Source organism: Sciurus carolinensis, chromosome 11 (assembly GCF_902686445.1).
Source record: "Sciurus carolinensis chromosome 11, mSciCar1.2, whole genome shotgun sequence".
NCBI classification, from domain to species: domain Eukaryota; kingdom Metazoa; phylum Chordata; class Mammalia; order Rodentia; family Sciuridae; genus Sciurus; species Sciurus carolinensis.
In genome coordinates this window covers 79,010,301-79,243,990 of record NC_062223.1, presented here as the reverse complement: position 1 = coordinate 79,243,990, position 233,690 = coordinate 79,010,301, and the positions used below count along the sequence as shown (strand labels likewise).

General features: G+C 38.1%; 3 protein-coding genes and 3 pseudogenes across 4 annotated transcripts; 3 read left to right on the top strand and 3 right to left on the bottom strand.

Annotated features, from left to right (window-relative positions):
- Window positions 1–19,579: 19,579 nt before the first annotated feature.
- Window positions 19,580–20,725, bottom strand: B3gnt6 (UDP-GlcNAc:betaGal beta-1,3-N-acetylglucosaminyltransferase 6). The gene has a single exon (XM_047519570.1). It carries the CDS (start codon window positions 20,723–20,725, stop codon window positions 19,580–19,582), a length of 1,146 nt encoding a protein of 381 aa, XP_047375526.1.
- A 10,697-nt stretch (window positions 20,726–31,422) lies between these two features.
- Acer3 (alkaline ceramidase 3) lies at window positions 31,423–196,347 on the bottom strand. 2 transcript variants are annotated; one of them, XM_047515803.1, is made up of 11 exons: window positions 196,176–196,347; window positions 147,152–147,262; window positions 118,241–118,293; window positions 98,024–98,076; window positions 83,038–83,119; window positions 75,939–75,974; window positions 59,472–59,530; window positions 39,743–39,844; window positions 37,782–37,886; window positions 33,948–33,993; window positions 31,423–33,464 (listed from the first exon to the last, which is right to left on the bottom strand). In XM_047515803.1, exons 1-11 carry the CDS (start codon window positions 196,276–196,278, stop codon window positions 33,411–33,413), a joined length of 804 nt encoding a protein of 267 aa, XP_047371759.1. In that variant the 5' UTR covers window positions 196,279–196,347; the 3' UTR covers window positions 31,423–33,410. The 2 variants fall into 2 exon arrangements, with proteins under 2 accessions (XP_047371759.1, XP_047371760.1); XM_047515804.1 differs by lacking the exons at window positions 118,241–118,293; window positions 196,176–196,347.
- On the bottom strand, window positions 105,671–105,931 carry LOC124958107 (small integral membrane protein 15-like). The gene has a single exon (XM_047515805.1). The coding sequence runs from the start codon at window positions 105,893–105,895 to the stop codon at window positions 105,671–105,673; it is 225 nt and encodes a 74-aa protein (XP_047371761.1). The 5' UTR covers window positions 105,896–105,931.
- On the top strand, window positions 160,954–167,876 carry LOC124958371 (transcription factor IIIA-like; annotated as a pseudogene).
- A 3,156-nt stretch (window positions 196,348–199,503) lies between the features above and the next one.
- On the top strand, window positions 199,504–208,648 carry LOC124959603 (40S ribosomal protein SA-like; annotated as a pseudogene).
- Window positions 208,649–213,789: 5,141 nt separating this feature from the next.
- LOC124995334 (probable ribosome biogenesis protein RLP24) lies at window positions 213,790–214,273 on the top strand (annotated as a pseudogene).
- The last annotated feature ends 19,417 nt before the right edge of the window (window positions 214,274–233,690 follow it).

Genomic DNA, 233,690 nt, shown 5'->3' with positions numbered 1-233,690 from the left:
TCCAGCATCTCAGCCCTGTCTTCAGAGTGCTGATGGGCGTGTTAAGTTTAAATAGAGGAAGAACTGGGGCAGGAGATGAAAGTATGCATAATTAAGTAGTGTTGGTCAAACTGTGGTCCAGTTCATCATTATCCAGTTCTGATTTTCCAGGCGGCTTCAGAAGTCTTTATCGCTTGAGCGGGCAATCTTCATTTGCTTCTCAGAATGTTTATCTATCAAAAGTGTGATCCTGGAAGGCGGGTTGTTCCCAGGAAATGGTGGCTCCTGCTTAGGGGGTCAGTCTCCTCCTGCGGTGATGATGTGCCTACAAAGCTCCATTATTACTGGAAGGTATAGGGCAATGACTAGGCCCACTCCAGGAGTCTGAAATGATGCTGTAAACCCTGCAAATCTTGCCTTAGTCTTGGAAGGGTATGAAATACGTTAGGTGAATTTGGGGTTAATAAACTTTGTATTACCAGTTTTTAGGTGATCACTCCTTAAATGACCCACATGCCTACCTGCAGAGCTGGGCAGGTCATGAAGTGTAAGGTAACAAAGGAGACAGGGCTGGGGTTGGGGCTCAGTGGTAGAGTGCTTGCCCAGCATGTGTGAGGTTCTGGGTTCAAACCTCAGCACCATATAAAAAAATAAACAAAATAAAAGGTATTGTGTCCATCTGCAATTAAAAAAGTTAAAAAAAAAAAAAAAAAGAGGAGACAGACAAAATGAAGGCAGAGATGCTAAACTTTATCCTGCTTTTAGTTACCTATTGGGCATCTGCAGGCCTAGTTAGTCACTGCTTTTAGACAGCCTCTGTAAGTCCCTGTCAAATGCTACCATCTCCACAAAACCCTGCTGCCTTTTCAGCCTTCCCGCCCTGATCATGGTCCTCCACTCATGCTGCCTCTCTTAGAGTTGGTGGCCAGGTCTTGGCTTCCCCAGTGAGGCCAAAGCTCCTGGAGGACAGAAGCAGAGGCTCGTTCTCAGGGAGAGCTAAGCAGATATGAACTCCAGTTCTTGCTCAGTTACCAGCTATGTGATCTGGGCAAGTCCTCTATCCTTTCACAGCCTCATTTTTCTTGTCTGTAAAGCAGGCTTCTTGAAAAGCATGATGATCAGGCACAGGTAAGTCCTGGGGCTTGATAAAGTACCCAGGCATAGGGTAGCGGGTAGCATTGCCTCTGGGTGGGGCAATTTCCATATGTTCCAAGGTGGAGTTGGGTTGTGTCTGAAAAGTGAGTCTGCCTCAGCCCACAAAACAGCAGGGATTGGCCCCCTCCATAGCTCATGTTGGAGATATCATGTAATGATTGCAAGCATGGGCTCTGCCTGGACTCATATTAACCATGTGACCTTGGGTGGGTGACCCAACCCTGCTGTAGAACCAGCACAGTAGCATCCATACCATGAAGTTGTGGGGACTGACTGGGAGGGAAATATAGAAAGGGCTTAGACAGCCTGGGCAAGATGGCGAGCAAGGAAGTTGGTGGCCGGGCCAGACCAAAGGAGCATGGAGAGGGTCTTCCAATGAGGTCAACTTCCTGCTTGACAAAAGCACTTGTGGGCACAAGCAGGGGACTCAGACAGGCACTTCCATATTTGTGCCCCTAGGTGGGGGATCCACTTAAAAAAAAACAAAATAGATGTGTGGACACAGGGGCACCAAGGAATGATAGTGAGGAGCGTGTGGGCAGGGGAAGAGATAAGGAAAGGGGGAAAATCCCAACACTATAAAGAGAGAACAAACCAAAATGCTCCCATGGGACTCCCAACTCTGGGGTCACTTCTCTTTGGATAAGTCTGTCTCTGTTGCTTTTGTAATAAACCAGCTGCTTGCTTGCCATTTCTGTCCTGTTCTTCAATTCTCTGCTGAACAGAGACAATGAACTCAGCACCCCTAGATGGTAACACCTGGACGGATTCATGTGGAGCCCTTATAGTGACCTTTGGACATTTTTTTCATCTAACCCAACCCCTCATTTTGTGAAGACACTGGGTCCCCAGCAGCAGAGGCATGTAGGTATGACTAGCTGGAGCCCTAGTCACCCTAGAGTATTAGGACTGAAAGGATCCGCCTTGGAGTCCCTTTCTGGCAGCTTCCACCTTCTCTAACAGATGAGGACAAAGGCCTAGAGAGATAGTGGCCTGTCAGGCATTCGAACTGGTGTGTGAGGGGCCAAAAATTGGCCTTGCTCCTGGGAGAAAGGATAAGCCAGGAAGAGCCAGGCCTGCCCAACAAGTTTGGGGAAGGGGTGGGGCCTTGATGCTTTCGCCCCAGGATACTGCTGGTAGGTTTTTATAAGCTTAGTCATCTATGGGCGCCATTAAAGTCATGATGTGTAGGTGCCTTCCCATTTAATTGTCACAACCACCCTGTGCAGGATCCCCACTTTGCAGATGACATAACTGAGCCTCAGGGAGATACCCCAGGTCATACAATTATTAACTGCCAGAACTGGGGTCCAAGTTCACCCTGACTTCATCTATACTGCCTACACCCTTCTCAGGGAAAGGCTATTTCTGTAGGCTCCTTGAGTTGTGTGCGATCTTTCCTTGAATCCCCATGACTGGGAACGTATTTTCTCACAGGACAGCCATGTATCCTCTATTTGGGGAGTCTTTTGTTCCCCAGAGCTGACCCACCCCTTCACCCATCTCTTTCGGGGTCTCTGCAGGACTCTACCACCAATTCATTTCAGTGCCTAGAGACAGAATCTTCTCTGTTCTAAGCCAGAGAACCCCTATCCATACTGCTGCTGCGTGTAACAGAGGTTTCCAGGTGAAAAACATGTTTTGACTATTTGCTTTTTATTTTTTTGAGATGAGTTCTCACTCTGTTGCTGAGGCTGACCTTGAACTACTGGGCTCAAGTGATCCTACTACCTTAGTTTCCTGAATAGCTGGGATTACAGGCTGAGGCTCTGCACCAGGCCTAATTTTATTTTTTATTTTATCATTTTTTTTTTTTTTTTTACTTTCAGCAACCAACCCATCAAGCCATATATATATATATATATATATATATATATATATATATATGTAAATAAAATATATGTAAATAAAACCAGGGATAGAACCCATGGGCACTAAACCTCTGAGACCCATTCCCAGCCCTTTTTTGTATTTTATTTAGAGACAGGGACTCACTGAGTTGCTTAGAGCCTTGCTAAATTGCTGAGTTTGGCTTTGAACTTGTGATCCTCCTGCCTCAACCTCCCAAACTGCTGGGATTACAAGTATGTGCCCCCAGGCACTGCCCATCAAGCTATTTTTTAGAGCCCTACAGGAAGTTCATTCCCATGGAGAGTGGCTCAGAGAGGTCTGGTGGAATATTAAGGTGGAATATTAAGGTAAGCATGTTAGCCAGTCCCATCTAGAAGCTCAGGCATGGGGTCCAGTGAGACACAGAGCTTCCAGTGGGAATGGTTGCTGACAGTATTCTCCTAGGGGCCAGGAAACAGGAAGGTCATGGCAGACTCCAGTGCAGAGCAGATGTCATACTTAAGAGGGTGTGGAGGACAAAATGATCTTTAAGTTGCCCTCAATTCCATTCCTCTCTGAAGCACTGCTTATATATATATTTTTACTAACCTGGATAGTAAACACTAACCTGGGCTGGGGATGCAGCTCAATGGTAGACTGCTTGTCTAGCATGTGAAGGCGGTGGCTTCAATTCCTGGGGTTGGGGGTGGGGGGAAAGAAAGAATGAAAGAGTATCTAGAGTATGCTTCTCTCATGTGAGAAAGAACAAGCAATAAGAACACACACACAACAACAAAAGAACACAATCTGCTCATCTGTGTAAAGGAATACAGAATGGATAGATCAGAACTAAGGAGACTGGTTACCTACTGGACATGTGGAAAGAAACAAAGAATGGGAAAGGAGGGAGGGACACTTCTCTGACTATATCATTTTTAATATATTCACAAAATTGTGCAACTGTTACCACTAATTTCAGACAAGCGGGCATGGTGGTGCATGCCGACAATCCCAGGGACTTCAGAAGCTATGTCAGGAGGATCCCAAGTTCAAGGGCAGCTTTAGTAACTTAAGGAGACCTTGTCCCCAAAAAAGGTTGGGGGGGGGCTGGGGATGTAGCTCAGCACCCCTGGGTTCAATCCCAGTACCCCCCAAAAATTGTTTTTTAGAACATTTTTATCATCCCTAAAGAAGCCCAGTACCTATTGTCATTCCCCATTCCTTCCCTACACCTCATGGCAACCACTAACCCATTTTCTGTCTCTAGGGGTTGGCCCATTCTGGACGGTTCATATAATCAAATTATACAACCTGTGGCCTTTGTTTCTGCCTTCTTTCACTTCACATGATATTTTCAAGGCTCGTTCATGTTGTAGCATGAATCAATACTTTATTCCCTCTTATGGCTGGATAATAGTCCATTTTATGGATATTCCAGATTCTGTTTATCTATTCACCTATTGGTAGACATTTGGGATTTTCCAGTTTTGGCTACTATGCAAACAGTTACTATGAACATTCACATGCAAGCTTTTGTGTGGACATCTGTTTTCAATTCTCATGGGTATACATGGGTATATCTAGGAGTGAAATTGCTGGGTCCTGGAGTGATTCCATGTTTACTTTTTTTTTTGGTGCTGGGGATTGAACCCAGGGCCTCACCCATGCTTAGCATACACTGAGCTACACCCCTAACCCCACCCCCACATTTAACTTTTTTGAGGAACTATCATACTGCTTTCCAAAGCACTGGGATTGATGTAAAATAGAAGAATGTGTGTGTGTGTGTGTGTGTGTGTACCGGGGATTGAACTCAGGGGCATTTGAACACTGAACAACATCCCCAGCCCTATTTTGTATTTTAATTAGAGACAGGGTCTCATTGAGTTGCTTAGTATCGAGCTTTTACTGAGGTTGGCTTTGAACTCGGGATCCTCCTGCCTCAGCCTCCCGAGCAGAAGAAATTTTCAAAAATAGGTAGCCAGGAGATGTAAAGGAAGGACAAGGAAATAAAATTGTCATCAGAAGTTCTGCGGCTTTTCCAGGCTGTCACTCCCTCAGCCTGTCTAGCTCCCAGTTCTGTCACTCTCAGATTCCAGAGAAATCTATAACTCTGCCTTATGCAGTGCTAATTAGCCCATCAATAAATGGATTAAGCCTGGCGTAGTGGGACACTTAAGTAATCCCAGCTGCTAGGGAGGCTGGGGCAGGAGAATTGGAAATTCAAAGCCAGCCTCAGCAATTTAGGGAGACCCTGTCTCAAAATAAAATACAAAAAGAAAGGGCTGGGGATGTGGCTCAATGGTTCAGTGCCCCTGGGTTTAATTCACACACACACACACACACACACACACACACACACACACACAAGATTAAGCAAACAGAGATAGCATATTTGTAGAAACCTACAATCTAGGGGATTTTCCAGCATTATCTGTTGGTCAGTCTAAGGATACTAAGAATTACCAGCCCACCATAAGCCATCTTGAGATCACCAGACTGATGTCATCCCCATAAGCCTCGTACTCACCTCTTACTAAGTTTCCTTTAAAAGAGCATCCTGGAACCCTGAAAACACATCTCTCATTCTCCTTAAATATGGAATTCTTGCTTTCCTAAATAAATCTCTGTGCCTCTACTAGATGTGCTCACATTCTTTTCCAGCCTATATGTCAAGAACCCCAGCTGTCCTGAGTCAGTTTCCCTGCCCTCCCTGCCCCAAACTCCTCAGAACCCTTTTCTGGAGATGTATCTTCTCCCATGACGGGACTGTCCACTTAGATTCTCTCTGCTGAGCCATGTAAGTTAATGGCACAGACCCCTGACCCCTGGGCCAAGGCTGAACATCCTGCCCAAGGACCAGACAGTGGAGGGAGCAGGAACCTATTGGCTACCAAGATGGGACTGCTGAGTCTCAAGCGTCTCTGGATTCTCTGGTATCTAAAGAGCTAGAACCAGTGAGCCAGGTACGGGAGCAAGGGTGGGCTCAGGTCCTCCCTGTATCATCTGAGACCCTGAGGAGGCAGTACCTGCCCTTGCCTTCCTCCAGCAGGTAGAGGTCCACTGTCCTCCTCCCTGCTGCAGGATTTGACTGACTGGGCTCTGCTCACCCAGCAGTGAGGTGGTGGTGGTGGTGGGGGGGGGTGTAACATAGCTGACTGGGGTACACAAGGAGTCCTGGTTGGGCCTTCAGACATTTGGGTCTGGAGGGCAGCCAGGTAGAAGTAGATTTGCTGTCCCTTGAGGTCTGGGGACAGGAGCTCATTTGCCTAGGAAGTTTTTGGGTTTCACTGAAGGTTCAGGTGTTTTGGCACCAGGAGGCCCTGAGGTGTGGAAGCGAGCCCCTGCTCCACCAGAGCTGGCCACTAGAATACCCCTATGAGCTGGGTGGGGGCTGCCAGTAGGAGTCTCCAACCCAGGCAACTGTCCCCCACCCCTGAGAGCTTGACCAAGGGGGCTCCCTTCTCCCCACTTACATGCAGGATTGCTCTGGCAGTGATGGGAGGTTGCTTCAGAACACATCAGCCTGGACTCAACAGAGAGGATTGGGGGTCGCTTCCACAGAGGGCACAAAGGGACAGAGCAGGGGGCAGGCAGGAAGGGTTGGGTAGTTCCTCCCACCTCTACCTGAGTGCCTGCTGGGAAGACCTCAGATGGGAGGAGGAGCAGAGAGCATTGAGATGTGGATGTAAGGACCTCAAGAACTTCCGCCAGCTCCCAGACCCTCACTCTCCAGCACAGGGGTTCAGAACTTCCCCAAACTGCAGCTCATAGCCTGTCTGCCAGACCCTGGGTACCTGTCACTGCACCCCAGGGCCAGAACTGAGCCAGCCTCATCTCTTGCCTGACAAACGCCCCTTCCACTCCCTCACCCGACCCCCCACCTTTCAGGAATCAGCCCAGTTGCACCGCAGGCCAGAAGCACCTTCTCCCTACCACCTTCCCTCTCCACCCCGCCCATCACACCAAGGCCCCAAGCCCCTTCCCCTCTGGTTTCCTCCAGACCTTCCACCCTTTCTCCTTTGGGTCGGGTGCCATCCTGGCTCCTTGCTCACCAACCCGCTGTCCCCAGCCCTGGCTGCGGCCCCTCAACCCTCTAGGTCCAGCAGCCGGCGCCCTTGCTCCAATCCACATCCAATCCCTTACTCCCGCTTCAAACTGTTGAGAGCGGGAGTAAAGATCAAGGGTGGCATTTTAAAAAACTGATGTCATTTCTGTGTTCTTGGGCGCATCAGGATTAATCTTCTGGACAGACTGCTCTTCTGTTGAGAAAAATGCTTTAATGGAGCTGTTTGTCATTCAAAGGTCGGGCGAGACGTAGGCTGGGGGGCGGGGAGGAGGAGGAAGCGATCCTTTACCAAGACAGTATTATTCTGTAAATGACTGTCCCAGGGTGGAGAGGGCCCATTTTTGAAGAAATTGTTAGCATCTTGATTCAATGCTAAGAAACTGGCAGTTTTCCCGGCCGCAGAGGGCAAAGGGAGGGCCAACCGAGCCGCAGGATTGACCTTTCCGAGCCGAGCGGGTGGTGCTTTCTGATCTCTTGGTGGCACGCGGCCAGGTCTTGGGTGAGGTGGGGGTTTGCAGGAGGGCCGGGGGTGTCTTCAGGGAGCGAGAGGCTTGTGTCATCACTCGGCATGGGCATGGGGGACCACACAGGCGTCTGTGCGGAAAGGGATCTGTGGCTAGTCTCCATTGCCAAGTTGAGGCGCATCTAAGGGACCACCGTGACCCACTTCTCCCGATATACTCAATACAATAGATGCCACCAGCTTTCCCAGGCTGGAACGAACAGGGCCCACCCACCCCTACCTCCTGGGGTACGGGAGTGTCCAATTTCTCTGGGGAGCCCAGCTCACCTTACCCCAAATTAAAAAAAAATTCAGTGGGGTGGGTGCTTCTTCCATCTGAGGGGCCAGTCATGCTTCCAAGTGCCTCATGGAGGCCTGGGGGGATGGGCGTTTGTGCCACCTGTGGCATGTGCCTGCCAAGCGAGGAGAGCGGGACGCGTGCAGACTGCCCTCCGGTGTCATATTAGGGCACAGCAAGTTAGCGGGCAGGGTCTCCGCGTCTCCTTTTCATCCCGGGTTGTTTGTCCAGGCCCGGCTCCAGGACCCGCTCCAGGCACCTGCTTTTCTTTCGGTTCCCCCAGTACTCTCTTTGGGAGCCTTTGAGCAGGACTGCCCGGGCTGCTTCTCTCCTTTATCTCAGCCCCGGGCTTCCCGAGCCTCAGCATCCGGGCCTCCTGCAAACTGACTTCTGGAGCTGGTTTGGACCCAGGTGCAAAGGCAGGTCCGCCCACTTCTCCACCAGGGGTTACCCGCACCTGGTTCTTCTGGTTTTTGTTTTTTCGCGGTACTGGGGTTCCAGCCCAGGACTTTGTGCATGCTAGGCAAGCGCTGCCGCTGGGCTACACTGCTACCAGCCCTGTTTACAATCGGATCTCCTTATCCTCATTTCCGTTCTCCTGCCAGAGGCAACAGATCTAATGGTGTCTAATGTACATCTTTTTACATGTGTTTTTAGGTAATGCATCTTTTGTTTATCTACATAAAAGTAGATAAACCTTCCTCTGTTTCTTTTTGCACCGAACACTACCGTTGTTTTGTTATCTACCCACCTATCGGCTATCAGCTATCATCTACCGTGCTGGGGATGGAACCCAGGCCTGTCCGTGTTAGGCAAGGGCTCTTCCACTGAGCTGCACTCGGACCCGCCCCAGTCCTAGGCTCCTAAGATCCCTCTCGCCACCATGCAACAATGTCTAAGTAGTTGCGAACTGCAGTGTTTTACGCCTAGGTTTTACCTTCTACTCCCTGACGAATGAACTCAGGTGGCTGCACACTCGCAGGCATCTGGAGTCAAGCAGCAATGGTCATCCGCACAAGAGCAGCTTGTGAGATTTTCTTTGGGATATTTATCTCAGAGCCCCACTGTTGGGTGGCTAGAAAGGAGTGCCACTTGATGAAGAAGGCAGGACATTCCTCGGAATGGCGTGGCCCATCCCCCCACTGGCCCTGCCTGACAGCCCTGGAAGCACTTGGTATGTATAGGGCTTCCTAATTCCTGCTGACCCATAAGTGTAGATAACATCTCGTTGTTTTACTCTGGCTTTTATCCCGCTCTTTAATAATCGTGAGCACTTCCTCCCACGCTGCTGAGCTGGGGTGCTTCCCCTCTGTGGACTGCTATGGGCTCTGTCCTCTTTTTGGTTGGGTTTGGGTTTTTATATTCTGATCAGTCCTTGTTGGTTTTACACAGTGTACATCTCTCTTCCACAGTCAGCCTTTATTTTCTTTGTCTTATTTTCCCTTGGACAGAACTCTTTAATCTTGATATATTCAAATTCAAATATTTTAAAAATCACATGTTTTATGGGTTTGAAATATTGTTTGGGGCTCTGGTTGTAGCTCAGTGTTAGAGCACTCACCTAGCATGTGTGAGGCCCTGGGTTCGATCCTCAGCACCACATAAAAATAAAATAAAGGTATTGTGTCCACCTACAACTAAAAAAGTTAAAAAAAAAAAAAAAAGAAATTTTGTTTGAAAAGTCTTTCCTCACTCCCAGGTCACAAGACGCTCACCCATAGTTTCTTCTAGTGTCTTGATAGTTTTACATGTCGAACTTAAGTCTCTGGCCTGCTTGAGTTCCTCCTTCACGTGGTGTTAAGTGAGGTCTGGTTCTCTTTTTTCCATGATGAATCTAGTTTTCCTCATGCCAACCAGGGCACGTCCATCCTTCACCAGCAACTGAGGGTCCCACACACACAGCCTGCCTCTGTGGGCACTTGGTTTGCTGATCTGTTCTTGCTTTAGTGACATGCTATTTGCATTGCTGAGGTTTGAGGTTTGGTTTGAGGTTTGAGGTTTGGGGGGATTGCAAAGGTCCTGTCCGACTCTTTTTTTTTTTTTTTTTTTGTGGTGCTGTGGATTGAACCCAGGTTCTCGTGTTTGCAAGGCAAGCACTCTACCAACTGAGCTAAATCCCCAGCCCCTGTCCCACTCTTAGTTCTTTGTTTAAAATATTTTTTTAGTTGTCAATGAACATTTATTTATTTATTTATTTATATGTGGTGCTGAGGATTGAACCCAGGGCCTCACATATGCCAGGCAAGCGCTCTGCCACAACCCCAGCCCCCAACTCTTACTTCTTAAGATTGAGTTAGAAGTTTATTTGCATTTTAGATTTTACTGAATTCTTTAAAAAAGTCCAAATTGAATTTTTATTAGGGTTGAATTGAATTTAAAGATGAATTTGGAAAGAATCAACATTTTCTGACATCTTTGTGATATTATATAGTTTATTTAAAAAATATTTTTATTTTGTGGCTCAGGCATGGTGAGGCACACCTGCAGTTTCAGTGACTGGGGAGGCTGAGGCAGGAGGATCGTAAGTTCAAGGTTATCCTGGGCAACTTAGTGAGACCCTGTCTCAAAATAAAAAGGGCTGGGGATGTAGTTCAGTGATAAAGTGCTTCAGTACCAAAATCTTTTTAAAATTTTATTTATTTAAATTGATAAAAATTGTATATACTTACACTATGTCTTAAATTAACTTTACATTGTGTAATGGCTAAATTGAGCTAATTAATAGATGTATTAAAATATTTAACCATTTTTTTTTTGTTTTTTAGCATTTGCATTTATTATTTTCTTTTTTTTTATTGTAAAAAAATGGGATACATGTTGTTTCTCTGTTTGTACATGGCGTAAAGGCATACCATTTGTGTAATCATAAATTTACATAGGGTAATGTTGTTTGATTCATTCTGTTATTTTTTCCCTTCTCCCCCCACCCCTCCCACCCCTCTTTTCCCTCTATACAGTCCTTCCTTCCTCCATTCTTGCCCCCCTCCCTAACCCTAACTCTAACCCTAACACTAACCCCTCCCACCCCCCATTATGTGTCATCATCCACTTATTAGCGATATCATTCGTCCTTTGGTTTTTTGAGATTGGCTTATCTCACTTAGCATGATATTCTCCAATTTCATCCATTTGCCTGCAAATGCCATAATTTTATCATTCTTTATGACTGAATAATATTCCATTGTATATATATACCTCAGTTTCTTTATCCATTCATCAATTGAAGGACATCTAGGTTGGTTCCACAATCTGGCTATTGTGAACTGAGCAGCTACGAACATTGTTGTGGCTATATCTCTGTAATATGCTGACTTTAAGTCCTTTGGGTATAGGCCAAGGAGTGGGATAGCTGGGTCAAATGGTGGTTCCATTCCAAGTTTTCTAAGGAGTCTCCACACTGCTTTCCAGAGTGGCTGCACTAATTTGCAGCCCCACCAGCAATGTATGAATGTACCTTTCTCCCCACATCCTCGCCAACACCTGTTGTTGCTTGTATTCTTGATAATCGCCATTCTAATTGGGGTGAGATGGAATCTTAGGGTGGTTTTGATTTGCATTTCTCTTATTACTAGAGATGTTGAACATTTTTCCATATGTTTGTTGATTGCTTGTAGATCTTCTTCTGTGAAGTGTCTATTCATTTCCTTAGCCCATTTGTCGATTAGATTATTTGCATTCTTGGTGTAGAGTTTTTTGAGTTCTTTATAGATTCTGGAGATTAGTGCTCTATCTGAAGTATGATTGGCAAAGATTTTCTCCCACTCTGTAGGCTCTTTCTTCGCATTGCTGATAGTTTCCTTTGCTGAGAGAAAGCTTTTTAGTTTGAATCTATCCCAGTTATTGATTCTTCCTTTTATTTCTTGTGCTATGGGAGTCCTGTTGAGGAAGTCTGATCCTAAGCCAACATGTTGAAGCTCTGGACCTACTTTTTCTTCTATAAGATGCAAGGTCTCTGGTCTGATTCCGAGGTCCTTAATCCGTTTTGAGTTTAGTTTCGTGCATGGTGAGAGATATGGGTTTAGTTTCATTCTGTTGCATATGGATTTCCAATTCTCCCAGCACCATTTGTTCAAGAGGCTACTTTTCTCCAGCAAGGTATTTGCAAGTTGTTCTCATGTCACATACTAGCTAAGTTGATAGCATATAGCATATCTTTTCTTGGTTCTCTTTCTCTTGTTTAGGTTATGATTTTCAGCTCAGTATTCGTTAGAAGTGGACAGGTGGACATCCTTTTCTCCTTTAGGGGAAAGGCTATCTCAAAATGTTGAACTGCAACACACACTTTTCTTTCCTTCCTTCCTCCCTCTCTTCCTTCCTTCCTTCCTTCCTTCTTCCTTCCTTCCTTCTTCCTCCTTCCTTCCTTCCTTCCTTCCTCCCTTCCTTCCTTCCTTCCTCCCTTCTTCCTTCCTTCCTCCTGATACCGCCGTTTACCGGTGACAAGTTCTGCTCCTTCTAATGTTGAAGATTGAACACTAGAGAAGCACGCCAAGGCAAGCATATGAAGCAGGTTTTATTTAAAGTTAATAATACAGACTTCTCCCAGCAGGAAGAAGGGGGCCATGGCTGATGTTCTAAAGTCCCAATATTTAACCATTTTTGTGTGTGTGAGAGAATATTTAAAATCTAATCTCATCTGGGCATGATGGCCCAGCCTGTAATCCAAGCTACTCAGGAGGCTGAGGCAGGAGGATCACAAATTTGAGGGAAGCCTGGGTAACTCAGTAAGACCCTGTCTCAAAAACAACAACAAACAAACAAACGAACAAACAAACAAACCTGAGGATGCAGCTCAGGGGAAGAGTGCTTGCCTAGCAGGCAGCAGTTTAGGTCCTGGGTTTGATCCCCAGCACATCCCCTCCCAACACACATCCTACGCACAGTCATTTTCAAATATACAACACATGGGTATTAATTATAGTCACTATCTTTGTATAATATATCTTTTGAACTTATTTCTCCTAACTGCAATTTGTATCCTTTGACCAACATTTCTCTGTTTCCCTCCTTCCATCCCGGTCCCTACAAACAATCATTCTGTTGGCTGCTTCTATGATTTCTCCACATATGAGTGAGATCCTACAATGCTTGTATTCCTGGGCCTGCCTAATTTCACTTAACATGATTGATCTCAAGTTCCATTCATGTTATCTCAAATGACACGGTTTCCATTTTAAAGGCTAAATAGTATCTCACTGAGTGTGTATCTCATTTTCCTTACTCATTCATCCATTGATGGACACTTTAAAGTTGATTCTATAACCTGGCTTTTGTGCATAATGGTGCAGTTAAAGTGGAAGTGCATATATCCCTTCAACATGTTTATTTCATCTCCTTTAGATATGTAATATTCTGTGGTTGTATATAAAAACACAAACAATCTTTTTATTCAGACCATCGTTTATGTCCTTATTTTCTTCATGGATGTCTCCCATTTCTGGGGATTAAAACTTCTGCCGCTGAGTCACACCCTCAGACCTTTAAAACAATTTTTTTTGAAGTAGTCTCAATAAGTTGTCAAGGCTGGCCTTGAACTTGTGATCCTCCTGCCTCAGCCTCCTAAGTGTCCAGGTTTACAGGTGTGTGTCACTGCACCTGGCTTCATGGATGTCTCACCCAATCACTTAATTCCTAGGTACTTTGAAGTTTGCTTGCTATTGTATGTGATATTTTCTCCCAACTTTTTATTCTTTAAAATGTCAACCTATAGAAAAGTTGAAAGAATAAAATGATGAGTATCCTTTTACTTTTAACTTGGATTTACCATTGTTAATATTTTGCCATCTTTTCTGTCTTTCCCTCTCTCTCGCTCATACATTTGCTCTTTTCCCTGAACTTTTGAACAGTTCTAGATATCATGAATGCTGTCTTTTTTTCTTTTCTTTTCTTTTCTCTCGCTCTCTTTCTTTCTTTCTTTTTTGTTTTTTGGTTCGGGGCGGGGATTGAACCCAGGGGTGCTCTCACACTGAGATACAGCCCCAGTCCTTTAAATGTCTTATTTTGAGACACAGTCTCACTAAAGCAGGCTTGAATTTATGCTCTTCCTGCCTCAGCCTCCCTAGTTGCTGGGATTGTGGACGTGTGCCGTCACACCCAGCATCTGTCTTTTTTTTTTTTAATGACATTTTCTAGCTGTTTCCCCTCAACCCCTGGGAATAGCAAAATGCTTTTTATTTATTTATTTTGTGGTGCTAGAGATTGAGCCTAGGGCCTCATGCTTGGTAGGCAAGTGCTCTACCAATGAGCTGCATCCCTAAGGTCCTTCCGCTTTAATTTTTTTTTTTTTTTTTCCCTGAGACAGGGTCTCACTGAGTTGTCCAGACTGATCTCAAATTTGTGATCCTTCTGCTTCGGCCTCCTGAGTAACTGGGATTACAGTGTGTACCCTCATGCCCCAGCTGAATTTGCTCTTTTCTTCAGGGTTTTGGGAAATGGGTAGGTGTGGTATGAGTTGGGGAAACTGAGGTGGCTTCACCTTTGAACTGTGCCCTCCACTCTGTCTGGTGAGGTTAGGTCCTGGGTTTGATCCCCAGCACCATCTCCTCAAAGGGCAGCTACTTCCAAGTGCCACCGAGATGACCAGGAGAGCAGGGAGGTTTTCTTTCCACTGAAGGCATGGACTGTGTGTGTGTGTGTGTGTGTGTGTGTGTGTGTGTGTATGGAACCCAGGGCCTCACACATGCTAGACCAGTGCTCTGCCACTAAGTTATATATACCCTCAATGCAGCATGGGAAATCCTGTGGCCATTCCTCCTCACCACTTCCTATGCGCATTTTTTATTTTTAATGTTTTTTATTGAAATTTGGATTCTGGGACATTGTGGAGATAGAACACTCCAGGGGTGCCTCAGGGTCTAGATGGTCAAATTGCTGTCTACCTTCTCTCTGAAACTTGGAGGCTGGGCCTCTGGCTTTTGTAGCTCCAGCCTTGGGGGAGACTTGACATCAAGTGTGGTGACTGATGCAGTAGCCAAGACCCAGGAATGGCACACAGGAAGCCTGGGCCCTTAGTCCTCAGTGCCCAGCAGACTCATGTGACTCTGGGAAGGTCACTCCTGAACCTGGGCCTCAGTCTCCACATTTACCATATGGGAATGAATATAGTTCCTATTTTCTGGTTGTGGTGAGGATCCAAGGGAATTAGGGTCTTAGAGGTGCTTTATGGCATGACATCTCTCTACATGAATTTACGTGTTCTGTGTGCTGGGGACTAAACTCAGGGCCTTGCACATGTCACGCAAGCGCTCTATCACTGAATTACACCCCAGCCTCAGTTAAAGAAATATCTTAAAATACTTTGAAATTATTTTCTTGCATCTTTTTAAGATTCAGTCCTAAATACGCCTTTGTTTCTATTCTACATGGTACTTTTATTTATTTTTTAATTTTTATTTTTGTGGTGCTGAATTGAATTGCAAATGTTAGGCAAGTGGTCTGTCTCTGAGCTATATCCCCAGCTAAAAGGGCACTTAATATTTAATAATAATAAAAAAGCTAAATTCTCAATCCTTTTTATTTTATTTTTAATTAATTTATTATTATTATTATTATTTTTGGTACTGGATGTTTAACTACTTTACTACTGAGTTACTTCCCCAGCCCTTTTTTATTTTTTGAGACAGTGTCTCACTAAATTGCCCAGGCTGCTTCTGAACTTGCCTCAGTCACCTGAGTTGCCCCAAATGGTACTTTAAAAAAAAAAAAGACTTTTCCTGACTGTTTGTTGCTACTTTACTAAATTAAATTATTTCTGTGTATTGATTTTTTTCATTTGGAAAATTTGGTATGATTTCTTACTAATTTAATCAATTTCTGTAGGTGTTTTGAGTGTGTGTGGTAGATTTTCTATGAACTGACAGATCTCAAGGAGATGTACTGTCCCTTAAAGGGAGTTTTGGAAACATGCAGGGGGCTTTTTTTTTTTTGTCCTTAAGCCCAAGAACTTACACATCAAAATGCATGTTGTTGTTGTTAATTTGCAGTACTGGGGGTTGAACCCAGGGTCTCAGGCGTGCTAGGCAAGAATTCTGCCATTGAGTTACATCCCCAGCTCTTTTTTAAAATTGTATTTTTGAGATATGGTCTTGCTGAATTGTCCAGGATAGACTTAAACTTGTGATCCTCTTGCCTCAGTCTCCTGAGTAGCTGGAATTACAGGTTTGCACCACTGTATCCTGCTTCAAAATGTATACTATTTTATTTTAATGTATTTTCTTTTATATTGGAATTAGAGCACTAAGTTGATTTAAAAACGTGTGTGGGCAGATTATATCATCTGAGAATTTCATTTCAGAATGGAGAGGGTGTCTTAATTTGGTATAGAAAGGGGAAGTTGGATCAGATAGAATTGTAAACTTCCAAGGTATTGAAAAATATCTTTATCTTTTTGTGCTTTTTATTTATTTGATACCATGGATTTAACACTGGGGTGCTTAACCACTGGGTCACATCCCCAACTCTTTTTATTTTTTCATTTTGTTATTTTGAGAGACAAGGTCTTATAGCTTGCTGAGGGTCTTACTAAGTTGTGGGGCTGGCTTTGAACTTGCAGCCCTCCTGTGTCAGCCTCCCAAGATGCTGGGATTACAGGCATGTGCCACTTGGCAGGCTTTTTCCTTGTCTTGCTGCATTCTTTTGTTTGTGTTTTTCTTTTGGTACTGAAGCCTGAACCCAGGATGCTTTACCACTGAGCTACTCCTCCCACACCCTCTTTATTTTTTATGCTGCATTCTTGAGTCCTGGGCAATGTTGAACAGAAGTGGCCACACACGAGGTGATGATGGACACATTTTGTCTTTTTCCTAACCTTCAAGGAAAAGCTTTCACACCTCTTACTAAGGTTTACTTTAGAATCATGAATGGATGTTGAATTTTTTTAAAGCTAACTCTCTCTCTCTCTTTCTTTCTCTCTTTTCAATTGCAAACTGTTTTTGATGTTGAATTTTATCAAAACTTTCCCAGAGCATCTCAGATAGACACTCCTATTTCTCTTGATATGACTGATCACAGAAGTATCTTTCTGTGTTATCAATTGTGATTCCCCCACCCTTGGGGATCAAACCTGGACCTCCAGAGGGCAAGCTCTGGTACCACTAACCTATACCCTCAGCCCATGATTGATCTTGTAAGGCTAAACCCAACTGGACTTTCTGGGATACCCCCTTTTAATCCTGATACATTCTCCTTTAGTGCTGCATTTCGTTTGCTAGCGTTTTAATGTAAGGATTTTTACATTTGTGTTCGTGAGTGAGAAAGGCACTTCCTTTTCCCTACTCGTGGAGTCCTTGGGAGGTTTGGGTGTCAGGTTTGACTCATGAAGGGAGTTGGGAATACTTTCTGGCGGGTTGAGGGCGTGTGACCTCAGGGAGTAGAGGTTGAGCTGACTGTCCTACCCGGCTGCAAGTCTAACGAGGGCGTCGGGAGCTCTGGCTGTTCATAGCCTTGTTCGGAACCCAAGTCACCTGAATCGCCCCCAGAGGTCTCAGCCCAGTTAACCAGCCTAGTGTCCTGTAGGCCTGGAGGGACAGAAGAGCCAGACAATCCCGTTTAGAACTGAGGGCAACGTCCAGGACCCATGGTGTGTGTGGCGCGCCCCCTGGCGGTCGCTGGGTGCATGAGCTTAGGGATCCGGGCAGGATGTGCAGGGCAGAGGCACCAGGCGACCCTGATCGCCAAGTGACGGTAGGCGATACCAGGGTTCTGTGGCCGTTTGGCCACCCCCGGACCTGGACCACGCTAGGAACCCAGCTTCAGAGACGGACTGACCAGGATCCAGAATCACACAGCAGACTCATAACTGCAGCTTTCTGACACACCTAAACCTTGAAGTTTCTGAATCTGAGTTTTTACCACGGGTAAAATGGGGATAATCTCCCACCGGTTGGGGAAATGGGAGGAATTTATGGAAGCAGTATTCAATTTCCAGAAGATTCTTATGCCTTCTGTCTTCAGCTTTCTTGTTTTCTTGTCTCTTTAAAGTACTGGAGCAGGGAATTCAGGATTGATGACTCAGTCATCCAAAATGAGAGTGCATCAGAGAGGTCTGTGTGAAGGAAGCACAATACTTCACTCATTTTTGCTCGTTGTTTCATTAAGTCTCATTTATTCCATAAATATTTATTGGGCACAGTGATAGGTAGAATAATGGTTCCCTATGTGTTCTTATTCTAGTCCTGTGAAACCTAAGCACGTTATTAGGTTACATAGCAAAGGGAAGTGAGGTTATAGATGGAGCAAAGGTGACTAATTAACTGCCTCTAAGATAAGAGAATCCTGGGCCATTCAGGTGGGTCCTGTGAAATCACTGTGTCTTTAAAAGTGAAAGAAATGGAGAATTTGCCTAGCATGCTCCAAGGCCTGGGTTTGATACCTAGCACCAGGGGCAGGGGAGTGAAGGAGAAGGCAGAAGAGTTGGAGAGAGATTTGACTATGGAGGCAAAGAACAGAGAGACACAACATTGCTCTTGTTTGTTTGTTGTAGTTGTTTTTTGGTACTGGGGATTGAACCTAGGGATGCTCTACCACTGAGCTACAGTCACAGCCCTTTTTATTTTTTATTTTGAGGCAAGATTTCTGTAGTTGCTCAGGACCTTATTAAATTGGTGAGGCTGGCCTTGAACTAGCTGTCAGTCTCCGAGTGGCTGAGGTTACAGGTGTGTACCACCACCCCTGATTTATGGCATCTTTTGATAAACAGAAACTCTAAATGATATAGTAGTCAAGTGTATTGTACTTTCTCTCCTTATCTTATGCATTCTCCCCTACAGCATCCAGGAGGGAATGCTGTCCTACCAACACCTTGATTTTAGCCTAGTGAGACCTGTGTTGGATGATAGAACTGTAGGACAATAAATGGGTGTAACTTTAAGCTGTCAGATTTGTGGGATCTGCTACAGGAGCAAACGCAGTATTCTCACAGATACAGTTCACACCACAGAACAAATGAACCCTCATTGGCTAGTTCCTTCATTCCTAAAGTACTTAGGAAATACTTGCTAAGTCCTGCTCATAAGCAAGGCCAGCAAGGGTCAAGTGGCTGTGGCTACTGTGGGTCCATGATTGGGGTTGGGAGAAATCACTTGGATGGTGCCTCTTCCTCTTCTGACTGGGTCTGTTTCCGCTTTGCACTGTGAGGCCTTTTTTGACGTCTCAAGGGTACCGGTATAGTGGGAGGAATGCTGCCAGATGATTCTGGGACTGGCTTCTGTAGAGCGGGGAGCCATCTGATGATCGTCAGCCCACCTCTGGCTTCACTCATTTGAGGAGGAAACTCAACGAATATTTGTATCGCCCTTGACAGGTGAAATGGCTCCTGGCCCCCATACCTCCCTTGTTCCATTGTTCACGAAGAGCAGAACGTGGGAGATAGGTACCCTGGAGGGCTTGCCGAGGAGCAGCGGTGCTGGGCTTGGGAGGAGACACAGACATCCCTGACCCTGAGGTCCTCGATCTGACTGCACATTAGAATCACCCAAGGAACCAAGCCAAGCTAAACCAAACCAAACCAAACCAAAACCAAAACAACCACGTACATGCTTTGGGCCACTACAGACCAATCAGATCAGAAGCCCTGAAGATGGGGCCAGGAAAATATTCCAGGATGCCGTATTTTCCAGACCCCTCCCCCGCGTGATTTCAATGTGAAGTTGGGATTCAGATTCAGCGGGACAGGACAGAATGTATGAGCAGGGAAGATGCGTTCTCATCACACAAGTGCAGGCCTTGGTGGCACAGTGCAGCCTGTTCCACCTCAGGAAACCCTGTGTACCCGGCCACAGCTCAGCGCGGGGTTGTGCAGTGCCTTCCACATGAGCAGCATCTCGTAGGGCACGAAGCGGTGCACTAGCAGCAGCTCGCGGTACATGCAGGGGTCGAAGGAGAGCTTATGGGCGCCCGGCAGCTGCACGCCAAAGGGCCGGATGCCCTCGTGTCCGCTAGGCTGTAGACCTGCGCGCTGCAGGCACATGCCCATGTAGGCGTCGTCTATCGGGAAGAGAGGGGTGTGGCGTGCGGCGGTGCGCAGGGCCCGGGCCGTGTGGCGCGACAGGAGGAAGCCGCCGCCACTGCAGTACAATGGGTAGGCCTTCCCTGGGAAGAGCTGCGGGGGCACAAAGTACTTGCTCCAGCTGTCGCGGATGGGCACCGACCCGTCCATGAGCTGCCCGACGAAGAGGTGGCGGTCCGGCGACTGCGTCTCTAGAAAGCTAAGCAGGTTGGGTGTGTGCACAAAGACGTCGTCGTCGCAGCTGAGCAGGAAGCGGGCAAGTGGGCAGCGCGCCACCAGCCAGTCGAGCAGGTGCACGTGCTTGAGCGTGAGGTTGAGGAAGGTGTCAGTGAAGGCCCACTGCAGCACGTCGCCGTGCTCGCGCGCCTCCAGGCCCACAAGCTCCGCGAGCTGCGGCGCCTGCGCGGCCTCCTCCGGCGCTGGGGTGCCCAGCAGGAAGAGGCGGCGCACTCGCCGCGCTCTGTAGCTGCGCTCCTGTCCCCACGTGCGACGGATGACCTCGCGCCGCTCATAGTTGGCAGGTGACGACTTCACCACCAGGAGCAGGAAGACCCCGCGGCTGCCGGCACACTTGGCCGGCGCGTCCCAGAGGAGTGGGAAGTGGCGGCAGTGGCGGTACCGCAGGAAGTCTTGGATCCTCGCCGGCAGCTGCTGGAAGTCAGCTGTGCTGTTCGCTGAGGCATTGGCCACGCACGGGAGCCCCGGGTGGAGCGTAGGGGGCTGTGCCGCAGCCCTGGGAGTGTGGAGACGGTCCGTCGGGCCCTTCCCCTTCTGTTCCTGCTGGGACCTTGGGACTTGGAGGAGCCACATGCGCAGTGCCAAGAAACTCACACCCACCAGAAGGAAGGCCAGAGTCTTGGGATTCATGGATCTTCTGCAGGGAAAAGCCATCTGTGGGGATACCAAATCAGAGATGAGCGGCGAGTCTTCCTCATTACCTGGGATGCCACTCTCCGCTGTGTTTCTCCCAGCACAAGTCCCCAGCCCTTTCATTTTTCTTTTGGTACTGGGAATTGAACTCAGGGGAGCTTTACCACAGAGTTACATTCCTGGTCCTTTTAAAGAAGTATTGTTTATTTTTAGTTTTTATTTTGAAATCCAGATCTTGAACTTGGGATCCTCTGCTTTGACCTCCTGGGTTGCTGGGATTACAGGCGTGCAGAGCCCTTTCTAAACTCTCCTCCTAAGATATAAAAAGGAGCCAAAATTCAATATTGCACTGAGGTATCTCGGATCTCTGACAGTCCAGAGCTTTCTTCTGACCTTCAGCTCTGTGTATCTCATTGCCTGGATTCACCCTGAAAGTCATCCAGGCCCAGCAGACTCATCATATCCAAAGTCAGTCTCCATCTTACAGCTGTGAATCTGTATCCTCAGTCAATGGTACCTCACTGCTTCAACCAGAAGCCCTGACTGTCTCCTCTGCCCTCCTCAGCTTACATTCAATCTCCACATCGTGTTGATTCTGCATCCTGCACCTCTCATGTTTATTCCCTCCTCCCATTCCCTGTCCAGCCTGGATCTTTAATCTATTTCCCGTGTTGGGGCCAGTCAAGAAAGCACAAGGCCACCGCACTGAATTAGACAGAATTCAGTCTTCCCAACTTGGAACTGCATCATCAGAACAAGGCATTCAGATCTCTGGGTCAGGTGTTCTCATTTATAACACAGAGTGAGTAAATTCCCACCCCGTAGGGCTATTGTGAGCATTAAGTGATTATGAAGTGGCCACTGGATGACACCAATATTCTGACCTTTGGTCAGCCTCCAGTCCCACTTGTTTCTGTTTCTACTTAGGGTATTATTTGCTGTCTTCTAAACTTGTGAGGTCAGGGCCTGTTCTGCAGGTAGCCTGCTCAGTGTGCCAGGGTGGGGTCTTCCTGAAGACCTCCCAGGACAAATCCCAGATCATAGCAGTCTGTCCTGTTTTTAATTATGTCCTGTTGAACTCTCAGATGGAGTTCTGCCATGCATGGGACATTGCCACTTCCTTTTCCCCTCCTTTTTACTACAGCATTGCAATTATGCAATAATTGTGGAATTGTTACATATTTGTACATGGACACAATAGAATAATATAATTTGGTCAATTTTGTTCCCCAGTACCTCCCCTTTCCCTTTCCTCCTCCCTCTCTGCCACCCCCTTCTTAAAACACACTCCTCAGTTTCAGACTTCACACTCTCTGGACTTTCCTCCTTCCTCTTTGATCATGTCTCAGGTCCCTTTCCTCAGTTCCCTGTCTAGTGACCTTTAGTACTGGGAGGTCTTCAGGGCTGTCTTAGAGAAGCATTTCACCTCTGTTCAGCATGATCCCCTTCACTGTGTTGTTCAAGTGGAAAGCCTCGATGGACTCTCCCCTTTCCCTCATCTCTGCACCAAGCCCAGTCATTTCTAACTTGTAAGTATTTCATTAACTACATCTTTCCATTCCCCCATCAACAAGCCAATGCATGCCAGCATCTCTTGCTGCAGTGACATAGCCTCCTGCATGGTCTTTCCTCCCACTTTCTCCCTTCAGCCTAACCCCCTGCTGCTGCCCAGTGGTCGCTGAACAGTACAGATGTTTGTACCATTCCTCACACTCCTTTCCCCAGCTTCCCTGGGTGCCATGTGCCCTGACCATCAGCCAAGTTGAAGCCTGTAGTTACCAAGCCCCTTCTGACCCTGAAGCTTTTTCTTGCTCTTCACCTGCCTGGACTGACTATCTGGAGCCCTTGCCTACTCAGTGCCTTCTCATCTCTGGTCCAAGACAAGTGAGAGATCCTTCTGGATAGGTCAGTGTCATCAGTGAGCCGCAACTAGAAATGCTAGCTGTAGGTTTCTATGGTTCTTCACACACTGAAGTCCTGCTTCAGAGTTTGGTGCACCAAGAGAAGAGGGTCGAGATGAGCTATGTCTGTTACCGTTATAGTGCTCAGTGCAGAGTCCTGTGCCTGGCACATTTGGGGCAGGGGATATGTATTTCTTTCAATGAATAAAGGAATAAAAAAATGAGTGAAAATAGAATTTGGAGTCCAAGCTCCTTTCAGTTTCCTCTTCTGAAAAATTGAGAAAGTGAATGCTCTTCTCTCAATGAAATACTAATTTTGTGGGTGCAAGAGTGCCTTACAAATACTAGTTAAAAATAATTAGGTATTGTTCTCCTACCTACCCCATCTAACACCAAATCATTTCTAGAAAGACAGATATATCTCAGCTCAGCCTTAATGCAATACTGAATCTTGTTTTAAGGACATGGGCATTTACTTTGATAAACCTGACTCAGGAACCTGAATTGCAGTCAACTTTTGATATAAATGAGGAAAAGGTGTGGGGCCAGGCCCTGTTCCTGAGGGCAGTGCTGGCTCCCTCAGCTCTGTTCTTAGATGCTGTGCTGTGCAGCCCCATGGCTTAGACTCGCTGGGCGGTGTTGGGTGTCCTCTGTGGGTCCTTTTTGCTGGACTTGTTTCTCAAAGCACTCTTCAGATGCCCTGGAGCCCTACGCCTTAATCTTTGCTGGTCCTGTTTCCTTGTCTCTTGGGACTCAGCTCCAGTACCACCTCCTTCAGACCACCTCCTGGTTAAGTCCAGGGCAACAGATCCTGTCTCCTTGCAGGTGCCAAAGTTGGTGGAAGAAGACAGATCTACCATTTATTTGGCCCCTTTGAACTTCAGGCTCCTATCTGGAGGAACTTAGGCAAGTTATTTAGCTCAGTGTCTCAGGATTATGAATTAATTTGTGCAGACCCGTGCTTGACATGAAATAAGCATCATAGCCATGTTAGCAGCTGGCGAACACAGGAGTGCTCGGGGGGCCAAGCAGATCATTTAGTTACGGGTCAAGGTCCAGCTGTCTCACACAGTGTGGCATAAAGCTCCTTTGTGGTGCTCCTCTGCAGGTGTTTCCCACTCTGGTTACTGTTTTATGCTTTGTTATGCTATTCACTCTGCCTAGAATTCCTCTCTTCTTTTTCTGGGAACTATTTTGGTTACTCCCTCCACTGGTTTGATGCCCTTATGGCTGAACACAAATTCCTGGGCCACCCACCAGCACCCTACCACCCTGGGGTATTCACGGGGCAGTATTTGTACAGTAGATGGGGCAGGCAAAGAAACCTTGTGAAGCCCCAACCACTGGCGGCTGCTACACTGGGCCCAGGCAGTGCTGGGTCCTGGTTCCTTTCTCCTTGACCTCCCTCTGGTTCTTGCTTGGTGCTCTAAGGTGAAGGGAATGGGGAGAAGGAAAAATGTACCTCCTTCCCAAAAGGAAGAAACCCAGGTCCCCATCTTACCTTGCATGTTGAGAGAGAAGAAATAGACAGAAGCCATCCCCAGACTGGAGCTGATCCTTTGCCTCACGTACTGGGTTCCACCCCAACGACTGGCTAAGTTCAATGTTCTCGCCTTTGACCAATCCACACCATCCTTCCTCCTCCTCCTCAGAGGTAGGGCAGTCATAAGCTTCCTTTGCCAGTAATGTGACTGCTTGCTTACTTTTTTTTTTTTTTTTTTTTTTGGTACTGGGGATTGAACTCAGGGGCACATGACCACTGAGCCATATCTCCAGTCTTATTTTGTATTTTTAAATTTAGAGTCAGGGTCTCACTGTGTTGCTTAGCACCTCACTTTTGCTGAGATTGGCTTGGAATTCGAAATCCTCCTGTCTCAGCGTCCCAAACTGCTGGGTGCCTGCTTGCTCTTTAAGCTTAGATTTAAGTCTTTTTTTCTAGGGGACTCTTCTTGACCTTTCCACCCAGCAATTGCTGAATGCTCTCCAAGTAATGTAGACATGACTGTACTGAAACATTCTAGTTATGTGCTGTGTCAATCAGTTTTCCCTGCTAGATTGAGAGCCACTCTGGAGGGTGTGGGGCCTGTTCTGTTAATACAGGATGTGCTTTGAAATCTTTGTTGAATAGGTTGCATATAAAATGTTCATATAGGAGGAGGGCTTTTTTTTTTTTTTAAACCAGGGATTGAATCCAGGGGCACTTAACCATTGAACCACATCTTCAGCTCTTTTAAATATTTTATTTAGAGACAGGGTCTCACTAAGTTGCTTTAGGTCCTTACTCAAAAGTTGCTGAGGATGACTTTGAGCTATCCTGCCTCAGCCTCCCAAGCTGCTGGGATTACAGGCATCCGCGCCATTGCACCCAGCACTTTTTAAACACAATTAATGACTTTTGAGTATACTGATTTTTTTTTTGTGTGTGTGTGCTGGGCATCAAACCCAGGGCCTTGCATATGCTAAGCATGCTCTTATCACTGAGCTATACCCTAGCTCCTGAGTATTCTGAATTTGGCAAGTGGTCAAGGGTTCATCCCCTGACTTGAGTGTTTGGGACGCGGGGATGAATCAAGATTCAGTCCTGATTCTCAAAGGGCTCACCATGTCTTGGGAGATGGGAGCCAGATACAAAATGATTATAAAATCATGTAACATGCACAAAACGCAGAGACAGAAATGGAGGAGAGAGCCTGAATGAGCCAGGAAAGACTTCACATTAGATCTGCACTCTATCAGGTATCTATTGCTCTGAACAAGGCATCCTACAACATCAATGGCTTGCCACTCACTGTCTATTATTTCTCAAGATTCTGTGTGTTCACTGGGAGGTTCTTGTGTTGGACTCACCTGGGACTGCTCATGTGGCTATCCCTATTCAACCAGTGATGAGCCCTGGGCTGGCTTAGCTTAGATGGCTGGCTCCACTCATGCTGTTATCCTAGGTTGCTTCATGGCATAATGGTCTCAGTGTTCCAAGGTGGTGAACTCTGGGCTCCAGGTCTTGCCCAAGGTCACTCCTACCATATTTTGTTGGCCAGAGTATCACAAGATCACACCAGCTTCAAGGGGTAGGGAGGAATTCCAAAGGTTCACAGGAATATGTGTCACGTGGGATTTGAGAGTGGTAAGAAGGAGTTTCCCCAGCAGACTAGAAGAGGTGTAAACAGTGAGGGTGCACTGGGCAGAAGCAGAGGAGGACGAAAGAGGACGCATCTACCTGGGAAACATTCGAGGTGTAGCGTGGTCAAAAGGGTAAACACTGGGGGGTGAATGTGCAATAGATTAGAGGTACCCTAAGAAGGGCCTTAAATGTCATCCCTGGAGTTTTAACCTGATCTTTTGAAAATTTCTGAAATCCATTTTAGCAGTCCATTGTAGCAGCCCACACTGTAGGCAGGGACCCCAGAGTGGAAGTGGACCAGTGGTCCAGGGGAGTAGAGGGGTCTAGGCCTAACTGGGCAGGGCTGTCCAAATGGCAGGGGTGGGAATTCTCCCAGCTTGATGACTTCCTGATGTTCATCCTTCAGTTTCCTCCCACTTACCTGGAGGGCCTGGGAGGGTGTCTGGATGACAGAAGACTAGGGAGGATGAGTAGTGAGAGGAATGGGGAAGAAAGGGCGGAGCCACCCCAGACTATGCTACAGAAGAGCTCATGAGACCTCTAAATCAAATGATGGGTGCCTCTATGCAGGATATATGTGTGGCAGGGTAGCTTTAGGAGGGTATGTACTGTTCAGGGATAAACTCAGAGCCATCCTATATCCCAACTCCTTTTCAGTTATCACCTTCACAAAGCACAGATTGCTTTGTAAATCCACCTCTGTGTTCTGTCAGGCCAAGGTTCCTGGTTCACATCTCGTCAGCACCCATCTGTTAATCGGGCAAGCTGCCCCTCCCTGACACACAAAGGAAGGACTATTTGGAGAATGAACCATATGGTGAGCAGTGACTGAAACGACGCATTCCGGTAGGCTTGGCTAGGAAAGCTAATATTTGAAAAGCTGTGGTTTAGCAAACTGGCAAGTTGTGAGAATTTCTAATTTGTTTTACATCTTGTAGATGGAACTTGGGTCATTGTCAAAGATGGAAACCATGGACACATGTGGCTTCCTGATATACCCACCCTTGTACTGTGAAGCTGGAAGGATCGGCAGTTTACTCTAGAGCTCCTGTAGCTGAGAACGCTATGTATTTGTAGTTCATAAAGGTTTAAATATAAAATTGTTAGCTTTTAGCTTTGTAACTTAGGCTTGAAGTAGAAAGGTACTACAGTATAGTGTCAGGAGTCTAATGGCAAAAAGACCCAGCATAATTACTGAATGTCCTTCCCATCAAACAGATCACTGCTGGCCTGTACTGCTCCCTTAACCGAATTAGCAAAAGGTATGTTTTTTGAGGTGCCACCTACCACAGCATGCATCTTTACAAGATGAGTACAGGCTAGTTTTTAGTCCCCACTGACCCTTCTCCTCAAGTTGGTGCCTCTGTGCAGTGCATGAACAGTATGACTATACTGTACTTTTTGTAAATTTATAGATATTTTAAATATAAACCAGGTATAAAACATAACCAGAAGTCTTATTTGAAACAGTATCATTTAATACTTTCACCTTCAATAGGTAACGAGTGCTGAAATACAGCCTAGATTATAGATTAGATAAAAATACATTATTCTACTCTTTTCTAGAAAAAAGATCATGGTATTGGCAAATCAAATGAAAAAAAAAAAAAACAACAAAAAAAGAATGAGCAGATCTGAGATTACCTGGAAATGGTTAGTTCCTTTGTAAAGATTCAATACAATCAATATGTTTATTAAATAACAGCTAGCAGAGCAAACATCTCTAACAAATATGAAACTAGGCAACATTAACTTGAATGGGTTATCTGTTGGTCATGGTGATGTCAGAAATATGAAAAATATGGAAATGGTTGATTGTAAACAATGCCCAATTAATATATTAAACAGAAACTAATAGTTTTTAGTTCTTAAAAATAGACTTGCTTATTCATTTGTATGCACATTAGCTCTAAAAAGAAGAGCCAACAAGAAAGCAGGACTAATTGTGGAAAGGACCTTGAACTTTTCTTTTTAGAAAATTAAAAAAAAAAAAAAAAGAATAAAAAATGGTCAAAAGATCTCAACTTTCTGGAAGTCAACTCAAAAGCTGAATGCAACTAGCATTTTTGGAGTTTGCAGTATAAAATAGAATCACCTTTATTTTTTAATCTTTTTGTAATAATGGGGATTAAACACAGGGCACTCTACCCCTGAGTCACATCCCCAGGCCTTTTAAATTTTATTTTGAGGCACAGTCTTGCTAAGTTGCTGAGGCTGACTTTGAACTTGTGATCCTCCTGCCTCAGCCTCCCAAGTTGCTGGGATTACAGGTATGTGTCACCACACTACACCAGCTGAATTCCCTTTAAAAAGAAAACAAAATCATGAACCTTGCTTTTGGTAATTTTTCTCAGAGACTTAGGCACTTTGCAGCAGGCTGTTGCCAATCTAGTAAAACTGATATGAAATAGTTTTATGGTGTAAATATTAAACAGAAGACCTATGATTACATTTAATAGAGAAGTGAGTGGAGTTGAAAATGCATGGAATATTTTCATTCTGACAAGTACACACTAGAATTATCTTGCAGAGAAGTACTGTCGGGTGGTACTATGGTGCCTCCACATTCCACACTGCTCATTTGTTGACGGTCCAGAGCAGAGGAGGCAAACTTCCAGAGCCCGAGCCCCAAAAAATGCAGTTTCTGTCTTATATTCTTCTTTCTTTCTGTTTAAACCATGCTCATTATGTAAGTGCCATTCCTGCCTTTCAGGTCACACTATTACAGACTGGATTTGGTCTATGGGCTGCAGTTTGCCAACTCCTGCTCTATAGTCTTTTATAACATAATACATTTTTTATCATTTTACTTTAGGTGCAGATGATCTCACAATGAACTATATATACATGCTTAAAAGATTTCTCTAATAAATGTGCTCTGCTGTATCCTTAGAATTAATTCTGTAAACTCAATTTTAAAGTGATGATTTGCAGATGTGACAATTGCCAGAAAAGTTTCAGAAACTTTATGACAATTCTGTGAATATTACTAATGACTAAACCTAGTTCAAGTATCAACGTTGTGCTATTACAAGCAACAAAGCAGGTCACAATGAGCACAGCACACAGCATGACCTGTGGTTGAGTGCTATAATACTGACAGCTGCCAAGTGAAAAAAATGGGGGAACCTTAGGACATCTGTAGACCTGTAACTGAATTTCTTGTTTGGGTTTTGGGGTTTTCTAGTGTGAAATATGGTGATCAATCTTTTTCTTTTTATTTGGGGTGGGTACTGGGGATTGAACCTGGGGTGATTTATCACTAAGTCACATCCCCGAGTCCTTTTTATCTTTTGTTTTAGACAGGGTCTGAAGTTGCTTAGGGCCTCACTAAGTTGCTGAAGCTGGCTTTCAACTTTCAATATTCCTGCCTTAGTCTCCCAGGTTGCTGGGATTACAGGCATTCACCACTGTGCCTGGCTGATCAACTTTTCTACACCAGTTGACAATCTAAACAGAGTAATTTACTGGACTTAATGATGAATGAAGACCTCAAGAAACAGATATTTGCAGTGCACTGAAATGGGGCCAGTACTGCTTAGCTTTTATTCCAAATGGTTGAATATTTATCAACAACAGCAGGAATTCTGTAGCTGAACAATACTGCTTAAACTCTATAGTGATGTTTTCTCCTTTGCTGCTCTACCTATCAGGAAAGGACTATGCTTTGGTGGGACTTGTCGTTCCTCATACTTTCTACTTGTCCTTCAATAATGTCAAGGTCTCATACCTAAGGCAAAAGTTAGAGTCTAAAGTCAGAGTTAATCTTCAATGTGAATGTCAAGTAAAGCAGTATCCTTACTTGGGTCTACGCAACTGACTGGGCTGAGAGTTTTGGAGAAATGGTTGAGTCCAGTGGCATGCTCACATAACCTCAGCAACCCAGCAACTCCCCCATGTGGAACTACAATTAGATGTTAAGAAGAACAGAAAAAGGTGTTTCCTTGTTCTTAAAGGAAGTGCAACAGTTTAAAAAACAGCACTGAAACTTTCCAGTTAGATGGATGTGATAACATGATTCCTGTTTTTCCCTTTTCTTTTTTCTTTTTCTGTACCAGGAACTGAACCCGGGGTGCTTAACCACTGAGCCACATCCTCACCCTTTTAACATTTAGAGTCAGGATCTCCCTAAGTTCTCAGGGCCTCAATAAATTTCTGAGGTTGGCTTTGAACTCACCATCCTCCTGCCTTAGCTTCCTGAGCCGCAGGGATCATGGGAGTGCACTCGGTTTCCCTTTTCATTTTATAGCTCCCTTCATAAAGGGGTTTAAATACACTTCACCAAATTTTAGTTGTTGTTTGCAAATGGTTAGAGCACAGTGAATAAGTTGTATTTTTAGACACTGAAAAACAAGATGAAGTGGTCAAACTAATTATATTATACCACTGATACATGGCACAAAATGTAAGACAGAGGTAGATCTGCAAATAGCCACATAGTTACCACTTCCAATTGTAACTGGTTCTCTATGAAACCTCAGATTTACACAAATGTTTATCCAGCAGCACAACATATACCACAGGCCAGAAGAATTTGCTGTCATGTAAATGTGGGGTTGGGAGTTAATGCTGTCAATTTTAGCAATAAATAATTGTTTTCAGGAGCAAAATAATATGGAACCTACAGAACACATAAGAAAACCTTAAGTTTTGAGACACTTTTAGGGGCATTGGCTAAATTCAGAAGGTGCTGGTATTACAACAGAACTTATAGGCATCTAGAGATTTCATGCATTGTGCACTGAAGTTTTTGGTCTCTTAATTTTCTTTGACTTACATCTCCTCTTCACACCTCACTCTCCTCAGTATAAGAAAAATCCTCTATGTAGAGAAAGTTCAGATCATCCTGGAATTTCGCATTATGTCTAAACTATAACACCTGATCTACTTCCATTAAACCGAATACCATTATTTTGGTTCTCACTTGAAGATTATTCAAAACAAATGATCGTGGGTTAGTCATCAGCATATCAAAGATAAATGAGATCCCTCCAGGTGGTGGGGACATTCATGGAAGTGCCAAGGTGGGGAGAGGCCAAGTGCTCAATCAGATTATCACAAACACTTTTCACTTAATTTCCCTAAAACAAAAAAAGTCAAATTGCTTTCAGTTTTCTAAAGAGAAAATGGCAACACAAGATCTTCAAATGAGCAAAATGCTTCTTTCATGTCCTCACCAAGTATTAACATTTTCTAAAATGTAATCTGCTCTGAGCTCACAGATGAGCACCTTTCACATTAGGTGATATGCAAACACACCATTATTTGCTCAGTAGGGAACAGGTGTTTGTACGTTTGTACGCTCTAGTTAATAGGAAGTTTTCTAAGCAAATGAAGGGAAGGGAGTGTGAGTGGGGTAGGCATCCAACCCTGTAATGTCTACCCAGATTCCAAGAAGGATAAAAATAAAGCCATTGAAATAAAGGTGATTTAACATTTGCATACAATTTGGCACCGATACAAAGCACTGAGTGTGTCACTTGTTGCTGATAAGACAGCCACTGTGTGAGGTACAAACTGACATGGAAAATTAAAAAGTCAGTTAAAGGGCCTGGCTTTTCTCTCTGCTTTCTGCTCAACACATATAAAATATCTTATGTGCAGCTTTCATGCTGTCTATCCTCGCAAAATAAAGTTTTTCTGAAGAATTGGCTAGTCTTACAAGTCATCCACCGATGCAGATGCCTCTACAGTGAGATGCTGGACAATTTATTCAAGTGACCAATGGTGATGGCTGAATTGAACATTCAACAAATGGCTCTAAATGGCCCAGTTTTGGGGTTCCCTCTTAATCTGACTTTACTACTGCAGAACCTCATTCTTGCAGTGTTAGCAAAAGTCACGAAGGATGTGCTTTTGTTCTCATACACGGATTCTTCATGTAGAAGAATATTTGAGCAGTACAAAAGTATAACGGTATAAAACCATTTGTGAAGTGATAGCCCAAGGTAGTTGGAGGTGAATGTAGCCAGAAGTTAGAATCTTGTGGCAAAGGAAAAGTTTTATGGACTGCACTGGAACTACTTAGTTTTACATCCTCCTAAATACTTCCAAGGTACTCTCAGATTTATGTTTTGGCAGGTATTATTCTTGCTACAGAAGTAGATGGGGAAGAAAAAATTAGGTGGAAGTATCTGCCCAATGGCATGTGGCTATGCTAAGGGAAGGAAAATAGTACTTGGGCTAAAACTAAGGCCAGTAGGTGAAGACAACAATTTTTGGCTTTAAATATGTATCAAGGTTACTTATTGAATACTAGAAAGAAGTGTTTTCAACTTTGCAGAAAAGAAAAACCAAATTTTCTTTTAAGCCACAGCTCAAGATGTAATCATTAGACATTAAATATCTGCTCCTACATTTTTTGATCATGAAAAGTGATTCAGTTTGTTATATATTCAAATCCAAATTATAACTAGTTGACTTATAATGAGATTTTACTGCTCTTTCTTAGCATTCTAATCTTTGGATGTTCTATAAGTTACAATTTAAATGAAATAATTTTCATCTAATTCCTTCAAATACATTAAGCATCTACTCAATAGCAGATGGACATTTAATCTGTAAACTCTGCAGTGTAGCTATTAACAGTTCTATTTTATTGCTGAAGAAACTGGCTTTAAAAAGAGACTTGTCCCTTATAGCTCTTTCCCTCAAAAAAATGAAGGAGCAGATATTTTCAATGAACTTTATGTAAATAGAATGCTGACCATTTAACCTCTAGTTAACTTGACATTCTTCCCTGGGCATAACTATAGCCTCTCTGAGAACTGGAAAATACTGCATAAGGCAAAAAGTCAGAATTTTATGACATTCCATGATAACTTCAAATAAGTTATGCTTAAGAGGATGGGACATGGATAGGCCAGAGCACCAATCATATTTGCCTAGCCATAAAAACAGACAGAATTTAAAGATCTGCAAGGATCGAAGGAAATAGAGCAACCACCTTTAACTGAGGAGCAGCATTCAGTCGGTGTCCCGGTGTAGCTTCAGAAAGGATACAAGATGACCCGCCAATTTTGACTGGTCCAGGGACATCCCAGAGCTCATGGTAAATCCTGGGAGGTGACAAGTATTGAACACACTGGCAAATATGAATTTGCTTATTCCATCTGACTAGCACCGAGATGGACAGTGAACAACTACCTAGAATCCAACAGTTAGCTAATCCCCCCTCCCCATCTTGGAAAATCATTCATGGGGTTAGTATGACAATAATATAAATCAAGGCTGACACAGCTAAGTGCTGTGTCACAGCTGACCATCTGGATATAGGGTTTGCCAGTCCTAACTGACTATTTTCATTATTTAATCAAATATTAAGAAAGGTATAATTCACATGCAACTCTGTCAAAAAGAAAAAAGGTTAATTTCCTATGACCAGCACAAACTGTTAACCTGTTAAGAAAAACCCAATTTCCCCAGCATTCTAGAATATAAATACCTATCTGTTTCTTTATAAACATCTTAGGATGAGGATGAGGAGGACAAATGAGATAAAGCCAGGAGCTAACACCCCACAGGTGCCTTCCTCATCCTCCCTGTGGCTGCAGCATTAAATAGAAAGTCAATCCTTTGTTGTGATGGTCATGATGTATTTGAATATGTAGATCTTTAGATATCTCTTATTTATCCAATCAGGTCTATGGTAAGTGGTTTTTGTTTTAGTGGTGGAATAATCTCATCAGTACTTCCTGAGAGGTTCAAACATGATCACTGGCCAGATTCCGAAGAGAAACTGTGGAAACAAGTTAGAACAAAACAAGAGAAGATAAGTTTGTTCCATGTTATTCCCCAAAAGAATGAGAAAGAACCCTCAGGGCTGTGACTACAGGGCATGATAGGTTGCTAGTAACTGTTCTGATATGGTAGCCTGAGCACCGCATATTCTTCCAGAACTCATAAATAATTTTCATTTAATTCATTCAAATGTATTAAGCATCTACTTAATAGTAGATGGGCATTTAATCTGTAAATACTGCAGTGTAGCGATTAATAGCTCCATTTTATTGTTGAAGAAACTGGCTTAAAAGAGACTTGTCCAAGATCGTGTATAATAAACTGAAGGCTTAAAGCCAATGTCTTTTGATTTCAACGCCTGTGCTCCACTACTTTTCCATGCCCCTCTTTTCTTCTCCTACATCCATCCCATCCTCCTGATACCCTCCCCCCCTCAACACACATGCACATACCACCTCCCACCCCCAAGACATGGACTTACTTTCACTTTTGGTCTGTGTCTCAGGTAAAGTGTTCTAGTGTATAAACTGGAAGAAAAGGGGATGGGAAAGCTCTTAATAATAATTTTTAATTCATGAACTCGTTTGCTGACAAAGTTAACCATACTGCCTTTGTGTATACAAAGAAAAAAAAAAAACACTGGCATATCTAACACTTGGCAAGATGCTAAGGAAGACAGAGAAATGATTAACTTGTATATCATGACATTAGAATGTTTGTAGTTCAGTAGTGGGTATCCCACTAATGCTTGAAATGATTCATATCACAATTAACTGTTCCATATTTTTTTGCTCCCCCCTCAGGACTGGGGCTTGAACCCAGTGGCTCTCTACCACTGGGCTATATTTCCATCCTTTTTTTTTTTTTTTTTTGTACCAGGGATGGAACCCAGGGATGCTTAACCACTGAGCCACATCCCCAGCCCCTTTTGTATTTTTTTTTTTTCATTTTTATTTTATTTATTTATTTATTTATTTATTTTTGTGGTACTGGGGGTCGAACTCAGGGCCTTGTGCTTGCGAGGAAACACTCTACCAGCTGAGCTATCTCCCCAGTCCTGTATTTTATTTTGAGACAGGGTCTCCCTAAGTTGCTTAAGGCCTTGCTAAATTGCTGAGGCTGAGGCTGGCTTTGAATTTGCAATCCTACTGCCTAAGCCTTCTGAGCCACTGGGATTATAGACCTGTGCCACCCACCTGGCTCCTCAACCCTTTTTATTTTTTATTTTGAAGTATTTTTATTCAGATGCTTCAGTTAGTGAGGTACCCCTATACCCCAAATTTCCATATAACTGAAACTTAAACATCTAAGCTTCTTTTATTTTAATTATTTAGAATGAAGTGTCTCTAAAACATATTTCCTGCCTTTAAAAAAAATGATAGTAAGAGGGTTGGGGATGTTGTTTAATGACAGAGAGCTTGCCTACAATGTGAGAGGGTCCTGGGTTTGACCCCCAGCACTAAAAAAAAAAAAAAAAAAATTAAACAATTTAAACATTAATAGATAACAAAGAAAAAAAAAATGAACTCAAAACCCTGCCACCTACTTGGGAGGTTGAGGCAGGAGGAGCTCAAGTTCAAGGCCAGACTGGGCTAATAGTAAGACCCTGACTCAAAGGGTTGGGGATATAGCTCAGTGGTAGAGCACTAGCCTAGCATGTGTGAGGAGCCCTGTACTGCAAAAAAAGCAAAAAGATCGTGTCACCAAATCTAGTTGTTACTTTTATTTTTCTACATTCACTTTTTTCCCATATGCAATATAATTTTTCCACAGGTTTAACAATTTTATAAGTTATGAATTTGTCTGTTTCACTTAAATATTAGATTTTTCTTCCTTCCTCCCTCCCTCCCTTCTTTCCTTCTTCCCTTCTTTCTTTTCTTGAACCCAGGGGGTACTTAAGCACTGAGCCACATCTCTAGCCCTTGTTATATTTTATTTTGAAACAAAGTCTCACTAATTTGCTTAGGGCCTTGCTAGGTTGCTGAGGATGGCTTTGAACATGTGATCTTCCTTTCTCAGTCTCCAGAGCTGCTGGGATTACGGGCAGGTGCTACCATGCCTGGTGTAAATATTAGATTATCTTTCTGTGTTGCTATAAACTTTTCATATTTTTAATCTCAAATGGTGAAATAAAGGACATATTATAATTTATTTTATGATTCTGTACTATTGGGCAGTTCGTTTTGTTATTCTTCTAAATTAATTAACATTGTGAGAAGCACTTTTGTGTTTATACAGAAATTCTTATTTTTTGTGTAATTTCTTAAGGGTAAATTAGGAATAAAATAATGGGTAATATAAATTATAAAAAATATTTTTGTGGTGCTGGGGGTTGAACCTGAGACCTCATATATGCTAGGCAAGCACTCTATTACTGAGCTACAACCTCAGTCCAACATTTTATTTATCTATATCTTTTCTATATCTATATCTATATCTATATCTATATCTATATCTATATCTATATCTAGCTATATCTACATCTATCAGGGATTAAACCCAGGGCCTTCTAACCACTGATCCACATCCCCAGCCCTTTTTAGTTTTTATTTTAATACAGGGTCTCACTAAGTTGCTCAGTTCCTTGCGAAGTTGCTGAGGCTGGCCCAGAATTTGTAATCTTCCTACCTCACCCTCCTGAGTCACTGGGATTACAGGTGTGTACCAGCACACCTGGTCCAACATTTTATTTTTATGAACACATGTAATTGTCAAATTTTTTCTCAAATACTTTACATTAATTTATACTGCCAAGTAATGTGTGATCATACCATTTTTACTGCAACATGAAGACTGCTGAAAGGAGTTTCAAAACACTATAGCTCACTTTACAAAAAGTATCCCATTATTTTATTTTAAAGTTATTTTTGAATAGGTAATAATTTGGCAAAACAACTCAAAAAATGCAAAAGTACACAGTAAAAAGGAGGTGTCTCTTCTTCCCTTGACCCCCCAAATTCTCAGCTCCTTGGCCCAGAGGTAACAGATGTTACTTACTAGTTTCTATACCAGTAAACAGATAATTTATGCTTTATAAGCATATGCATATATTAATCTTTTTTTCTTTCCTACCTTTCCTTTTCTTTCTTTCTGATACTGGGGATTGAGCCCTGGGGTGCTCTACAACTGAGCATATCTCCAGCCCATTTTATTTTGAGCCCAGCTAAACTTGCTTTCTCACAAAAATAGACATATCGTTTTAGAAGGCATTTCCTTTTAGTGAGATGAAGTTTTTTATTCACTCATTTGTTGCAAATCTTTCAAAAACACATGGTCCCTTCTCCCTTTTCAAAATTTAAAAAAGTTTCAAATGAACAGGCAAGATTGGTAGGATGAATTCCTGTAACCCCTTCTCCCAGACTATTATTATTTAATCACCTTTATTCAATCATACCCACATACCTACCCCTACATATACACATGCACACACAAATATGCTTATATACATACATATATAAATAATATATAAATATATAAATATACATATATAAATGATGTATAAATAAATGTATAAATATACATGTATGTGCATCTATATTCTATAGAGTTTTTGACATGATGTTCAATCACACCCTAAATATTCCAATGTGTTCTGTCACAAAGACACTCTCCTAAATCACCAAAATAAAAAATAAAAATAAAAAGGGTTGGGGATGTAGCTCAGTGGTTAAGTACCCTGATAGGTTCAATCCCTAGTACCCCCCCCCAAAAAAAAAAGAAGTTTTATTCTTTTTTTGAGACAGGGTCTTGCTAAGTTGCTTAGGGCCTCACTAAATTGCTCAGGCTGGCCTTGAAATTGTGATCCTCCTGACTCAGCCTCCCCAGTCACTGGGATTATAGGCATGTGCCATTGTGCTCAGCTTCTTCTCCTCCTGCTACTTCTTTTTTTAATTTTTTCCTTTGGTGGTGGGTGCTAAAGATGGAACTTGAAGAATGGCACATGCTATGCAAGTGCTCTATTAGCACTGACTAAGCTACATACATCACCAGCCCTTTAAATTTTTTTTTTTTTTTTTTTTAATTTGAGACAAGGTCTTGCTATGTTGCCTTGGCTGGCCTTGAACTTGCTGTCCTACTGCCTTAGCCTGCTGGGTAACTGGGATTACAGATGTGTGCCATGGCCCTTAGCTGGGAAGGGACTTTTTAAGGTCATCCTTGGCAGAGGCAAAACTAGAACATAATTTCCTGATCTATCTCTTAACATTTCATACTTACACCATTCTATTCCAAGAGGAAAAAACAAAAAAGGAAACAAACAACAACAACAACAAAAAACAATCCTTCAATACTAGGTTAAAAAGTCTCTATTTCCTACCTGAAAAGGATGTGAAGATAAGAACCCAGGCCAGTTAAAATATGCCACCATGCATGAAACTGTGTGGTAACACCTAGAATAGGTGGTACCTCCTTCCGAAAGTCCCTGTGTAGGGAGAGGGAAAATTATATTAAAAGTTAAAAATATTTATTAGCACTAGTGTTGACAGTGTTAGAGCATCTTAAAATATCATTTGCAAACATGGCAATCATTTAATTTCCTTAAGCCTGCCATATTGTTTTCTAAAGTGTATTCTGAGGAATAGCACTCCTAGAAGTTCCATGAAGTAACTCTACTCAGATTAATGTGGGAAACATATAATTTATTGCCTTCTTTTCTGTAACACACTTTGGGAAATGCTAGTCTAGCTAGTTAGTTCCCTTGAGTCTATCCATTAAGAAACTGGATACATGCTATTCCTGTCACCTTGGTGTGGCTCCATGTAAAGCCCTTTAAGATCTATTATTTCACCTTGTATTCAGTGATTCTTTGAGGAGGTTTTATTCTTAGCTTTGCTTTAATAATCTGCTTTTTGCAGGTTAAGAACCTAAAGTTTGGAGAATTGCCCAAGTCAGTCAGTTAGTGGTACATCTATCTGGGTCTCAAATCCTAGATTTTTTTTTCCCCTTTCAAGGTAGGGGGGATTGAATTCAGGGGAGCTCTATCACTTAGTTAGCTATCTACACCCAAGCCCTTTTTAAATTTTGTTTTGAGACAGGGTCTCACTAAATTGCCTTAGGCTGGCCTCAAATTTGTGATCCTACTTCCTCAACCTCCTGAGTAGCTGGAATTTCAGGTATACACCACTGTAGCCAGCTCTAGATATTTCTATTCAGTTTATAGCATACTAGTATTTACTAGAAGAGAAAACCAATATGAAACAACAGATTATTTTGCTAGATATTATCAATTTTTGAGACAATTACCATCTTTAAGAGTCACATTGTATGTTGTAGATTCTCAATGGGGGATGATGACCTCTTAAGCAGTGCAAAATCTCCAGGTGTTTTGTTGGGTGTTCCTGATTCAGAACCATGCACTTAGCTTTTAGTTTTCTAAACAAGGTGTGTTATTTGCTTGTCTACATTTAAAGTCTATGTTTACTTATTTAAATGGTTTACTATGGAGAATTTCAAATGTGTGAAAGTAGGCAAAATAATATCCAACTTGAGTAATTTTCAACTAGTGGTAATGAAAGAGGATAAATAGAGTAGGATGGTGGGAATACAAGGTTAAGAGAATAATTCTATAAAATAAGCTCACTGTACTGACTTCCCACATGCTTTCTTTGCCAAAAAGCAATCTGCTTGCAGTTATGCCTGGCCTGAGGGGACAGGATATGTCACATTCTTTAACAAACTGAGGCAGAGGGTGAAGGTCTGGCAGTCAGTGTAGATAATGAATGACTGGTTATCACTAGCTATACTTCCCAGGTCAATGGGTTAACAGCTAACCTCTGGGATAGCACTTCCCAGCACAAGGTAAATCCTTAAATTCTCGTTCCTTCCTGCCCTTAGGCACATACAGGAAGATTAAAAGATTGCAGGGGAGGTCTATAAAAGAGCTACATCCCTACACCTTTTTAGTTTGAGACAGGGTTTTGCTAAATTGCACAGGCTGGCCTTGAACTTGGAATCTTCCTGCCTCAGTCTCCCGAGTAGCTGAGATTACACATGTGCCACCTTTCCCGGTTTGTACGTATGTAAAAAATGTCAACATTGGTTAAAATTCATTCACAGCATCCTTTCTTCCTCCCTCCCTCCCTTTTATTTGTGGTACTGCCAGGGATTGAACCCAGGGCCTTACACATCCTAGACAAGTGCTCTACCACTAAGTTACATGTTTAGTCCTTTCCTTTTCACCTCATGTGGCTCAAGGCACTAATATTTTTATATGCCTATGAAATTTTGTTTAATAGGAAGCTTCCAAAAATATTTCTCAAGGATGAAAATATATCTTACCTCAGTGAGTCACAAAAGATATTATCTATGTTCCATAAAAAAAATCCCAATAAAAACAAACCCAAAGATGTATAACCCAGTCCTCTAAGCCATGGATAAACCCTGTGGGAAAAAAAAAAAAGAAAAGCAAAATGAAAATTTCTCAAGTCAGGTAATGACCACAGCAGCTTGGAGTCACGCTTTCTGAGAAGGAAAGGTTTTTATTAGTATTACAAGCCAATCTATTATTTAATGCATTTGCCAAAAATGTGTAGGGCCTTCCTTCCTTCCTTCCTTCCTTCCTTCTTCCTTTCTTTCCTTCCTTCCTTCCTTCACTGGGGATTTAACTCAGAGGTACTTTACCACTGAGCTACACCCCCAATCCTTTTTAATTTTTATTTTGAGACAAAGTCTTGCTAAATTTCTCAGGCTGGCTTTGAACCTGGATCCTCCTGTCTCTGCCTTCCGAGTTGCTGGGAAACAAGATGTACCACCATGTCTCCCCCCATTTTTAAAAATGGGGGTCTTCCTATGTTGCCCAGGGCTCAAGTGATCCTGGTTCAAGCGATTCTCCTTCCTCAGCCTTGTGAATAGATGGGACTACAGGTGTGTACTATGCCCAGCCATTTCCCAAATATATTTAGCCATTAAAAGGTACCAGTAGAGAATGGGCCACCAAGACTTTGCTAAGTATATCAGGAGGCTAATCTGAAAATTGGTGTCCTTGAGGAGACTGGAGAATGGTGGATTAGAATTAATATGAATCAAGTCACAAGCTCTGTTAGGCACTAAATTAAAAACATACACACACACACACACAAAGAAACACACATTCATTAAATCACTTGATAATATATACTGAGTGCTCACTATTTTCTTAGCATTGTTACCAGCATTTGAGAGGTTGGCAGAGAATAAGGGAAAGTCCCTGCTCTCAAGGAACTTACAGTATAAGTGGAAGGGTAAATAAGTAAATAAATATATAACTGGTTTGAAGAAAAATAAAAGGCCTGGGAAGGGGAAAGAGGGTGATATGGAGGTATTATCAGAGTGTACACAAACACACTCTTAAATCTTTAAATAAACACTTGAAGCATGTATTATTCTTTTTAATTTACTGATGAGGAAACTGAAGCTTGATGAGTTACCCAAAATAATAACAGCTTATTTGTCTTTTATAGCTTCAATGAGGTAATCTGTACATATATATTTAAAGTGTATATCTGATGAGTACATCTGTACATACCCATGAAACAACCACCACAATCAAGATAATAAACATAACATCACCCTCAAAAGCTCAGTTTGCATTTTTTTTAAAAAATGGAATCATACCATATATGGTCTTTATTGTATGGCTTTTTTCATTTGACATTTTGAGATTCATTCATGGTGTTATGTGGATCAGTACTTCCTTTATTGCTTAATAGTATTCCACTGTATGGATATAGCACAATTTATTATTTCTGTCCAAATGCTGGACATTTTTGTTTCCAGTTGAGCATTACAAATAAAGCAGCTATGAACATTCATAATCAAGACCTTGTATGGAATTATGCTTTCATTTATCTCAGATAAATAGCTAGGAAAGAAATGGCTGGATTGTATGGCAGCTGTTTGACTTTTTTCTTTTTTGTGGTCCTTGGATCAAATCCAGAACCTTGTACGTGGCTACCACTGAGCAGCACCTCCAGGTTTCCAACTGTTTTCTTAAGGGATGGACTCCAATTCATATTTCTACCAGTTTCAGTTATTCTACATCCTCAATACTTGGTATGTCAATTCTTTTCATTTTAGCTATCCTAGCAGGGGTATTTCATTGTTTTTTCTTTTCTTCTTCTTCTTCTTTTTCCAAATGCTGAGAATTAAACCCAGTAACACTGAATTACATCCCCAGTTCTTTTTTTGAGACCATATCTGGCTAAATTGCCCAGGCTGGCCTAAACCTTGTGATCCTCCAGCCTCAGCTTCTGGTGTTGCTGGGAGTATAGGTGTGTACTACTGTGCCTGGATCATTGCTTTCAATTTGCATTTCCCTAATCATTAATGTTCTTGAGACCTTTTCATGGACTTATTGATAATCATATATCTTCTTTGATGCAGTACTTATTACTTGTTTTCTTATTGAGTTGCAAGAGTCCTTTATACATTCTATACGTACATTCTTTGTTGGATAAATATTTTGCAGGTATTTTCTCCAAGTCTGTGACTTGCCTTTCATTTTCTGAACACTGTCTTGAAGAGTAAGTTTGCAAAAAATTTTTTTCTTTGGAATGGGGTCTTGCTATGTTGCCCAGGTTGGCTCGAAAACTGGGCTCAAGTGGTCATCCTGCCTCAGCCTCACAAGTAAGTGGTATTACAGGCATACATCACCAAGCGTGGATTAAAATTTTTTTTTCTTTTGAGAAAAAGTAAAAAGAAGATTTATTGCTTTGCTAGTAAAGGAGAAACATAGGGGACTTCTGCCTCAGAAGCTGTGATTCTCCTCATCAGGGAAAACAGAGGGCTTTTAAGGAAGCTTTTTAAGAGTTGCAATCCAGGTGTGCTCTGGTAGGGGGTCCCAGGACACCCTTAATTTTTTTTTTTAATAATGGTTTTAAATTGAAGTTCATTTTTCTCCATAAGACTATTCAGCTGTTGCTGCATAATTTGTTTAAATAGTGATCTTTCTTCCACTACATTACCTTGGATGTTTACTAAAGATCAGGTAGTGTGAGTGTACATGTCTACTTTTGGATTTTCTTTAGATCTATATTTCATCCTTACCACCAATGCAACTTTGTCTTGACTGGTGCAGAACTGAGTAATCAAGTGGTGGTAAGTCCTCTTTGGCGCTGGAGTTGGAACCTAGGGCTTATGCATGCTAAATATGTGCTTTATTACTGAACTACACACCCAGCTCTAGACATCTTTTTCTGTTTCAAAGCTCTTTGGCTATTCTAGATCCTTTGAATTCCATGTAAATGTCAGAATCAGATTTTTATTATATTGAAACTACAAATACATTTGGAAGAATTAACAGCAATATTGAGTTGTCTGACCCATAAAAGGGAATATCTCTCCAAGTATTTAAGTGGAGTATTTTTGCTTAGAAATAAATCTCTTAGCAAAAACCTGTATAGTTTTCAATGTACAGATCATGCACATAATTTAACCCTAAACATTTGATATTGTTATAAATTATACTTTAAAAATTTTCATTTTCCACTTATTCAGTGCTAGTATATAGAAATATGATTTTTTGTTTGAATCTGACTATAATCTTATGACTGCAAAATTTTACTTATTACTGCTAGTAGTTTTTTGGTACATGTTTTTTGGTTATGTTCTTTGATATTTTGTGTACACAATCATGTTACCTGCAAATACCATGTTGGATAGGATTTCCACCAGCATAATGCTGAACAGACATGGTATTGGCATAATATCCTTGTTTTATTCTTGATTTTCAAGGAAAAAACTTTTTTTTTTGGTACTGGGAATTGAACTCAGTGGCACTTACCCACAGGGCTACATACCCAGTCTTTTTCATTTTTTATTTTGAGACAGGGTCTCACTAAGTTGCTGGCTTCAAACTTGTAATCCCCCTGTCTCAGCCTCCCCAGTTGCTAGGATTATAGGCATGTCACCATGACTGACTCAAAGAAATTTAAAAAAATATATCATGACTAAGTGTGTTATATGCTGTAGAGTTAATAAGATAAGAAATCCCCTTTCTTTGTGGTGCTGGGATTGAACCCAGGGCCTTGTGCATATTAGGCAAGTGCTCTCCCATTGAAAAAATTATTTTATCACTAGTTTGTAAGGTCTTTTGTTTTTTATTTATTTTTGGATCATAAACAGGTGTTGAATTTTACAGAATACTTTCTGTAAACCTATTGATATGCAGTTTTAATCCTTTATTTTAATATAGTTTTTAGGACATGTAGAACAGTTTTAGTAGAGTTTTACATACAGTACCTTACATATAGAACATTGTATTTGCAAATTTAAATAATATCTGAAGGTACAATGGCATGTATTTTTATTAAAGATAAATTTAAGTTCACTATCAGTTCTAAAATATACAGATTGCTAGAACTGATAAACAGAACGAGGCAAAAAATAGTCAAGTGTTATATGTCATCAAATAGCTTCTTCTTAGTAGTCTTTTTCCCATTTAAAAAAGTTTCCTTTATTTTTAAAACAGTGAATAGCAATAATAGATTTTTTAATTATATTGTTATTTTAACTATACATATTCATATACAAGCGAATATAAAAGGTGATGGATTTAAAAACCCACGGGGGCTGGGGTTATAGCTCAGTGGTAAAGCACTTGCCTAGCATGTGTGAGGTACTGGGTTCGATCCTCATGCCACATTAAAAAAAAAAAAAAAAAAAGTATTGTGTCAATCTACAGCTGAAATTATAAAAAAAAAAAAAACAAAAAACCCAAGGAAAGCACAAACCTGGCAAGGTATATAAAGGGCACTTCTCTACTGTTGGATGAAGAATTTCAAGAGAAGATGAGCTTAAGAGAATCACAGGTTTCGGCTTTTCAGAGTTTATTACAGCCCCAATTTGGGGAAGACAAGAATGAGTGCCAGGAAACAGGGCTCATACAAAGGAGGTACCTGGCAGGGTGACAATTTGTGCTAAGTGTGAAAATGTGACAGGAATATGATTAGGGGGGAGTAGAATGCTGTTTTTTGTTTGTTTGTTTGTTTTGCTTCTAAACTTACTTACCATGGCCAATCTTCAGCTCTCAGGAGTAGTTCAAAGCAAAATTCTTCTGTGGGGTGAAATGAATTGTCTTTGGTTATCCAGGTAGCAGGGCACGGAGGAGAGAGCAAGAACTTTATCAGCACATGGTCCATGCAAGCTAAGTACAGGTAAGATTCTAGGAACATTCCACCCATATATTATCAGGTGCAAGAGTGTGAAATATAGAAGGCCTCAAAATATCTATGTTTGGAGTCACACTGCTTCATTCTGGATTGGCTGCTTGTGTGGTGTATAGCTGTTCTCTGAGAAGTCCTTTCCCTTCACCTTCACCTTGGGAACTGCCCTCGCCGTCTCTTGGGTTGGAACTCCTGTTTTGAATCCCATACCTTCCTTCTTATTGAATTACTCTCTCATTTTGATGAAAAAATTCTCTAAAATAGAAGGGTGTTCTGGAGCAACAATTTATGGGATTTAAGTTTTGAGAACTTTTTAATCTATGATAAAAAACATTTTTTCCATAGAATTCTAGGTTAGAAATCATTTTTCTTCAGAAATTTGAGGGCACTGATCTACTGTTATCTAGTTTCTAATGTTGCTTTGGCAAGTCCAAATTATTATGATTTGTAACCCTTTGTATGTCCACCTGCTCCCCAGTTCTACATACTTGTTGAATCTTCCTTGTTAGAGAATTCTGAAACTGGCACGGATCTATTTTCATCCATTGTGCCTGGGTATCCAGTGGGCTCTTTCAATCTAATAACTCATGTCCTTCAATTATAGGATGTTTTTACTGAATTATTTTGGTGATTTTTCTCTCTTCCATTTTGTCTGTCTTATTTCCCCTCCCACCACTTTTTATAGTATTGGGGATTGAACTCAGGGGCTTGTACTCTGTCACTGAGCTAGATCACAAGCCCCCCTTTTAAAAAAATATTTTATTTTGAGACAGGGTTTTGCTAAGTTGCTCAGGGTCTCCTCAAACTTGTGATCCTCCTGCCTCAGTCTCCCCAGTAGCTGGGATTACAGGTGTGTGCCACTATGTCTGGCTTCTGCCTCTGCCCTTAATGTTAGTTCTTCTATTCTGGTTCACCATCATCTACTCAATAAGATTCCCTTGGAATCTCTTCTGTTTTCCATTTCTTTCTCTTTTTTGTCCATACTCAGAGTAGATTCTTAACTGAATCTTTCAAACCCTTCAATTCAGTTTTTCATTTTATCATAGTTTTAACATTTTTTGATTCTCCAAATGTTTCCTTTTTTATAGCATCCTATTCTTGAATCATAGGTATATTATCTGTGGGAATATTAATGAATTAATGATTTTTTACTGTTTTTGAAATTTTCTCCTTTCTGAATCAATTAACTCCTTCAAGTTTATTTTTTCATTATTACTTGTTTTGGACTCTTTCATACTGGACGCATTTATCATATGTCTGGTACTGTCTTCACTGTGTGTATGTGTATGTGGGGGGGGGGGTACTGGGATCAAACCCAGGAAGTTTACCACTAAGATAAAACACTAGTTCTTTTTAATCCTTTATTTTGACAATGTCTTGTTAAATTGGCCAGGCTACCCTCAAACTTGTCATCCTCCTGCCTCAGCCCCCAAAGTCACTGAGATTACAGGCGTGCATCACTGCACCTGGCTATAATGTAATCCTATACTATATATATATATATATATATATATATATACACACACACACACACACACACACACACTAATACTCTTTATATATATACACTAATATAATATATAAAAACTAATATATATATATATATATATTAGTTATAGATGGACACAATACCTTTATTTTATTTATATGTGGTGTTGAGGATTGAATCCAGTGCCTCACATATGCTAGGCAAGCGCTTTACCACTGAGCCACAAGCCCAGCCCTAGGCTCTTTTTTTTTAAAGATATTTTTCATTGTAGATGGACACAATGCCTTTATTTTATTCATTTATTTTTAATGTAGTGCTGAGGATCAAACCCAGTGCCTCACACATGCTAGGCAAGCGCTCTGCCACTGAGCTACAGCCCCAGCCCGACTCATTTTTTAAGAGTCCAAAAAAGGGAGACTAAAAAGGTGATAACAAACCAATTTTACTCAATCTTCTCTTGGTAGAATTTTAAAAGGAAGCAAAATGAGATACTTGGTGATCTTCATTATTGTGTCTCTGTTTTCCTTAATTTCTGTCATTTATTTTTTCCATTCTTCATTTCTCTTCAGGTTTACTCTGTTTTCTAATTCTTGAAGTTGGGTACTCAGTTAATTATTTTTCAACATCTCTATTTCTAATGCAAACTTTTAAGATTATAGATTTTCTTCAAAGAACCGCCTTAGGTACATTCTATTTTGATTTGTAGTGCTTTCATTGTGATTCCACTCTAAGTGCACTCCCCACAAACCAGTGCTAGGGATCAAATGCAGGCCTTGCACATGCTGTGCAAGTGCTCTACCCTTGAGCTACATGGCTAGCCCCCCATTCTGAGCATTTTAAAATCTCTAATATAATTTCCTTTTTCACTCATGAGTATCCCTGCGATCCTTTTTTGAGAGAGGGCCTTTCTATCTTGCCCAGGATGGCCCTGAACTTCTGGCTTTAAGGGATTCTCTTTCTCAATATTCTGAGTAGCTGGGACTGTAGGCTCTGTGTTACTGCACCTGGCAGTGTGGTTTTAGGTTTGCAAAACCATAGGCTATTTTAACTAATTCTGTTTTACTTAAACTAGTTGCACTATACCCAGAGAACATGCTATATATGATACTAATTCTTTAAAGTTTTTTGAGCCTTGCTCTAAAGCTAATATATGGTAGATTTTGTACTTGTGTCATACATGCTTGAGAAGACTGTATTCTTTAATTTCTGAGAGTACTAGATCATTTTCTTATTGTATTAGTGAGATTTATTCATTTTTTGGTAATACTGAATTACTGTATTAAAATATCTGCATGATGGAGAATTTTCTATTTCTCTTTGTAATTTTGTCAATTTTTGCTTAAAAATTTCTGAAAAAAGTTTAGAATTGCCATTTCTTTCTGGTAAACTGAATTTTTATTACTTATAGAGGCCATATTTGTTTTAAACAATGTCTTAAAACTTTGTTATTAAAATTTCTAATAAAACTTTTTTTTGGGTGCTAGGGATTGAATCTATCAGGGTGCTTAACCACTGAGCTACATCCCCAATCTTTTTTATTTCTTTTTTTTATTTTGAGACAGGGTCTTGCTAAGTTGCTTAGGGCCTCACTAAGTTGCTGAGGCTGGATTTGAACTTGTGATCCTCTTGCCTCAGCCTCCCCTGCTCCTGGGACTAAAGGTGCCCACCACTGTACCTGGTTCTTTTGGATCTAGTTTTCAGAATCCTATTTACTGCCAGGTATGTGGCACATGTCTAAAATCCCAACATCTTTGCAGGCTGAGGCAGGAGGATTGCAAGTTTGAGGCCAGTTGGGGCAACATAGGGAGAGCCTGTCCCAAAATAAAAGGAGCTGGGGATGTGATTTAGTGGTTGACTAACCCTGAGTTTGATTCCCAGTACCTGGTTGGGGGAGGGGTATTCCATTTACTCTTCCATGCTTTTGGAGGATTATTGTAAAATCAATTACTATTTTTAGTAGTTACTAAAAGCACCTATGTAAAAATGAAATGACAAGGATTTTAGAAATTACATAACTGATTATCTCCTTTTTACAAGTTATTTACCCCACCATTTTAGTTCCATTTTGCACATTTTCTTTTTTTTTTCCTGCAGTGCTGGGGATTAAACCCAGGGCCTTACACATGCGAGACAAGAACTCTACCCCCAAACTACCATTTTGCATATTTTCAATCTCTCAAATTATTAATTTGTATTTTAAGAAGTTACAATATTTTGTTCAAATATTCCCCTTGGTTTATCATTTCTACTGTTCGTTTTTTGCATCTCAGCTCTTGCTCCTAAATTTATATCTTTTTGAAGGTCTTTTAGTGAGGTGTTCAGTAAGTCCCCCTTATCTGCAATGTTCCAAGCACTCCCAGTGGGTGCCCAAACTTTTGGATAGTACTAAACTCTATATATGCTATGTTTTTTCCTATACAAGCGTATATACACAGATACAGTGCCTTTTCCATCTTAACTAAGCACATATTCCATCTAACTATTGTACTGTGGCTGTCACTTTCGCAGTTTGAGGTGACAGCAAAATTAGCATTTTTTTCCTTCCTCTCAATTTAATGGATAGAAAATTTGTTCTTTAGATCTGAGCAACCTCAGTGTGTAATTTTTCCTTTTCTTTATTAAGTTGAGAACCATTTCCTTTTCACTTCAAGGAAATACTTTATGGTTTCTCTTTGGCATATCAAATGGCCAGCAACACTATTGTACTTCAGGGTCATTATTAAGTAAAATAAGGATTACCTGAATGCAAACACTGAGATACCTGGATAACTGATCTGATAACTAAGATGGTTACTAAGTGACTAACAGGTGGGTAGTATATGCAGTGTGGAAATACTGGACAGAAGATTAATTCATATCCTAGAGGGATGGAGTGGGATGCTACTCAGAATGATATGTAATTTAAAATTTATAAATAAAAATTGTTTACTTCTGGAAATTATCACTTACTATTTGTGGATTGTGGTTCACTAAGGAATGCAAAATCATGGTTAAAGGGGGGACTACTGCATTGGCAAACTTCTTTCATTTTTATTTGTTTCTAAATGTCTTTACCATACCCTATTCTTGAAAGATATTCTGATATAGAATTTCAAGCTGGTGATTATTTTGTTTCAGCACTTAGTAGATATCAGTCCATTGTGTTTTGACTTCCATTGCTGCTATTCATATGTCTGGTATGAACCAATTATTATTCCTTTGTTAGTAATATGTCTGTTTTTTTTTTTTTTTTTTTTCCAGTGTTGGGGATCAAACCCAGGGCTTTGTGGATGTTAAGCAAATGTTCTACACTGAGCTATATATTTCTGGAAGCTTTTAAGATTTTTTTTTTTATTTCAGGATCATCAGTATGCTTTTTCATTTTTTAAGCATGCTTTTCTATGAGTATTAATCATAAACAACTGTATTTTAGGCAGAAAATAATTTTGTACTTTCAATTTCAAGAAAAATGCTAAATGAGCAAAATGTAGGTCTCTGCAGGAATGACTTGTGACCATTACCATAGAAAAAATCTTGCAAAATGAACTTCTTTTTTTGTCACCATTAGGATGCTGAAGAATTGGGAAGCCACTGAATCAACTGCTACATCCAGCATCCCACTATCTTAGTATAATTCACAGATTAAGTAGCTACCATCACATGTTTGCTCCAGTCATGAAGCACATTCTAGATCCACACCTTATGTAGATACCTTACATATTACTACTTTGTCCCTCACTGAATTTGATTCCAAATTCTAGTCTCCTGTGAATACACATGATTGGCAGAATCTGAATGCTATCTGGAAACTTACCTGCAAAAGAAATATGGAAAATGTAGCTTTAAAATTTTTACCACCTACTGCACAGGATGGCATACTTGAAGAAATTTGGAATGATACTGAGTGGGCTGATCTTTCACATTTGCTGCACCTGAGAAAGATTTCCTTTTATTTATCCTGCTTAGGATTTGGTGTTGTTCTTGAAGCTGAGGAGTCATGTCTTTTATCAATTATAGAAAATTCTCACCTATTATCTTTTTGGATACCTCTTCTTCCCTCACTTTTGTTATTTTTTTAAAAAAATTGGAAAAACAATTAGATGTATATTATTCCTGTGATGTATTTCTGATGTATTTCTTTAGACTTGTCTTTCAATATACTAATTCACTCTTCAGCTATCTCGATCTGCTTTTAACTTATTCACCTAGATTTTTATTTCAATGATTTTATTTTAATCCTAGAATTTGATTGTCATATTTTGCCTTTCAATTTTATAATATTTAATAATCTCCCATTCCTTGACCTAATATTCTCTTTTCTCTCATATTTCATATTTGCCTTTTCTCTGTCTGTCTTTTTCAGTACTGGGGACAGAACCAGGGCCTCGTGCATGCTAGGCAATACTCAGCTACATTCCCAGTCCTCCAAGGATATTCTTAAGGCCATTTACTGAGGATGGGGAAACTTGACTGGACTGTGCTTTCTGGGGCACTTCTCCTTCCAGTTCTTTTCTCTGATTTTCTGCCCATGTTTGTTAGGAAGGGAAGCCAGTTCTTAGAAATTGCTTAAAAATGTTTCTTCCTAATTTCACAATAAAATGAATATTCCAGAAAGAGGTACCATCGATATTCTGTTCTTTTGCAAATTCCCTGCACAGACTTGGGACTAAGTTGCTCATGTTGGAGAGGCATGTAATAATGTGGAAATTGGAGTTAATCTGAAAAACTGGTATCTGTAAGCAGGAGAGTCTTGGGAATAACCTAGGCATGGTGGCACCTCCATGGTATATTTCCTTACACATTCTCAGAGAAGTGTCCCTCCCATCTAAAATTGAGGCTGAAAAAGAAATTGCCATGTTACCTTCTTATTGAAAGGCAAAAAAAAAAAAAAAAAAAAAAAAATTGGGGGTGGGGTGGGGATGCACAATCTTTCACTGATCACGTACTTCTTTGATGGTTCTGGATTTATGTGTATTTCTGTATGGTGATGGGGAAACTATTCCAAATGGCAATCTTCAACATGCCAAAAGTTTTGTCTTCTATTTTGAGGCTATTGAAACTGAAGGCTCTGGTCTCCTGGTATCAATGCCTTCAAGTTGACTATGATCTAAGTACTCATTTGTCACTCTAGCTTGCAATTCCTTCTTTGGATTGATGTTTTGGAATTTTGTTTCTTTGAACTCAGTTAAACATTTAAAGGATGAATGCTGTATTTTAAATTATCCAGAATTCCTAGGTGTTTGTTGTAAAAAGAATTTTCAGATATCTTGTAAGACATATTTAAAAAACCCCAGAAGTTTGAGTTTAAATTTGATATTAAGAAACTTTGTGGATAAGCACAATCCTGGATTCCAGGGATTACCAAGTTAACTAAGACTTTAAAAGGTCACAATGTAGCTGGATAGACAGATGAACAACAAGGAACAATGCTAAGTGGAATGATCACCAAACAGAGACATAAGAAAGAAGCTGTGGCAAGGCAGATGAAAGAAAGATGTTTTTATTTCATAGGCTTGCCACTCTTTTTTTTTTTTTTTTTCCTGAGCTGGGTCTTAAATCCAGGGCCTTGTGCATGATAGGCAAATGCTCTACCACCGAGCTACACTTCCAGCCCTGTTAAGTACTTTCTAAAGGTCTAACATTTGGATTTCTAAAAGTACTGGTATCCCATCCATCAGATTTGATTTAGGTTAAGAACTGTGTTTTATGCGGCTTTACGTTTCCTAGATTAAAAACAGAATAAACTGGGAATGTCTTATTCCAGAAAGATGTAGTAGATACATCTTTTCCTTTCTTTCCACTAAGTAGAACAAAAATCCTGATATTATATAAAAAGTAAACATTAGAATACTAAAAAGTAGAGAGAAGACAGAATAGGGACCTTGAGACCTGAGAAATGATATAGTGGTGAATTTCCTTTTTAAATTAATATTATTTTTAATTGAAAAATTACAATTGAAGCTAGGTGCAGTAAAGTATACCTGAAATCCCAGAGAGGCTGAGACAGGAGAACTGCAAATTTAAGGCCAGCCTCAGCAACTTAATAAGATCCTGTCTCAAAAAATAAAAAGGGCTAGTGATGTAGTTCAGTGTTTTGCATCCCTGGGTTCAATCCCCAGTACAAAAATAAATAAATAAAATCACAACTCCATGTTCTTATGGGGTACAATATGATGTTTTTATATACATATACAATAAAATAGAATCAAGCTAATTAACATATTTCACTTTTTTTTTTCTCTCTTTTTGGTGGTACTGGGGATTGAATCCAGGGCCTTGTGCTTGCCTAGCAACTGAGTTATATCCCCAGCCCTTCACCATTTTTTTTTTTTTTTTTTTGTGGTAAGATATTTACTCCTAGGTTTTCGTGTGTTTTTTTGGTGGTATTGGTGACTGGAACCAGGTGCTTTCTAACAGTGAGCTATGTCCCCAGCCCTTTTCATTTTTCTTTTGAAACAGGATCTTGGTAAGTCACTGAGGCTGGCCCTGAACTTGTGACCCTCCTGCCTCAGCCTCTGGACTACCTGAGTTACAGGCATATGCCACTTGTGCCTGGGTCTCTTAGTTATTTTGAAATACATGTTATTACTAACCATTCACACTGCTGTGCAATGTATCTCAAAAACTTATTCCTCTTGTCTAACTGAAAATTTGCATCCTTTGATCAACCTGTCCTCATTCCTTTCCTTCTCCCCACCAGCCTCTGGTAGCTACCATTTTACTGTATATTTCTGAGTTCCACTTTTTAAAATTTCACATGAAAGTGAGAACATGTGATATCTAGCTTACTCCATTTAGCATAATGTTCTCTAGGTTCAAGCACCATGTGTTTTCTTTTTATCAATATATTCCAGATTTAGAACTGCGGAAGACAGCAACTCAATTCAAACATAGAGGATTTCTCATTGGAAACTTTAAGATCAGAAGAAAGTGGCACAACATTTTTCAAGATCTGAAAGGAAAGAACTGTCAACCCAGAATTATATATTTAATGAATATGTCCTTCAGGAATGAAGTAGAAATCAAGACATTCTCAAGCAAAGGCAAGCTAAGAGATTTTACTGCCAGCAAATCTACCCTAAAAGAATGACTCTAGGAAATTTTTTTAAACAGAAAGGAACTAATGAAAGAGAAACTCTGAAACATCAGGAAGGAAGAACAATGGAAAGAGTAAAAATATGAGATGATAAGGGCAAATTGAAGAAGTCAAAGGGTGAATGTATGCATAGAATAGTCAACAAGAACACCCTATAATATATCCTTTACTTTATTAGCATAGTACAAGTCATACCCTGAAGTGGAGACTTAACATGAGATGATTTGCATGAAGATCCATGATGAAGAAGAGGGCAGGTCTGAATACATGCAATGACACCAAGAAGACTGGATTCTCACCTACTCTGTAGGTGCCACATAGTTGTACATCTTTTTTTTTTTTTTTTAAATTCTGCTTGGTATTTTGTCTCCCCACACTGCCTCTCATGCTGGAGCATAAAACCATGGGATATGTAACACAATGATGGGTTGAATTGTCTCCCCAGCCCCCATGCCAACAACAAAAAAAGATTTATTTAATTTCTAATCCTAGTACCTCAGAATGTGATCTTACTTGTAAACTGGGTCATTGCAAAATATTAACTGAAATGAAGTCATACTGAAGTAGGGTAAGCACCTACTCCAAGATAGCTGGTATTTTTGCCAGAAGATAGTCATATGAAGTCACAGGGAGAAGACCATGAATAGCAAAGGTAGCAACTGCAGCTATGAAGCTGCAAGTCAAGTTGCTAGCAAACTACTGGAAGCAAGGAAGAGGTAAGGAAGGATACCCCTACTGGTTTCAGAGAAACCATGGCCCTCAGGTATCTTCATTTTGGACTTTTGTCCTGTGAGATAATAAATTTCAGTGTTTTTTTAAGCCACCTAGCTTGTAGCACTTTGTTATGGCAGCCTGAGGAAACAGAGGCACAGGAAGTGTAAGTACATAAAAGAGAGGTAGGGTTTTGGCACTTCAGTGGAAAACTAGACTCCGACAGAGTGTACACATATAATGTAATACTGTGAGCAACCACTAAAAAGCAATACAAAGAAATACAAACATTCTAGATATACTAAAATGGAAATACCAAAAAGTGTTTAAGTAAATCACAGTAAGCTGAGAAAAAGAAAACAGGGAAACATAAAAACAGAACAAAAGATAAATGGCAGACTTAAGCCCCAACATAGTAATAATTACATTAATGTGAATGATCTAAACACCAATTAAAAGAGACTGCAAGAGTGGATTAAAAAACGTGACCCAATTACATGATGCCCAAGGAAACTCACTTCAAATTTAATAATATAGGCAGGTTGACAATAAAGGATGGAAAATATATATCATGCAAACATTACTCTAAAGGAACCTTTGTTGGTATGGCTTATTAACATTAGATAAAGTGAACTTCTAAGCAAAGAAAATTAGTGAGACAGAAAGTAACATTACATAATGACAAAAAGGTCAATCCATCAAAAAGACATAAATTCTAAATGTCTAAGCACCAAACAACAGAGCTGCAAAATTTGTGAGGTAGAAACTGATAGGATGAAGGAGAACCAGACATATCATGTTTGGAGACTTCAATACTCCTTCCTCAACAACCTACAGAACAACTAGACAGAAAATCAACAACAGGGCTGGGGATAAAGTTCAGTGGTTGGTTGCTTGCACAGAATGTGAGAGAAACTGGTTTTGATCTTTGGCACCACAAAGCAAAACAAAAACAAAACAATAATAATAATAAAAAAAAATCTCAACAAACAATACGGAAGAACTCAACACCATTGTGCATTCAATAGTTAACTCAGTGGGCATGATGAGTACAAATATTGCACATTTCAAAGAAAACTTTGGTCCTTAACTAGCTCATGGGAGATAACATTAATCTGAGTTCTGTGAAAATTCTATGAAGTAAAAGTATCTTTGTAGTGGGGCACAATGGTACACTTCTGTAATTCTAGCAAATCGGAGGCTGAGGCAGGAGGATCACAAGGTTGAGGCCAGAATCAGCAACTTAGCAAGACCCTCAGCAACTTAGTGAGACTGTGATTCAAAATAAAAAATAAAAATAACTGGGGATGTAGCTCAGTGGTAAAGAACCCCTGGGTTCAACCCCTGTCCAAAAAGATAAAAATGAAAAGTCTTTGTATACCTGACACTTTGGGTCATGTCAGATACCTTATGCTAATAATATGATTTATAGTGAACACCTGTTTTGTTTGCTTGGGGTCCTTGGCCATGCTATATCAGTTTGATCTCTAGGTAACATATCACGGTCATGAGTATATCAGCTTTACTGAACTGTGTAAGTTCTAGTGAATCACTAACCTGAGGGTGGTTTGGGGAACCCTGATACCAAACCAACAGATATCTAATCAACATTTACAGAAAATTTCACTCGACAACAGCAGAATACACATTCTTTTACAGTTGGCATAAATTATTTGGCATAGCCTGACAAATTTAAAAGAAATTAAAACCCAAGAGAACACTTCTCTGACTACAAAAGAACCAAATTAGAAGTCAAGAAGAATGATAACAAGAAAACCTCCAAACACTTGAATGCTAAACAACATAATTCTAAATAATCCATGGATCAAGAGCAAGTCTCAAGGGAAATTAAAAAAAACACACACACACACATTGAGCTGAATGAAAATGAAAACACAACATAGGAAAAGTTGTGAGACTCAGCTCAAGCAGTGCCGAGAGGGAAATTTACAGCACACTGAAACTCATTAGGAAAGAAAATCTGAAATTGATGATTTAAATTTCTTCCCCTAAAACTTTAAAAAAGAAGAGCTAAACAAAATTATGATAAGCAAAAGAAGGATATAATAAAGAGCAGAAATCAATGAAACTGAAACAATGTGGAAAAAAATCAAACAAAATTCTTTTTTTTTTTTTAAAGGAGCAATTTGAGACACTTCTAGCAAGACTGACCATGAGAGAGAAAACACATATCACCAAAATGAGGGATGGAACAGGTTATTACTACAAACCCTGCAGATAGTAAAAGGAAAACAAGGGACTATTATAACCAAATCTTTACACATATATTTTGACATCTTAGATGAAGGGGATCAATGTCTCAAAACACATAAGCTACCACAATTCACCCAATATGAAATTGATCATTTTGAATGCCTCATAACTATGAAGGAAGCTGAATTTATAATTTTTTAATGCCTCCAAAATAAGTCTCCAGGCTCAGACAGTTTCAATGGGGAATTATATCAAGTATTTAAAGAAAAATTAACACTAATTCTACATAATTTCTTCCAGAAAATATAAGGGAAGAACATTTCTCAATTCATTTAATGAAATTAGTAATACTGATACCAAAAGTGGATGTCAGTACAAAACAAAGAAACAAACATGAACCAATGTCCTTCATGAATCTACACACCAAGATCCTTAGCAAAATATTAACAAATAGAATTCAGCAATATATAAGAATTATATACCATGACTAAGTGCAGTTTATCACAGAATGCAACGCTGGTTCAATATTTGAAAATCAATCAATGTAATCCAGAATTAACAGAACACAGAATACAGAATAGGGCTTGGGTGTTTCAATGGTAGAGCACTTGCTCAGCATGAACAAGGCCCTGGGCTCAATCCCCAGCATAACAACAACAACAACAACAACAACAACAACAAAAGAAACAAAAATAAATACCACTTACAACTGCTTTAAAAAATGAGAACTCTATACAATGTTGATGAAAGAAAGAAGATCTAAGTAAGTCAAGAGACATTCTGTGTTCATGAACTCAAAGACTCAACAACTCCACAAACTGATATGCATGTTTAATATAACTCTTATCAAAATCCCAGTAAGATTTCAAATATAAACTATACTATTCTAAACTTTGTAAAGAAAGGTGAAGGAACTTGAATAGCTAAGACAATATATAAACCAACATATATATATATATATATATATATATATATATATATATATATACTGGGGATTGAACCCAGGAGCACTTTACCACTGAGCTATATTCCCAGTTTTCTTCTTTTTAAAAAAATTCTGAAACAGGGTCTTGCTAAATTTCTGAGGTTGTTCTCAAACTTGCAATCCTCCTGCCTTGGTCACCCAAATAGTTTTTTGACAAAGATATAAAAGCAATTCAATGGAGAAAGGACAGTTTTTTTCAATCAATGTTCTTGGATGAGTTGGAATCCATAGGTAAAAAATAGAAATTCAATCTAAGCCTCAGATCTTATACAATATTAACTCAAATTATGAACTTAAATGTGAAATTTAAAACTATTCAGTCTTTTATAAAAACATAAGAGAAAATCTTTGGGGTCTACAGATAGGAAAAAGACTTACATGATTGGCAAAAGGGAAATTGAAAATTTGAACTCATCAAAGTTAAAAATGTTTGCTCTATAAAGACCCTATAAAGAAGATGAAAATTCAAGGTACAGATTGAGAGGAAATAATTGCAAACCATATATTTGACATGTAACTCCAATTTCAAAACTCAATGGTAAACCCAACTACTATGCATAATCATGAAGCTCTAATAAAAAAAGAATATACTTACAAAACAAAAAAACTCAACTGTAAATAGCAAGAGAAACTATCTTTGTTAATCTTTGTTGTAAACAAACATGCAATGGGAAAAGACTTGAACAGATATGTCAATGCAGAGCATATACTGATGAAAAATAAGCATATGAAGGTATATTTAACATTATTAACTATTAGGTAAATGCAAATTAAAAATATAGGATATTGGTACCTATTCAAAATGAATGAAAATAAAAAAATAGCAATAACACTAAACGATGGTGAGGATGCAGAGAAAGTGGATCACTCATACATTGTTGCTGGTAAATAAAAAATGGTAAAGCCACTCCGGAAACATTTTAGCAGTTTTGAGAAAAATTAAACATACAATTACCATATGTAATTACTAGCAATTCCACTCTGGGCCTTCATTTCAGAAAAAAAAACCCAAAACTTGTGTTCACATGAAAAACCTATATACAGATGTTCATAACAGCTTTACTTATGATAGCCTAAAACTGGAAACAATCTAGACATTACTTAAGAGTTAAGAGGTGAATGGTTAAACTGTGGTACACTTCTATCATGGAATACTTGTCAGCAATAAAATGGAATGAATTACTGATACACTCGACAACTTGGTTAATCTCCAGAAAATTATGCTGAGTTCAAAAAACAATCTCAAAAATCATATACAATATGGTTACATTTATATAACATTCCTGAAATGACAAAATTATAAAAATGGAGGAGAGATTAATGATTGTCAAGGGTTAAGTACAGGGAGTGGGGCGGGGTATGCAATGGAGGTAAGGGTGATTACAAAAGGGTGACATAAGAATCCTTGTGATGATGGAAATGTTTTATATCTGCACTGTGTTAATGCCAAATCCTGGTTGTGATGTTACACTACAGTACTGCAAGATGTTACCAATGGAGAAAATTGGTAAAGTGATAGAGTATTATTTCTTGCAAATGCATGTATTTCTACAATTATCTTTTCATGAAAAGTTTATTTATTTATTTAATTGGACAGGGGATTAAACCCAGGGCCACTCTACCACTGAGCCACATCCCCAGTCCTATTTTTTATTTTCTTTAGAGACAAGGTCTCACTGAGTTGCTTAGGAACTCCCTAAGTTGCTGAGGCTGGCTTTGAACTTGCCATGGGTCCTCCTGCTTCAGCCTCTTCAGCTGCTGGGATTATAGGGCATGCACCATTGTGCCTGGTGAAAAGTTTATTTAAAAAAGAACAAAACAAAACAAAACAGAGAACAAACCCACAATTCACACTATTTATTTACTGAGTATATGTTGTATGGCCAGGACTTATTTAAGGTACTCTTATGAATGTTATTTTTTATTAAAATTTCATGAAGTGAACTCTTATTAAAGATTGTGCCCATTTCCCAAACTATCTTCCACGGAATGCTATTTCTTTGTGACATTAACATCCTTCCTTGAGAGGTGTTATATAAAAGGGGCTCCCCAGTTAAATAAATTTGAGGAAAATAAACACAAAAAATTGTTTTTTACTGTAGAATTTTTCAAGATTTTTAATATCTTAGTGATCATTATATATTTTCAAAAGGATGCCATCATTTACAGCTTTCCTCAGATTTCTTTAGTTTTGGAACTCTTGTTATTACTTGATGTCCATTAACAACTTGCTGAAGAACTAGTATTCCTTATACCATAATAATAATGTTGAGTGATAGTTTTCTATCAGTTATCTCTGTTGGACTTATGCTATGTGATTTATTTCAATGTAGGCAATAGATTTGCTGTTATATGTCTGAATACATTTATAGTTGATGATCCAAACTACTTACCAAGTAACAATATAAATAGATCGAAGTACTAATGTAAAGACCAACATTCCATACATGACCTGGACAGAAAAGAAAAATGAAATGAGCATAATCATTATTCTTTGCAAAGAAAGTATATTTTGCCCTCCAAAACAGCCATTCCGATTAAATGTGCAAATCTATTATCTTTCATATTTTTTTCAAGGGCAAACATTTTTATTCACCTTTGTCTTGCCAGTGCCTGGCATTGCCCCCATTATTATTATTTTTTTTTGTACCAGGTATTGTATCCAGGGGCACTTACCCATGTCTCCAGTCCATTTAAAAAAGAAAATTTTATTTAGACACAGGGTCTTGCTGAGTTGCTTAGGGTCTAAGTTGCTGAGGCTGGCTTTGAACTCTGGATCCTCCTGGCTAAATTCCTAAGTAGCTGGAATTAACCAGCATGGGCCACTGCACCCAGTTGGCATTACATTTTTCAAATATATTTTTTTAGTTGTCAATGGAACTTTATTTAATTAATTTATTTATATGTGATGCTGAGAATCGAACCCAGTGCCTCACACATGCCAGGCAAGTGCTCTACCACTAAGCCACAACCCCAGCACCCCACCTGCTGCCATTACATTTTAAAGAAGTGTAATTAGGTAATTAAGTCATTCTAATCTTCAAGGAAAAAAGCAACAACATGCTTGTAAATAACCAACACTGGAAGTACAATGCCAATTTTAATTCTCTCTCTCTCTCTTTTTGGTACCAGGGATTGAATAACCCAGGAATGCTTAACCACTGAGCCACATCCCCAGCTCTTTTTACTTTTTATTTTGAGACAGTCTCACTAAATTGCTGAGGCTGGCCTCCAATTTGTGATCTTTCCTGCCTTACTCCCCAGAGTCACTGGGATTATAGGCATACACCATCACTCATGTGCTATTATGCCCGGTGCCAAGGTAAATTCTAAATGGTTATACAAATTTCAAATATCTGCCAAAACTTTCTGAAGAAATGGTACATTTTGGACTCACATTTCCTAGCTCCTTTCTTTCTTTTTAGCTTCACTTTCAGAAAATCATTGTTTTCCATTTAACAACAGTATAAACCTCACCTCTTAAACTCTTGTTTTAAAGGTCTCTAAGTTCCTATGCATCATCCCCACTATATTCTTTCTCCCATCTCTAAAGAAAGCGGTACCCATTCCTTCTTGACCAAGGTTATCTATCTTCCTGTGTTCTTTGCTCCCACATCTTTCTACACTTGGTTCCTTCCTTATCTCCTATATTAAGCAATAGGTGGGTATTATTACCTAGAAAATTGAACCTAGTGAGACTATTAAGTTTTTAAAAGTGTTAAAAAAAAGCTTTTAAAAGTGTGAAATGTTAAATAAAAAATGTGCATATAATAAAAATGTACAGTTGGGAAAGCACCACCCAGATCAATAAATAGATTCATGTCTACATCCTTGCAGTGTTGCATTTGTCTCTTCCCAGTCCAATCCTTTCCCTTCCTGACTTTCATAATAAACATTTTCTTTTCTTCTTTCTTGTTTTTTTGATATTGGGGATTGAACCCGGTTGCTTGAGCTACATCTCCAGCCCTTTTCATTTTGAGACAGTGTCTTACTAAATTGCTGAGGGTCTTGCTAAGATGCTGATGCTGGCCTTGAATGTTCAATCCTCCTGCCTTAGCCTCTCGAGTTGCTATGAAATACAGTGCATGTGCTGACATGCACATATCCATACAAAGAAAAGCACTCAAAAGTACTCAAAATGTAAATTAGAGCTTAAATTAAAGTGGATGATTATCATAAAACAACATCTTCGGAATTTTGCCAACATACCATAAGTCTACTTCACACATCTTTAGCCTTATATCCTTTCCCCAAGGCTTCCCAAGATTCTGCTCTGTAATGGTAGAATTTAAATTTTTCTGTTTTTCAGCCTCATTATAAATGGAACCTTATAGTATATATGTGTTAGCCTCATTCAATCTATATGAATTGTATTATTTTTATTGTTATTATTTCATTATTTGTGTATTTTATATATCCAGTCCACGGCTGATGGACCTGGGGGTTTAATTTTTTAACTATTTATAATGACCCTGATATAAACATTTTAATTTCTATTGTTTATGTACATATATATTCAGGGATATAGGCATATAGGAGTCAAACTGCTGGATCATAAAATAATGTGTAAGTTCAACTTTAGTAGTTCATGTGACTGTTTTCCAAAATGTAAGAGGGTTGCTCAACATCCTTGCCAGTCAGTAGCTCGTACTGTAGTTTTTTCCTTTTCTTTTCCTTTCTTTCTTTCCTTTTTGTGGTGCTGGGTACTCAACCCAGGGAGAGGGCACACAAAGCAAACACTCTACACCTGAGCCTCCAGCCCTGTATAGTATTTATGATTTTAGCCATTCCAGTGTGTGTGTAGTAATATCTCATGTTTAAAAATTTCATTTCCATGATCAATAATGAGACTGGGCACTTTTTACATGTTTATTGGCTATCTGAATATATTCTTGAGGAGTATGTCTTAGTGTTTCTTGTCCATTTCTATTGAATCTTATACTTTCTTTTTATTGGTGTGTAGGCAATCATTATATACACTAGCACTGGCTTGATTATATGTGTTGTAAACATCTTATTCTACTCTTTATCATATACTTTCACTCTCTCAGTGGTGACTTTTGATGAATTCAACTTCTTAGTTTTAAGATAAATAATTAGGGCTGGGGATATAGCTCAGTTGGTTAAGTGCTTGCCTTACAAGTACAAGGCCCTGGGTTCAAATCCCCAGTACCGCAAAAAAAAAAAAAAAAAAAAAAAAAAAAAGATAAATAATTAGTGTGTTTGGTCTTATAACAATGGCATAGCTATCTATTTATTTTGGTATTCTTTAATGTCTTTAAGTATATAAAATTTCTTCCATGTATAGGTTACCTTGCACATTTATGTTAGGTACTTCATAATTTTGGGTGATTATTAGAAACTATATTTTTAAAAAAGTCATTTTGTCTGTTGTTCTAAATAAATATAGCCACTTTTTGTATACTGTTTTTATGTCATGTAGATTTGCTTCAAAAACTTTTCTAAATCTAGCATCTGTAGATTTTTTAGATTTTTCTATGTACACATTTGTATGTCATTTGCGAATATTTAAAGTTATACTTCATTCTTTTCAATTCAATGAATTTTCTTGCCTAATGAAGTGGGCTGAAACCTCCAGAAACACAATCATTAATAACAGACATTGTGCTGGGCACAGTGGCGCATGCCTGTAATCCCAGCAGCTTGGGAGGCTGAGGCAGGAGGATTGCAAGTTCAAAGCCAGCCTTAGCAAAAGCGAGACACTAAGCAACTCAGTGAGACCCTGTCTCTAAATAAAATACAAAATAGGACTGGGGATGTGGCTCAGTGGTTGAGTGCCCCTGAGTTCAATCCCTGGTACAAAAAAACCAAAAAAACCAAAACCAAAAATCAAAAACCAAAACCAAAACCAAAACCAAAACCAAAACCAAAACCAAACAAACAAACAAAAACCCAACCCCCCCCCCCAAATAACCAGACATAGTTATCTTATGTCAAATCTCAAACAAAAAACCACCAATGGTTCACCACTAAGTGTAGTGTTTACTATAGGTCTTTATTTTTGTTTTTGCTATGGGGATTGAGCCAGGGCCTTGTGTATGTTAAGCACATGTTCTACCACTGAGCAGCTATACTACCAAAAATCTTAAGAGTTTTTAATATTTTTAAATAACCTTTATCAGATTAAGAAATCCTTTTCTAATTCTAGTTTGCTAGAGATTTTTAAAAATCATGAATTGATATACTTTATTCAAATATTTCTAATGCATCTCTTAAGATAATTATATAATTTTTGTCCTTTAGGTAGGATTTTCTAGTACTGGCTAATAGTTGATAGTTTTTGTTTTGTTTTGTTTTAGATGAAGTCTTGCTATGTTGCCCAGGCTGGCCTCAAACTCCTGGGCTCAAATGATCCCTCTTCCTTAGCCTCCTGAATAGCTGAAACTATAGGCTCACACCAACACGTGTGGAGATAATATATCTTAAAATCAGGAATCGTGGGACTGGGGTTGTAGCTCAGTGGTAGAGCACTTGCCTTGCACATGTGAGGCAGTGGGTTTGATCTTCAGCACCACATACATAAATAAATGAGGATATTGTGTCCACATACAACTAAAAAAAAATATTTAAAAAAATCAGGAAGTGCGACATCTCCAGTTTTGTTGTTCTTTCTTAAGACGGGATTTATATATTTGTGGTCTTCTGTGGCTCCACATGAATGTTAGAATTCTGTTTCTATTTCTGTAACAAAAATTCATTTGGAATTTTTATGGGGATTGCATTGAACCTACAGATCACTTTGGGAAGTAAGAATATTTTACTAAGTCTCCTAATCTATGAGCACAGATGGCTTCCATTTATGTCTTGTTTAATTTATTTAACCAATGTTTGGTAGGTTTCAATATACACTTTTACCTCCTTAGTTTATTCCTAGATATTTTATTCTTTTTGGTGTTGTTATAAATGGGATTCTTTTAACTTTTTCCAGGCAGTTCATTGTTGGTAATATAAAAATGCGACTGATTTTTTATGTTGGTTTTGTATCCTGTAACTTCCCTAAATTTATTTATTAGTTCTAAGTTATTTTGTCAACTCCTCAGAGTTTTTATAAATTAATCATATCTGTAAATAGGAACAATTTTACTTCTTCCTTTTGAATTTCAGTGACCTTTATTTATTTTTCTTGCCTAAATGCACTAGCTAGGACTTCTAATACTACATTGAATAGAAGTGGTAAGAGTGAACATTGTGCATTGTTCCTGATTTTGGAGGAAAAGTTGTTTTTATTATTGAGTATGTTAGCTGAGGGCTCCCCACTCCTTGCTTAGTTGCCCAGGTAGGCTTTGAACTTGCCATCCTTTTGCCTCAGTCACTGGGATTGCAGGCATGCACCACTGCACCCTGCTAGCCGAGGGCTTTTAAGATGTGACCTGTATTAAATTGAAGTATTTTCCTTTTATTCTTTGTTGAGTTCTTTTAATTTTTAAAGAGGTTGAATTTTGTCAAACATTTGTTCTGTATTTATTAAGACAACATGATTTTACCCTTTATTTTGTTAATCTCATGTATCACATTAAAATGCTTTTCATATACTCAACTATCCTTGTATCCCAGGGATAAATCCCATTTGGTCTTGGTATATGATCATTTTAATGTGCTGCTGAATTTTGTTTGTAAATGCTTTTTTTAAAATTTATTTTTATTGTAAACAAATGGGATACATCTTGTTTCTCTGTACATGAAGTAGAGGCATACCCATTTGTGTAAATGCTTTGATGAGGATTTTGCATCTATGCACTATCATCAGGGATAGTGGGCCTATAATTTTCTTTCCTTATAAAAATATTTGCTTTGGTATTAGAGTAATTCTGGTCTCATGAATTATATTGTAAGTGTTCTCTTCAATTTTTTTGAAGAGTTTGAGGGAGTTCAGCATTAATTGTTTGGTAGAATTTGGTAGTGAAGACATCTAATTCTGGGCTTTTCTTTGTTGAGACATTTTTGATAACTGATTCTATCTCCTTACTAGTTTGAGGTCTGTCCAGATCTTCTATTTTCATGATTTGGTCTTGGTAGATTGCATGTTTCTAGGAATTTGTCCATTTATGATAGATTATCCAATTTGTTAGCATATATTTTGTTCACAGTAACCTCTTACTAACATCCTTTTTATTCCTTTTTTTTGGGAGGTAGGTACCAGGAATTGAACTCAGGGGCACTCAACCTCTAAGCCACATCCCCAGTCCTGTTTTGTATTTTATTTACAGACAGGGTCCCACTGAGTTGCTTAGTGTCTCACTTTTGCTAAGGCTGGCTTTGAACTTGAGATCCTCCTGCCTCGGTCTCCCCAAGCTGCTGGAATTCATTCATTTTTAAAAAATATATATATTTTTAGTTGTCGATGGACCTTTATTTTATTTATATGCAGTGCTGAGAATCGAACCCAGGGCCTCACACATGCTAGGCAAGTGCTCCACCCAGTCCCTCCTTTTCATTCTTATGGTATCAGTTAAAATATTTATTTCATATCTTTATTTAAGGGTTAGTCAATTTTACCAGTGTGTGTGAAGCCCTTGGTTTGATCCCTAGTAACACATACACATGTTTACCTTTTCAATATAGTAACTCAATTTTGTTGACTCCTTTTTTTTTCCTTTTACCATTTATTTCTGATCTAATCTTTGTTATTTTGTTCTTCATTTTTAAGTTCTTTGAGGTGTAAAGTTATTTTTTTTTCCTTTTTTTTTTATTATTGTACACAAATGGGATACATGTTGTTTCTCTATTTGTACATGGCGTAAAGGCATACCATTTGTGTAATCATAAATTTACACAGGGTAATGTTTGATTCATTCTGTTATTTTTTTCCCTTAAGTTATTTACTTGACATTTTTCTTCTTTTGTAACAATGACCCCTGCTCTTTTTTCCCCTTTTCAATACTGGGGATTGAACCCAGTGGCCCTTTATCACTGAGCTACATCATTTTTTATCACTGAGCTTTTTCATTTTTTTTTATTTTGAGAGAGGGTCTTGTAAAGTTGCTGAGACTGAACTTTAATTTGTGATCCTCCTGCCTCAGCCTCCTGAGTCACTGGGATTACAGGCCTATGCCACTGAACCCTGCTAATCTTTTTTTTTTATTCAGCATTCTGAATATCTCATTCTATTTCCTTCTTGCTTGTAAGATTATTTGAAAAGTCTGCTGATAGAGGTTTTGTAAATGTTACAAGTGCTTTTCTTTTGCAAGCTTCAAAATTCTCTCCTTGTCTTTGACTTTGGGCAATCCTAATTATAATGTGTCCAGGCATGGGATTTTGGGGATTCATCTTATTTGGTATTCTTTGGGCTTCCTAAAATCTTAGTGTTTGTCTTCTCCAGTTTTTGGAAAATTTGAGCCAGTATTTCTTTGAAAAAGCTTTCTGCTTCTCTCTCTCTCTCTCTCTCTCCTCTTTCTATAACTCCCATAATGCATATATTAGTCTGCTTGATGGTATCCATAATCACCTTAACTTTTCTTCACTCTTTCATTTTTCTTTGCTCCTCACACTGAATTATGTATTGTGACCTGTCTTTGGGTTCCCTGATCTTTCCCTCAGCTTACTTAATAGTTTGCTTGACTTCTTTAGTGACAGATTTTATTTTGTACTTTAAAAAATATTTGCTATATCTTGGTTGAAATTCTCACTTTGTTCCTGCCTTGTTCTCTTGACACTGGTGAGCATCTTTAGAGGAGTTATTTTGAATTCTGTTGGGTAATTTATCTATCTGTTTCATTAGCGTCAGTTTCTAGAGAATTTCTTGCACCTTTTTTAAGAGCATCTTTGCCTGTTTCTTCAATTTTCTTGACTATGTTCATGTCTGAACATTAGTCAAAACAGGTACCTCTCCTAGTCTTCACAGGAAAAGATTCCTCACTGTTTGGCCCAGTCAGAGACCCTGGGGGACTCTACCGATGCTTTCCCTTCCCAGGAAGAAACAGGCAGTTATGTTTTTTGTCTGTTCACTCTAGTCTGAGTTGGGGTAAGGGGAAGCTATGGTGTTTACCAACCTTAGCCACCACCTCCATTCTCTGCTGAGTAGCCAGACAGCTGAACTTGTGAACATCAAACTGGAGAGAGAGAGATGTTACTTCTTTGGGCAGTCCTGGAGAAGTTGGGGACACCAGATAGAAGGATTAACTCTTATCCTCCTTAGCAAAAAGCTAAGTTGGAAGTTTTGTTTTTTTTTGTTTGCTTGCTCTGTGCTGAAAGGATCAATGGTGTCTACCAGTCTAAGGTGCTGCCTCTGTTCTTCCTTGGTTGGCTACATTGTGATGAACTGGTCAGAGCTCCAAGACTTGCAAGACAGATTTCTGTCCTCTGAGGAGCCAAAGAGTTTGGGCATTGGATATGTGAACCAACTCCTTCCATCTCCTAGGTGAAGGTGGGATCCAGGGGTTTCTTCCTGACTGCATGGTGTTGTACCAGGGCAAAATCTCCAGAAAGGGTATACTGAATCTCCAAAGCAGTTTTAGTGAATCTGGTTTTGCACTCTCCCAGAATGCAAGAGTCTTTCAATTCAATTAGTTTCTGATTTTTCACAAAGGGATTCTGTCTGTAAATTATGGCTGAATTGGTATGTTTGTGGAAAAAAAGGAGACTCCAAGGCTTTACTCCAGTATCTTGATAATGTCACTCCTTTGTGTTTATCTTTTCTAGTTTCTTAAAATATATGCTTAGCTTTTCCTTTTTCCCTGATAAATACTGGGAATTAAACCCAGGGGTGCTCTACCACTAAGCTACATCTCCAGTTCTTTTTATTTTTTATTTTGGGACAGGGTCTCACTAAATTGTCCAGGATGGCCTTGAACTTGCAATCCTCCTACTTCAGTCTCCCAAGTTGCTGGATTACAGGCATGTACCACCATGCCTGGTTTTGTGATATACACATTTTAAGGCTAACCATATTTATCTCCAAGTACTAACTCTATCTATCCTACAAGTTGTTTTTTTTTTTTTTTTTTTTTTGTGGTCCTGGGAATCGAACCCATGGCCTTGTGCTTGCAAGGCAAGCACTTTACCAACTGAGCTATCTCCCCAGCTCTACAAGTTTTAACATGTACATATTTTCATTATAATTCAATTTATAGTGTTAGAGAAAAAGAATAAAAAGGAGTGAAAAAAGCTCAAGGAAATTAGGGAGACAATCAAGCAACTAACACACGCATTATGGGAGTCACAGAAGGAGAAGAGAGAGAGAAAAAAGACCAGAAAACTTTTTCTAACTTATGTGATTTCTTGGGTCCATGAGCTATTGAATCGTAATAACTATATTTTAACATAATTGCAATACAATCAGAAATTATATTCTGATTCCAACTGAAATTTGTTAATACTTGATTTACAACATGTGATTGATTTTTGTGAATGTTTTCTGAATATTAGAAAAAAATGCATTTTTGTGATTGTTGGGTGCAATACTTTACATTTTCCCTTTTGATCAAGCTTTAAAAATTATGTTGCTCACATATTCTATATCTTCCGTCAAGTTCTAAGAACAATGTATTAAAGTCACCTAGTATTAAGAATTTGTCTTTTTTTTCCATTCTAGTTCTATCAAGTTTTACATTATATATTAAAGGTATATGTAAATTTTAAATCATGGTTTTCTGATGATTTGGATCTTTTGCTATGAAGTAATCACTATCACTAGAAATGTTTCTTTCTTTTTATTTTGAGACAGGGTCTCATTAAGTTGCTGAGGCTGGCTTTGAACTTGTGATCCTCCTGCCTCAGTCCCCAAGCTGCTGAGATTACAGATGTGTACCACTGTGCCAACCACAAATATTTCTTAAAGTCTATTTCATCGGATGTAAATATAATGATGCCATATTGTTTTTGCTTAGTATGTGCATGGGACATATTTTTCTATAGTTTTTCTCTCAACCTTTCTGCACCTTTTTTTCCCCCCTCTAAGAGATGGCTGGCCCCAACTCATGGGCTCCAGTGATCCTCTTGTGTTAGCCTCTGGCATAGTTGGGAATACAGGCATGTGCCATCATGTCTGGTCATTCTATTTGTTCATATGTATATATGTATGTGTGTGCATGCATGTGTGCACACTTTTTTTTTTTTTTTTTTACAGTGCTAGGAAAGAACCCAGGGCCTTATGCATGCCAGGTAAGCATCCTACCACTGAGCTATATCCTCAATTCCCTATTCTTTTAAATTTGATCTTTCTGAAAACAAATTAGATTCCAAAGTAATCTGCTTTAGGAGCATCATAGTATCATAAGCTTTGGAATAAAAAAAGAGTTGGGTTCATTTTTGCCACTAACTAAGAAGCAGTGGGATGGTTAACAGTTTATTAGTTATCTCACTTATAAAACAAAGATATCTTATCAAGATAAGAATTAAGTCAGCCTATATAAGCTATATGATTATACTATATGATTAGATATACAATAATTAGCACATAACAGATAAAAAATTACTAGCTTCCTTTCCTTTTATTCCAAATGGGCTTACACCATGATATCTTTATGTTCCTAACTTGTAATAAAATGCCACAAATGAAACAATAAAATTTAAACAAAGCTACTTAGATTCTTGTTTTTCACATTGTTCTTTCTTGCAAACCCTGAGGGTCAAATCAGAAGTGCAAATATTAATACACTGATGTGTCATGTCTAGAAACAATCTTTAGGAGACATCTACTTTGGCAGGGAGTTTTAAGCAATAGGACTCCCTAAGACATCTGATGATATCTCATCTGAGATATTCAACTACTGATTTGTTAATTAGTTGTTTAAATAGTGTTCACTGACTCCTTAAGCACTATTTTTATCTACTTTTATGTATGCTTTCCTTTTTTTTTCCCTTAAAATATACTTGTGATTCTACTGAATGTGACAGCTATGTGATTTGAGTATTATACTTTGCAAGTCATCCAATTAAATAAATGGCATTTGGCTCCTATTTGGAGATATTTGGGTCACCTTGGACTTAATATAGTAAAGTAGAACTGTTATCAGTATTTTCTCCATCTGGGAAGCTAATCTGGTTTAACAAGACAAAGAATTCTGGTTGTAGCAGATACTTTTTTTGCAGCAGTGGGGATCAAACCCAGGGAGTGGGGGTGGTGCTTTACTACTGAGCTACATCCCCAGCTCCTTTTATTTTTTATTTAGAGACAGGGTCTCACTAAGTTACCCAGGCAGACCTTGAACTTGTGATCCTCCTGATTCAGCCTCCCGAACTAGGACTACAGGTGTGTGCCACCATGCCTGACCTGCAGCAGATACTTTTAGAGTGTTTATTAACCCTTTTCTCCTAACTTTATTTCACTATCTCTCTAGGCCCAACTGAAATGCCTCCTTTTAGAAGCTTTCCATGATTATCACACGCAAAAACTTATATATCCTGTATCTTTTTATTTTTGGTACTGGAGATTTAATCCAGGGGTGCTTAACCACTAAACCATATCCCCATCCCTTTTTATATTTTATTTAGAGACAGGGTATCACTAAGTTGCTTAGTGCCTAAGTTGCTGAAGCTGGCTTTGAACTCATGATCCTCTTACCTCAGTCTCCTGAGCCACTGGGATTTGTAACTGTACATGACTTGGTACTTTAAATATCACACTGTATTATGTTTATTGACTTGTACTTTACATTATCTTATATTTTTATATTATGCTTGTAAAATAATACTTTTCCTTGTTTTGGGCATTTTTACAGATGAGGAAGTTAAAAAACAGACAGAAGAAATCTGTCCATGGGTAATTGAATGGCAAGAAATCAAGATTTTAAATTCTTAAGCCAGTTCTCCCTTATATTAGATAATACCCTCCCTTTTCCATTATTTTTAGACTTTGAAAACATCAGCATTGAAATAGATATTTATTAAAATGAAAGATTACAGTAGTTGGAAAATAATAAAATATCAAATATTTTAATGAGCAAAATTGCTCATTAAGAATATTTAAGGTATTATCAAGACAATCTATATAGGAGTTTCAGCTTTTTATGTTTAATATAAACTGGCAGCACACAGCCATGATAGAGAAATAAATCTTTATATTGGCTAAAGAGGGACTAGATTAGAATAATAATTTTACCATGTTGTTAGGTTTGGCTTTGAAAATATACTTTGGAGCAGTAATTCTATCATGCTACTTCTTTATTTTTTAAATTACCAATATAAATAAATTTTTAGTGATAGAACAAAGTTCTTTGATATTAACTATTTCAAGAGTTTGGTTTCACAAAGACTTTTAAACATAGACTATACAATAAATAATTTCATAATAAGTACATCAAAATCCTCTTCCTTGGTAAGTACTTTAGAAGCATGTATTTATAATTGTTTCATCACTTTCTTTCCTTTTTTTGTTACCTAATTTTCCCAACATTTTATTTTGAAAAAATTTAAATCTACAGGTAAATCAACAGTATAATACAATGAACAGCAAGCCATACATTGTATTATTATCATTACAATTTTTGCAGTACTAGGGATTGAACCTAGGGATGCTCTATCATCCAAGCCCTATTTTTCTGCTAGGTTAAGAAAGTTTCTAATCTATTTTTCCATTTCTAGAATTTAGTAAGTACTTGGTTATGAAAGCAGTGTTTACGTAAATACTAAATTGTGTCTGCTCCTAATTGAATCTGCTCTCATTCCTCTAACCCATCCTTTGTTGGAACAGCAAATTTATAAAATACAAACATGATCACATCTCTTTTCAGCTCAATTACTAATAACTAATGTATATTAGTAAGGCATAGTGACAAGCATGCTACATGCTTGATTTCATTTAATTCTACAACAATCCTATGAGGTAGGTATTATTATTAATGTCATCTGATAGGTAAGAAAACTGAAGCACAGGGGATTAAATAGTTTATCTAAGGAGCAAATGGTAAACCCAAGCTTTCGACTCAGACAATCTAACTCCAAAGTCTATGCACTTAAGCATGAATTTTTCATTCTTCTTTGATTTTGAACATCCTCTCTCAGTCTGGATTCATTGCAAATTCCTATTTATCTTCTTAATCACATCTTAAAGCCTTACCCCAGGAACACTTAGGCAAACCGTCTTTGCATTTACTGTTCTTTACACATAATTATAACTTGCATTTCATCAAACGACCCCTTCAATATTCTGCCCATATTTCCTCACTCTTAATCATCTTTTTCCTTCACTTTTTAAAAAAAATGGTGCATTATGATCTTTCCCTACCCTGCCTTTCATGGTATATTCCATTCATTCACAAAACAAATATTTAAAGAGTACCTATTATTTGCTCAGCACTGTATTAGACTCTGAGGATACAGCTCCTTGCTTTCATGGAGCTTGCATTCTAGGTTTGCATGGGGGAGACAAATATATTTGCAATACACACATGTGCACACACAAAAAAAATCATGAAAACAAAATAGCTTATTGCTATTAAGTAGAAGAGTCTAGATATGAATCCACGTCTGTTTGACTTTAGATCTTAAAGTCTGCTCTGCTGCCTATTTTCAGTTTCCAGCTCAGAATTTGGTACTGTGAAGGCACACAGTGGATATTTGTTGAATGAATACTAACTTCATGCTCTACCACTGAGCTACATCCACAACCCTACTATCCTGATTTTTAATCTCTAGGTTTAGGACAAAAACCACAGTGGACATGGACAGACCTACTTTAATCCTGCTTCCCTTGTGAGCAAGTATTACTTCTATACACAAAGAATGAAATTTATTTCTGGAAAACACATGGATATTACAGCAGGAATAGTTACATTAATAGAAGTCTTTCACCCTCAGATTACTTATGTGCTTCACCTTAACATCCTCCTACTTCTTCATTTCTATATTCTGATTTTTAAAGAATAATAAGCTTTATTTTTAGGGCATTTTTACAATCATAACAAAATTCAGCAGAAATACCAAGAGTTTCCTCATAGCCCCTGTGTATACATGCACAGCTTTCCCCATAATTAACACCTTGCACCACAGAGGTACATTTGTTACAAAGAATCTGCATGACACAGCATCATCACCCTAGTCCATAGTTGACATTAAGGTTTACTCCTGGTGTTTACAATCCTATAGGTCTGGATAAATGTATGTACCATTTGCTATACAGAGTAATTTTACTACCCTAAAAAATCTCACACATTTGTTGGTTGAAATTTTAAAATTTCACTGTAAGTTGAATAGTTGCAATGGATATCATTTCTCGAATACTATAAATACTGACATTTTAAAATACAATTAATGATACTCTAATGCTATTTAAATACCAGAAATCTAAAAACATCCCAATTTTTAAACTTTTTAATTTTAAATAATTTCAGATTTACAGAAAAGTTTCAAGAATACTATAAAGAACTCCCATATAGCCTTCACTCAGATTCCTCAGAAGTTAACATTTTAACACACGTGCTCTATCTACTTTTCTTTATCTATCCCTAAATATTTTGGTGTATATTTCCTAAAAGCAAGGACATTCTATTACATAAGCAAAGTACAAATATTGTTAACTAGGAAACTGACACTGATATAATACTAAATGACTTTATTCAAGTTTTACAATTATCTAATAACATTCATTGTAGGCAAAGAAAATATAGGACCCATGAGGTATGTTGTCAAGTCTTAAGTCTTTTTTTTCCCTTCTATTTCATGGTGCTGGGAATTAAACCCAGGGCTTCACATAGGCTAGACAAGTGCTCCACCAGTCATATTTCTTCTTTATTCCAGAGTAATTCCTTAATCTTGTCTTAAATTACTGACATTTTTAAAGGTTATAGTCAAGTTATTTTGTAGAATGTCCTTTTGTTTAGGTTTGATTTTTTTCCTCCTGCTTAATTCAGGTTATCTATTTTTGATACAAACACCAGACAAATCATGTGTCCTTCCCAGTGCATCATGTTAGGAGAAACACCATATCTATTTGTTCCTTTACTGGTGATGTTAACTTTGATCATAAATTTCTCCACATTATTTTTCTTAATATGGTATACAAACCATGAGTTCATATAAGAATGTCCAATTGCAATCAAATTCCATAAAGTTCATTTTAGCCCTTCCTCTTTCCATATTTAAGTTCCTTCTCCAATATTAAGAAATCAGGCTTATTAGTTCAATTGTTTAGCAGTTTATTATAAAGGATATTACAAAAAATATAGATGGAGTGATAAATAAGGTGAAGTATGGAAGAAGGGGCACATAGCTCCCATGTCCTATCTAGGTGTGCCACCTTTCAGGACCTTCATGTGTTCAGCTATCCAAAAGGCCCCTATCTTGCCTTTTTTCCCCCTGTGGTCAAAAATAAGGCCTTGTGTATGCTAACCATGAGCTTCACCACTCAGAACCCCCACCAGTCCAGCCCCGCTGACCCTGATTTTTAAACTCTAGGCCTAGCACATAAACCACAGTGGACATGGACAGATCTAGTTTACATCCTGTTTCCTTCTTATCAGCAAATATTGCTATATACAGAGAAGAAAATATTTATAACTGGATAATGGATATAGTAGCAGGGGCAGCTACATTAATAGTCTGTCATTTTTATTACATGGGTCAAATAGATCTAAAACATAAAATGGAAAATTGGTGGTCACAGAATTATAAAAATTAATCCCAAATTTCCAATTTTTGTTTTGTGGTTATGATTTTTCTTTCTTATAATGCCAAACAAAATTTATAAAAAGTGAAGATTTTTCATATAAACTTCATGTTTTTCACTGTGTAAATAAATTTTTCTAAATAAAAGCGTAATAATGACAGCATTTCAAATTATAATAAATAAGAAGGTGATGATGTCCTTTTCTGTAGCAGTACATAGTACATATGCTTTCATTGCTGAAGAAAAGCAAGGCCCAGTAAGGAGGTTATAGAATTTATTTCAACAAACAGATTTTGATTAGACGATTAGTGTATAGCTTGAGTTAAAAAAGTTACAGGCATTAATTTTTTTTATATAAGCACAAAATATTTTAAAAACTGCAAGGCCTCTGACACTTCTGAAAAGTATGCTTGTTTACTTACTTATTTACTTATGTTAATCAGTTTATTAAAAGAATGATGATGTAAATTAAAAAAATCTAAGGTTACAATCTTGGCTCTGCTCCTTAATAAGTGCATCACCCCAGGGCAAGTTACTTAATATCTCTGAGCACATTTCCTTTAAAATGTGCATAAAAATCTCTGATTTGTAGGTTAGTTGCTGAGTTTAGAAGTCTGTACAGTAATAAGCATGGTACCAGGAACCTGGTTGTACTCAATAAATAACAGTTCTCTTTATTAAGGTCTGCAATTTTATTTCACTCTGGTTTCAAATGGGATACGTTTAAATCATCGTTTCCTACAACAAAGTTTCCTGTGTTTGCTTCCTTTCATTGTAAATAACTTTCTTCCTCAACAAAATGTACTAAAATATATTAAGGGAGAAATAGTCAAAGAATTTGTAGCCTGTCCCCTGTCCCTCTTCCCCTTTTTTCCAGTGCTGAGGATTGAACACAGGTCTTCACACGTGCTAGGTAAGCACTCTACCACTTAGTTATATACTCCCAGTCCATGCAGTCTATCTTTTCTAGATCATAATAGCATAAGACTTTATGTGTGTAAGTATGTGATGCTCCTTGGTTCTTTCTGCCTGTAAGAGCAATCCTGTGCTTGTATTACTGAATACAAATAGACAGCTGGACCTGGGCTTTGGCTGTCTTAGATATACTCCTGTTACCTAAGCCTGGTTCCCATAAGCACTGATGTTTGCAATCTCTTGTTTTAAACATTGAATTTTTATAGGCTATCTACTGTTTCATATTCAAAAGTTATATCTACATATAATTCCCAGAAAAGTAAAACACAAAGCAGGTAAGTACTATTAAACAATCAAATGTGTGATAATTTAAAATAATTACCTGATGAAATATGGGATCTTTTACATGAAGGTAAACCTGCAAAATATTAGAAAACACATGTGAATGAAGTATATTATGGAGGGGGAATAAAAACCTATTCCTTATTCAGTAGATCCCAAACCTCTCCTGCTTACTTCTTATTCAGACTTGACTCCAACCATGTAAAGTCAATCAGATTAGGTAGCACGCCACAAAAGGGCTAATACATACAGATGGCTCTCTCCCAGTGCTAACCTTGTCATGGTAAATGAAATATTTCAAATCTATTGTGGACTACTCTCACTTTTTGGCCTTTGTGTCACCATCAAGGAGATAGAAGAATGTATGAAGACTCATGAGTGAGGAAGTTATGCTGGTAACTCCTATACTATATCTATTCTACAGTAGAAAGAATACTGAGTGATTAAGAGACAGGAGTCAAATTTCAAACTCTGCCATTTATTTGTTACAGGCTTTGAGCAGTCAATGAACCCAAAGACCCATTTTATCTTATCTGGGTAATAGAGATAAATAGTGGAGAGGAATGATAAGCTAACATACATGAAAAGTATCTAGCATACAGTAGGTGTTCAATAAGTGAGGACAATTAAAAACAAACTTCTTGTTCATTCTTTTGTATTCAATCTATTCATTCACCTAGATGCATTCCCAGTTATATAATCTCTAGTTTTAGGATCTTGTGTCACATGGGTTCTTTAAGCTCAATGCCTGTTTAATATTTAACATGCATGTATTGCTCTGGGGAGCACAATTTTTAAATGATGTGGTACAGAGGATCCAAAATTCAAATCACAACTTTCCACCGACTCTCATCACTTACAGACAAGTTTCAAATTTCGTAGTTTGACCTTCCAAATCTCCCACAGTTTTTGCCTTTCTGTTTGGCATCACTGCTGTCTTCTTGTTTCCTTCTCATCCTGAGTGCCAGAAAGTACTGTGCTTCTTCAGATGTACTAATTTCATGCTTTTGTAACTTTAAACGTGCTTCTCCTTACTTTTTTCAGAAATGTTCACCTTCTGGTAAATACTCAGCAATTAAGATTCAACTCAAAGATGCCATCAAAAGCCTACCAATCAAGAAAAACCCAGGACCAGACAGATTCTCAGCCAAGTTCTACAAGATCTTCAATGAAGAATTAACACCAATATTCCTCAAATTATTCCACGAAACAGAAACTCATTCTATGAAGCTAGTATCACCCTGATACCAAAACCAGACAAAGACACATCAAGGAAAGAAAACTTCAGACCAACAATCCTGATGAACATAGATGCAAAAATTCTCAATAAAATTCTGGCAAATTGCATACAAAAACATATTTAAAAGGCAGTACACCATGATCAAGTGGGGTTCCTCCCAGGATGCAAGGTTGGTTTAACATATGGAAATCAATAAATGTAACTCACCAAGTCAACAACTTAAAGCCAAGAATCATATGAACATTTCTTTTGAAATCTACTGATGCAGAAAAAGCGTTTGACAAAATACAGCACCCTTTCATGTTCAGTAGAAAAGTAGGGATCGTAGGAACATACCCCAACATTGTAAAAGTTATATATGCTAAACCCAAGGTCAACATCATTCTAAATGGAGAAAAATTGAAAGCATTCCCTCTAAGAACTAGAACAAGACAAGGATGCCCTGTTTCACCATTTTTATTCAAGATTGTCCTTGAAACTCTAACCAGAGCAACAGATAGAGGAAATTCAAGGGATACAATTAGGAAAGGAAGAACTCAAACTATCAATATTTGCCAATTACATGATTCTATATTTAGAAGATTCAAAATATTCCACCAGAAATCTTTTGAACCAATAAATGAATTCAGCAAAGTAGCAGGATATAAAATCAATACCCATAAATCAAATAAAATCAATACCCATGAATCAAATGTGTTCCTATACATCAGTGATAAATCTACTGAAAGAGAAATTAGGAAAACTACCCCACACAATAGCCTCAAAAAACAAAACCAAAACCAAAACCTGGGAATCAGTCTAACAAAAGAGGTGAGAGACCTCTACAATAAAAACTACAGAGCGTTAAAGAAAGAAATTAAAGAAAATCTTAGAAGATGGAAAGATCTCCCATGCTCCTGGATAGGCAGATTAATATTTTCAAAATGACCATATTACCAAAAGCATTATACAGATTTAATGCAATTCCTATTAAAATCCCAATGACATTCTTCATAGAACTAGAAAAAGAAATTATTTTAATTCATTTGGAAAAATAAGAGACCCAGAATAGCCAAAGCATTTCTTAGCAAGAGTAAAGGCATCACAATACCAGACTTTAAATCATACTACAGAGCCAGAGTAACAAAAACAGAATGGTACTGCACCAAAACAAACAAGTAGACTAATGGTACAGAATAGAAGACACAGAGAAAAACTACATAAATACAGTTATCTCATACTAGACAAAGGTGCCAAAAACACACATTGGAGAAAAGATAGCCTATTCAACAAATGGTGCTGGGAAAACTGGAAATCCAAATTTAACAGAATGAAAATAAATCCCTATCTCTCACCCTGCATGCAACTCAACTCAAAGTGGATCAAAGACTTAGGCACTAGAACAGAGACCCTGAGCCTAAAAAAAGAAAAAGTAGGCCTAAATCTTCCCCATGTTGACTTAGGATCTGACTTCCTTAACAAGACTCCTAAAGCACAAAAGTAAAATCAAGAATCAATAAATGGGATAGATGCAAACTAAAAAGCTTCTTCTTGGCAAAGTAAATAATCGATAACATGAAAAGAGAGCTTACAGAATGGGAGAAAATCTTTACTACAGACACCTCAGATAAGCATTAATCTCCAGGATATATAAAGAACTCAACACCAAAAAAACAAAAACAACAACAAAAACAACAAAAAAATCCCCAAATAACCCAATTAATAAATGGGCTAAGGAATTGAACATACACTTCACAGAAGAAATACAATTGATCAACAAATAAAAAATGTTCATCTCTAGCAATTAGAGAAATGCAAATCAAAACTACTCTAAGATTTCATCTCACTCTAGTCAGAATGGCAATTATCAAGAATACAAGCACAATATATGTTGACGAGGATGTGGGGGAAAAGGTACATTCATACATTGTTGGTGGGACTGCAAATCGGTGCAACCATTATGGAAAGCAGTATGGAGATTTCCTCAGAAAACTTAGAATGGAATCACCATTTGATCCAGGTATCCCACTCCTTGGTTTATACCCAACGGACTTAAAATCAGTGACACAGCCACATCAGTGTTTATAGCAGCACAATTCACAATAGCTAAACCATGGAACTGACCTAGGTGTCCTTCAGCAGGTGAATGGATAAAGAAAATGTGGTATGTATACACAATGGAGTATTACTCAGTCTTAAAGAAGAATGAAATGATGGCATTTGCAGGTAAATGGATGGAGCTGGAGAATATCATACTAAGCAAAATAAACCCATCCCAAAAAAACAAAGGCTGAATGTTTTCTCTGATATGCAGATGATAAATCACAAAAGGGGGTGGCCAGGGAAGAACAGAGGTACTTTGGACTAGGCAGGGGGAGGGGGTTTGGGGGTAGGAAGGAGAGTAGAATGAATCAGACATTATTAGCCTGTGTGCATATATGACTATACAACTGGTGTGATTCTATATCATGTACAACCAGAAGAATGAGAAGTTATGCTCCATTTATGTATGATATGTCAAAATGCACTCTGCTGTCATGTATAACTAATTAGAACAAAGGAAAAGAAGATTTAACTCAAAAGTATGCCTCCTTCTTGAAGCCTTTTTTGATCCCTTCCTCTGTATCTCAGAAGCAACTATTCACCCTCTTTTCTACCATCACTGTCCATGTACTAACTTATGGCATTTAGTTTCTCTTCCCCTGCCCCACTCTGCCCCAAGTTAAGAATCTCTTTAATAGAAAGGACTGGTTGTAAACATCTCTATATCCTCATTTAATGCAGCAATCTAATAAAGTTTTACACTTTCATTCAATTTGGCTACCAAGTTTATTTCTGGAGTAAGTTTCTAGCTACAAAATGATCAGATTATTTCCTCTGAGCAGTCACAGGGCTTTGAAAATAATGTGTCTGAGACACTATATCAGTAACTCTAAACTTGGCAAAGGAGAATGCTTTTAATCTCTGAATTCCTTATTTCAAAGTAAGTAATTTTGGGGGTTATAGGGTGTAGTTCAGTGATAGATTGCAGACTTAGCATGAGCAAGAGCCTGGGTTTGATTCCCTAGTACCAAAACAAAACAAAACTATTAATTTCCCTATATATGGTTAATGATATCAGATTCTTATTGCTACTAATAAAAGAAATGCAAAAGGGCATGTCTCTTAAAAGATACATTTTTTTAAAGGCAGAAAATTAATAAGTCCTTGCTATGTGCCAATATTAATTTTCACAATATGAAATGTATACTATTATTATCTACATTTTATAGGTAAGGGAAACTGAGGCTGAAAGAGACTAAGTAATTTGCGCAATGTCCCACAGTTACTAAGTAACAGTGTTAGATCTTAAACTGAGATCTGATCGATTCCAAAGCCTTTTTTTTTTTTTTGCAGTAGTAGGGATTGAACCCAGGGCCTTGTGCATGCCAGGTAAGCTACATCCCCAGACCCTTTTAAAAATTTTGTTTTGAGACATAGTCTCCCTAAGTTGCTTAGGCTAACCTCATATTTGTGATCCTCCTGCCTTACCCTGTGGAATAGCTGGGATTATAGGCCCAGGCTACCATGCCCAACTCTAAAGCCTGTTTCTAACTACATCATCTCTTAACTTACAAAGTGGTCCAATCTTCATTCTGCTACTAACTCTCTATATAAACTTGGTTGGCAAGGCAAGTCACTGACACTCTCTAGACTTACTTTATTCTCTTCTTTGAACAGTAACAAGACTAGTTTTCACTTCTAAGGTTCTAGGATTCTTTCATCATTAGCTAGCATGCACTTTAAGCAAAGTTTAGAAACTCAAGAAAATACTGCATATGTGACCTTTCACCTTCTATTTAACACCTCAACAAGTTGGAATATAGCTTCTGTCTTCATCAATTTACTGGTGACAGTATTCTCATTAAGATTACTTGGTTTTCTAATTAAAAATTTCCATTAGTTCTAACTTCATTTTACTCACATCCGTTCAGAGACAGCTAATACTTGTTACTTTTTTCTTTCTTTCTTTCTTTTTTTTTTTTTTGCGATGCTGGGGATTGAACCCGGGCCTTGTGCTTGCAAGGCAAGCACTCTACCAACTGAGTTATATCCCCAGCCCTATTATTTACTTTTCACTTCTAAAAATTCCTGTGACATTGGGTTCTTGGTTTTCCTGTATCTCTGATTACTTTTCTCAGTCTCCTTGCTGGCTCTCTCTCTTCTATCTGTAGATGTAGCATTCTATTTTTAGTCATCATAGTGGTCTGTGCTATTTCTGTGCCAGTTCATCTATCCCCACATGTCTATTCATACTCTGCTAACTCCCAAATCTACATCTTTAGACTAGACTACTTGCTAAGTCTCAGGTGCTATAAATGCTGGGCACTTCAAATCCAACATATTCTAAATTGAATTTATCTACCTCTATGCCATGATATGAACTTATTCATTAAATTTCCTGCAAAAGCTGCCCATTTTCCAAGTTTCCTATCATGGTTAAGGGCATACTGCACATGCTGACAGCCAGGTCATAAACTGAAGAGCCAGCCTAATAACTCCTTTTTAACTCTATTTCCATCTTTTCTACTCAGTGGGTCCCACAGATAGGTACTTAGGTCAGTTTCTTTTCATCCCTATAGCTATGTTACTTTATAGTGTGAGTCTCATATCTTTAAATACAAGATCCCTGGGGTCTAGCCCCACATTCCTCCTCACCCTCCATAACCACAGTAATCTTTCTAAAACATATCTGGCTACATTTTTTCTCTACTTTAAACCAGTTAATGGCTCTACACAGCCTTGAGTATAAAAATTCAAATTGCAAGACATGGTATACAATGAGCTTTATAACCTAATTCATTAAGCACATTCACTACTCCCCACTTAAATGTACACCTATATAAAATCTCTCCCAATTCTACTGGTGATGAATAAAACAATAAAAGTAAAGTATTTGGTACCACATGTACCAAATTTATTGACATGTAGTAAATAATTAAATATAGTAATAATTAAAATACAGTAAATAATTAAAAACAGTAATTCTCTATGTGATTCCAGAGTTTTATACCTATGGACATATGAAAGACAATTTCAAAATGTTTCACCACACTGTTGCCCAGGGGCTTGATGAACTTTTCAATTATCAGTCAAAATCTAACTCAACTGCCTCCTCTCTGAAGCTTTTCCTTAACCTACTCAAGTAGTTGTTTTTTTTTTTTAATTGATACATAAAAACATAAAAAATACACACATATTTATGGGCTACAATGTACACTCAAGCAGTCTTGATTGACCTTCTTTTACCTTATCACCATAAAATTAACATTTACTTCTAGTATTTCAGTTATTATCTTTTGATACATTTCTTTGTTTATATATTTTACTTTCCTAATAGAATAAATTCCTTAAGGATAGTAACTGCTTCTTAGGCAGTTCTGTATTTCCTGTGCCTGACAGGTAGGTTTTCCTGAAGTGTTTGTTTAAATTAATATTTTCTTAATACAAAATGCAATTCACTTGAGGAAGAAAAGCACTAGGTAGGGTAGGATCAGAAGCGACTGACTACCTCAAATTATTAGAAAAAGGTTAATTATTAAAATAGTCACACTAGGTCCAATGGAGTGGAGATAATTTCTTTAAGAAATAGGAGGTAGTATGTTCATCCATGATAAAAATTAATTTTTCCATTGCTACTAACCAAATACTTACTTTTTCACCTTTCCCCTTTAAAAAATTATACATTAAAAAAGTTATTTCAATTACAAGAAAAAATAAAACTTGGAAACAAAGAAGCAATATCTGAAAATGAGATATTCCAGTTGTATGTAGAAACATTTCAGTTTGAACAGCTTCAAGCAAATAAAGGAAGCAAAATGTTTCTTCCATAAATGACAAATTTACATGCTTAATCTGTTAGAGATAAAATATGACTTACTGTGGTTACTAGTAAACTGAATAGAACTAGGGTAAAAATTAGATGGTAGTTTACTGAGTTCTTCATCTTGAAACATTCAAACCTTAAAAAGAGAGAAAGAAACTTTCTTTAGAATATATAACAGGAATAAATAGGATGGGACTTTACCACTTACCCACATACCTTTGTGATCTAGTAATACCCATCATTTCTTCTCACCCACCATTCTTAGAAACTCTGCACTGCCCACAGCCTCATACTTCAGTAGATACAAAGCTTCTCTCCTGAAAAGTTTGGATTTGAGGATCCAGAAGCTAAATCAATTAAATAAATACAGAGATGACTTCAAAGTATGAAGTCAAATGAACTCAAGGTTTGAGGCTGATATTTGGGGGCAAAGTGAATGAACAAGTTGAAGAATGAGCAGAAAAATAATCCTCAGGGACAGAAAAATAAAATAGATATAAATATTTGAAGACAAACTGAGAGGAAGGAACGCAGAAAAGAGGGAAAGTGGAAGAAACAACCTTTCTTCACTAGTAAACCTAGTTTACTAGTGAAGGGAGTCTATACTTCCTACTATTGTTTCATATAAGTTCCTCAAGCTCCTCAAGATAAATCTCTCTTAACTCAAGCTAGCTTTAGTAAGGTTCTATGTCTTGTAACTAATGATCTCTTTTAAAAAACTATTTAAAAAATCACTTTTTAATAATTGTCTCTTTTTTTTTTATCTGTTTCCCCAACTAAACTGTGAATTCTTAGTAGGCAGGTACATAATCTTACTTTTTTTTTTTACAGACTGCATTTTGATTCATTGTACACAAATGGGGTACAACTTTTCATTTCTATGGTTGTACATGATGTAGATTCATACCATTCGTGTAATCATACATGTACATAGGGTAATAATGTCTGTCTTATTCCACCATCTTTCATACCCCTGCCCCTCCTCCCTTATTCTTACTTTTTAATGTATCTAGTCACTAGGATAGCATCTGATGCACAGGAGATAATCAGTAAATAAGGAAACATAAACAAATAATTGGCTATCAGTAAGTACCCAGCCTTTGAGGATTGTCTTGGTAGAGGCAGTAGGAATATTCTCTTAGTTTACTAATTGGTTGTGAAGTTGAACCCAATTCTTACTTCCTTAGTAATACCTGATTTTTAAATTCCCCTTTGCCTTTAAATTTTATGACTTCATGGCATGGAAGATGATAGAAAATGTTAGGATTTAGTGGATATTTGTTTTTCTTTTAAATTATATGACTTTATGGCTTGAAAGGTGATTGATAAAGTTAGGTAGGATATTTGAATTATAGTTAGCATTTTCATTCTGTCAATAGCTTAGAAACTGTTCATCATTTCTGATGTCCTCAAAGCAGATTATTTATTAAGAAACCAAAGGTCTGGGGTTAGTGTTAGGGTTAGAGTTAGAGTTAGGGAGGGGGGCAAGAATGGAGGAAGGAAGGACTGTATAGAGGGAAAAGAGGGGTGGGAGGGAAGGGAAAAAATAACAGAATGAATCAAACAACATTACCCTATGTAAATTTATGATTACACAAATGGTATGCCTTTACGCCATGTACAAACAGAGAAACAACATGTATCCCATTTGTTTACAATAAAAAAAAAAAAAAAAAGAAACCAAAGGTCTTTGGGAGACCTGGCTTATATTTATTGCCATGGTCATCTTACTTTATCATATACAGTCAGTTTCTTATCTGTCCCCTTCTTTTTTTTTTTTTTTTTTTTTTTTTTTTTGTGGTGCTGGGAGTCAAACCCGTGGCCTTGTGCTTACAAGGCAAGCACTTTACCAACTGAGCTATCTCCCCAGCCCATCTGCCCCCTTCTTTAGACAACGAGTTCCTTGACTCTCTATTTCTTTAGAACCTAGTATCACACCTAAAACAAAGGAACTTTTCAAGTATGTGTTTCACAAATGAACAAGAACATGCACCTAGAAGGCAAGGCAGGTTTAAAATGGTTAGTGGTCTAGACTGCTTTGTATACCTGATGTGTTCAAAGAATATCCTAAGGAACCAATAGGAAAACTGATTAGTGAAATTAACAAGGTCATGGAATAAAAGGTCAATATATGAAAATCAATTGTATTTCTAAATACTAATAATTAACAACTAGAAAATAAAGTTTTAGCATTCTAATACTACTTAAAATAGTACCCCAAATCAATAGAAACCTAGAGTGAGAGCTAACAAAGTAGTGCAACACCTATGCACTGAGAACCATAAAATCTCTCTGAAAGAAATTTAAAAGCCTAAACAAATGGAGAATTATGCCAGTCATATGGAAGACTGAATATTCTTTTCCTTCCCCTCCTCCCTTTTTTTTTTTTTTGGTACTAGGGATTGATCCCAGGGGTGCTTAGCCACTGAGCCATGTCCCAGGTGCTTTTTATTTATTTAGAGACAGGGTCTCCTTAAGTTGTTTAGGGTCTCACTAAATTGCTGAAGCTGGTTTTGAAATCGTGATTACAGGTACCATGTCTGGCTAAGACTGAATATTCTTAAGATATCGGTTGTGTCCAAAGTGGTTTATAGAGCCAATGTAATCATAATCAATATTCCAGTAGACTTCTTCTTCCCTTTTTTTTTTTTTTCCAGCACTAGGGACTAGCTTAACTTTAGTCCTCATGTATGCTATGCTAGGCAACTAGTCTACCACTGAGTTACCTACCTAGCTCTAGCCAACTTTTTTGGTAGAAGTTGGCAAGTGGCCTTTAATACTAACGCAAAATTGCAAAGGACCTAGGATTTCCAAAACGACATAGGAAAAGAACAAAATTGGAGAACTATTCTGACTGATCTCAAGATTTATAATAATGTTCTAGGTAATCCCAGCAGCTTGGGAGGCTGAGGCACGAGAATTCCAAGTTCAAAGCCAGCATCAACAATTTAGCAAGGGCTTAAGCAATTTACTGAGTGTCTCTAAATAAAATATTTTAAAAAGGCTCAGGAAGTGGTTCAGTGATTGAGCACCCCTGGGTTCAGTCCTTGGTACCAAAAAAAAAAAAAAAAAAAAAAAAAAAAAGACTTACAATAATGCTACAATTAAAAGACAATATAATATTGACAAGGATAGAACAGACCAGAGGAAAAAAGAGTCAAAACAATTTAACACAGAAAGAATAATCCTTTCAAAAGATGGTGTGCAATAACTAGTTACTTCTAGGGGAAAATATGACCCCTCAACTTTGCCTCATATCTATCATACACAAAATTAACCCAAAATGGATCACAGACCTAAATATAAAAACTAAAGTTAATACAAATTCTGGGGGGAAAAAAGCAAAACAAAACAAAATCTCTTTGACCCTGGGGAAGGCAAAGATCTCTTTGGACATAAAAGGTAATAGACCTAAAAATTAAAAAAAATAAATTGGATTTCATAAAAATTTAAAACTTTTGTTCACCAAAAGATACCATTAAGAAAATGAAAAGATAATTCATACTCTGAAAAAATATTTAAAATAAATATTTGAGAGGACTCTAAAAAATTTTGTATACTTCAATAAGAAGAAAAACAATTCAGTTTCTAGCAAAAGGGCACAAGATTGAATAGACATTTCTTTTTTCTTTTTTCCCTTTCTTCCTTTCGTGGTGCTGGAGATCAAAGCCAGGGCCTTGTGCATGCTAGGTAAGCACTCTATCACTAAGCTATATACCTTGCTGCTTGAACAGATATTTCTTAAGATATACACATGGTCAATTAGCATGTGAAAAGATGGACAACATCAATAGTTCTTAAAGAAATGCATATTAAAACACCAGAGACAGTACTCCATACTCCCTAGAAAAACTAAAAATAAAAAGACTGGTAACACCAACTATTAGCAAGAATATTGAGCAATGAAACTATTCATATATTTGTTAGTATAACTGTAATTAAATATAACTTTTTGGACAACAGTTTGGCAGCTTCTTTTAAAGCATATATTTATCATATAACCCAGCAATTCCACTTCTAGGTTTTTACCCAACAGAAATGAGAACATATATCCAACTGAGGACCTGTAAACAGATGTACATAATCATTTTATTCATAAGAGCCCCAAACTGGTAACAACCTTAATGTCCATCATTGGTGAATGGTACATCTATATAATGGAATACTAGTAGCATTAAAAAAGAAGAATGAACTACTGATACTCATAATAACATAGATGAACCTCAAAAACATCATATTGAACAAAAGAAGGTAGGCATAAAAAGGTACATATTGCATAATTCTTTTTACATGAAGTTTAAGAGTGGACAGGACTAATCTATAGAAAAGCAGGGGAATGGATCAGGATGAACTGTAATAGAGTAGAAAGGAATGTTCTCAAGTGATCAAAATACTGTTTCTTAATATAAAGGTAATGGTGTGAGTATGCATTTGTCATAACTCAAATTATACAATTTTTTTTTAATTTATTTTTTTACGTTTACATAGGGTAATGATGTTTCTTTTTTTTCCCCTTCCCCCCCACCCCTCCCACCCTTTTCCCTTTATACAGTCCTTCTTTCCTTCATTCTTACCGCTCTCCTTAGCCTAACTCTAAACCTAACCCTAAACCTAATGCTAACCCCTCCCACCCCCATTATATGTCCTCATCCGCTTATCAGCGAGATCATTCGTCCTTTAGTTTTTTGAGATTGGCTTATCTCACTTAGCATGATATTCTCCAATTTCGACCATTTGCCTACAAATGCCATAATTTTATCATTCTTCATTGCGGAGTAATATTCCATTGTATAAATATGCCACAGTTTCTTTATCCATTCATCAACTGAAGGGCATCTAGGTTGGTTCCACAATCTGGCTATGGTGAATTGAGCAGCAATGAACATTGATGTGGCTGTATCTCTGTAGTATGCTGATTTTAAGTCCTTTGGGTATAGGCCAAGGAGTGGGATAGCTGGGTCAAATGGTGTTTCCATTCCAAGCTTTCTGAGGAATCTCCACACTGCTTTCCAGAGTGGCTGCACTAATTTGCAACCCCACCAGCAATGTATGAGTGTTCCTTTTTCACCACATCCTCGCCAACACCTATTGTTGCTTGTGTTCTTGATAATCGCCATTCTAATTGGGGTGAGATGAAATCTTAGGGTAGTTTTGATTTGCATTTCCCTTATTACTAGGGATGTTGAACATTTTTTCATATATCTGTTGATTACTTGTACATCTTCTTCTGTGAAGTGTCTGTTCATTTCCTTAGCCCATTTGTTGATTGGATTATTTGTATTCTTCGTGTAGAGTTTTTTGAGTTCTTTATAGATTCTGGAAATTAGCGCTCTATCTGAGGTATGGTTGGCAAAAATATTCTCCCACTCTGTAGGCTCTCTCTTCACATTTCTGATAGTTTCCTTTGCTGAGAGAAAGCTTTTTAGTTTGAATCTATCCCAGTTGTTGATTCTTGCTTTTATTTCTTGTGCTATGGGAGTCCTGTTAAGGAAGTCTGATCCTAAGCCAACAAGTTGAAGATTTGTACCTACTTTTTCTTCTATAAGATGCAGGGTCTCTGGTCTGATTCCAAGGTCCTTGATCCATTTTGAGTTGAGTTTTGTGTAGGGTGAGAGATAGGGGTTTAATTTCATTCTATTGCATATGGTTTTCCAGTTTTCCCAGCACCATTTGTTGAAGAGGCTATCTTTTCTCCATTGCATATTTTTGGAACCTTTGTCTAGTATGAGAAAATTGTATTTATTTGGGTTTGTGTCCATGTCCTCTATTCTGTACCATTGATCTACCTGTCTATTTTGGTACCAATACCATGCCGTTTTTGTTACTATTGCTTTGTAGTAGAGTTGAAGATCTGGTATTGCAATACCCCCTGCTTCGCTCTTGCTACTGAGGATTGCTTTAGCTATTCTAGGTTTTTTATTCTTCCAGATGAATTTCATAATTGCTTGCTCTATTTCTGCAAGGTACATCATTGGGATTTTAATTGGAATTGCATTGAATCTGTATAGCACTTTAGGTAGTATAGCCATTTTGACGATATTAATTCTGCCTATCCAGGAACATGGGAGATATTTCCATCTTCTAAGGTTTTCTTGAATTTCTTTCTTTAGTGTTCTGTAGTTCTCATTGTAGAGGTCTTTCACCTCTTTTGTGAGATTGATTCCCAAGTATTTTATTTTTTTCGATGCTATTGTGAATGGGGTAGTTTTCCTAATTTCTCTTTCTGAAGATTCATCACTTATGTATAAAAATGCATTGGATTTATGAGCATTGATCTTGTAACCTGCTACTTTACTGAATTCACTTATGAGTTCTAAAAGTTTTCTGGTGGAATTTCCAGGTTCCTCTAAATATATAATCATGTCATCAGCGAACAGGGATAGTTTGAGTTCTTCTTTTCCTATTCGTATCCCTTTAATTTCTTTGGTTTGTCTGATTGCTCTGGCTAGAGTCTCAAGGACGATGTTGAATAGAAGTGGTGAAAGAGGGCATCCCTGCCTTGTTCCAGTTTTTAGGGGGAACGCTTTCAGTTTTTCACCATTTAGAATGATATTAGCCATGGGCTTAGCGTAGATTGCCTTTATAATGTTTAGGAATGTTCCCACTACCCCAATTTTTTCTAGTGTTTTGAGCATGAAGGGATGCTGTATTTTATCGAATGCTTTTTCTGCATCTATTGAAATAATCATGTGATTCTTAACTTTAAGTCTGTTGATATGGTGAATGACATTTATTGATTTCCGAATGTTGAACCAACCTTGCATCCCTGGGATAAAACCCACTTGATCGTGGTGCACTATCTTTTTAATATATATTTGTATGCGATTTGCTAAAATTTTGTTGAGAATTTTTGCATCGATGTTCATTAAGGATATTGGTCTGAAATTTTCCTTCCTCGATGTGTCTCTGTCTGGTTTAGGTATCAGGGTGATATTGGCTTCATAGAACGAGTTTGGGAGGGTTCCCTCCTCTTCTATTTCATGGAATAGTTTGAGGAGTATTGGAATGAGCTCTTCTTTAAAGGTTTTGTAGAACTCGGCTGAGAACCCATCTGGTCCTGGACTTTTGTTGGTAGGCTTTTGATGACCTCTTCTATTTCATTGCTTGAAATTGGTTTATTTAGGTTGTGTATGTCCTCCTCATTCAGTTTAGGTAATTCATATGTCTCTAGAAATTTGTTGATGTCTTCGAGGTTTTCTGTTTTGTTGGAGTATAGATTTTCGAAATAGTTTCTAATTATGTTTTTTATTTCACTCGTGTCTGTTGTGATGTTTCCTTGTTCATTCCGAATTTTAGTAATTTGAGTTTTCTCCCTCTTTCTCTTTGTTAGTGTGGCTAAGGGTTTATCAATTTTATTTATTTTTTCAAAGAACCAACTATTTATATTGTTAATTTTTCCAATTGTTTCTTTTGTTTCGATTTCGTTGATTTCGGCTCTGATTTTAACTATTTCCTGTCTTCTACTACTTTTGGTATTGGTCTGCTCTTCTTTTTCTAGCGCTTTGAGCTGTAGTGTTAAGTCGTTTATTTGTTGATTTCTACTTCTTTTTTTGAATGCACCCCATGAAATAAATCTTCCTCTAAGTACTGCTTTCATAGTGTCCCAGAGATTTTGATATGATGTGTCTTTGTTCTCGTTTACTTCTAAGAATTTTTTTATTTCCTCCTGATGTCTTCTGTTATCCATTCATCGTATAATAGTGTATTATTTAGTCTCCAAGTATTGGAGAAGTTTCTGTTTTTTATTCTGTCATTTATTTCTAATTTCAATCCATTATGATCTGATAGAGTACAAGGTAGTATCTCTATCTTCTTGTATTTGCTTACAGTAGCTTTGTGGCATAAAATATGGTCTATTTTAGAGAAGGATCCATGTGCTGTTGAGAAGAAGGTGTATTCGTTCTTTGTTGGATGGTATATTCTATATATGTCTGTTAAGTCTAAATTGCTGATTGTGTTGTTGAGATCTATAGTTTCTTTATTCAATTTTTGTTTGGACGATCTATCCAGTGGTGAGAGAGGTGTGTTAAAATCGCCTAGTATGATTGTGTTGTGGTCTATTTGAATTCTGTAATTGAGAAGGATTTGTTTGACGTACGTGGATGAGCCAATGTTCGGGGCATAGATATTTATGATTGTTATGTCTTGCTGATTTATGCTTCCCTTAAGCAGCATGTAATGTCCTTCTTTATCCCTTCTGACTAGTTTTGGTTTGAAGTCCACATTATCTGAGATGAGGATGGATACTCCAGCTTTTTTGCTGTGTCCGTGTGCATGGTATGTTTTTCCCCATCCTTTCACCTTTAGTCTATGGGTGTCTCTTTCTATGAGGTGAGTCTCTTGCAGGCAGCATATTGTTGGATTTTTCTTTTTAATCCAATCTGCCAGTCTGTGTCTTTTGATTGATGAATTCAGGCCATTAACATTCAGGGTTATTATTGTGATATGATTTGTATTCCCAGTCAATTGACTCATATTTGTTTTTGACATGATTTGGTTTCTCCTTTATTTGGCTATTCCTTTAGGCTAGCGCCTCCTGTTGCTGATTTGCATCGTTGTTTTTCATCTCTTCCTCATGGAATATTTTGCTGAGAATGTTCTGTAATGCTGGCTTTCTTTTTGTAAATTCCTTTAGCTTTTGTTTATCATGGAAGGATCTTATTTCATCGTCAAATTTGAAGGTAAGTTTTGCAGGGTATAAGATTCTTGGTTGGCATCCGTTTTCTTTCAGGGCTTGGTAAATGTTGTTCCAGGCCCTTCTGGCTTTTAGGGTCTGGATTGAAAAATCTGCTGATATTCTTATTGGTTTCCCTCTGAATGTAATTTGATTCTTTTCTCTCGCGGCCTTTAAAATTCTGTCTTTATTTTGTATGTTAGGTATTTTCATAATAATGTGTCTTGGTGTGGGTCTGTTGTAATTTTGTATTTTGGAGTTCTATAAGCCTCTTGTATTTGGTTTTCCATTTCATTCTTCAGATTTGGGAAATTTTCTGATATTATTTCATTGAATAGATAGTTCATTCCTTTGGTTTGTTTCTCTAAGCCTTCCTCAATCCCAATAATTCTTAAATTTGGCCTTTTCATGATATCCCATAATTCTTGTAGATTCTGTTCATGATTTCTTACCATCTTTTCTGTTTGGCCAACTTTGCTTTCGAGATTAAATAATTTGTCTTCAATGTCTGAGGTTCTGTCTTCCAGGTGCTCCATTCTATTGGTTATGCTTTCTATGGAGTTTTTAACTTGGTTTATTGTTTCCTTCATTTCAAGTATTTCAGTTTGGTTTTTTTTCAGTATCTCTAACTCTTTATTGAAATGATCTCTTGCTTCCCGTATTTGGTCTTTTAACTGTTGATTGGTGCGATCATTTAATGCCTGCATTTGCTCTTTCATCTCCTCCTTCAATGCCTGCATTTGCTCTTTCATCTCCTCATTTGCTTCCCTGATCGTTTTAATTACGTACATTCTGAACTCCCTTTCTGACATTTCTTCTGCAGTGCTGTCATTGGGTTTTATTGATGTAGTATCTAGGTTTGTTTGGGACATTTTCTTCCCTTGTTTTCTCATATTGGTCAGTTGTCAGTGGGACCCTGAGATATTGCAGTTTTCCGCTATTGGCTTATAGTGTCCTGGTAGATTTCCAGTGTATCACCTCCCAGCCTTCAGTAGCCTGATGTCTTGGAGGAATCTGATAAAGCAGCGTATCCGAAGAAAACTGCCCCTAGCCCCCTACTGGTTCCACGATTTGGAACTGGCTCTGTGCTGAAATGCTCTCACTGTGGGCCTGCACCGTGCAGCTGGCCGTGTGGGAGGAGCTCACTGCCGGAGTGTGGAAGGCTACCTTGGGAAGACTCTAGCTGCCCTGCCCGGCTCCAATAAGCCACCTCTATCTGGGCCTGTCCCCCGGCCGAGCTTTACCCAGTGGGCAGACTCACCCGTGGCTCTATTTCAGTCCGAGTCTCTCAATGCCTCCCCTTCTTAACTCCTGGATTCTGGAGCGACAGGGGGTGCAGTCTCCCTCTAGGCCGCCATCTTGGATCGTCCTGAGAAGAGAGCCTGCAGCCGGAGTGGGCAGAGCCGCCTGAAGAGGTGTCTGGCTGCCCTGCCCTGATCCCAGAGGCTGTTTGCGGATCGAGGCTCTCCGTTGGTTCGGGGGCTTGTGGCTGGTTCTATGTAGAAAGTCTCTCACTGGGCGGTCAGCTCCGAGAGGCTAGCCTTGAACGGCACCTCCCACCGCAGGGGTCCAGACTACTTGGGGAAGTCTCTGGCTGCCCTGTCTGGACCCTGAATCTGCTTGCGTGCCAGAGTACGCTGAGCTGCACTGGCTCTTGGACTCGGAGCTTGTTCTGGTCAGAAAGGCTCTCACTAGCGGGCCAGTTCCGTTCTGAGAACCTGGAGAAGCTGGCTGTGTGGGCGGGGCCCACCGCCGGAGTGCGCAGGGCTGCCTGTGGATGACTCTAGCTGCCCTGCCCGGCACCGATAAGCCACCTCTATCTGGGCCTGCCCCCCAGGCCGAGCTTTACCCAGTGGGCAGACTCACCCGTGGCTCTATTTCAGTCCGAGTCTCTCTATGCCTCCCCTTCTTAACTCCTGGGTTCTGGAGCGACAGGGGGTGCAGTCTCCCTCTAGGCCGCCATCTTGGATCGCCCCGAGAAGAGAGCCTGCAGCCGGAGTGGGCAGAGCCGCCTGAAGAGGTGTCTGGCTGCCCTGCCCTGATCCCAGAGGCTGTTTGCGGATCGAGGCTCTCCGTTGGTTCGGGGGCTTGTGGCTGGTTCTATGTAGAAAGTCTCTCACTGGGCGGTGAACTCCGTGAGGCTAGCCTTGAACGGCACCTCCCACCGCAGGGGTCCAGACTACTTGGGGAAGTCTCTGGCTGCCCTGTCTGGACCCTGAATCTGCTTGCGTGCCAGAGTACACTGAGCTGCACTGGCTCCGGGACTCGGAGCTTGTTCTGGTCAGAAAGGCTCTCACCAGCGGGCCAGTTCCGTTCCGAGAACCTGGAGAAGCTGGCTGTGTGGGCGGGGCCCACCGCCGGAGTGCGCAGGGCTGTCTGTGGATGACTCTAGCTGCCCTGCCCGGCTCCGATAAGCCACCTCTGTCTGGGCCTGCCCCCCGGGCCGAGCTTTACCCAGTGGGCAGACTCACCCGTGGCTCTATTTCAGTCCGAGTCTCTCTATGCCTCCCCTTCCTAACTCCTGGGTTCTGGAGCGACAGGGGGTGCAGTCTCCCTCTAGGCCGCCATCTTGGATCGCCCCCTCAAATTATACAATTAAACTGGGTGCATTTTATTGCATGTTAATCATATCTCAATAAAATGGATTAAAGTTATTTCAGTCTTTCCATTTCCTTCTAGGAGTCACTTAAAGTGTACTATGGCAAGGGTTGGGGATGTGACTCAGTGGTAGAACACTTGCCTACTATGCATAAGGCCCTGGGTTCAATCCCTAGTATGAAAGAAAGGAAGGAAGAAATGTACAGAAATTCCTTTTTACATACTAAGGTGGTAGAACTTTGAAACTTGTTGTATTCACAATGACAGTCAGGACACCTTGCTTCATTTTCGTATAGAGGCAAGTTCTACCTTTCCTACCCTACTGAACTTTGCATATGTCTAAGGTAGAATATTAATCACATTATATGGAAGGCTGCTTGTTTTTGGTTCTGTTTCCTCTACTAGACCTCAGATTTTCTGAGGTAAAAGCTCACTTCTTGCTTTTCCAATTTCCAGTGCCCACCACAGTGCCTGATACATCAACAATATACAAGTTTATATTATAAACAAATAAATAATTTAATCTTCATAAGAAATTTATAAGTACTACAACTTCCAATGAGAAACAAATGAAGAAATGGAAAGATTGACTTACCCAGGGTCATGCAGTTTGTAATTACCAGAGCTAGAAACTGAACTATAAGTTCAATATCCTTATTGTGCCTGTATATATATGTGTATGTGTGTGTGTGTGTGTGTGTGTGTGTGTGTGTGTGTGTGTGTGTATGGCCATGGATCAAACCCACAGCCTCATGCATGTTAGGCAAGTGCTCTACCACTGAACTACATCCCCAATCCCATCCTACCTTTATTTCTAAGTAATACTCTTGTGTTCCCTAATCTAATACACATGTGTTTTCTGAATCCATTTTATATGATAATTATCTAGTTTTTTTTCAATATGGTCATCATTACTAGCTCAAAAACATTTTCTTCTAAAGATACAAAAATATCAGAATAGTTTTAAAAATATGTTATTAAAAGGAACTCATCAGCAAGTACTCTTTTATTTTTTTTTTAGATGGGGGTAGCAAACTATGGTTTAAGAGCCAATTTCTCAGCTTGAGTCTTTTTTTTTTTTTTGGTGGCACTTGGGATTGAATCCAGAGTTACTCTACTCCTGAGCTTCGTCATGGATTTTTAATTCTGACATAAGATCTCACTAATTTGTCCAGGCTGGCCTCAAACTTCTGATCCTCCTGTCTCAGTCTCCTGAGAGACTGGGATTATAAGTGTGTACCACCTTAACAGTTCTGGGACTACAATAGCAAGGTTGAAAAGTTGCAACAGAGGCCTGAGGCCCACAAAGCCTAAAATATTTACTATTTGATCCTTTACAGAGAAAGTTTGACAATCCTTATCTTTTTTTTTTTTTTTTTGCACTGTTCTTGATCTTCTTTTCACCTACCTTCGAAATAGGGCAATAAGGTTTGAGGTCATACAAATCTAAGCAGTAATTGGGCATTCTTCCTTTTATTATTTCTGGATAAAAATCAGTTTTAGTAATTAAAGGTTAAGAACTAAGGGTAGTATGGTTTGTTACAGCTCAGTAAAAATAAAAGAGACCAAAATCCCTTTGAGTTACTTTAGTATGCACTACTAACTTTTAGGAGGAGCAGACAGACATGAGTAATGGGAATATGAGGTTAAGGGAATAAGTCTATAAACTGGGCCTACGATGTTGATCCCCACATACACGCTCTCTCTCTCTCTCGCTCTCACTTTAAAGCAATTTACTTAAATTGCTTTAAAGCACTACCTGGCTTAACTGGACAGGCTATATTACATTCCTCAGCAAACAACCTGTTACCTGCAGGAGAAATGCAGGCCCAAAATGCTGATGAGAACACAAATTACCTTTAAGGGGGAGAATTTGGGGACCATTACACAGACCAGATCTCAGAACACAAGGAGATAAGGATAATTTCCCCTAACCATAAAATCTGTAAGAACAAGTTCCAATTAGTATCAGTCAGCATGGGTTAAAGTTATATATAGAATTGTCATGCATAATGGGGACTTGAAAGTTTGATGTCATCCTGCTGTCAGTCAGAAGTCAAGAGGTGGACCTGGGTGGAACTCTCAGGAAACTTCCTTGGGACCTCCAATAAAACTGTGGGCAAGGAGAGGTATGCCATCCTCCTTTCTGAGAGAATAAACTCTCCCCCTGGAGAGTTTCCCCTTTCCTGTTCTTTCAATAAACTCGTGCCTGCTACTCTGAGCAACATGTATGAATGTTTCTGGAATGATCACAAGAATAAGGCTGGAGGCTGGGTTGTGGCTCAGTGATATAGAGTGCTTGCCTAGCATGCATGAGACACTGGGTTCGATTCTCAGCACCACATATAAATAAATAAAAATAAAGGTCTATTGACAACTTAAAAAAAAAAAAAAAGAAGACGGGTGAAGATGGGGCCTCTGTGGCTGCCTCAGTTTTGTGGCTGGCCAGTGCCCTGTAACATTATGGTACAGAAGACAAGGATACAAACTGGTTCAAACAGAGGTTTTCCTCAATTCTAGCCTTGTTATTACTAGGCCTGACTCAGCTGTATCATGTGCGTCCCTCCACAGGTTAGTCATTTTTTCCCCTCCAAATATATGTTCTTTATATATCTGTTTAACATTCAGACAGGCTGTATACTGCAACGTCATGGGGTCAGGGAGACCCTTCTTTGTTCTGGCAATTCAGCTGGAGCCCAAACTTGCATACTGTATTTCAGCAAAACAAAAGATCTGCAGCTAACCTAACCTACTGTCCTTAGAAAGCATGGGTAATGTCCATCTGCTATTTGATCACACACTACAGAAAGGGTTCCACATCTTTATTAATACCACATTCCCAGGCAGCCTAATAAAAAGTGTTTTTCCAATTTCTTCTTGAGAAGGATTCTGACCACTGTAATTTTCTTTATCAGGTATATTTTCATGTCCCTTAGATATTATTTACCTAGATGATGGTTTACTGGTATGCTTTTTAATCAAGTTCTGCTTAAGTCCTTAGTTAAGTTACTAAATCTCCCTGTGCTTCACTTTCTTATTTATAAAATAAGGACAATACCCATTTATCTTGCACAACTGTATAGAATTAGATATGGTGTAGCATGCTGCCTAGGTACAGTACAAAGGAGATATTAATGCTTATTAATGTTCTTACCCTAATCATTTTATTTTTCAAGATTATCACTCAGGAAATATAAATTAACTTGAGATTGAAATAAAAAATATGAACCAGGAAGGGAACATTGGATTCAATATTCTCATTCATGTTTGTGAACAGACAATCAAAATAAGCACATTTTTGACAGCTTTACTGTGATTTAGAATAAGAAAAATTAAAGGAGAACAAATACTATTTAGTAAGTAACTTCAAAACAAAGAAATTAAAACGACACAATCATTATACAACTAGAAGTGTACTTCATTTTTCTGGTAAGCTTCTGTTAAGAAATTGTTAATATGATAGTATATATCACAGCGCAATAAATATATCTAAGTTTGTACACATCCTTTATATAAGGAAATGAAAATTATACAACTTAAGTACAATTAAGATTTTATCTAAATTGGCTACAGGGTTTGAAATCACAAAAGTTAATAAATAACAATATTAATACTTCCAAGAAATTATACTCTTGATATCATAAAACTTATAATCTTCTACATTATTATAATCTCCTGGCAATATAACTGGGTTAGTTATATTAATTCCTTAAAAAATATGAATTCAAAAGTATACCAAACAACTTAAATTTAAATATAAGTACTTACATGCAGTATACAAATATGCAACAGCTGTAAATCATTGGTAGTTCATCCAATAGCTATATGAAACAAAGAAAACAGATAAATAATTGAGATTAGCCATGTAGCTCAGTGGTAGAATGCACGATTAGTACGCACAAGGCCCTGGATTTAATCCCCAGCTCCACACACACATAAGATTGCTGTCTTCTCTTAATTTTTTTCTTTCTTATAAAAGTATCAAATTTATTTCAATATCTTGTTTCATTTTTAAAATAGAGCTGTTGAACAATTATTTAACTTAAAATTCATTCTCAGAAGTGCAGGAACATTAATAAGCTATTAAATACAGTGAATAAAATTACTCATATATGTAGAAAAGTCATGTTTAATAGTAAAAGTTCCAGTTATACTACTTAACTGAAAGATCCTTTAGCTCTGTACTTCCAATTATACCACTCTCATTTTGAATACAATTTATCCTATTTGTGAAATTATTACTATGCCCAACAAAATCTTCCCAAATTTTTCTTTTTTTTTTCATAATAGCTTTATTTGTAGCAGTCAAAAACTGACAACAGCGTGAGTGTTCATCCATAAATTAGCAGATAAACTGTAGTATAATGTAGCCAAACAATAGAAAAAAATACAATACCCAGCAAAAAAGGAATTAACTATTGATACACACTATAAAATTGATGAAACTCTTAATTATGCCAAACGAAAATAGCCAAAAAGTACATATGGTATGATTCTACCTGTTATATAACATTCTTTTTTTGGTTTGTTTTTTAAATTCAGTGTTGGGAATTGAACCCATGATCCCACATGTGCGGAACTATATGCTCATGTCTATAACATTCTTTTTAAGAAGCAAAATATCTAGCAACAGAAAGGAGATCAGTGGTTGCTTGGGGATATGGGAGGGGAATGGTGGGAGAAAGAGTGTACAGAAGGACACAAGAAAATTTTTTGTAATGAATGTGGTTTTTAAAGTTGCAGAGAATGTCATTGTAGACATATTGTTTATTTAATAAGTTCCCTGTAGGCTGTTTTCAATCTTTTATTACAAGCTGTACATATAACATTTCACATACCTACAGGTATACCTATAGGATAAATGTTCAGAAGTGGAATTGCTGGATTAAACCATGCACTTTTACTCTTGATAAAGATTACCAAATCACCTTCCATAGAAGTTGACCATTTTTCATTCCACCAGTATGACAACAATCATTCCTTATATCTTGCCAAGAACTGGTATTTTCCAGCATCTGAATTTTTGCCTATCTACAGGTAAGATAGTATCTAAGTATAATTTCAATTGGCATTTTTCTTACTATGTGAATGAAGATTATCATCTTTTATACAGATTTAAATACATGTGTTTGTCTAATCAACATTTGTTCATGTCTTTACCCATTTTTCTCTCATGTTAGTTTTAATTTTCAGGTGCTGTTTCAATATCAGAGAACTTTTCCCTTTGTCTATATGAGTTATAAATATTTTTTTCTCAGTTTGTCATTTATCTTTTGAAACTTTTAGATTGTTCTTTCTTTTCCACTTGGATCACTCTTTTAGGAATTACTACCTATCTTTAGCTGCAGATCCTGGCCTTCTCTGGTGTGGTAGATCTCAAATTTCTCCTATATCTCTGGACTGCATTTTGCTACCAGGGTAATGATGTCACTCAGTTGATTTTTCTCCACTGTCCAGAGTGTCAGGAGTATATTCCCTGTGATATTTAGGATATCCCCTCCAAAACTGGGCACATCTCCTTGCTTTCCTACAATGATCACTCACGCTCCACTATGTCACTAATGTAATGACTGAAGATGTGGGCCAGTTTGTCCATGTCATGTTTTGACTTGCACGTCAGGCTGAACCTGTCCATTAATGCTGTAAAACCCAACACAATGATGCCTACAAGGACACCCTGGGCCGGGTGAGCTTGGTTCCAATCTCTGGGGACTTCCTGAAGACCAGCAGGTCAGGAAGCTGCACCGCAACCGGGCCTCCACAGGCCACAGAGGCGGCGCCACCTCCCGCTCGCCAGTTGCCATGGCAGTGGTGGGGCTTCTCATATTTCTTTACCTTTTAAGAAGTTATGGCTTAGTTGTTAACTTTGTAAAAGAAATATCAAATTTTAGTTTTCACCTCAAACTTGTTGGATCAAAAAGTATAGGACATCACTACATATGAGTTAAAGAATGAAATAAAATCAAAAGTGCCATCTATATAATCAACAAATTATCTGATAAAACTTTTTACTTACTTCACTGTTCTAGTTAACACAAAAATAAACTGATTCCAAGATACTATAGCATTTGGCATTTTTACTGCAAGTTTTAAATCAGTGTTATTCTTCTCAACAACTCATCTCTTAAGAAAATGTCAGTGTTCTTAAGTACAAAAACTGTTAAAAACAGAAGGTAGGTTCCTTGTCGATCTGTAACTCCGGTTTCAAGCAGAGGATATCTGTTTCTCGGAGAGGCAGTTTTTGCTGCTTATCAATCCCCTGGTGTTTACCCCATTTGTTTGCTGTGATGACCTGCAGTCTGCCAGCATATTGACGCCTTTTTTTGAGTGTAGATTGCTCACTGTCAGGCGCCTATCATCCGCCATTTGCCTGCCTCTCGCCTGTCCATCGCCTGCCTTACACCTATCCATCACCCAACGCACGAAGTTCACCTCCCCATCGTCCGACAACAGTCAGCAAACTGATCACCGACCACCAGTGGAGCACCAGCTGCCTGCTGTTGCCTGGAAGTTCACTGTTACAGTACCTGAAGGTTTGATTACACATGGCTACCGCCATTTTGAGACAACATCCAAGTCCCATAGGACCCCTGGCTGGACTGACTGAGCCCCGTCTCCAGGATCCCTCAGTCCAACTGATCACTCCCTGCCTCTGGGGCCCTCACATCGACTGACTGCTCCCTGCTGCCAGGACCCCCAGAACAACTGACTGTGCCCTATCACCGGGACCCCAGACGGACTGATTGCACCCCACCTCCAGGATCCCACAACCACACCAAACACACTGGACCTCCAGGACCCCTGCCTGGCCAACCGCATCCTGCCTCCAGGACCTCCAGCTGACCACCTCCACACCCTGGGCTGCAGCTCCCCATTTGCCAACACATTTCGAAGCCAGAGTGGTCATCTTGGATAATCCTGGAAGCCGTAGCTCTGATCTTTAGGTGGGGCAAAACCCATCCTGAGGCGCCTGCTGGAGGCTTGAAGTTCATTGTCAGCACATGGAACCTTCTTGAAAATAAACCATATGTTATGCCACAAAGCAGCCCTTAGGAAATGCAAAAAAATAGAGATACTGCCTTGTGTTCTATCAGATCATAATGGACTGAGAATAGAAATCAATGACAAAATAAAAAATAGAAATTACTCCAACATCTGGAGTCTAAATAATATGCTATTGAATGAAACATGGATAACAGAAAACATCAGGGAGGAGATAAAAAAATTCTTAGAGATCAATAACGACAATACAACATATCAAAATCTCTGGGACACTATGAAAGCGGTACTAAGAGGAAAATTCATTGCATGGAGCACATTTAAGAAAAGAATGAAAAGTCAACAACTAAATGACCTAACATTACAGCTCAAAGCCCTAGAAAAAGAAGAACAGAATAACAGCAAAAGTAGTAGAAGACAGGAAATAATTAAAATCAGAGCTGAAATCAATGAAATTGAAACAAAAGAAACAATTCAAAAAATTGACAAAACAAAAAGTTGGTTCTTTGAGAAAGTAAACAAAATAGACAAACCCTTAGCCACACTAACAAAGAGAAGGAGAGAGAAAACTCAAATTACTAAAATTTGTGATGAAAAAGGAAATATCACGACAGACACCACTGAGATACAGAACATAATGAGAAGCTACTTTGAAAATCTGTAGTCCAACAAAATAGAAACTACCGATGACATTGACAAATTTCTAGAGACATATGCTCCTCCAATACTGAACCAGGAGGACATACACGATTTAAACAGATCAATATCAAGCAATGAAATAGAAGAAGCTATTAAAAATCTACCATCCAAGAAAAGCCCAGGACCAGATGGATTCTCAGTCGAGTTCTACAAGACCTTCAAAGAAGAACTCATTCCAATACTTCTCAAAGTATTCCAGGAAATAGAAAAGGAGGGTACCCTACCGAACTCATTCTATGAAGCTAATACCACCCTCATACCCAAACCAGGTAAAGACACATCATGGAAAGAAAATTTTAGACCAATATCCTTGATGAATATAGATGCAAAGATCCATAACAAAATATTGGCAAACCGTATCCAAAAACATATTAAGAAAATTGTGCACCACAATCAAGTGGGGTTCATCCCTGGAATGCAAGGATGGTTTAACATCCGTAAATCAATAAACGTAATCCATCATGTCAATAGACTTAAGGATAAGAATCATATGGTTATATCAATTGACGCAGAAAAAGCGTTTGACAAAATACAACACCCCTTCATGCTCAAAATGCTATAAAAAATAGGGATAGTAGGAACATACCTGAACATTGTAAAGGCTATTTATGCTAAGCCCATGGCCAACTTCATTCTTAATGGAGAAAAACTGAAACCATTTCCTTTAAAAATGGGAACAAGACAGGGATGTCCTCTTTCACCACTTCTATTCAACATTGTCCTCAAAACTCTAGTCAGAGCAATTAGGCAGACGAAAGAAATTAAAGGGATACAAATAGGAAAAGAGGAACTTAAGCTGTCACTATTTGCTGATGACATGATTCTATATTTAGAGGATCCAAAAACCTCCTCCAGAAAACTTCTAGACCTCATTAATGAATTCAGCAAAATAGCAGGCTATAAAATCAACACACATAAATCTACAGCATTTTTATATGCGAGTGATGAAACAGCTGAAAGGGAAAAGAGGAAAACAACTCCATTTGCAATAGCCTCAAAAAAAAAAAAACTTGGGAATCAATCTAACCAAAGAGGTAAAAGATCTCTACAATGAAAACTACAAAACATTAAAGAAAGAAATTGAGGAAGACCTTAGAAGATGGAAAGATCTTCCATGTTCTTGGATAGGTGGAATTAATATTGTCAAAATGGCCATACTACCAAAAGTGCTATACAGATTCAATGCAATTACAATTAAAATCCCAGTGATGTACCTTACAGAAATAGAGCAAGCAATCATGAAATTCATCTGGAAGAATAAGAAACCCAGAATAGCTAAAGGAATCCTTAGCAGGAAGAATGAAACAGGGGGTATTGCAATACCAGATCTTCAACTATACTACAAAGCAATAGTAACAAAAACAGCATGGTATTGGCACCAAAATAGACAGGTAGATCAATGGTAAAGAGTAGAGGAAACGGACACAAACCCAAATAAACACAATTTTCTCATACTAGACAAAGGGGCCAAAAATATGCAATGGAGAAAAGATAGCCTCTTCAACAAATGGTGCTGGGAAAACTGGAAATTCACATGCAACAGAATGAAACTAAACCCCTATCTCTCACCCTGCACAAAAATCGACTCACAATGGATCAAGGAAATTGAAATCAGACCAGAGACCCTACATCTTACAGAAGAAAAAGTAGGTCCAAATCTTCAACTTGTTGGCTTAGGATCAGACTTCCTTAACAGGACTCCCATAGCACAAGAAATAAAAGCAAGAATCAACAACTGGGATAGATTCAAACTGAATAGCTTTCTCTCAGCAAAGGAAACTATCAGCAATGCGAAGAGAGAGCCTACAGAGTGGGAGAATATCTTTGCCACTCATATTTCAGGTAGAGCACTAATTTCCAGAATATATAAAGAACTCAAAAAACTCTACACGAAGAATACAAATAACCCAATCAACAAATGGGCTAAGAATATGAACAGACGCTTCACAGAAGATCTACAAGCAATCAACAAACATATGAAAAAATGTTCACCATCTTTAGTAATAAGAGAAATGCAAATCAAAACTACGCTAAGATTCCATCTCACCCCAATTAGAATGGCGATTATCAAGAATACAAGCAACAATAGGTGTTGGAGAGGATGTGGGGAAAAAGGTACACTCGTACATTGCTGGTGGGGCTGCAAATTAGTGCAGCCACTCTGGAAAGCAGTGTGGAGATTCCTTAGAAAACTTGGAATGGACCCACCATTTGACCCAGCTATCCCACTCCTTGGCCTATACCCAAAGGACTTAAAATCAGCATACTACAGAGATACAGCCACATCAATGTTCATAGCTGCTCAATTCACAATAGCCAGAATGTGGAACCAACCTAGATGTCCTTCAATTGATGAATGGATAAAGAAACTGTGGTATATATATATACAATGGAATATTACTCAGCTATAAAGAATAATAAAATTATGTCATTTGCAGGTAAATGGATGAAATTGGAGAATATCATGCTAAGTGAGATAAGCCAATCTCAAAAATCCAAAAGATGAATTATCTCACTGATAAGCGGATGATGACACATAATGGGGGGGTGGGAGGGGGGCAAGAATGGAGGAAGGAGGGACTGTATAGAGGGAAAAGAGAGGTGAGAGGGGTGGGGGGAAGGAAAAAATAATGGAATGAATCAAACATCATTACCCTATGTAAATGTATGATTACGCAAATGGTGTGCTGTTACTCCATGTACAAACAGAAACAACATGTATCCCATTTGTTTACAATAAAAATAAATTAAAAAAAACAGAAGGCATTCTTCTACATAATCAAGAAAAGAGAATCTTTATAAAATTAGATTTTAAAAATGAGAATGTCTTGATAAGGCTAAAATCAGAAAAAGATGAAGCAAACAAACTTATATACTCATTGATTAATACTATTTTACTTTGAGAAATCCAGAAATGACTACATTCCAAGGAATAAGCAATAATGATAAAAGATGTGATTAATATACTGTATCTCCTTTAAGTCAAAGCAAACTTTTCACCTCAGAGAGGATAATTCTTTTATATTCTTAACATCCTTTGTCTAGAACAGGATCCGATTTTAAGTCACTATTTGAATAAAGTTCATAATATAAACTCAATTTTCTCCATAGGATGTTTTCATTTCAGTACAAAAGCTACAATGGCAAATGACTTAGTCACTTTTGAAGAATTTTTAAGAATTTGCAGGTTGGGTAACCCGTATCTGAAATGCTTAGGACTAGAAGTGTTTGATTTTTTTCATATTTTGGAATATTTGCATATACATGAGATATCTTGAGGATAGAACCTAAGTCTAAACACAAAATTCATTTGTTTTGTATAGTTTGAAGGTAATTTTATACAATATTTTTAGTGTACTTGTGTTTTGACTGAAACCCTTTAAGAAGTCAGGTGGGGAATTTTCCACTTGGGGATCATGTTTGTGCACAAAAAGTTTTGGATTTTGGAGCATTTGGGGTTTGGGATTTTCTGATTAGTGATATTCAACCTGTGTAATAAATGCTTATTTATAATAATTGCCAGTAGATACCAACAAACTTCTATACCCGAGTCTAAAACTACAGTATTGAGGTAAAAACTAACATGATTCTTCTATATGGTCAGATTTCATTTACTAAATAATACTATCATGAAATCCAAAGAAACCTTAGTGAGTCCTTCCAAAGCTGCATAATTTCCAAGTGATTTTTCTCTGGTTGCAGAGCCTATTCATTCCTTCAGTCCTTTTTCAGTTGGCTAGCTTTTGCAATATTTTCTTGATGTTTTTGTTTCTTCTTTTGCTCCTTCTCCCTGGCTTCAATCATCTTGGCCAATTTCCAGGACAGTACATCACTTGTTAGGAACAGTGGAGTAAGGGCCAAAATAACTGTTGTAAGGAAGCCATATGGGTCTTTTGCAGCCCATTCCACAATATACTCAGCCCAAGTCTTTATATCAAACATCTTTGTAACAGTCTTAGGAAAACTGGGGGGTAGGCTTATGCTTGAGTAGTGATCTCTAATTTTGTCTGGGATTATCTGTAAGCCAAGCACAATTTCAGATGACCCTTGGTGGCTTGCCTTCTTTAGTTCCATGGTATACTTCTGAGAGGGTTAAATTCGCCAGACCGGAAGCTTCTCTTAATTTCTTTTACTAATTTATATATTTAGCATCATCTAATTTATTCTGTGTATAATTTGTTGTTTTTGAACAAACAAGGTTATCCAGCCATCTGTCCTAATGCACACAACTATGTAGCATACCTGACTCACTGTTCCTGGAAGGCAGCCTTGGTATCACAAACTATGAAACCATATTTCCAAGAAATGACATAGAGTCTATTCTTTTGCATTTCCTTACTATAATACCTTAAACAGATTCAACGTCCACTAACACAAATGAAAAGAGATATTAATGGCCAGGGAAATAATTTCATTAATCCCTATAGTTTGTCTCTAAAAATAACAATCACTATTATTAATGCAATAAGAATAGTAATTATGGCCATTATATATTTATATAATAATATGGAGGGATGCTACAAGTTCACAGGGTAGAAACTCTGCTGCTTCAGAACCATACTGATAGATGTGTAGACATACAAATGATGCAAAAAAGCAAGGGAATGAACCATCCCAAACAACCCCAAATGCCTCCAACAATATACTTCACCAATACCACAGTGGAGGATATGTCAGAGAAGGTATTTAGAAAGTTCACAGTTAAACTGCTTTATGAGGTAAAAGACAATGTAAGGAGTGAAATCAGACAGAAAATACAAGAAGTGAAAGATTATTTCAATAAGATAAGAGATTCTGAAAAAGAATCAATTGGAAATCCTCAAAATGAGGAAATCAACAAACCAAAGTAAAAATTAAATGGAAAGCATTACTAATATGCTAGATTACTTGGACTACTTTCAGGCATCAAAGACAAAGTATATGATCTTGAAAATAAAGTTGACCATAGAGAAAAAATGTTAAGAGACCATGAACAGAATATTCAAGAAATATGGGAAAACATTAAAGACCAAATTTAAGATTCATCAGGCTAGATGAGGGTCTCAAATACAAATTAAAGGAATGCATAATCTTTTCAATGAAATAATAACAGAAAAATTTCCAAACTTTAAGAATGAAATGGGAATTCAAATACAGGAGATATACAGGACTCAATATATATAAAATTATAATGAATCTACTCTAAGACACTTTATTATGACAATACCTAACAAACAGAATAAAGACAGAATTTTAAAAGCTGCTAGAGAAAATTGGTCATATTTAGAGGTAAACCAATCTGGATCACTACTGATTTCTTAACCCCAACCCTAAAAGCTAGGAGGTCTAGGAATAATATATACTGAGTTCTGAAAGGAAATAGATGCCAACCAAGAATACTATACCCAGCAAAATTAAGATTCAGGATAGAAGATGAAATAAAAATCTTCCACAACAAACAAAAGCTAAAAGAATTCACAATTAGAAAGCCTGCACCATAAAATATGCTCAATAAAATATTTCATAAAGAAGAAATAAAAATGAAAACTAGCAGAGGGAGGAACTATACTGAAGAACAGTCAATCGAAAGAGAATCAAATTCAATTTAAAAATAATAATAAAAATGAGAGGAAATAAAAATCATCTCTCCATAATAACATTGAATGTAAATGGTCTAAATTCTTCAATCAGAAGACAAAGGTTGGCAGATTGGATTGAAAAACAAGACACAACAATGTGTTGTCTCCAAGAGACTTACCTCATAGTCAAAGACATCCACAGACTGAAGGTGAAAGGATGGGAAAAAACATACAATTCACATCGATCTCATCAATAAGCAAGAGTTTCTATACTTATATCAGATAAAAGGGACTTCAAGTCGTAGTTAATCACAAGAGACAATGAAGGTCATTTCATACTGATTAAGGGAATCATACATCAATAAGAAATAATGATTGTAAATATTTATGCACCAAACAAAGGAGCATCTCTATAAATCAAACAAACCCTTATTAATGTTAAAAATTAAATAGACCATAATCCACTAATACTGGGTGACTTTAACATGCCTGTCTGGATAGCTCATCCAAACAAAAACTAAATAAAAAAGTTACAGAACTAAAAAATACAATTAATAATTTAGACTTAATAGATATATATAGAATATTTCACCCATCAATAACTGAATACCCTTTCTTCTCAGCAGTACATGGAATATTTTCTAAAATAGACTATATTTTAGGCCACAAAACAAATCTTAGCAAATAAAAAAATGGAGATAATGCCTTACATTCTATCAGATCACACAGAATGAAATTATAAATCAACAATCAGATAAAAAAATAGAAACCACTCTATAACACCAAGAAACTAAATAATACACTTTGAATGATAAATGGATAACAGAAGAAATCAGGGGAGAAATAAAAAAAATACTTAGAAGTAAATGAGAATAGTTTTAAAACATATCAAAATCTTTGGGACAGTATGAAGGCAATTCTAAGAGGAAAGTTTATAGCACTGAGCTCATACATTCAAAGAATAGAAAGATATCAAATAAATAATTTAACATTATATCTCAAGGGCATAGAAAAAGAACAAACCATCACCCAAGCCAGTAAAAGACAGGAAATAATTGAAATCAGAGTCAAAATAAATGAAATTGAGATTAAAAAAAATTCAAAAAGATCAATGAAACAGTTGGTTTTTTGGAAAAATAAACAAAATTGATAAATCCTGAGTCAAGCTAACCAAAAGAAACAGGGATAAACTCAAGTTATTAAAATCCATGATCAAAAAGGAAATATCACCACAGATACTACATAAAATACAGAGGATTATCAGAAAATACTTTGAAAATTTATACTCCAATAAGCTAGAAAATCTTGAAGACATTGACAAATTCCTAAAGGCACATGACCTACCCAAACTGAACAAGGAGGATATAGAAAATTTAAACAGATCAATTTCAAGTAATGAAATTGAAGAAGCCATCAGAATGGAACTGGAGAATATCATGCTAAGTGAAATAAGGCAATCCCAAAAAACCAAAGGCCAAATGTTTTCTGATATGTGGATGCTAATTTCATAATAAGATGGGGAGGTTAGGGAAGAATAGAAGTACTTTGGATTAGAAAAAAGGAAATGAAGGGAAGGGAGGGAGAATGGGAATAGGAAAGATAGAATGAATCAGACATTACTAACCTATGTGCATATATGATTATATGACCAATGTAATTCTACATCATGTACAACCAGGAGAAGTTATATTCCATATATGTATAATATGTCAAAATACATTCTATTATCATGTATAACTAATTAGAATAAAAAATTGTTATGAAATTTTTTTTAAAAAGCCTACCAACAAAGAAAAGCTCAGAACTGGATAGATTCTCAGTTGAGTTCTACCAGACCTTTAAAAAGAATTAATACCAATTCTCCTCAAATTATTCCATGAAATAGAAAAGAAGTGAATTCCTCCAAATTAATTCTATGAGACCCAGTATCACCCTGTCACCAAAATCAGACAATGACACATTAAGGAAAGAAAACTTCAGACCAAGAGTCTTAATAAAATATTGGTGAATCACATACAGAAACACATTAAAAAGATAGTACACCATGATCTAGTGGTTTTCATCCCAGGGATGCAAGGTTGGTTCAACATACAGAAATCAGTGAACATAATTTGCCACAAAAACAAACTAAAGAAATGAATCGCATGATTATCTTAATGCAGAAAATGCGTTTGACAAAATATAGCATCCATTCATGTTTAAAACCTAGAAAAATTAGGGATAGAAGGAACAAATCTCAACATTGTAAAGGCCAACAAAAACCTAAGGCCAACATCATTCTGAATGAAGAAAAACTGAAAAAAAAAAAGAAAAAAGAAAAACTGAAAGTTTACTTGAGTAATGAAATTGAAGAAGCCATCAAAAGCCTACTTTAGAGTTTTTTCCTCTAAAACAGGAATAAGACAGGGATGCCCACTTTCAACATAATCCTTGAAAATCTAACCAGAGCAATTAGGCAGGAGAAGGAAATTAAAGGGGTATGAATAGGAAAAGAAAAGTTCAAACTGTTTGCTGAAGACATGACCTTATATTTAGAAGACCCAAAAAACTTTACCAGAAAACTTCTAGCACTCATAAATAAATTCAGCAAAGTAGCAGGATACAAAATCAACACCCATAAATCACATTTCTATATTACAATAATGAATATGTTGAAAAAGAAATTAGGAAAACTATCCCATTCACAACAGCATAAAATAAAAATTAAATTAAAATAAAATAAAATAATAAAATAAAATAAAATATTTGGGAATCAATCTAACAGAAAAGGTAAAGGACCTCTACAAGGAAAACCATAAAACACTAAAGAAATAATGAAGAAGACCTTAGACGATAGAAAGACATCCTACATTCTTGGATAGGCCAAAGTAATATTGTCAAAATAGCCATATTACCAAAAGTGCAACATAGATTCAATGCAATTCCCATAAAAATTCCAGTGACATTCTTCATAGAAATAGAAAAAGTCTTGAAATTCATTTGGAAAAATAAGAGGCCCAAAATAGCCAAAGCAACTCTTAGCAAGAAAAGCAAAGCAGGAAACATCACAATACCACACCTTAAATTATACAGCAGAGCTATAGTAACAAAAATAGGATGGCATTGGCACCAGAACAGGCATGAAGACCAATGGAATAAAATAGAAGACACAGAGACAAACCCACATAAATACAGTTATCTCATACTAGACAAGGTTGCCAAAAACATACATTGGAGAAAAAAAGATAGTCTCTTTAATAAATGATGCTGGGAAAACTAGAATTCCATATGTAGAAGAATGAAATTTAACCCCTATCTCTCACCTTGCACAAACTCAACTCAAAGTGTATCAAAGACCTAGGATTAGACCAGAAACCATGCACCTGTTAAAAGAAAATGTAGGCCAGACATATCGGCTCAGGAACTCACCTCTTTAGCAAGATTTCTAAAGTGCAAGAAATAAAATTAAAAAAAAAAACAATAAATGGGATGGCATCAAATTAAAAAGATTCTTCACAGCAAAGAAATCAATAAAGAGCTTGAAGGGAAAACCTACAGAATGGAAGAAAATCTTTGCTGTCTGCACCTCAGATAAGGCATTAATACCCAGGATATACAAAGAACTTAAAAAATGTAACACTGAGGGCTGGGGAGATAGCTCAGTCAGTAGAGTGCTTGCCTTGCAAGCACAAGGCCCTGGGTTCGATCCCCAGCACCACAAAAAAAAAAAAAAAAAAAAAAAGTAACACTGAAAAACAAATAATCCAGTCGATAACTGGGCAAAGGAATTAAACAGACACTTCTCAAAAGAAGAAATATGACTGCTGAACAAATATATGAAAAAAGGTTCAACATTTCTAAGAATTAGAGCAATGTGAATTAAAACTACACTGAGATTTCATCTCACTCATCAGAATGGAAATTATTAAGAATACAAGTATAATAAATGTTGGAGGGGATGTGGGAAGAGTAATACATTGTTGGTGGGACTGTAAATTTGTGCAACCACTCTGGAAAGTAGTATGGAGATTCCTCAAAAAACTAGGAATGCAACCACCATTTTACCCAGTTATCCCACTCAGTAAATATCCAAAGGATTTAAAATCAGTACTACAGTGACACAGCACATCAATGTTTTTAGCAGCACAATTCACAATAGCTAAGCTAGGGAGCCAACCTAGGTGCCCTTTGACAGATGAACAGATAAAGAAAATGTGGAATATATACATAGAGGAATATTACTCAGCCATAGAGAATGACTTTATGACATTTGCCTATAAATGAATGGATCTTGAGACTATCATGCCACGTGAAATAAGTCAATCCCCCAAAATCAAAGGTTGAATGTTTTCTCTGATATGTAGAAGTTAACCCCACAAGAAGAGGTGACAGATTAGTTTAGTGGAGTAGACAAGGGGGAATGAAGGGGAAAGGAAAGACAGCGGAATAAATCTGAAATAACTTTACCATATATACATGAATATACCACAGTGAATCTCACCATCATGTACATCCATAAGAAATTAAATTTTTTAAAAATTAATTAATCATTTAAAAAATAAATATGGTAGAACAAAGAAGAAGGAGAGGTACTGGGGTCTGAATTAGAACAAGATATATTCCATGCTTGTATAATTATGTCAAAATAGATTCTACTGTCATGTAAAACTAAAAGAACCAATAAGTGTATTATAAAGATCCAGGGTCCAGGTCCCCTCCTAGCATCCTTGCTACATATTTGAGAAGTACCATAATAAACTACTGAAGTAATGGAAGAGCAAAGTCAAGGTTATTTTTCCAGCAATATAGTTCTATTCCCTTGGTGCTTTGGTGCATGCACTTGTGCAGAAGTTAAAGTGTGGACTCACTGTGAAGCATGAGAACCCTCTGCCATGGATGCTATGGTGGATTGAAAGATGGAGAATTCCAACTATTTAAATGTAACATTGAGGAAGAAAACAAAAAAAGGAAGAAACTTTGCAACTGCTAGAAGGAAACATAGGTACAGGTAATGACTTCCTGACTGGGACTTCTATAAGCTCAGGAACTAATAGTTAGAATTGATAAATGGGATGGCATCAAATTAAAAATCTTCTGCACAGCAAAGAATACAGTTAACAGTGTGGGATAGCCTGCAGAATGGGAGGAAATCCTTGCCAGTTGGCTCTTCCAACAGAGATTAATATCCAGAATATAAATGAACTAGAAAACTCAGTATCAAAAAAACCAAAAAAAAAAAAAAAAAAAAAACCCCCACTAACCCATTCACTAAATGGGATGTGGGATGATGAACTGAACAGGCACTTCTCAAAAGAAGTGCAAATGGAGGCTGGGGCTGTAGCTCAGTGGTACAGTACTTGCCTCCCACATGTGAGGCTCTGGGTTCAATCCTCAGTACCACATAAACATAAAATAAAAAGATGTTGTGTCCCTCTACAACTAAAAAATATTTTTAAAAAAGAAGTGCAAATGGCAAACTATTAAATGAAAAAATGTTCAACATCTTCAGCTATCAGGGAAATGAAAACTGAAACTACATTAAGATTCCATCTCATCCTAGTAGGGAAGGCAATTATCAAGAATATAAATAACAATAAACACTGGCGCTGATGTGGGGAAAAAAGGAGCCATTCACCATTAGGAACATAAATTGTTATAACCACTATGGAAATCAGTTTGGAGATCCCTCAAAAAATTAACATTAAGCTGGGTGTGGTGGTGCACACCTATAATCCCAGCAACTCAGGAGGCTGAGACAGTTGAATCACAAGTTCAAGGTTAATCTCAGCAATTTAGAAGATTCTGTCTACCCCATTTGTGTACAATGAATCAAAATGCAGTCTGTAAAAAGAAAAAACAAAAAATCATGAAAAAAATAAATAAAAGTACTGGGGATGTAGATCAGTGGTAAAGTACCCCTGGGTTCAATCACCACTACTAAACATACCCCCTAAAACAAACAAACAAACAAACCTCCTAAAACTAAAAATAGAACTATCGTATGATCCAGCTATATCTCTCCTTGGCATTTATACAGGTGTCCTAAGTTTTCTTTCATATGTGGAAACGAGGGGGAAAAAATCAACATTGTGAAAGTATAAGGGAGAACTGTAGGATGGAGGAAAGGGACTAGGAGGAGGGAGATGAAGTGGAGGTACTAAAGAACAAAATTGGTCAAATTATGTTATATGCATGTATGAATATTCTAAAATGAAACCCACTAATGTGTGTTACACACAAAAAAACCAGACAGTACAGTTAATACAAGGTGTCATATCAGGTGTGTGCAGAAAGTGTTCTGAAGGAGAAAAGAGTAAAAGGAGAACTGGTTAAGAGGTAGACCGGATTAGGGAAGTTGCTGCTTGGATGAAGGTAGTAGAATGGGAATGGATGTAAGTGAACAGGTTTTAAGCAATATTTAGGAAGTAAACAGCTTTGTTGTCAACTTGATGGAAAGGTGAGAGAGACAAAACTGCAAAGGATGACTCAAGTTTCTTGGCTATAAATAGGTTCAGTGATAACAGTACAGTTTACTGAGATTCTGAAAAAAAAAAAGAAAAATTACAAGAACAATTTTCAACATTTCAGTTTGAAGTACCTGTGAGGTTGGCAAGTAGAAATAAATGTCAATCAGGGAACTAGAAGTACAAATCTGCAGTTAATAAGCGAGGTCTGAACTCCAGATGTTGGTGGCTTGTTTAAAAGGACTAAAGTGAACTGAGTACATGTTAAAAAGACATTCATTTTTCAAATCTGAGTAATACAAATATGAAAGTTTTATGTCAAAACCATAACTAACAAAATTATGAATGGTAAAAAAAGCAGAGTTCTGGGGTGAAGTGTTGTATGTGTATGAAGCTGAGTCTGGAGAAATAGGCAGGGGCCAGATTACAAAGCTTATAGTTCAAATTTATGGGTTTAAACTATGGGTAGTATTAAAATGGTTAATAAAAGTATCAGACATCTGAAGAGTGGGCATTGCGTTTTGCATGTCTCATCCCCAACACCTCATCCCTAAAACTGGAAAATATTGCTCAAAGAATGAAAATGATTAGTTTTTATTGGTAGGAAAAATTCTTCTCCAGTGGAACAAATGGATGGGAGAGTCAGGGACACCAACCAGGAAATAATTACAGCATTCTGGATTGGATTTTATGGTAGGTGTGATGGATTAAGGTAATGGGAATGGAGGCAGTGAGAAGTAGATGAATTCAAGAGTTATTTTGGAAGTTGAATCAAGAGGTTTTACAGGTAGCAGGTAGTTGTAGGTAGTGGTGCTGAAGATAAAGAATACACGGGCACAAGATCAATAAGTAGTAATAATTGTTGGTATTTCTACACATTAGATACAAGATATCTGAAAACAATATTAAGCAATTCCATATTCAATAGCATCAAAAGGGATAAAATATTTAGGAAATAATTTAACAGAAGTCAAGACTTGTGCTCTAAAATCACCTTGTGGTAAGTATGCCCCAGCCTCTGGAATTAGCCCTGTGCCTTTTATGGATAAGATTTGTAGAAAACAAGTTCTGAAGCTTTGGGGTTCCCTTGCAGCCAGGTCCTCTCTCAGATAGGGCTTGAGAATGTGTGCATGCACACGTGTGTGTGTGTGTGTGTGTGTTGTGTGTGTGTGTGTGTGTACGGATATAAAATAAGTGCATATCACATATACTTTTACATCTATGTTATATGCTTTACATATTTATGTGTATTGAAACCATGAGTTTACATTGATACCTCCAATTTCAATTCATCACCATAGAGTTCATCCTAGTTTTCATCTTTTCAATATTTGAGTCTGTTCTCTAAAATAGTGAAAAACATGACTCCTGTTATCCTTAATATATTTATTTATTTAATTAATTCCTCTTTCTATAACTAGGATTTCATTACTGCTACCTGTCCTCCAAAGCAATGCCTTCTTTCCTCTATGAAGGCTCCAAGTCCTGTGCTGGACTACTCCTGAACCCCCACTTAGATAATGTCTTCACCCTGCCCATGTTTCCATATCATGCATTAGGTTACCCTGCTGTGTAGAAGACACCTTCATCCTTGCAGGGCAATGAAACTCAGCACAAAGCTGCATCAGCTATGTGACACCCTCCTTATCCCACTCTGATTTCAACCATGCTCCCAATGATCCCCCCAGTTTGGGTGGACGCCTTCTTCTTCCCTGAGCTGCCACCTCTGCCTATACATCCTTTTCAATATGGTCTTTGAACCCCTGCCATGTGTTGCCCTGTTGTTCAAGCACTCTTCTCATCCCTGATAAGGCTCTGATACTCTACACTATCCCTTATGTGGACACGTGCCTTGCATAATTCAAGGACCAATGCTCTATGGTGGTGGACTCCCAACCCATGCAGATACCATGTGTGTGTCTCTCAGGCTTTGATTCTGGGTCACCCTCCTTACCTCACTCAGGTTCTGATACTTCAGTCTGGGCCAGAACCTCCTTTCCCTTATTTTTAATGTTTCTGATAATATTGCCAAAATGTCTCTAGAAAGGTCCTATCTTTCCTACATTGTCAAAAAATAAGGGAGATTAATTTGGGGATTAATTTTAGGATTTAAAATCAGAAAAAAACAGATTTGGGGTTAGAATTTATAATCTGTAGGTAATTTTTATCAAATTAATCTTTCATCTCTGGTACTAGAATGTGTAAAACATGAGTAGGAACTAAGTTGTTTTAAGGTTTTAATAAGAAAGTACCTGGTTATTTAAGAGCTGAAAAAATTCCAATTATTTTTAAATAAGATAACAGGCAAAGTTCTATTTTCAGGATCATTAATTGCTGTTGCTCACTGGTGTGGCTATTCTTAAGACTGGTACCCTTTCCATACAATTGTTAAGTATTGTGAATATCAAATGATGCCATTTCTTACTTTCTGGTTTGAATATGAGGTGTCCCCCAAAAGTTCTTGTGTCAATGCAGGAATGTTCATAGGTGAAATGATTACATAATGAAGCTACAGCCTAATCAGTCCATCCTAATTTGAAAGAACTACTGTGCTAGGTGGTAACTCTGGGCTATGTGAAGAGGCTAGAGGAGGTTTGTCACTAGGGCCATGGCCTGGAAGGGTTCATCTTCCCTGCAGCACTGCACAGCACCCTCTTCCCCTGCACTGCCTGCTTCCTGGTTTCCATGTCCTGAGCTGCTTGCCTCTGTCATGCTCTTCCACCATGATGCTCTGCCTCACCTTGGGCCCAGAGAAATGGAGTCAGCCCACTATGGACTGAAATCTCTGAAACTGAGCCCACAAAAACTTTTCCTCCTCTAACTTGTTCTTGTCAGGTGTTTTGGTCACAGCAACAAAAAAGTGACTAACACACCATTTCTACCAATACATTTCACATTCTACATTTATAACCACTACTAGATACACCACACATTGTAATAAAGTCCCTGCATCTGCTTCCACCATAATGCAAATCTAGTAATTTCATTCTTTTACTACCTAAAATATTTCAGCTAATTCTTTTAGATTCTGTTTTAATGTCTTTAATCTTTATAGATTCTTCCAAGCTCCACCATGTTTCCACAAATCATTCACATCCTTCAAAATAATTTTACATTCTATCACTACTGTTTTCCCAACCAAAAAATGTGAAAATAAGTGTGTTCATTATAGGCCTTACTAGGATTAGACCTGTGTCTTTTCCATCTGTGTATTCTTCAAGTCAAGCATAGCATGCTGCAAAGAACACACCACCTTTTACAAATATTTGTTGAATATTAGAATCAGTACTAAGAATTATTATACATTTAATAACTATCATTAATGATAAATAAAACTGTTGCATATGTAGAATGTTATTGTCCAACATGATAGCCACTAGCCACTTCAACGTGTCATATAAGCCAAATCTGAACTGAAAAGTACTGCAGGTACAAAATATACATCAGATTTCTAAATGTGAAGTACTTTATTAAAATTTTTGTACTGATTATATGTTGAAGTAACACCTTTGTAATATTAATATGTTAATTGCACCCGTTGCTTACATTTTTAATGTGGCTACTAGAAAGTCTTCCCACCTCCCAGCACTGGGGACTGAATCCAGGGGTACTTTACCATTGAGTTACATCCCCAGTGCTTTTTATTTTATTTTGAGACAGAGTCTCAGTAAGTTGCCTAGGGTAGCCTTGAATTTACAGTCCTCCTGTCTCAGCCTCCCAAGTTGCTGCAATTACTGGTGTGTACCACCATGCCCATCTAGAAAGTCTTAATTTCAGGTCTTATTTCTACTGGACAGTGATATTCTAGAAGTTCCTGGGTTAGTGATGGGAAACCAAATGGTCAAAAGTCTGAGCACTAGACATATGACCTCCTTGGTGAAAGAATAGGAACTAAAAATCCTTGCATAATTCTAAAATTTTACCAATTAGAGGGGTATGATACCACTCACATAGATACCATGAAGACATGGAAGAATGCAGGCATCTAAGAATAAGAATATATTGTTTTGGTGAACTGATTATGCCTTTTAAAAATGTCTCTACATGACTCTAGAATGCTGCACTAAAATTACAAGGCATGCAGAGAGGTAAAAAAAAAAAAGATTCTTTATGGACAACTCAACTGTTCACTTCTTTACTTCACTTAGTCAATTTGGATTCTTTGATCTGAAGAAAAAAACTCCAGTAATCACAAATCTTCCTTTATTTATGTACTTTTTTTCTCGAATCTGAAGTGTCTCTAGATTTAGAAAAGTAAGCTCTTAGTCAATTCTCTCATTACTAACCTGCATTTCATATTGCAGAGTCATGTGGAAACACCAGGATCCCATTCCTACCACTGAAATGTAAAGAAACAAATAAAAAAAATTAGCATGAAATTCTTTGGGAGTGACCAGAGTGACTTAAGACAATAAAACAATTCATAGCACTGAGTTTTAAGGAAAACGAAGTTTATAAAATCTTGTGGTAAGATATAGCTGACTCTGGGCATGTTCTATAATTGAAATTTCATGTAGAAGAAAATGAATACAATATAAGTTCTTTTAAATTCCCTCCACAAAGTGATTTACTAGACTGACAACATCTCTTTATTTATAAATGGAGTATTAGAAATGGAATATTAGGAAATATATTACTGGATGCTCAGGATAAGCTTTAATGTGCACAGCTAGTTCAGTACCTTTTAGCATTCTTTTGCACTTCTGATTCAAATAGCTGAGCTGTATGCTTACACTAAGTGCCAGTCAATTATGCTTGCCCCCAAACCTGCTAATAATACTGTATTGAGTTAACAGAAATACAACTTCAAAAAGAAAGTTTCTTAAAAAAAAAATTAAATGCTTAAAACAGATTCTAGTATGAGAAAATTGTATTTATTTGGGTTTGTGTCCATGTCCTCTATTCTGTACCATTGATCTACCTGTCTATTTTGGTACCAATACCATGCTGGTTTTGTTACTATTGCTTTGTATTATAGTTGAAGATCTGGTATTGCGATACCCCCTGCTTCGCTCTTCCTGCTGAGGATTGCTTTAGCTATTCTGGGTTTCTTATTCTTCCAGATGAATTTCATGATTGCTTGCTCTATTTCTGTAAGGTACATCATTGGGATTTTAATTGTAATTGCATTGAATTTGTATAGCACTTTGGTAGTATGGCCATTTTGACAATATTAATTCTGCCTATCCAAGAACATGGGAGATCTTTCCATCTTCTAAGGTTTTCTTTAATTTCTTTCTTTAGTGTTCTGTAGTTCTCATTGTAGAGGTCTTTCACCTCTTTTGTGAGATTGATTCCCAAGTATTTTATTTTTTGATGCTATTGTGAATGGGGTAGTTTTCCTAACTTCTCTTTCTGAAGATTCATCACTTATGTATAAAAATGCATTGGATTTATGAGCATTGATCTTGTAACCTGCTACTTCACTGAATTCACTTATGAGTTCTAAAAGTTTTCTGGTGGAATTTCCAGGTTCCTCTAAATATATAATCATGTCATCAGCAAACAGGGATAGTTTGAGTTCTTCTTTTCCTATTCGTATCCCTTTAATTTCTTTGGTCTGTCTAATTGCTCTGGCTAGAGTTTCCAGAACTATGTTGAATAGAAGTGGTAAAAGAGGGCATTCCTGTCTTGTTCCAACTTTTAGGGGGAATTCTTCCAATTTTTCTCCATTTAGAATGATATTGGCCATGGGCTTAGCATAGATGGCCTTTACGATGTTAAGGAATGTTCCCCCTATCCCTATTTTTTCTAGTGTTTTGAGCATGAAGGGATGCTGTATTTTATCAAATGCTTTTTCTGTATCTATTGAAATAATCATGTGATTCTTAACTTTAAGTCTGTTGATATGGTGAATGACATTTATTGATTTCCAGATGTTGAACCAACCTTGCATCCCTGGGATAAAACCCACTTGATCCTGATGCACTAAAATCAGCATACTACAAAGATACAGTCACATCAATGTTCATAGCTGCTCAATTCACAATAGCCAGATTGTGGAAACAACCTAGATGTCCTTCAATTGATGAATGGATAAGGAATGGAATATTACTCAGCCATAAAGAATGATAAAATTATGGCATTTGCAGGCAAATGGATGAAATTGGAGAATAGCATGCTAAGTGAGATAAACCAATCTCAAAAAACAAAGGGCGAATGATCTCACTGATAAGCAGATGATGACACATAATAGGGGGGTGGGAGGAGGGCAAGAATGGAGGAAGGAAGGACTGTAGAGAGGGAAAAGAGGGGTGGGAGGGGCAGGGGGAAGGGAAAAAATAACAGAATGAATCAAACAACATTACCCTATGTAAACGTATGATTACACAAATGGTATGCCTTTACTCCAGGTACAAACAGAGAAACAACATGTATCCCATTTGTTTACAAAAAAAAAAAAAACTACATGGATAAGGCATAAAATGAAGATTATGCATACCTTAAAAAAAGGATTCTATAAAAGTGAGTTGCTAATTAAAATTTCCATTGGAGTGGGTATGTGTTAGATACCTGACAAAGATTGGGAAAAAATGGTTATAATCTGAAAAGATACTGTATTCATGTCTCAAGTTCTTCTGAAGTTTCTTCTCCTTAAATAAACTATTTTCATGTTAAGAGTTTTTTAAATATCTGATTTTTAATAACAAAGACTAAGTAGAACTAAATTTAGTTCCATATTCAAAGGTTGTGCCCTACATCAAATAATTGTCAAAGATTATACAACTAGGAGGTTTTCAAGATGGCAGAATAGAGAAGGTTGCTTTCCTGGCTGCTCCATGGAGTGAAACCAAGAAAGCAGACAGGCAACTTCTCAGCAAGGTGGGTGAACAACAACAACAAAAAAAGGAGGGGGACTTTACTGGAATTTAAAACTGGACATTCAAAGCATACTGGGGACTCAGGAGGTTCAATATAATAAAATAAGGAAGAAATTCCCAGCAGCACAGTCACTACTGCAGATGGCCTGAAGCACAAGCCAGAGCCATCCCTCCCCTCCACAAGCATAGTGGAAGGGTAAGGGAATTAAAGGAGCTACATTTTTGGGAGGCCTGAGGCATGTCTGGGTACAGAGCATTTAGAGATCAAGGATATTGCCCAAACCTGAAAGATGCATTGCACAACATCTGTTGTGTGGGGAAAGAAGCTGCCATCTTCTCCAGGCCACATGTGGAGGACAAAGGAACCATTTGCAATTGCTGCACGCAGAAGGGCAGCTAAGGTGGTTAATTCCTGGCAAACTGAGTTTGGCCCAAAATACAGGCCCCGTAAACACACAATGCGTGACACAGAGTGTGCTTATATGACCAGGAGAAAATTAAACATGTGAGAGAGGTTTACACAGCGGGCAATTGGTCCTGGAAACCCAACTGACTCTACCCCTCTCACTTCAATCCAACTATTTGCAGGACAGGCTGGGAGAGATGCATCTGGCCTGGAACTCAGAAGAATGGGGGAAGGAGAGATTGGAGACTGAACCTGAGACCAGAAAACATGGGGTCTGAAGGTGCCATAGGGGACTAAAAACTGGGTTCCCCACCATACAAGTAGAACCCAGGAGAGATCTCTGGGGTAGTCTTCCAGTATGGACTAGCAAATACTAGGTGCTAGAGGTGCACTGATTTAAAATCTCCAGACCAACTGGCATCGAGCAAAGAGCCTGTAGCCCACCGTGGCCTAAACCCCGACTCCAGGAATTCTGCCTACAGGATTACCTCTCTCATTCCAGCAATCCAGAGGGTGGAACATCACACTCCAGAAGAACTGACCTAAAACTGCTGAGAAAAGAAACTAAAAATCTTTTGAACTCTAATGGAAAGAATTCTTTACCTTTTCATCAAGATCTTTTTTTTTTAAATTATTTTTCTCTGTTTAATTGCGACCCTAATGGTACATGGACATTTATACATATTTATATCTGTTTTTCTTCTCATTTCTAGCATTTTTGAATCCAGTTATTTTTCATGGTTTAGTTTTTTTTGTAAACTAGAATGTTTGATTAGTATATTTTAGTTTTGTTTTATATTCTTTTCTTTTGTTTTTAAAAATTTTTATTTTATCTATATATTTTTCTTCTACCCGTTTCCTTTGATTCTCTCTTTTCTTCTGCTAAGTCAATCTCCATTGTTCTCCCTTTCACTCTTCCTTTAAGTTTTACTTATTCTCCCCTCCTCCCTCAGAATCACTTATGTTCTCACCCTGTCCACCATATGAAATTATAAACCCTTTTGCAAACTTGCTATTTTTATTGTAGATAATAACTGATCATATCATTTCTGTTTATGTGATAATTAACACTGTAGATGTCATAGTAGGAACTATTTGGTTTAATGCTATATATTGTTTGCATTTGGTGGTGGTTGTTATTTGTCTCTCCCTGAACAGTGAGGTACTGGAAAGCTTTAGGGACACTATAAGTCCACAGGGTAGAAACTTTACTGCCTCAGATCCATACTGTTAGATGGGCAGACAAACAACATGAAAAAGCAAGGGAACAAACTGCCCCAAACAAATCAATATGTAGGTTGTTAAACTGATATGCAAAGTAAAGAATAGTGTAAGAAATGAAATCAGAGGAAAAAATACAGAAAATGAAAGATCACTTCAATAAAGAGGCAGAGATTCTGAAAAGACAAACCAAGTAGAAATCCTTGAAATGAAGAAAACAATAAACCAAATTAAAAATTCAACAGACTAGACCACTTGTAAGACAGAACCTCAGGCAATGAAGACAAAATATATAATCTTGAAAACAGAGTTGACCATGGAGAAAAGCTGTTAAGAAACCATGAACAAAACTTCCAAGAAATATGGGACAACATGAAAAGACCAACTTTAAGATTTATTGTGATAGATGAAGGCATGGAGAAACAAACCAAAGGAATGCACAAACTTTTCATGAAATAATATCAGAAAATTTCCCAAACCTAAAGAATTAAATACAGGAGTCTTACTGGAGCCCAAATGTACAAAATTACAACAAACTCACACCAACACACACTATAATGAAAATGCTTAACATACGGAATAAAGATAAAATTTTAAAGGCTGCAAGAGAAAAAAATCAGATATGTATGGGGGAAACCAATTCAGATCTCAACTAATATCTCAACCTAGACCTTCAAAACTAGAAGGTCCTGGAATAACATATACCAAGCTCTGAAAGAAAATGCATGTCAACCAAGAATCTTATATCCAGCAAAATTAAGCTTCAGATTTGAAGATAAAATAAAAATCTTCAATGATAAAAGTTAAAACAATTTCCAACCAGAAAGCCTGCACTACAGAACAGTCTCAGCAAAATAGTTCATGAAGATGAAATGAAAAAAAAAAAAAAAAAAAAAGTGAAAATAAGCAAAGGGAGGAACTACACTGAAGGAATAGCAAATCAAAGGAGAATCTGATTCAAATTAAAAACTAGACATAAACCCAAATGACTGGGAATACAAATTATATCTCAATAATAACTTTGAATATTAATGGCCTAAACTCATCAATCAAAAGACACAGACTGGCAAACTGGATTAAAAAACAAGACCCAACAATATGCTATCTCCAAGAGACTTAGCTTATAGGCAAAGACATCCACAGACTGAAGGTGAAAGGATGGGAAAAAAGGATCCACTTGTGTGGATCACATAAACAAGCAGGGGTTTCTATACTCGTATCAGATAAAAGGGACTTTAAGCCAAAGTTAATCAGAAGGGTCAAAGAAGGACATTTCATACTGCTTAAGGGAATTACACATCAACAAGACATAACAATCATAAATATCTATGCCCCAAACAATGGAGCATCTATGTGCATCAAACAGACCCTTCTCAATTTCAAGAATCAAATAGACCACATCACAATAAAACTGGGTAACTTTAACACACACTAGATAGATCCTCCAAACAAAAACTAAATAAAGAAGCTATAGAAGTAAAAAATACAATTGATAATTTGACTTAACAGATATATATAGAATATTTCATCCATCAATGACTGAATATACTTTCATCTCAGCACAGGGATCCTTTTCTAATACAGACCAGGTTATATAAACTATCACATATGTTGGCATACAATTGTAATATTACCTTAATATATTTTTAATATCTGTAGGGTTATTCTGATAGCTCCCTTTCCATTGATACTAAATTTTATGTTCTTGCTTTTTTCTTGATTATTTATTTTTATCAAATTTTAGCTGTATTATTTCTTCTCTATTTCATATTTCTGCTCCTACTCTTAGTTTTTCCTTTGAACTACATAGTTTGAAAATAATTTGATTGTTATTCTAGCTTCTTTCTGATGCAAGAACTTTAAGTTAAAAATGTTCATCTGAGGACTGTTTCATCCCAGAGATCCTGATATTTTAAGCTTTTATTATCACTTAGTTCAAGGCACTTTTTATTTAATTTTCTTGCACTTTCTTCCTTGACTTCTGAGATATTTATAAGGGTGCCATTTAATTTTGAAACAGTTGACATGCAGGAAATTATGCAAGAAACACAGTCTGCATGATTTCAAATTTTAAAAAAGCAATGGAAATGCTTTTTATATTGATTGTATTGGTTTCATACATGTCAAAACTAAGCAAGCTGCATACCTCAAATATGTGCATTTTACTATACTTCAATTTTACCTCAATAAAGCTATTAAAAAAGGATTATATAACTATATGTCTTGACAAAAATGAAACTTTGAGATTTTGCATTTTTTTCAGTAATTCTCCATTTCAATTTTTTAAAAAAAGAACTGACCGAATAAATATATGCCCCTATAACATCTAATAATAGGAGTTCTCTGAAGAAGTTCAGTCCAGCATTTACTGAGCACTTCCTACTTGCCAAACAGTTATTAGATGCTAAATACAAAAAGAAGATCCAGTCGTTGACCTTAATGAATCATGTAATCTAGTGGAGAAGACAGAAACACAGAAGGTATCAGAACATGGAGATGATGTGTGTAGAGTATCAGGGGAATACAGAGGAGAGACACTTGTGAAAGAAATCAGAATGCAAGAACCAATAACAGAGTTAACACTTAAGGATACACAGGAGTTAGCTCAATGAACACACTGAACAGTGTTTCATTAAATAATCTGTATAAGGTCATCTGTGAAAATTTCAAACTATTCTTGCTTTTTAAAATATGTCATTATATACATTGCTATCATGTTATTTTTCTCAAAATGAGATGAGGGGAAACAGTCACTACACTCATTTCACTAGAGATATGAAATAAGTTGGTTGGTGTTTAATTTGAAAGAGAAATTAGAAGGTGCAAAGGTGGATAAATTACCTAATTGTAGGGAAAAAAAACCCTGTGAGTTAAAGTCATACAAAATACTATGCAATAAAAAATAAAGTAAGGTAACTATTCATCTGAAAGATACAATGGCCACACTTTATCATGTACCACTCAAGGACTATTTTTATCTAAACCCTTTTGAAGTATTTTCATTACTGTTATAGTATGTATCATTAAAAGTCCAATTTTTTAGATCTCTATAATTTGTTTCCTTTCAGTAATCTGGGTAACACATAAAATAGTACTCTGCTAGAAAATCTATTCTGGTGGATACTCTGAGGTTTCAAATTCCTTGCAGGGGAGGGCAGCATTAAGTTTACTTCTTCATTTTATTTCCATCTCTTAAAAATTACTCTGCTACAACTGACATTTCTGTACATTTAGAAAGCAAAGAGATATAATAGGATAGCACAGCATTACCTTTGTTCTTACAATATTTTATATTTTGTCCCTTTAAAGCAAACCACCAATTTTTGCTGAAGTTTACCAACTTTTATTTTTCCTCTAAAATCAAGAAGTTTTACTCTGGAAACTTTATCTATGAGACATGAAAACATATTTAGATTAAAAAATGAATTGTGCATACAGATTTATACAAGTAGCCTGGAAATAACCCAGATGTTCTTCAAAGGGGACAGTGATTGAATTGTGACACATCCAAGTGGCATAGTACATACTTGCAATAAAAATGAACAACTTGGATGAAATCTCCAGAAAGTTAGGTTATAAAGAAAAGTCAATCGGAAGAGGTTATACCCTATATAATTCTTTTTACCTAACATGGTTGAAATGAAAATAGTATTAAGAAATGAACACATAATGACTGCCTGTGATTAAGGAGGGGTTGGAGGTGACAATAGAAGTATATGAGGAAACTTCTTGGCAGTGGCATTGTTCTCTATCTTCACTGTGTTGATTATATACATCTCACATCAATATCCTGGATGTGAGACTGTACTATAATTTTATAAGGCATTACTATTGGGGGAAACAGGACAAAGGGTATGTAGGATCTCTGCATATTGCATCTTATGCTTATGTGAGCATCCTACTTAAGGTCACAATTTTTCATTCAACTCATTATCTAAGGGTATTTTAAGATGTTTACCAACTTTATTGAGATATATTTGCCTGCCATAGAATTCACTTGTTTAATGTGTATAATTCAATGGTTTTAATATGAAGTTACGTAAATATCACCTCGACTAATTCTGTAACATTTTCATCACCCCCTCAAATTCCATTTATGTCAAATTCCATTTATTCTCTATGAACTTCTCCAGCTCTAGGCAATCATTAACCTACTTTCTGTCTTTATGGAGTTGCCTACCTAATAAAGCAAAGTTGTCAGAATATTAAACACCCATCTACACACATCTACACACATCTAGGGATTGACATGCTTGGTTTTGCATTAAAAAAACATCAGTCCTGTTACAGTACAGGAAAAATGTCTGAAGAGGTAGTTTCCTGATAGCAGAAATATTTTTAAGTAATCCATATATGTATATTTACAAAGTATATATATAGTGGGTGCTAATATACAAAAGACTCTCTAGTGTTCCATGCTACCATGAGGTAAGAAGTCCAGGTAAGAAAACAGCAATAAAAAATAAGATCTCAATTAGTGAAGACAATAAAAATAGAGGCAGATTCTAGCAATCACAAAAAGAGAACTTAAATATTTGGCAAATGAATGTATATGGGACTCCAGAGAGGAGGCGAGTCTCAATTTCAGATATATTTGTAAATAAAATTTTTGAGCCACTTATGATATATCATTTCCTTTTTTGATTAATACTTCAAAGTGTATTCTAGATCCTTGATAGAGGACTATGGAGCATGAAACTGGTTTTGTGCCCAGGATCTAGGAAAACAATAGCAAAAGGAAGAGTTGGTGTGCAAAGGGAAGAGAGAAATAAACTAGGATACTTGAAATCAGCTTTCTAATGTAACCCAGATGAAGGAAATTCAGCTGTATCTCTGCATTTCACAAGCAATCAAAGAAGAGTTCAGAAAGAATTTTGGTCACTTTCTCTCCAATCAGTGATTAACTCAAGCACTTTGCAGACATTAAAATATTGGAAAGAAAATGAGACCAAGATGATAAACACTGATATGGCCAGCTTCTAAAATTGTTTTATCACGATGACTATACCCAAATCCAAAGAAAAATTATTACACATTTTAATGGGGGAAGAGTGAATTATAACCCTTCTAACTGTTAAAGTCACAAAAGGAAAAGAGCAATAAAAAATTCCACCAAAGTTAGCAATATCAGCATTTCAATAAAGACTTTTATTTATGAAACTTATAATTAAAAAAAGTAGTAATAATATACTGTACATTCCAAAAAGCTAGAAGAAAAGATTTTGAAAGTTTTTTTACCACAAATAAATAATATTTGAGATATTTAATCTGATTCAAACATTATACAATGTATACATGTAACAAAACATCACATTACCCCATTAATGTGCACAATTTTTTGTTTTTAATGTATCAGTTTAAGATAATTTAATTAGCTGGGTGTGATGGCATGTGCCAGTAGTTCTAGCTACTTGGGAGGCCGAGGCAGGAGAATCACTTGGGCCAGAACTTCAAGGCCAGTTTGAGCAACATAGCAGGATCCCCCATCTCAATAAATAAATAAATAAATAAATATTTAATAATAAATTGTACTTTATATTTTTATTTTGAATTTGTTGTGGTACTGGGGGTTGAATCCAGGTTTTCATGCATGCTTAGGCAAGTACTCTACCACAGAGCTACAACCCAGCCCTTTTAAATTTTATTTTGAGACAGGATCTCAAAGTTGCCCAGGTTGGCCTTAAATTTGTAATCCTCCAGCCTCAGTCTCTCAAGTAGCTGGGATTACAGGTGTGCACTGCTGTGCCCAGACAAAAGTAAGTTGTAATTTATCTTTTTCTCATTAGATCTTAATGATTATACATAGTAGTTGGGCTCATCCCAACAAAATCAGACATGCCTGGAAATCAATTTCAATTCATGATTGTCCCCTAACCTCCACATGTCCCCTCCTATCCTCCCTTACTCTGCTCTACTAGACTTCCTTTCACTCATCTATTAATTATATTTGATTGGTTCTTTATGTAATCTTATCCTTCTCTTCCCCTTTATTTTACTTTAGCTTCCACATATAACAGAAGACATTTGACATTTGAGTTTCTGAGTTTGGCTAATTTCACTTAGTATGATATTCTCCATGTCCATCCATTTAATGGCAAATGCCACAATTTCATTCTTTTAATGGATGAGTAGAACTCCATTGTACCTATATGCCACATTTCTTAATCCATTTATGGGCATCTAAGTTGCTTCCATAATTTAGCTATTGTGAATTGTGCTCCTACAAACATAGATGTGGTTCTGTCACTGTAGTATGCTGATTTTAGATCTTTGGGAAAATATCCAGGATTGGGATAGCTGGGTCATATGGTGGTTCCATACCTAGTTTTTAAGGAATCTCCAAACTGCTTTCCAGAGTGGTTATACTAGTCTGCAGTCCCACCAACAATGTACAAGTGTTCCTTTCTCCCCACAAACTCACCAGTATTTATTGTTGTTTATATTTTTTAATTTGTTCTTATTAGTTATATATGACAGTAGAATGTTGTTTGTATTCTTTTGATCATTGCCATTCTGACTAAACTAAGATGGAATCTAAATGTAGTTTTGATTTGCATTTCCTTGATTGCTAGAGATGTTGAACATTTTTTCATGCATTTATTGCCCTTTTGTATTTCTCCTACTGCGAAGTTTCTGTTTAGTTCTTTTGCCCATTTATTCACTGGTTTTTTTGGGGGAGGGTGCTAAGTGTTTTGTGTTCTCTGTATATTCTGGATCTTAATCCCTAATTGAATGAGTAGCTGGCCAAGTTTTTCTCCCATTCTGTAGGCTCTCTCTCTCTTCATGATCTTAAATCATTTCCTTAGCTGTGCAAAGCTCTTCAGTATAATGGCATCCCACTTGATTATTGATTTCATTCCTTGTGCTTTGAAGGTCTTATTAAGTGCTGGGATTGTGGCTCAGTGGTAGAGCATTTGCCTAGCATGTGCGAGGCACTGGGTTCGATTCTCAGCACCACATATAAATAAATGATCCAGTTTTCCCAGCATCATTTGTTTAAAAGGCTGTATTTTCTCCAATATGTATTTTTGGAACCTTTGTCAAATATCAGATGACTACAGGTTTGTGGGTTTGTCTCTATGTCTTCTATTCTATTCCATTGGTCTTCGTATCTATTTTGGTGCCAATACTATGCTGTTTTTGTTACTACAGTTCTGAAGTATGATTTCAGATAAGGTAATGTGAAGCCTTCTGCTTCACTTCCTTGCTTAGTATTGCTTTGGCTATTCTGGATCTCTTACTCTTCCAAATGAATTTAAGAATTTTTTTTCCGATTCTATGAAGAATGTCATTGGTATTTTGATGGGGATTGCATTGAATCTGTATATTGCTTTTGGTAGTATGGCCATTTTGACAATTTTAATTTTGCCTATCCAAGAACATGGGATGTCTTTCCGTCCTCTAAAGACTTCTTCAATTTCTTTCTTCAGTGTTCTATAATTTTCATTGTAGAACTCTTTCACTTCCTTGGTTAAATTAATTCTCAAGTTTTTTTTTTTTTTTTTTGAGGTTATGGGATAGTTTTCCTGATTTCTTCTTTGACTGAATCTCTGTTGGAGTATAGGAAAGTTATTGATTTATGGGTGATAATTTTGTACGTTGTGATCGCTAAATTCATTCATAAGTTCTAGAAGGCTTCTGGTGGAATTTTTCAGATCTTCTGGATATAGGATCATATCATTGGCAGAGAGAGTTTTACTTCTTCTTTTCCTATTTGAATCCATTTGATTTTCTTTTCTTACCCAATTGACCAATGTTTTGAGGACTATATTGAATAGGGGTGGTAAGAGTGAACAGCCTTATTCTTGTTCCTGAATTTAGTGGAAATGCTTTTAGTTTTTCTCCATTTAGTATAATGTTGGTTTTGGGTTTGTCATAAATGGCCTTTATGATATTGGGCTAAGTTCCTTCAAACCCAGGCTTCTTCAGGGGTGTGTGTGTGTGTGTGTGTGTGTGTGTGTGTGTGTTTATATTTTAGTTGTAGATGGACACAATACCTTTGTTTTATGTGGTGCTGAGGATCAAACCCAGTGCCTCACACGTTAGGCAAGTGCTTTACCACTGAGCCACAACCTGAGCCCTTCTCCAGTGTTTTTAACATGAATGGGTGTTGGATTTTATCAAAGACCATTTCTGCATCTTCTGCATTGAGAAGATCAAGTGCTTTTTTTTAAAAAAGGTTGGAAAAATTACTTTATGAAGCCTTAAGAAGCATTGAGTATAATTCAACTGTAATCCAGGTTTAGATACAATTTAATAATAGTTAATTTCCAAAATAAAAATTATCATAGGTGAAACCATAAAATTTCCTAACACTTGATTTTAATACATTGCATTAATTTTCTAAAACAACTCTGAGGAACCATTATTTACAATAGATGGAGTATTTATGAGAAATCTGCTATCAGGTATATTTTTGTGTGTATATTTGTATATATATTGAACCCAAGAGATTATATGAACTAGGAAGTAAGAGTTTGTATGTCATGTCTTAACAGCAGAGCAAGAGTGCAGAGTGTGAAACTTTTCAAAGTACAGGGTATCTTTGTAGATATCAAGAAATTGCCTATAATCAAGAAGAAAGTGAGGAAGTTGGAAGATCAGAATGAGTATGAGTCCTGATGCCTTTGGAAGGATGTCACTTTCAACGTAAAAATCAGAGACATTGATGCAGCAGCTGAAGCAAAGCACAGACTTGAAGAAAGACAAAGAGCAGAAATCTGAGAAAGGAAAGAGAAGGAAATTCAGTGGGAGACAAGGTTATTCCATGAAGATGGAGAATGCTTGGTTTATGATGAACCATTATTGAAATGTCTTGATGCTGTGAAGCATTAGGTTGGGAAACACAAAATGACCAGGGCAAGTTGTCCTAATTAAGTAGCAACCTTCCTTTGGTAGAACCTATCACTTCTTATTGCAGTGCTTCCTATCTCAGGGATACTGAACTTTCTGATGCAGATGAACAATTAAAGCCAGAAAAGTTTCCCTTTCTCTATGGCAGTTAAGATTTTGACTTCAGTCCTGAGTAAACTTTAGGTTTTGAAACAAGATGCCTGCTCCTTTTCCAGACTCCATGCTTTGAAAAGATCATGTGATTTTTGTTCTAAATTTTGTTTAAGTGTTGAATCACATTTATTGATTTGCATATATTGAACCGACCTTGCATCCCTGGAATGAAACTCACTTGATGATGGTGTTTTATCTTCTTGATGTGTTTTTGAATGTGGTTTGCTAATATTCTATTTAGGATTTTTACATCTATGTTCATCAGGGATATTGGTCTATAGTTTTCTTTCTTTGATGTACCTGGTTTTGGTACCAGGGAAATACTAGCTTTATAAAAAGTATTTGGGAGTGTTCCCTCTCTTTCAACTTCATGGAATAAATTGAGAAAGTCTGGTGTTAGTTCTTCTATAAAGGTTTGGCAGAACTCAGTTAAGAATCCATCAGGTCCAGGGCTTTTCTTTCTTGGAAGCCTTTTAATTTTTGTTTCAATTTAATTACTTGATATTGGTTTGTTTATGATTTCTATATCTTCCTGGCTCAATTTGGGCAGGTCATATGTGTCTAAAATATGTCTTCCATATTTTCCAGTTTATTGGAGGATTATTAGATCAAAATAGGATCCTGTGTATTTTAATTTAAGTTATAGATGGACACAATACCTTTATTTTATTTATAAATTTTTATGTGGAGCTGAGTATCTAACCCAGTGCCTCACACCACACATACTAGGCAAGTGCTCTACCACTGAGCTACAACCCTAGCCCAGTGTATTGTTTTCTTATTCTCAATTTCATTGATTTTGGTTCTGATTTTTTTTTTTTTTTTTTGCGATGCCAAGGATTGAACCCAGCACTCTACCAACTGAGCTATAAACCCAGCCCTTTGTTTCTGATCTTATTTCCTGTGTTCTACTGGTTTGATGGTTAGTTTATTCTTCTTTTCTAAGGTCTTGAGATGGAGCATAAGCTTTTTTTATTTGGGCTTTAATTTTTTAATGTAGGCACTCAGTACTATAGATTTTCCTCTCAGAATTGCTTTCATACTGTCTCAGAGATTTTGATATGTTGTGTCTCACTCACTTCTAAGAATTTTTTGATTTCTGTTCTCATTTCCTCTTGAATCCATTCTGCATTGAAGAGAATATTGTTTGACCTCCAAAAGTATATGTGATTTCTACTATTTTTCTTGCTGTTCATTTCTAGTTTTGTTCCATTTTGATCTGATAAGATATGTGAGATTATATCTTTTTTTTACGTTTGCCAAGTTTGCTTTATATCTATTTTGGAAAAAGTTCCATGCACAGCTGAGAAGAAGATAAATTCAGCTGTTCTTCTGGTTTGGATATGAGGTATCTCCCAAAAGCTCATGTGTGAGACAATGCAAGAAGGTTGAGAGGAGAAATAATTGGGTTATGAGAGCCTGAACCCAATCAGTGAATTAATTCCCTGATGGGCTTAACTAAGTGGTAACTAAAGGTTGGTAGGGTATGGCTGGAGGAGGTGGGTCATGGGAGGAATGAGTTTGGGGTACATATTTTGTATCTAGTTAGTGAAGTCTCTCTCTCTGCTTTCTGATCACCATGTGAACTGTTTCCCTCTGCTATACTCTTCTGCCATGTTGTTCTGCCCCACATTCAGTCCTGAGGAATGGAGTCAGCTGTGTATGGACTGAGATCTATGAAACTGTGAGACCCCAAATAAACTTTGCTTCATCTAAAATTGTTTTTTGTTAGGTCTTTTAGTCACGGCAGTGAAAAAGCTGACTTAAACAGCTGTTTTGGGGTAGAATATTTTGTAGATGTCCTTTAGATCCACTTGAGTTATAGTGTTGTTTAGGTTGGACATAGCTTTGTTGGTTTTTCATTCTGATGACCTTCGATTGGTGATAAGGGTGTACTTAAATCCCCCAGTATTACTGCGTTGAGATCTATGTGGAATTTAATGTCACGGAGTATTTTTACATGTAATTAGGTACACTGACATTTGGGGTGTAAATATTTACTATGGTTATATCTTCTTGTTGAATTGGTCCCTTTACTAGGATGTAATGTCCTTCTTTGTCTCTTCTGATTAATATTTGCTTGAAATCTACTCTATGAGATAACAGAACAGCTACTCCTGCTTGTTTTCTTGGGCCATAAGCCTGGAATGTTTCTGCCATCTTTTGACCTTCAGCCTATGGGTGTCTTTGCCTATAAGATGGGTCTCTTGTAAACAGCATATATTTGGATTTTGTTTTTTGATCCATTCTGCTAATCTGTGTCATTTAGACCATTAACATTTAGTGATAGTATGGATATGTGTGTGTGGTTTCCTGCCATTTTGTTTTTTTACTACATTTTATCCTGTCTTGAATTCTTATTTAGTGGGTTATTCTTCTATGTAACTTCCTCTGTGGGTTTTGGGAATTGTTTTTGCCATTCCTCTGGATTAAGTTTATCTTTGAGTATTCTTTGTAGTGCTGGTTGGTGCTCATGAATTCTTTTAGTTTATTCTTGTTTGTGAAATGTTTTTATTTCCCTGTCAAATTTGAAACAGTTTTGCTGGGTATAGTAACTGGCTGATAGTTTTCTTTTAGGGTTTGGAATATCTCATTCCAGGCTCTCCTTGATTTTCAGATCTGAGCAGAGAAATCAGAAGTGAGCCTTATTGGTTTGCCTTTAAATGTGACCTGTTGTTTCTCTCTTATGGCTTTTAACATTCTTTCCTTGTTTTCTATGTTAGGCATTTTGATTATATGTGTTGGCAAGCTTTTCAGCTGGTTGGGTCTATTTGGAGTTCTGTAAGCCTCTTGTATTTGGACATCTATCTTGTTTCTGATATGGGAGAAATTTTCAGTAACTACCTCATTGAAAATGTTCTTTATGTCTTTAGTTTGTTTCTCCATGTTCTCTTCTATACCAATGATTCTTAGGTTTGGTCTTTTAAAGTTGTTCCAGAGTTCTATATATTCTGATAATGTTCTATTAATTTTTATCACTTTACTGCCTTCTGTGTATTCAAGATCATACAACCTCTCTTCAAGGGCTGGGGTTCTATTTTCTATACCATCTAGTCTGTTATTGAAGCCATCAAGTGAGTTTGTAATTTGATCTTGTCTTTCATTTATAAAAGTTCTACTTAGTTTCTTTTTTCTATTTCTTTATGAAAATGATCTTTTATCTCCTTTAATTGCCCTCTTAGTTCCTTCCTTAGATCTTCTTTAAGTTCCTTGAACATTCTGATAATCAATTTTTAATAATATTTCTCTGTGTTTTCATCTACCTCACTATCACTGGGTTCATTTGTTGGATATTGCATTTTTGGGGGAGAGGATTTGTTTGCCTGTTTTTTTCATGTTTTCAAAGGACTTGGTCTTGCACATCAATTGAAGTGGATGCCTCTACCTCTTTTTTTTTAGGGCACAGTCTTCCGTTGCTAAAGTGTCCCAGAGTGTTCTGGACTGAGATCCCCTCATAGGTGTGGTGTCCACAACCTTTGTGTTATTTTACTGTTTCTGCTATACCACTGAATATCTGTAGGATGGACCCTAGTTGTTTCTTTTTGGGGCCCAGTCATTAGTTTGGGGTTTTGTCTCTTTTATTCTTTGTATTAAAATACAGCTGAAGACTGAGTGTCAATAATTTGTGTGTGAAGCAAGGTGTGCTGTCTTTTGGCTGAGTTTAATTCAATAGCAGAGTTAACTTATAGCGTCCCTGTAGGTTTCCAGTACTTCATAGATTAGGGGCAAACAAATAATAGCAACAACCAATGCAGTTTACATCATTAAATTAAATACTTTGTTCCTTCTATGACATCTGCAATGTTAATTGCCATTAAAAAAAAAGAAATGGTAGGTTCAGCAATTGCCATCAGCACAAATAAGTAACCATGTATTATATCTGGCATTAAATCAAATGAGGTGTCAACAATGGTGTCCACAGCAGTAATAATTTTAACATCATTAATGGCAGGGGCAGTGTTATATAAACCAATTAGTTCTACAACATGGTAAGACTAGAGTTAATTAAGAAAAGAAAATGTAATAGGAAGGTAGAAAAGAGTTTACAATTTCACAAGTGAACAGAGAGAATGCAGAAGAGATGTAAGATGTGATGTTTATAAGGAATAAAAGAAAAACAAGTAAAAAAATCAAAGGAAAAGTGAAAGAGGGAACGAAAGAATTTGGTTGTTAGCAGAATTAAAAAAAGAGAAATAAGGCAAACAGACAAATGAAAAACAATATGAAACAAAACCAAAATATACTATTCAAAAACCCTAACCCTCTAAAGACAAGGCAAGGACAAAAACTACATTTTTAAAAATGCTACAAATGAGAAAAAATATATGTACATGTACATATGACCATGAACCAATCAGAACACACAAAGAAAAAAAAAAGATTTTTAAAAACAATTTTTTTAGTTGTAGATGGATACAATACCTTTGTTTAATTTATTTATTTTTATGTGGTGCTGAGGCTCAAACTCAGTGCCTTACATGTGCCAGGCAAGCACTCTACCACTGAGCTACAACCCCAGTCCAAAAAAGAGATTCTTAATGAAAAATTGAGGAAATTTTCAGTGAGGTGGTCAAAATAGTACATGAGAATATATGGTCTCTGTCTATGCCCAGCCATCTTTCTTTCCCTTTCTTCTTGAGCTATATACCAAGTGAGAGAATAAGGGCCAAGGGTTGTTAAACCCTTCTTCCTCTTTTGTATTACTCACCAAGTTACCAGTTGGAGTTAAAAAATTCTCAGCTTTTCTTCTCAGTATGAGGGAGGATGGGATGGGAAATACTGTCAGCTAGAATTTTGTCTGCACAGACCAGGTCCAAGTACTTCCAGGGTGGGGCACTGCACAGTTCTATCAGTGGTGTTCCTGAAGGTGGGGTTTAGGTCTAATTAGGCCTCAGGGGATTTGGTGGGTGGGGACTACTCTGGCAGGTTAGATCAACACACCCCTAGGGCCTGGCAGTTGCAGATTTCTGCTGGAAGTCTGGATTTAGGAGTTCTCCCTAGGATTCTACTCCTGGGATAGGGGAGCCAATCCTTCACCCTCCTCTGCTGCCCACGAACACAGTCTTGCCAGGTTTCCAAAACTTAATCTCTGAGTGTATTTGTACACTCCTGTTCAGATTCTCGACCTGCTTCAGCTGGTCCTGAGAGCTGCCAGACTCAAAGGGGAAGTGAGTTGGGTTCCCCTTCCCTTTTCCAACTTGAATCTCCCTGGGTAAAATATTCTCTGTGCCTGTTTCACTCTTGTATTGCTAGGTACTGTGAAGTTGTCTTTGCTCAGATATCCAGGTTACTGCAGCAGGAGCTGCTGCAATGCTGCCTCAAATGGCTCCTGCCTCAGCTCTCCAGGCCAATTGTGAAACATGGGGCACTTTTCATGCACCAGTATAGAGAGTACAGTCTCTGAATCAGCTAAGGGCAGGCTGCTTTCCTGATTTCAGGATTTTCTGTACTAAATCTGTCCATTGTGTTTCTCTGCGTTCTCTCCTCTGTGCTGAACCACTGCTGCCACAACCAGCTTGGTTCCAGTATATTCTTTTTTCTTTTGTTTAATGTACCCAAATTTCTGGGTCTCTAAGACACTCTGTCCAATATTGAGTTTTAGTGAAATTCCTCCTTCACCCACCTCACAGAGCACTATACCCTCTGCTTAAATCTGGATCATGCAGCTACAAGGAATGCAGCCTTCCTCTAGCCCACCATCTTGAATTCAGGACCTTACAATTTTTTTTTTTAATACATAGTATGGCCTCAAAAATATTTATAAAGGAACAAATAAATGAAGATATTTCTATTTTAAAGGAATAAGAGAAAGCACAATTGTGACTTTGGGATAAAGAAAAATCTCATGGAAAAGGTTTTGTTTTAGTTTGGTTTTATTTTTAATAATGCACAGTTTTAATATACTGGCTTCTGGCATGACTGCCTCTACCATATATTAGCTGTGTGGTCTTGGGCAAATTATTTCCCCTTTTCTATAATACCACTTTTTATAAAATGGGTTAAAAAGAGTTAGTGGTTGTTATTAGATATGGAAAATGACAAACTCCCAAAATAGACCTGGGAAAAGGGGAATGAGAAAGAAAGTCATACATTAAGAGCTTTGATCCTTTCCCAATACATTCTTTCCCAGTGATAAAACAAACCCTGGGGAGGAGGTATCCATCAAACCTAGAAAGGCAGTCTCTGGAAAGAGGCCAAAGCCTTGATCCTTCCCTAAACAAATCTTTTCCAGATACCAACCACTGACTTCAGACCCTCCGTCTGGTCCAATAATGTAAATCCTAGACACCCTCCCATTTTGCCCAGAAAAAATAGACCCCAAATTCCTGAGTGCCCAAGCTGACATGCTCATTAAATCACCTCTCAGTATTACCTATATAAGCCCAGTCCCCTCCTTTGTTAGGGGTTCATTTTCCACTAGGAAAATGGATCCAATGGTGTCACCCCATTCCTGCCCACCCCGTTCCTGAATGAAACTTTGTTCCTGAATAAAAGGCTAAATGGTCTGTGAAGTTTGTGTCTGGCCTAGTCCTTTTGTGCTAACAGTTGTGGTAAGTTATAAATGAAATAATATAAATTAATGTACTTGCCATACAGCCTGGCATATAATAAAGGGTCTATAAACAATAATATTATCTTTTCAAAATTCAATGTTAACAGCAAATATTATGACCTCATAAAAATTAATGAAAGACAGTATCATCCAATATTACATAAATCTTGGAAAATTCTAAGAGTACTAATGTCAAATACTAAAAACCAAATAGGCAGGCAGAATTTAGCTTCAAATAATTTGTTCTTGGTTTTCTATTTATTTTCTTAGTTTTACTATGGAACAAGGAGTACTTAACTCATCTGAATTCTCTATCATCTTTCTCATGATACAAGCAGAAATAATATTGCTGATTTAGAAATGTTTCCTTAAAACAAATAATAGGTTCTTATTCCCCCTTCAAGTTAATAATAGTGATTTTTACTAAGATACCAATTAGAAAAATAATCAGTAAAGACAAAAACTTTGATTCTTCTATTGACCTGTTATGAGAATTTATTTTCATAAAATGTGTACACTTGGGATATAAACAGTAGAAAAGTAAAGAGAAAGAGAAACATATCAGACAAAAGGAAGCTGGGTACAGTGGGTGTGCCTGCAGAGGGCTGAGGTGGCAGGTGGGGAGGGGGATTCACTTGAGCCTAAGAGTTCTAGGCTAGCCTGGGGAACACAGTATCCCATCCCAAAAATTAATTAATTAATTAATTAATTAATTAATTAATATTAAGACAAAGGAATCAGTTCCAAAGCAGCTATAACTGACATGATGAGTTAAACTGAAGTCAGGCTTACCTGAAATTTTGGCATTTTCTCAGGGACACCATGTAGGAGAAAACACTAAAAGAAAGTAATTATTTCCCCAATTCCCCTTCAGTATACTTGGTAATCTGGCTTATTTTAGTGTGTGTGTGTACGCGCATGTGCAGTGCTGAGGAGTGAACTCAAGCCTCACACATGCTTTACTACAAAGCTACATCCCCAGCCTGTGGTAATTCCTTTTTCATATTTATCACAACTATAAGTACATACTCATTTTTTAAAATTACAGCATTATAGTTATACATAGTTGGGTTCATTTTGGCAAAATAATTCATGAACGGAATGTGATTTGTTTCTCTTCCCTCATTTTCCCACCCTTCCTTCCTCCCCCCGTCCTCCTTCCTTTACTCTACTGATCTTCCTTTTGCTCATTTATTTATTTTTGAAATGAAGGTGAAATTCCCTGTGGTGTATTTACATGTGCATATAATATGATTTTGTTAAATTTATTCATTTCCTCCCCTTTTTTGTCCCTCCTCTTTCCCTCTCAATCTCCTGCTCCACTGATCTTCCCTATATTTTTGTGTACCTGATTCTCTCCTCCTTCTTTCCCTTATTTTGTTCTAGCTTCCACCCATGAGAAAAAAACAATGTGACCCTTGATCTGAGTCTGGCTTATTATACATGGCATGATGTTCTCCATTTCCATTCTTTCTATCAGCAAATGCAATAATTTCATTCTTTTTTATGATTGAGTAAAATTCCATTGTGTATATATACCACATTTTTTTTTTGGTATTGGGGATTGAACGCAGGAGCACTTTACTCCTTTACCATAGAGCTTCATCCCTAGCCCTTTTTATTTTTTCTTTTGAGATAGGGTCTCGCTAAGTTGCTAAGGGCCTTGCTAAGTTGCTGAGTCTGGCTTTGAACTTTCAATCCTCCTGCCTCAAGTTGTTGGGATAAGGGGCACGCACCACTGTCCTGCCTATACCACATTTTCTTTATCCACTCAACAGTTTTAACATTCATTGTGACACTTGCCTGAGTCAGTTATTATTCATTATTCTATCATTCTGTTTTCATTTATTAGCTGACAATCTATTTTAAAGCTTTCTTTTCTTGCTGTTTGTTTCTTAGAATCATCTGAACTTAAGAGATTCTTTTCTTAAACTACATGTTAAAATCTATTTAATTTTTCATTTTAAAGCGCAGATTGTTTTATTTTTTCAAAACTGCCTTCTATGCCATTTTGACATTAATTCCCTCTTATTTTTTTTAAGCACTTTCTTAGTTTCTGGGACAAGATGTTCCAGATTCATTTTGTACCTTCCCTGCCTCAGTTTAGAAATTAGCTACTTCTCAAAAAAGTTTTCATTTCTTTTAGTGAGAAAGAGTTTTATAAACAAGACCTGGGCATTAGGTGTGTTCATTGCTATCAAAGAGTCATTGCTTCCAGATTCTATCAAAAGATAGAGCATCTGAAATAGTTTCAAGAAATTATGGTGATACTTCTCATTATAGCCCAATACTACAGGGTTCTTTGCCCATCCCCTCCCAAATCTTTCTCCTTCACAGTGAGAACCTTAGCTCTTAACAATATCAATATAGCTTCTCATTTTCTCAGTCCTAAAATACATATAATAGCAGCTTCAGAATTGCTATACTTGTATTATTACCAATAAACATATAGTAAGTAAACTCAGCAAATTTAGATTCATGACTTCTTTGAATTTTCTTTTGTGTATAGATTGGGGATATGTAATGAGAATGCTATGTCTAAAGTTACATGGAAGTGTGAGTGCTGAGTCAAAGGATAAATGCATATATAGTTTTGTTAAATACTGCCAAATTCACCCACAAAAATATTGCATCCTCACTGAAGATGAGATGATATGAAGAAAGCCTATTTTTCTCATCACCTTTTAAAAGATCATTTGTTAAGTGTTTGATTTATTGCCAATCTGATAAATGAGAAATAATATGTATCAGTGTAGTTTTCATTTGCAATTTCATTATTATGAGTACACTAAATATTTTGTCTTATACTTGTGACTTTCATATTTCTCTTGGAGAATTTTCTTCGACCATTTTTTTCTACTGGATATTTGGTCCTTTTTATATTCAATATTTTAAAATCATTTTATGTTAAGAATATTAGACATTTTTTATTTTTAAAGTTTCTTTTTATCTTTTTTTAAATTTATTTTTATTGTAAACAAATGGGATACATGTTGTTTCTGCTTGTACATTAGACATTTTACTGTGGTGCATCACAGATACTTTTGCCTTTTGCTTTTAAGTTTGCTTATGATTTTTTATCACGTAAAAATTTCTATTTTTATATAATTCAATCTGTCAACCTTTTCTTTTCTTTTGTAATACTGGGAATTAAACCCAGGATGCTTTATCACTGAGCTATATCCCCAGTACTTTTTATTTTTTTTATTTTGATATAGGGTCTCACTAATTTGTCCAGACTGGCCTTGAACTTCAGATCCTCCTGCTTTGGCCTCCCAAGGAGCTGGGATTACAGGCTTATGCTGCTATGCATGGCTAACTTTTTCTTTCCTTACACATCTAGATTTTGAATCACAGGAAGTCTTTCCCCAAACACTGGATATACAAAACTATCACACGGAAATGGCAAGTACATTCACAGGACTAGGTTTTCAGGGGGCTTGGGGACAGGAGACCAGGAAGTTGTTATGATATACCAGGAATGCCTCTTTTCATTGTACTACCACCAGAGTAGGACCAATCTTTGAATCAATCAATGTAACACATTAGTCAGTAGTTCTCAAATTTGGGCACACATCAGCATCACCAGGATGTTGGATCAGGCTCACCTGGATACAAAACAGATTGAGTCTCTGAGTAGATCGGAGGCGAGCCCTGAAAATCTGCATTCCTAATAATTTCCCAGGGGATACTGCTGGTGGTCCAGGGATCACATTTTGAGAACTACTAATCACTGTGGAGTCCTTTAGAGCTCATACTAATATGGGACCAGGATTTACAACTCACAAATTGATGTCTGATTCTGATGTAGATTCATATTTCCTAAAGGACTGTCACTTCTCATCAGTGGTTCGCCTAATTTAGGTTGATGAACAATCAGGCTGCTTGAATGTTATACGACAGCAAATAAAGAGTTGCCATAGTAATTCTGTTTTGTTCTAGGGATGTATTTGTACAGAATTTAGGATTAGGTTTGAAAATGGAATCACTCACTTGATAAACAATCACAATGGTCTCTCCTGAAAAATAAATAAATAAATACATTACACCTATTTTATTTCAGTACATGTAATATTTTAGATTTTACATTTAGGTTTCTGATCAATTTTGAATTTATTCTTTTGATTATGTAAGGCACACATTCTTTTATTCCAGTGTCAATTATTAAAATATTTCATCTTTGCCCCAGTGACTGCAGGTGCTATCTTTATCAACATTTGGTAAGTTGACTGTATTCAGGAATTGATGCCATTTCTTCTAACTCATCCAATTTATTTGTTTACAGTAGTCCTTCATGTCTTTTGTATTCTTGTGGTATCAGCTGTATTTTTTTTTTCATTTCAGATTCTGAGCTTCTTTTACCTTTTCAAAAAGTCGACACTTCATTTCATTGATCTTTTGTATTTTTTAGTCTCTAGTTCATTTATTTCTGCTTTGATCTTTATTATTTCCTTCCTTCTATTATTTTTAGTTTGTTCTTATTTTTCTATTTCTTTGCAATATTAGGTTGTTTATTTGCAATTATCCTTCCTTTCTGATGTAGGCATTTAGAATTATAAACTTCCTTCTTTGAACTGCTTTTCTTGTATCCCAAAAATTTTGGTATATTGTGTTTCCAATTTCATTCACATCAAGAACATTTTAAATTTCCCTTTTGATTTCTTCATTAACTCATTGGTTGTTCAGGAGCATGTTCTTTAGTTTCTATGTATTTGCAGTTTTCAAAGTTCCTCCAGTTACTGATTCTAGTTTTATACTTTGTTGGTCAGAAAAGATACTTGAAATTATATAAATCTTCTTAAATTGTTAAGACTTGATTTGTGGCTTGACATAATCTATCAGGGAGAATGTTCCATATGTTGTTGAAATAAATGTATATTGTCTACCTGTTTCGGGGAATACTCTGTAAAAAAGTCTGTTAGGACTATTTGGTTTAGAGTGCAGTTTAAATCGGCTATTTTTTTGTTGATTTTGTCTGGATGATCTGTCCATTGCTGTAAGTGGGGTTTTGAAGTCTCCTATTATTATCTTGTAGTATATTTCTTCCTTTAGATGTATAACATTTGCTTTGATGTTGGGTGCATATATTTTACAATTTTTTAATTTCTGAATTGACCCCTTTAGCATTATATTATTACCACCTTTGTCTCTTTTTACAAGTTTTGCACCGAAGTCTATTTTAACGTGACATAGTGTAGCTGACACTACTCTCTTTTGGTTTCCATTTGACTAGAATATCACTCTGCATCTCCTCATTTTTATTCTGTGTGTCCTTATAGGTGAGGTGAGCCTCTCGAAGGCACACTATAGTTGGGTTTTATTTTTTTAATCTATTCAGCCACTCTACATCCTTTAATTAGAGAATTTAAATCCACTTACATTCAAGATAATTATTGTTAGGTAAGGGCTTACTACTGCCTATTGTTATGTTTTGGGGTTGTTTTGTATGTCCTTTCTTCTTCTCTTACTGTTTTCCTCTGTGGTTGATTTTTCTCTAGTATTATGTTTTGATTCCTTGCTTTTTATTTTCAGGGTATCAAGTATAGGTTTTTGTTTTGTAGTTACCATGAGGTTTACCAAAAGCACCCTATAGTTACAGGTTTATATTAAGCAAATAATAAACTTAAGTTTGATAACATAAAACAACAAAAAACCTTAATACTTTAACTCCTTTCCTTGACATATTTTGAATTTGTCACAGTATACATAATTTTATAATTTATTTAACTATGAGTTAATACTATTTTAATAGCTTTGTCATTTACCCTTCATTCTAAACATACGTTTATACCCTACCATTACATTACTTTAGCAATACATTCTACCAATACATTCTGCATTTGATTCCATACTTACTATTTACTAGTGAGTTATACGCCTTCAGATAATTTCATGTTACTCATTGATTCTTTTCTACCAGTTTGGAAAACCCCTTCAGGATTTCTTGTAAAGAAGGCCTAGTAATGACAAATTTCTCAGCTTTTATTTGACTGTGAATCATTCTCTCTCATTCATTTCTTAAGGACACGTTTGCTGGGTACAATATTCTTGGCAGGTTTTTTTCTTTTAGTACTTTGAATATATTATTCCACTCTCTCCCAGTCTATTTGGTTCCTGCTGAGAAGTCTGAAATTAGGTGTATTGAGAGTCCTTTTTATGTTATTTGGGATATTTTTGGTCCCCTCTTGCTGCTTTTAGGATCCTTCTTTGACCTTTAATAATATGATTATAATTATTCTTGGAGTATTCTTACTTAGATTTAACCTGAATGGTAACTTTTGACCTTCCTGTACTAGAAAGATATACTTTTCACCAGGTTGGGAGTTTTATGCTATTATTTCTTTAAATAATAAATTCTTTAACTTTCTATCCCTTTATCTTTCTCTACTGTCTCCTGAATTCCTATGACCCATATATTTACTCTTGATGTTATTCCATAAATTCCTTGAGGTTTCTTCATTCTTTTTCATTATGTTTTTCTACTCTGACTATATATATTCAAATAACCTGTCTTTGAGTCCACAGATTCTTCTGCGTGATCAATCCTGCTGTTGAAGCTCTCTACTGCATTTTTCGTTTCATTCATTGTATTTTTCAACTTCAGGATTTCTTTGAATTTTTAAAATACCATTTCAATCTCTCTGTTAAACTTCTCTGATAAATTTATGAACTGTTTCTGTATTTTCTTAGTCTACTGAGTTTTGCTATAATAAACTATTTTGAATTATTTGAAAGGTTATATATCTCCATCTTATTGGGGTCAGTCACTGACACTGGTGAGTCATATTCTCCTGCTTGTTTATAATGCTTTTGGATGTGTAATGATGTTTCCACACCGAGAAACTGGGAGTTTAGTCTTCATAGTCTTGGCTTTGTTTGTACCTATTCTTCTTCACTGATCCTGTCCAGAAGTTCTAGGCAAACTGATTTGGATTCTGTAAGCCTGTGACCACTGAAGCCATTTTAGTACTAGAGAGTGCCTTAAGACCAGGTTTGCCACGAGCCTTACAAGGGCTCTAAGGTTAGTACAGAGCCCAGCCACCTAGGTCTATGGAAGAACCAAGGAGGTTGCCTGGGCTATGTGGAAAACCTTGCCAGGGACTCAAGTCCAGAAAGCTTTCCAGTTCCCCACATAGGTGTGACAGATGCCCAACTACAGCAATAGGGGATGGAGCTGGTGGCCCCTCAGATTTGCTATGGGACAGAGGCTGTTAAGCCCATCCTAGTGGAGCAGAAGTTATGCATCTCTCAGCAGTTCCTAACAGAGACAAGTGATTTCCCTGACTGTAATGAGATATACCAGAGCTAAGAGCAGGCCACCTCAGTATCTGCTGTGAGATGGAGGCTAGCAAGCATGTGACAGAGAGGTTCTGACAGGTGGGTAGTTGATACATTGTTAGAGATGGGTAAGTCTCCCTCTATGTCCTTGTGTGAGTAGTACTAAGTTAGGACCACAACTGAGGGGGACTGGACAAAACAGGGCAGCTTTCAGGTCCACTGCCAAGATCAATGTCAGCAGGTAACTGAACTTCTCTGCCAAGGCACTAGTATGTATTATTCCTCCTGGACCCTTGGCAGATGATTTTGATTGTAGATTCAAGGCTTAAGTAGAGCCCTTAGGGGAACAGGGCTCTTTTTAGGTTTAAACTCAGGAGCGAAATTAGTATATCTGCCACCTGGGTTTGGTTCTGCACTCTCAAAAGACTCTCCTGGGTCTTAGGCTCCACCAGGATCCCATTCCAATCTCCTACTTGAATTCTGAGGCTCTCACAAAGGTACTTTTGTTTGTAGGTGGATGCAGAATTCTTGGTGTCATAGGGACATATGAGTGGGTAACCATTTTTATTCTATCATCTTGCAGCTCTACCTTTTAAATTTTTTATTTGTTTCTTTGCTTAAGGCTATTTAATTCAATTAAGAGGATTGTGCTATGGTTTCCTTCTGTTTCACAGTTAGCTGTGGAAAGAATTTGCATTGGCCAAAAGGTTTTGATTCTGTTTTCCATTTAGAGTAATTTTGCATGACTTTTTTTTTTTTTGCCTGTCCATTTTATGTACAGAGTAAAGGTTTTGGGTGGCTTACAAGTTTCCTAATTCAAGACTGCTCCCTTTGGTCAGACTAATAAAGTTTTTAATATGATTTGATTGTATTTTATAAACATTGTTAAACCAAGATACAAAGTTAAGGCCTATTTATGGGTGTCTTCTTTTTGAGATAAATCAAAAACTCTATTCAAATGAGTAAAAGATTCTGAAGTCTCTCATATTCAATGATTAATTTAATTACAATAGAATATGACATGATATACTAGTTTACTATTTTGTGATAATTAGAAGTCCTTTCTGTCCTTGTATTAATAATACCCCCAAAGTGAGCTAAAACAAAAAAAATTGTGTTTAGAGTTATATAAAACAAATGTTTAGAGAGTTAGATTAAAAAAATAAACTAGAACCCACTTCCTTCACTTTTTTTTTTCTTTATCATGATGATGCAAGAACATGACAGAAGTGTTTTCCCCACCTTAGGCCCTGGTAAAGTTGATTCATCCATCCATTCACCATTTACTGAGGACCATGGGGGTACAAAGATAACTAAGACAATGTCTCCCTCACAGGCAAGTGGAGAAATATGAATAAATTGCAAAAGGTTAAATATAGTAGGGCATTATTTCCAAAAAGTATAAAACTATGCAAAACCATACTATATGCACTTTAAAAATATTATGCATACATTTAAGGATACATGTGTGTAGTATGTACATAAAAGCATCTGAGAAAGTTATAAGAATCAAAAAAGGTTACAAGGATAGAATTCAGGATAGAGGTTAGCTCTTGGGGGTGGGGTTGGGAGGCTAAGGGTGAATCAGGCAGAAATACAAAAGAAGTTCCAATTTTATCTGCTCTAATATAGTCCCTTGAAATAGAAAAAGTTCAGATTTGAAACAAATATTACAAAATGTTAAGATCTGACAAAGCTGAGTTTTAAGAGATGTTTGCTTGAAATATTCTGTAATTAAAAAATAGTTCATTCAACATGTAGTTCAATTCACTGGCAAGGTTTATGGAGTTTTAAGTTTTTAAGTTTCAGGATATGTTGTGTAATAACACAATGCTGAAAACTGCTTTTAGAAATGAAAAACAGCCCACCTGCACATTGTACATTTTTTTTTCAGATGCAATGTTATACATACCTGTGAGTGCTAAATAAGAACCAATGTACCGCTTTTCTAGTCCATCTCGAATACTCTGAATTGCACCCAAAATTGGAGGTATGATCATAATCAGGTTACTCACTGTATTCCCTAGAAGAGAAAAACACAAGAGGATATATGGATTAATCAATAACACTTAAAGAAAGACACATTCATTTGGCCCTTACCAATAATTAAATGAGTAACGTCTCAAAAAGACAGTGGGAAGGTTATTTTCAAGGTACCAAAAAATAATTCTGTACTCAACAAAAATTTCTTACAAGAATTCAAGTAAAACAAAGATACTTTCTGACAAATGAAACTAAGAATTTTCCATAGCACATCCACTAAAGAAAATTCTAAATTCTAAGAGAGCAAGCAAGAAAAGAATCTCAGAAAGAAGATACAACAATAAATGAGTTAGAGAAGACAGACTGTATCAATGATGCTGAAAGTGTGGTTCATGAAAGTGGTATGAAAATACATAGACCTGAGCTAATTTTGTATATGGAATTGAAAAGCAACAAACTGGAATCTGTATTTTTTTTCATGTCTTTTTAAGATTTCATTTTTCTGGTAAGTTTTTTAGTTCCCAGTAAAACATGAAAGGTAATGAACCTTATCTGATTTTCACTTTCTTCTTTGCAAAAACAAAGTTCAATATGAACAGCAAAGGAAAAATATAAACCCCAATGGCAGAAATAAGTAGGTAAAATGGGAAAAGAAATGGCTAAAGGGTATTTTATAAATTTGATTGTGGGTAGAATAAAGTGGCATAATACCTTCAAAATTCCAAGTGAATGATTTTCAACATAGGTTCTAATATGAAGACAAATTAACAACTGAAAGTATAATAAAGGCATTTTAAAACAAACAAAAATAAAAAAATTATACTTGTAAAGACAACAAGATCTAAGAAACAGGTACTGCAAAAAGGAGAAAGTAAAGAAAAGGACCAAGATGACTGCTGTACAAAAAAAACACAGACCACCCAGTTCAAGCCAAAGTAGGAGAACCAAGAACTGCAGGAAATTTATAGGAAGAAAAAGAAAAAAAAAAAAAAAGATAGGCAATTTTATATGTTAAAAAGTTTACACAAAATGTTGTTGGGCACTGTATAAAAGTGTTGGAAAATCTGTACTATAGTTTAGTGAACCAGACCTCTAATGCTGAATAGTTTATTTCCAATTCTTACCATTACATTCAATACTGTAATGAATAACCATATAGTATTAGTCCTCCATATTAATGAACTCTGCATTGGTAGGTTCAACAAACCAAGGATTGAAAATATTTTAAAAAATTTGTGTCTGTACTAAACATGTACAGACTTTTTTCTTGTCATTATTCCCCAAATGGTACAATATAACAACTATTTAGACAGAATTTATATTAGGTATTACAAGTAGCAGATGATTGAAATATGTGGGATTATAGTATCAAAGATTATATGCATATACCATGCCATTTTAAATAAGGAAACTGAGCATCTGCAGATTTTAGTATTCACTGGGGCAAGGTCTTGGAACCAATCTCCCTAAATACCAAGAACTACTGTGTATATACGTGTCTGTGTGTTTGTGTAAACATGTACAGTTTCATCTGTAAAACAGACTCCCAAAAAAATGAGACTGTCAAGTCAGAGTGAATCAATATATTGAGCAAAAAAGGATTAAAAGAATATATAAATGCATTGTCCTCTCTCTCATGAATGAGCATAGGGATCATTGCATATGCTTAGGGACATTTCTTTGCCTATGAACTGAATATTCCTGTCATTTGCCACTTTCTTTACTGGTCTTTTCTTCTTCTATAAGAAGGAGCCCTTCTTGTAAATGAAATATTAGCCTACATTATGAGTTGCAAACTCTCTTTTTTACTTATGACATCTTGTACTATAATTTTTAATTGTTTTATGTAATAGAATTTATTAATCTCTTATTGATTTTATATTTTTTTTAGTTATGGTTTTAGAAAGGCCTTCGCTAAGGCTATAGAGAAATTAATTTACCCTTATTTTCTTCTCCTTTTATGATTTCATGTCTTTAAATATTTACATTTAAAATTTTTCCTAGTATGCTGTAGAAATATCACTCAACTGTATCTTTTTCCAATGATTACATAGTTGTGCCAACACGATGCAATTGTTAACTATAAAGAACAAAAATGCCTACATATAAAGAATTGTTACCAACGTGCACTATTATTTACATAGTCACACTGATATTATTGATGTTACATCCTAACTACTTTATTTGATAAAAATGTTATGCTTTGATTTTAATGAGAAAATGTAGTGGGCTAAAGCAGATGGCACAGGAAAACTAAATCCCCAACCACTATAACTGGGAGACAAGAGACAGTATCTTTTTTTTTTAATTGATTCTTTTATAGATGACAGTAGAATCAGTTCTGATAAAATCATACATACACATTTATATATTATTATAATTAGGATCCATTCTTGTGGATGTATGCAATGGTGGGATTCACTTAGGATTTTTCATATATGTAAATAGGAAAATTATGTCAGATTCATTCTATTGTCTTTCCTATTTCTAGTTGGACTCCTTCCCTCCATTCCTCTTTGTCTAATGTATTGCACTTTTCTTCCCTCGCCCCCTTATTGTGGTTTACCTTCCAAGTATTAAGGAAAATACTCCACTTTTGATTTTGGGGAATTGACTTATTTCACTAAGCATGATAGTCTCCAGATCCATCCATTTACTAGAAATGAACAGACAATATCTTAAATTTACAGATCCAGAAATAGAATGTGCAAGTTATTTAGAAATCTGGAGCCAAATTCTAAAAAAAAAGGTGTTAAAAGATTATTGCACCCACCCACCCCATGGATCCACTGCCACAGTCCCATGTGGAAGTGCCACACTGCAGCTCCCTAGGTATCAATGTGTGGCAGCCTCCATCTTGGGACACTGAAGCCGCCTCCAAACCTCCCTCCATGTGATAGTCTCCATTGTGGGACACCAGACAGGGCTGGGAGACAAACACCTGCCATAGTACCTCCTGCCACAGAAGTGCATCCCCAAACAGGCTGCCCAATGCCACTGCATGGCCTGCCCTAGCTGTCCCATCTCTGAAAGCCCTTGCCTCCATCTTGGGACACTTCTGCTGCCACCACCACCATCTTCAGTTGGGACAGCTTCCATCTTGGCACTGGCCAGAGACTAGTAGCCCAGTATCAAGGTACCTACAGGTTAGCCGCCGCCACCAACAACAACTAGGGACATGGTCACTTCCATCTAGGGATAACAGCTAGGACCTGACAGTACTCACCAATGTCTCTGCAGGTTTGGTTACCTCTGAGATATCCCTGCTAGGTGTGCTAATAGCACCTGCAGAGGCAGGAAAAGGTCTTGCAAGGGGTGGGTAGGTTGGAAGAGGGTGAAAGGGTATCTTGATCCCAGCTCATCCAGCCAACCAGTCTGGCACCCACTGGGATCCAAGACAACTCAGGCAGCACTTGCCGGAACCCAACATCAGCCTGGTAGATGACTCCTTCCCCAGTAGAACATCCACTGATCACCTGGTCTGTCCCAGTTTGGCAATCAACAGGGACCTCCAGCTACTCAATTCCCACTCTCCCAACCACCGCCAGCCACCATCGCTGTCCCAGCACTTACAGCTACATGGCTGGCCCACAACTCTCAATGCCTCATCCTGATCTGCCAAAACAGAACTGTTTTCTGCAACAGGCTGTATGTCTTGATGCTCACCCCTCAGGACCTCTGGGGAGAGAGGTTCCTGACTAGGATGTTGAAAAGGTGGGGGCAGGAGATATATAATTTAGAGACTAAATTGTGTGGTCCACAAGCAAGGTAAGAGGCTAAGACCAGGTTCCTGTGTCACACGAGTAGACCCCATAGGAGAGTCCTGGAGCACAGTCTTCCAGTGGGACTGGCAATTGGTATACCCTGCCTCCAAGAGTCCCTCCTCCAAGTCTAATACTCCAACCTTAGTAACTTCCACGTGGAGTTAGCAGCAAACTCCAGACAACTTCACCTATCAAATGAGAAGGGAAGCATAGAAAATATTGAACTCCAATAGAAACAATTGTTTAATTTTCCTTCAAGACTCTTCCCCTACTTCATTTTTTCTTTTTTCATTTCCTGTTCTCACAACCCCAACATTTTTTAAATCAAGTACTTTTCATGCATCAGGCCACTGAGGACTGGGAGGTTTAAATAATATATTATAATTTTGTTGTTGATTCTTTTATTTTTTTACATGTTTTTTCTTTTCTGTTTTTTTACTCACTCTATTTTCCTCCTATTTATCTGTTTCCTTGGAGTTTCTTTCTCCCTTTTCTCTTGCTAACAATCAACCTCTTTTGATTCCTCTTTCACATTTCCTATGATCTAGTACCTCTATATTCTCACCTCCTACCTTATTAACATCACATCTTACACCCTCCCCTGTTCTCTTTGTCTACCATTAGAAATTGTAGACCTCATTGCAAACCTGTTATTTATGTATAATAATTGAATATATCTTCTCTGTTTTATTTTGACAAAACTGTTGACATCTTAAAAGGGGCTATTTGGTTTAAGGTTGCATATTATTTGCATTGGGTGCTGTTAATATTAATCTCCCCCTTAAAGGCAAGGTATTGGAAACCCACAGGGACTCTATAAATATGTAGGGTGGAAACTGTAATACCTTGGATCTGCATTGCTAGAGGGGAAGACATATGAACAACATGAAAACACAAGGGAAGAAAGTACCACAAACAAACCAAGATGCTATTAATAGAATCCATTGACAGCACAGTAGAAGAAATGTCAGAGAAGGAGTTCAGAATGTACATAATTAAAATGATCTGCAAAGTAAAGGATGATATGAGAGAGCAAATGCAGGCAACAAAAGAACACTTCAATAAAGAGTTAAAAGAGCAAAAGTGGGAAACAAAAGATTACTTCATTAAAGAGAAAGAGACTCTGGGAAAAAAAGAAACAGAAATCCTTGAAATGAGGGAAACAATAAACCAAATTAAAAACTCAATAGAAAGCATAACCAACAGAAGAGATTACTTGGAAGACAGAACCTCAGACAATGAAGACAAAATACTTAACCCTGAAAATAAAGCTGACCACATAGAGAAGATAGTAAGAAATCATGATCAGTACTCCCAAGAATCATGGGATAACAAGAAAAGACAAAATTTAAGAACTATAAGAATACCAGAAGGCACAGAGATACAAACCAAAGGAGTGAGCAATCCATTCAATGAAATAGTATGAGAAATTTCCCAAACGTGAAGAAAGAAATGGAAAATCAAATACAAGAGGCTTACAGGACCCCAAATGTACAAAATTACAACATATCCACACCAAGGCATAAGAGAAAAGTATCTGATTACATATGGGGGAAACCAATTTGGATATCAGCAGATTTCTCAACCCAGACCCTAAAAGCTAGTAGGGTCCTGGAACAAAATATACCAAGCTCTGAAATAAAATGGATGCCAACCAAGAATCATATCCAGCAAAACTAAGTTTCAGATTTGATGATGAAATAAAAACCTCCTATGATAAACAAAAGTTAAAAGAATTTACAAATAGAAAGCCTGCACTACAGAACCTTCTTGGCAAAAAATTCCATGAGGAGGAAATGAAAAACAATAAAAGTCAGCAAAGGGAGGAACTACACTAGAGGAAATGTCAATCAAAGGAGAAACCAAGTCAAGTTAAAAACCAAAAATAAGCCAAAATGACCAGGAATACAAATCATATCTCAATAATAACCCTGAGTATTAATGGCCTAAACTCATCCATCAAAAGACACAGACTGGCAGATTGGATTAAAAAAAAAACAAAAAAACAAAAAAAAAAGACCCAACAATATGCTGCCTTCAAGAGACTCATCTCATATAAAAAGACATCCACAGACTGAAGGTGAAAGGATGGGAAAAAAACATGTCATGCACCGACTGCGTAAAAAAGCAGGGATTTTCAACCTCATATCAGATAAAGTGGACTTCAGGCCAAAGTTAGTCAGAAGGGATAAAGAAGGACATTTCATACAGCTTAAGGAAATCACATATCAATAAGACATAACAAATGTAAATGTTTATGCCCCCAACATTGGAACATCTATGTACATCAAACCAACCCTTCTCAATTTCAGGAATCAAACAGACAATATTATACTGGGTGACTTCAACACATCTCTCTCACCTCTGGATAGATCTTCCAAACAAAAACAACAACTCAGCTAAGGTCTACAAGACCTTCAAAGAAAAAATAATACCAATACTCCTCAAAGTATCCCATGAAATAGAAAAGGAGGGTACCCTTCCAAACTCATTCTATGAAGCTAAAATCGTCCTGATACTAAAATTAGACAAAGACACATTAAGGAAAGAAAACTTCAGATGATTATCCCTGATGAACATAGATACAAAAATTCTTAATAAAATTCTGGCAAATCACACACAAAAATATATTAAAAAGATAGTGAACCATAATCAAGTGGGGTTCATCCCAGGATGCACGGTTGGTTCAACATACGGAAATCAATAAATGTAATTCATCACATCAATAGATTTAAAATTAAGAATCTTCTGATCATTTCAATAAATGCAGAAAAAGTATTTGACAAAATACAGCACCCCTTCGTGTTCAAAAAACTAGAAATAATATGGATAGTAGAAACATACCTCAGCATTTTAAAGGCTATTTATGCTAAGCCCATTCTAAATGGAGAAAATTGAAAGCATTCCCTCTAAAAACTGGAACAAGATAAGAATGCCCTCTTTTGCCACTTCAATTCAACATAGTCCTCGAAACTCTAGCCAGTGCAATCAGAGAGAAAAAAGAAATTAAAGGGACATGAATAGGAAAAGAAGAATTCAAACTATCACTATTTGCCGATGACATGATTCTATATTTAGAGGATCCAAAAATTCCACCAGAAAACATCTAGAACTAATAAGTGAATTCAGCAAAGTAGCAGGATATAAAATCAACACCCATAAATCTAATGCATCTCTATTCATAAGTGATGAATCCTCTAAAAGAGAAATTAGGAAAACTACCCCATTCACAATAGCCTCAAAAAAAAAAAAAAAAAAAAGACTTAGGAATCAATCTAACAAAAGAGGTGAAAGACCTCTACAATTAAAACTACAGAACACTAAAGAAAGAAATTAGAGAAAACCTTAGAAGATGGAAAAATCTCCCATGTTCTTGGAAAGGCAGAATTAATATTTTCAAAATGGTCATACTACCAAAAGTGTTTTACAGATTCAATGCAATTCCAATTAAAATCTCAATGTTTTTCCTCATAGAAATAGAGAAAGCAAACATGAAATTCATTTGGAAGAATAAGAGACCCAGAATAGCCAAAGAAATCCTTAGCAGGAAGAGTAAAGCAGGAGGCATCACAATACCAGACCTTAAACTATACTACAGATCCACAGTAACAAAAATGACATGGTATTGGCACCAAAATAGACAGGTAGACCAATGGTACAGAATAGAAGACACAGAGACAAACTGACATAAGCACAGTTATCTCACACTAGACAAAGGTGCCAAAAAAGTACAATGGAAAAAAAATGGCCTCTTCAACAAATGGTGCTGAGAAAACTGGAAATCCATATGCAGCAAAATAAAATTAAACCCCTATCTTTCACCCTACACAAAATTCAACTCAAAATGGATCGAGGACCTAGGAATTAAACCAGAGACCCTGGACCAAACAGAAGAAAAAATAGGCCCAAATCTTCATCAGGTTGGCTTAGTTTCAGACTTCCTTAACAAGACTCCTAAAGTGCAAGAAATAAAACCAAGAATCAATAAATGAGATGAATTCAAACTAAAAAGCTTTTTCTCAGCAAAGGAAACAATAATGGGAAGGGAAAGCCTACAGGAAAAAAAAAAAAAACTTAGGAATCAATCTAATAAAAGAGGTGAAAGACCTCTACAATGAAAACTACAGAACACTAAAGAAAGAAATTAAAGAAAACCTTAGAAGATGGAAAAATCTGTACCACACACACTTCGGATAGAGCACTAATCTCCAGGATTTATGAAGAACTCAAAAAACTTAACACCAAAAATACAAATAACCCAATCAATAAATGGGCTAAGGAATGGAACAGACACTTCACAGAAGACAATATATAATTGATCAACAAATATATGAAAAATGTTCAACACTAGCAATTAGAGAAATGCAAATTAAAACTACTCTAAGATTTCATCTCACTCCAGTCAGAGTGGCAATTATAAAAAATACAAGTAACAATAAGTGTTGGCAAGGATGTGGGGGAAAAGGTACACTCATACATTGCTGGTGGGAGTGCAAATCAGTGTAACCATTGTGGAAAGTAGTATGAAGAGTCCTTAGAAAACTTGGAGTGGAACCACCATTTGACCCAACAATCCTACTCCTTGGCCTATACCAAAGGACTTAAAATCAGCATACTACAGTGATGCAGTCACATCAATGTTTACAGCAGCTCAATTCACAATAGCTAAATTGTAGAACCAACCTATATGCCCTTCAATAGACTGATAAAGAAACTGTGGTATATATATATACAATGGAATATTACTCAGTCTTGAAGAAGAATAAAATTATGGCATTTGCAGGTAAATGGATGGAGTGGGAGAAGATCATGCTAAGCAAGATAAGTCAATCCAAAAAAAACAGAAGACCAAGTATTTTCTCTGATAAGTGGATGCTGACACATAACAGGTGAGGGGGCAGGTAAAGAAAGAATGGAGGAACTTTGGATTGGGCAGAGGGGAATGGGCGGAAGGGTGGGGGCAGGGGGTGGGAAAGATGGTGGAATGAGATGGACATCATTACCCTAAGTACATGTATGATTGTATGAATGGTGGGACTACATTGTGTACAGAGAAATGAAAAGTTGTACTCCATTTGTGTACAATGAATTGAAATGCATTCTACTGTCATGTATAACTAAATAGACCAAATAAAAAACAGATTATTGCTAGACTTCCATTTCCACATAAGATAAAGAAACAAGAACCAGATATAACTTCTCATGTAAAATAACGACAAAAAAGGACAAAATATATGAAACAGTTTTCAAGACAACAAACATCAATGCATTAAAGGCAACCATTCCTGAGAAACAAGAAACAAATGATGACTCTTATGACTGCCCTAGCACACTGCCTAGAGTATTCAGGTCATAGCATAGGAAGGAAATACCCAAGGGGAGGGAGTCTGGCAGACTCCCAGAGATGAGGAAAAAGAGCCTAGAGTTCAGAAAGATCAAGGTGACTGGATTTCACAGGAGGGAGTAGCTTAGAGACAGATTCATGGAGAAAGAACTCTAGAAATCTATAAAGGCACCCCTTACCTATTCAGCAGAAGACTGATCAATGTACACATATGAGGAAACTACCCTAAAGCCAGTAAAGAACAATCTGAAAAGACTGGAGGGAACAGTACATGGTACTCACACATGGGCAGAAACAGCATCTATTGCCACGAGCCAGAATAGCAGAATTCTTATTTCCCTGGCATTGGATAACCAAGATGGCCTTTCTCTCAGTAATAGAGAATTAATTAGCACTTAACTGAGCTCTCTTGCAGCCATACCTAACAAATCATATAGGCAAAATTCAAAAGGATCAACTCTTTCCAAGTAGCTTACCTGAATCTCAGAATAAAACTCAGAAGTATTTGGTATGATATGTGGAAGTTAGTCCAAAATAAGGAAGGAAAAAAAGAGAAAGAGAAAAGGAAAAGGGGTGGGGGAATTCTGTCAAAATAAAAGGAAGATGGGTGGAACAGATGAAGGGGGTTGGGGTTAGGATAAGAGAAGAACAATGGAATGAATCTGACCTAACTTTCGCTGGGCAATAACCGTAGGCAGGTAGGGTGTGGCTGGAGGAGACAGGTCACTGGTAGTATGCCTTGAGCTCTCTGCTTCCTGATTGCCATTTTCTGAGCTGCTATCCTCTTCCACATCCTTCTACCATGGTGTTCTGCCTCACCTTGTGCCCAGAGCACTGGAGTCAGTCGTCTATGGACTGAGACCTCTGAAACCAAGATGGCCAAATAAAACTTTTCCTCTAAAATTGTTCCTGTCAGGTCTTTTGGTCAGAGCCATAAAAAAGTTGACTAAAGCAATCATTTCTATGTTAGTGAAGATTAAATATTTCACATCAAGGATGATTTTGTTCTGAAAAAAAATCACATTTTCTATCTCTGTATTTTTTTAAAAAAACTTCATCAACATATAATTCACATATCATAAAGTTCACCCTTTAAATGGCTACAATTCAGTGACTTTTAACAAAGAGACTTGTACAACTATCTTGAAACAGTTTGTAATTTCAGAAGATTTTCATCAGTCCCAAAAGAAACCTCTTACCCATCAGCAGTCAATGCCTATTCCCTCCTTTCCACATCCCAGCAATCACCGGTTTACTTTCTGTCTCTGTGGATTTGGCTCTTCTGGACATTCCATATAAACGAAAGCATACAATATGTAGTTTTTGTGTTCAAGCTTCTTTCACTTAGTGCAACATTTTCAAGGTTTATCAATACTATAGAATGTATCCAGAACTTCATTCCCTTTTATTGTAGGATAAAAGTTCACAGTACAGATACACTGATTTTGTTTGGATACATGTTTTTAGTTCTCTTGGGTATATACCTCAGGGTGTAATTCTTGGATCATATGGTGCCTCAGTATTTCATCCTTGTTTTTAGCTTCAGTTCTGTACTTTACATGGATTGAGTATCTACCAGCAGTTTTTATCTCCATGGCTTTCTTTCCCTGTTCTAGTTGTTTTTAAAAAAGAAATTCTAGTTGATAGTCTGTCAATCAAGTTATATAGCTTTTCTCAAGGATTTATAGGTGCTACATTCCCTGAGTTCTCAAGAAAATTATTGTCCTTTGCCTTTATGCTAAAAAATTGACTTAGCTATGAATGTTGTGGTCCCTCTTTCCTTCGACAGCTTGTAAGTTCTGTTTCTTCCAAACTAATTGTGACTAAGGAAAAGTCCAAAGTAGTCTGAATTTTCTCTTCTGGATGGATGTCTTGCTTTTTCTTTCTGGGTCTTTCTTTGTACTTAATGCTACATATTTGGGTAGCTAATGGGCTTCCAGATCAGATGGAGATGCTACACTGGTTGTATCTCTCTAACATGGGATTACTCTAAGAACATTTTTCACTCTTGAGTCAGGGTGACAACTTGAACCTAAAACTGAAAAAATAATTTACAACATATCAAAGCATGTCTCGTGCCTAGGAATAAATCTAACAAAGATATGCAAGACATACCAAAACTCTCAACAGGTTTTGGGGTATAAATTGATAAGCTGATTCTAAAGTTTATATGAAAATGCAAAAGATCATGAAAAGCCAAGCCAATCTTGAGTAACAACAACAACAAAAAAATGGACTATTACACTACTGGTTATCAAGACAAATTAGGAAGATGAAATTCCCAGAACAAACTAACATTCACAATCACCTTATTTATGACAAATGTGATCCTGTAGTGTAGCAGGGAAAGGATGGTCTTTTCAGTAAAAGGTACTAGATGAACTGGATGTTTACACGGGAAAAAAATGAATCTGGACTCTAAGTTCTTATTCCTTACACAAAAATAATTCCAGGTGTACTACAGATCTAAATATAAAAAGTTAAACAAAACTTTTAGAAGAAGATATGGGAAAACATCTTCCTGACCTCAGCATGGCAATGATTTTTTAAATACATGAAAAGGATTAACCAAAAAGGTCAAAAATAAATAAATAAATTAGCTATGAATAGAAAGTCAAAAAGAATAAAGAGCTGTTTTTAAAAAGCTGATTTAAAGAACAGATATAAAATTATTTTGTAATTAAGGGGCAATATAAATAATAGCTAATTTTACTTAATAATATTATACACACAGGGCTGCGAATGCAGCTCAGTGGTAGAGCATTTGTCTTACATGTGTGGGCCCTTGGTTCAACCCCTAGCACCTATAATAATAATAATAATACACATAAAATGATTAGTGACTTAAATTGGTATAAATTAGTTTTCCATCAAAAGAGGTAAACCATAGAGTCATCTGAACAGGAAGTATTATTAACTAGAAGAGGGAACTGGAACCAGTAAAAAGTAAAGGGAATAAAAGAATAGCAGGTGTGAAGGAAAGTCACTACCTCCTAAAACTGTGAAAGAGGACTAAAGGAAGAGGGAGGTTCCCCCAGGACTGAGATGCAGACCTTGCTGGAAAGGACATCACTTATGATTCATTGAACAGTGGAGACGCTGCTGTGCTCCTATGCCTGCAGAGCTTGCTGAAAATTCACACTTCAGAACTTGTCAGAATTCTGCCCTCCAATGTGCCAGAAAAAACTGATCACATAAAGGTATGATGCTGCTGACCAAACTGTAGGAGTTGGGTGCTAGGAGTCATACACTCTTAAGCCACGTGGAAACTGGCACCCGAGAAGCTGCCCAGCAAGCACACCAGAACCAGGAAGGAAAACCCCTTCCTCTTGCAATGTTTCTCTAGTGCCCTCTACCGACAAGGTTTAACATCCTGCTAGCTGTCAAAGGAAAAATAAAAAGTCACAGACCCATTTTGGCAGAGCATTATATGATGGTGACTGTGGAGGAAAGAGGTAATAAGTTCACAACTAGCACGACTATAAGACTATGTTTTTACCAATCATAACTTGGCAAAACTATGACTGCTGAAGGTTCCCTAATCATCTAAATAATGATGATTGTTTAAGATGGTGAATTTTTTTCTTTTTTCATACTTTGTACAATGTGGTCATATTGGGTTTTTTTGCATTTTTATGGTGCATATTAATTATAAATAGTGGGTTTCAGAGTGGCATATCTGTACACGCATATAATGTAATTTTAACAATTTCATTCCTCAACCCCTTCCTTTACCCTCTCCTCCTGCCTCTGGCTAACTCCCTTCCCTAATGGTCTCCCTTATGCTTTCATGATGTCCTTTTTCCCACCTCTAGTTTCCACATATAAAATAAAACATACAATACTTGTCTTTCTGTGTCTGGCTTACTTTGCCTAACATAACACTTTCCATCACTTCCATCAATTTTCTTTCAAATGACATAATTTTATTCTTTTTGGCTGGATAAAACTCCATTATGTATATATATGCCATATTTTCTTTATTCGCTCATCTGTTGATGGACACCTAGGATAATTTCATAACTTGGCTATGTGAATTATGCTGTAATAAACATGGGTATGCATGCATCTTTAAAGTATACTGACTTTAATTCTTTCAGATAAATGCCAAGAAGTTATATTATAGCTGGATCATGTTAGTTCTAATTTTAGTTTTTTGAGGGACCACCATACTGATTTCCATAGGACTATACCAATTTACATTCTTACCAACAGTATATACGAGTCCCTTTTCCCTACATCCTTACCACTGTTTATTCTCATTTGTATTCTTGATGATTGCCACTTTGGGGTGAGATGGGATCTCAATGTAGTTTCAATTTGCATTTCCCTGATGGCTAAGGATATTGAACATTTTTTCATATAATAGTTTACAATTTGTACTGTTCAGTTCATCTTCCCACTTAGTAAATGGATTATTTGTTGTTGTTTGGTACTGAGTTTTTTTAGTTTTTTATATATTCTGGATATTAATTCTCTGTTGGAAGAGTAGCTGGCAAAGATTTCCTCCAATTCTGTAGACTCTCTCTTCACGCTGTTGTTCCCTTTGTTGTACACAAGGTTTTTAATCTGATATCATCCCATTTATTAATTCTTGTTATTAGTTCTTGAACTATAGAAGTCATGGTCAGGAAGTCATTACCTGTGCCTGTAAGTCAAAGTGTTTCCCCTATGCTTCCTTGGAGCAGTTGTGAAGTTTCTGCCCTAATATTTAGGTCTTGGATCCATTTTGAGTTGACTTCTGTACAGGGTGAGAGGTAGATACCTAGTTTCATTCTGCTACATATGGATATACAGTTTTCCTAGCAGTATTTTTGAAAGAGGATGTCTTGTCTCCAAAGTATGTTTTTGGTTATTTTATCAACAATCAGATGACTAGATGTACAAATTTTTCATTGTGTATTCTATTATTATTTTATAATTTATAATTGAAGTATCTTAAAGATAAATGATAAGCAATAAGGGCAAAATTACTTTTACTTATTGGATTTGGGATTAACTGCTCTCAGTAAATCTAATTAAAACAGATTTTATGGAAATGAAAACTAGAAATTAATACATACACCACAAAAGTAAAGCATTTTTTCCTTGAGGGTTATCCTATTTGAATATAGATTTAAGGGATTGAAAAATCTGAAAAGTATAACATTTTTACACTCCCCAAACACATTCTCATATTTATATAATACAAATTATAGGCAATGTTGATAACATTCCAGTGATTTCAAGATTTCCTAATAGGTAAAATCATCTTTCGGCAAAAAATGCAAACTCAAATATCAAAATATGGAAAAGAAAGTCGGGGAAAAGCACAATGTAAAAATGGATACATTTAAAGGAGAACTTGGAATGAAGATACAGAAGGAAGATGTTTGCCTCAGCACGGCAGCAGGTGGAGCCATTATGTGCAGCAGTCTAAACAGTTCTCTGGAGTTTGGCAGAATATGTAGAACCCTAAGGTGACTGGATAAACAATTTGGAGTTCAGTTGTATTTACAACCATGTAATCACTACCCAGAGTTAAGGATCAAAAATAGAAGCATTAAAACTTGGTGAAGCTGAAAAATTAATTTATGCTGCTTCATTGCCACTGTGAAGAGCCCTCCTGCAGGACAACAAATGAGCTAGATAAAAGTTATAACAGTTTGAGCCTGAAAGTAACCCAGCACTTTTCCCAAAGAAAGTTCATTTTGCCAGATTATTTTACTGACTATGCAAATGGTCAAAGAGTTAAACATTCACAGAACTTCAGAGCCTTCAGTGCTGGAAGTAGGGAGATTATCTAATTTAATCACCTGAAATTATATCAAGCAACATTTTGTTCATATCCATTATTACTCTTTAGTGGTAGGCAATTTATTTATACCTAAGTTTATCAACCCATAGAAGGGAAAAAGCAATATTGAAATTATTTAAATAATTAAGTGTGAAAATAATAAATGTGATCAAACAATACTTAGATAATTTTTGATATGAGAAAAAACCATTATTATACAGAACTTGTACAATCTTGCTATGTGAAGAATTAGGCACTCCTGAGAATAGTCTTGGTACTTGGACAGGCTCAAGAACACTTACCACAAAGGAAGAGATTTACCTTCTATCTAAACCAGAAGCAGAGAAAGCTGTAGGATACTCTGCTTCACCTTAAATTTAAAGAGAAACAAACCATCTTATAAATGCATTTTACCATACTAAGTACTCCTACAGTAACTTTTAATTAAGGCAAATATCACAATAAAAACAGGAAACCAATACAGGTGTTTCTTTCTTGCTTTTAAAAGTGATAAACACAAATTCAGCTCATTTGACAAACATTTATTAAGTATTTTCTATAAACAAGGGCAGTAAAGCTGGAAGTTAAGTAGTGAATAATATTGGTTTTCATTCTGAAAAGTGTATATAAAAGATGGGTAAACAACCAGCAAGGAAGAAGGACAGGTCTAAAGAGCATAAACAACAGTACTCAAGGGAGGGGTAGCCAGGGAACTCTAGATGGTCATAAGAAAGAAGGTAACACTTGAACTGAGCCTTGAAGATAGAGATGCAGGATTTTCTTCACTACTAATACAAGTCATTGTATTTTCTTTGGAGTGCATTCAGTAGCTTAAAAGTAAATGTTGTTTATTAGCTTAAAAATTAGTTTTAAAAAACATACATTATACTTTCACCTTACTACATGTAAGTTATAACTAAAAATATTTTTAAAGCACATATTGTAAAAATGAAAATGCATACACTAAATTCAAAAGGAAGTACATTTTAGACTTGGGAACAAAGAAAGTACATGGTGGTAAAGAGAAAAGAGCTTGGGAACTCCAAATCATTTACGGCTCAGGTTAACTCTGGCTGACAAGATGGAGATTATAGGAGAGGGAAGTCTCAGAAAGAAGAGCACTGCAGATGTAGGATGCTGCTTTGAAGGTCCAAAGACAGGCACTGAACAGTCTTTTAATAGAGAAGCATGACAAAGATGCATGGGTCAAAGAACAAGGGAAATAAGATGGTCCTGAACTCCTTGGAGAAATAGTTGATAAAATGAAGATTTCAGATTTATCCAAACAGAAAAAAGGGAAAAAAAATTTTTCTAAACCATGACCAGGAATGTAGAGGTATTAAAATGACAAACTATTTCAATAACCCCTACTTCCTTTCCATTTTTAACTGAAACTTTCCTTTCAGGGCCCAACTCAAATTCTACTTATATTTGATGAAGATTTTCTTACCCTACTGAAAATGATACTCTTCTTATAGTAAACTATTGTTGGAACCTCTTGCCTGGTACTCAGCACAGATGGCCTTGCACAGAGAATTCTCTTTTCACTAAATTAGGTCAATAGATATTTATGTTTCATCTCCTCATTTAGGGCAGTGGGCTTGCATTCATTCACTCATTCAATAACAAACACTAAGCATCTTCTACTGAAAAGCACTATGAAGAAATACAAAAGAAAATCAGAATGCTCTCATGCAAATTAAACTAGTAGCAAATTTACAAAATGGTTAAGATATTTAAAAGCTAAGAGGTTTTTCTTATTTTTGTGGGAGTAGTACTGGGGCTCCAACCTAGGGGTGCAGAAGCACTGAATTACTAGACCTTTTTGAGACAGGGTCTCACTAAGTTGTCCAGATGAGTAAGCTGGCATGCACTAAAGAGCTTTTTTTTTTTTTTTTTTTTTTTTTTTTTTTTTTTTTTTTTGTGGTGCTGGGGATTAAACCCAGGGCCTTGTGCATGCTAGGCAAGCACTCTACCAACTAAGCTACATCCCCAGCCCAAGAGCTCTTTCTTAGACAGGAGAAAAAAAAGTTTTTGACTATAGTACTGCCTCTAAATTACTCCAATCAAGACTCTTCAGGGATGGGGGTTTAGCTCAGTGGTAGAGCACTTGTCCCGTGTCAGGTCCTGGGTTTGATTCTCAGCACTGCAAAATAAAAATTTGGCTGAGTGAGGTGGCAAACACCAATGATTCCAGCTATATTAGGAGGTGGAGGCAGAAGTCAATTTGAGCCCATAAATTTTGAGAACAACCTGAGCAACCATAGCAAGACCCTGTGTCCAAAAGAAATTCTCTCAAGGATCCTCAATGATTACTGTCATTTGGATTCTACAGACTTAATCTCAAGATTTTAATTATATCTGCAAAGACCCTATTTTCAAATATGGTGACATTCTGAAGATTCAGGTGGAACATGGGCTTTGATGAGACATTCAATCACTACAACATTTGTGGACATAATTTTTTGTTCATATACTTTATTAAGTTCACAGGATGAATTTCTGAGAGAATTTCTCTTGGGAAAATTACCCAACAGTTTATTTTTAAGAGTTTCTTCCTTAAGATTTCTCAAAAAACTAGGAATAGAACCACCATATGACCCAGCTATCCTACTCCTTGATAGGTATCCAAAAGATCTAAAATCAGCATACTACTGGGATACAGCCACTTCAATGTTCATAGCAGCACACTTCACAATAGCTTTCATGGAACCTGCCCAGATGCCTGTCAACATATGAATGGATAAAGAAAATGTGCTGTATCTATAGAATGGGATTTTACTCAGTCATAAAAAAGAATGAAATTATGGCATTTGCTGGTAAATGGATGGAACTAGAGAACATCATGCTAAGTGAAATAAGCCAGACTCAAAATGTCAAGGGCTGAATGTTTTCTTTCATATGCAGAAGCTTGAGTAAATAAGAAAAAAAAGCAGGGGATTCCATGAAAATAGAAGAGCTCAGTGAAGTAAAGGAAGGGAATTGATGTGGAGGGAGAATGGATAAGAAAAGGGAGGAACAGTGGAGTAGAACTGACCAAACCATCCTATGTACCTTCAAGAACATACCACAGTGAATTCCACCTTTATATTATTATAAATTAATTAATACTAATTTTAAAACTATAAATAAATAGAAGAAAGACTGGTAGGATACAGGAAAGGGAATAGGGAGAAAGAAGGGGAAGTACCTGGGATGAAAGTGGAGCAAATTATATTCCATGCTTGTATAATTATGTCAAAATGAACCCAAATATTAGGTGTAACTATAATGCACTAATCAAAAAAATTTTTTTGAAAGAGTTTCCTCCTTCTCTGGAATGGGTAGCAAGTTAGAAGATCTTCCACATTCCCACATTAGTGTGCCAATTCTCACACTAACACTAGATTCTTTGTCTGAAAAATTAAGACTCAAATTTAAAACACTCTTTGGATACTTGTACTGGAAGGTGGTACAATGATAAAACTGAAGCATCCCTATTTAGGCCAAGTGTACTATATATTGAATCAGAGAAAGCTGTTTTGCAGAGAAAGAAGAAAAAGCCAGATGGGGCAGAGAGTGGCAGACATGAAACACTGTAGGTAGCTGAGACTGTAGAGAGTAACTAATAATTATGATTTTCCAGATCTAAGAATCATCTTTGCTTTTATAAGTTTAATAGTACTATGTACCCATTTATTAAAGAAATTTTAAAAACACAGAAATGCAAAATCAAAATCATCCATTAGCCCTCCATAATACCATTAATACACTCATATTTTTCCTCCTAGTATTTAAAATATTTAGGATTATATTTTAACATGTAGAGCAATGAATGATCTTTCCACTTAATGTAATCTCAAGTATTCACCATATAATTTAATAATCTTTGAAAATAACATTTTGATGCCAGCGAAATGTTCCACCATATAATAATAATTTACTTAATCATTTATTTGTGGGTACATTATGAAATATAACCAAACTGCTTTCCCAAATGGCTAGACCAATAAACTCCTATTAGCAGTGTATAAGGGTTATTGACTGGTTCATATCTCAAAATATAATGCCTTATTTAAAGGGTGGTAAATTATATATCATTATTATTTTAATTTATATATTTTTCAGTTACTGAACTATTTTTATGGTTATTAATTTTTCTTTGTGTATATTAATGGTATATTCTATTTTATGGAATGTTTTAAGGTTATTTAGCAACTTTGAGCCATGAATTTCTCATGTGTAGATCAGACACAATCTATTTTTGTGATGAAGAAATCTTAAAAGAAGTAAATTGAGCAAATAAATAATAAATGTTATTCCTTTTAAGATTTTATTCCAGTCTAATAAAGTGAAATATTTTAGAAAAAATATATTTATATCATACTTTAGGATCATTTGTTAGAAAAAATAACAGATTCTTGGAATTGTATGTGTCTTTAAAAAAGGCAGTAAGAAAAAAAAAAGGCAGTAAGAAATGATTACTCTAAGATCTGAAAATTTTGGCTTGTATACCAAGACAAGCAGCAATAGTGTCATAAATTGAAATTTCTTGGCTTATTTTATTCAACTCAAAAATAATCTGGTGATTCTAAACAGAGATCAAGGTGAAATCAAATAAAACCATTCAAGGCTCCAGGAAGTACTCCAGGCAGTGGGTGGGAGCGTCTACCGTGAGCCTGACCTCGTGGGCAGGGACCCAGGCACCCTGGAGCAGTCGGCCTTGGTTGCAGAGCGCAGTCCTCTTTGAGCAGCTCCGCAGACGCCTTTTGTAGCGGGGGAGAGCCCAGCGGCCTGCTCCACCCGCTCCCGCACGGTCCCCTGTGCTCCCTAGGCGGTTCATCAGCTCCTTCCCGGTCTGCAGCGCCAGTTACAACAAGGCCTGGAAGCTAGACGCGCACCTGTGCAAGCGCACCGGGGAGAGACGGTTTGCTTATGACTACCAAGGCTATGGCAAGGCCTTCCTCAGAGACTACCATCTGAGTCGCCACATCCTGATTCATACTGGAGAAAAACTGTTTGTTTGTACAGCTAATGGTTGTGATCAGAAATTCAACATAAAATCAAACTTGAAGAAACTAACATTTTGAACACAAACATGAAAATCAGCAAAAACAGTACGTATGTAATTTTGAAGGCTGCAAGTAGGCCTCTCAGTGCGAACATACCAATGACCCCCCATTCGGGTGTCCCCAGGAAGGGTGCGGGAAGCACTTTATCTGGCCCAGTAGGCTCAAAAGACACGGAAAGGTCCGTGAGGGCTATATATGTCAAAAGGGATGTTCCTTTGTGGCAAAAACATGGACAGAACTTCTAAAACACGTGAGAGAAACAAAGAGGAAATATCATGTGAAGTATGTCAGAAAACATTTAAACACAAAGATTGCCTGAAGCAACACATGAAAACTCTGCCCCAGAACAGCACGTGTGTCAATGCCCAAGAGAAGGCTGTGGGAGAACCTACACAACTGCGTTCAGTCTCCAGAGCCATATTCTCTATTTCTGTGAAGCAAAGCGCCCGTTTGTGTGTGAACACACTGGCTGGGGCAAAACATTTGCAACAAAACAAAGCTGCATGAGGCATGCTGTTGTGCATGATCCTGACAAGAAGAAAATGAAGCTTAAAGTAAAACCATCTCAGGAAAAACAGAGTTTGGCCTCTCACCTCAGTGGCTATATCCCTCCCAAAAGGAAACAAGAGCAAGACTCATCTTTGCCTAAACACGGAGGGTTGGGGAGCTGTGTGGAAGACAAGGTGCTCTCCACAGTCTCAGTGCTTACCCTCCACTAGGTACCTACAGAACCTTGCTGAAGGACTAGACCACTGAGTTTTTTCTTGCTCAGAAGCCTGTTTGTCTTTATTAAAATCACTGATGCAGAAAACAATAAAATAAAACCATTCAAGAAAGTCAACTACATGTACATCATTTAATCCATATGAGTTTAATAGTCATCCTTGTTGCCAAGAATATGAAAGAACCACAGAAACAGATATAATAACACCAATAGCATGTCCACTAAGAACAAATTAGCTAAATAACACAGGTTTCACAATAAATTCATTTGAAATAATGCCTAGAGAGTTGCAATCTACAGACTTTCAACCGTAGAAATGATAATCAGGTAAGAACACAAATACCAGTGGAAAATGGCAATGATAGGAGTCAATGATATTCCTTTTAACTCATTCAGTCTCAAGTGTTCAATTCTGCAAATATTTCAACAGATACACTAAAATACATTGGAAGTCATAATCTAGACCTCATATTAATATTAATATTATATAATTATGTTCTTATTATTAAAATGTTTATAGCTATTCTACATCTAGGACCTATGGGATAAGATGAATTAAGAACAGGTTTCCAGGGCCTATATATCATCTATCTATTATATAGAATGTTTGTTTCCTGAATTTGTACCTAAGGTGGGAGTCACTTTAAATGATGAGAGGTATTAAATCACTGGGGTATTAAACTAGCTATCTAATATAAATTACTGATCCACTCCTGTAGAAAATGGGAAAAAAAACTGTAGAAAACTGAATTCATTTAAAATATGTTTTTGCTGCTATACAACATGAACATTTGAGAACCTCTAAAATTCAGTAAAAAGAAAAAAGTAGCAAATACATCAGCACTTTAGAATTTGATCATTGTTTACATTTTGTCATGTCTGTATCAAGTTTCTTATTTTCATTCAGGAAGTAAAGCAGGAAGATTGCAAGTTCAAAGCCAGCCTCAGCAAAGGCAAGGCACTAAGCAACTCAGTGAGACCCTGTCTCTAAATAAAATACAAAACAGGGCTGGGGATATGGCTTAGTGGTTGAGTGCCCCTGAGTTCAATCCCCAGTACCAAAAAAAAAAAAAAAAAAAAAAGTCAAAGTCACCCATCTTTCTAGTCCAGTTTCCCTTCATACATACCCAGAAGTGATAGTGTTAATTTGTGTGTGTTCCATTTTGGATATGGTTTATTCCCCATATGTTTTATGTGCTGGAAGCTTGGTCTCCAGTGTGGTGGTATGGAAGTGGTGAAACCTTAAAGAGATGAGGCCTAGTGGAAGGTAATCAAATCACGGGGGTGCTGCCCTCAGAAGGGATTAATGCTGGCCTCAAGGAGTGAGTGAGTTATTGCAAGAGGGGGTTGTTATAAAGCAAGCTTACCTCTCATCTTTGGCCCTTCTGCCCACATCCATTTCCCTTTCTACTTATCTGTTATGTTGTTATGTAGCCAGGGGGTCCACACCAGAAGCTGAACACATGATCTTGAACTTCTAGCCTCCTTAACTATGAGGTAAATAAACTTCCTTTCTTTATAAATTACCCAGTATCAGGTATTCTATTATAGCAATATGAGATAGACTTATACAGTGTATGTCACTATAATTCATTTAAAAATGAGTTTAGCTTCTGCACATATTCTGCAAACAGCTTTTATCAATAAAAATTATAATTAAGAGATCCATTCGGTAAAGATACTTTAGTTTATTCCTTTTCATTTCAATATATTATGCTATCATTGGAATATAAAACATTTTATTTGTCCATTCCTACACTCATGGACATTCTAGATTGTTTCCTATTTTTTTTCAGTTAATCAATACTGCAGTGAACATCCTTGCTTATATGTCTCTATGTACATTTACACAGGTGTCTTTGCTTTGCATGCATATAAAAGAGTATTCCTAAGTTAGAGAAGGAAAGGAAAAGAATAAGAGTTGAAAAGTGATCCTGTGCTATCACAGGAGGCAGAAGGTCAAACAAAAAGGGACGGAAATACTCACTGGAGTAATGTCGCTTAAATTCATCCCAACTATCACTGCCCTACTACAGGTCTTCCAACCTTGACTTGCATGATAAAAAGTAAAATAAGAAGAAAAAAGAAAAATGCATGCTAAATGTATTATTTTACATGAGGGGTGTCAAGAGATATTGTTTCATTTTTTAATAGAGAAATATGTTTTTGATAAATTCAATATATTTTTAACTTAAAGATAAGTTCATATACAATAAAATGTTTATCTTCTAAATTACATTTTAAAGACATGGAAGTGTTTATTATGTTCACTGAGAAACAGCACAAAATATTGTATAATGCATAATCACACTTTCACTTAAAAATATATGTATATTTAGATATATATATATCAAGAGGACAGTTTGGAGTATATATAAAAAATAATTAACTGTTCATAAGGAATTTTCCATGAGGTTTCAAGTGTAGATGGAGGGACAGGCAATGAACAGTAAGAGCCAGTATCATGGAGTCTAGCCACCAGCCTGTCCTGTTTAATTATGCCTCACAGAGCTGCTCAGGCCAGGTCCTAATTTTACAAATTTCATTTTATAATGGAAATCTAGGAAATAAGCATTTTATAATGGACAAAACAATTACTACCAATTTTCATTATCTTTTTTGCTTCTTGGGTATTTTCTATATTTTTCCTTCCCCAACCATTTGAAGAGATGAAATTTACTTAAGTACTTCCTCAAGTCTAAACTATGAGCTCCATGAAGATTTTACCTATGTCTCACAGGCTTAGAATTATGCCTGGCATACTGAGGGCAACCAATCAGTATTTGCTGACTAATTCAATGTGCTTTACAATAAAGAAATTACTTTTTAAATAAGAAAAACAATAGAAGCTATATTACCATAAAGGAAATCCATGTAAATATAGCATTAGTTAAAAAATACAGCATACCATAATTGAGATTGATATAAAATGATATTATAAGAAGAAAGATCAGTAAAGTAGAGCAAGCTGATTAGGGGGAGGGAGAAAAGAGAGAGGGAAAAAGGGAAGATACTGGGGAATGAGATTGATCAAATTATGTCATATACATACAAATATGGCACAATGACTCCCAATATTATGCATAATTATAATGCACCAATAAAAATTTTAAATGGTATTATAATTAACACTTGATTTGGTATAGTTGGTAAAAATTTCACAGAGGAAATATTTGAATATGCCTCAGAGGTAACTAGAAATTAGACAACAGCAGAAAATAGTATTCAAGACAGAGATAATGTAAGCATGTTCAAAAGCAAGAAGGAACATGGTGTGCCTAGGATATCATGAGAATTAATTTATATTATGCCTAGGGGCAAATTGTTTTAGGAAATAAAGCTATTAAGATAAACTGCAAGTGCCAGGCATAGTGGGGTACATGCCTGTAATCCCACCTACTTAGGAAAGTAAGGCAGGAAGATCACAAGTTCAAGACCAGCCTGGACAATTTCCCAAGACCCCACCTCAAAATAAAATTTAAAAAGAGCTGGTGATGTAGCTCAGTGATAGACAGTACCTGGCTTCAATCTCTATGGTGACATAGAGAACCTGGGTACAGGTGAGGTGTAGAAAGTGAACCACATATAAAGAATCATGAAGTTATATAAGAATTTGTTAAAATAAGGTTGGGAATGTAGCTTAGAGGTAGAATGGCTGCCTGGCATGAGTGAGGGCCTGGGTTCAATCCCTGGCAGCCCCATCACACATACACAATCACTTAAACAATATGATACTGAAATGAGAGAGTTAATACAATAGGCTGGAAAGTTCAGATATATACCCAACTGCATATAGGATTTAGTATATAATAGTGCTGGCATTTCAAATCATTGGAAGTAAAGAGGAAATATTTAGTAAATGATAATGAGGCAACTGGGTAAAACCATCTTGGAAAAAATTAATTGAATTCTTTCTCTACTTTTCAAATATAATGTTACAGTCCAAATACATTTTTTAATGTATAAGGATAAAATATTAAAAATACTAGGAGAAAAAAATACTACCTGATCAGAGCAACATAAAACACCTCACTGGGAATTTCCACCTTAAGCTCTTGGTAGAGACAAGATTTACTGCACAGATCCTGGTGGTTCCATTCAGAGATGAAGCAGGCCTGTGTACAAATTAGGCTATGAGCAAGTTTGTCCCTTTGAAGTCTTTCACATTTTCAATGTTTGCCTGTCTATTCTTTCTCTTGCTGCACCATATCCTCTGCCTTTAAAATAAAACTCACTCTTAGATATGCTCCGGGAAGAGACTCCAGTCTTTTAAAATACTCAAACTGTAAAATCATTACAATAATATTTTCTAAACACTTTCATAAATGTAAAAATCAGTCCCTTGTCCAGCTCAAATTCTTGTCAATAAAATTAAAAAATCTATACTTCATACTACTTTATGATTTATAAATACTGTCACATCCATTTACACTTAATTTCCAATATAACCCTGTAAAGAAGGTAGTCTTCACCACTGACTGGAGAAATTGAGGCTTAAAAGAGTAAATGACTTGTCCATAGTTGCTCAGCCAGTAAGGGCCAAAACTGGGTTCAAATCTAGCTATAATCATATTCCTTGTACTATGCTGTCTCCAATATTTGCAACATTTTGCCCAGGATATCTCTACAATAACTTTGAGGGTTTAAGTTAATATTTTTGCATTCTGATGAGGTTGATGGGAACAGTCACAAAGTTATCTGTATCTATCAAAGAGACAATTTGTTTTTAATAGTAATATATGATATACTGAGATCAATAGATTGACTATGTTTGTTCCTTCACTCCATAACCATATAAGCGCATGTTTTAGGGTTTAAGCACTGTGTTAAGTAAAGCTTACAATTTTAGTGAAAAAGCCAGACATTTTAAAGCAGAAAAATAACTTTTCAGTTCATGAAAAAGGAAGTTAGATTTAATTTAATTGCATAATCTGATGTTATAAATTCTAAGAAAGCCATTAACCAGCATTTATGCAATACATTAGAAGTTTGAATACTTTCTAATTCTAAAGTAATTAGAAGTCATTACTTTATCTAATTTATTAAAACAAACCTGAGTTATTTTCAATCCAATTTGACATCTGAAGAAAAAGTAGGCAATTTATCTTTATATATGGAAGATCTCAAGGTGAAGTCAGGATTTGGATACAAGGATATTGATTATAAAATCTCTATTTTCTTTCCATTTTAAAAGCTACTTATTCTTATGTTGATCTAGATTAAATATCTTAAAATTTGTGGTTAAAAATCCAGAAAATGAAAAAAATTCAGTAAAAGATTTACTTATGTTATCATAATAACTACTAATTTAGGATTTTAAAGTTAAACACTTAAATGTCTTAATAATGATTTTACTTTCTTCTTAATTGATAGATAAAAACATTTCTTAAAAACTTATTGAATTACAGATCATTAGTCTTCTTATAGTTTCAAATATATTTCAAAGAGTGTTTTAGCAAATGAAATAAAAATCAGTAATTTCTGCTAGCCAGTCTCTGGGTCAATATGAATACTGAAAACAAATAATTTAGATATATTTAAATATAAAATCTGAGTTGTGGATTCCTATTGAAAATGTGTAATTAGTTGTTTATGGTTATCAGTATTTCATTCTTCAACATATGTATGTTAAATAAAGAATATATTAAATAAAAAATAGGTTTATGAATTCATTTAAGTTCTTTAACAGTGTTTAATTTAAATCAAATTCCTAAGCAGTAAGCAAAAAAAGGAAAGACTCTAAAGTTCAAGTTTTAAGTTTTTAAAAAAAACTCCCAAATTTTTCAAATGAATTATGCTAGTTCTACCAAAATTCTTTAAGCTAAGTTGCACTGAAACAAGATAACTTTTTTCCAGTGTATTCATTGCCTTTAAAAGCTGAAAGAAAGAGGGAAAAAAGAAAGAAAGAAAGAAAGAAAGTCAGGCAGGCAGGCAGAGACTGCTTTGAAGAAAACCAGAAAAAAATGGAATAGGTCAGCCAAGACAAGTGTGTCATGGTACCAAACAGAGGTTTCTCTGTGATCCAACTGAAACAGCAGTATTGTTAAGCACCCCCACACATATATTTAGAATACTTCTATGGTTTTTCTCATTAAGCTTTAATCTAGATAATGAGTTTGTTATCTTAAAACTTGATGGTCATTCTATTTTTTTTAAATAAAAAGAATGAAAAGTGAAAAAACAAGTTAGGTAAAAAGAAAAAGAATAAAACAGTAGGGTACTAACATCTATTAAGTTTATATACTTGGAATCAGACTAGTGACTTTATTCATACAATGTCTTTTCATATAAAATATCATCTGTGAGCTGAGAGTTATACTTATTTTATATATAGGGAAACTTGAGGCCCAGCACGACTAAGGAATTTGCTCAGTACTACATAGCTCCTAAATGAGAATATCTGTATTTAACCTCCTGTCATTATCTCCTTGACAATAAGCTGTGTCCTCTGACCACATTAGCTAAAAAATTGAAGGAAAAAAAAAAAAAGAAGAAACAGGACAGAAAAGACATAATCATGAGTGTTAGTCTATATTAATAATTCCTAAGATGCAAGAAAACTATATAATTCTGGCAATTATAATGCACTCATCTGAACCTCTATAAACATTTATTCATTTGTATTTTATATGATTAAGGAAATGCTATTTCAAGACAATTCTTTCACTCTCATACTGAATCATTTATATTCTACGCTATTTACCTGTTTGTATTTTTAAGTTTATACCCTAGATAGCACAAGGAAGAAAATCCATTGCACAACACTAAAAATATATATAGTAAGTATTTAGTACCTATCTGTTTTATACATATTTGAATACTTTGTGTACTCACAATGCCTTGAAATCATAAGTATTTGAATAGCTGATGTGATTAGTCTTCAATGCTACTGAATTTAAAGTTGTTTTGGAATTTAGTCTGCAAAACAGTTCTACTTTAATGTTTGGTCAACAAACATTGACTAAAAACTCAATTTATATTAGATACTGTTAAATGCAAGGGATATAGAGTTAAAACTAAAGAGTTGTTTATCTTGAGATATTATCAACATAGTGGAGAAAATATACTTTTTACTTTTTTTTTTTTTTTTTTGGCAGTACTGGTGATTAAACCAGGGCTAGTTAAGCCTTAATAATAAATATTTATATGTAGTAAAGAATATTTCTATTCTGAAATATATAAATCCTTGGTTAAAGGAAAATAAAGTTATTTATCAATATGCAGACAACCTCTAAATCCTCTCACTATAAATACCTAGATATGCTGGGGAAATGGAATTAATTTTTAAGTGCACAGCTTAGCTCTAAAAAAAACTAACAATTTGTGTGGAGGAAACAGAGGAAATTGAAAATTAATATGGTGATTGGGTTATGACTACCCCAAAGAGGGCAAATAATAGAGCAGCAGACTGCTTGTCTCTACCATGGGTTGGGTTTCACACAGGGGGATGAGGCCTTGAACCAAACATGAATGTATGCTGGATCTGAAATCCCCTAGAGAAAGCTGAGATACTTGTGGTGCTACTTACTCAGCAGATAAATGAAATATAAAAGCAACCACTCACTAGCACAGAGAAACAAGAAAACTGGTCTATACTGACCTGATTACAGGTAACAATTAAAAATAAAGACAATTATCTCACTTGAGAATATTAAAACAAGGTATATAACAAACAGATTCAAGTGGCCTTCATATTCCTTGACCCTAGTATCCATAACATTCTGTAATTCCTTCCTTTTGTGGATATAAACAAAACCTGTGACTTTCTGCTAACTAGCAGAATCCAAAAAGGTTAACTATATGACCCAGTTATACCACTCCTTGGTATTTAAGAATTAAAGTCCTCATACTATATATAGTGATACATGCATACCCATGTTCACAGCAGCACAATTTACAATAGCCAAACTATGGAATCAACCTAGGTGTCCATCAATGGATGAATGGATAAAGAAAAGGTGGCATATATACACAATGGAGTTTTTTGTTTGTTTGTTTGTTTGTTTGTTTGTTTGTTTGTGGTGCTGGGGATTGAACCTTGTGCATGCAAGGCAAGTACTCTACTGACTGAGCTATATCCCCAGCCCCATAATGAAGTTTTATTTAGTCATAAAGAAAAATGAAAGTATATTATTTGCAGGAAAATGGATGGTACTATAGACCATATGATAAGTGAAATAAGTCAAACTCAGAAGGTCATATGTGGAAGCTAGATAGGGAAAAGGTGGAGGGGGGATCTCATGGAAGTCAAAGGGAGCTGAGTAGAAGAAAGGGAGTAGGAGGAGGGGACGGGGAAGTGCTGGGGTGTGATATTGGCAGAATTGTATTGTTATATTGTGTGCCTGTGTAAATATGTAACAATAAATCCCATTATTATGTACAACTATAACCCACCAATAAAAATATGGGAAAGCAAGAATTCAGCAGGTGACAAGACATAACTGATTATGTGTATTACATAAGAATATAGTACCCTTCTTGCTGGGGTCTCTCCTTTGTTAGCTTGGAAGAAGCAAGCTACCATATTGTGGGCTGTACATCTTGCTGGTTCCAAGTGGGAAGGAACTGGAGGCAACCTCCAGAAGCTAAGGACAATTTCCATCCAAAAGCCAGCAAGAAACTGAAGCCTCAGTCCTTCAACCGCAGGAAACTGAATATTGCTAATATAGTCCTCCCTCTTAAAGTTTCAGAGGAGATCACAGCCCCACACCTTGATGGCAAAGCAGCCCTTTAAGACTCTAAACTAAGGACATAACTAAGCTAAACCCAGATTCCTAATCCATAGAAACTGAAATTATAAATGTCTGTTGCTTTAAACCACTAAGTTTGGGGTAGTTACTTATGCAACAAAGACGACTAATACAAGGTGAAACTAAAAACTGGATAGTAGCATGAAGTTGGGAGGAGGATCATCAGGGTTAAAGTAGGTTCCTTGAATTGTTTCTAAAAAGGGGAAAGATACTAACTTTAAGCTTTAAATCAAATATGCATTTTAAAAATTTCTAAAGTCGGGCACAGTAGTACACTGTAATCCCAGTCACTTAGGAAGCTGAGGCAAGGACTGAAAACTCAGGGCTCACTGGGCAAAACATTAAGACCCCCATCTCAATCAACCAATTTAAAGTAACCACTAAAAGACTAGAACTAGAACAAAACAGTAGCTTCCAAACCACAAGAGAAAAAAATAATAGAAGGAAAAGTTAACCAATACAAAAAGAAGGCAAAAAATACAGGGAAGAAAAATTCTTCTAAATGTAAGATAAATAAAAGCATTACAAATGATAGATATAAAAAATTAGTAATCAGTAAATGTAATAGAAAGTCAAAGAAATGAAACTGGATTAAAAAAACAAATTCATGTTATTTACAAAAGAAATACTTAAAATATATAATTATTTTTAATTGCTAAAGGTTAAGAGATTAGGGAAAAAATTTATAAATTAAGCTGGACAAGGTGGTACATGCCCATAACTCCAGCAGCTCTGGGAGGCTGAGGCAAAAGGATTACAATTTCAAAACCAGCCTCAGCAAGGCCCTAAGCAACTTAGTGAGACCCTGTCTCAAAATATAAAATAAAACCTGGGTGCAGTGGCACATGTCTGTATTCCAGCAGCTACAGAGGTCTAGGCAGAAGGATGGCAAGTTCAAAGCCAGGCTCAGCAACTTAGCAAGGTCCTAAGCAATTTAGTGAGAACTTGTCTCAAAATAAAAAAATGTAAAAAAAAAAAAAAGGGCTGGGGATGTGACTCAGTAGAGTTAAGGGTCCCTGGGTTCAATCTTTGGTACCAAAAATTAATTAATTTTAGTTCCAATATGGTCCTAGTTGATTAATTAAAAGGGATGGGGATATAACTCAGTGGTTAAGTGCCTCTGGGTTCAATATCTAGTACCAAAAAAAATTTTAATTGAAAATTTTAAGGCATAAATTCGGTATAAAGTTTAAAGATGTCCTTAGCTTAAACTTACCTTTTTCTTTCTTTCTTTTTTTTTTTTTTGGTACCAGGGATTGAATGCAAGGGCTCTTAACCACTGAGCCACATCTCCAGTCCTTTTAATGTTTTATTTTGAGACAAGGTCTCACTAAATTGCTTAGGGCCTTGCTAAATTGCTGAGGCTGGCTTTGAACTTGTGGTCCTCCTGCCTCAGCCTCCCAAACTCTTGGAATTACAGGCATGTGCCACCATGCCTGCTTGGCTAGCTTAAAGTTCCTTAAATTAATACCATGTTTGGTGAAGAAGCAAACCATTTACTGATTATACACAATGGCTTTGTAATTGTCTCACAGCTGGTAAAGCAATTTAATGAAGATATCTACATGCTTACCATGTCATTTATAAAGACAATAGAAGACCATAACAAAGCAAGGTAGGTTGTAAAAATGCCAGGATTAAAAGTAAAGCACAGTCCTTCCACCCAAAATGGAGTAACAGGAACCAGATTTACTTGTCAACCTCTAACCTAAAACATCCAAGAAAGACAAAATATTGAAATAAGATTCATGGGGGTGATGAGTATGTTAATATCTTGATTATAGTGACAGTTTCAGGGGAGTACATGCATCAAAAATTATCAATGATACTTTAAATGTGTATGGTTTATTATATGTCAAAGTTTTTAAAATAAATTGAGAAAAGCAAAGCAAAAACATTCATGTAATCTTTCAGTAAATATTCATTGAATTCCTACTGTGGGTTAAGCACTGTCGGTACAAGATAATACAAAGATGAATAGAGTTTTGAAAAACTCTTAGGAACACAAACAAGTCAGAAAATAAAACATTATATATGAAGAACTGAGGGAGCCCTCAGGGAGGGCTTCCATCTGGAAGAATCAGTGAATGCTTCAAGGAGCAAGCAACATTTAAGGAGGGCTCTAGAAGGATGAGACTGAACAAGAGTAACTGAAATCAAAACAAGTCGTGTGTTGGGGGATAGGTGTATAGGTATAGTGTGTGAAAGGAGTTTAAGGCCTGATTCCATAACACCACTAGGGGGTTTTCTCACAAAGAGAGTGGCTTCACCAGTGTTATAAATTTAGGAGAAGCACACAGATGACATTCAAAGGTCAAAAGGGCCTTGTACATGCTAGGCAAGATCTCATGTCCCACTATTTTCACTTTATACCCTCCCATTATACCTTCTATTTAAGACTGATTCACTCATCTCCCATTTTCAATGCTTTTCTGCCTTTATGCTTATTGTGTATAATACCTGTGCACTCAGAAAATTCTACAAATTCTTAAAGCCCAGCTCAAGTTACCTCCTAAATGAAGACTTCACTAAGACTGACAAATCAATTTTTCTCTTTTCTCCTTTCTGATAACTTTGACCATACTGTCATTCACTGCTTTATAAATATGTTTTTTTGCTTGTTTCCTGAGGGTAGACTGTACCATCAACCTCCTTACTGTCAGAGCACAGCACTGTACTTGGCACAGAGTATCCTGCCAACCCCAAGTTAGGATTCACTATATGACTTGAGAAAATCATTTTACTTGCATGTGCAAGTGCCATAGCTCCCTCACATTTAAAGCATAAAGTTCTTTGCAGGTGCAAAAAATTGCAGGAGAATGTCATGGCATAATACAATGAGTATTTTGACCATAAATATATAGTCAGAAGTACTAAATTAATATTTAAGATAGAAATATTTAAACCAATCGGCATACTCTCCCAGTTAGATGATCGTAAATATGAAGCATTTGAAGTATTTTTAATTTTCAAGAAATCAAAAGTTTATCTCTACTGAAAACTACTGAATTTTTTTTTAGGTTTTAAATGTTGCCAATAGTAATTAGCCTCCACAAGGCTTCACTTAACTAGATAATGCCTAGACATGCAGGAAAAGCTTTCTGCAATTAAGTATACACTTGTGCAAGCATCCCAAAAATTAAGATATACTTCTAAGTGATAGCACTTGTGAAATATAAAATCAATTTTTATCAATTTCCTTACTGACCTTCACAAAATCCTGTTACAAAGGCAGGACGAATATTTTATGTCTTTTTTCTAACACTTTTTTTGGGGGGGTAGGTCCTAGGGATCGAACTCAGAGGCACTCAACCACTGAGTCACATCCCCAACCCCATTTTTTGTATTTTATTTAGAGACAGGGTCTCACTGAGTTGTTTAGCCCCTCACTTTCACTGGGGCTGGCTTTGAACTCGCAATCCTCCTATCTCAGCCTCTCCAGCCTCTGGGATTATAGGAGTGTACCATGGCACACAGCTTCTAACACTTTTTTTAAAAAGTGACTTAAGATCCCAGAGACTTTCTCACTCCTACATTAGTACTTCTGCTTTTTCTTCATGAAAGATTTTGATGAATAACAATTTTTAGATTATTTACCAAGTGATGAAATCCCATTAACTAATTCTTTTTCTGAAGACTTGCAGACTAATCAAATGGCTTGAATCTCTTAAAGATTTTTGTAACAAGGGCATTTCATATAGGCAAAATTTATGTATGAACTTACTGTCATACCTCTGAATTCACTTACTAATTTTCCTCTTCATCTTTAAAGGCACTAAATAAGTATCCTTTTCTTGAAATGGTATAATCTAAAAAATATATAGAAATCAGGATCCTAAAAATCATTCCTATTCCTTTTGCTGAAATAAAAGTTAATTCTAACGGACAAAAGCATACACTGTCTATGGCAGATTAAATGTTTAAAGCTGTAATATGCTAGCTACCAATTATGATTTTCTATATGAAGATGGTTCTCTTAATCCATGTGATGCAAGGCATATGAATTTATTTCAAGTGATCTCTTTATATTTTTATTTGGTTTCCCATCACCAATTCTTCTAACATTTACCCACTATTAAAACAAATTAACTTTAGTCCCCCAATCACTTACTCAAAGTATTTTCTAGAAAGTTGAGAACAACCTTCTCTGATCTTTTAGCTAATTATCTATATACTTTCTCTTTTTGCTTATTCTGGTCATTCTTAAATTTTAAACTTTATATTTTTCTTGATGGCAAGTTCTTATACTTAAAAGGCCATGAGGCCTAACCTGAGCGCATAGGTCTTTGTTGGATTCTTCTCCACCCTCATTCATCATGAATCCTGGTCTCCCACTATGATCAAAATCCTCTTTGGTAGTCATCAGTTTCATGAAAACTTTCCCAACTTAACAACATTTTCCTTTTAAACCATATAACTGTAGTATGGTACTATATCTCCCCCAATGTTATAGCTTTTGATATCTACTCCACTGTTCTAAATAAGTATAAAAAGATTTATTCCCTTAGCTAAAACTCACCAAAGACTTTCAATTGGAAATAAAATCTAAACTTTTTACCATGGTCTACCAGGCTAACACAAGCAGATGCTGCCTACCTCTTCTGACTACTGTCCTTGCCACTCATTCCATCAACACAAAGCTACTTAAAATTCCTAGAAGAAACTAACTCCATTCTAGCCTCAAGATCATTTGCAGTACTGTCTGGAACATCATTACCCCAGATTACCACATATACTTTCTCATTCTTTTGGACTTATGCCAGATGCTATGAACTTAGAAAAGCAGTCCTTAACTACCCTACCTAAATAAAAATCCTCTAGCCATTGTGTATCATATTGCTTTGTTTTATTTCTTTGTAGCATATATTACAGTTAGGAATCATTTATATATACTAGCTTACTATTTGTCATCTCCCCTCATTAGAATGCAAGTTCATGATAATAGCAATCTTGCTTGTTTTCTTCACTGCCACATCACAAGACCTGGAACAATGCTGTAAATAACCACATTTTTTGGTTTCAGTATTTGATGCTTCGATATCTGGGCTTTGCTGACCCTGGTGGGGTTACTTTAGGAAAAGACTTTATTTTTCATATGGAAATGGAATAATCCAGATACCATACTCCCTAACCCCTTTAACAAGCTCCTATGTCCAAACTACTATTCTCCTAACCTTAATCACCCCGGGGCCAAGCACCAGACAATTAGAGACAGCATCTATCTGTGAGCTCACCAGCTCACAGGAATTACTCAAGCTAGCCAATCCTAACCCTTACGCCACCCTCACCCATTCCTTCCTGCAGAAACCACAATAAAGGTATTTGCTGTGTTTTTTTGCTTCCCCATGTGGCCCTGCATGGTGTGTCATATCTCTCCTCTATTTAGGAAACTGAGTATAAAAACTTCTTTCTTGAGTTTGGGGTTGTGGCTTAGTGGTAGAGCGCTTGCCTAGCATATGTGAGGCACTGGGTTCGATTCTTAGCACCAGATATAAATGAATGAATAAAATAAAGGTGTATCAACGTCTAAAAAATGTAATAAAAAACTTCTTCCTTTATGACAATCATTTCTGTGTCTGTGTCTCATACCTGATTAAAAAAATCCCAGATACTTTTAAAATACATGCCTAGCATACAGAGCATGCTAAACAAATATCTGTTGAATATATCACCTGAAGAATTATCTCTTCAATTCCTTGCATAAACTATATTTACTCATATCATTTCACAATATTTTAATAAAATAATTCATAAAACACATATTCTCTGCCCAATAAATTATACCTACCAAGCTAAGTACAAAGGATGCAAAGAAGAATAAAAATTAGTTATTTTCTGTTTATAAGCATTTCAACTAAGATTTGAGAATGTGGAAAGGCTGAAAGTTGAAGAACGAAAAATTGTAATATATCAGTACTATGGAGAAAAAGTGGTATAGCAATTATACTATCAAATAAAAAGAATTTTGTCTGATGTTATAAAATAAATATCTAATTCACCAGGAAGATATCATAATCCTAAATACATTAGGAAAACTCTTTATATAAATAAGTATCTAACACTATGTACATATATGATTACATGAATGGTGTGAATCTACATTGTGTACAACCATAGATATGAAAAGCTATACCCCATTTGTGTACAATGAATCAAAATGCAGTCTGTAAAAATAAAAATTAAACAAAATGAAAATAATATGGGTGTTCCTAAAAAACTAAAAAGAGAACCATATGATCTAACAGACCTGCTATTAAGTATTTATCCAGAGGAAATAAAAGAAGTATCTAATTCACCACTAATTCATAATCCTAAATATATTTGCACCTTATTGCAGTTTCAAAAGCAAAGACAAGCAATCACATAGGCAAAATAAATCCACAATGGAAGATTTTAACATAGCCATGCCCATGTTAATGTCTGATAAATTAAGCACCTTTCCCACACTCCATCTCATGAGTCAGTGGGTACAGATTTTAACATCACAACTGGCTTGATCCAATACACATTAAAACTAACAAATACAAGAACACTACACTTAATTGAGGAACTTTTACTTCTAGAGATTATAGATTAACTGAGACTGGACTTGCCCTCTTCCATTAAATAGTAGAAAAGAGGGCAAAATGTATTTATATACATATACATATATACGAATGTGTGAGTATGTACATACATTGTATATATTATGTTCATTGTGTGAGTGTGTGTGTATGTATCTTTACAGACACTGAACAACTAGGTAGCAGAGAAATGTGACCTCTGAGAAAAGGAAACAAATTAAACTCTATTATTACTTCAGCTTTCTGGATGAGGCACTTTCCAAAAATTGAAAAGGAATCTATAGCAGAACAGTCTCACTAAATTGAGGCAGATTTAGATTTAGAAGCTTGAAACAGTAGTGAATTACAGGATGGAAGAATACAAATGAGGTAGCTATACAGAGAAAGCTTCAGAAAATCTGCAAGGGATCCTCTCTTGAGTCTATTGCTGAACACTAAATTGCACATGATCAGAGTTAAGACTTCATTAGGCTGAAAAAAGAACTATTAGAGAAGGGCTGGGGGTACTGCTCAGTGATAAAGTTTGTGATTAGCATGCATGAGGCCCTGGGTTCAAACCCCACACAAAACAAAAGCAAAAAACTACTGGAGGAAAAAAAGTAACTGCAGTTGAGCTCTAAACTGAACAATTATAATAGCACACAGGCCTGGAGATCTTCAAGTTATGACTGCACAGAACAGAGATGATATTGAACACTTAGAGCATTCAGTAGAGAACCCAGAAAAACCATGTTTTAATAAAGAAACAAAACTAGTAAAAAAAGTAAAAACAACTCTAGACTCACCCAAAAAATATGCTTTACAACAATCCTTGAAAGGATCCACTGGTGAGAAATTTAATAGCTGGCTAGAGTAAAGTCCAACACTCTTCAAAAGAAGATAATAAAATCCAGTTACTCAACAATGTGGGACTGCAATTTCTGGCATCTAAACAAAAATTACCAAACAAATTAAAAAGTAAGAAAATCAGTCGAAAGAAACTTGCAAAGCCAGGCATGGTGGCACATGCCTGTAATTCCAAGAGCTTGGGAAGCTGAGGCAGGAGGACCACAAGTTCAAAGCCGGCCTCAGCAAGTTAGCAAGGCCCTAAGCAATTTAGTGAAATCTTGTCTCAAAATAAAACATTAAAAGGGCTGGGGATGTGGCTCAGTAGTTAAGTGCTCTGGGTTCAATCCCAGGTACCAAAAAACAAGAAAAGAAAAGAAACTTGCAGAAATGATAGTGATGATGAAATTGGAAAAGATTTCACATCAATTATTCTAACTACGATCAAGAATGTAAAGGAAAACATGAACATAATAGGGAGACAAATGGAACATTTATTTCAAAGGACCAAATACACTTCTGCTTCCAGTAATAAGATAATACTTGCTAATTTCCTCTCTGAAAAAATGGTAAAATCTTGAAAAACATAAAAAGAGGTTACTGAGAAGCACTGGAGAGTAAAATAGAAGCAGACAGATTCTTAATAAGGAGTACACCTAGGTGCAAAAAGTTTCCATTTCCACAACTTGTAGCCTTTGGTCAAGTGCAGCTGACAGCACAGAAGCAGCAGGGAAAAGTAACACCACAGGCTTTCTGGTTTGGGAAACCAGAAAAGTGAAGCCAGAAAAAACATAGCTACTGAAAAGAATGGAAAAATCCTGAAAGGCAACGAGAAGAGAAGAGATCCCCAAATTCTGTCTACCCAATATCCCTGATTGAACCCTGACCCACACATGTGTCTATTAGACTGAAAGATGTTCAGCTAAAGATAGAAGAGAAGCTGGCCAAGAGATGCTAGAATCAGAAATGCTGGCCAAGAAAGTTTATAGGTCAAATAGAGTTAGTCAGGATGACTGTCAGTATAAACAAAATAAATAATGCTTACCTAAAAATAGAATCTCCAAAATTAACATTCATTATGTCCAGAATAAAGCTTAAATATATCCAACACATGAAGAACCAAGAAAATGAAACACATTCTCCAGAGAAAGGTAATATCAACTAAGATTGATCACAAGATCACCCAGATGTTGGAAAAAAGGAAATAAGAATTTTAAGTTTTTATAACTACCCTCAATGAATTAAAACAAAATATGATAACAATAATAAAAAGATAGAAACCTCTGAAGAAAAACAGAAATGATAAAAAAAGAACTAAGAGGAAATTCTAGATCTGAAAAATATAATATCTGAAATATGGTGTCCACTAGATGGACTTACTAGACAAATGCAAAAAGAGTAAGTGAACTTGGAGACGGATCAATCAAAACCACCCATTCTGTACATGTACAGAAAGAGAGAGAAATTTTTTTATTTAAAACTCAGCCGGACCTGGTGGCACACACCTGTATTTCCAGTGGCTCAGGAGGTTGAGAAAGGAGGATTGCAAGTTCAAAGCCAGCCTCAGCAAAAGTGAGGTGCTAAGCAACTCAGTGAGACCCTGTCTCTAAATAAAATGCAAAATAGGGCTGAGGATGTGGCTCTGTGGTGAGTGTCCCTGAGTTCAATCCCTGAAACCAAAACAAACAAACAACAAAAAAAAAACAGATCCTAAGGAAACCATTAAATTATATAAAACTTTCTAACACCCTGAAACTGAAGCAGAAGAATAGAAGAGGAACAAAATGAGGCAAAATAGATGTATACTGACCAGTTTTTCAAAATGAAATATATGTATAGATACAAGATGTTAAACCTGCTGAAGGGAGATAACACCAGAGAGAAATTCAGATACTCAGATAACAGTGAAAAGCATTAAAACTGATAAACTGCAAAAGACAATTACTTTGTATCTTATTTATAACATTTACTTTTTAAAAAAATTTTTTAGTTGCCAATGGACCTTTATTTATTTTTATGTGGTGCTAAGGATCAAACCCAGTGCCTCATACATGTTAGGCATGTATCTACCACTAAGCCACAACCCCAGTCCCTAACATTTACTTTTATTATATAAATGTTTTGAAGTTTATAACACATATAGATATAACAACCATAGCATTAAGAACAAGGTTGATAGGATATATACTGTTGCCTTTTCCTGCAAGTTTCTATATTTTTCATGAAGCGGTCCATGAGTAGACTATAAAAATTAAAGATGTATAATGTAATCCTTAGGAAAAGTTAAATGGAATTTTAAGATAGGTGGTAATAATACAATCAGTGTTCATTTCCTGATCTTAATGATTGTATTGTGGTTATATAGGACAATATTCTTTTTTTTTGTTTGTTTTTGTTTTTTTTGTTTGTGGTGCTGGGGATTGAACCCAGTACATGCGAGGCAAGTATTCTACCAACTGAGCTATATCCCCAGCCCACTAGGACAATATTCTTGTTTGAAGAAAATATATAATAAAGTATTAAGTGTAACAGAAGATTATGTTGGCAATTTACTTTGAAATGATTCAGAAAAAAAATTTTGAAGTGTACCACAACTATTCTTTTCACTGTAAACTACATGCAAAGAATCGGGAAAGTGTAAACCACTTCCAGAAGAAAAAAAATCAGATTTTGAAATGAGTGAAAGGGTGGAATTAACAGATAATGATTTTTAAAAACCTCTTATCAATATGTTCATGGCTTTAAAGGAAAACATGAATACAACACAGAGAAAAATATAAACAAAAAAAATTAAACTTCTAGAGTTTAATAATACAGTATCTAAAATGAAAATTTTACTGCATGTGCTTACCAGATTAGACACTTCAGAAGAAAAAGATCCATGTCTGGGCATGGTGACAAATGCCCGTAATCCCAGTGCTTTGGAGGCTGAGGCAGGAGGATCACAAGTTCAAAGTTAGCCTCGGCAACTTAGCAAGGCCCTAAACAACTTAGCAAGACCCTGTCTCAAAATAAAAAAGGGTGAGGTATGGGGCTCCGTGGTTATGCAATCCTGGGTTCAATCCCTAGTAAAAAAAAAAAAAAAAGAAGAAGAATAAAGAAGATCCATGAACTTGAACCCAAGGAAACAGATAATATACAAACTTAAGCACACTGATATAAGGTGAGGGGGGAGGGAACAAAATGACAGATTTGATAATACCAGACTATTTAACACATACTAATATATGTATAACTGAAGTATCAGAAAAAAAGAGGAAACAGAAAACAAAGTAGGATAAATAATGAAGACAGCCTACTTATAATCTTCCAGATTGATTTCTTTAATAAAAATCAGTCCAGAGATCAAAGATTAAGAAAATTTAAGGGAGATATTCATGTATATACTACTACCCTGTCACCAATGAACATCACAATAGAACTACTCAAAACCAAAGATAAAGATAAAATCTTAAGAGCACAGAAAAAAAGGCAAGGGAGTAAAAGATAATTAAAAATGATGAATTTCCAAACAAACAAAAGCTGCAAGAAGAGACAATTGAGCAAGTTTTTAAGTGCTGAGAGAAAATGACTGTCCAACAAGAATTCTACACCCAGCAAAAAGATGCTTCAGAGGTAAAACAAAGGTATTTCAAACAACTGACAAAATTTATCACTAGTAAAACTATAAGTTCAGGTATACTATTTCAGGTTCTAGAAATGAAATAGTATAATTATTTGAAAATAGACTATAGTAAATTTAAAATATATAGTAAATTTAATATAGTAAATATAATATATAGTAAATTTAAAATATATACAATAAGAGAGAGGTAGCAGAGAATATACTAGACAAGATGAAATGAAACATTAGATGCAGCCAGGTGAGTTGGTGCATACCTGTAATTCCAGCTACCCAGGAGCCTGAGGCAGGAGGATAGCAAATTTGAGGCCAGCCCTGTAACTTAGTAAGATCCTGTCTTAAAATAAAAAATAAAAGAACTGGAGATGTAGCTCAGTGGGAGGGCACATGCATAAGACCCTAGGTTCAAACCCCAGTACTGGAAAAAAATCAAAACACTAGCTGCATACACACACTTCTAAATTAACTTAAAAGAAGGCCAGAGAAGAGTGACGGAAAAAGACAAAGAAGAGATGGAAAAAATATAAGATAAATAGTAAGACAATAACCCAATCATACTGACATTATATTATCTAAAAATAGATGATATAGGCCAGCTAAGCGGCACAGACTGTCTGGACAAAAAAAAAAAAAAAAGTCAACCACAGATTTTGCAAGAAAAGCACAATAAATGTAATGACATAAATAAGTTAAAATTAAAAGGTTAGAAAAGAAGAACCATACAAATACAAACTCCAAGAAAGCTAAGTGGCTACTTTTGGCTACTTTAATGTCAGAAAAGCAGACTTTGGAAGTGAAAATACTACCACAGAAAAGGGAAGACATTTCACAGAAATAAAGGATCAATAGTTTAAGATTACACAGGTTGAGTATCCTTTATCTGAAATGCTTGGGACCAGAAGTGTTTCATTTAAATTTTTTTCAGATTTGGGAATATCTGCATACAACAATGAGATAGTTTAGGAAAGACAAAACTAATTGAATTAACTTCAGTGAGCAAAAGGTTATCAAGTGACAAAGCTAGATTATTCTCATGTCCGCTTTTTAAAGAGAAGAGAGGAGAAAAAAGGAAAAACTGTAGTCTAGAAACGGTAAGGCTTTATTTTAGGAGCATCATCTTATCTAGACTATCATTTTGTATGTATAAATAATGAAAGTCATAAAAAGTTTTTATACTAATATTTTAATACATATAATTCTGGAGTTTGGTTTTTGTCTTCTGACTCTATCCAGTCATTCCACTTGCTATTAAAAGCAGCTTGCTCTAAAGCTGGGTGCAGTGGCACACACCTATAATCCCAGCAGCTTGGGAGGCCAAGGCAGGAGGATTGGAAGTTTGAGGTCAGCCTTAGCAACTCAGTCAGACTCTAAGCAACTTACTGAGACCCTGCCTTAAAATAAAAAGTAAAAAGGGCTGGGAATATAAAGCTCAGTGGTAAAGTGCTTCTGGGTTTAATCCCTAGTAATAACAAGAGCAACAACAAAAAAGTCACTTACTATGAAAAATTAAAGAACATGTATAAGTGCAAGAGTCCATATACATGATCAAAGATTTTTTTTCCCAGCTCTGCAACAAAATTACTTCAACCTTAAGGTACTTCTTTGTTTTCACTGAATAAAATAACTCTTTTGAGCCTTATGAGTACATTATAAGGATAAGTGAAAAGATGTTTGCTGGGAATAGTGGTACACACCTGTAATCCCAGTGACTCAGGAGGCTGAGGTTAGCCTCAGCAACGTAACAAGACTGTCTCAAAAAACAAAAACTAAAAAGGACCAGGGATGTACCCAGTGGTAAAGTGCCCCTGGATTCAACCCCCAGTACCACCCCCCCCCAAAAAAAAAAAAAAAAACAGAAGAAGCTTGTAAAATTCCTTAAATTTTCAGATGGAAGGGTCTATAAAAGTAATAAATTTTTTTATTATTATTATTTTTAAAGCCTCATCTTCCAAGACTAAAAGGTATAGTGTAATTTGGTGTACCCAGAGTTTATACAACAGGAAATCAAAATTGCTTAAAACTCAAGACACTGTTTTCAGTTATTTATTGTTGAATAACTACCCCAAACTTCATGATTTTTTAAAAAAGTTTATTAAATCTCTCATGAGAACAATACAAACACTGAAAGGGGCACAGGGTAATAATGTACACATAAATAGGCTATTCTGACAAGAAGACAATGTAGGGCAAGAAAAGGGAGGAAGAAAGACTGAAGAATTAAGAATAAACTACATACCACGATGAGATATAATTACACATCCACCAGAATGGTCAAAATTAAAACAACTGACATCAAGTGTTGTCAAGGGTGTGGATCAAATGCTGTGAGTGTAAAACCATACAACCACTTTGGCCTTTTCTAATACACCTACCCTATGATCCAATTATCATAATCCCAGGCATTACCTATGAGAAATGAACATATATATCCACAAAAAGACTTGTTCAAAAACTTTCATAGCAGTTCTGTTTATAAAATTGCCAAAACCTGAAGTCAGGTGACCTTCCATCAACAGGAAAATGGATTATCAAACTGTTTTAGATTTATACAATGGAATACTATCAAATAGCAACACAGATGGATCTCAAAAACAATCTTCTGAAACAAGCCTTATACCAAATAGAAAATAATAAGATGATTCCACCTATATGCAGTCTAGAACAGGTGAATCTAATCTACTGTAGAGGAAATTTTCAGAAAACAACTGTTATACTGGAGAGGAAGGGGAAGGGGAAAGGGAAGGTGAGAATTAACAGAAAAGAGGAATGAGGAATATTCCTGATTAATAGCAAGTTTACATTTTTTTATTTTTAAAAATTATTTATTTATTTTTTTACTGCTAGAGACTAAATCCAGGACTTTGAGCATGCTAAGCATGTGCTCTACCACTGAGCTGTACCCCCAGCCCAAAGTATCATATCTTGATAGAGGTTCAGTTACACAGGTGTACACATTTCTCAAAATTCAGCAAATAAAAACTTAAGATTTGTGCATTACATTGAATGTAAATTTTATACCAAAAGAAAAGAACATAAAGAACTGAACTTTAGTTAATGATATGAACGCTGATAAATTTAGGGAAAGAATACAGATGTCTGCAATTTACTTTGACGTGTGTCAAAAATAAATTGATGGACAGAGACAGGAATGGATAGATTAATAGGTACAAGATAAAACAACTACAACAAAATCTTAATAGTATAATCTAGATAGTGAGTAAATGAACATTCACTGCAGAATTCTTCCAACTTTGTTGTATGTGTGAAAAGTTTCACTTAAAAATCAATCAAGGGCTAGGGATACAGTTCTGTGGTGCAGCACTTGTCTAGTATGCCTGAGGCCCTGGTTTCAATCCTCAGCAACAGAAAGGGGAAAAAACATTCTCCTTTTATAGAAAACTGATACAGAGTACAATTAAGTGATTTGCCCAAAGTCACAAGCCTTAAATGGAGCAAAGTCCAGGTAGGGAATTTGATTCTGACTTGAAGGGCAGCAACCTTTCTGTTATACTTGTCCCACAGTAAAACATCTACGATTTTTGTGCCACCATAAATCACTTTTGTTATCTCTAGTGAGCTGTATCATTTTGCTGGGTTCTAAAATGTTTCTCCATGCCTTTGCTCTTCTGCAATACCTAAAACTCTTCACATTAAGTTTCCCTACTGACTAGGAAACACCTAGCAAAGGAAAAGGACAAAACTCAAAAACCAAAGAAATAACCTAAAATTTTAACCTAAAATAATGTACTGGGAAAGACTTTCATGTCCATTATTCTATGTATCCCATCTCAGTGAAGTTCTGCAAATTGCCATTTGAGTAATCATTCTATTATTTTTATTTACCCACATGCCAATTACTGCTCCATTTTTTTAAATCAATTTTTTCCCAACATATGCTAACAAACGACAGTTCTTCCTAGCTAATATTTTGGAAGATCTAGATAAATGCTAAGGAAAGATTAGACTTCAAAATACATTCCATCTTCAAGTGCCTACTATCTCTAATTGCTAACTACAGACCTGAGTCTAAAAACTGGTTTGGTGTGAGCTTGGGAAAGGCAAATGAAACATTCTAAATAATTTTAACCAGGTAATTGGAATTCTCCTTTACCTACTTTTAGGTAATATTTCTTTCATTAAGTCAATAGCACTTGAAATTCCACTTTGGAAAGACTGTTTGTCCTGGTAGAAAGACTTGTGAGACCTAAATTTGAATACCATTTCTGCCACTGTACGACACTAAGCAGGTTATTTAACTTCTCTGAGACTCAATTTCCTCTTCCTTAAAATAGGCTAACAGCCAGAAGCAGTGTTGTACACCTATAATTCCAGTTACTCAGGAGGATGAACAGGCAGATGTCAAGTTTGAGACTAGCCCTGGCAACTTATCAAGACCCTATCTCAAAATAAAAGGTTGGGGATGTAGCTCAGTGGTAGAGTAAGCTACAGTGGGTTCAGTTCCTAGAAGCCCAAAAAGTGGGGGGTGGGGGATATAGCATTAACCTACTTAATAGGAATGTTCTGAAGATTTTTAATACATAGGCAATCTTTACTGTGTAGGGTTTCAATGGGCACAGATTTCAGTTACCAGACTTTAGTTAAATAATGTCCATCTCCCAACAAAACAATTTAAATTTCAATTATCACTGTTTAGTAACTGTGAGTAATTCAATATAGTACAAACTTTGCTGCTAGATCTTTATTCCATAAATTATTACATAAACACTAAAAGAACATTATGATCAGTGACCAAGTCACTTCTTTCAAAGTCTGCTGCTAATTAATCACTGTGGATCTCTTATTTAGTTCATGTACAGAGACAAATTAGTCAACTTGCCTCCTGTCTCTTGGCAATAAACTTATATTTTATAGAAAAGAATAAAACAAAGAGCCAACAATGATGAAAGAGTAGCAGAGAAACCCAAAGTGTGTGAAATTTCTAATAAACATAAACAGAGTTACAGAAGAAATAGCTAACCATGGAAATGTTGATACTGCTAACACATGTCACTAGATAAGCAGCCTGAGAAACTTAAAGGCTAACAACATAAATGAACACAACAGTTGTGAAAAGGATGAAGATGTCCCAGAAGAAGTGAAAGTAGCAAAACCTTCAAACTAAAGGAACTCATGGAGATAGTTAATAATATTCAAAGTGCAAAGAATAAAATGTTGAAAGCCAATTTAAATTAAGAAAGGATTCACTGAGGCACAGCAAAGATACTTATTCCAAGCCATAAGTTGTGTGAGGAGCAGACAAGCACTGTATAAACTACTACTCCTGATAAGCTATTTTACAAAGAAATAAAACACTTTAATACCTGATGTTTTCAATTATTTAAGTTACAGTGTTCAAAGTAAATATTAGTTTTACTCTTTTCATTCCCCTACATATTTATAACCAACAGTAAGAGGGTTTACAAAATTTTACAAAAAAAAATTTAAAGGTTACAGAATAATTCTAACTTTTCATATTGATTACAAAGATTGCTTTGTCTGGTTTTATTGTGCATGGTTATTTATATGGTCCCACACTACCACACAAAATGAGGACTGCCTATACCTCTAAGTTCTGGCATCAACTGTCTTCTTATTTCACAGAGACAGCTCCCTTTCCCCAGGTTCTTATAATCTGCTTAAATGAAAAGAATTTGAATTGATGTTGAGTCATGCTAAAAAGATAGTTTTTCAGGTGCTGAAAGTGACTAAGAACCATATCTGAACATGCAATTGCCCAAACTCATCATTATAACCCAAAAATATATACCCTAATGCTGAAACACAGTTGAATAGTTGAAAGATACCTGAATAACTTGAATCGCTATTCAATTTATCTTTTGTGATAGTATAGGATTTCTTGTCTGTCCTCTCCCCCTTGGATGTGTGATCGAAATTATGATGGGGGAAGCAATACAGCATAACAGTTTTAAAGGCAGACCTCAGTATGAATACTATCTCTACGCCATTTATTGTGACTGTATATAAATTAGTTCTCAGAGATTCAATTTTCTAAACTGTGAAAGAGACAAAAATACCTCCTTTTTGAAATTATTGTAAAGATCAAAAGAGAAATTATATGAAGTGCTTAGCGAGTTGTGGCACAAGGCAAACACAGATAACTATAACTATGCCATTAATATAATGATAAAATGGCATTTATTTATTTTGAACACATATTTTAAACATTAGTAATCAGTATATTTTTCAAAGATCCATTTCTCTTACTTCAAGTTATAATAGACAACCACCACTTGCTGTGGTAAGACAACTTGACCTCAACTTCCTTCAGATCATTTTCTCCCGAGGTACATGCGCAAAGGGCTGCCAACATATTCACTCATCCTCTTCTTGTAACCCCTACGATTCCTATGTCAAAACCTCCCCTGCAGTCTGTTCAGTTTCCTCTTCTGAGGACATTGAGAACTTTGGCTATTTCCCATTTCTCAGAGCTCTCTGCCAGAATACTAGTTAGTATCTTGCTCTCTCATAATTCACATGACTCAACTGCCAGTATTCTCTTTTGATTCTAATCCAAAGCCTTGGTTCTAAACTAACAATCATTATACTATGTAGACCAATAAGGCTGTAAGGGTTCTAATGGCCAATGAAGTTTCCTTTCCTCTAGTAATTAATTCCTCCTCAGATAGTCACATTTGTTAGTTGAGCAATGTCTGCTTTAACACCTTTAATGAAAGTCCTCTTACCCTTAAGCCAACCTGTTCCATGATGATATTAGAAAGATTTTCCTTATGTTGAAGTTATTCCTTATGTTAGTTTCCTCCATCCATTGTCCCAATTCTAAATTCTAGAGAAATTGAGAAAGTTAACTATTTTATATGAGAGCCCATCCAATATTTGAAGATCTCCAAGTAAAAGGAAAAAAAAAAAAATCATACATTTCCAGCTCAGCTTTAAGTCCTCTCCCTTGTGACCATGGTCCTCTGGACCAGGTATGGACTCACCAAAGCAATCTAACAACAACTTGCTAAAATGTTTCCTCTGCCTATATTCAAGTTGCCAAGTAAATGCACTACAAATGATCCCTTTGCCCATATTTCTCCATTGTTATGTAAAAGTCATTAAACTAGTACTTCAGGAAAAATGACCCAGGCTAAATCATGGTCTAAAAGGAATGGGTATGAAAGTCTCAAAAGCTACAAAAAACATTGTTTTCTTTTTTTCAACAGTAAACTACTAGAACAGAATAAAGGATCATTTAGTATGAAACTCTTGCCTCTTTTTTTTTTTTTTTTTTTTTTTTTTTTTTTGAGACAGGGTCTTGCTAATTTTCTTAGGGCCTTGCTAAATTATTGAGACTGGTTGTGAACGTACAATCCTTCTACCTCAGTCTCCCAAATTGCTGGGATTCTGGGATTACAGGCCTGCCACCAGGCCTGGCCTCTTGCCTCTTTTCTACAAAGCCTAACACACATGCCTGGGAGAAGGACTCAACAAGGTTAGCTAAGAAGAGTTTTGCTTCATGTCCTGAGCAAGTGAATCCAATTAAAATAAGGCAGTAACAGCCAAAGAACAGTCTCTGCACCTTGCAGAGGTAGGTACCTGAAAGAAGGATGAAACCCCGTGCTCTTAAAACTGGACCAAAATAAACAACAGAAAAAGGGGCAGATTTCTCCAAGCCTGGCAGGAATAACCATCTAGGAAAACACACACACACCACCAACAACAACAACCCAGACCTGGACAGCAATGCCTGTTAGAGCAACAGCTTGAGAAGGACTCTTTCTTAAGTTCTCAGAAGGTGCATTTAGTGGAAGCATTGTTCTCAGATGACCCCTAGGAAGTCGGGTGAGATTCACAGTGAAGCAATGATGGGTCCCTCCTGCTCTTGGAAGGCTGGCACAAGCAGAAAGGTACAGATTAGGTTCTCTGCCTTCTACTTCTGGTGCAAGATGATAGTTGAATAGTCCTACCCAGAGCGCGGATAATTTCTGGTACCTGAAGATATGGGAGAGCGAGTTGGATCTCTGAAATCATAAGACTGTTCTCTGGAGGTGAGTGAGCGGGTCATATTAGAAACGAGAAAGAGGACGGGAAAGACCTTAGAGTTTTCACAGACTTGGGAAAAGATAAAGCTAGGAAGCGTCCCCTTCTCCCGTGCCCTTCCTGCTGAGGAGGTGGTGACAACAGTAGAGCAGGTGTCCTGGGCCCTCATTCCTATAAGCAGAGACCTCCACTCTCCCGACCTCTTCTGGAGCTGCCCCCTGCCTGTCTCCACCCCGCGGACAGGTAGGAAGTCCCATTCCCAGCCTCGCTTCTCAGGCTGTCCCCCTTAGGTTGGGCAGGGATACCCACTTCCCTTCCTATCCCCATATGAAGGCCAGCCGGACCAGACTCGGGCAGTCCTCACTCGACACACCGGACACCCCTGTCCACTCCCCTGCTTGTCTGCGGCCGCGGCCGCCAGGCCTGGTGCCTCCCCTCGCGGCCAGGTTCGCCCTCTGCCTTCTCCACACGGCGTCTCCACTCAGCCCGGCGTCCTTACTCCCTCGCCCCCCGCCTCAGGCCACACTCACAGAACTCGGCAATGTACTGGGTCACGAAATAGTTCTCCTCGCACCAGTCCAGCGTGGAGGTCGTGGGGCCCCAGTAACCCTCCCGGTCAGCAGCCGGAGCCATCGCGTCGCCGCCGCCACCCTAGCTGCGCTCGGATCAGCGGCTCCCAGGCCAGCTCCGGCCCAGCTCGCGCGCGCGCTCGCGCCCCGCCCTGAGGGCGGGGCCTGTGCCGTCACTAAGGCTGCCCTAGGGAGGACACGCCCACCGAGGGCGTGGCGGTCGCAGGGCCCACCCTGCGGGCGCCCAGTGGCATGGTCTGTTTTTCTTCTGTGATCCGGAAGGGAGGTGGAGACCGAAACTGTCCTGCCGGCCTGGACACCCCCTGTGGCGCTAGGTTGGGGGTTCCCGATACCCCGGAGGCTTTTTTCTGTCAGGATGTGTCCGAGCCTGTATTTGTGTGGGGGCGGTTTGATTTAATTGGGGCAGAGATGATGAAGCTTTCTCTATCAAGTCCCTGCTTGAGTAAACCTGTGCGGCGACGCATCTCAGGTTCTAACTTCAGCCACAGGCCTCAAATGGAAATCCAGGAACCGCATCCCTAACCAGCCCCCGTGATTCCCACGAAATAAGCCGTAATTATTTAATAAAGGTATAAAGTGTCATGGGGACAAAGGGAAAGGGCAACGACCTCTGGAACTGAAAGGAAAAGAAGAAGGAATAAAAAAAATTTAAAAAGTAGGTGCTAAAATCCTAAAGAGAACATACTAGATAAAGCACTTAAGTAGTTTACCAACTTCAGTTTGGGCTTCCAAGTGCAGAAGTTTCTGCCTTCTGGTTATCTGTAATTGTGCCCTACTCTCCAGGCAACTAACAACCTCTCTATATCCAACTTCAAGACCCAAATACTCCAGAGTGATCTATTGAAAAACCATGCGTTGGAGGTGGTGGCCCTCGCCTGTAATCCCAGCCACTTGGGAGGCTGAGACAGGAGAATCTGAAGTTCAAGGCCATCATGCGAAACTTATTTTGAGACAGGGTCTCAAAATAAAATTCAAAAACAGTAGTGGGGATGTAGGTCAATGATGCAACACTTGCAGAGAGCATGCATAAGGCTCTGGGTTCAGTCCCCATTCACCAGTGCCTTTTGTGTTCAGCTGCATCGAATTCTCCCCTCACCTCCCATATTCCTGCCTTTGCTTCTGAAGTCAGCTGGAATGGCCTTCCTTTCTTCATTTGGCTAACTCTCTACCTGTCCTTTAAAATCCAGCTCCCTGAAGCCCTCCCTGACTTTGATACCCAAGAGCTTCCTTTGATGTCACCCTGAGTAGACACATTGCTTTCAATTCTTTATGATGGTAACATGCAGGACTCTGCTTGACCAACAAGGTATGAAATGAAGAGAATACATTAAAGATGATACAATCATTGTTTTCTAAATAAAACAGATGAGGTGCAATTATATGTAAAAGACCAGACCAGAGAGATGAGGAACACACAACCTCTCCACAAAGTGATCCTAACATGATAAGTGCAGAACATTTACTTACTTGGTGCAAAACCTACAAATAGAGGTAGTGTGTTTTAATAAAAAATAGTAGGACACCTGAAATTTTTCTTTTGAAGACATTGAGCTTCTGCTATTTACTGGGACCTGACTGACTGGATGCTGGGAACACAAAGAGGTAAAGGAGTAAGATCCAAGAAGGCAGTTTACAGTGAGAGAAATAAAAGCCACTGAAGTGTGGGAGACTTCTGTTTCTAAGCATTTTTAAATCTCATTATCCAAAAATTGATTTTGTGTATGTTTTTTGTTTGTTTGTTTTTTGGTGCCAGGGATTGAACCGAAGGACACCTAACCCCTGAGAAATATCCCTAGTCCTTTTATTTTTTATTTTGAAACAGGGTCTCACCAGGTTGCTTACAGCCTCGATTAGATGCTGAGGCTGGCTTCAAACCTGTGATCCTCCTGCCTCAGCCTTCATAGTGGCTGGGATTATAGGCATGTGCCACCATGTTTGTGTGTATGATTTTAATATATATTAATTCTAAGTGTATATAATTTATAAATGAGTCAATGTATATATAATTGTATACTTAAACTGAATGTGCAAAAAATATGTACTCAAAAAGTGTTTTGCTGAAGAGATATGTAGTCAAAACAGTGTATCAACTGTATTAACCACAACAATAGAATGTGATAATACTTTGCTTGGAGTATATAGGGGTTTGTGAGGTCCAAGCTCCCCACCCCTGTTCCCGTGGAAATAAACCCTGAGTAGCAAGTGACTCAAGGCAGGAGATAAACCTTGTCTGAGTCCACACACATGCAGTGTTCATCAACTGTGGGCAACAAACAAACAAATAGAAAACTGCCATAACAAGGACAGAATTTGAGAGAAATTCCCCCACTCAGGAGAAAAGTAGTGCTGCAGAACAATCACTCAGAAATCAAAGTAAATTACACAGTTCCTTCAGCAATGTCTATTTTCCTTTCTTCTCTTTTTCTAAAAATCTCCCCCCACCACACACACTGAGTATAAAAGCAATGCATGGAAATGTAAGGGACCCAGAATAGACAACGCTGTCTTGAAAACAAACAAACAAAAAATAACAAAGTTCTCAATATGAACACTTACTGCAATAATTAAGACATTGCAGTACTGATATAAGAATGGGCATATAGTTCAATGGAATAGATTCGAAACTCCAGCATTAAATCCTTGCATTTATAGTAAACTGGTTTTAAACAAGGGTGTGAAGACAATTCAATAGGAAAAGAATCGGCTTTTCAACAAATGGTGCTGAAACAACTGGATATCCACATGCAATAGAATGAAATTAGAACCCCTCCCTTCCTGCCACAACAAAATTCAACTCAATATAGATCAGAGACCTAAAATGCAAAAGCTAAAACTACAAAATATTTGTAACCTTGGACTAGGCAAATGATTTTTTAAATATAAAACACTCAAAAGCACAGCAATGAAAGAAAAATAGATAATTGGATTTCATCAGAATTACAAACTTTTTTGTTGCAAATGACAGCATCAGGAAAACAAAAAGACAACCCACAGAACGGAAGAAATTGTTTGCAAATCTTATACCTGATAAGAGACTTGTATCAAAATATAGGAAGAACTCAACTGAAAAATGAAAACACAAATAACTCAAAGAATGGGCAAAGGATCTGCATAGATATAAAAATGACCAATAAACACATATTCAACATCATTAGCCCTTAGAGAAATCCAAATCAAAACGAGATATCAGCCTTTCTGCGCTACCCAGGGAGGGGTCCATATGGCGTTGTTCTTGATTCCTGTCATAACTTAAAGAGAAACTGTCACAATGTCCAGAGCCCTTGATGTCCTGCAAATGAAGGAAGAGGATGTCCTCAAATTCCTTGCAGCAGGAACCCACTTAGGTGGGCACCAACCTTGATTTCCAGATGGAACAGTATATCTACAAAAGGAAAAGTGATGGCATATACATTATAAATCTGAAGAGAACCTGGGAGAAGCTTCTGCTGGCAGCTCGTGCCATTGTTTCCATCGAAAACCCTGCCCATGTCAGTGTCATATCCTCTAGGAATACTGGCCAGCGGGCTGTGCTGAAGTTTGTTGCTGCCACTGTGTCACTCCTATCGCTGGCCGCTTCACTCCTGGAACCTTCACTAACCAGATCCAGGCAGCCTTCCCGGAGTCACATCTTCTGGTGGTTACTGATCCCAGGGCTGACCACCCGCCTCTTACAGAAGCATCTTATGTCAATCTGCCTACCATTGCTCTGCATAACACAAACTCTCCTCTGTGCTATGTGGACATTGCCATTCCATGCAACAATAAGGGAGCTCGTTCTGTGGGTCTGATGTGGTGGATGCTGGCTTGAGAAGTTCTGCGCATGCGTGGCACCATTTCCCATGAACATCCATGGGAGGTCATGCCTGATCCTTACTTTTACAGAGATCCTGAAGAGATTGAAAAGGAAGAGCAGGCTGCTGCTGAAAAAACTGTGACCAAAGAGGAATTTCTGGGTGAATGGACTGCTCCAGCTCCTGAGTTCACTGCTACTCAACCTGAGGTTGCAGACTGGTCTGAAGGTGCGCAAGTGCCCTCTGTTCCTATCCAGCAGTTCCCTACTAAAGAATGGAGTGCCCAGCCGGCCACTGAAAACTGGTCTGCAGCTCCCACTGCTCAGGCTACTGAGTGGGTAGGAACACCGAGTAGTCTTGAGCTGTTCTGCAGAAACTTATTAAGCAAAATGGAAATAAGGTTATGGAAAATAAACAGCAGTTTCTTAAGAAAAAAAAAGAGATATCACATAGGATGCTATAATCAAAAACAAAGATGATAACAAATAATGGCAAGGCTGTAGAAAAATTGGAACCCTCATATATCACTGGTGTGTAAAATGGCTAACTGCTTTGAAAACACTTTTAAGTTCCTCAAAAGGCTAAACTAACTTATCATATGTCTTGGCAATTCTATACACCTAGATATATACCAGGAGAATTTAAAACATAAGCCTACAAAAAATTTGAACAAGAATGTTCACGGCAGCATTATTCACAATAGCCAAGAATTGGAAACAAGCCAGTGTCCATCAACTGATGGGTGGGTTAGAGTGTGGTATATCTTTGAAATGAATGATTTCTCTGTAATAAAAAGAAATGAAATATGCATACATGATACAGATGGATAAGCCTTGAAAATCTTATGCTATGTCAAAGAAGTCAGACACTAAAGGGCACATATTATGACTCCATTTTTTTGAAATATCCAGAATAGACAAATCTATAGAAACAGAAGATAAATCAGTGGTTGCTTAGGACTGAGAAGGGGAGCAGGAATAGGTAATGACTGCTAATGGGTTCAGGTATCTTTTGGGGATGATGAAGTGATCTAAAATTAAGTTGTAGTAATGGTTGCATAACTCTGAATGTGAAAAAAGGAAAAAAAACATGGAATTGTACACTCTAAATGACTGAACTGTGTGGTATATAAATTATTTATATATATATGTACTGGGGATCAAACTCAGGATCTTGTGCTTGCGAGGTAAGCACTCTACCAACTGAGCTATCTCCCCAGCCCTTAAATTATATCTTAATAGAGTCAGATCTTTAAAAATTGAAGTTTCATCTTGGAAAATTTAGAACAAGAAAATGGAAAAAAAGAGAAACCACTCAGAATCTCACCAACTGGCAATAACCATTGTCAATGTTTAAGTACATTTTTCTCACAGTACTTTGTCTATATATTTTTTTACATAACAGATCTAATACCCTTAAATTTCACATTCCTTCACAAGTATTTATTTATTTATTTATTTATTTATTTAATGAGGTGCTCTGGATCAAACCCAGTGCCTCACAAGTGCTAGGCAAGTGCTCTACCACTGAACCACAAACCCAGCACTCGTAAGCATTTCTTATGCCATTAAAAATCCTCATGAAAAAGGTACATTCATACATTGCTGGTGGAGTTGCAAATTGGTGCAACCATTATGAAAAGCAGTATTGAGGTTCCTTAGAAAACCTGGAATGGAACCACCATTTGACCCAGCTATCCCACTCCTTGGTTTATACCCAAAGGACTTAAAATCAACATTATACAGTGACACAGCCACATCAGTGTTTATAGCAACTTGATTCACAATAGCTAAACTATGGAACCAACATATGTGCCCTTCAACAGATGGGCATGGATACACAATGGAGTATTACTCAGCCTTAAAGAAGAATGAAATTATGGCATTTTCTGGTAAATGAATGGAGCTGGAGAATATCATGCTAAGCAAAATAAACTCATCCAAAAACCAAAGACTGAATGTTTTCTCTGATATATGATGCTAATTCACAATAGGGGGTGACTAGGGAAGAAGAGAAGTACTTTGGACTAGGAAGAGGGGAGAGGAGGGGAGAGAAGGGGAGGTGGTTTGCTGGTAGGAAGGACAGTGGAATGAATCAGACATTATTACCCTATGTGCATATATGACTACACGACTGGTGTGATTTTACATCATGTATAACCAGAAGAACAAGAAGTTATACTCCATTTATGTATGATGTGTCAAAATGCATTCTACTGTCATATATAACTCATTAGAACAAATAAATAAATAAATAAGGTATGGCCTATGTAACAGGAGGAAACCAGAAAATACTATTAACCTAGAAGCCAAGTGATGAAAATGTGCAAAGATCCTTTTGACTAGACTCTTTATTCTATGCATTGATTAAAAAGGTATTATGTATAATATATTGAACACAGCTGAGAAGAGCTAGTAACTTCATCTATTTTACTGACAAAATGTAGACTCGCATCACACATTTCTTCTTTTACTTTGCTATTTGTTTGGATGGCGCATGCATTAGATTTTTTTCTTCTGTCATAGTTGACTCTATTTTCATATCAATCAAAATGCCCCCCTTAAATCATCAGTTAAATCACAAAAAATCCTCATGAATATCATTAATTGATCTATCATATTCATTTTTAAAGTTATACCATAGTGTACTTTATTATGTTGTATCTATTTTACTATCCCAATATTTAGGCATTTCCAGTGTCTATATAGGTGGTTCCCAACTTACAGTGGTTTGATTTTACCATAGTGTGAATAGTACCCATACAACCATTCTGTTTTTCAATTTCATACAGTATTCAATAAATTCCATGAGATATTCAGCACCTTATTACAAAGTAGGCTTTGTTTTGATTATTTGCCCAGGTGTAGGCTAATGTAAGTGTTCTGAGCACAGGCTGAGCTAGGATGTTTGGTAGATTAGGGATATTAAATGCATTTTTTCACTTATGGTATTCTCAATTTAGAATGTCAAGGAGCATCTGTACTTATTTTTCAACTAACAAACAAGAACCCAAATTTTGAAAGCTTTCAACCAGATTCCTATTGAAAACTATTTTTATTAGTTCCCAAAATGACAAAAGAACTCCAACCTATAAACCATTTTTCCACATGATATGTTGTGCCATGTCACAACTGCAAAGGAAAATCTAAAGCCACAAAAACCAAATGTGCACACTCATCATAGGTTAAATAATCTTATGATCTACAAGTTTCTTCTTGACCTTTTTTCTGATCCATGATCAAACACATTATCCACTGTACCATTAGCCCATATTTCTTGACCTTTCTTAACTCTGGGCATGGTTTTGGAAGCCCCTCAACACTTTTACAAAATTTGAATAAGTAAAAGTCAGTTCACATAAGAATCAGCCAAATGAATTGGACATCTTCTACAGACCAAGACTTAAGCCTAGTGTTGGGAATACAGAATGGAAGAACATAGCTCCTGTTTTTGAACCTGCTGATAATTTACCTGGCAAAATGAAATAGGACAAAACAACTCACCAAGCAAGCTTAGCAAATTCATTTTCTAATTTTATTTATTAAAATTATTTAACAACCTCCAACTACATGTTAGAAATTATTCTAGGTAATGGAAGAGGACAGAACAGATACATCTCAAGGGTCAAAATGGACTGACAATTATAACGGCTAACATTAGTATTTACTCTTCCTGGCACTGCCCTGCCGTTAGAATTATCTTTTGACATCTTTCTAACAGTCCTATGAATTCAGTACTATCTTTAATCCTCATTTACAAATAATAAATGGATGGAATGAGTTAGAAATTTCACCCACGGTTAAGAATCCAGGCAGTGCGGTGCCAATGTCCTATTCATATCTCCTATGCCAGGCTGGCCTTGCAGGAGCCCAGAGAAAGGGGGATGTGCTGAGCAGGGAGAACTGAAGGGCCAACACCTGGAGTGTAAGAATGAGGCTTGAGGAGTCTGCAGGGACAGTAGCATTAGGAGAGTAAAGGTTTTTTGAGCAAGTGAGGACACAGGTGAGTTTGCAGAAGGGATGACGGAATGATTGAACTGGAGGCTTTCCGAGGACTGTTACAGCGATCCTGTGAGGAGCAGTATTGATGAAGAGGAAGGGCAAATTTACAGGTGATTAGCAGGAAGAGTCAATAGGATTTGGAGAGAACCTTGGAGACAGAGTTGAGGGAGAAGGAGGAGATGGCTTTCTAGCTATTCCCAGCCATTGGAAAGATCAGAAAATTAATCTGGTGGCAGTGGTGGATGGGGTAGTTGGTCAGGGCATGAAGTGGAGAAAGCGTTTCTGGGCAGAAAAACAACCTGCAAGGACTTGAAAGAGCAGGAGAAAGATGGGCAGAATGAGACATTCAGAGCAGCTGAACTTGTGCTCGGAGATGGGGGAGGGGTAAGCACAACTCTCCAACTGAGGACGGAAAGGTTGGGGCCTCATGTGCTGTACTGAGACCTTTGGGGTTTATCCAGTGACAGCAGGAGTGTTCAAGGAAGGAAATAAAATGTCCAAATCCACATGTGAGGGAAAATAGGTTTGGGGGTTTAGGGTTTTGTTTTTTTTTTTTTTTTAAGTGGGGCAGGATAAGGAAAAGAGAGATCAGGCAAATCCACTAGGAGGTTGTGGCAAATAATCTTGGCAAAGGCAAAAACAGACAGGTTAAATTGCAATGCAGATCTTGGGCAGGCCTGGCACTAGCCCTCCTGGAGAGAACCAAGTTTCCTTGTTTTGTGGGAAACAGGAGGGCTGAGGTTTACCAGGTTAGCTCCGGAGCCCAAGACACACCACCCTGGGAGGTGACACCACACGTTTGACAAGAGTCACCAGCCCTTGCTTAAACACCTGGAAAGTTGTTACAAAATAAATTTCATGGGGATTGAGTATTCACTAAATAGCCCGAAATTGATTGTTTTGTTTTGAATGAGGTTATGGAAGGTTATCAACGATAAAGTCATCTAAGGACATTGCCCCTGGAACAGAAACTCCTTTCAACATGGCCTACAGAGCTCTCTCTGTCCTGTAACTCATGAAAGTCATTTACACGTGCGCCTGTTGGGGTGCCTGGTTCTCTCCTATTCACCCCAGGGCTGTCATTACCCTCTAGATGACCTGAATCTCTGCCTCTAACCCAGATCTCCAGAGCTTTAGCTCTTGAATCAATTAGGATCATGTTTTGCTACAGGTGACAGAAAACCAGTTCCAGTACCTTAACCAGATAAGGATTTTGTTTTTCTCAGGTGGTAGACAGCCAGGACCACGACTCAGCAGCACAATGCCAGAATCCTGTCTTTCTATTCTTAGCATGTGGTCTTCATCCTCATGGTCACACCATGGCTCATTCTTGTCCCAAGCATCCCAATCCTGTTTAGGCAGGAGGAAGGGAAAAGGGCAAGGGTAAAAAAATAACGCCAGCTGGGCCTGTTTGTTGTTATCAGAAAAACAATAGTCCCTCCAGAATCTCTACCCAGTGATATCCATTTAGAGCCCTTTGGTCAGAAGAGGGTTCTGAGGAGCAACCGTAGAGTCTGGGAAGACTGGCAAGAGAGTCTAGGAGAGTGACTATTTTCACTGGGCATATGGCCATCTAAGCCAAAACTGACTTCTGTTAGGAAAGAAGTAGGGGGGAAACTGACGGGATCTCCCACAGACCTGCCTTTCCAGTTATCTTCTGAATACCTCTGCTTGGATATTTCAAATTCAATATGTTCTAAAGTGATTTTATCATTTTCCCTCCAGACTAGTTTCTCTTTCAGTAGTTTCTTTACTATGGTGAAATGTACAACCATTGACCCAGTTTGCTAACGTTACTTGACTCCTCCTTCTCCCCATCCAGGCACATCAGATCAGTTATCAACACCTGTGGTTTCTTCTGTCCACTTCCCTCTTTCTCCCACAGCCACTGTGTCAGTCCAGGTCTTCATGGCCTGTGCTCTAACTGATGGCCCTGAGGAAAGTCTTGCCCTTCCCATCTCACAACCTCTTTTTTGTACTGTGGCTGCCAAAGGACTCTTTCTTCAACTCAAAACTATCACTGTCCCCCTCCAAGTAAACAAATTATTTTCAGTGATTTTCCATTACCATAGGCCCAAACTCACTGACTCAACCAGCAAGAGTCTTTGACTTGGTCCTGCCCACCTCTTAGACCTTGCTACCATATTCCTAAAATACTTTCTATTCCCTATGACAGTTGCTTCTCTTGATCCTGAGCTTTTGTGAACATTGTTCTTTCAGCTTGGAAGTCCTCTTTCCTTTCTGCCCCAATCACTAACTTTTTCTGATCTTTTAGGTCTCTGCTCAGACCAGGCTTATTCCAGAATCTCTTTCCCCATCTCCCATTGCAACTCCTATCACTCTGCCTCTGATCATCTGTTTACTCCTCTTTCTCAGCAGCAGGATCAGTGGCTCTCAAACTTCACATCAGAATAGCTGCTTGTTATGTTCCACTGCAAACCTGAAGAGGAAGAATCTCTAGAGCCCTGATGGAGTCTTCATACTGAGTAAATAGCTTGGTTCATTGTGAGTCAAGTGGTCCAAGAACCACATCTTGAGAAATACTGAACCAGATTCTGGACAGCTTCAGCACTAGCAATGCATCTTGGTCCCCAGTTTGTCCCTAGTGCCTAGCACAGAGCCAGACACAAAGTGGGTCAGCTTTCTACTCCCCCTCCTCCTTCCTCTCCTCTACATTGTCTTACCCAAATAAAATAATGATTACTGGTTACAGGGTAGCACAGACTTTGATGTCAGATAGGTAAATAGGTCAATCAATTGACTAACCGGTATAAATCAATTGATTAACCAGTCTCTTTCTGTGATTCTCCATATCTGCATGAAGTCCAATGACACACCTGGGATTTGCCTCTTATTATCTCTAAGACTCTGAGCAATTTGTTTGACCTTTGCTCTTTCACCTAAAAATTTAAGATAATATTTATACTTCCTTTAAAGCTTACAGTTAAGAGTAAAACAATGCCTGAACAAATAGTGAGAACTTGAGACACATTGGCCATTTATTATTATTTCTATTATTACTACAACTATTTATGGAAGGGTTGTTAAACTGCAGGCAGGCATTTGAGTAAACATTTTTATATGCATTATTTCATTTAATTCACACAGTCAACTAGCAATAAAAGGTGTCTGTCACCTAGCAATCACTATTCTCATTTTACCATTAAGACAACCAAGGCCCTAAGAGGCAACATAATTCATATTAGGAAAGGAGAGAGCAAGTGGAAGGGATAAAGTTCGAATTTAGTTAATAAGGAAACTTAAGATTAATCAAATTTGGCAACCAGGTGGAACAACATGAACTTTCAATATTGCTGATGGGAATGTAAATTGATATGTGCTCTCCTTGGAGAGTAATGTCTGTCAATGGTGAAGATGTGCATTCTGCATGATTCAATGAATAGACTCTTAGGGATAAATTCTAAAAAATTCTCATGCCTATATATGAAGAGACATGTATAAGAATATTTATCACATGATTTCTTATTGAACAGAATTATATTTAAATGAACTGGAGTATAATAAAAAAATGCAACACTATACACCAGTTATAATGAATGACTCTCAAAATACATTGAGAAAAAAACAAAATAGCCACAGTAGGATACCATTTATATAAAGTTTAAAATATGCAAAACAACACCGATTTTAAAAACACACATAGAATTCATTAACTCCAAATTCAAGATAACAACCTAGGGCTGGGGATGTAACTCAATGGTATCACAAAAACAAACAAAAGAAAGATAGTGATCTATAGGGAAAGAAAAGAGTGGAATTAAGAAGACTTCCACAGAGACCTTCATGGGTGTATCTAATACTTTGTCTCTTAACAAAGCTTAGCTGCCGTGTGTAGTGGCACCACCTGTAATCCCAGCAGCTGGGGAGGCTGAGGCGGGAGGATCACCAGTTCAAAGCCAGTCTCAGCAAAAGGGAGGTGCTATGCAACTCTGTGAGACCCTGTTGCTAAATAAAATACAAAATAGGGCTGGGAATGTGGCTAAGTGATCAAATGCCCCTGAGTTCATAAGTGTTATAGATTTCAGATTTTGGAAGATTGCATATACACAATGAAGTACTCATCCAGGACCCAAGTCTAAACCTAAAATTCCTTTGTATGTCATATATACCTTGTACATATAAACCTGAGGGTCATTTTATGCAAAATTTTTAGTGCATCTACATTTTGACTGCAACCCCTCTGATGAGCTAAGGTGTGGACTTTTGCCACTTGAGGCATCCTATTGTTGCTCAGAGTTTCGGATTCTGAAGCATTGTATATCCTCAAACTGTAGAGCAAAATACTCTGATGTGACCGAGCTGGGTAATGGTTGTAAAGAAGTTAGTTACTTTAACCCATTTTCAGGTTTGCTTTAAATAATTTGTAAAGACTTCATTAAGAACACGTTTAAGAGGGACTTTGGGGTCCAGAAACGTTCCAGAATCTCCTTTGGGCCATCCCTTCCACCTGCAGCCTGCCCCCTGCTGCCTTCCTAAGCCTCTTGGCTTCCTGGGAGTCTACCCTTACAAGTTCTTTGGCCCGTGCCGACGACTGACTGGTCGCGCAGGCCTACGGGCGCCCACCCACTTGGAGTCTAGCAAGCCTTGGGTGCTAGCATGACCTGGTCTGCAGCTCCCCGCAACTCCTGCCCCAATCGGGACACCTGCTCCAGTCCAGAATCGGGTTAGTATTAAGGTCCACCCGCTGGAGCTGCACCCTGCCAGAAATCTCCACATCTCGACCGTTGCCCTGCCCAGCTCCAGCCAAGGCTGACGCAAGCGATGGCAGGAGCCTGGTGTGCAGAGCAGGCACCACCCCAATTGGCCCGCCCGGTGAGTTCCCGGTGGCTGCTTCCCAGGGTCCAGGAGGCCCCGCTGCCAGTTGTGCCATGCGGCCTCCCTGTTGCAAACCTCAGCCAAAAACTGGGAGTGCGCAGGACGCTGCAAATTCCTGTTTTAATTTAAAAAAAAAAATTTTTTTTTTTTCTGGTGCTGGAGACTAAACCCAGGGTCTTGCACATACTAGGCAAGCGCTCTACCACTGAGCTACACCCTCAGTCCCTCAGCATTTTTATAGCATCAAGAACTTGTGAGCCTCCCGAGGTCCATTAGTACTGTAAGATCTGATATGAAAAGATGAAACGTGGCTTGATTATTGATAAGCACATAAAGCAGGTTATAAAACAGTATGTGTAATGTGCATATAGGAAAAAAAAAAAAAAAGCCAGAAATGAGTGTCTATGTAAAATGGAATTAGGAATTATTTTATGACTGATTGTATTTGCTAAACTTTCTACTGTTTTAACAGCTAGGTTTTAACACATGCACAGGTTTAAAACTTCACCAAGTTCAAAAGAAACTCAGTCTTCCTCTTACTCCCTTCCGTGACTTCCTCTCCAGCAGAAGATTTTCATACTGAAACAAAAGGACATTTGCATTTTGATATATAAATGAATAGAATGTTTGTTCCTGAGTTTGTTCCATTAACTGGAGACTGGAGATTTTTAGGATAAGGGGAGGAAGTCAACTTTGGAATCAGGGTTTTCAACCCCAGAGGCCTGGCTAGTTGTGGTCTTAAGCAAGCCACCAAGACTTTCTAATTCTCAGTTGTCTCTTCTTCAAAATGGAGGTTGTCACGCTTCCCAATATTTTATTGTAAAGATTTGATGAGATGGCTCTCTGCTTCCTGGTTGGCACGTCCGGAGCTGCTTTTCTCCCCCATGCCCTTCTGCCATGAAGTTCTGCCTCATCTTGAGCCCAGAGCTATGGAGTCAGTTGACCATGGACTGAACCTTTGAAACCAGGCTCACCTTGAGAGTTTGCCTTGAATTTCAGAGGAGATTTTGGACTTGGATTTTGGAGCCCTTGAGGCACAGTGATGAAAAAGCTAACTAAAACGAAAGTGTTCCTGCCATGTCTCTTAGGTGTCAGACTAGCTTCCCTGAATGTATTGAGTGAAAGAAAAGTTCCTACTGGAGGACTGCAGATCAAGAGATAAATTCACCCGGATCTCTGTTAATGCCTGAGTACAAGCTGGGACCAGGTCTGAGAGAGGTTGAATTGGGAAATGCAAAGGTACCTGATGTGCAGGCAGAGTGGTGTAGTCTTCAAATTTTTGAGAGCTATTTCTGGCAGAACTTAGTTCAGTTAGAATAAGCCAAACCTGGCCAGAGTAGGAGGAGATTTTTTTGGATTCAGATATAAAGATGGGGACCTCCAGAAGTGCCTTGCCTGAATGCAGTAGCAATTTTGATGCTGGGTAGTACCGAGGACAATGTATCAACAAGTAGATGGGGGATACCAAGCAAAACTAATTGCAAAGGCAGACTGAGACAGTACCCAGCACAGCAGGAACGAGGAGGAAAAATTTACATGATTGCTTTTTGGAGCAGGTGGGACTAGCCTCTTCTCAGTGGACTAAAGGGAGCCCGCTTCCAGGGGCTGCACACAGGGTACCTCATGCCTCCTAGGCACTGTTCCATGCAGTAATACCTGCTATGTCCTAGGTCTTCAAACTTGATTCTTGGTCTAGGGCTAAAAGGATCTACAGAGAATGGGCAAGCTCTTATGAATATCTCTGTATTCACATTTATGCATTTTTTTCAAGTTCCATATGATTATCTGAACTGAGTCCTCTGAATATGTGCCAATCTGCAATATTCAAGATATTTGCTACTGGTTATCTGTCAGAATAGTTTCTCTGAATGTATTGAGCAAAACAAAATGTTTTGAACAGGACTACAGAATAAGAGATAATACATCCGGTAATTCTGTGGGTTTGAGCGAAACTCAAATTCTGAGTTAGAAATATTTCAATTACCATTGAACTTACTAATTATTGAAATAGAAAATTGCTTCAGTGAATAAAAAAGAAACCAGAAAAAAATATTAGATGAGATAATATGTAGAAAGCACTTGGTGCCATTGTATGAATGCAGATGCCCAGTAAATGCCAGCTGCAGTCTTTCTGGTAATTATTATTACAGGTATGTGTCACAGGAACTGGCACTTTTCAGAAATGTCTGTTAGACACTGGGCTGATCATCCATTTACTTGGCAGGGGATAATTTCTGAGATGAAAAGTAGGTATAAAAAATTCCCTTGAAGGTGATGTGGACTTTAAGGAATCACAAATTCTTCTGTCACTGGGTGACTGGGGGATGCAGTGAAGGGCTGAGATTAAGCTCTGTAGCTAAAGCAGGCCACATAAGGCTGTGAGCAAACCCAGATATATCTGCTCTGAAAAGTCCCAGAAAACGCATGCCTCCACCAACCAGAGGAAGATGAAGAGCTGGGTCCAGGAATGAGGAAGCTCATGTGCACTCATCTCGGCTGAACTTAGTGTCCTTGTGTTCTGTGGGTAAACAGTCTCCTGCGTGTGTGTGCTTACTCATGCTTTGGTTTAGGACAAGGAATGTGGAGCTCTTGGATTGTCTTCACAGGGATTGGGGGCAGGTGGAAGACATACTGGGATCAGGTAAGGGACCAGTATTTGCTGAACCCTGATGATATTTGGGGCAATTTATACACATTTTTTTCTATTGCATCTCTATATTTTTTTTTTTTTTGGTGGTGCTGGGGATTGAACCCAGGGCCTTGTGCTTGACAAGTCAGCACTCTATGAACTGAGCTATATCCCCAACCCTATAATTTTTTGAGGTAGGAGTTACTGCCGCATTTGTATAGAGTGACTTGATGATGGTCACACAGTTACTAAGTGATGGAGCTGAAACTCCCACTCAAAAACTGACTTACCAAGCTGCCTGCCAAACCCATTGCCTTGAAGAAAGTGTTTAGGAAGAAGTGCTGAAGGTAGTGGAAAGTAAGGGCTCTGAAATTAGAAAAGCCGAACTTAATTCTTTCAGGGTGAATCAATGATCTCTGTCCTTGGTTTTCTTTTCTGAAAAATGAACTTTATGATCCCTGTAGCACTGGATGCTTACACAGATCAGGTAGGTCTGAAAGTGCCGCTTCAACTTCAGAGAGCTATGTAAATGTTCATGGTGGTTGTTGGGAGCTTGAATTTGAAGATGTCTCTGAAGGAGACTGTGCCCAGCAAGGTAAGAGATGCAGGGTCAGTCCTCTGCTTGCACCTGGGAGAGGAGAGGGAGGGATTGGCTAGGCTCCACCGGAGCAGAAGTGTTTTGCACAGTATTTGGTACTTCAAAGCAGATCAGTAAACATTAACTGAAATTAATCCAGACACTCCATGGGAAGTGGTTTGGGTGAGAATTGATCCTTTCATTAAATATTTGTCACTCACTCTCTGAAAAGTCCTGCTGTGGGCCCTGGGGAGATAAAGGAAAAGAAAACAAGTCCTCTAGAATATGAGATAGAGGGTGCTATGTACCACTGGGTTCTCTGGGACTGCTGTAGAAATAGGATGAAAGACCCTTGAACTAATAGCTGAAAAGGGCAGTGATCTGCATCCTCACAGAGGTAGGGAGAGCTGTGGATGGCCAGAGGTGGAGGGAAGATGCCTGCTTGGGGGCAAGAGAGGAGAGTAGGAAAGATGGAAAACAACAGGTGGGAGATTAAGGCCCAGGGCCCTTCGTTCTAACTCAGTGGGTATCAACATCAATTTGAAACATGGACCTTGGTGGGTTGAGGGATCTAGAGAAAGGAGATAGGGAGGGATGAGGTTGGGAGAGAGACTGCTGGGATGCTATGAGGAATGGGATAGATTGGGGAAAGGGAATTATCCAGAGAGGAGCTCTTTTTCATAGGGTATGGGCCAGGCAGTAGGTTTCCTTGTTGATAGACCACTTTAGGACACTTCAGGGAGATTCAGCATTAAGTCTTGAACTTTTATTAGACCCAATCTTTAGCTATTTACTGGATTTTCTTCATCTGAACTTCAGTTACTTCATAAACTGATGCTAACTATATGAACATCATATGGTGGTTATAAGGAATGAATTAGATCAACGCTTACTTGTGCCTCAAGAAGCATATAAGAGAACATTCCTAACTATGCTGTGTATAATGCAGAAACACTGGAACCATCTTAAGTGCCCTTCAACTCAATGGATTAATAATTGTAATGTATTTCTAAAACAGAATACAGCCAAGAAAATGAATGAATTAGGATTCCACTTTATCAACAAAAATGAATTTCAGGGACATAGTGTTGAATGAAAAAAGTCAGTCACAGAAAAGCATATATACTTTAACACTTTTTATCTAAAATTTTAAAACATGAAAAACTAAAAAAAAAAAATACCCTTTGAGGATATAAATATATGTTAAAACTATAGAGAAAAACTAGGGAACAAAACAGAAAATTCACAAATATAGTTACCTCTGGATGAGAAGGAAGGAGATGTAATGGAGTCAGGAAGTCACTGAGGTGACGGCAAAGGTCATGGTAATGTTCACTTTTAAAGATCTGAATTTAGCGGGGTGTGGTGTTGCATGCCTGTGATATCAGCCGCCTGGAGGCTGAGGAAGGAAGTTCATGGGTTCAAAGTCAGCCTCAGCAACTTAGTGAGGCACTTAGCAACTCAGTGAGACCCTATCTCTAAATAAAATACAAAAAAGGGCTGGGGATGTGCTCAGTGGTTAAGTACCCCTGGGTTCAATCACCGGTACCCCCCCCAAAAAAAAATTTAGGTGCATGAGTTTTGTTGCATCATTATTCTTTATGCCTTATACATATTTTGTAGGTATTTTTTCACCTGCTTAGTACTAATACAAACAATTAAAAAAACTATTCCATTCCTGAACTTAGCTTTTGCCCCTGTGGTCTTTTGTGGGTTCAACATGTTACACAAGAAATGTTATTTCTGTTCAGGTGCCATCTACCTTGGCCACAGGAGGACATTTGTCTGCAAGGATTGCAAGATCTTCCGGTTCTATAAACACAAATGTTATAAAACTCTTAAAAGAAGTGAAATCCTTGCAAGTTCAGGTGGACAAAAGCATTCTGGAAAGCAACTGGTAAAGGGCCGATGGTGGATTGCTCATTTGAATTTGAAAAATGTAGAAATGACCCTGTCAAAGACGAGCAGGAGCTATGGAATAGAACTATCCATGCAATGAAGAGAGCCTAAGAGATCACACAGAAACGCTGTGCTAAATTCATAATTAACAGGTTGGAGGAAAATAAAGAGCTGAGGAAAGTTCAGAACATCAAAGGAGTCAAGCAAAACATCCATCTTATTCTCATGACGGCAAAGGGAAGCAGCTGGAAGAAAACATGGTACGGCAATGTACAACAGGATGTGACATGGAGAATGTTTCTTAAAAATCTCACTGTGACCTTTCCTATGTGTAAGATTTGAAAATCTCCTTTGGAGACTTAGAACTTACAATTTACTGATTTTTTTTTTTTAACGTAAGTTCATTCGGATGAAAGGTGATTAAAAATACTTCTCTCTCACAATGCTGCTGCAAATCATCAGATTATGGCTGTTACGTTGTATCTCAATGTGAAGTCTTCAATGATAGTTGTGCTATGTAAATGATGAAGATTCTGTTTGTAAATAACAGAAGTGAATTGTGAACATAAAATAGTTTGGGTAATGGCTCTAGGAAGCATTTATGGAACTACTTACAGAAATTCATTACTTAAAGAAAGAATGGAGGAACTTTGGATTGGGCAGAGAGGAGTGAGGGGAGGGGAGGGAGGAGGGGTGGGAAAGATGGTGGAATGAGACAGACATCATTACCCTATGTACATGTATGATCACAAGAATTGTGGGACTCTACATCGTGTACAACCAGAGAAATGAAAAGTTGGCTCCATTTGTGTACAATGAATCGAAATGCATTCTGTTGTCATGTATAACTAGTTGGGACAAATAAAAATAAAAAATTTAAAAAGGAAATTCATTGCTTAGTGATAAGTAAAATAACATTAATAACATTTATATAATATATATGCATGCTATTGGATTATACTAATTTAAAATTGGTTTATCTTCTGTTGATTTGAACATTTTATCATTAATGAAAATATGATTCATCATATCTCTTTAATTCTGGTGTGATGATGCAGAGAAAAGAGGAGACCAAAAGGCATCAGAAGGATATATTCATAATATTCACAAGAAATTAACGTTCCTGAAAATATTTATGAACATTTTATTCATAAGTGTGTGTAGAAGGAGATATTCTTCATTTATATCTAAGAATATATTCTTAATAAATATATGTATGTTAGAAGAATACGTTCTGGAATATTGGAATTTTTATTCTTTATTTTTTTATATTCTTTTTCTGCTCCTCCACCTCCACCTCTCTTTGTCCTGTTGCTTCCCTGTTCTCTGACCCTCTTTCTCTCTGACCCTCAATCTTCTCTCCCCTGGCCCCCAGTGTTCCCGCTGTCTGCTGGCACTGACCCCCTCTCGGTCTTCCTCCTAACAGAGGGTCCTTCTGTCTACCTCAGCTCTCTCCAGTCGCAGCAGCTCAGAACCAAGGGCAAAGCGAGACAACAGGCATGAACCGCAAAATACTGTTACCAGGACAAAAGTAGACCAGTCAACGAAAAGCAAATCGAAATCTTAAAAAGCTGTTAAAGTCATCCCACCTCCTGAAAAATCTCCATAAATTTTAGAAAGTTAAAAGAAGTAAATCAGGGGCATTACTCCTTCAGGGAAGTGTCTGAGCACACTGACCTGCTTCCTCATGCAGGGCTCCTCCCGGGCAGGAATGGCTTTAGTTTATCTCTTTGTCCCTAGTGCCAAGCGCAAAGTTGGCATCCTCAAAGCTTCGTTAGAGAAGAATGGGCACATTGAGGGTTCCAACACAACACCAGGGCCAGAACGGGGGTAACAAAGTTGCTTTTGGAGCTGTGCTGGCCTCCCAGCAGCCTGTATAACCTGTCTGTTGTCTTGGCATTTGGGAGACTGCAGGGAATTTCCAGAGGACTTTGCCACCTAGAGCTAGTTGGTGGGAGCCTGAGGCGGAGCGCCAGGACAGCTTGGAGCTGGAGTATCATCTTGCCATTGGTCATTAAGATCCTGGGCTCTAAAATAAGATGCAAGAGAGCATCTGCCTGACGGGATCTTCACAGATGTCTGTGTTTGTCCTGACTGGACCTCCTCCCTTACTGTCCCCTGCATGCACTGAGGTTCACTGAAAGGTCTCCCAAATGTATGAGCACTGTGTGTGGACTCAGAAGAGCCAGAAGCAGCCCTTGACCTCCAGGCTTCTAGGCCAGGTAACGAGGCAGGTGGGAGCATAGGTCATGTCCACGGGGGGTGGGAGGGTGATGGCTGCAATCACAGGAATCTGGCCATACTGTGCTGCCTAGGGACAGCGGGCACAGGGATGCCCATTTGTGAGGAGAAGGCTTGGTTAGTGCTGGAGGTTGGGTTCCTGGGGTCTACTTCTCTTCTTTTACAGAGGCAGCTGAACTCAGAACTGGATTTGAAGACTGTGCAGCTGTGCATCAGATGACGGGTGGGGAGGAGGTGGGAGTATCATTTGGAAAGGAGGAAAGAGTATGGGGCAGGATCCAGCAGTCAGAAACAGCACAGGTCGCCTGGCATTATGAGCAGCTTGGGAGAAGTGGGAGGAGGTTTTTTTTTGGGGGGGGGAGGTTGCTGATGGGTGAGGGGAAGATTCCGCTGAAGAGGAAGGCAGTTGAAGTTTTTATCTTGTGGCAATGGGGAGCTCCTGAAAGATTTTCAGCAAAGGAAAGGCATGATCAGATTTTAATTTGACCAAGATTGCCCTGTTGTAGGGTTTAGACAGGAGGGACCCTGTAGCAAGCTGTTCTCTCAGCCCAAGTGCAAGATCATGGAGTCTGGCCCTGGTCAGTAGCAGTGGATTGGGGAGCAGGAGACCCATTCAAGATAGCTTTACAAAAGAACGCAGGTAGGACTGAAATATGTATTATGCTCCTGCTGTGTTCAAGAACACAGGTGGGAGTGTGAGAGAGAGGAGAGGGACAGAGATGTAGGGCACTGGAGGGGTGGACATGCATCCCTTACCATGTGTTCACTGAGTGTCCACCTGGCTCATGCACACAGGAAATATGACACAATGCCCAAAGCAGCAAGTGTGCAAGGAGCACTTTTGTGCAGTGCCGTGGGAATCCAGGGGCAGGAGGGACCTTGGACTGTGAGGTGTGCCATGCTCTAGGGAGGCCACCTCAGGCAGGGGGAACAGCATGAGCTGACACAGTGATGGAAAGCCCCAGGAACTGTGGTTTGGGGGTACCGACAGAGGGTTAGAGGGGGACAGAGAGACACATGACCAGGACAACCAGGGGTGGACTGTGGTGAGCCTCAGACGTTGGCCTGGGAAGCAGGGGTAGCTGGGTCAGACACAGGGGGCACAAAACCTCCTGAGCAAGGTGGAGGCATGCCTGAGCTGTGCTTTACAAAGACAAATCTTGTACCATGTTCAGTACAGCTGGAAGGGCCAAGCCTCCCTGAATGGGAATACCAGCAGGTGGCTGTTGGCATGGCCGCTGTGAGATGATCAGGCTCTAGATGAGGGTCTGGCAGAGAGAATGAAGCTGAAGGGACAGCCATGTGACATATTGCAAAGGCAACCTTGAGCATGTGCATGTTTGTTTGTTCACCAGGCTCTGCGGGGCACCGGCAGTGTAGGCAGATTTGAGCACAGTTAACAAGATCCTGAGCTTAGTGAGCTCAACGGCCAGAGGGGAGAAGAGAGAAAGGCAGAAGATCAGTTGCCCTTGGATTAGGTGCTGGTACTGTACCAGAAACTGATACGTATGATCTCATTTGATCTCAAAGCTACAGTCAAATGGGATAGGATTATCCTCATCCCTTGGGCAGGGAAGCAGGCTCTGATGGTCCAAGGTCAAGTTCATAACCACATTATTCTTTCAACAGTTATTTCTACATGCCAAATCCAAGATTGAACACACAGAGAATCCAAGATCCCTAACACAAGGGCCTGCCCTCAGGTCTGGAGGGGAGATCCTGGCAGAAGTAGGGGATGTGGCGGGGGCACTAATCAGAGCAGCAATGTGATCTGAATTCTGGCTTAACATGACCATTCTGTTCACTGTGTAGACAGCAGAACCACAGGAAGGTGAGGGCGAGAGCCAGGCAGATGAAGATTGCTGTCATTGATCAGGAGAGAGGGTGGTGGCCTGGCTGCATTGCCATCTGTGTGTCACAGTTGTGATTCAGAGCTCTGCTTAACCCTCTGAAGAGCTGGGATTCCAGGGTTTTCCACTTGACTTCAGCACTAACTCACCCTGTTGGGTCTCTGGATATGTCTCTTTAGCAAGGTCAACACGAGGTGCTTGGGCTCAAGTGTCTTTAAGGTTCCTCTCCTCTCTAAAGATCGAGGTCATTACTTGCTTACATTTTTCCCAATGACTTTGCTGTCTAACTTCATGTCATGGCCTCATATGATCCCTCCTCCTTCCACATCATTTTCTACTACTCTCCCTTTCTTTTATCTGCCCCAGACACACTGACCTCCTTTTCATCCCTCAAATAGTCAAGCTTGTTCCAACCACAAGGCCTTGGCACCTGTTATTCCTACAACCTAAGACACATTCACCATAGATAATTACATGACCAGATTCTTTTCAACCTTCTGGTCTCAACTTAAATTTCACTTTCTCATGGAGATTGTTTCTGACTATGTTAAGATACATAGACTTTCTTTCAATCACACCATATCACTTCTACTAGTTTGTATTTCTTCCAGAACTGTAGTAAATCATAGTCATCTTATTAATAAATGAAATCATCTTATTTAGTTGCTTATATTTTTTGTCTTCTTAATACAATGTCAGTGCCATGAAGACAGAGACCTTGTCTTCGTGCACCATGACATATCCAGTGCCAAGAATGGCGTGGTCAGGACATAGTAGATTGTACCCAGTGAGTATTTGTTGAATGAAATAAATAAATGAAGGAGTGAGTCATCTTTCAGCTTTTTATGATCTAAAACAAGATGTTATCCATTTCCTGAGCCAGAAGTTTTTTTAAAATTTAAATTACTAAAAACCCAGTTCTAAGGAAGGAAATGATCATGTATTTTCCTGAATGAATCTTTCTTAAATTATTAAATCAAGGCTTTGCAAACTGTCAAGTTTAAGTGGAAACCATCTTTGGAGCCAGGCAGACCTGGACTGAATGCCAGCTCCATTGCTTGCTAGCTGCGGAGGCGCACGCAGGTTCCTAAGCTCTTGAGCGGAGCTTCACTGCAGTGATGGGGGGTGATGACACTTACCTTAGAGGAGGCATTAAACTAGACATTGGCTATAAAGCGACTGGGCGCAGCTGGTGCCCAAAGGAGACCAAGTCCTCCTGTCCAAGGAGTGAGCCCGCTTCTCTCTCCCAGCTGTGGCCTCCTGAGGGCAGCTTTGTCTTTATCTTTTCCTCTGTGGAATCTGCACAGGTCCAGAAGACCAACATGTTTGTTGAACAAGTGGTAAAATCTACTCCAAGGCCCTTGTCTTAGTTCTGGTTGCTATATACTATATATATATATATATATATATATGTATATATATATATATATGTATGTATATATATATACTTGCACACTTGGTGACTTGTAAGCAACAAAAACATATTTCTCACATTCTGAAGGCTGGATGCTGCCTTCTCCTGTATCAGCAAAAGGAGCAAAGAAGGTGAGAAAACTCTGGAGTACCCTTTATGTAGACTCCAATCCTATGAGGTCTCCACTCATGACCTAATCTCCTCCCCAAAGCTCTGCTCTTCATACCATCGCCTTAGGAGTTAGGATTTCAACAAATGAATTTTGAGGGAAACACAAACATGCAGTCCATAGCAACCCTTATTCTACAGATGAGGACACCGTAGCCCAGAGAGGCAAAGGGGCTCTTTAGATCACACAGTATTTGAATGGCAGAGTGTAGCTTAGAAACGGACTTAGAGTCCAGTGCTTTTAAACAGCCCCCCTGCCCCCACCTGGGGACCCTGCTACTTCCATTTCATTCATTGTTCATGCACAGCCTCTAGATCCTGTGCCAGAGTTTACATACATCCACACAGCTTCCCAAGGCTCAGGGGGATTTTTCGGCTGCAAGGGGGCCTATAACCAAGCTAGTAAACAATGCTGAAATACTTCACTGTCTTTATAAAAAGTGCTTACACACGGGCTTACTAACTGGCTTACAATGGTAAACTGTCCCTGAATAAATTCTCACTGCCTGGAAGTGTAGGCAGAGGGTCACCCTCTCCTATCCACCAGCCTCTAGCCTTACCATTCTGTGGGTTCACATGCTTCCTGGTGCCACTTCTGTGCCTGGCCTTGTGCTGGCCCTGGGCCTCTGAGTACCAGTAGACCAGGCTGGCAGGTAAGCGTGGATGTGGGCAGTGACCATACGGTGTCATCTGAACAGAGCCTAGACAGAGGGAGAGCAGGAAGTTGGGGGAGCCTGTCACCCAGGCTGGCAGAAGCTGCAAGGAAAGCTTCCTGGAGGAGAGGGCATCTGACTTTCATTTTTCTTTCTTAATGAGAAGAATTTTCTTGTCCTGGCAACGTGGTTTTCATCAAGCCTAGAAAACATGGTTAAGGAGACACAAACTCTTTCAAAGGTTTTGCTTCATGGGGGTTGTGTAATTTGATTTGCCCATGGGATCACCACAATGTCTTATATCTGATCCTGAAAAAAACAAAACAAACAAACAAACAAAAAACAACAACAAAAATAAACAAGATAAACAAAATCCTTTTGCAAAATCCTGTGGTGTAAAAAGTATAGGGCTTAACAACAAGTTTGGGGCAGACTGAAAACCAAATAAATGGTCTTTATAAGCACAGCTCTACCAAAAATAGCTGTAGTCCAAACTCAGCAGCAGCAGAACTGAATCACTACTAGCATTTGCTCCCAGCATCACAGTCACTTTGTCCCTGCAGCTCTAAACCTGTGGTGTGTTTTTATTTTTGGTCCCATGCATTGAACCTAGAGCCTCGCACATGCTAAGCATGCACTGAGCTACACCCCCACCCCTTTGAACGCGGGATTTTTACTTCTTCTGAGAAGAGGAACCTTTAAAGCATACACTTGTAATAGAGATTGAATGCATCAAAATGAGAAATCCGAGCTATGGTTTAGACTTCTTCAAAAACTTAATTGTTTTTTTCTTAAGGACAAGAGGAAGCATCTCCGCAGCTTCTTCATCTGCACTCTCAGCTTCCCCAAAGAGCTGAACATAGTTGACGGGGTGGTGCTTCTGGAAGCCACCAAACCGGCACCTACTCTCTCCAGCAGGATTTTTGGGGTGTGTGTGATTTCTAGGTCTTCTTAGAATGTTCCCCATTCCTTCAAAACATGAACTTGCTGGAAAATATTGCAAAAGAACCTACAGGACCTGACATTTCAATGGCAGAGACTTTTGAATCTTCCTAGGAGAGGGGGATTTAAAGTGGCTGCTTCCGCAGAAAGTTTTCACTGAACCTCTGGCCGCTCCTTTTTTTCTGCTGATGAGGTAGCACTCACACTCTTACACACTCTTTTCTTCAACTATTGCAACAGTTTTGTGGATTGAGACATATAGATGGCAGCTGCTGCACCCACCACTCCCTCTCCTGGGGCAGGGAAAGGAATTAACAACTGCCAAGGACCCCCAGGCCACAGGCCTTGTGCCAGACACCTGCCATATGCCACCTAATTTCTTCCTCCCAACAGCTTGGGCTTATTTCTCAGACAATCTGATGCTATCCTCACTTTTCAGGGGAGGAACATGGAGCTTGGAAATATGTAAGGTCATCTGTCGAGAAGTGACAGGGCAGGTTGGGTGGTGCCTCACGGAGCCAAACCAGCAGCCCCCAGCATAATGGATGAGGTTTTCCTGCTGCAGAACAGCCCCTGCAAGCCCTTCCTGGCCAAGAGCAGGAAGCCCACGCCTCAGCAGGACCACGTGAGTTATGATTCCCACTTAGTGAACATTTATTATGATCCAGGCGCTGTGCCCAATGCCCTGTGATGTTATCGCTTCAAACTTCTCTTAAATGCCATGAAATAGGATTTTGAAACTCAATTCACAGGTGAGGAATCTGAGGCAAAGAGAATCAACAACCCGCCCAAGGTTACAGGGTTTATTAAACAAAGGGCTGGGATCTAAATCTACATCTAACTGACTTCCTGTGAACCTGAGGGTGCAGGGTGATGTAGTCTGATAGGACTAAGCCAACTTCCTGTTTGTCTCCGTGTCCATGGAGGCACCAAAGATCAAGGGTAAGACAGCTTACAGGGGACACACTAAGAGACAAAACCCCACTGTGGAGATGCACAGAAGGCTGTGACTTCAGAGGATGAATAAGTGGACAGTAATGCCCACCTCTGCCTGCTCACACCCTGTCCCAATCCCCATGTGGAAGGAAATTTCTTCCTCACTTGGGCCAACTGAAGGGGGCTTCCTTCCAAGGAATCAACCAGAGAATGTGGCCTGTGTTCTCACTGCAAGATGCTGGATTGCAAGGGTCACAGTTCAAGAGAACTTTCTAGAAGGGCAGGAGACCCTCAGAGGGGATAGACAAGAACTGGGTTGAGAGAGGAGGCCAGACAAGGCAAAGCCAAGTGAAGGGACCTTGGCAGGAGATCCCTGGTGAAAAGGAAGTGTTATTAGTGACACAGGGGCCCTCACACAGGACAAACACCAATAATAACTATCTTGAAGAACACCCCAATGCCAAGTTGTAGTTGCAATAATCAAATTAGACCTTGCCTATTCCTTTCCTCACTGTTCATCAGCACCTGATGGGAATGACTGGGGGGATGAAAGCACTAGACAGTGGGGGTAGAGGTGCCCAGTCCACAGGGGGCTCCTTCAAGACCACTGAGCTAGTTGTCACCCCTTTGGGTACTGTGCTTAGTCACTCCCAAGGGACAATCTGAGGCCTAGGGACAATCATCAAAATGGTGAACTTTCTTGTAATGATGAAATACTCCACATCTGAAATTTATCACTTTCCCCATTTCCTACATTTGTGAAGTTTCAATCTAAAATCCTTTAAATATTGCCATTCCTCTGCCCTTTTTTTAGTCAGCTTTGTATCACTGTGACCTGACAAGAACAATGTGGAGAAGGAAAAGTTATTTTGGCTCATGGTTTCAGAGGTTCAATCAGTCCACGGTTAGCGGACTCCACAGCTCTGGGCACAGGGTGAGGCAAGAACATCATGGCGGAAAGGCATGGAAGAGGGAAACAGCTCAGGACATGGCAATCAGGAAGCAGAGAGAGCTCTGCTCACCAGGGACAAAATATGAACCCCAAAGGTACGCCTCCAGTGACCTATCTCCTTCAGTCATACCCTACGTACTACAGTTACCACCCAGTTAATCCACATCAGTGGCTTAATCATCCAATTACGTACAACTCTTATAAGCTAATCATTTCACCTCTGAAAATTCTTGCATTGTCTCACACATGGAAAAAGGAGTGGGAGATGCCTGTTGTTTAAATTAACATCTGGCCACAATGTGCCACCTACATTCCATCCCTCCCCTTCTTTGAGCACAGATATTCCTGAGGAAGTTGGCTCTGGGCAGGAATGCCTTAGACAGGAGGCAGTTGTGGGAAGAGCCCAGTGCTGACATCACCTTTGTACCAGGAATCTTCTCAGGCTCCTGGGGAGCAGACTGGAGACAGCTGTTTTATAGAGATGAGAGGAAATGCCTCTCCCCTCAGGCAGGGCTCACCTGTCACAGTGTCTCTGCAAGGTCCCCTGGGCTGCTCCTTAACTTTGTACTTTTTGTGACTCACTGGTGTCATGCCACCCAGGATCAACTGGGCTTAGGGAGACTTTGCCAACCTAATCAAGGCCAAGGGAGATCCCAAAGCAAACATCACTTACTTTGAGATGAGGGTGGGAGGCATATTGCTCCAACAATGACAGCAATAAGCATTGTTTTTTCCATCTTCATATTTATTGGCATCTGCCACCAGTTAAGCACTGCCCATTCTGTACATAACCTGCAAATTAAATAAGAGCCTTTGGGAAAACAAGAAACCTCACCTCACTAAATATCAATTGACAGCTATGTCTCCATTTCAGAGAATAGCATAAGGAGGGTGAAAAGCATGTCTTGGAGGTGAGACGCTATGACTGCTCTCAGGGATGGGGCTGCCCCGGTGCCATCCTGGCTCTCTCCAGGTCTCTCTCCAGAACTGGACCCTGTACCTGCTTCCCTGACCTTGGCCAGGATCTGTCTCCAATGCTGCCTTGGACCCTGAGTGTCAAATGCTCAGGTTCCTGCCAAGGTCACCTGGGCCAAGGCCTGCATGACAGAACAGACTCCAGTGGACAGCTCAGTTTCTGAAAGCTGTGAGTGAGCACTTTCTTACTGACACATCCGGTGAGGATAGGGGGGCCTCCAAGGATGGTTGAGATTCCAATGGGAGGCAAAGGAATATGGTGGATTCCTTTAAAACACTTTTTAAATTACCTAAGTTATTTATGCTCCTAGTTGAAAAAAAATATATATATATACACATATTTGCCATACATATGTGTGTGCGTGTGTGTGTATTTATATATATATATAAAACCTCATTTTGGTCTGGTATGTGAAAAACTAATCTACCATCCCCCTGCCTCCCAACACACAGGCAAGACACACATACCACAGCATGCACATGTGCACACACATGAGGAGACCCAAAGACTGAGTAAATTCCTTATTAGCATGGTCAGTCTAAGCCCTTCCTTTATTTGGAGAGAACCAATAGGCAGAAGTTCTTGAACTTTCTTTAACTTGACTGAAACCATCTGGGAACCCCATTAACAACAGATTTCTGGCTTCACCTTGAGGGTTCTGATTCAGCAGGTCTGGGTTAAGGCTCACGCATTTTAGTAAGCACCCAGGTGACGCTGACACAGGGGTTGAACCTCACCTAGAGAGATACCGAAGTGAAGGGAGAGAGAGCATCTAAATTCTTCTGGGGAAGCTCAGTCAGAGCAGGACATAAGCAAAGCCCTATCAGCAGGGCTGGGGACGGGATTGGGGTTACCAACTCCTATCCTGCAGCTTAAATAACAACTATTTCCTCTCGATGTGTTTAGTTTGTGCTGACAATTGATTTCTCTCTGATATATTAGGCTTACCCAGAAAGTTCAACCGTCAAAGACAAATGAACATCAAGGAGGAAACCCTCCCCATGGCTTCCCCTTTGGTACAATGGGAAATGTTAAGACCTGAATGAGTGCCTTGGATTTCTGTGGTTGTTTTTCCCAGGCTGTCATGGACATCAACAAATACCAGCTGACTGGTGGCTGCCGTGTGCAGTGGTGTACTCCCTGTGTATTATATTTGTGTCCCTTTCAAAATTCATGTGGAAACAATTCCAATGCAACAGTGTCCATAGGGGGGTTTTTAGGGGATGATTAAGCCATGAAAGCTCTGCCCTTATGGGTGGAATTTGTGCCTCATAAAGGGACTGAAGGAACTCGCTAGGCTCCTTTTGCCCTTCTGTCCCTCCCACCATGTGAGGACAGTGTTCCTCCCTCTGGAGGACTCAGTAACCAGGTGCCATCTTGGAAGCAGAGAGCAACCCTCACCAGACACAGGATGTGCTGGTCCCTTGATCCTGGCCTCCTCAGCCTCCAGAACTGTGAGAAATAAATTCCTATTTATTTGATAAATTACTTAGTCTGTGGTAAAAATTTCCCAGTCTGCGGAATTTTGTTTATAGCAGCCCACAGGGACTGAAATCCCATGTAACAACCAGATGGGTCCACCTGTTGAGGGACAAGGCATTGCTCCCAATTGTGTGAGGTCCTCTAGGGAAAATGTGTGGGTGTGTTGGGGGAGGATGGGTCCAGAGAGTGACCCTCCTCACTGTGATTGGGCCTGGATTTTCATGGGATCGGAGAGAACTGGTGGAGAGGCATGAGGGAAGGAAGCTTCCTTCTCTTGTTGAAGAGAGGTATAAATCTTGGGGCAAGAGAAAAGAGGTTCCAAATGGGTGGGCGGGTGGCTGAGAGAACCTCTCCCTTGGAAAAGCTCCCTAGGATTTCCCCATCTCTTGATATTTCCATCTAGTCCAAGCTTGAGCCATCCCTTCAGAACCATCCCCTCAGACATTGTAGCTCCTTTTATAGCTGCCAATTGTCTGTGAAGGCTTTCCCCCTGCCCATTGCTGTGCAATCTTAGGGACGGCAAAAGGACAGAGCAGAAAGGGGGATGGAGCCCTGTTCCTTGGCATCTCTTCCAGGGCCTCTATGCAGGAGGGTGGTCACCACCCCACTGAGGGAGCTGCAGTCTAGATACCCAGCAGAGACCTGCAGCCCAGTCACAATGGCCCAGTCAACCCGGACTACTCCTGGTAGATGATGCCAGAAAGGTGAGAAGACTGAACCCCTGTTGTCCCCTGCCTGTTAGGGGTCTGCTTTCTGCAAGGAGATGAAGGGAAAGACAGCAGATGCCGGACCACCTGGAGCCCCCCAATGCCTTTGTGCAAATTAGAAAAAGGCCCCTTCCTCAAGACTCTTAACATCTAGTGGTCACAAACTGTCGTAAAACTCTGTGAAAATAAGCTTTTTCCTTCTATCCACTGGAGAACAGTCATAAAGAACACAGAAATGCTTGCTGGTGAGGGGCAGGTCCTTAGAAGAAGCATGGTGACATACTGTGAGACTACACAGGACAGTTGCTTACAGGTGTCTGAATTTTACAGAGGAGGATGCTGAGCTGAGCAAGGGTAAGTAACTCCACCAGGTCACACAGCTGACTAGAGGCGAATTCAAACCCAGCCGCCTGACTCAAGCTTTGTACCCTTGGGCCGCTCAGTTTGCGTCATCGGTGTTCATTACTCCCTTATCTCCCCGACAGACCCCTGGCTATCGTCCTTAGAAGCCAGCTCAGACATCACCTCCTCTGTGATGCCTTCTTTGGCCTTGTCAAGTCAGATTGGCCTTCCCTCCTCTGTGCTCCCCATTCCCCAACTTGATTGAAGCCTTAGCCTACTGAGTTGGTTTGGTGAGTTGCCAGTCTGTCTCTAGCCCCAGACTGTGAGCACATTCTTCAAGGGCTGCTGGGGAGGCTGAGGGGTGCCAGCGCTGTGCCCTCAGAACCTGGCACAAGGCCTGGGACAGAAGAGCAGCTTGGCAATGATGGATGAAACGAACAGAAATGAATTTGTGCCGGAGGGAATTGGACCAGTGCTCTTCCAGGACTCCTCCAGCTCTGACTAAACTTCATGAATTCATTACTCGCTGTTCGATTCTTAGATTCGGCCCATGCTGGGGGCAGAAATCACAGTGGTACAGAACAGAGGGACACAGGATAGTGCCAGGAAATGACAACAAGATGTCTGCTTAGATGTCCAAGTTGATTAGATGGAAATTGGTCTGGAAATAGTGGAGCTTCTTGGAATGCTCACGGGAGTCCATTAAATCCCACAGAATGCCCCGAGGGGTCCCCAGGCAGAGCGATTGGATGAGCTGTCAAGGTTATCGCCAACTTTGAAATCCCCCAGATGCCCCTACATTAGTAGGTTTGTAGGAAAGGAAAAAAAAACAAAAAACAAAAAAAAACAATGAGCTGTCATTCTGGAATCAGAGTGCATTAGTAACACTCTCGCTGGGAAAAGGTCTTGGGCTTTTTGCCAATTTCTGTTGTCTCCAAGGACACCCTGTTTGTGCTGAGCTTCGAGTAGGGAAATGTGAGAATGAGCTCAGAGAGTGACGAGACACGACGAGCAAGGACCCTGGTTCCATCCTCTTCTCTTCACTTTAACAGAATGTAACTAGACACCTCAGTGTACTGGACAGTGCCACAGGGAGAGGGAAGGACTGTTGGGCTGCAGAGCTTAGCTGGATCTCCAGGGGCCAGTGATCCTGCTTGCCTCCTGGAACTTACTAGAACTGAGCTCTACTGATGGGGCAGATGATATATCTTGACTAGCATTTGTTGTTGGACTTAGTATTTTCTTTACAATTCTGTTCAACTTACTTGCTGTGAAAAAAAGAATTCTCAATGAATCCATCAGATTCTCTAAGTTGCTCCTCCTTCATTAATCCATTCAGCCACCCAGTAGGTTGTTATTAAACATCTACCATGTACTCCTTGGCCAGCTCAATACCACCTTGACTTTTTTCTTTTCCTCTTCCAGACTCTTGGCCTTGGCAGGTTGTCTTTACCCCACCTGCAGTGTCTCCCTGGGCCCTTCTAGGTAAGAAGTCCTGATGCAATTTATCAGTGGCCTCTGTCCCATCCGGATCAGGACCCAAGAATCAAGAGGGACTGTGCCACCCAGAATCCAGAGAAGCAGTTGCCCAGCAGATACTGCCTGAGCCCAAGACCTCTTCCCCACATGATGAGACACTCAGGCTGGGCATCCATGACCTTTGGACTCTTTGCCATTTGCTGTAAGGGATTGTCTGTTCAGTCCAGACCCTCTTCATTGTGGAGGACATAGATAAGTAAAATTTATTATTGTTCCGTAGAGGAGAATACTCAAAGAAAATAGTAAAATTCCCCTGTAATTCATCAAGAAATAACCACTTTTAACATCATGGTGTTTATTATTTCCATTTTAAAAATCCTATATGGACATATCCATCTAGGTTTTTAAAAATGGGATATTTCTGCCATCTGTTTAATGATCTACTTGGAAAATAGACTCTAGTGACATTTTCCCATATCTTCTATTTCATAGTGTTGCATAGCATGGATATGCCAGTTTATTTAACTTACCTCTCTTCTGACTTTCTAAGGTATTTATAATTTTTTTCTATTATGCAAAAGGTGAAATTTTTAAAGAGATGATGGGCATTTCTTGTGTTACATTCTTGTCCTCTGGTTTTTCCTGCTGTTTTCACCACCTACATGTCACTTCATCCTGGTCCCGTCTCCAACCCCTACATCCAATCAGTCTCAGAGCTTTTTGGGCTCTCTTCCTCACCCCTTCTTTCAGGACCATCACCACGGCCTGGCCTTCTAGAGGTCACCCTCCAAATTCCCCCTCCTCTCCATCTGGAGTCAGCTTGGAACCAGGATGATATTCAATTTACTTACCTACTGTCCTAGGCACAGAAAGAGGCCACAAGATTCTAGGCTTGGCAGAGAAGGAGGGGAACCTTGCTTATGGGGATCACTGTGCTGTATTTTTTTTTTAACCAGGGATTGAACTCAGGGTTGCTTTGCCACTGAGCCCCACCCCCAGCCCTTTTAAAATACTTTATTTAGAGACAGAGTCTTTCTAAGTTGCTTATGGTCTCCTTAAGTGGCTGAGACTGTTTTTGAACTTGCGATCCTCCTGCCTCAGCCTTCTGAGTCATTGGGATTATAAGCATGTGTCACCATGCCTGACCACTGTATAGTATCTTAGGGGGGCCAGTCTCAAGGAAATAGGGGTAAAATTGGTCACTAGGTGTCAGCAATGGAAAGGATCTCTGTAGTGCCTGGGTGCTGATTGGGAGTCTTTGGAGGTCAGCATGCTGGCCACCTCTGCTGCTGAGCTCTCAGGACCCAGCCATTAGCTTCCCTCACCATTCCCAAGCCCATGCAGTCTCTAACAGGTTCTTACTTAGAGGCCTGGGGCTCAGACCTTTCCTGAGAATCTTAAAATGAGATGCCAAGAGCTTAATAAGGGGAAACAAGACCTTCAGGAGCCCGGCAGGAGAGGTTGTGCATGTTCCAGGTTGTCTGCTATATCACACAAATCCCACTTGAGTTTCGTAGAAGAATGACTTTGGCTCAAGATTCTTCAGTCCTAGGTGGGTGCAGTGGTACACATCTATAATCCCAGCGGCTCTGGAGACTGAGGCAGGAGGATCACAGGGTCAAATCCAGCCTCAACAACTTAGTGAGACCCTAAGCAACTTAGCAAGACCCTGTCTCAAAATAAAACATTAAAAAAACAAAACAAAAGAGGGTCTGAGGAAGTGGTGGTTAAGCATCCCTGGGTTGAATCCCTGGTACCAAATAGGAAAAAGAAAGATCCTTCAGTTCTCGGATGTGACATACATACATAGCCTCTTGGACATAGAGGGAAAGTGACCTCATGTTTTCTTTCTAATCAGGGTTAACCCAGAATCGCAGACCTAAGAAAGACCTCCAGTTCTCTACTTACTGCTGTCTCCCTAGACCATTCCAAACAAAGCCAGCTCCTTCACATGCCCTTCCTTTCCAGGGCATGGCACTGAGATATTGACTATGAATCCTTCCACCCCCTGCTTCTGAAAGCAGGATCCCCTGGGTTCCTCCAGTGTCCAAGCAGCTCCAACCATATCAGCAGAGTCCACAGAATGCTGGACCATGGCAGACATTCAATAATCATCTATTGAAATCCCATTTAAGCTTGCTGTAGGGACTTCAGTAAGCCACTCAACTCTTCTGGGCTTCAGGTTTGGATCTAGAAAATTAGAAGCTTGGAGTCCCATTCTTAAGAATGTGGAACAGGGCAGGATTGCTATCTCCCATATTCTGTAGGGCTGTCACAAAGAAAGGGGCTCTATTTTCTTGTATAACCCAAGAAGCAGGATGAAGATGGATGAGGGAAGGTAAGGGAGGGGTGTTGGGTCCATGGAAATGATGAGTAATTTATTGAGAGCTGGAATGGAAGGGCTGCTTTAGGAGGGAGTGAGCTCCCTGAACCTAGAGGTGTGTAAGCAAAGACTAGGTGGCCATGTTGGGTGCAATACAGAGGAAGTTAGGATTGGACCAAAGAGCATATTTGGGCTACAATGTTAGTTACCTTTGAAGTCCACTCTGTGCCCAGCATGGTGCTTTGCTCATGGTAGCAGTGTAGTGGTGACCAAGTTCAGGAAGGGAGTTGGGAGATCTTGAGACGTAGACTCAGATAACTGACTTAGATAAGTGACTCCCTCTCTGGCCTACAGTTTCCCAATCTGTTAAATTGGAATGATAATCTCAATGCTGCTGATCTTTCTAAAAATAGGGCTATAAAACACTCATAAACTAGGAAATCCCACAGAAATCTCAAAGACCAGCATTTAAAATGTTTTTTGATATTTTGTCCCCCAAACTAAAACATAGTTACCACAGCAAACACGGAAACCCCAAAGAAAAGAATTTAAAGGTCTCCACTATTTGACTGCCCAGAGATGGCCATTACTAACATTTCAGTCATGTGATGAGTGTAGTGTTCAGTTTCATGATAAACTGTCAAACTCGTTTCCAGAGTGACTTCCCTTTTGCAGTCCCACAAGCAGTGGGTGAGTGATCCAGTTTCTCCACATGCTCATCAATATTTGGAGGAGTCATTTTTAGCCATTCTGATGGTATATGGGGGTATGGTACGTTGATGGTCCATGATGTTGAACTTCTTTTTCAAGTGCTTAATTTGCCATTTGTTTATCTTCAGTGAAAAATGTGTTCATTTTGGGGGACCCATTTTCTATTTGGGGGTATTTCCTCTTTCTACTGTTGAGTTTTGATAATTCTTCTTCTTCTTCTTCTTCTTCTTCTTCTTCTTCTTCTTCTTCTTCTTCTTCTTCTTCTTTTTGGTACCCAGGATTGAACTCAGGGGCACTCGATCACTAAGCCACATCTCCAGCCCTATTTTGTATTTTATTTAGAGACAGGGTCTCACTGAGTTGCTTAGCACCTCGCTTTTGCTGAGGCTGGCTTTGAACTTGCAATCCTCCTGCCTCAGTCTCCCAAGCCACTGGGGTTACAGGTGTGTGTCACTGCACCCAGCGAGTTTTGTTAATTCTCTCTTTGTACTAAACACAAGTCCTTTGTTGAATATGTGATTTTGCAACTATTTTGTACCTTATCTTCCCATCTTCTTTACAAAGTCACAGAGCAAAATTTTGAATTGTGATAAGGTCCGATCTATCCATTTTTTTTCTTTTTAAAAAAAAGCATTTTTTTTTGTAGTTGTAGATGGACAGCTTGCTTTTATTTTATTTGTTTATTTTTATGTGGTGCTGAGGATCAAACCCAGTGCCTCACACTTGCCAGGCAAGTGCCCTGCCCCAGCCCTGGATTGAGCTTTTGATGAAATCTAAAAATCTCTGTGTCTGGTCCTAGCTCTTAAAGATTTTCTCCTATGCTTTTTTCTTAAAAGTTTTATAATTTCGTGTTTTACATGTAAATTGTGATCTGTTTTAAATTTTATAATGTGTGAGGTTCCAATCAAGGGGTTATTTCATCTGTTTTTACCTATGTATAGCTTAATTTTTTAGGGGATGGCCAATATCCTATGAGTTACTTAAGCAACTATGCTATTGATGAATCCTTAGATTTTTTTTCAACAGGTTTACTATTGTACATAGCAATAATAAATATTCTTATAGCTAAACTTTTTACTTACTTGTAATTATTTCCTCCGAAGAGTATTTTAGAAGTGGAATTACAGTGGCAATTTTGGGGGCATTGGGCAGGTATTGTTGAACTGCATTTCAGCAAAGTCTGTCAATGTTCTCTCCTGAGCTGGATATAAACAGCTTACTTGTCCCTCCTGAAAACAAAACCAAAAACAGAAACATCGAAGGGGATCTCCAAGGCGTGTTTACATTAGTATTTCTTTAATTACCAGGGACCAGCGTGAGTGGGCAGCCACAGGGGATCCTGGATTCCCAGCCTCGCCTCCCTCCCTCGGGCCAGGTGTCTTCTCTGATTGCTGGTCTCCTCATTTGGGAAGAGAACCGTGGTGTTAACAATGGCACTTCCTCACAGGGTTTCTGTGACCATCAAGACATATCGTGGACACACAATAGCTTTGAAACATGCCCTACTGTTCGGATGGTACACAGGCGTTACTAATTTATTGTTAGTTTTAGTTCCTTTTCCTTCACAACTTCTGGCTCCAGCTTGCATTGATTTAATTTGTTTTATTAGCGCCCCCTGCTGAATGGCCATGAGTTAGTGACCCATCCTAACTTGGGTCAGGATGAAGCCTGATCTGTACAAGGCAACTAGAGACTCAAGGGATTTAAGTACTAGGGTCTCACCAGAACTGATTAGTCAAAATACCCATACGGGGACCTGTCCCAGAAACGCTCTGGCTTTGGGCAGTTAGAAGACAGAGACCCTCCTGTACCTGGCCCTATGATGGGGTCTCTAACTGATTTCCTTGGTAACCGGCTCTGAGCTTGTTGTGTAGGTATAAACCATGCCCATGTCCCCATTTTCTGGTGAGGAAACTGGAGCTCAGAAGGTCAAAGGCCTCAGTGGGAGTGATGCCACTGGTCAGTGGCAGGACGGGTTGGGATGCGAGCTGCCCTCGCCTTCCCTGCCACCCTCTTCAAAGGGCAAAACATTTCCCCTGTGACCTACCTTGGGCCTGCATGTCTGCATATCATCAAAGTATTTTTAGTTGAAGCTCCAAGGTCACTGTTAAAAAGCCCAGGACTCAGAGGGGACTATGCTTTGCCTTCCTCTGCCATGGGCGGCCAAGGAGCAGTTTTTGCTTTACTTTGCGCTGAGCAGCACCCTGTGAAGGGCAGGGAGGAGGCCTGGGCAGGAAGGTCAGAGGACCCAGGATTTAAACCAGCTGGGTGACAGTGAGTGACCAGCGGGTTTGCCAAGGTGTGGAAGACTGGACTCTTGGGAACTTTCTACGAGAAGCTTCTGGAGTGGAGCTGCCCTGGGCTAGGAGAACCTCTGAGTGACCACAAGTTGCTCCCTGCTAACCCCTGGTCCCAGGTTGGCTGGCCTGGGCTGGAACCTGGATCAGAGCATTTGGGTCCTGACCTGTAGGACCTCAAGTCCCTTGTAAGGTCTCTGCTACCACCAAGTCACCATCATCCTCTCTCTCTCCTGGTTTATGGCAACA

What these genes read in the sequence shown, in the direction of transcription:
- Acer3 (XM_047515803.1), bottom strand. Translation starts at nt 196,278, where the DNA reads ATGGCTCCGGCTGCTGACCGGGAGGGTTACTGGGGCCCCACGACCTCC. An exon ending in CCAGTACATTGCCGAGTTCT is followed by an intron (nt 147,263 to 196,175) that starts GTGAGTGTGGCC and finishes TTTCTCTTCTAG; the next exon opens with GGAATACAGTGAGTAACCTG. An exon ending in TGCATATTTGTATACTGCAT is followed by an intron (nt 83,120 to 98,023) that starts GTAAGTACTTAT and finishes TCTCTTTTTAAG; the next exon opens with GTTTGAATGTTTCAAGATGA.
- LOC124958107 (XM_047515805.1), bottom strand. Translation starts at nt 105,895, where the DNA reads ATGTTTGATATAAAGACTTGGGCTGAGTATATTGTGGAATGGGCTGCA.
- B3gnt6 (XM_047519570.1), bottom strand. Translation starts at nt 20,725, where the DNA reads ATGGCTTTTCCCTGCAGAAGATCCATGAATCCCAAGACTCTGGCCTTC.